General features: G+C 50.5%; 6 protein-coding genes across 12 annotated transcripts; 4 read left to right on the plus strand and 2 right to left on the minus strand.

Moving 5' to 3' along the window:
* Positions 1-98,805: 98,805 nt before the first annotated feature.
* Positions 98,806-203,972, plus strand: TCF20 (transcription factor 20). Of its 3 annotated transcripts, none has more exons than XM_041755086.1 (6): positions 98,806-99,115; positions 146,733-152,420; positions 187,882-187,975; positions 196,374-196,423; positions 197,456-197,583; positions 202,722-203,972. In XM_041755086.1, the coding sequence occupies exons 2-5, from the start codon at positions 146,769-146,771 to the stop codon at positions 197,537-197,539; spliced, it is 5,880 nt and encodes a 1,959-aa protein (XP_041611020.1). In that variant the 5' UTR covers positions 98,806-99,115; positions 146,733-146,768; the 3' UTR covers positions 197,540-197,583; positions 202,722-203,972. The 3 variants fall into 3 exon arrangements, with proteins under 3 accessions (XP_041611020.1, XP_041611021.1, XP_041611022.1); XM_041755087.1 differs by lacking the exon at positions 98,806-99,115 and adding an exon at positions 99,631-99,761; XM_041755088.1 differs by lacking the exons at positions 98,806-99,115; positions 197,456-197,583 and having other exon boundaries at positions 146,754-152,420.
* A 4,608-nt stretch (positions 203,973-208,580) lies between these two features.
* Positions 208,581-212,544, plus strand: LOC121490798 (cytochrome P450 2D15). Of its 2 annotated transcripts, none has more exons than XM_041754814.1 (9): positions 208,581-208,898; positions 209,538-209,709; positions 210,120-210,272; positions 210,363-210,523; positions 210,810-210,986; positions 211,139-211,280; positions 211,418-211,668; positions 212,061-212,202; positions 212,298-212,544. In XM_041754814.1, exons 1-9 carry the CDS (start codon positions 208,710-208,712, stop codon positions 212,474-212,476), a joined length of 1,566 nt encoding a protein of 521 aa, XP_041610748.1. In that variant the 5' UTR covers positions 208,581-208,709; the 3' UTR covers positions 212,477-212,544. The 2 variants fall into 2 exon arrangements, with proteins under 2 accessions (XP_041610748.1, XP_041610747.1); XM_041754813.1 differs by having other exon boundaries at positions 208,583-208,898; positions 211,481-211,668.
* Positions 212,545-242,509: 29,965 nt separating this feature from the next.
* On the plus strand, positions 242,510-250,674 carry NDUFA6 (NADH:ubiquinone oxidoreductase subunit A6). Its single transcript, XM_041754819.1, has 3 exons — positions 242,510-242,670; positions 249,059-249,174; positions 250,461-250,674. Exons 1-3 carry the CDS (start codon positions 242,532-242,534, stop codon positions 250,590-250,592), a joined length of 387 nt encoding a protein of 128 aa, XP_041610753.1. The 5' UTR covers positions 242,510-242,531; the 3' UTR covers positions 250,593-250,674.
* A 1,276-nt stretch (positions 250,675-251,950) lies between these two features.
* On the minus strand, positions 251,951-255,107 carry SMDT1 (single-pass membrane protein with aspartate rich tail 1). Its single transcript, XM_041754821.1, has 3 exons — positions 254,849-255,107; positions 253,306-253,446; positions 251,951-252,185 (listed from the first exon to the last, which is right to left on the minus strand). The coding sequence occupies exons 1-2, from the start codon at positions 255,032-255,034 to the stop codon at positions 253,309-253,311; spliced, it is 324 nt and encodes a 107-aa protein (XP_041610755.1). The 5' UTR covers positions 255,035-255,107; the 3' UTR covers positions 251,951-252,185; positions 253,306-253,308.
* A 652-nt stretch (positions 255,108-255,759) lies between these two features.
* PHETA2 (PH domain containing endocytic trafficking adaptor 2) lies at positions 255,760-260,230 on the minus strand. Of its 3 annotated transcripts, none has more exons than XM_041754818.1 (3): positions 260,099-260,230; positions 258,739-258,822; positions 255,760-257,925 (listed from the first exon to the last, which is right to left on the minus strand). In XM_041754818.1, exon 3 carries the CDS (start codon positions 257,909-257,911, stop codon positions 257,138-257,140), a length of 774 nt encoding a protein of 257 aa, XP_041610752.1. In that variant the 5' UTR covers positions 257,912-257,925; positions 258,739-258,822; positions 260,099-260,230; the 3' UTR covers positions 255,760-257,137. The 3 variants fall into 3 exon arrangements, with proteins under 3 accessions (XP_041610752.1, XP_041610750.1, XP_041610749.1); XM_041754816.1 differs by lacking the exon at positions 260,099-260,230 and adding an exon at positions 259,921-260,052; XM_041754815.1 differs by lacking the exon at positions 260,099-260,230 and adding an exon at positions 259,235-259,376.
* A 2,612-nt stretch (positions 260,231-262,842) lies between these two features.
* On the plus strand, positions 262,843-270,955 carry NAGA (alpha-N-acetylgalactosaminidase). Of its 2 annotated transcripts, none has more exons than XM_041757557.1 (10): positions 262,843-262,909; positions 263,303-263,386; positions 264,154-264,289; positions 264,702-264,873; positions 265,380-265,557; positions 265,898-265,992; positions 266,621-266,782; positions 268,050-268,247; positions 269,681-269,824; positions 270,321-270,955. In XM_041757557.1, exons 2-10 carry the CDS (start codon positions 263,371-263,373, stop codon positions 270,453-270,455), a joined length of 1,236 nt encoding a protein of 411 aa, XP_041613491.1. In that variant the 5' UTR covers positions 262,843-262,909; positions 263,303-263,370; the 3' UTR covers positions 270,456-270,955. The 2 variants fall into 2 exon arrangements, with proteins under 2 accessions (XP_041613491.1, XP_041613492.1); XM_041757558.1 differs by having other exon boundaries at positions 262,861-262,974.
* Positions 270,956-282,370: the final 11,415 nt, after the last annotated feature.

Here is a 282,370-nt window from a genome sequence, read left to right on the forward strand (position 1 = left end):
GCGGTGACAATCAAGACGGCTCCGTGTGCCTCGGAGAGGACAGATGGGGAACTCTCTGCTCCCATAGGGGCTCAGCGGGTATGCGTTTTCCTCTCCGCTCATCCTCCAGGAAAAACAGGCGACTACAGAGCAGTGTGGAAGGCATCTGGGAAACAAGGGGTAGGCCTCCCTCCAGGGGATGGGGCCCCAGGCTCTGTTGTCCCCACCAGGAGCACCCCAGGGTGGGGGCTGGGCAAGCAGGGAGGTGAGGCATGAGGAGGCTCTGAAACAGTTCAGCTCCCTGTGACACCCTCCACTCCAAAGGCCCTTTGGGGCAGCTCCTGGGAAACGGCCCACGCTGCCCCTTCCCTGCGGCCTCGGCCTCCAGCCCCCCAACCCCTGCCCTGCTCCTGCTCCTCTCAGCACTTGCCGAAGGGAAAATCATCCCTGGAAACCAAACCCGGGAACACAAAATAGGTGTGGGAAGCAGCGGCCCCTCCTCGGCAACAATTTCCAGAGGATTCTGCGGAGCAGAGTTTCCATGGGAACATGTGCAGTTCCACATGGAGCCTTGGTGGGGCTGGGGTCCCCCTCACTGCCGATGCTGCAGGACCCCGGCCTGGCTGGAGAGGGGGGTGCCTCGGCCCAGCCCAGCTCCTGTGTTTGGGCCACCAGCCCTCACTAACCTGAACTCCAGCTACTGGCAAATCTACCTTCTTCTTTTTTTTTTTTTTTAACATTCTAATTTAAAGGCGCACTCCATTCTAAGGATGCCTCTGGGATTTCCAGGATGGATTTTTATGTAGCTCAATAGTTTCCTTGGCAGACCGCTCAGCTGGGAGAGGTGGGCCGTGGCCCCAGCCCAGCCAGCCAGGCTGACAAAGCAGCTTCTCTGTGTCCCTCTCAATGCCAGGGGACATCCCATACCCACATGAGGGGCTTCCTCAGACCTGGATTTGGACTCCACGAGCTGGGGACAGCAGCAAGAGGCACTGGGCCCCCTTCCTCACTAGGCTTCTCCATGGCCCCGCGCTCATGACTACGGCCTGCGAGCCTTGAGCGAGTGCGGGTCGGGCCCAGCTCTCTGCACTTGTTATTTTGTGCGTGTTTATCTAAGCAGGCGACACAGGCATAACACAGGCGGTAAAATTCTCTCTGATGCTCCTGCCAATTGCAGCCTCCAGCCCAGTCCCCTCCTGGGGTGACCACTGGGTCACTGGGGTTTGTGGGGTTTTTTTTTCAGGCTGTTTTCATCGTATCCACGTACATATATGCATATGAACATATAAAATCTATAGCGATTGTGTGGGGTTCTGGAAGCTGAAATGGAACCGTTCTGTAGGTGTTGTTTGTGCTTGCTTTGTTCATGCAGCCCCACGTGGTGGGGATCTGCCCGTGACAGCACACAGAAGCTGCCAGACTCCTTAATTACAGCAAAGGATTTCACAGTACCCATGGATCCTAATTTAACCAGGGCCCTATAAATGGCCTTTTCGGTTGTTTACAATTTCCAGCCTCACAGAAGGTGCTGCAGGGAATATCCTTGGACAGAATTTGCAAAACTTTCTCCGTGGGAGATGACGAAAAGGACACCCTGGGGCCCCAGGTGTGGACATTTACTATTTTAGCCGACACTGTCAAATAGTCACGTGCAGAGGTTGTACTGGTTTCCATGCCTCAAGCCTTCCATCTACAATATCTCACTAAATCCTGAAAACACCCCACGAAGTAGGGGGCTTGTCTCCCCATCTTGCCAAAGCAGAAACTGTGATTGAGCGAGGAGGACTGGCTAAAGGTCATGTACCCCAGAAGGGGCAGCACCGGGCTGGCTCCAGTTGTGTGTGGTCCTTTGGACTCCACACGTCAGATGAGCGGGGTGGGGGGTAGGGGGGTTGCACAAAGTGTCTTAGATGGACTCACTGCCCCGAGGACTGGGGAAGTCCTTGAAGGGACAGATTTCTGCCAGAGATAGACTGTCAGCCTGACATTGCTCAGAATTATAGGGGGTTGGGTGGGGCAGGGGGTCCTCCTTCCCCACAGTCAGTCTATCTTCTTGGGGAAAAGAAGGCAGGTTTGTAGAGTCAGTGGAGCCAGGCCCACCCAGCACGCAGCACACACCGTGGGGCCTGGCTTCAGGCAGCCTAGACATTTGGATCCCTAGCCTCCCCTGGAAATTTCTGGGCACAACATGCCTGGAGGTGTGAGCCGCCTCTTGGAAGCTTTCTAATCCGGGATAATGCTGCTGTAATTGGCAATGTTTTGCATTTACAACCCTCTCGTTACCTGAAAACCTCCTTGCAATGGCTGTGTCTGGAGAGGGTTTAATTTTACCACTTTGTGGACCTTGAGCGGCTGAGGAGCACAGGCATTTTCTCTGTGCCCCTTTGTCCATCCATTCCGATTCCCCGGTGGGCATCACAGGTCCCAGGTGGCCCAGGCTGGCTGAGCTCGTGGCTGTGGTTTGGGGGCACAGCCCTGTACTTGGCTCCCCACAGGAGCCCCAGACTGACCAGGGGACTGGTTTTCTCCCAAATTCCCCCTCCTTCCTGGGTCCAGCCCACCCATCTCATCTCCCTTCCACACCTTCTCCTTCTGGCCCTTCCCAGTCTCTGCCACCAAACTCATCTTTCAATGTGTTTGAATGTGCCTTTCAAGGCACAGATCTGACCATGCCTCTTCCCTCTCAAAACCCTGTAATACCTCCCATTTATTCATTTCAACAAAGGGGCCAAGATAATCAATGAGAGAGAAAACAGGCTTTCAACAGATAGGGCTCAGAGACAGGGACATTCACAGGCCAAAGGATGAAGCTGGACCCCTATCTCACACCCTGTACACAACCTCACAGTGGATTTCACCATCCACAGGATGGAGCCCTGACTTCTCAGTCCTGTACTTAGGGCTCTTACAACCCCTTCATTCTTTCAACATTTGTGCAGCTCCAACTTTGTGCCAGGGCCTGTGCTGAGGCTGGGGTAAGAGACAGATGGTTCTATCATCAGAGAGTCCATCAGCCTCGTTTCTGACCAGCTCCCACTGGCCCAGGCACCCCAAGCACCATCCGTGTTCCCATCCACAGCTGCAGTTCACCGAGATGCCAAACTCACAACCTCTGAACCTGTGCTCCTCCCATTTTCTCTGGTGAATTCTTGCTCAGATGCCACCTCCTCTATGAAGCCTTCCTTGGAAACCCCTTCCCCACCAAGTGGTTTATTCATTTCTCACTGCTCTGACCTCCTGGACTTGAATCAGTTCACACACCCAACTCCCCCCACAGGCTCTGAACATCCCGAGCATGGCTAAGATGCGACATGTTTCTTCTCTCTGTGCTTGACTCAGAGGAAGGGCTCAAGAGCCATTTGTTTAAAGAATAAGTGAACTTTTTCCTTTGCCGGCCACTTAGTTCTTACTGAAAGAGAAAGAATGATTTTATTTTCCAGTTTCCGAGAAGTGATCTCTAGCATGTGATCCATTTTACATACGTGAAAATTGAAACAGACACGTCGCTACAGCCATCCCGGGAGAGGGGTGGAGGTGAAAGTGCAGGTTCTGGAAGGTTAGCACCAGCCCTCCAGACAGGAGGGGGCAGGCTCTGTGCCCAGTTATTGGAGGCGAGGCCCAGGCACCTGAGAAAGAGAAAGGCAAGCAGCGGTGGAGCAGTGCCCCTGGCTTCACCCCCTGGCTCCCAAAGCTGTCAGAAGCTCCAATCAATGACACGTGCCTGTGGAGCTGGCGTCAGGGGCTGAGAGCCCTGTTAGGGTGGTTCTGTTAATTGATCCCAGAAGCCCCTGTCACTGCCAGGGGATGCTTTAGCCAGCTCAGCAATGTTCTGACCACTGTCCTTCGCTTCACCAGATGGCTTCCCTCCTGCCTCAGCTGCTTCCCGGCTAAGCGAGACAGCCCTGAAGATCCCAGGCCTAGGACCCTCCAAGCAGCCAGCAGCTGCCATGATCCCATGGCAGGCTACAGGGGGCGGGGGGCAGGCACCGAGGAGGTCCCTTGTGGGTCCTCACATTCTGGCCAGGTCAGAGCCACCCAGACAGACAATGGCTGGGTTGATAGGAGACACTCAGGGCTGCTCAGGCCTTTAAAAGGCTCCCTACTCTGACCTCTCTGGAACCAGCCTCAACTGTCACCTCCCCCCGCCTCCAGCAACCTCACAGCCTCCTGCTTCCTGCAGACAGGGAGCCTTGAAGTGCTGCTTATTGGGGGTGAAGCCAGGAGAGCTGCCCCCTTGACCTGTTAGGAAAAGTCTGGCCAGGTGAGTCCCAGAGGGGAGGGAGATGCTGGAACTGAGTGACCAGGTCCAGAAATAAAAATGCTAACTGTGCTGATACAAAGTGAGCCCTGAGCTCCCACACCTCGGCCTCCTCAGCCTTGTACAGTGGGTTACCCTGCATCCCAGGATACAGTGAAGAAACCGGGAGAGGCTGAGGAGAGAGGTGATCCCAGGCTGGCCTGGCCCCAAGGCTGGTGCTCCCACCCTCCGCTCAGTGCTACAGGATACCGCCGTCTTCTCCCGCGGTTTAAGACTGGAGGGGGCGGCTGCAGACAGCTTTAAGATGCTCCAAAAAAACTGCCCTGCCTTGGAGGAGGGGGAATGGTTGCTGATGGGTATGGGGCTTCTTTATTGTGTGATGAAAATGTTCTAGAATGGGATAATGGCAATGGTTACACAAGCTTGTGAATATGCTGAACGCCACTGAATTGTACACTTTAAAATGGTGAATTTTATGATATGTGAATTATATCTTTTTTGTTGTTGTTAAAGATTTTATTCATTTGAGAGAGAGCACGTGTGTGCAACAGAGAGAGAGAGAGAGAGAGAGAGAGAGTGAGAGAGGGAAGGAAGGGAAGGGAACACACGAGCAGAAAGGGCAGAGGCAGAGGGAGAAGCAGACTCCCCGCTGAGCAGGAGCCCAACATAGGGCTCAATCCAGGACCCCGGGATCATGACCTGAGCCAAAGGCAGACACTTAACCCACTGAGCCACCCAGGTGCCCCGATGATGTATGAATTTTATCTTAATAAGACAAAACAAAAACTGCCCTGTTTAAACAATTTCTGTGTCCATGTCCATGACCCCCAAGACAGAGGACTGACCACGCACATACACACAGTTCCCTGGGATGGGGTCCAAGTCTACTGTCCTCCAGCCCTCCCCCCAGCCTGCCCTGCCCCCTGTCCTGCCCTCCCTCCCTTCCTCTTACATGAAGATCCTTCCAGGCTCTGGTGCACGTAGTTCTCTCTGCCTACTGTGCACTTACACGTCTATTATGTTCTTATGTGGAGCTGGGCCCTGTTTCCGTTTTATAGATGAGAAAACTGAGTATCAGAGAGACGTAGCAACTTGGCCAAGTCCACACAGAGGGCAAGTGGGGAGGCTGAGATTCAGGCCCCAGAAGTCACTTCAGAGCCTGTGATCCGAACCTCTTTACTCAGTTGCCTTCTGCCATAGGCTGAATAGTGGGCCTCCCCGAGATGTCCACATCCGAGTTCCTAGAACCTGTGAATGCTACTTCATGTGGCAAAGACTTTGCAGATGCGATTAAGCATTTTAAAATGGGAGATGATCTTCGTTATTACAATTTTTTAAAAAGGTTTTACTTATTTATTCATGACAGATGCAGAGAGAGAGGCAAAGACAGAGGGAGAAGCAGGCTCCATGCAGGAAGCCCAATGTGGGACTCGATCCCAGGACCCCGGGATCACGCCCTGAGTCAAAGGCAGACACTCAACCACTGAGCCCCCCAGATGCCTCTGGTTATTACAATTTGCGAGTGTTCTTGTAGGAGGGCTTAGATGGAAGGCAGAAAGCACTATGAGGACGGAAGTGGAGAGATTCAAAGTCACTGCACTATCAGCCTTGGAGGAGGATGGAGGAAGGGGCCGTGAGCCAAGGAGTGCAGCTCTGGAGCTGGAAAGGGTGACGAGGCTGATTCTCCTCAAAGATCTGGAAGGAGAGTGGTGGCCCTGCCAACCCCTTAGTTTCAGCCCGGGGAAACTGATTTTGAATCTCTGGCTTCCAGAACTGTCAGAGAATGAATGTGCACTGTGTGAAGCCTCTGAGTTTGTGCTGCTTGGTTATAGCAGCCCTAGAAAACGAGTGTGCTTTCCCTTCTGGAAGGGCCTGTGCAGCCTCCCAGGCCCCCTGAGCACTGGCTCCCCCTCTGCTCTGCGCTCCTTGTGGTTGCTTCTCACAGCTCCAACCCCGGAGGTGCTGCTGCCACAGCCTCTGTGCTTACCCCAACCTGGGACCTCTTCTCTCCCTCCAGCACTGACAGTGCCAGACTGGTGTCATCCTCCAGCTGCCCAAGAGTAGGCACGGGCTCTGGGGTGTGGCACAGGAGGAAACTGAGGCTCAGAGAGGGGCCATGAATGCCAAGATCACTCAGCTAGCAAAGGGCAGGGCCAGGTTTGAATTTGGACTGGGATGATTCTAGAGCTGGTGCTCCCAACAACTCAAGCGATGTCCCTGAACAAGTGTCCCTGAATGAGACACCCTCGAGAAATGCCCCCTAATGGGTGACCCTCAATAAATGTCTCTGAAAGGCAGGCAGACACAGAAACCCAAAGAAAATACATTGTCAGAAGGGCTATGGGAGCTCCAAGGAGAGTAAACCAAGCCTGGGCTAACCAAGGAAGGCTTCCTGGAAGAGGGGACCTTGAAGGATAAAGACATTCCAGATGAAGAATATTATGAATTAAGGCCTGAGGATGGAAGAAGTGATGATAGAACATGTGAGGTGTTTGGAGGAGGCTGGGGAGGTCGTGAAGGGCTTTGGGTACCAGACTGAGGCCTGAGGAGGCACACAGAAGTTAGGGAGCAGGGGAGCAAAATCCCCTACACTGTTATTTAGGAGGCAACTCGAATAAATGGATAGAGGGAGCCGGGCTTGTTTCATTTGGAGGCTGCTGACATAGGCAAAAGTTTGGGACTGGGACTGAGGCCGAGGAGGTGTAGCCTGGGGCAGGGGACCAGATGCTAGAGCCACTTCGCAGGGGAGGGGCCAACAGACCTGGTGATTTACTGGCCTCAAGCATCCATGCCCCATCCACTGGACAGAGGCTGGTGTCAGTAAACACAACCGGAAGTACGGGAGTGGAGCACCAGTGTAGAGAGACATGGTGGGAGGCAGCCCGGGTGGCTCAGTGGTTTAGTGCAGCCTTCAGCCAGGGGCCTGATCCTGGAGACCCAGGATCGAGTCCCGCGTCAGGCTCCCTGCCTGGAGCCTCCTTCTCCCTCTGCCTGTGTCTCTGCCTCTCTCTGTGTGTGTGTCTCTCATGAATAAATAAATAAAATCTTAAAAAGAAAAAAAGAGAGAGACATGGTGGGGGGCCACCAGGGGGAGGTGTCCTAACAACAGCCAAGAGAATGGATCAGGACTCAGGGGACAGGTTGAGGCAGGGGATACATGGGGAGGAGAAACAGGGAAGGGTGTGGTGGCTATTGCCATGGGAGGAATGAAGTAGTCAGGGAAGACATGCCAAGAGGTGACCAGTGCACCATGGTCAAGCACTCTAAAGGACAGGCCCTTTCTGTCATCTACCGCTGCCGCCTCAGGGTACCCAGCACCCATCTTGGCTCATATGGAATTGGACCTTTCCTGATGGGCTTCACTTTAGGGAAACCTGATAGCAAATTCTAACCCAATAAGAGCAAATAAATGAGGGGTGATTACTGACAATAGAAGAGGGTACACCGCGGGGTGCCTCCAAATAGCATCTCCTCCAGTACATTTTAAGTGCTTTATAGGTCATTAACTACTTGACAGAGAGAGCCTGACACTTAAAGCAAAGAATTCTACGCCTCTGCCAGGGAAAATCAATCAGAAATGAAGATCGAGAAGATCGAGCATTGCTGGTATTAAGATGTACTGGGTGGGCAAGCGAGATTTGATTTACATGTGATTTTCAGGCCCTCTTCGTTGTGTAAAGTGGGGCACACTGCTATTTGAGGCCCTTTATAAATCTCGAACTTAACCTCCTCCTTCCATTTTTTTTTTTTGTTGTTGTTATTGTTAATGAAATATTTCGGAAGCACAGAAAAGTACAGAGGTGAGCTTAACATCTAAGCCCACTGCCTGCCTCTGCCAAATAAAACATTACGGCTCTGGCTGAAGTACCCACTTTAAAAAAAAAACAGTTCCTTGATTTTTCTTTCTGTCTTTTCAAATCATTTCTGTCTTCCAGCCCCACTTCTTCAGGGAGACGGAGGCTGACCACCCATCCCTGCCCAAGACATCGCTCCTTCCTCTGAAATCTGAGCGTAATTACTGCCTCTTTAATTAACTTGGCGATTAATCACCACCTGCTTGTGAAACAGCTTTTATTGTCCTTGTCCATCTCATATGTGGGATGTGGGTGGGGGTGGGGATCAGGCAGGCAGGCAGAGGAGGGATCGGCAGGCAGGCCAGGAAGAGCCTGCTGGAAGAAGCGGCTTGAGAAGGCCTGTTATCAGAGGATCAGCTCGTTCCTGGCTCAGTGTAAGCAGCTGCCAGGGACAGGGAACTGAGAGGAGCTGAAGATAAGACCCCAGAAAGCAGTGGGCATTAGGAGGGCAATCAGCTGTTGCAGTTCCCCTCTGACCGGACTGTTCTTTCTTCATTGAGCCTTGTTGCAGGCTGAACTGTGTCCCCCAAGAAGATATGTTGAAATCCTAACTTATGAATGTAGCCTGATTTGGAAATAGGGCCTTTGTAGATGTAATGAAGTTGAGATGAGGTCATACTGGATTGCAGTGGGCCCTACTGCAATGACTGGCATCCTTATAAGAGGCCCTGTGAAGACAGAGACACTGGGAGAACTCTCTGTGCCACCAAGCCAGCTCCTCTGCATGCCTGAACCTGGCTGTCCAGCATCTCAGGTAGCATTTCTCTGGTCAACTAATGCTCTCACCCAACTCCAGGAGCAGCTCCTACACCCTCTTTTATCAGAGGAAACCTTCTCCTCTAGCCCATCTCAGAGACTGCCCTTCAATCAGAAGGACCAGGCTGGGGGATGCGAGGGAGACTCAGTCCCTAAAATACCCGACTCGATCTCAGCTCAGGTCTTGATCTCAGGGTGGTGAGTTCAAGCCCCACAGTTGGGCTCCATGCTGGGCATGAAGCCTACTTAAAAACAAAACAAAACAAAACCGACCAGCCTGGGATGGAGTGGGGTTTTCCAAGAACTCCCTCCTGCCAGAACAGCATGCTTGCTTAAGTCCATTTCCCTGTGGCTCCCCCCAAAAAATCCTCCCACATGCCCCTAAACCCTCAGAGATTGGAAAGACAGCCTGGTTTGACCACAGTACTTTTAACTTCCCCTGTGATTTGTAGGGAGAGGGTGCCAGGAAAGGAGAGGACCGAGAATTTCACATGGAGGCTAGGGATGTCTCATTCACACTGCCAAACACAGTGCTGCCTACAGCATGCTCACTGAAGTAACCTTTCAAACCACCTGCTACTCCAAGCAATCTAATATTTTGACAGATTGGAAACTGAGGCCCTGACACTCCACAGTGCATCACTATATAGAGATCTGAGGTCCAGTGATGTCGGCATGTCCCAGTATCAGCTCAGCCATCACTCCCAGGTGACAGCATTTCTCTGCATGTCAATCTCCCCATTCTTTTTTTTTTTTTTTAAGATTTTATTTATTTATTCATGAGAGACAGACACGGAGAGAGGCAGAGATATAGGCAGAGGGAGGAGAAGTAGGTTCCATGCAAGAAGCCCGATGTGGGACTGGATTCCCGTGACTCCGGGATCATGCCTTGAGCAGAAGGCAGACTTTCAACCACTGGGCCATCCAGGCGTCCCTCAGTCTCCCCATTCTTGAAGGAGAATAATAATCCTATTTTCTAGCTCTAAAAACCTGTATGCACATTTCCCGTTAATTCAATCAACAAACACATTTTGAGCTCATCCTGTGGGCCAGGCCCTGGGGAATACAGTGGTGAGCACCACACGCCGAGCTCAAGGTGCTACCTATTTGGCGGTTATACTCGCGCGGTTAAGTGTTATGATGGGGTGCACGGAAGCAGCGATGAAAAGGCTGCGGATCTCAGGGGCCCCAAAAGAGCAGCGGTGGCAAGAAAGAAAAGGCGAAGAATGAAACCCGCAACCCCCACTCCGCGGCCCGAGCCCTTCTTCGTCTCGGCCAATCAGGCCCCAGCATCGCCTGCCAGCCGACCAATCAGAGCTGGAGCAGGAGCGCTTGTAGCCTCGCCGCGGCTTCCCGCCGGAGGGCCGCCGGAGCCCGCGCCCCGCCCCGCCCCGCCCCGGCCCCGCCCCCGACCAGCCCAGGCCCCGCCCCGCCCCGCCCAGGCCCCGCCCCCCGCGGCCAGCCGCGGCTGCCTGGAGCCCCCTGGCCAGCGGCCGGCCGCTGGGGCCGAGTATTGTCTCAAAGGCCGAAAAGACAGGAAAGCGGGGACACTGGGGGACAGCCACGTGACCAGGAGAGGATTTATAATATTTTCCTTCGCTGTCGACACTATTGCAAAATGTACGAAAGGGACCGCACGGCCGGGACCGGAGCGTGACGGCGCGGGCAAGGTAAGCGGCCCCGGCCGGCTTCGCGGGGCGCGGGGCACCGGGAGCGACCGCCGCAGCACCCCGCTCCCCGGGCGGCTGCCGCGGGCTCCGCGTGCCGGGTGCGCTCTGAGCCTCGTGAGCCTTGGGCGGTGTAGACGCGGCCCGGGGGCCGGGGCGTCTCGGGGGCGGCGTGGACGCGGCCCCGGAGCCGGAGAGCCTTCGGTGCCCCGGGGGCTGCGCTGGCGGTGTAGACGGGCGCAGGCGGTCCGGCTGAGGCGCCCCGGAAGGCCCGAGACGGTCGAGGCTCAGGGGGGCGGTCCGCGGCGCTCGCGGCGTTGGGACCGTGGAGACGCGGACTGTGACCGAGGCACCCCCCGCGCCCCGGGGCCGGGGGCGCGCCGCAGAGCCGCGGGGCGGTGTAGACGCGCGCGGGGGGCGGCGGCGGAAAGTTTGGCGGAGCGCGCGGGGCGGGCGCAGGTGGAGGCGCGGCGCCGGGCGGGGGCGCGCGGCGGCAGGTGTCGGGCAGGTGTCGGGCGCTCCGCTCCCCGCCGCCGGCGCCCGGGATCCCCGCGCCCCCGCCCCGGCCCCGCCGCCGCGCAGGGAGGGGGAAGGACGGGGGGTCGCTGAACTGAGCGCGGGAGGGGAACGAGAGGACATTGACTTCGAGCCTTTCAGACAGGTTCCCGGAGCGCCCGCGCTGTGCCCGCCGGAGCCCGGGCGTCTCCAGCTCGCCGGGGCGGAATCCGAGAGCCGAGGCCGGCTTACCGACACGACACGCGCCGAGGGGACCCAGACCCGGTCCGGTCCGAGCCCGCAGCCCGGCTCCTTCTCTCCTTCCACTTCCGCCTCAGTGAGGAGAAAGGCGTGGGGGTGGGGGTGCAGATGGGACTTGGGGTGGGCTGTAGGGAGGAGGGGGACGCCCGGATCTGCCTCCGCCGCCCCTCGGCACAGGGGAGGGAGCCCACCGGGCAGGGGAGGCCAGTCCCCGCCCACTGCTCCCCGGAGGCGCCCAGAGACCTGTGTGACTACCGCCTGGAGGGAAAGGACGACACCCAAACCCAGTTTCTGCCAAGGCCGGAGGGGGCCCACACGAGGGATACCTGCCCACCCAGCCTGGCTCTCGGGGTGGCCCAGTCTCGTCTCCTACTACTCCCTGAACCTTTTGCCATTCTTACTCCTACATCCTCCTGGTCTCTCTGATTCCTGCACCACAGGTCCTTTGCACATGTTGTGTTTTATTTTTTTAAGATTTATTTATTTATCCATGAGAGACAGAGACAGAGAGAGAGAGGCAGAGACAAAGGCAGAGGGAGAAGCAGGCTCCTCCCAGGGAGTCTGATGCAGGACTTGATCCCGGATTCCGGGATCATGACCTGAGCTGAAGGCAAGCACCCAATCCCTGAGCCACCCAGGTGTCCCTGTTGTGTATGTTTTTGGATCAAGAAGTAGTCATCAAACATCCCAGGCACGGACAAGGCCAACCTGTCTGGGTCTTCCACACTGGTGGAGGGACACAGATGAATAGTCCAGAAGGGAATGGGGCATGGGAATGGGAGGCAAGCATGGGTGGGCATGAGGGAAGGCTTCTCCGGAGAGGTGATGGTGAGTCACAGGGATTCGTGCCATCCTCGGCCTTTGGGCCTCAGTCACCTACTCCAGGAAGCCTTCCCTGACCTCACATGACCTGACATTTCCCCCTGACCATGACCCTCCTTCCACGGGCATTTTTAAGTCATTATTGGATTAATGTTTGTTTCCCTCCCTCACATAGAAGTGCCAGGAAGGCAGGACCTGAATCTCTTTTTGGGTAGACGGTAGACAAATCGAATAAAGGATGGGTAGATTTCCCCCAGAAAAATGTGAGCTGCTCAGCCAGGTCAGGCATCCAGATGGCAGCAACTTTTCTCTCTCCTTCCCTGGACCGAGTCCTGGGCTCCACACCCCATTTGCCGTTCACAGAAACAAAGTAAAAGAAACCAGCAAGCCTGGTGAGGAAGAGAGCGGGGCGAGGCCTGGCACAGATGGCCCACTGAAGCTCCAAGGCAGTTCCCCTGGAAGGGAAGGGATCTGCGGGGAGGGGGGAGGCCTGAGGACAGGTGCCTGTCCTGTTCCCAACCTCGGCCTCAGTCCAGCCTCGGAGCCAGCTCTTGGAGGCTTGCTTTCCTTCAGATGCTACTCTGGAGAAGGTGGTGGCCAGCTGGGTCCCCAGGATGGCCATGGTATGGGGCCACAGTCACTGCCTGGTCTTCCCCTGGCCCTCCCCCAGCCCGGAGCGGACAGGACCCCGGGCAGCACCGGCCTGACCCAGAATCTGGCCCCTGTGCCACAAATAGCTGCCCGGGTTCCCTGCAGTTCATTTAAAGTCCTGTCTTCCAGCCAGGACTCGGGCTTAGAGGGGCCGACTCTTCTTATTTTTTGTAGTTTCCACGCTCAGTGAATTTCTCCCTCCCCTGGCTCTGTCAGACCTGTGTGCCTGGCACCTTTCCTGTGGCAGATTATGCTCTCACAGATGCCCGACAAAGCTTTTAGCTTCCCCCCTCCCTCTCCACTTCAGGGGATTGAGCCTCCATGCACAGCTAGAGAGAGCGTCTGCAGGCTTTATTCAGGCTCTGGCAGGGACAGAATAAAAGCGGCCTCCCCACCCACCCAGCCAGCCAGCCCTCCTGACTGGAATTGCTTTAAAAAATTAATTTGCCATGATTTATGTCCTTCTGTTCTGTGGGGATCACCAGCATTTTAAATATGTATTTAAATCAGATTCACTGCTCCCAGTTAAACCTTAACCGCGGCCCCACCCCCACCCCCCCACCCGGCAGCAAGAGCACTGGATTTGGAGTCAGCAGAAACTCAGAGGTTCAGGCCAAGTTCTGCTAATGACAAGCTGTGTGACCCTGGGCAAATTACTTAACCTCTCTGCACCTCCATTGGCTCCTCCGGTAACTGAGGTTAATTATAATCCTTCCCTCACAGGGGGTTGTGAGGATTAAATTAGATAACGTTCAGGGAAGAGCTGCGCAATGCCAGGCCTGCGTTTTCTGTTCCCCGGTCCGGGGGGTCCCGCTAATTAGCCTGGTGACCTTGGGCGGGCCACTCAGCCACTCCTGCCCTCAATTTCCCCATCTGAAAAGCAGGGGGGTTGTTCTAGGAGATGAGGCCACAGAGCCCCCCACCTCCATCCCTGAGCGCCCCCCCACCTCCTCCTGCCCTCCCCCAGACACCCTCCCCTTGGCCACCCTCTTTTTCATCATCCAAGCACTCGGTTCTAATTGGAGGCGGCCCCCCTCCCTGGCTGCCTCTCCTCCTGGCTCCCTGCGAAGCCGAAGCCACAGGGTTTGGGCCCCAGGGGCCTGCAGCTCTTGGCTCATTTTCAGGAGCAATTAGCCGTGATGTCACAGGCCTCCGTGGTGGCCTCAGTGGGCGTGTGTGCCTGGAAGCCTGGACTCCGCTCTGTCTGTGGCCTCCGGGACTCCCCCAGGCCAGGGGTCCCCACTGCTGGTTGCAGAGAGGCAGCTTCCCAGGCAAAGCCATTTCTGTACTTTATGACTCCTTGAAGCCCCGAGCCTCAGCGTAAATTAGTTCTACCCTGTGCTTTTGTTGGCACTGTCTGTTCCTTGGAAGCGAGGGGCTTTGTCAGGAAGAACAAAGCTGTTTGGTGTTTTTCTGATTTGGGGGAAGCGTGCTCCTGGGGCGGGGGGAAGGCTCATCGCTTCTCAGTGTCAGTCTGGAGTCCTTGAGTCTCAGACTCACTGGTTTTGTTTTGGGTTTTTAAGTCCTATGGCTTAAGAGTCACATATGTTTGTGTGAGTGTTGGCTAGGAGATTTCTTTCCTCCTTTTTGGCTTATATAGTGTATTCTGTGGAAGCTAATTCCAGGGACTGAACTTTTCAAATCACTGCTTCAACAGCTTTTAAAAATCTGGACCTAGTTACTCCTGTCATCCATGTGTAAAGATTTAGAAAGAAAGAAAAAAAATCCCAACCCGAGGGTGGGCAGCCTTGAGGATGTACAGCTCCTGGCAGCTCGCACTCGCTGTAGACCTGAGGTCAAAGCTGAAATGTCGGGTGCCTCTTGGGATGGGAGGTAGGGGGGAGCGTGGTCTGCTCGGTGCCAGACATCTGGATATTTAGAAAACATCTGGGTGGCTGGATTTTTCAGGTTTCTGCCTGACATTAAATATCACAAACATTGAGCCTGCCTCCAGTCCCCCACCTCCCCAACACACCCAGCCCCTTCCCCCCCTTTCCTGATGGGTAAGAAACATCCATTCTTTCCAATTCCCCAGCGTTTCCCCCCTACCGGAAATCTGATGGGCTTATGACATCATGGCTGGCTGCTGAGCGATGAAGTGGATGCCACAAAGAAATCCGACATATCAGATGGATTCTGAAATCAGTTTCCCTCTGGCTGTAGTAAAAGGCGTGAAGTCAGGAGAATGTGAGCTTTGTTTAAAAAAACAAAAAAATATAACTAAACCTCGTCCTGTGATAAATACAGTTTTTTTTTTTTTTAAGCAAACACACCTTTTGGACATCATCCTATTTTAATAGACATGCTGGTTTTTATGAAATGAAAGCGTCTAATAAATCAGACCTGATGCTGCCTTTCGGTTGAGTTTTTGTGTGTCCTTATTCATTAATAAAGGAGGAACTAGGAATTGTTTATCTCCCTTCGTTATTCAAATGGGGTGGTTTTTTGTTTGTTTAGTTTAGTTTTTGTTTTTGTTTTTGTTTTTGAGGCCAATAAAATTCACGGGGTAAATTGCTAGGTTATGTGTTTCCAGGAATCCATTTTTATAGAGTGACCTTGGACCTGACCTGGTCTGCAAACACTGTATTCCCCTCTGCTGGTTTTTCTGGCTGGGAAGCTATAAAGAGGATGCAGTTAAGCCTGCTTTTCAGTGCGCCCTCGCCAGGGCAGGGCAGGGCAGGGACCAGCGGGCCAGGGCGGTTTTAGGGGATGAAAAATCTCTTTGAAAGGACAAAGTCAGGAGGGGAACAGAACAGTAAAGGGGCAGCAGAGGTGTGGGGGGATCCACTATCTTCCCGGCTCCTCCAAAGAGGACCTCAGAGCTCAGAAATAGCTCCAGATGGAGGGAGCTCACCCCGGATGCAGGCCCAGGTTAAAGGAAGCCCAGGGTTGGTGTGCCGTGCCTGCCACGTTTCAATGGGGGCATTTGGAGTCTAACGGGTCTAGACTGGAGTCCCAGCTCCAACTTGGACAAGCTGTGGGGCCCTGAGCAAGTCATATCACCTCGTGGTCTCTGCCCCCGTGAACTGGCGCAAGGACCCCACCCTGCCTGCTGGGAGAATCAATAGTGCTGGACATGCCACTGATGCCCCGTCACTTCTCAGGCCTCCGGGGTCAGTCTTGGAGCCAAGAGAAGCCAGTGTAGATTCTAGACTTTACATCCTGGTCCTGCCAGCTACTATCTGCAGCATAATCTTAGGGCCAGCCTTGTACACCAGCATAGTAAGCGATCGCCAAGCCTTAGCTGTTATTATGAGACGTGCCCCTGAGCCCTGCAGACAGGTTGCCCGGAAGGACTACTGGGCCTGCGATGGGCAGGGATGTGTTCAGCTGAGCACAGGTGGAGGGTACTCAAGGACTGAGTCCTCATCGGTCTGCACAGAACTTTGCACGGGTCGCCGCTGCCTAAAGGGAATAAAAGTTCCCTTCCTTATCTGAGCCAAAGGTACCTCACACTTGAGCCTCACGCATTGTCCTCTGCCCTTGGTCAGTGGGCCTCCCAGGCTGGAGGACACCGCCTTCTTTGGACACAATACTAATGGGGAGGTCACATTTTTAAGCACCTGCCGTCGCTTTATGTGGGGCACTTTACATGGATTAACTCATTTGATCGTCACATCAATCTATGGCAGGAGCTAGGGCTATTATTGGTATTTTAGAGGCAAAAACAAAGACGTTGAGGATCTTGCCCAAGGTTGCAAAGCCCAGATTGGATCCAGGCATTGGGCTCTGACACCCTTCCACCTCACCCCAGCTCCACTGGCTCTGCTGAGCCTTCCTCCACCTGTTCCCCACCTCACCCCAGAGGCTGGAGCACCTGCCTTCCAATGCTTGCCCCATCTCTGCCAAGACTCTGTCACCACCCCACCCGAGAGGCCTTCCTAGATGACCCTCCAGCCATGTCATCCAAGGAACGCTGGCAGTGTGCGTGTGCCCCTCTCAGGGTATGGCTCTGTGGTTGGCCCCAGGGCCTTCGTTTACCTCTCCTAGAGGCCAGGAGCAGGGTTGTGGCCAGTTTTGTGTCCCCCACAAGGCCCTGCAGGCCAGGTCAGCAGCCATTTACTAAGGACCTACTATGTGCAAAACACAGGGACTTACATGACAGGTGCCCACACCCAGCTTGGACTTCCCTCCTGAACTACAGACCCATGCAGCCAGTGCTCTCTGCCACACCTCCATGTGGATGGCCATTGAGCCCTCTACCTCAGAGGTCACCCCAGAAACCTGCCCCATTGCCACATCTTCCCCATCTCAGGTAACAGCACCTCTGCTTCCCATGCACTTGCTCAGACCCCAAACCCGGCAAATATTTTTTACTCTTCCCTTCCCTTTTTCTCTTTTTCTCATTTTCTCATTTTCTCATTTCCTTTCTTTCTTTCTTTCTTTCTTTCTTTCTTTCTTTCTTTCTTTCTTTCTTTCTTTCCTTTCTTTCTTTCTTCTTTCTTTCTCTTTCTCTCTCTCCTACTCCTCCCTCATTCAATCCATCAGCAAATACCACTGGTTCTAACTTTCAAAATATATCAGCAATTTGACCACATTCACGGCCACTGTATGAGTGTAGCAGCCTCTTCGTGGATCTCCTGCTTCTCCTCGGGGCCCCTGGAATCCATTCTTGGTGCAGCAGCCAGAGTGATCAAATTCTGCATACCTCAGCCCAGAACCCTGCACCGGCTCAGGCAGGGTCAGAGCAGAATCTTGCATATGTCCCCTATTTGATCCCTCTCTGACCTCAGCTCCTGCCACCCCCAAGGCATCCATTGACCTCCTTGCACTTCCTCCAACATACCAGGTGTATTCTCACCTCAGGACCTTTGCACCTGTTGTCCTGCTCCCTGGTATACCCTTTCCTCTGATGTTCATATCACTTTCTCTTTTGCTTTAGAGATCTGATCAAATGTCACCTGCTCAGAGAGATTTTCTCTTACCACCTTCTCCCATCTTTTTCCTTTTCTGTCATCCTTCCCCTGCTCTGTTGCTCCTCATGGCACTTATTCCCACTTGTCCTTGTAATACTCACACACACACACACACATTACTGCACTAGAGCAGGGCCCAGCCTGTCTTCTTACTGCTGTGTCCCTGGTTCTCAATAAGCATTTGGTGAATGAAAAGATGGATGGATGTTCCTTGCTATGCGGGAACAGCAAGTATTGAACACCAGGTCCGTACCAGGTTCTGTGCTGGGTGCTGGGATGACACATGTGAACAAGACCCCCTTCCCTGTATCCCATCCTACCCACTGAGCACTCATCTGGAGAGATGGACACTAAGCAAGAAATCATCAAGTAGGTAAATGGGTGGTGCTGGAGAATGAGCTCAGAGGAGAAATTGGTCCGGCCCAGTCGGAGGGAGCTTTCTGACAGTGGAGATACATGGGGTGACCAGACGGTGAAGAGGAATTGGAGGAAGGAGGGTTGGGTGGACAGGTACATAGTACACTCTGGGTGCTGAGGACAGGGCTGGGTGGGCACAGGAGAGTAGGTGGGGCCTTCAAGGCCAATAGGAACTTGGTGGATGGAGAGAAGGCGGGTTTTCCAGGTTGAGGTTTCCCGAGGTGGGAATATACAGGACGTGCATATGCACAGCTGGGCTGGCAGAGGACAGATTGGAGAAGGTCTTAGGTGCTTCCTGGGGAGGTGTTAGGAGGAGCAGTGGAGTCTGTTGAAATCCCAGCTGTCCCCCTGCATCTGCATAATCCTGGACACATTGCTTCTCCTCTCTTGGGCTCAGTTTCCCATCAGTAGACTCCTGACCACATTCCTTTCCGGCAGCACTGTCCTACTTCACGGAGAGGAAGAGACTTAATTAAGCCTGGAGGGACCCAGAGTAGACAGAAACCTGCCTGGAAGGCCATGGCAAGCAGGGGGAACAGAATGTGCAGAGGCATGGGGTCCTTCTCCAGTCTGCATTTCTTCAGCCCTTGAGAGGCTGGGAAGACAATGATGGGGGTGGCGGTGGCCTGGCTGTCCCCAGTGGGGGCCTGGGGTGCACCTGTCTCTGCTGTCAAGGGGCTGGCCAGCTTTGACTCACGCTGAGCACTGCAGCCCTGATTGATAGGCCCTTTCCTGGAGCTGGAGAAGCCAGGGCTTGGAGCAGAGAGGTGACCGGCAAGTACATTACCAAATAGCTGGTAGATGGCAGTGAAGGACTCGAACCCAGACCTGCTCGATCCCATGCGCTGCTCGATCCCATGCCCTGCTGTCCCTCAACAAAACTGACCTGCATCCTTTGGGTGGGGCAGGTGAGCTTGTGCCAGGTCTGGGGGAGCCAGACTTATATAGGTGAGGAGTGCCTGGCTGACTCAGTCAGGAGAGCATGCAACTCTTGATCTCGGGGTTGTGAGTTCAAGCCCTAGTCGGGAGTAGAGCTTTCTTTAAGAAAGAAAGAAAGAAAGAAAGAAAGAAAGAAAGAAAGAAAGAAAGAAAGAAAGAAAGAAAAGCAGAATGGTACAGGTGAAGTCTCACTCATGACAGGCCCCAAGATGGAGTTCCGTCCTCCCCACCGTGAGGCTGCCCTGATCGAGGCTACTCCCTCCCTTGGGGTAGGTCAGGCCTTCAGAAAGCCCCTTAAGCCTCTTTCCTTGACTGGAGCTTCTCTGAAGACTCTGGATGCTCCTGGAAAGCTCCCAGGTTGTTGACTCCCTGAGGCCTCACAACTACCCTTCACACAGGGCCTGTTGGTATCCCCATTGTACAGCTGGGCAAAGTGAGGCTCAGAGAGGAGCACTTGACCAAGGGAGGCATGCTCGTTAGTTGGGACATGTCCCGCTGTATTCAATTTCTGAAGACTGCCTCAAGGATAGAGGGCCTGGCTCCGTGTACAGCTGACAGCTGGTGCTCAGGCCTTAGGTGGGAGCTTCAGGGGACCAGTTTCAGCCCACACTGAGAATGTTTTTGCAGGTATGCCCGAGATGGGGTCTTTGCGGGGGTGAGCTCCCCGTCATCACTGAAGTTCCAACAACCCCTGCATTTCGTGGGAGGGAAGATTAAGGTTAGAGGGGCTTTGGACTGAACAGTTCAAATTTGTTTGACCTTCCATGCCTCAGTCTCCCAAGTTGTGAAACGGGAATATTAATACCTAGCTGTCAGAGGTAGTCGGAGTCCGGGAGGACCGTAAAGCACCCAATCCTTTCCTGGCCCACAGATGGTGCCCAGTAAGTGCCACTGTCCCCTCCTGGGACTCCCAGACTTCTTCAACAATGGCCAGGCTCTGAGGGCAGAGCCAGCCCTGCCTCTGTCTGGGGAGCCAAGTGGTTCCTGCTGGGAGCGAACTGCCCTGGGAGGGCGCCTCCCAGTCTCGTGTGCCAGATGGGCTGCGCCGTGATGGGGCGCCAGGGTGTGGGGAGGTTGGAGCCCCCACAATGACTTTGGAAAGCACGGCTTTGAGGGCAGAGCGGACCTCTTGTTACCACAGACTTCCTAACCTCCAGGAGAAGCAGGGTTTACGTTTTGTCTCTGTAATAGCCTCACTGCTCTAATTACAGACCCACCCAGGCTAGATTCAGAGCCTCCCTACCCTCCAGGGCTTCTTCGTTCCTGATTAGGAAGCTGTTCAATGCCAGGCCCCAGAGAGCTAGGGGCATCTCACCCAGCTGGGCTCTGTCATGATGCTCCAGGCAACTGGTATTTGTTGAGCACCTACTCTAGGCTGGGGACTTTCCTCACGTCCGCTTGAATAATTCCTGAGGTGGGGCCTAGGATCTCATGTCACAGGAGAGAAGGCCGAATTTCATGGAGAGGAAAAAAACTGGGCTGAACAATATGAAAGCCAGGGTTCCTCCCCCAGGGTGTGAACATCCCCTGACTATACCCTGCGATTCTCTGGGCAGGGTGGTGGAAGCAGCATTGGCTTCAGAGCCCCTGGGTGTGATGCGGGGGACTCTGAGCAGTGCCCGGGGCGGGTGGGCACAATCCAGACTCTGGCCTCATAACTTTGCACATTCTGTTCCCCCTGCTTCCCATGCTCTTCCAGGCAGACTCTTCTCTACCCTGAGTCTCTTCAGGCTTAAGTCTCTCCCTCTCTATGAGGCCGAGCAGGGTGGCCGGAAAGGCACATGGTCGGGAATGTGCAGGTAGGGTCTGTTTTCAATTCCTGCCCTGACACCGCTGGATGCAGAGGGAAGAAGAAGGGAGAGGGCAATGCAAACAGGGGACCGTGTGGACAAGGGCAAGAGGGTGTGAGTGGCCTGCACCAGCTAGGAGGGGGGTGGGGGGGAGCCGGATGCTCTTTCCTGACTCTGGGCCTTGGCTTGGGCTGCCCTCCCTGCCTGGCCACTTCCCTTTTGGCCATCCCACCTTCGTACCTTAAGTCCCTGCTCATTGGTCGGTCTCCTCCTGAGCCACCCCAGTCGGCACCCTCCTTCCTCAGAGTTCTCCCAGCCTCAGGGTGCTTTCTCGATTTGAGCAATATCCCGAGCATGTGGCTCTCCATCCCGCCTGCGTGTGGAGGTAAGATCCTCCACTCAAATCCTGGCTCTGCCCTCTGTCTACTGGGTCGCTGCGGACAAGCTACTTCCCCTCTCTGTTTTCTCCCCGTCAGGATGGCTGCAGTCACAGGGTTCTCTGGGGGATTAAGTGAGGTTGTGCTAATAAAGCAGGAAACCACACTGCCTCCCAAAGCCGGCCAGCTGGGACCCATGTGTTCGCGCGTGCGCATCATTATTATTATTTGTGAGTCCCCTGAGGGCTGGGCCTTGTGTCCCGTGCCCTGCTCACAGCAAGGCAGAAAGGGGGCTCTGAGAGCTTCTGGAACAAATGGGCAGCCTGTTCTTCATCTCAGATGTGAGCTCTAACACAACTACCAGGAACTTGAATAGTTGTCATGTACTGAATACCTACATCATCTTGTTTAATCTCGGCCCTACAATGTGGAAATTATTAGATCTATTTTGCAGATAGTGGGGTCAAGACTTAGAGGACCAGAGGGGCAGCTGAATTGGGTTTTGCCTCTGTGTCTGGCTGACTTTGCTGTGCTGTGTGTTGGTTAGGATGCTGGCCTATTGTGCCCCTGGCTGAGTGGTCCAGAGACCTCCCTCTCTCCCTCCGAGGTGTCTGTCTCCTAGTCCAGGCCACCCCTTTGGAGTCACTGGGGTGAGGGGACATGGATTTGGGGACCCACAGCAATCTGCTTGTTTATGAGCCCTGTGCCCTATAGCACATGCACACACACGTGCACACAAAAGCACACATACACACATGTGCACACATATACACGTGGCCTCCACGGCCACCAAGTTTCCTGAGTCTCTAGAGTCAAGTGTCTTATAACCACAAACCCGTGTGAGGCCCCCGTGAAATGCTGTGGGTCTACGGGGCTTGGAGACTCCACACCCCCAGTTCAGTGTCCCCTGGGTCATGGGGGTGGCAAGGGAGGAACGGGCACCCTCCACCCGTCTCATCTGGGGCTCAGCATCACAGAAGGGGGCCCTTGAGCGGCTCATGTGACCTCTTGGAACCAGTGTCATCCTCATTTGTCCAGTGACCCCAGAACTCTGCTCTGTCCACTGTGCCTAGCCAGCCAGGCTGGATCGGAGGCTCAGGCAGGACGGGAACTGTGGAAGCTTAGGGTGAAGAGAGTGGAGAATGCGAAGTGGTGGTGTTCCTAGGAGGACTGGCTGCTGCGGCCCACCTGGGCCCACCAAGGGGCCGCATGAATGGTTCTGAACCAAGTGGCAGATGGGCCAGCTCTGGATCATTTTCCCTGGAACTCAACTCTGGGAGCCACCCCATCAGCCTTTGAGAGTGTGGGCAGCCTTTTGGGTGGGAGGAGGCAAGTCCCCAAGGGACTTTGGGACTCTTGAAGTGGCCCCTGGTGGGCTAAATCTGCCCAGTGGCCAAGGGGAAAGGCAATGATGGAGCAGCGAGGACCTGCAAGGGCGTTGGGCCTGGGGCAGGCCAGCCCAGCAAGAGCAAGCCTGGGCCTTGGAGACGCTCATTCATTTGTTCATTCTGCAAAGGTTTATTGAGCACCTCATTTGTGCCTTGCAGACCCTGTGCTCAGTGCCGGGGACACAGCACTGGACAAGACCCCTGCCCTCATGGAGATCACATTCTAATGGAGGAACACAGACAAAAGACATAATAAGGAAGTAAAAAATATTTGGGTCCAGAGTGATAAGCTCCGAGGAGAAAAATAAAACAGGAAAAGGAAACAAGGGGCGGAGTTTTATTTTATTTATTTATTTCTGAAGATTTTATTTATTTATTCATGAGAGACACAGAGAGAGAGAGAGGCAGAGACACAGGCAGAGGGAGAAACAAGCTCTATGCAGGGAGCCTGATGTGGGACTCCATCCCAGGACTCTAGGATCACGCCCTGAGCCGCAGGCAGACCTCCACTGCTGAGCCACCCAGGGGTCCCTATTTTCATTTATAAATAAGGTGTCTGAGGAGGGTCTGATAGAGGACGTGACATTTGAGCAAAGATGGCAAGGAGGTGAGGAGGTGAGTTAGATGGCTCTTTGGGGGCAGAGCATTCCAGGCACAGGGAACAGCCAGGGCAAAGGTGTGGAGCAGGGAGTGTGACTGGCACAGTCAAGGAACAGCAAGGAGGCGGAGGCCAGTGTGGCTGGAGGGGAGGGAGGGAGAGGGAGGCGGTAGCAGAGGAGCTCAGTGAGGAAATGGGGGCCAGATGGTGAGGCCGCCTGGACTCACCATTTACAAGGATCCCTCTGGCTGCTGAGTTGAGAGGAGACTGGGGGAGGGGCAAGAGCAGAGCCAGGGAGCCAGATAGGAGGCTGTTGAAAATAATCTAACAGGATTTGCTGATGGATTGGATATGGGCACGAGAGAGGGAGAGAGAGAGAGGAGGGAGGAGAGAGAGAGAGAGGAGGGAGGAGAGAGAGAGAGAGAGAGAAGACGAAAAGAGAGAGTGTGTGTTTGCAAGTGCAAGCAGAGGTGTCAAGGATGGCTCAGAGAGTTCTGGTCAATTTGCTGGAGAGGCCAGCCGGGCCTAGAGGCTCCGTGGAGGCCCTCAGGGAAGCTGGAGACCAGGGAGTGGGCTGGGATGAGGTGGTTCTTTCTGTGCCCACCGGTGCTCCGTGGATCCCAGCTCAGCCCCAGGAAGAGCCATTCCCTCCGTAATGGGGTCTAGGGGCCCCTCTGAAATCCCTCTGCTTGAGCCTCCTACCGTTCCACTCACCCACACAGCTACCTGGCCTCCTCCCCGGCCCTCCCCCTCTCTCCTGTCCTTCCACTGTTCCTCCTCCCACCCATCCAGCCCCTCCTTTGCACCCCCACTGTCCAGACACTGCCCCCAGGAACGGAGGCCGCATCCACGATCCCAGCAGATGGGGTCCCTGCTCTCATGGACTTGACCTGCAGTGTGTCTGGGCTTGAAGCAACCTCACAAGACAGAATAAGACCAGCAGACACTCTTAACTCTTTCCGATTTAAGATCATGCACCAAGTTTGTGACTACGTGTGGTTTCATTGTAATACATTTTCTCCGCCATTTCAAATAAATTCACCATCACTGAAAACCCTGGTCGGGTCATGCCTCCTGGTGTGTGTTCCAGAAGACTGGCAGAGCCGAGGGCCCCATGCTGCCAAGGCTCAGGGAGGAAGTCTCCCAGGGAAGCAGACACTTGGTGGATGCTTGGCACACCCAAAGCCATGGGTGGGGGAGAGCGTGTGGAGTAGGACTGGGTGTGTGTGGGATGCCGGGAGGCTGCAAAGCCAGGTGGGTCCCACCAGAGCATCTTTGTCCTGAGAGCAGTGGGAGGCCACTGACGGTGGCTGAACTGGGGGATGACCCGCCTTGCGGCACCCACAAGAGAGGAGGCAAGTGGCTCCGGATGGGGAGGTCAGTGAGGAGCCTGGGGCCCTGGCCAGTGCAAGGTAGAGAGACTAACCTGGAAAATGGGAATATCAAGGGGGTTGAATATGGGAGGAATCACAGGAGTGACTGGTTGGATCTGGACATGGGGGTGATGGCACCTGCTGTGGTGCCACAGTAGGCCACCTCAGAAAACCTCACATCGGATGGGCTCCCTCTGTAGTGCTCCCCACCTCAGAACTGGCCCCATCCCCACCCCACCGTCTGCACCACCAGAACCCAGCGCCATCCTAGACTCCATCTCCTCTACATTGGTGCCAACTTGAAGCCACTTTGACTTTGTGGCTCCCAGATTCCCCACCGCCCCAGCATGCCCCTTCTCTGTACCCATGCAGCCTCTGCCCCAGGCTCTCCAGGTCTCTTCATGGCCTCCTGCTGGCCTCATGCCACCAGCCTTACACTGCCCTTCCATCCCTCACAGATAGCCAAAGGAATCCCTCTAGAACCTGCATCTGGCACACCATCCTCCTCACCCTCCTGGTTTCCCCAAAGAAAGCCCACCTAGTACAGGCCCTCCTCAGCCTCCCTGCTCCCCTCTGCAGCCCTGACCCTCCCAGGATGTCTGACCTCAGCTCAAGCTTCTTATTTTTGCTTCACTCAGTTGGCTACGGTTTCTCGTGCGCCTTCTCTGTGCTGGTGCCATGCTTGTACCAAAGGTTCAGAACTGTGTGTGAGAAAAGAGAACCTGCCACAGGGGCTGGGATCAGGTAAGGCCTCTGTGAGGACCAGACATCCTAGCTGAGATCCGGAGGATGAGCAGGAGTGGGGGAAAGAGTGTTTCAGGAAGAAGCAACCTCCACAGCAAAAGGCTAGAGGCAGGCATGGGTTGGCCCCATGGGAGGAGGCCGAGCCCTGTGCCCACCCACCTCAGAGTAGCCACTGCCTGGCACCCCACCATCGATCCAGGAAGGCAGCTTGGAAGGGGCAGGGGCTGAGCCTGAGTGGGCCATCTCCTGGGGGGACTTTGGGGGTAGACTGCCCTGTTGGGACCTTATCATTAAAAAAACACACAGCTTTATTAAGATATAATTCACATATCATAGAATTTACCCTTTAAGAGTGTACAGTCCAGTGGGTTTTGGTGTATTTATTGGGTTGTGCACCACTAGCTAATTCCAGAACACTTTGATCACCCCCTACCCCCAAAGAGACTCTGTGCCCACTCGCAGTCCCTCCCTGGCCCCTGTCCTTGGAAACCACTGATCTCCTTCCTGTCTCCTTCCTGACATTTCATATTATGGAATCAGAAAATACATGACCTTTGTGCCTGGCATCTTTCACTGAGCATAATGTGTTTTTAAGATTCCCTCATTCGTGTGGTAGCACCGATCAGCACTTTGCTCCTTTTTACGGCCAAATAATATTCCGTTGCCTGGATAGATCACATTTCCACATTTTTGTTTATCTACTCATCAGATGGTGAGCATGTGGGTTGTTTCCACTTTGGGGCTGTTACGAATAATGTGAGTAATGCTGCTGTGAACGAATGTGTGCAAGTTTTCTTGTGGATGCGTATTTTCGTTTCTCTTGGGTATATTCCTAGACGTGGAATTGCTGGCTGGTATGGTAACTCTGTTTAACCTTCAACGAATGGCTAGACACTTTTCCACAGTGGATTTCTCCATTCTGATATTCCCACCAGCAGTACAAAAGGTTTGAGTCTCCACATCCGCACCAACACTCGCTATTGCCTGCCTTTTGGTTATAGCCAGTCCAGTGGGTGAGAAAGGGTATCTCATTGTGGTTGTGACTAATGACTGATGCGTTGAGCATTTATTCCTTGTGCTTATTGACCATTTGTATATCTTCTTTGGAGCAACGTCTGTTCGTATCCCCTACCCATTTAAAAATTGGGATACTTGTTGAGTTCTAAGACTTCTTTATATTTCTGGATGTAAGACCCTTCTCAGGAGAAATGAGGCCTAGGAGCTAGACCTTGGGGCTCCCCTGAGCTCCACACGCCTAGCCACAAGATCTGTCCCCCAGGCCTCACAGAGGGACTCCTTCATCCCCTGGAAAGGTGGGCATCCGCCCCATGAGTCACCCTCCACCTCCAGCTCCCTTACATCCCCTGCCTTGACCCACTTCAGACACCACCTGGTGAACACTTCACAGAGACCATGGTGCCTCCACCCATCAAGGCTCCGGCCCAGCAGCTGGTTTTCATATCAAGGAAAAAAGGGAAAATGCTGATCCTCTCAGAGGTGACCGCAGAGAAGCCAGCACCTGTTACACACCCGCTGTGACACTGCCATGACCGCAGCTGCGACAGGCCATCCGCCCCCACGGCCCAGAGGTCGGGCCCACAGCTCACCGGGACGCCTGGCCGATGGACTGGCAGGAAAGGGAGAGGGCTCACAGCCCCCGCTGTACTGTGCTGTGGGAGGGACGCCTGCCAGGGCAGCCGCAGCCCCCTCGGGCCAGGCCCTCCCTCACCCTGCTTATTTAAACTTTCCTGAACTTTCCACAGTTTGTAAGTTGAGCTCCTATAACTTTGAGAATCAAGGGAAATGGTAAAAAAAACAAAACCCAACCATGGCTGCTGGCTGATTTGGCTTAGACGTAGGGGGGGTTCTTTCTCTGTGGCTGCCTAGGGCTGGGTGCTAGGCTGAAAACACAGGGGCAGTGCTTGCTGGGCTGGTCAGGTGTGTGTGTGTGGGGTCTCACCACCTCCTACCACCCTCTGGGCTGGAGTGTCTGCCTGGCCAGTGACCTCCCCCAGCCTCATGCCTTTGCTTGTGACTCGTGCTGGTGTGAGGGGTGGGGGTGGGGACTCAGTCACTGCAAATTCACTGCCCTCAGGGGCATAGAGGGCACAAAGAGGGGAGGGGGCTATCCATTCAGGGAGACCAGGCACAGCTGGGGTGGTCTGAGCTGCAGCCTCTAGGAGCTGGGGAGAGACCTACAAATGGGGGGTTCTGAGCTCTCCTTTGAGGACGGTTAAGATTTCAAAAAGGCAGCAAAGGCATTCAGACAGAGGGATAGCATGCACAAGAGCCTGGCACACAGGGGAACTGGTTGAGGGCTGTTATCTAGGGGGTGAAGAGAAGCCAGCCCGGGCTGATTGTCCTTGGGTCCCTTGTGCCTTGGCCACCAGCCCACCTCCCTGATGGCCTTCCTAAGTGCCGAGGAACCCTCTGGTCCCTTCCCCGAACCTTTGGCCCACCTCCCAGGTCCTGTAAACCTCTCCCTGCAAGCCCCACTGGCTGGCTCTCCCAGACGGCACTTCTCTCCTTTGCAGGATCGGGCCTCAGGACTCGATCCTCACTCCCGCAGCGCCCCAGCTGGGCCTGCCACCCGCCACCTGCCACCCGCCCACGTGGACCCCCCTCTGCCCCTGCTGGCTTCAGCTTTGGCAGGCTCTGGGCCCTGAGGCCCCTCTGCTCACTGATTACACAGCAGCCGGTGGGCTCCAGAGCCAGAGCGAGAGATTTATTGTGGTTTTTAGGGGGCGTTTAGGAGCCAATGTGATAATGTCTGTGAACGCACTTTGTAAACTGTAACGGGGGAGCGCCATGCCCATGTGAGGGGCTGTGGCTGGGGAGGGGGCGGGAGCCCAGCCCCCAGATCCCATCCTGGGACTCTGCTGGGAAGCCCCTCCAGTCCTGGGGGTGGAGAAGCCCTGCGGGGCTGCGGGGCAGGAGTCCCAGCCTGCATCTGCTGGAACAGGACTTTCCTGGGCCTGCGGGCCTATCTGTGTCACCAGGCAGCATAGAAATGAGGTGTGAGCCAGAAAATTGCCCAGGTCTCTCCCTCACCCAAGAGGCCCAGTTGTACTGCAGTGACAGTTACACACTTCCTGGCTGCAGTGAGGGTGTGTGTGTGCAGAACTCAGGCCTCCCAACCCTCGCCGTGGGGGCAATGAGCTAGCAAGGGGACAGCAGCTGCACTGGGTTGTCTTCCGGGAAGGGGAGCTGTCCGCAGGCGGAGGGGCCCTGCCACCCTACCCTTCTAGCTCAGTGTCACCATCTGAAAATTCTTCTCCAGTGCCAAGTGTTTGTTGAGCACCTACTATGTGCTTGACACTTACTCTAGATGCTGGGGGTACAGCAGGGATCAAGACAATAAAAATCCCCGTCCTCACAGACTCATGTGCTCTTGGGGGAGAGAGGGTCAAGACAGACAAAACACAGTGGAATAAAGATGATTTTAACTAGGGGTTGTTACTACAGAGATAGTGAAACAGGAGGATTGGGAACTGTGGAAGTCAGGGGTGGGGGCAGAAAAATCCTTCCTGAGGGTCCCTCTGCCCTTTCTCCAGGTGGACCCCTCTCCATGGCCTCGGGGACCATCTCAAGCTCTGAAGGGTTCAGCTGGTCCTCCCACGACATGCCAATCACGGACCAAGGCCTTTGCTGGCTTGGCAGCCTCCCAGGCCTGTGGTCAAGGGGCCAAGGGAAGTCAGGTGTTCCCCATCTGGCCAATGTGCGGGGCTGCCAGAGTCCCCAGCTGGGCTGTGTGCATTTCCTCCTGGAGCTGGTGAGAGACGGTATGTGGGCACAGCCCGGGGACCCAGGCACGGCTCAAAGAGGCGGCTGCTGCAGGCACTGCTTTACCTGCACCCATTCTCCAGCTGAGGAAACCGAGAGAGCCCTAGCCGGCCCAGGTGGAATTGGAACTTAGGCTCACTGGCTTCCTAAGACAAACTAAACCAAAAACCATGCCCCTGGGCTCATAAGGACAGCAGGGGAGTCTCCTTGCACTTGGGGCTGGCTGCCTTTCCTCATCTGGAGAGTAATGAGCAGTGAGCTAATGCTGTTGGAGGGTTACCCGGGGCAGGCTCTTCTGAATACCGGATCTGAGGTAACTAATGAAATCCCCGGCACAACTCAATGGTGTGGGAACCACCACCAATATTCTCATTTTATGGACAGGGAAACTGAGGCCCAGTGAGGTTGTGTGACTTGCTCGGAGCCATACAGCTGGTAGAGTGGAGCTAGGACGTGAACCCCTTGGGGCCCACGCTATTAACTGTTCCCTTCTGTCTCCCTCATAAAGGTCACAAGCCTTGAGGCTTACGATTGCCAGGCTATGCTGAGTGGTTCTACACGCATCACCCCATATCAGGCTCACTGCAGTCTCTTAAGTCAGTCTTCCTATGATCTGCCCTATGCTTTTTACAGAGAAGGAAACTGAGGCCCTGAGCAGGTGAGTCACAGCTAGGAGGCTGGGAAGTCAGGATTGGAACTCAGGCTGCCTCACTCCAGAACCCAAGCAATTAACCTCCTGGCTCTCTCTTCTCTTTGCCTCCTGGTCTGCTGTCCCGTGTGTGCCCCTGAAAACCCACAGAGGCTCAGCTGTTCTCCCGTGTTGCAGATGGGCACGTTGAGGCTCAGAAAGGTGTGTTGTGACTTGTCCGTGGTTGCTGGCTGTTGAGCTAGGCCTGCTTTCTGGTCCCTTCACCAAGAGGGCACCTGGCTGGGTCACTGAGGCCAGGAGATGGTTGGGGTAGGTGGGGCAGACAGGGTCCTGGGCATTTGTCCAGGGTTGCAAGGTTCTGGGAGGGAGGACTGCTCAGAGCCAGCTCTGGGGTCCAGGTGCCTGCATCTCCCCCATTCCAGACCAGTCCTTAGCTCTGGAACCTGCCCTGAGAGGGAGTCTCACTTCCCAGCAGGCAGGAGCACTCTGGAGGGCCATGAGGCTCCTGGCTTAGTTTCCTACCAACCTGTGACCTTGGCAAGGTCATCTTCTCTGAATTTGTTTCTTCTCTGTAAAATGGGATCCTGGTGTCTGCTTGGGTTTGTGACACAGATTTTTTGTTTTTCTAAAGGTTTTATTTATTTATTTGACAGAGAGAGAGAGAGTACGCATGCACAAGCAGGGGGAGCGCTGGGCAGATGCAGGGGGAGAGGCAGGCTCCCCACTGAGAAGAGAGCCCATGTGAGGCTCCATCCCAGGGTCCTGGGATTGTGGCCTGAGCCAAAGGCAGATGCTCCACCACTTGACCGACTGAGCCACCCAGGCACCCCTGTGACATAGGTTTTTAACGAGACCTGTGGTGTGGCTGGTGGCTGGAAAGGTGTGACTCTTGCCTGCGCCCCCTTCCCTGTTCTCTGCTCAGGAAGCTGAAGGATGAAGGGATACTGGAGGAACCTGCCCCAGGGAGTCATCACAGCTGCCTTGGCCAACAAGGGCTGTCTGGAGTATTCTGTTCCTCCCAGGGGCACTGGCCAGCTGCTGCCCTCAGACCCTGTGGTCCTGAGGCTCGTTGTGACCTCACAGGTGCCAGGGAGGCACAGTTGGATCCCCCTGAGCCTCCTAGACATTCCCGAGGTGGACGGCACCTTCTGGGAGGGATCTGATGCCAGTCTGAGGGCAGTGGCAGCCGAGGCCCTGAAGCCTTGGCAGTGGGATTAAGGTGGAGAAAAATGAAGCGTGGAAATCATTAGCTTCCTTGGTTGGCAAGAGCCACCCCGAACGAACATTTGAGGCTTTTAAAATGAACATCAGCTGCAGGGACTGGTGCCCTGTGCCCACCACGGCCCAGGCCGCCTAGCGGAATCCCGATCCCGGCCGTTCTTTGGTTGCCACTCAGCCAACACTTACTGAGCGCCTACTGTGGGCCAGGCCCCGAGCCAGGATGAGAGGGAGAATTCAGCCAGAGAGCAGCCGCCCTGGGGCGAGAGCGCAGCCGCAGAGGCCACGGTGCCAGCCAGCAAGGAATCAGACAGGGCGGGGCAGGCGCCACTACCTCCTGGGGGGCTGTGGGAGCAGGGAGGGGCTGGGTGGCCCCAGGGGAGGGGGACAGTGCCAGGAGGTTTCCCAAAAGAGGAGCCTGAAGCGGTGGGGGCGGGCTTCCCACGGAGAGGGACCTGCAAAGGCACTGGGGTGGGAAGAGCTCCAAGCAAGAGAAAGCACAGGCCTCTTGGGCCAGGCAGGTGGGCCTGGTGGGGACTGGGGAGAACTGCAGGCTAGTGCTCGGTCAAGACTGCAGCCAAGGGGGGGCGGGGGGGGGCGGGAGGCCTGTGCCTGAGCTTCCTCTTTTCCAAACTAAGCTGGAAAGGTAGATTTTTATGTGAAAATGCCCGATTTTTACATGTCGGGGATGATTTTTAATTAAAAACAAAAAATGCCATGGGGTCAAATCGAGCTGGCTTTGGCCGGATTAGGCCTGTGGGCCAAGTTTCTGATCTTCAGTGACAGAGGTGATGGGGCGGCGGCGCGGAGGTGGAGCAGGCTGCTCGGAATGGGGGGGCTGGGAAGGCGGAGGGGGCTGGGCAGGGTGGGCCGGCTGGAGGGTGGGGGGTTTGTGAAGGGGGAGGCGGGGTGGGCCGGGCCGCTGGGATGGAGGGGGCTTTCTGAAGGGGGGGGTGGGCCGCCTGGGTGGTGGTGGGGTGGCCTAACCTCCAGCGGCGGCGCCAGCGCGTGGGGGGGCTGGGCGCGGGTGGGCGGGGGCTGGAGGCAGGGCCCCCCCTACCCCAGCCCCGCGCGCCGCGGCCGCCCGCCGCCTCCATCCGGGCCTCTCCCCACCTCCCGCCCGCCCGCCCCCGCCCGCGCCCCTCCCCCGCCGGCGCGCACGGCTCCCGCCGCCCCTCCTCCGCCCGCCCGCCCTCCGCCCGCTCTCCCCGGCTCCCTCCCGGTCTCTCTTAAGTGCCATCGAGGGGCGCCGGGAATTGCAGCCAGTAAATCGCGTCCCACCACTCAGCAGCGGGGCCACCGCAGCGGCGCCGCCCGCGCCCGCCGGGAGCCCGCGCCGCCCGGGCGCCTCTCCAGGGCCCGCGAGGCCCGCCCCCCACCCGGCGCGGCGCTGCGCAGGGCCTGCCCCCGGGCCGGCCGGGGCGCGCGGGGCCCGCGCTGGAGGCGAGGACGCGGCGGCCGCGGGGCGCACGGCCCGGAGCGCGCGGCCCGCGCCCCCGCGCGCCCTGCCCGCGCCCGCGCCCCGCGCTCCGGAGCCCGGCCCCGCTGCCCGGGCTCTCCTGCGGGACCGATGCCGGCCCTCCGGCCGCCAGGGTAAGGGGGCAGCGCGGGCGCGGCGGGGTGAGGCGGGAGGGTGGGTGGGCGCCCGCCCCGGGGACCCGGTGCCCGCCCAGCACCCGCGTCTGGCACGTGGGGGCGTCTCAAGTTCCCTCCGGAGGCCGGACAGGTGGCGAGAACGCGGGGGTGTGCTGCTCTGAGGCTAGCACTTACTGCGTGCCTACTGTGCGCCAGGTGTGACCGCTCCGCTCGAGTGGGGGGGGGGTTGTCCCCATTGTACAGATGAGAAAACAGAGGCTAAGAAAGGGCAAATGGCTCGCTCAGGGTCCCCAGCTAGGAAGTGGCCAAGCCAGGCTTTGAGCCCTGAGCTGCTTGACGCCGAAGCCACAGCTCTCCCCACTAGGGCACACACAGCCACAGAGTGAGGGTATGAATATTTCATTGTAGAAAAGAAGAAAAAAAAATCAGCCATTGTCCCACCACCATAATGCAGCCACTGTAAGCATGGAGGTTCTTTAATCCGGCCTTGTTCTTTTCCCCCCTTGCTTTAAGAGTGCGTGCTTTGGGGTCATTTGGACCCTGGTTCCATCCTGGCTACAGCACCAAGAAGCTGAGAGGGGCTTTGAGCAGGTCCCTCAGCTCTCTGGGCCTGGGTCTCCAGCCTAGGAAAATGGGGACACTCCCAGGGTAACCGGAGGGGATTAGATGAGACCTGGCGGGGAGCCCTGAAGGAACAGTAGGACACAGGGAGGGGCTGGGGCCTGTGGCCTGGGACATGGGTCCAGCAGAGATGCCAGGAGCGCCTAGTGAGTGCAGAACCAGCGCTGGGCACTGGGGGCGGTGGGGGCAGCCTGGCCCACATGCTTCCAAACGGGAGGGCTCTGTCCAGCATCGCAGAGCTGCCTCACCTCACACCCTGCCTTTGCCAGCCTCCTGCTTCCTCCTGGAGTGTCTGGGAGGGGGTAGGCAGTCCCCCGGCTTCATCTCTAGGAAATGAATTGGCTCCAGGAGCAAGAGTCCAGCACTGCTCAGAATTTTGCACCTGGGGTCAACATTGGGGGGCTGGCTCCTCCTAAGCCCGGGCCTGGGTTTGGGGCCCCACCGAGACCTCCTGGGCTCACAAGTTAAGCATGAGGTCCAATTCCTTATCTTACCCCAGACCAATGACATCACCTGGTGCTGGCACCCAAATTGGAGACCCCAGGCCTGTGGCCTTCCAGGCGCCTCTACCTGCCCATCTGTCCAGTCAGTCACAGGCTTCTGTTGGTTCTGCCCCTTATATGTCTGTCCTTCCTTTTACCCTCTGGCCTGGACATTTCCACCTCACCTCCCGTGCCTCAACCATCAGTCTGGGACACTGTGCCAAAGCTGTCTTTCTACAGGCAGCTCTGAGCTTCTGAACTCAACTGTCCATGGACCTAAATTACCCCAAACTTCTTAGCTGCCCCTTGAGGCTGGGCTTCTATATGGTCTGCCCTGACCTCTTGAGCAGGATGTCCCCTGTTGCAGAGCCCCTGAGCATTGGGTCTCCCCGCTCTGAGATGATCTATTTCTCAAACATCCTTTCCCTTGTATCTTCTTCTGGCCTGTTGAACTCCTGCTCATCCTCATGGCCCAGCTAGGTTTTCCTCCCAGTAGTCCCCCCAGACCCCCACCTCTCTCTGGCGGGTGGAGTCCACGCGTCTTCCCATGGGCACCCCTGCTCTTGGCCAGTCCCTCCATTACAGCTCTCACATGGTGCAGCATGGCAAAACATGCTTCTGTGTCAGCCTCCCCCACCAGACTGGGAGCTCTGGGAGAGTAGGGGCCAGGGCGGACGCATGCCCAGGGCCAGACCCAGTGCGGTGGTCTTTGAGGAAGGAACACTGGGGAGTCTGGCAGAAGCAGATGGACCTAAGCTCCTTAGAGGGGGGTGCTCAGAACCCCATGGGACTCAGTAAGGAGTGGAACGTCATGAGCCTCCTGCCTCCTCAGGGTCTCCTACTGGTGAGCAGGGTACCCTAGATTGAGGAGATGAGGACCAGGTTTGCTCCCAGGGACCTGTAGGCCTTGACCCTCAGCCGTTGCCTTCAGGGGCCAAGGTCCCACCTGGGTTTGTTGGTGCAGTCATGGTGGGCACTCAGGTGGAAGGGCCCTCCCCACCCTGTCCCCTGAGTGGCCGGCCCCTCTGCCCCCTGGAGCCCACCCCCGACGTCCTCCCAGGGAACAGGGAGAGTTATGTCAGGCCCTCTGGCCAAGCGCCAGGGCTCCCCATGGAACTATAAATTGACCTGTCGGGAGAGGGAAGAGATTAATGTCGGCCATCTTCATTAGCGCGTCCCCCAGGGTGACGGCGCTGCCCTGAGCTGGCTGATTGGAGAGGGTGTGAGTGAGTGAGGGAACTGAGGGGGGTTGCACTCCACCCAGAAAAGCAAGGGGGTAGGGGCCAGGGCCTGCCAGAGAGCCGTGGCCTCTTCCCACTGTTAGAAGGGCCGTCCCTCTGGCCTCTGCTCCTGGCAGCAGGCGTGCGCTTTGATGGAGGACCTGTGTGCTAATTGGGAGCAGAGATGCGCGCCCTGCAGCTCCGCGGGGCTCCCAGGCTGACACCGCCAGCATCTGTGGGGCCTTCATTAGAGGCCTTTCCCCTGACCAGAAAGGAGCCTGCTGCGGGCTGGGGGGAGGCTTTCCTCTTTGCCCCTCCCCCTCCCCCTCCCCCTTCCCCTTCTCTTTACTGCCTTGATGATGGGGAAGGAGGCAGCTTTGGTGTGTGCAAGGGACGATGAGGATTGGGAGGTGGGAGAGGTTTAAGACCTTCTGCTTTCTGGTGACCACGTGACCTTGGGTTGGGCCCTCTACTGGTCTGCATTTGAGCGCCCCAGGTCCCTGGGATGGGCACGGTCATAACCCTCTGGGGGGGAGTGGGGATCCGATAAGGGAGTGTGGATGGATGGATTCATCTTGGGAAACAAGGGCAAAACAGAGCCTTGGGCTGAAGCGCAGATTCAAGCCCAGCTATTCGGGTTCAGATCCTGGTGCTGGTGCTTCTCATGAGGCCCTGGGACTTCTGAGCCTCAGTTTCCATGTCTGGTAATGGTTGGGGGCCGGGGCTGGTCTTGTGGGGTGGGAGTCCCTCTTGGTAAACAGAAACAGACCTCCCCTTGCTGAGTGCAGGCTGCTGTGGGAAGCCTACAGCCGCAGATCACGTGGTATTGGCTTGTTCCATCATTCATTCGCCCACTCATTCATTCATCCAGGACATGCCCCTGTACTGGAGTCTTGTACCCACAGAGGGGTTTAGAGGTAGCATGTCCTCTGGTGGCCTCCCTGGGGAAACAAGTCCAGGAACAGCTGGGGACAGGGCTGCATGAGCTGCTGGAGTTGCTAGAAAGTAGTCTCCCCAAGGCTTGGGGATATCTGGAAGGCTCCAAAGGGACACCCATGAGGTGGAGGGAGTGTAGCCTTTCCTTGCAGATCTTGTCCGCACCAGACTCTGATGTGGGGTGACCCAGCTGGTCACCAAGTTCATGGCCCCTGGAGTTCCTCAGACCAGGCTGTCAAGCAGGGTGTGAGCAGGGGATGTTCTGCTGAATGTTTGGGGACTGAGATCCTCTCTTCACGCCCACTCCTTTGACTCCCAGCCTTTCCTGTGTGCCCAAGGGTTCTGGGAGGTGGGGGGTGGGTCCGACTTAGTACCTCGAATCCCTGGCCTCCAGTCCATACCTCAGATTGCATTCCAGGAGCACCTGGTGGGTCTAGTGCCTGCTGAAGGGGGTAGGCAGCAGCTGGGCCGGGACCACCCCATGGGATGGTTGAATGATTTGGGCTGTGCCACTCACCAGCTGAGGGTCACTGTGAGGCATGTGTCTCTTCGCTTCTCCAAGCCTCAATTTCCCTCTTTGCACAATGGGATGGCGCTGTGCTAACTGCCTGGCATACAGCCGATGCAGTGTAGAGGAAGTGAGCAGTGTTCTGTGGTCACCTCTGCCTCAGGCAGCTGCCCTAACTCTGTGGCCCCAGATCTCTCCATCAACCTACGGCAACGGGGGGATTGGGGGGTGGGGCGGGTACTGTGCACCCACTGTGCATCATGGAATGTTTGAACAAAAAGCACACGGTTCTGGAGTCAGCAAACCCAGCTCTGAGGTCTCGCTGTGTGGCCTTGGGTACAATTCTTACCCTCTCTGTGCCTCCATGGCCTGTCTCATCCGGAGCCGAAGCGGGATATTGTAAACCGAAAACCACAGGGCATTTTGCATTGACGTGTGTGATCCTCGCGTGGAGGGAGGAGCACTGGACCAGGAGTGTGCGCCTTGGGCGGAGCTCCTGCCCCTTTGGCCTTGCCGTGTGACTCTGGGCACTGCTGTTAAAGGGGGCCGTGGCACCTGCCTGCCTCACAGAGCTCTTGGGAGAATGAGAAGCTGTGCGGGGTCGGGGAGAGGGGCTGCTCACGGGAGGGATTAAAGGGCCCGATGCTTTCTTGGAACCACCCTGGCCCCGGAGAGAGGTGGATGGCTTTCTGGGGTTTGGGGCGGGAGGGGGGGCGGGGAGGGCGGCAGCTTCCCAACTGGAAAAATGGGACCAGACCCCCCTCCCTGCCCGATCGTGATTCTGCGTGGAATCAGAACGCCAGGCGTTCTAGTTAGAATGCACGTGAATGGGCTGCGGCCGATCCAGGGGGAGATGTGCTGAAATCGCCCGTGGTGGACGTGGTGGACGTTAGTGCATTAAGATCGGCCCCTGGCAGCCAGGCCGGGGCGGCGGGCCGAGGTGCCTATTGTTGCCGGCGGCCTGGCAGGCTCCGCGGGAGCTGGCAACATGGCTGTCTGCCTCCGCCTCCCGAGCAGGCAGAGCCGCGGCGCGGCAGCGGTTTCATTAAGCCTCTCGCCAGCCTCCCCGCCTCCCTCCCGGCCTCCTCGGTAATTATTTCCCCAGCCCTTCCACTCGCAGCCCCTTAGCGAGCTCTTCGTTATTGGCCGAGTGGCCCCCGCGGGCTGGGCTGCTGGGACCGGGCGCTGCCGAGGGCCCCCCCAGGGCACCCCCCCCCCCCCCCCCCCCCCCCCCCCCCGCCGCCCGCCTCCCCGCGTTGCCATTTAAGCTTTGTGTCCCCCTGAGGCCTCCGTGAAAATGCAGATCTGCCGCCTGCCAGGGGTGACAGTTAACCCGTTACTGCACACCCAGTGCACCCAGGCCCCCCGGCGCGGCCCACCTCCCTTCCATCAGGCGGAAAGTTTCTGGGGGCCTCCTCGGGGGCTGTCGCGGCGTGGGCACGGGGACCCGGCTGTAAGGGAAGTGGGCTTCCTTGTGTCCCGAAGCCGTGCATCCAGGGCCCTCGGGGGCCTAGGTGGCACCTGCAGCGTGGGACACGTGTCCCCAAGGGAAGTGGAGTGCGGGATCGGGTGTAAGGGCGCTGTCTTCCGGGCACCCAGAGGTCCTGGGACCCCCAGTCCACCGCCTCCCTGAGTGGAGACCCAGGTGGGCCCAGACACCCTGTCCTCCTGGCCTCGATGATGGGCTGAGAAACAGGAGCCTGGCCCATCTGAGCCCATCAGAGGCCGCCCTGGACTCTTGGCTGTGGTCGCTGAGCCAGAGTGAGTGGATGTGGGGCAGCCAGGCCCTCTCTCCTACCAGCCACATCCCGGGCAGGGAATCTCTGCAGAGTCGCCCTGTGGAGGGAGGTGGAGCTGAGACAGACGTATAGATTACTTAGTTTGAGCGTCTGGTTCCAGCTATACCTGAAACCACCCCCGGGGATTGTCAGTTATACAAACAGGCATGTCGCCTTCTTTGCCCAAGCCATCGCGAGTTAGACTTCTCTTTCTTGCAACCAGTCGAGGCCTGATTGATGAGAAGGAGGAGCCAGGATTTTTACAAAAGAGGTGGCATTTTGAGTTGGACCTTAAGGGATGAGTAGGAGTTTGTGTGGCAGAGAAGGGGAGGAAGAGCACTCAGGCGGAAGGAACTGTAGAGGCCGAAGGCTTGGAGGTGTGAAAGGGCTAGATGTGGGAACACCATGTGCTGGCTGTGGCACCAGGGCTCGTAAGCATCTGTGACAAGAGAGGAGGTGGGGGCTGGAAGCTGATGCCAGGCTGTCAGTGGCGGGTGACAAGGCATATAGGCTGATGGTACTGAGGACTGGGGGAGAGACAGGTAGGAAGGAAGAGGTAGGGGTTTTGACGGGTGTGGAAAATTGAGGGGGTGAGTAGGATTTTCTGGCAGAGAAGGGGCAGGGAGGGCATCCCAACGGAGAGTGGGTGTGGGAATCAGTGAGGTGGAAGGTCTCAGTCAAGCCTGAAGAAGTAGTTAAAGGCCAGACCATGGGGGCCTTGGGTATGAAGCAGCAGCATCCGGGGCGGTCCCAGGAGCGAGCCCCTGATGTGGTCAGATCCACCTGCAGCACGGAGACAAGAGCTCATCGACTGAGCAGATTTATGGAAAACCTCCCGCGCACCAGGCCCTGGGGATGAAGCAGTCACCACTGGGTGCACTGCTTCCCACAGCTCCCATGCTGTCGGGGAGACAGATGAGGAGTGAGGAATGTGAAACAGTGTCATTTGATGGTGACTGGGGTGGGTGGGCAGGTGGCTACCACTGGCCGGGGTGCTTTGGGGAGGCCTCACCAAGAGGAGATATTGGAGGGGATCCCTGGGTGGCTCAGCAGTTTGGCATCTGCCTTTGGCCCAGGGCGTGATCCTGGAATCCCGGGATCAAATCCCACGTCGGGCTCCCTGCATGGAGCCTGCTTCTCCCTCTGCCTGTGTCTCTGCCTCTCTCTGTGTGTCTTTCATGAATAAACAAACAAACAAACAAACAAATAAATAAAAATCTTTTTTTTTTTTTTTTTTAAAGAGGAGATGCTGGAGCTGAGAGCCGAAGGTCGGGGAAGGCTGGCAATGGGAAATTAGGAGGAAGAGCATCCCAAGTAGAGGCGGTACAAAGGCCCTGTGGCAGTTCTGAGTTTGGCCTGTTGAGGGACAGGAGGGAGGCCAGCGTGGCCGTGAGGTGTGGTAGGGGCCAGATCGTTCTTGGAAGGTGCTTGGATTGTCTCCTTGTGATGGGGCATCTTTAGAGGCTCTCAGTAGCAAGTCTGGAGGTAACACAAGGGAATGAGGGAGATGGTAGTAGGGCTGGAGCTGGGAGGGTCCATGCGGCCTGGAGAGTTGGGGAGAGGGGAGGCTTGGATAGGGCCCCAGTTTCCTGAATGAGCATCTGGTGGGGTGGGTTGGAGATGCCATTTAGGGAGAAGGGATACCTGGAACAGGCCTAAGCTGGGGGATGTCCGGGTAGAGGGGCTGGGGCAGCTGGGGCTGGTGATTAGAGCCGAGGTTGTCCGAGGTGAGGTGGAGAGGGAGGACCTCTAAAGGGGTGTTTCCCACCTGACCACCCCAGCTATGCCAGGTGTGCCGGGGCCGCTGGCATGGGGTGTGAGAGCTGTTTTCTACGTTGGATGCAGCCAGTCCTTGCCCCGGCTGGGGCATGTAAGTGACTTTAGCCTGCTGCCTATAGCCATGCCACCTTCTGCAGTGAGAAAGCGCAGCCCCCTGCTTTGTCTCTTGGTGTCAGCTGCTTCCCTTGGCTGGAGAAGGCCGTGCTAAGGAGGCCAAGGTCACCGACTACAGTCTGCACGGGTGGTCGGCTGGGTCCCTGACCTACGGACAGGTGCCGGGGACCGTGCTCCTGGTGCCTGCGGGTAGCAGACAGGCGATGGCGGCCTGCAGACCTCGGTGCTGACTGTGGGTGGGCCTGGAGGTGAAGGGGAGCGGGGGCCAAGCTAGTCTGGGCAGAGCTGGGAGGGGATATGAATGCTGGGGGACCCCTGCCCCAGACCTGGAGCTCTGCTCCCCGAACCTGCTGGCCACCCCGTCTCACCCCCTGTGTACCCCAATGCCCTGTGACTGCACTTGGAGGTCCCCAGAGCCCAGGTCTTTCTTGCCCCTGGGCCTTTGCCACTGCTGTGCCTTCTGCTTGAGACCCTGGCTCATTCCCCTCCCCCTGCTCAGCTCAGGGGGGAACAGATGCCCGCCCCCCCGCACTGTGTTCCCACAACCCCTGGGCTTTTCCCTCTGCTAGTCAGCATTCAGTCAACAGATGTATTCACTTAATCACAATATCGAGGCCCTACTGTGCACCAGATCCTGGGCTGGGGGGTGAGGCTGAGGGGGATGCAGACCAGGTCCCAGCCTCGACAGTATAGCAGGAAAGACAATCTGCTCGTAAACGTGCAAATCCACATCTAGTGGCGGATTGTAGGCAGAACTGTGTAGGAAGGCCGAGGAGTGCTGGACAGTGGGTGGGCTTGGGGGCACTGATGAGGGCACAGTGCTCAGGGAGGCTTTCATCTGAGACCTGAGGGAAGAAGGTGCCACTATGGGAGGTGTAGTGGGGAGAGCATCTCGGGTGGGGTTGTGTGCTTTCTGGTCTGTCTCCCTTACTCCCCATCCTCATGGGGCCCAGCACAGAGCTAGGGTCTTTGCCGGGGCTAAGCTGACTCAGGTAGGGGCCCCACGGGCAGGGATGGCCTATGGTGGTCCCACAGAGCCCGGATCCCAGGAGTGTAGGCAGAGGCCAAAGCCACGCTGCATTATGGGGCCAGCTGCTGTGCTGCTGTGGGTACTGTACTTAGCCGGGGCCTGGCCCGAGGCTTGGGGTGGGCACGGAGTCCTATGAGGTACCGCACGGGAAGGACTAGCGCCCATTCGACAGGCAGAGGGGACTGAGGTGCCTACATGCTTGGGGTTAGATCCCGTTCCCCTTAGAGATGGTGAGGCCAGCCTCGGGCAAGCCACTGAATTTGAGCCTCGGTGATCTGTAAAATGGGCATAACCATGCCTCCCCCATGAGGCCGCTTGGAGGATCGGATGAAATAATGCTCAGGGTGAGTTCCCCTCACCACCATGCTTATTCTTGGTGTTTGCTGAATGAGTTACAGGCAGAGCTGGTGTTGGTTTGGAGTCTGTAACCTGGTGGGCTCGTTCACTGGCCCAGCTCCTAGAACAGTGCCTGCAACACATGGTGGGTGCTCTGTCGGTTTGTTGACTGACCTCTGACCGGGTGAACTGGCTGTGTGAGTGAGCAACCCCCAGGTGGTGAGGAGGACTGGGCACAGAGCACTCTGGCTTTACCCTCTGGGAACTTGGGTTGTGCCTGGCGGGCTGACCGTGGGGATCCCAGCCACTCCCCTGGCCTGCCGGTCTGGACCTCCACACGCATGCTGGGGACCCTTCTGGTGGATGTCATCCAGCTGGGTCTTGTTTTTTCTTCTCTGCCCATGTCATCTCTGAGCCTTGGTTTCCTCCTCTGTGAAACAGAGCTGATGGTGGTCGTGACACCCCCCCCTTGCCCCCAAGTCATTGGCAGACTCATGAGAAGATGATATTAAGAGGACCACAGGGACAGCTGAGCCTGCAGGTGACACTGGTTTCCCAAGGCTGTCCGAGGTCTCTGGGAGGCCTCTGTGATGCTCTGTACCCTGTGCAGAACTGGACGAGGGAACTGTGGGTCCCAAACACCAGATTCTTCTCAGGTTTGTGACTGAGAACAGGCAGGCTCACAGTGGGTTGGCTGAGGGTTTTTACCGCTTTTCCTTTGCTGGCCCTGAAGCGGGTGGAGACCACTGGCCCCTTGCAGATGGGGAAACTGAGGCCCACAGAGGGCCAAGTTGAGAGAGAAGCCAGATGCGTTTCTGTCTTGCTGTGCCCTGCATCCCCCGTGGAGTGGCCACTGGCCAGGCCTGTGCACAGCCAAGTACCCACCATCCTCTCAAAGCCTCTGTGCTGTGAGGCTGGTCCTGCCACTGCCCCCACTTGGCAGGTGCAGGCACAGACTGAGAGGGCAGGGTGATGAAGCCAGGATTTTGTTCTTACTGACTTTTTTTTGGGAGGTATAGCTGAACACAGAAAAGTGCACGAGTCCTAAGCATACAGCTGGATAGATTTTCACATGCATGTATCGCGCGCTGGCAGCCCCCATCCAGGCCCAGACCTCGAACATTCCCAGTACCCCAGGAAGCTCCCTCACACCCCAGCCACTCATCACCCACCTGCCGCCACCAGGCATCCGACAGAGGAAGCTGGCTTTGTCATCTGTGTGCTCCACATAAAGGGAGTCACACAGTATGTCTCCTTTGGCTTCTGCCGCTTTCACTCCACAGGACGTCTGTGTGAGTTGTCCGTGCTGTTGCTCTAGTAGAAGTTGGCAGAACTGGGATTTGAACCCTCCTGGTAACTCTCCCCGTGGCACCAGAGATCACTTGTGCTCACACCCCTGCAGGGGCTCCCATTGCTCTTGGATAAAAGATCCAGACGCTCCCGCTGGCCTTGCCTGTGTCTGCCCCTGTCACTGCCCTCCAGCCACTTAGATGAATGGACCTTATATTCTCAGAAGCCCTAAGCTCCTTCCTGCCTCAGGACCTTTGCACATGCAGTTCCTTCCTCCCGTTTGCCCTCCACATCCTTCCACTGCCCAGCTGGAGTGCCACCTCCCACCACTTGCCTGCCTGGACCTGCACACACATGCTGTGCCCTCCTGGCCGGATGTCATCAGGCTAGGGTCATGTTTTTTCTTTACTGCCCGTTTCATTTGTAATTAATTGTTAAGCATCTGCCTCCCCCACGAGTCAGTAAACTCCAGGAGGCAGGGATGGTGTGTGTTGTTTACGGCTACATCCCCAGCGCCATGCATTGATTCATTCACCCATCCTTCCAGTCATCTGTTCATTCAGCAAACATGGAGTGCCTGCCATGCTGCAGCCTCTCAGCTAGTATTTGTGGAGTGAGTGGCTGGCTGGTTGGATGAGTGAATATCTGCCTCTCAAGGCCAGACTCTTCCGCCTACATTCCACCATCTCTGATACTGCCTCTCTGGGCCTTGGTTTCCCCAGTTGAAGGATGGAGCCGGCCCTTCCAGCCAAGTTCTGCTTCCGAGGATGTGGGGCAGATGGGCTGGCTTTGGCCTTGGCCAGCACATGCCTGGGGGTGGCCAGCCGAGCAGGGAGGTGACTGCGAGCGACAGGGCAGATTGGAACCCCCGACAGCATCGCCTGCTCCAGCGTTGGCTCCAGCACTTGGCAGGGTGCTGGCCATGTCTGTGTTAGCAGAGCCCCTCCTGTCCCTATTAGGGTGTGGGGCTCAAGGCCTAGGTCCATTGAGGTGCTCGCCAAGGCTTTGTCGCTGATTGAACCTCAGAGCTCTAGGCTTGGCCTGCTGGGCTCTGGGAAGAAGGAAGAAGTAGGGTTGCCTGGGCATGGGAGGTAGTGGGGGCAAGAGTGGTGGGGCCCCTGCAGACCTGGGCCCCAGCCTGGCTTCCCCCCACCTCCCGCCTTAATGTAGCTGCGTGGTCTTGGCCGAAGCGCTTTCCTTGTGAACTCAGTTTCCCCAGCTGTAAAAAAATAAAAAAGTGAGAGTGCCAGTTGTGATTGCCCCACCCTTCTGGGGTGGGGTGGGGGGCTGTGAAGTTCACAGGATGTGGGGGAGCGTGCAGTAGGCCTGTGTGAGGCCAGCCCTCTCCGGGGCCCAGCTGGACCGGGGCTCGGCCGGGAGCTGTGCAGCGCAAGGTGGCTCCGCGGCTTAGCAGCTTGTCAGCCAGGCGGGCGGGTGTCCTGGGGCCGGGTTTGATTAGTTCAGGCTGACAGTCGCGCTCTGCAGCGCTGCCGGGAGGGGAGTCCGTGATTACCCTAATGAAGCTTGAACGCAGTTTGTCATCCAAACAGCTGGTTCGGAGCTGCGCTGCTGCCAGCTGCCCGACTCAGCCACGCAGCCGTACACCCAGCGCTGCCCTAGCCCCGCGCGGCCCTGCCACCCAGGATGACCAGGAAAGGAGGTGGTGGCTCTGGCTGGGCCGCAGGTGGCCCCGGGGGCACTTGGCAGAGCCCTGAATGGTGGGCACAGGGTAGTTTCTCAGGATACTCACAGGGCGGCCCCTTGACAGATCGGTTTTCCCAATCCATACGCGGGTGGTGGGGACCGTGCAGCTTCAAGTCTCAGATTTCAGGCTGAGGTGTTACCTTCTCTGGGAACCCTTCTCAGACCCTGTAGCCTGGGTCCGAGACATCCAGGGGCACCCACAGCCCTTAAGACCCCATCACCCCCGATGGCCCCCTGTGTTGTCACTGAAGGGTCTGGGTGGTTGTTACTGTGTTGCATTCATGCCTTCAGCAAATGCCTTCAGCAAATATTTATGAGAACATACAGCAGTGGGCAAGCCAGTCACCATCCTGCTTTCGTGGAGTTTGCATTCTGGTAGGCTCATGGAGCTTTGACTTTATCTGGGGAGCCAGGGAGGGCTTCCTGGAGGAGGTGGCAGCTGAGCCCAGAACAATCAGGGAGAGTGTTCCAGGCTGGAAGAACAGCATGTGCAAATGTCCTGAGGTAGGAGGGAGGGAGTGTGGTGTTAGGTAGGCATGTGCATTGTCTGGTGACATCCTGAAAGTATTAGTGCTTCCCAGGGAAGGAACTTTTGTTTTATTTTGTTATTTTATTTTATTTTATTTTATTTTATTTTATTTTATTTTAGGGAAGGAACTTTTGTGCCCTGTGCTGTGCAAGTGCACTGTGTGATCTTTCATGTAACCCTCCTGACAGCCTGGGGTGGGACTCGTTCCATGCTGTGGATGGGGAAACTGAGATTCACAGCGCAGAGGGTGGTGTCCTACAGTCCTCTGGGGTCTCAGGCTCTGGACAGGCCCTGGACCTAAGTGACCATTGGCTTAGCTTAGGTTAGAGTCCATGCAGACATTCAGAATAGGCGGGGGCTGAGCTGGGACCTGGGACCCCATCCAGGGCTTAAGCCCTTGCCCAGTGGAGGAGGGTGAGGAAGGGGGCAGCAGGCAGCCTGGGGCCTCCCCCGGACAGTGAGTGGGTCTCCTGTTACTCTGGGCCAGGACTCGTATTTGACCCTGGTGGCTCCTGAGCCTACGCCCCCCACACTGTGCACTGAGCCGTTTCTAACCAGTTTGAGGCCACCTTTTTCCTAGGCCTTGGCGGGCAGGGGTTGGGGCAGGACGGGGGAGGAAGGGGACACAGGAGGGTGCGTGGAGGGCAGGGCGCTGGCTGCTTCCCAGGTTCCTGGGCCACCTCTGAAGCTGGGCCCATCGCCACCCTTTTGCCCAGTGGCAGCAGCCTCCTGGGTGGCTTTCCAGCACGTATCTGCTCTGGCCTTCCTGTTCCCACAACCCCTTTGGTCTCGTCACTGCCTCCTGCCATACGGTGAGAGGCTCCCTGCCACTCCAGCACAGAGCCCACACTCGGGCCCATCATTCGTGGCTTCCCAGCCTCGGCCCCACGCCTCTCCTCACTTTGCCTCCTCCCTGTCCTCCCTCTTCCTCCCAGGGAGGGGAGCGTGGCATCCTGGGTCCCGCACAGCCATCTGTCCCATGGCCACTTTCGAAGCAGGTGTGTCCAGGCTGGGTGCCAGACTCGCTGGGCGCTCCCCCGGGCAGACGTGAGCAGCCCTTGGCAGCCTGAGAGCCAGCGTGAAGGACAGGTTTATGGCCTCACTGCAGGAAGGGAAGACTTCCCACCGCCCTGCCCCATCTTTGTCGCTGCTCCCAGTGTGACTGGTGCTGTTGCCGCCGCTGCCTGGGGAGGTGATAGCTCCTGAAGAGAAGCGGTTTATTAGATCCACCTGCTTCGCCTCTGGGAGACTCCCACCAGGTCTCTGCCCTGGACCAGAGAGGGATGGGGGGCAGTGGAATGAGCCAGGGGAGGAGGCTGGTGGGACGCAGGTGTGGACAGAACAGGCCCGAGGTCAGGTGGTCCAGGTGTCTCAGGCCTCACGAATGGTGGGCAGGGAGGCACGGCCCGGACTCTGGCCTTGGTGAGGGCCGGCAAGAGAGCCCCAGCAGGCCTGTGGGGTCCCTGACCCATCCTGCACTCATGTTCTTTCTCCCTCCCTGGCTGACGCCTGCACCAAGGACTTCCTCTGGGGCCTGGAACAGGCCATGGCAGATGAATTCAGCAAGAGCAAACAATGATGCTCCTGAAGGAGTGTCAGGCCCTTGCCACGCGCTGGGCTTGGGTTAAACATTTCACATTGGTCATCACTTGACTCCACCCATGACCTGGTGAGGTAGGGTGGTCCCTCTCCCCGTTTTACAGATGAGGAGACTGAGGCCCAGAAAGGTTAAGTGACTTGCCCAGGGTCACACGGCCAGGGAGTGAATGAGCTAGGGTTTGATCCTGGGCAGTCTGAAGCCAAGGACTAGGCTTATACCTGAGAGGGTGGGGATGGACCAGGCTCAAAGTGGGTGGTGGTGTGGGAGCCGTGCTTGAGATGGGGCCTGAGTCCTGTGGGTGGAGTACTGCTTGGGGCTTGGGGCTGAGCTGCCTCCGCATAAACTCTTGGTGAGGACTGGACCTCGGGGCCCTCAGACACCTAGATCCTGAAATCACCCATACTGTCCTGCCTCTGGGAAGTCCTCCAGGGCTCCCCTCAGGGAGGCCAGGACCCCAAGCCCCCTGCCTTCCCAGGACCCCCTGCTCATTTGCCGAGAAATGTTCGGGAGAGCTGGACTCTGCAGGGACTGTGTCCAGCTTTGCTGGAAGGAACATCTGGACAGAAGAGCCAGGGAAGTACAGAGGTGCTGTCCTCCTGCAGAAGGAGCAGCTCAGAGCTTCTCCACTGGGAGGCAGGGGTAGGGGGATCCCTGGCTAGGCTCTGTGCCCATGCTGTGCCTCAGCCCCTCCCCCGAAGCCGGGTAGCACCACTTGCCCCAGGAGGCTGTCAGGAGGGTGGAGTCCCTTGGGGACGTACTTAGCATGCCTGTGAGTACCTTTCCACTTCCTGATCCGACACCACGGGGGCTTCGTTTCTGGCTGTGGACAAAGACCACACTTTACTCACCAGAAAGACACCTGGTAAGTGCTCGTCAAAAGACTGAAAGGCTGAGGGGCCACTAGCAGAGGCGGGGGACTATGCCCAGAGCTCTGGAATTGCCTGGCAGTGTGAGGCTGGGCAGGGCATTGACCTCCCTGGGTTCCTCTTTGGAAGGTGAGTGAGGCCGATGCAGCCCACCCTCCTCCACCCCCCCAGAGGGCAGATGTGGCTGCTCTTTGCCAGTTTAAAAACTGTCCAGACCATGGTTGTGGTTTTTACAGAGGAGGAAACTGAGGCCCAGGGTGGGTAAAGTGCTGGCTGGGGGCAGCCGTTGCCCGTTGGTCATGCTGGGCGTGCTCTTGGGGCTGTCCCCCATCTTTGCTCAGAACCTGGCGTCAGCCAGCTGGATACCAGCACGTGTCCCAGCTGGAGCAGACTGTTGGATGCACATCACGAGGTCTGGCTGCGAATAATCTGTGACAAAGGTGCCGTGTGTCATGTCTGCTGGGAATTTACCGCATGGTCTCAGGCCCCGACCAAGAAAGGAGGGATTATTATCACAGGTTGGCTTCACCGGGAACAGATCCCAGGGTGTCTATGTGGGAGGTTTCTTGGGGAATGTTGTCAGGGCAACATGTGTCAGGTCAGAGGGTGAGGTTGGGCTGTGAGGCAGTCGCAGCAGAGGCCTCAGGACCCCATCGGGGTTCCAGCGCTGGGGCGGTCCTGCCGAGCTGCCCCAGCTCGAGGCCGTTGCACCCTGCATTGACTGATCACTGGAGGAGCTGTCCCTACGGAGGAGGCAGGTGCTGAGGGACACCGCTGGGCACCCTGGACCACCCACCCCTCTGGCAGCTGGGGAAACCCTTGCCTTGGCCCAGGAGGGAGTCTGGGTGGTGCACCACGACAGGCGTCCTGTGGCGTCAACCACTAGGCACCGGGTGGCTTAATCTCTGCGAGGATGACAGTAGCAGAAGCGACTGGCCTTCCTGTTTCTCTGCACACACCGCCCCCCCCCCCCCCGCACTTTCAGCCTGAGAAACTGAGGCTCATAGAGGTGCGCGGGCCCGCGCCAGGCTGGTAGTGGAGGGGGAGGGAGAAGAGTGAGTAGGAGGAGGAATTGGACCTCTGACCCTGGCACCGCACACCCACAGCCTCCTCCTCCCAGCACACCCACCTGCATCTTCAGACTCTGGGTCTTTGTTCCTGTGTCCTTCTGCCTGGGGCGGCCTCTTCCTCTTGTGTCCAAGGCCATCTCAGCACCACCAGACCTGCTCCACAGAGCCCTGGCTGTGAACGTTCTGTGTCCCGTCCTCGGGCCCCTTTCCCCGTTGGGGTGCCCCGTGTCTGGCTTTGATGCTAGTCAGGACTGCGAGCTCCTTGGAGGCAAGGCTGTGGCCCCTTGGTATCCTGCCCGCCTCTGACTCCTGGTGTGATGCCCGGGCCCGTGGCACTGCACAGACATTGGCAGAATTGAATTAAATTTCCAGGGCCTCCCTTCCACCCGCTGGTGTGACTCGCAGCCGAGTGTGCTGTTTGGGTTGGTGCCAGCCCCTGCTTCTTGGTGATGATCATGGGGAGGAAGTCGGGGTTTGCCCGGGTAGGCAGTGGTGTTGCCAGAGCCAGGCAGGTGGGCCTGGCCGGGGAACTCTGGTGAAGTGAGAGGGAAGAGGCTGATGAAGGGGACACCTCCCTTTTCCTAGAGGTTTTCTTTCTAGGAGCTGGTGCTCTCCTGGGCTCCTGGGGGAAGACCGTCCCCTTGCCTGGCCCTGGCCCTGGAACAGTGTGGGGGAGCCCAGCCGAGTGGCTCCATTGAGCATCCGTGTGCCCAGCCGGGAGGAGGCCAAGAGAAGCAAATGTCAGGTCAGGAAGGCTGGCCAAGGGGGCTGAACGCTGGAAAAGTGCTTGGGCCAGGGCTGCTGGCATGTGGCCTGACTTACACGTGCTTGACATTCATTCATTCATTCATTCACTCACTGAGCTGTGGTTTCTTGAGTCCCAGTGCTGCACAGGGCACAGGCCAAAGAGGGACCAGGCCGGGGACAAGGAGAGAACCAGGTCCTGGGCCGTGGCTGCCTGAGTCCTGCGTTTGGCATCTGAGTCTGGGATTCTTCTGGTTTTTATCTCATCTGCAGATGTGCTGGTGACCTTGGGCCAGCCACCTTGTTTCCCTCAGCCTCAGTGTCTGCACCTGTAGAATGGGGGTAATGATCGTCGCCAGGTGCCCAGGAGATCACAATGGCTGTAAAAGCGTGTCAGCAAACGGCTTGACTCACAGCCAATAGCGCTGATTCTTTCTCAAATTGTAGATTATTTTCTGATATCACTGCTTCTGTTTGTCTCCCAGGTTTCCGTCCCTCCCAAGTCTTTCTCAGGCCTAGTGAGATTGATTCATGTTTATCTGTCACCGTGGCTGGAGTAGTTATAGCAATAATAGTAACACGCTCATGTGGCATCTGCTCTGGGTGCACTGACTCGGTCACCCTCACCACAGCCTCCTGAAGTAGAGCTGTCACCCGCATTTCACAGCTGAAGCAGCTGAAGCAGAGAGGTTCAGAGCTGGCTTCAAACCCGGGCCCCTGTTCTGGGGTCTGTGCTCTGAATCACTGGGCCCCCTGCATCTCGGCTCTTCCTGTGTCTGCCTCGGTGAGGAAAAATGTGGCCTCACTCAGCCAGTTGGCCGGACTCGGGACCTGGCGCTGGCCTTGTTCAGTGCTCACCTTGCCGGCCTCTCTCTTGCTCCTCCATCATGTCAGGCTCCCTCCTGCCGCAGACCTTTGCACGTGTGGATCCCCTGCCTGGAGCACTCTCCCCCCACAGCCGTGCAGGGCTCAATTCAACTGTCACTCTTCCGAGAGGTCACCCTTGACTGACTAAAGAGCAGCGCCCCCAGCTCTCTTAGCATCATGCTGTCTCCTGACCTGAACCCACAGCTCCTCCCTGGGATGCCTGACACCTGAGACAGGTGCCATCTGAGAGCCTCTCAGCTCCCGTGCCTTGGGAGCCTGGCCTCTCTCATCTGACGGCCTCCCAAGTGTTGCCCTGTTCTCTCCATCCACCCAGACTTTGCCTTGTGTCCTGGGCCTCTGCAATCTTTGGTCAGGTTGTCCTGTGGGCACTTTAGCCTCTGAACTAGAGGCCAAGGAATGCTGAGCCAAGTAAGTGATCGGAACCTGGACTCAGAGAACACAGCTTCGTTGACCCACTTGCCCCAGTGGGCACATCTCCAGCAAGGGAGTGCTCGTCCTCCCTACCTCTTCAGCCTCTACTGGCCCCTGGCAGGCAGGCCCTGCGTCTTGCACAGACGGTCCATCCCTATAGCCTCTCTGGGGAGAACCTGGATCCTCCCTGCTGACATGTGATGTGATCGAGAAGAGGGCCTAGTGGTTGCTCTGACATCTTCACGCCAACCCGCTGCTCCCTGCCTCGGCCACGTGCCCCAAGCCCCGTGCGTAACCAGCTTCTGAAGGACCTTATGATTCCCTCAGGGTCATCTTTGGTATCTTCTGAGTGTTCATAGCTGCCCTCCGCCTCCAGTGCTTAGGACAGGGCTTGACAAACCGCAGGCCCTCAAGAAGTCTACCAAGGGAAGAAAGTGAGGAAATTCTTTTTGCTCTAGTTGTTTAACTGTTGGTATGTGTCTTGTGCTTCTTCAGATTGCTTTTTGAACTAGGAGGGAAGACAGGAATGATAGCCATAAGAATTGCTCACATTTTTTAAAAAATATTTTATTTATTTTAGATAGAGAAAGAGAGAGTGCGTGAGTCAGTGAGAGGGGAGGGCAGAGGGGGAGGGAGGGGAACAAGCAGGCTCCCCACTGAGTGCAGAGCCTGACTTGGGGATCAATCTCATGACCCCGACCCCGAGATCATGCCTTGAGCCAAAACTAAAAGTCATGTTCCACCAACTGAGCCACCAGGCATCCCAGTAATTGCTCATATGTATCGAACGCTTGCTACGTGCTAGGCACTGTTCTAAATATTTTACATGTACGAATTCATCCAGTTGTCCTGGTCCTGTGTGGCAGGTATGAGTGCCCCCCCACCCCCCGATCTGCATCAAGAAATAGGCAGAGTGAGCTAACAACCTGCCCAAGGTCATGGGGCTCATAAGTTGGTGTAGTTGGGAGAAACCCAGCAGTGCCCCCCAGAGCCCGTTTTCTTGAATCAGTAATTGTAGACAGGAATCTGTTTTGCTGAAGAGGGGACAGAAGGACCTGAGAAACTGTCCCCAGTGACATGCCTCTACATATGGAGTAGACAGGAGTACCAGCTACATGTGGGCTCCCGGGCCCTTAGAGTGGGTTGGCCCTAGGAACCAGAGTTGGGGGGCCAGTGCTGGGGGATGCTGGGGGCCCCGCTCACAAGGCTGTGGGCCTCTCTGGAGCCTCTTTGGTCTCCCCAACAGGCTGTGTCCAGTGAGCCATGTGGCCTGAGTTGCATGTCCCTGGTGCTCCCTTGTGTCCTAAAACACCATCTGTCCAAGGTTTCTGTCCATCATTGACAGGTCAGGCCACAGCCGCCCCTGCGTCTGCCTCTGCACGAGAAGGCCTTAAATCCATTCCCAGCCCTTGCTCCTGAATTGCTTGTGCGCTTTTTACAGTTGCTTGGGGAACTGTAAGTCTGCGTAGCCTGACTCCTGTGTATTTAAATTCTCAGCCATAATGTTATATTAACTCATTTTTTGCAGTTTCCTGGGAGGCTGTGTGTACATTACGGGGGCAGTGGGGGAGTGGGAACGGCCATGCACATGGACAAACACAGCTGTGAATGTGCCTGGCTTGGGGGCTAACTGGAGGCCCCCATCTCCAGTGGGCCTCCATGAGAGGCACCTCCAGCCAGCCAGGTATTCTCCATTCCAGAGTCCCCCTGAATTTGTGGTTGCCACCGTGTGGCTGGTGAGCTCAGAATCCTGATGACGGATGATTCTGGAGCCCCTCTGAGGCCTGTGGGTTGCTCGTCCCTCGTTCATTTGTGTCCGAGTGCACCCGTCCCTTCGTCCATCCCCAGACACATGCTGAGCACCTCCTGCGCACCCAGCCTGGAGACAGTGTGAACACAGCTGACCATCCTGTCTTCCCCAGATGGTGTGCTGGGGGCGACAGACATTAGCCTGCCAGACAGATGGTGCCAGGGGCCGGGATAGCCTTGGGAGGAAAGTGGATAAGGGGATGGGAGTGGGGGTGGTCAGGTTGCGGGGCCGGGGGAAAGGGCAGGTTGGCGCAGAGACCTGAAGGAGGCAGAGAGCCAGCCTCTAGTAACAGTAGCTGACTGTGAGTGACCAGGGTGCATGTTGGCTTATTGAACCCACACAGCAAGGCCATGGGGAGCGTCATGCCCATTTTACAGATGATGCCTGGGATCAGCAGCTGCAAAGTGGCAAAGCTGGCATCAAACCCAGGCTGGATGGCTTCATTTTCCATCTCAGTGTTGTCTTCCATAGCTCTCCAGGAGAAAGGCATTTCAAACGGATGGAATGGGACATGCAAAGGCCTGGAGGCCAGAATGTGGTTGGCGAGATTGAGGAGCTGCTGGAGAGTCAGGAGGCTGGAGTGGAGTGAGCAGAAGTGAGAATGGAAGACGGGGAGGGCAGAGAAGGTGAAGGGCCTAATTCTGAGGGCCGTGACGAGGATCTGGGGGCTTACTATGCTCCCTTGTCCTCTTGCTGCTGAACTGGGGCAGGGTGGTGAATGGGCACAGACAGGTGGAGCTATGCGGTCAGGCAGGATCCAGGGGCCCCTGTGGGGCCAGATGAGCTAGAGGGGAGCTCCTGGGAGAGTCCAGGGGCTGAGCAGGGAGCCCAGTTGCTCTGGGGTCCTGCTCAGAGGATCAGAAAGCTAGGAATTCTCTGCTGGCGTCCTTGCCTGCCCCCATGGGATGTTTCTGCAGGCCTCTGCACGGTGCGAAGAGGGGCTTGGAGCTCAGCCCTGCTGCTTTATTTAGTTGCTCATTCCTTGCCTCTGTTTCTTCATCCAGGAAATAGGAGTCCTGATGCTCATGAGAATTAGATATCAGGGTTGTAATATTTCAGCAGTGGCAGAAGGTGTAAGTTCTGCTCATTGATCACTTGCTCTTTCATTTGCCTCTCTGGGCTCTGGAGGGAATGAAGGTCAGGAAAGGAAATGACATGCTCAGAGCCACAGAGTAGGGTCCTACTGTGGCCAGGCCCAGAAGGCTGTGGAAGGTGGAGCGAGACCTAGGAGGAGGCCCCTGTCTCCACAGCCTTCTGCGAGTGCCCAGGAAGGAGTGGGGCTGGGGAAGCCCAAGCTCGGAGCCCTGGCAGGTGGGCACGGGGCAGGGCCAGAGGAACACCTGTGCTGGGCTTGGTTCTTGCTATGCTTCCTGCCTGGAACGCCCTCCCAACCTAGCCAAGTCCTCACCCTACATATCTCAGTTCAGGGCAGCACCTCCTCCAGGAAGCCTCCTCTGACTTTGCCCTGAAACGTCACACACCAGCTTGGTCCCCCCATAGCCCTGTGTTCATGTCACTCTCAGTATGGGCCTCACCTGGTGTTGTGATCGGTCCTCCCCAGCCCACCCCAGGGCTCCCTGCGTGTAGGGCTGGGTCCCAGCTTTCCTGCACTCCCCTGTGCCCCCGGGGCCCTCACAGGGCATCATATGGAGCCGCTGTCAGTGAATGCCTGTAGAACAGAGCTGGAAGGACGTCGGCCAGTAGATCGGGGTATCCTACACACTCAGGTCTGGAGGTAGCCAATGCCCCTTTCTTGGGACAGCTTCTGAATGGCAGACCCTGGTGCCAGCGAGACAGTAGCCTGTGATCTCCTGGAGCGAAGCTGATCACCTGCAGCTCAGGGACTTGGCCTGGAGTCATTCTGCACTTGAGGCCCCTGATAAAGGCTTGGTCAGGCAGTGCTGGGGGTCACTGAGTGGAGGGCCCCGTCCTGCTCCTCCTCAGCAGGCCTGAGCCCAGTCTCTGGAATCATCCCCAAATGCCAGCGTCTGTTCTTCTTCTTAATGAGGAAAGCTCTTATCCCCGCCGTCCCCCCTTCTTCCCAAATGGATTTACCATTCTGCTGCGCCATGCTCCCCCATCTCCTCCTCCCCTCCTCTTTCCAGGCCACCAAGGGAAGTGGAGGGTGGGGTTGTATATTTTAGTCGATTGTTCCCCATACGCCCCAGTCTCTTTGGGGTGGGGCTGGGGGGATGGGGGAGTAAGTAAATTATATATTGAACTCCTAACTGGAGCTGAGGCCTTGTGGTTTCCATGGCAACCAAGCTGGAAATAGCTCGGCGTGACATCAGCACGGTACAGGTATAGCCGGATCCAGCCGTTCCCCAAACAAGCTGGCAAGGGGAGCTAGGGATGTGTGGCTAATTAGCATATGCAAATCAGGTCTGGTGAGCCTGGTGGGGTCTGGGATGCCCCAGCAGGCCTATGGCCATGGCCAGGGCCTCTGGCAGGTGAGTGGGCCTGGGTTGGTGGTGGGGTCAAGGTCCAGGCCTCCCCTGGCACATGCCCCTCTGCTGGGGCTGGTAGGGGCCTCCAGTGGGGAGCCCAGGCTGCCTGGGCTTGCCTGCCCCGTGGGACCCTGGGAGCATGGCCAATGGGGCTGCCAGGGGACAGGCAGGCGCACATGATGCAGAGCAGGGATGGTTCCCTGCCCTGGCTCAAGTGAGTGGGATCTGGCCCCTCTTGGCTCATAGATACCTTTGAAGCCAGCTACCTAATCGGGCCTTGCTGGCTGGCTGCCATTGTTCTGTCCAGGTCTGTCAGGGAGGGGCCACCCCCTGCCCACCTTGGCTTCCCTGCTTCGCTTCCAGGGCAAGGGAAAGGTCCACAGATGCCCCTCCATCAGCTGAATAGAGCTCTTGGTTTGTGGCTTGATGCTGCCCACTAGTCACTTGGCTTCAGAGCCTCAGTGTCCACCTCCGTGAAATGGAAGTATTTCTTTCCCTGCCACCTTCCTTGCAGGATAGTGAGGTGGCGCTGGGGAAGGGCCTGGGTGAACCGGATAGGCCCAGACACACTTGGAGGGGGAGGAGATTCTCTGTCTTCTCTGCCTAAACGGAAGCTCCGTCACCCAGCGCCACACATACACACACGCAAACACACTCGTGAGACTAGAGAACTTGCAGTAAATTTCTGGGCGAGGTGAAATATTGCCACCTTCATTGTGGTGATTTCCACACGAGGGCTCTTGGCTGAACTGCCAACAGTTGAGCTGGGCGTGCTCTGTGGCTAAATGAGATAATTTATTCATTTCAGCAAATGTTGAGGGTGTGCCGAGCGAGGGCGGGGAGGGGAGGTAGGGGATGAGTCAGACACCAGGAGCACTCCTTCTGCCGCCACGGGAGGCAGACAGGTAGTGTGGCCGGTGCTACCTGGGGACTGGGCTGTCTGGGAAGATTGTTGAGGGCATGTGATCTTCTAGTGATGCCTTAAGGCCGAGTCAGGATCCACTTGGCTGGGAGTGGTGTTCCAGGGCGAGAAGCAGGTGGGCACCCAGCATCTGGGGGTGGGCAACATTTAGCTATGACTGGAGTGTAGCGATGGAGATGGCACCGGAACGTTCCACAGGTGCCAGCCCTGCAGGGGCTTGAAGCCAAGGAGTTTGGATATGGTCCAGGAGGCATTGGGAGCCCTCTATGGCACTTGAGCAGGGGACTGATGTGATCAAAGCCTGGTCTCAGAAAAGGTGGGCCTGAGAGAGGGCTGGGCATGTGGCCGCTCCGTGGAGGTGGAAGTAGTCCTGGATGGTATTAAGGACAGGAATGGCAGTTCCAGCCCCTCTCGGGAGCCCCTGGAGCCAAGAGTTGGTCTTTCTATGGGCAAAGGATCAGGAAAGACATTCTGCCCGTGAGCTTCAGTTTCCTTCCTCACCTGTCAAATGGAACAATTACAGCAGTAGGATGGGGGATGTGTATTAGCCAGCAGGTGTGAGCATTTGTTCTGGACCCCAGGATCTGTGGGGAGCAGTGGGAGGGAGGAGCCACAGCCCCACGTTTTCTGGAAGGAGGGGACAGCAAGTGAGGGGCAGGGGTGCTGATTTCTCACTGAGGTCAAGGCTGGGGGTTCCACTGGTTGCACCCTGGCCTTGGCACAGGTGTGGGCTTGTGTATTTGACGGGAGGAAATTCTGACGGGGTGGCTCCAGAGGCTCATGGTGACCAGCAAGGGTCCCTGTTCTTGTCTTTCTTTCCTTCTCTGCAAACTTTGTGTCCTCTGACTTCACAGTTTTGGTGGCCCCTGCGTGGTGCCAGGGTTGACAGGGTCCTGGGCACACCTGCCAGGCGTGGTCCTGCCTTGAGGAGCTTTCTAGTGGAGCTGGAAGTGTGCACATGAATCACGACTCTACCCAGGGGATCAGTGCTGGGGGGAGGTCAGCACCAAGGGCTGTGGGGACCCCGGGCGATGGGGAGCACACGCCCAGCCCTGTGCCTAAGGGAGGCTTGCTGGAGGAAGCGACATTTGGGCTGAGTCTGGAGGGAAGAGTTGACCAGACAGGAGGAGATGGCTTTCCAGCCGGAGGGCACAGCGGCGGCAAGGGCACTAAGGTGAGGGCAGGTGTGGTTTGCCCAGACCGGGGCGCGACCAGGGAGCCTGCCTCCACCAGCAGCCCCTAGAGGGGCCTTCGAGGATAGAAAGGGTCTCACTTGGTTTTGTCCCCTCTGCCAGCTTAGCAGCTTATCCAGAGGTGGAGTCCGTGAACATTTTTTTTTTTGAAAGATTTTATTGTTTTATTTGAGGTAGAGCCCACATGTGCACGCATATGAGTTGGGGGTAGGGGCGGGGGGAGAGGGAGAAACAGACTCTCCGCTGAGCAGGGAGCCCCATGTGGGACTCGATCCCAGGACCCCGAGATCATGACCTGATCAACAGATGCCTAACCGACTTGAGCCCCCCAGGCGCCCCGAGTCAGCGGATGTTTGCTGAGTGAGTGGATGTGTTCTCCCTGCCGCGGTCCAGCCCGCTCCCCCTGGCTACTGTGTCCCCTTCCCCGCCTGCATGCCCGCCCGCACAGTGCCTGCCCCTCAGGGTTCTTCTCTGAGCTTGCGCTTGCCTCAGTGCACCTTCCATGAGGACTCAACAGAGCCCACTGCAAGGGGGTCTGTCCTTCTGGCCCTCCGGTGGGGCGCCAGCACCTCAAGGCCCTAGCTGGCTTTCCAGTGCCTCAGGCCCGCCTCTTAGGTGGCAAGTGATCAATGATAAACAGACCCTTTCCAGAACCTTTCCTCCTGGGCAGGCCTGGGTCCAGTGGGAGTCTGTGGATGGCCGGCAGCTGCCCATCTGTCCCCAGGTCTCCTCAGGCCACTCCCCCCGTTCTCGATATTTCTAAGAAACTATGGAAACAGCTTTGCATCATCAGTTTCAATTTCCCATCGTCTTGAAAAAGAAGGCACGACTCATTTAAAAACAAATACTATGCTGGGGTATGGCCCGAAGACTTGGGGCAAGGAGGGTTGGGAGGGGGGTCCTGGGCCAGGTTGGCCCATGCTCCCCCCAGATACTCCGTGCCTCATCGAGTAGGTGTGGGGACAGGCAGGCACTGGGCAGCCGGAGTCCCATGTCCTCTGCCCTCCTTGCCCATTTGGTGAATCCCTTCTCTAGCTGCCGGTCTGGTGTCCTCTGAATTTCTAGTAATGTTATTTATTTGCTCATTTATTTGACATTCACTGGCTGCTTGCACTGTGCTAGGCTCTGCGCTGGGCTTGGAGGTGCAGGAGTAAATTAAAGGGGTACAGGCAGGAGCCCCCACTCTTGCCTGGGATGGGGAGGGCTCCCTGCTGTCCCCCAGCCCCTTGGTGTGGGCCTCCCGGGTGTGGGCCCAGCCGGCTCCTCGTCTGCCTGAGAATTGTGGGCGCCCCGGCTCTGGGAAGCAGCTGGGCCAGGTGCAGACCGCCTGCCTGGCTGCCTGCCTGACCGCCCGCCCGCCCGCCCCAGGAGGCATCGCTGCCTGGGATTTGAGCTCCTCCGAGGGCTGGCGTCAGGCTGTGGGGAAATCATTTTCTGACAGTGGCCATCAATTTTGCCGAGAGCCCGTCGGTGCTCCGGCAGCCTGTCCCCCGGCGGCAGCAGCTGGTCTGTGTCAAGCCCCTCTGGGTCCTGATGACAGAAACGATTGGCATTAGGCATCTGCCCCAGAGCATTTGTCCAGAAGAGATGGGTTCCAGCCGGTTCCAGATACGCACTGCATCACCTCCAAGTTGATCTTCGGGTCCTTGCGTTAGTGGAGGTGTCTCCTCCCCATATTGGGGTGACCACACGGGGCCCTTGGTGGGGGCAGCTCCAGCGGGAGCCTAGGCACTCTCAGGATGGGGTGTCCCAGCAGGTACCATTCTAGGTTGCAGCATCGAACATAGCAGACAGAGCCCCTGCCATCACCCTGAGAGGCAGGGCACTTTAGCTGAGAGGTAAAAGGAGGGAGACTCCCTTGTATAAGTTTTGGGAAAAAGCATTCGAGGTAGAGGGAACAATCCATGCAAAGGTCCTGAGGTGAGACTAAGCTTGCTGTGTTCACGGAACAGAATTCTGTTTAGGCTGCAGTCAATCTCGGGTACCTGGGAGTTACCCAGGATCAGAGCCAGGGTCCTAACGGCTCTGGAGGCTTCTAGAGGAAGCAAGATGACCAAGGAAACCCCTGGAGGAGGTGGTGGGTGTAAGCCATGAAGGGGAACAGGATTTTGCCCGATGGCGTTAGATGCGGAGAGGAGGCTCCCAGGAGGCAGGTGTGGTGTGAGTAAGGCCCACAGGGGTGAGAGGAGGGTGTGCTGGACAGGGCTCCGCTTGCAGCTGCACGGTCCTCCCCATTGTGGAGAGAGGACACTGGGTGGTTCCAGGCCACTGCAGGCTCTCAGGCTTGTGCTACCCTTACCTGGTGGGCAGCACGCGGGGTCAGCAGCTTGGCACAGCGGTCCTGCCATGTGCTGGGGAGCCCCCCCACATCTCCACAGCCGCCTCCTCTGTGCTGAGCACTGGAGACACTCTGGGCCTAAGTCCCATGGCGGTGCTCACAGGTGGGCACCATCACCTGCACTTCCAGGTGGGGAAGCTGAGGCCCAGACAAGTTCAGAGGCTTGTCCAGGGGTCAGCCGTGGTGGTGGGAGCCAGGCAGGGGGCCCTGAACTGGGAAGCTTGCAAGAACCTGGTTGTCCTGGACTGTCCTGGTCAGAGAATGATGAACCAGCCCCAGCACTCAGGCCAGCAGCGCAGAAATGCAGCTGTCTTCCACTAGTCACCCTGCCCTTGAGCTCTTCGTGTGGGCTTGAGGCCTGGGCGTTGGGTATGGGCAGGTCGGAGGTCAGGGGGCTGGGCACCCCATACCCTCACCTGAAGCTCAGACACTGGGGAGGGGAGGAGATGCTCCGTGAGCTTCCAGGGATCTGTTACCTTCTGTTCTCCAGGGAAGAGATGACCATTCACTTCTTTCAGATGAGGAACCGAGCAAGAGTGGAAGGTGACTGTGGCCTCACGGCCGTGGGTGGCTGAACCAGAGCAGCCATTGGTTGGTCTGTCGCCGCAGGACATACCATGCACCGGTATTGAACAGTAAGGATGCTGGTAGCTGTGAACATCTGCCCTCACTTTGGGCTTTGGTCCTGACCAGCGTTCCGTCAAGACAGGGAGTGTAAATTCCAGAATTGAAGCTGTTTCATTGTTCCCTTCGTGGATTCTTCTAGGCCTGGGGTCCCACCTGACTTGACTTTGTCAGACCCTCCCTTAATGAGGTCAGGTCCACCCAGGGAACCCATCTCATCCACTGTGCCCATGGAGATCCCATTCCCAGGAGAGACCAGGCTGCAACAGGCAGGGCCATGGCTGTGTGTACCGTACCGGTGCCAGGTGGGTGGCCCACTGACCACTGGGAAAAGCCAGTGATAGAGCCCCTGCTGCTCTAATCTCCAGTTGCTTGCTCCTTCATTCCTTCATGATGGGCACCTCCTAGACAATTAAAGATGTTCTGTTTTCTTTATGCCCTGGGCCTGGTGTAAGGCCAGCCATATAACACATACCCTGCAAATACCCCACATCTCTGTAGGGTGATTTCAGAAATCTAGGAAGGACTTTCCTCTACCCTCAGTGTTTTCCTTCCTTTCCTGTTGGCAGAAAATTTGCCATTAGTGATTCATTCCTTTAGTATAACCGTTGCCCTATCCAAGCTTCCTCTTCTAAAGCTCAAACACCTGCATCTCACACCATCTCCAAAAAGTCTCAGTTTCTGGGTAGCCCATGGGCCTACAAGGCTAAGACCGTTATGACTGGATGGGGCTTTGGTGTAGGGGTTTGCGGGAGAAATCTGGAAAAGGGGCAGAGTCAGAAGGGCACGTGGCAGGCTCCAGGTGCCTGGGATTACAGTTTCTCCCACTTTCTGACACACGGCCCACACTGAAGGTGCTCCAATTTCCATTTTGCAAGGAAGGGGGCGGAGGCCTCAGGCAGCCCCTTTCTGCCTCTCAGATCCCCTGGCCAGTTGCAGGCTCTGCTGGGACCCCTGCTTGGAGGCTCCTGCGGTCGGGAGCTCTGGCGTGCGGGGTGTGGGGCAGGCAGTCTGTGAGCTGCAGTGGCCTGACCGCCCACCTGCCCCACCCCTGCCTGCGCCCACGGGTCCGTCTTCCCCAGAAGAGCGATCAGCGGACCCTGGGCTGGCCGGCCCAGGCCCAGCTGTGCGGCTCCTAATTGTCCACCCTCCAGGCTGTATTTTCTCGGGTATTGATGAGCCACTGTCACCCAAGATGCAGCCAGAATCTGAGCTAAACTCAAGACGGATCGGGTGTCCACCTCATCAATCTGCCTGTGGCCACTCTGCTGGGAGGAGGGCAGCCGTGTGGGCCGGGCAGTGCAGGAGCCCTGGCTGCTCCGGGCTGTCAGTGTGGTCTTCTGCAACCACAAATCTACCTATTGGGCCTGATGCATTGCTCTCATGTCCAGGAATTTCCAGGGTGACCAGGACCTGGCAGCCTTTTCAGGCTCCCACCTGGCTGCCCATGGCGAGAGGGTGAACCCCAACTGCTTGCCTCAGCCCCCCAGGCCCTGCCCCTCTGCACCACTTGCTACACCAGTACCCCCCTGCCCCCCGTTCTCATGTTCGAGGCACACGGGCCACCACTTCCTCCCACAGGCCACACTCCTTCCCACCTCAGGGCTTTGCCCGTGCTGTTCACTCTGCCTGGAATGTTCTCTTCATGCTCTGTCCCCCTCCTCTCGCTGCTAACGCCCTGTCGTTAAGGTCTGGCTGAAACACCACTTCCTCAGAGCTCCCACACACACCAGGCTGGATTCCTGTTATTGTTGATGGTCTCTTAGCACCACTTACCTCTCCTGCTGAACCCTCCAGACAGCTGGAATCAATGAATTATTTATGAGATTTTCTGTTACCGTCTGTCTCCCTCCCTGGAACGTGGGCTCCGTGGTCCCAGGAACCACCTCCGGGATGTTTCCCACTATATCCCCAGTACTGGTACGTAGTAGGCCCTCAGGAAATGTCTGGCGAATAAATACCACGTGACCGTCATTCCCCTAATTGAAAGTTTTCAGTTTCCCAAGGTCTGCCCTGCTCCCCTTTCGCCAGTCTCCGCCTCGTCTCTGCTCACCAAAATCCAGCCATGGATGAAGTCCAGATGCCTCCGTGTGGCTTTGGAGGCCTGCAGGATCCAACTGAAACGATTTCCTCTGCCTGGAGTTGCCTCCTGGTCTGTTCCCTTGACCTGGTTAACTCCTAGGCATCCTTCAAAACCCCAGTAGGCAGCACCTTTTCTATGAAGCCTTCCTGGCTGCCCCACACAGTTGGGTTCTGCCCTCCGATTCAGCAGCTGCCTGGCACGAGGCCCTGTGCAGGGCACTGGAGAGACAGGGCAGGGAGGGGACAGGGCAGGGAGGGGTGGGGAGCAGGAGCAAAGGGAGTTAGCCTTACGGACAGCGACCTCAGAGCGCCCCGCCCCGATAATGCTGAGGGTGACAAAAGCCAAGCAGTATTCCTGGCGAGTGTCTCATGTTTTCCTTCCTTCATCCACACCGCCACCCTGTGAGGTGCTGAAATTACCCCACTTTACGGATGAGGACAGTGCGTTCAGGTGACGGAATGTGCAGCCAGTTCGTGGAGCTGGAAGTTCTGCGTCACGTGTGGCTCTGCGTGCACCGAGGGGCATGTGGAGGGCTGTGAGACTATGGAGGAGCACCCCCCACCCACCACTGTGTCTGTGGGGCAGGGGGTGGAGTTCCCAGAGGAAGATGAGCTGACGTTGGGAGGAAGCACACACATTTTTCCAGGCAAACGGGGCCAGAAGGGCACTGCTTGCACTGGGAACTCTGCGGGCACAGGGCTGGGGGAGCGGGGATAGGCTGGGGGTGTGCAGCGTGGAGGGGTGGGGAGCTCTCCAATGTGGGGAGACTCAGAAGCCTGGGTGCTGCCCAGGGTGGGTGGGAAGAAGGGGGCTGGGGAGGTGGGCCATGCCAGCGCGGGGAGGCTCAGGCCCGGGGAGCCCGCCGGGGGCCCGGGTGATGGATGGAGGCTCCTGGCATGTGGCCACTGTGGGCTCTGGTTTTTGGCAGCTTCCAAGCTCTGTAGTCCCTGCTTGTCCCCATTTGTGGTTTCTGCTTGTCCAGTCTCTACCCTGTTCCCTCCCAGCTGACAAGGTGGGTGCCCCCGCCCCTGCCCTGGGAGGGTTTGTTGTCTGGATGTCCTTGGGGAGGAACGAGCGAATGAGTCCGGTGACTGTCCCATGAGGCTTGGCCGGGTCCATTTATTTCCTGTCCTCATTTTCAGAAGGGATGTGTGCCACCTGCCCCTCCCAGTCCTGTCTTGGGTCACTTTTCTGAGGTCCCCAGTCCATGCCCCCAGTCCATGCTTTTCGCGTGGTCCCCCAGGCCAGTGGTCTGGGCCAGCTAGCCCCTTCAGTGCCCAGGCAGCCAGTTCTATTTCCATCCTCACCTCTGCCCAGCAAGGCAGGTGTTCACCCCATTTTCAGGGAAACAGCCTCAGAGAGGTTATAGAACAGTGTGCGATCACCCAGCCAGTGAGGCTGAGCCAGGATTTGGAACCAGGTCTGGCTGACTCCATAGTGCCAGGGAGGGGATCCCCCTCCCCCAGTCCCCATTTCATCTCTGCTCACCAAAATCCATCCTTCAGGGCTCCACTTGGAAAGACCAGACTCAGTCTGGCCTGTGGCAGAGCTCCCCTTCCCTCTCCCTTTCCTCCTTCCCAGATACTTTATGCCCACCCTCCACCCTAACCACCCTTCTGGGCACTGATGACTCTCTTGGATCCATGCTCTGGAGCTGGATTTGATGGCTTCACCTTCACCAGCTTTGGGATCTCTAATTAATTAGCTCTCTGAAGCTTCGTTTCTTCAACCGTAAAACGGGGCATTAGTGCCTGCCCCCTGGATTGTTAGTAGGATCAAATCCCTGAGTGTAAGGTGCGGGGAATGGCGCCTGGCATGTAGCAGGCTGCTCTGTTCACATCATGTGTTACTGTGTCAGTTTTCGTGGGCCCCCTCCTACAGGAAGCACCCCTGAATCCTCTAGGCTGCTGAGTGTCTCCCTCCTCCGAGGTTCAGCTCACGTGTTTTGTGTCCCAGTGGTGAGGTCTGAGGGTCAGGTGGGTCCTTTGCCCGATGGTAGGCACCTTGGGGGCTGGGGTTGCTTCCCCCATTGCCCCCTCACCCCACCCCAGCTACCAGACCAGGGCTCTGCACATAATAGACACTTAATACATGTTTATGGAATTGAATTAACGATAAAACGAGATAATGGCCTGGAAGGAGCCTGAGTTGTTAGGAGGGAATGCACAGCGTAAAAACCAGGCATATTTTTTTAAGCAGATTAATCTGGTCTTAACTCATTCTAATAGCCTGCGCCCCTATTGGCCAAGGCCATTAGAATAATATACGGCCAGGGCCGTGGAGCGGGAGATAGCAGTGGCTCAAAGTTTGCTTTCCAGAGGATACCACAGCAGGCTGCCTCCCCACTCTCCACGCTGGAACCCAGGCAGATTAAGGGACTTACTGGGGTCACTCAGTTGGAGAGTGCACACAGAGAGGAAACTGAGGCTCAGAGAGGCCATGGGGCTTACTCTAAGATGCACAGCTAAAGGAGGATGAGCTGGCACGAGAGGCCTGGCCTTCCTCTGGGGTGATTGCGTTTCTACTCTTTAACGCTTGGTGCCAGGACCAGAGCTTCCAGATTCTCATCCCCCAGGGCTCTGCACTTAGCTCCTCACTCCGGTGAAAGACCATCGTACAGTTGGGAAGTCAAGTTTAGTGCCTCAAATACATAAACCTGAGAGGAAGCTGGTGTCAGCCCTTCACATCTTAGTCTAAATTCACTTCCCAGTGAGGGCTGAGATCTGGGGGAGCTAGAGATCTGTGGGCTATTGGAAGGGAAATGGTGTAGCTACTGTCAGGTCAGGGGAAGCGGTAGGACCCAGCGCAGTGGCTCCAGAGTCACCTGTCCCCGGTGTCTGTTGCCTTGTCTCTGAGGATAGATGACAGTCGGGGAGTCAGGGAACGTGGCCTGATTTCAGGAGAGGCTTGGGATGGTGACCGGGCAGTGTTCTTTCTTCATGGGCCTGGAGGGAGAGAGAGTGACCACACCATCGGTCAGATGCAAGTCCCAGCTATTGCAGTGGGTGTCCTGTGCGACTGTCTTCCCTCAGCTCATCTCAGGAGCAAGCCTGTGCTGTCACCAGAGCCCCAGACCCTGCCCTCATCAGCAGCTTTGGGCAATTGTTGCTCTCTGGGCCCCTGTTCCCTGGTCTGTGACATGGCTGCAATGATCCCATCCCGGTGGCACTGAAGTCACTGGATGAGTCCCTGGGGCAGCTGGCACATCCCCAGACATGGGTGAAGCCCCATCTGTGCCCTCTCCCCGCTTCTCCCACCAGCCTGTGGGGACCCCAGCACGTGGGGTGGGGGGATGCCTCGTGCCCTTGAACCCGCGGGGTCACCGCACAAGTTATAGCAGGTCCGCTGACTGCCTATGGATGACAAGCACTGGAGGGGAGAGGAAGTTGCTGTCAGTTGGAGGTTCCCCAGTTGGGCGGCACCCAGGGGGGGCTGCAGAAGACTTGGGGTCCCCTAGCCGTCCCCCCGCCAGGGGCTGCCCACCTGCCTCCTAGCGGGCAGACGAGGTCCCCAGCTGCTGGCCCGGCCCGGCAGGGTGGCTGCAGCCTTAATCAGCCATCGCGCCACTTTCCCTGGAAGCAGAGATTGCAGGTGGCAACTTGTAATTTCCCGGGCTTCTCCCTTTCATTAATTTCTCCCCGCAAAATGGAGGCTTTCTGCTGAGCCGGGGAATTGGCAGCGGTGCCCTGGGCTCGGGCGGGGGTGCCACGGCAGCCACCCTGCTCACACCACCCCCTCCGAGAGGCCAGGGGTTCATCCTGGGTTCCGACTGGCTTGCTGAGGCACACCAGGCCCGAAGAATTGCTTAGTTCACCCTGTGCTTGCTGCTCTGTCCCTGGTCGGGGGTGGGGGGGGGACCACTGCGTGTGCATCTGATTCCCGATGGGATGGGATAGGATGAGCACGGGGCTGCCGTGAGCGTGCCTTGAGCGTCCCTCCCCTGGGGCTCTTCCCACCTCTGAAGACCCCTCAGGAGTGGGCATGGCTGGCAGATGAGGAGCAGGCACCGTCTGGGCTTTGGAGCACTCCCAGCCCTAGGGATGCAGACGGCACAGCAGTGATGACACCTGGCCAGGGCTCACTGGTGGACAAGCCTGAGGGTACGGGGACCAGAAGATGGCAGCCTGGGGAGGCCAGAGTCTAGAAGAATATGTGCAGGGCTGGGGAGCATGGGAGAGATTCCCTGATCCTATGACAGCGTGGATGCCACGGAACGGAGACTTCATCCATACGCGTATCCAGCCCACAGACACGGTTGAGTGGTGGGGTGCAGGTCACATGGGATCCTGGGGCAAGCCAGGTGTCCATCCAGAGCAGAGAGTTTGGTGTCCCTTGGGGACTAGGAAGCCTTGGTTATGTTTAGAGAGGCCAATGGGGCAACTGATGTGGAAGTGTTTGGGAGAGGGCATAGGAGGAATGCTGGAGGCTGAGCGGATGGGGTGGCCCCTGGTTGTTGGCCCCTGATAGATGACAGTGCTGTTTCTGGGGAAGGAGGCAGGGAGACACAGGAAGAGGAGCAGGCTTTTTGGGGGCGGGGAGGAAGAGGGGTATAGTCCTCATCAAGAGGAAGGAGTCAGTCACCACCTAGTATGAATTAGGGAATTGGGCCCACTTACTAACTATAGGGTCTAGGAGATGGCCCTGGAGGAGCTGGGCTGACTTTTGCTCCAGTGTATTTTGGTGTTTGTGGGACTGCATGGGTGGGGGTACCCAGGGGGTATGCAATTCAGATCCTGCCCTTCCTCCCCACTGAGTGACCAGGGAGGGGGGCTGCTGTGTGCCCAGAGCTCCCCACAGGCTGGGGATTTCCTGAGGGTCTCTGAGCCTCTCTGAACCTATTTCCTAGTTTGGAAAGAACACGAGCTATGGAGACAGACCCCAGGGCTCGGCTGCTGCTAGCACCTAGGGCCAGGTCAGGTAGGGACTCCATTCCTCAGCCTGGAAGAGGGCTCAGTACCCACCCCTGCTGCCTGGGATGCAGCTTTCCTGGGGCAGATTGACACCTGGTTCGTATCCCACTGAGACCACCTGGAAGTGGGAGAGCTCCCCAATGGAAATCGAGTGCCTTGATCCGGAGAAGTGGACACTGGGCAGCCAAAACCTGCAGCTGCCCACCGCATCTTAACATCCTGAGTCTGTGTCCCCAGCTGTAAAATGAGAAGATTTTGCCCACCTCACAGGTTGCTGTGACTTCACTGTTCGCTGGAGTCCCTGCCTGGCATGCAGCAGGCCGCAGCTGTGGTGTGCTGATGACAATGGACACAGATTGATCCACTGTGCTCACCTCCCAGGGCTTGTAGAGTCTTGGAGGGGTGTGTACGGATAGAAAACGCAACAGGCCTTGGGAGCCAAGGGGGTGGTGAGTTGGGATAGCTCTGCTGGGTGAGGCAGGGGTGGACGGGGCAGGTAGGCACCCAGGGGCCAGGGTGAGATGTGTGACTCCCCTCCGGCCCAGGGCCCTCTCCTCCTGCCAGGCTCCTGAGCCAGCCACCCCAGCACCTCCACCCCAGGACCTCTCTGGTCCCACCTGCACCCCCTGAGCCTCCCAATTCCCATAGTCACCACCTCGTTGGTCCCTACCTGCCTCTCCCCCAGTCTGCATTCTGGTTACAGAGTATCTGGGCAGGAATCTAGTGCAGCTTTGATCTTTTCGGAGGGAGGACCGGGCAGCTGAGGCCGGGCGGGAGCTGGCTGTATATTTTCTTCGGTAATGGGGTATTAAGTAGACAGCCCAGATGGGGATCTCGGGCGGGAGGGGGTGGGGGTGCAGCCTGCTTTGTATCAGCCTGAAATATGGCCCCATCTCTGCCAAACCTCAAAGGACACTACCTTGGGGTTGGCTGGGAACCAGCTTTGATGTTCGTGCAGCAGGGGGACCGGGCAGATCTTCCCTGGCATAGATCTTCCCTGGAATGTGGCCTGCCAGGCCCCTGGGGGAAAGCAGTCCCCCTCCCCCCTTCCCCCTCTCTCCCCCTTTCTTGCCCCTACGGGTTTCCCTCCCTCCCTTCCCCTTCCCCTTGTACATCCCCCTCCTCTTCCTCTTCCTCCCCTTGCTGGAGCCACTTCCAAGCTTTCCCATTCACAGGCCACCCCCACCCAGCATCCCTGAGGGGTTCCCTGCATCCCCCCCCCACCTATGAGTGTGTGGACAGGGCCACAGAGACCAGGAAGCTGATTGTGGGGAGAAGGTGATTCAAGGTGTGGACTGGGGCTGCATACCCCCAGATCAAATCCCCGTTCTTGTGCTTATCAGGCCAGTTGCTTAAATTCCACGTGGATCCAAACCCTCCTCTGGGAAATGAGGATGGGGCACAGCCACCTAAGGCCAGGGGTTGGTGGGAGGGTTAAGTGAGTAAATACTGCCAAGAGCTTGGATTTGTCACTGGTTGTCGGGATTTGCTGGTTCTGTGTGACCGAGAGCGAGTGGCTGGACCTCTCTGGGCCCCAGTTCCCTCCTCTGTACAGTAGTGTGGATCACCCCCGGGTCACTGGGTGGGATGGTGAGGATGAGACGGATCACATATTACAGGGCTTGGCCATGTGGCTTCCAGGAGTAATTCACCCCAGCGTTTACTAGACGCCTCCTGTGTGCAGGGCTTGGGACTGGGGCTCAGTCAATAGGGGGGAAGACACCCAGGTGCACAAAGCACCCCGTAAAGCAGCCCTTCCAGAATTGCAGGGTAGGAGGAGCTATGCACACCTTGATTTGACCAGGGAGGGGCAGTGTCCCGGATGAGCCTGCTTAGAGCAGGGCGGTAGGCAAGGGCGGTTCCCTTCCTTCCTTTTTCCTTTCCTTGTCTACCTGCCCCCCTCCCACCCGCCCTGTTAGACACCCAGGAATTCCAGCAGTCAAAGCCCTGGGAGCAGAGGGCCTGCCCAGCTATGCCTCTCACTGGCTGGTGACCTTGGCAAGGCATCCTCTTCTGGCCTTGGTTTCTGTCACCATTACTGGCTGGTGGGGCGGTGGTGGTGGCAGCTCTTTGAGGATAGACATGAGTCTCCTGAGACCACTCACCCCACTTCAAATCCTGCCCCAGATGAAGGTGCTGGGCCCCGTGGGTGGTGGCCCCTCTATCCCCAACCCCCACCCTCAGCTGTCCGTGGCCACAATTGACAGCAAAGGCTGCCCCCTGTCCAGACCCTCTCCCCAAAGACCTTCAGCTTGGTCCCAGAGCTCCCTCTCCTCTGTCCCTGCCCTGGTCCCTTCTGAAGACCCTGACCATGGTCTCTCTAAGCCTCATCGCTAGTCTGGCCTCTGCTGTGGGAGCCCCATCCTCGGTTTCCCCATTTGGAGAATGGGGCTAATAATGTGTTAATATTGTTGGCACCAAGGCTCCTGCTCAGTGAGGGGTGCTCCCCTCCTCCCCCAAGCATGGTCCCTGTCCCACCCCCTTCCCTCAGCGGCCCCTGTGACACCAGCTCCAGCATCTGGGTCAGCGCCATGCTAGGTCTGCTCAGGGGTCCCCCCTCAGTGCCCCAATAGCTCCTCTCTAGGGGCCCTTCCCCTGTGGGCTCAGGCTGAGGGACTTGCCTCCGGTTGGCCAGCTGCAGTTGGAGGCCTTGGGCCTTGCTGCTACCAGCCCATGTGGCCACCCAGCAAAGGGGCTCTGTGCCCTGGAAGGTTCTTCTGTGCCTAGACTGAAGTCTGCTCACAGGAACAGCTGCCCAGCTGCTGGGTTCTCCTGATAGAGAGCGGGCTCCCTTCCCCAAGGACAGCCCTCAGGGAGTGAAGGCATGTGCCAGCCCTCCAAGTATCAGTTCTCTTGTCCCCCCTCCCCCCGCTCCCCGTGGCCCTTGGGATAGAGTGAACAAGCTGTGTCACCTTCCTGCCTACACCTGGCCTGCTGAAGCACTTGATACCTTAGAGAAAGCGCACTGCTTCTCATAGAAGGGCCTGGGCATGTCCTGCTCCCTCCCCTTGCAGGCCCTAGCACCCTCTCACCCCTCTCACCCCATGGAAGTGCTCACAGTTCACATTGATTCCCCTGCCACCACAGGGGGCCAGTACCGCATCCATCTGTCTGTCTGTCTGCCTGGGGCCTGGCACAGAGTAGCTGCTCAGTAGATACCCGTTGAATGAACACATGAAGGATTGAGTGACTTCCACAACAGCCAATCCAGCCCCAAGCCTGTGACCCCAGAGATCATAGCCCACCTCTCCTGCTCAGACACCTCCAGGAGCTCCCCAGTGCCCTTAAGCTAAACGGCCTAAGCTTCTGAGTTTGCAGGTCTCCCCACATTCACCCCTCACCAGCCTCACCCCTAGCCACCAGCGCCCTTCACACTGCCCCTGGCAAACACAGAGGCTGTGCCTTTTGCCTAGAATCCTCTGTGCCCTGCCCTGGGACCTTCCTTTGGGGGAAACCCCCTGTCACCACCTCACAGGAGCAGCTGCTGCCTCCTTGGAGCTGCTATTTCTCTGTCCCCACCCTGGTCTGGTACCTGTACCCTACCTTGGCCTTGTTTGTGGATGGGGCCAGGGCCTGGTGGGAGTGGCCAGCGTAGTGAGTGATCACGGGCGCATCTTAGTAACTAGCAGTGCATCGTGCCAGCAAGCTGGGCCTGCAGGCGAGGACATGGCAAGGGGGGTCGGAACAGGAGACCTTTTCCCCGCTGGTCAATGGCTCGCCCCTTGGGCTCCAGACCTTTGGGGACTGCCTGACACTGACCCTGTCCAGCCTGGGTGTCCTGGGATCCCCAATTCTACCCCCAGCTCTGGGTGCCCACCACGATGACCTTGAGAGATCCCCCTTCTTTCTCTGGCCCTCAGTTTCCTCACTTGTGGTAGGTGTGGGTAGAGTCCATCAGAAGTGGCAGACCGAGGTCCTAGGTCCAAATCAGGACACGCTGTGTCTGGCCCATGTGGTGGTTTTTTGCTTTGCCTTTTTTTCTCTTTTCTTTCTCTCTCTCTCTCTCTCTCTTTTTTCCCCCACTTAAGCCAGTATTGAAAAGGGGAAGCTTTCCATAAAATCCAGATTTCCAGCTTCTCCTGATAAGGGGGCTGGCCCTGCCCAAGCCTCCCACCGGTGGGCTCCAAGTAGCTGGGTGGTCCTCGCTCTTGGCCACCTGCCCAGCGCTGACCAGGGGCCCCCTGTGCCCCAACATGCTCCTAGGAAGGAAAGGCTTCAAAACCTGCCAGGAGATGAAGCTCTCTAACTGCCCCCCCCCCCGCCCCCCAATATTCCAGGCAATCTGCCTCGTTTTAAAATTCCTTCAGCAGCCCCAGGCCCAGCGGCTTCTCCCAGCTAAGGAATGAGCGACGAGGCTGCTGGCACGTGACTGTGCTCTGCGGCTGGGAAGGCTTTGATGTTGCAGGAGATTTCTGTACCCCCCCCGCCCCTCCCCCCTCCTCCGTTCTCTCCCCCTCCGCCCTCTCCCTTCCTCTCCCCCTCTACTTTTCCCTCCGACCTCTTTCTCTTCTCTCCCCTCCTCCTTCCTCTCCTCCACCTCCTTCTCCCCTCCTCCCTCCTACCCCTTCCCCTCCACTTCCTTTCCTTTGCTCTTATGTCCCCCCCTTCCAATCCTCCAGGGTACCTGCGGATTGCCCTCCACTCCTAGCATTGCACACCTGGCCTGGGGACTTGCTGGCCAGGTCACCCAGGGTGGCCGAAGTTTGGAGGAGAGGGCTGCTGTGCAGGGAGAGGGCTGGGGAGAGAAGAAGAGTAACCCACCACTAGGGCGGAGTCCTCGATGAAGGAGGGAGAGCCCTCCATCCTCTGCCCCAGTTCCTGTGAGGATCCTGGGTGACCTACCACTGCCAGCATGTTTTATTCATGAGGTCTTGAGGCCAAGGCTCCCTGGTTCTGGCTGTAGCCCTTTGTCCTGGGGGGGATACTGAGGCCTGGGGCATTGGAGCCCCACTGGCAGGAGAGCGGGGTGGAGGATAAGGTAAGGAATGTAGGAGGGATAGTGCTGGTGGGTGGAGGGTTTGTGAGGGGCAAATGGAGAGGGGCCCCTTGGCCCCCATCCCCAACAGGGCTCTCCCTCACCTGCTGCCTGCCCTGTAAATACTCCCTGGGGTCTCTAGTTGGGGGCCCTGGGGACTCTTACCAGCTGCCCACTACCCTCTCCGGTCCCTCTCAAGCCTTCTAAAGGTGAATCTCCAGGGATCCTGTTGGATTCATCTATCTGGTGAGCCCTCCTTTTCCTCGCCAGCCACAGAGGACAAGCCCTGGGTATGGGAGGCCTTGGTGTCTGATCTCTGCTGCATGGAATTCACTGCCCAGTGCACCTGTCATCCACGGTCACTGAGGCTGGGGACACACGAGTGGGGGCCTCCTCTGCTGGCCACAGGGATGGAATGCAAGGTGCGGGGCTGGCTGCTTCGGGAACTCCCTGAAGGAGGTGATCTGTGCTTTGGGTGAGGGTCCCCCACTCCTGCCCGGGCCCCCAGGCTCCGGCCTGTCCCTGCTCTACTTTCTGTGGTTTAAAAAAAAAAAAAAAAGTACCGGCAGGCAAGTCCTTGACAGGCGTATGTGCACAGATACAGGAGCAATTAGGGCAAAGCTGTAACTGTGCCAGCAGGCTGGTAGTCCCACTGTGTGCCCAGCTCTTCCCAGGGCAGTGAGGGTGTCCTCTGTCCTGCTCCATCGCCGCACAGAGGAGGAGTCCAGGCTCAGAGAGATGCTGAGACTCACAGGGTCACACAGCTCGGCTGGAGCCCAGACTCCTCTGCCATCCCCACCCTATTCTGTTCGGGGCACCGTCTGCTGCCTGGGTGTCTGGGCAGGAGGGTACAGGGCAGCCTTCAGTGATGCCAGCAGGGTTTTCACAGTTTCCTGCCAGCCTTCCCATTGTGGAATACCAGGAGCACCCACTCCTGGCATCTCTCCAGTTTCCCTCCTCGAAGCCCTAGTCAGTGATGCTCAGGCTGGCTCCTGTCTCTCTGGGTGCCTTCTCAGTATCTGCGCTCACGTGCCATGCCCACTGGGTGCCCCTGGCCACAGGCAGCCCATCATGACTACGGTGTGCTGGCCCTCCTCCACCCTCTCTCCAGAAGACCTCTACCCATCCAAGCCTGTCCGCCCCCCATCCTCCCCTGCTCCCCTCTGCTGCTCTGGGGGCTGGCGGTGGCTCTGAACCTGAGGACTTTGCCTTCTCCCCAGATAAGGAAATCTGGTAATAGGAGTGCTGGGGGCCTCGGAAGTCTGGTCAGCACTGTGATGACCTGTGTAACCTTGGGTTAGTCACTGTCCCTGTCTGGGCATTTGAAAGTGGAGACAGTGGCAATACCCTTTCTCCCATTGGGCTTCTTTTGAGTTGAATGAGAAAAGAGATGGTAAAAATAAATAGTCCTTTATACAGATGTGAGCAGCTGGGCTGACTGGTTGCCGCTGCACCCTGGCACATGCTCATCAATGCCCACTCTGTGTGGGTGCCAATGACCCCAGTCTTGGCTTTTTTTTGCTTTTTTTTTTTTAGAGAGAGAGCGAGTGAACATGAATGGGAGGGGTGGAGGGAGAGGGATAAAGAATCTTAAGCAGATTCCCAGCTGAGTTTGAAACCCAATTCAGAGATTGATCTCGTGACCCTGAGATCATGATCTGAACTGAAACCAAGAGTCAGACGCTTCATCAACTTAGCCACCCAGGTGCCCCACCTCCAGTCTTTTCTAGAAGACCTTGAGCCAAAAGTAGTGGGCCCTGCCCAGCGGGCCCCAGCTGGCAGGGGGATGCAGAATCCAAGCCTTTCTGTGGACCAGGGAGCAAGAGAGATCCACACCAGAGATGGGTCTGCATCCATTGGTCTGGCCTAGGCCTTTGATTCTCTGGCCTGTTTTTCCTGAGTTTACCTTGTCTAGGCATGGTGAGGGGTGTGCAAAGGGGCAGCTCCTGGGTCAGGCTCAAGCCCTACATCATGAGCTTTCAGTTAGCCCTAGGAAGTGTTCCTCCCGGGTGCCACCCCCTTTGGCCCAGCCATGCCATACCCATGGAGGGTGCCCAGGATGCCGTCGGGGGGCAGGTCGGCAGAGGCTCTGATGAGAGGGGCCTTCTTATTCTCATCATTCCTGGAGCTCAGTGACTATGACCAACGACTAGCCATAATTATGGAACATGTCCTCTGCTCAGGCCCGGTTTTCTGCCTCTAGCCCCCGGTCAACTTTACAGTGTGATCCTCTCTGACAGTGCCCATTTTACAGATGGATGACTTCCTGGCCAAAGGCCACCCAGCTGGGCCATCCATTGTGGGCACATAGGCCTGCCTGAGCCAGTGGAGCAGAGAGATTGCTATAGAGGTTCTGGGGCCTGAGCTCAAAACCAGAGACCTCCCCCAGCACGCTGTGCAGTTCTCAGTGAGTTCCTGCACCTCTCTGGACTCACTTGTCAGTCTGTAGAGGGGGAATAAAAACAGCATCTCCCTTTGGGAGGAGTCCGTGCAGCAGCGCATAAAACACCTGGCACGAAGTAAGTGCTTGCTAAATGTCAGCTGTGGTTGTTGCTGTTTTTATTATTATTTGACTTGAAAATTCCCCTGCTCCACGTGCTACTTGCACTACAGTGAAAGCTGAGCTGAATAAATGGGGACAAAGCCTCTTGGGTCCCCACATGGTGAGATTATGTCCCTGAGCCCTATTTGGGGCTGGCACCCAGAGAGCCCTTGCAGACCCGTGGCAGCAAGTGACTCGGCCCTGTCCCGGTGGCCTGGCCCGGGCCCCATTCAGGGGGCGGGGGTCTCTGGCCTGCCTCCCGGCTGACAGCTCGGGCACCGTGAGCTGGCTGACAGCCAAGCTGCCTCCTCTCCCGGCTGGCTGGCATCCCGGGCCCGATGCCAGGAGGCCGGCTGGTGGGCAGCAGCTCGAACACCGCAGGGCTGTGATCCCAGCCAGGAGGCTCCAGGCAGGGCTGGGTGTTGGGGCCTCCAGCCACCCTGCGCGGCCCTCGGGAGCCAGGCACAGCTGTGCTGGCTCTCAGCACCGCCCCCCACCCCCCAAGTTGGCGCTTCTGCAGAGCTGGGAAGAGCAGATTCACAGAAGCAGCAGCGAAAAGAGCACAGCCGGGGCAGCAGGACCATAGAACGTTGAGCCTCCTGCAGCCTCCGTGGCCTCACCGAGAAAACGGAGCCAGGTGTACCTCACTGGCTGGTTGTGCAGGGCCAGACGTTTAGCCAGGATGGTGTGCTCACTGAGTGTGTGTCCAGGGTGCATGCTGGCAGAGGATCCGCTGATGATAGGCCGGGCAACATCAAGCACTAAGTGGACACTGTTCTAAGTCTGCCACAAATAGAGGGTTTACCCTCTTTTTATAGATGAAGAAACAGATTTGCAGAAGCTCATACAGCTAGTAAGTGGCTGGGGCAGGATTCGAACCCCAGAAGGCTGGCTTCAGAGTCCACACCTCAGTGATGCCTAGGGTCTGAGTGTTGAGGGCAGCCTGTACCATTTGGGGAGCAGGTCGCTCCTGGGAAGGCTGCCTGGAGGAGGGGATGGATGTGTGGGTTAGAACTGGAGGCTGCATGGCATTTGTGCTGGTGGGTACTCAGCCGTGACAGAGAAGGCCATGGTAAGCAGGCAGGGCAGTTCATGATGCCATTTGGGCTGTGACCTGAATGACATGAATCATCTGTGCAGGAACATTCCCAGGAGAAGGAACAGCCAGGGCAAAGGTCCCGAGGCAGGCAGAGGCTGGGCAAGTTGGAAGGAGCAGAAGGCAGGCCCCTGGATGGGAGTGTGGAGTGCTTGGGGCGCGAGGGCAGGGCCAGCTCACAAAGGGAGGGGGGAGGAGTTTGGGGTTGCTCTGGGGCAGAGGAAGTGCATGTATATCCCTCTAGCTGCTACTGACTTTTTCTTCAGTCAGAGAAGAAGTGCTTGGACAGGGTTGGGAGGCTTGGCTAGGTCATTAGACTGTCATCCCTTTTCCTGCCGTGCCTTTCCCTCCCCTGTCATTTCCTTTAGTGGCAGCAGGGGTTTATCATAGGGGTCCCTGAGCCCCCTCGCGCCTGTGACTGGTGGTATTCCAGCCAGGCTGCTCCTGTCTTTAGGCTCTTCAGTCTTCCTGGGCAGCCTCCATCCGGCCAGCTCCTGGCAGTGCTGTCTTCCTCCCCAGCCCAGCACATCTCACTGCACAGAAGCCACACACACCATTAGACACTTTCTGTTTTTTAATTTTATTTTTATTTTATTTACTTGATAGAGCACAAGCCAGAGGAGGGGCAGAGGCAGAGAGAGAAGCAGGCTCCCCCCTGAGCAGGGAGCCCAGTGCAGGGCTCAATCCCAGGACTCTGGGATCATGACCTGAGCCAAAGGCAGACGCAGACGCTTCACCAACTGAGCCACCCGGGTGCCCCTAGATCCTTCCCTGAGGGCCATCCCTGTGCCCTCAGACCCTCCTTTCAGCCACACTCTTGTTTGTATTTCCTGCTGCAGGCAGCCAGGCATTCCACCTGGCACCAAGTAGAACTGGAGCATCCCCGCTGGGCTGTGTATCCACAGCGAGCCGAGCCGCTGCCCCCCTCTGAGCCTCATTGTCCTCATCTGTGCAGTGGGGTCTCAGTTTCTGCCTTGTGATTGTCCAGGCGCCTTACAGGAGAGCATCTCCGTCGGGTTCCTGCTGGGAACCTAGCCTGGCCTCCATCAGTGGCCGCTGTTGCAAGTAGGAATCCTAAATCCTCGTGACCGCCAGGCCCAGCACCCTGGACAGCAGCGGCCTGGCCGTGCCCTCGTCCCAGTTGGGAGGGACGTCCGCCCGCTGCCCTACCTCAGCCTCGCGACCTCCACCAGCCTCCCCCGGCCTCCCTCCTGCTCCTGGAGTCTTTAGTCTTTGGCACAGTCTGGTAATTAAAAACCTTCAAGGGGGACTTTATTGAGTTAGCATTAGTTATTTTGTCAGGCTGGGAGAGCGGGAGAATTATCTGTCCTCAGGGAGCGGGGGCTGGGGCTGGGGCCCGGGGCTGAGATTGGCAGGTGCCTGCCGGTCGCGCACAGCATTGGTGCTCCGCTGCTGCGCTGCGCTGCGGGAGGCCGGCGGGGGGCCAGCAGGGGCTGATTCCCCACCAGGAGGCTCATCTTGCGGGTATGTTCCCACTTCCCAGCCCCTTCCTGGCTTCCATCCTGGGATGATGGGCTCCCGGCTTCCCAAACAAGCCCCTGCCGGAGCCCGAGATAGCTGCAGGCCCAGGGAAGTAGGGGATGATGGGCTCTCTTCTCCCTGAGCCGCGGTTTGGGCCAGGCTAAGCCCTGGGGCTGGGGTGGGCTGGTGGGCTGGTTCAGGGTGCCCAGGCCTCCTCCCTGCCCATCCCTTCCCGTAGCCCAAAAGCACCCACTTTACAGAGTCAGGCGAGACACACCTGGGACTTGGACAAGACCCCTCATCTACCTGGCCTCAGATGGTCACCTGTAAAATTAGAACGTAGTCCTTCCCTCTCCAGGTTGTGATGAGCAATAAAGGAGGTGAATGTGAATTCCCTTGTTCAGGAAGAAGACCTGCTTTTATATCCCTGGGTCTTTTTAAATGCCTAGTTTCCCACCACCACCACCACCCACCCCAACCAAATGCTAGTCCGAGGGAAGGAGCCAGCATTTACCCCTTCTGTTTGTCATTCACCTTGAGACAACTCCTCTCTCTGAATCTTTCCAGTAACCTTGCAGGTTAAGGTGTGGCCAGCCCATGTTTCCGTTGAGCACACTGAGGCTTGGAGCGAGCAGGTGGTTTGCTCAAAGTCGCAGAAGGGAGGCTGGGCCCCGACCGGGGTCTTTACCCTGCTGCAGGAGCTGGGAGCCAAGAGTAGGAACTATTGAATCTCTCAGAGGGAGGTGCCCAGGAAGGACACTTAACAGCCTCCTCCAGGGACGTGGGCCTGACCAAGAGGCTTCCTGTGAGGGAACAGGCCCTGGGTTCACCCATGCTTTGGGCCCTGCCCGCTGCCTTGCTCCAGAGGCGAGTCTAGGAAAAGCCCAGGAGCCTGACTCGTTGGTGCTAAATGGGAGGGGGTGTGGGATCTGGAGCCTCAGGGCACACCAACCACCTCTGTGCCACCATGGTCAGACCAGTCACTTAGGAGGAATTTCCTGGGACCAGGTCTGCCTGGTGGCCAGAGGCTCAAACTATATCCCTCACCCCTATGATTCTTGATTCTCATAATCTATGAAAGTAATTGGGTTGAGCCCTAAACCCTCATGTGGCCCCCTTGTGCTGCTCATTTTGTTAGACTGGACCCTCTTTTTTGGGTGTTCTTATGCCTTCTGCCTCCCAGAACACTGGACCAGGAGTCAGGAGACCTGGGTTCAAGAGGCCCCCTGGCCCAAGGGCCCTGCCTGTGCCTGGCTTGGGCTAGCCCAGACAGCCAGGCCTACCTGGATCCATACCCAGCCCTGACCGGCCCAGAACACCACACCACTGTCAGCCACACCCTTCCAATGGAAGCTGCCTTCACTGCAGCACTCACAGAAACTGCCCTTGGCCCCATCTGTCCACTCTGGTCTGTAACTCCAGTGTAAAGATCCCCACTCCTCTCTCTCTCTTTTTTTTTTTTTTTTAATTTACTCATGAGAGACAGAGAGAGACAAAGATACAGGCAGAAGGAGAAGCAGGCTCCATGCAGGGAGCCTGATGTGGGACTCGATCCTGAGAACCCTGGGATTACACCCTAGGCTGAAGGCAGGCACTACACCGCTGATCCACCCGGGCTGCCCTCCTCTCCTCTTCTCAATGCCTGCCTTCTCCAGGAAGCCCTCCCTCTCTCCCAGGGCCATGGAGGAGGGCCCCTTCCCCTGGGGCTCAGACTGGACTGTGGCCATTGGTTTATTTATCTTTCCTCCCACCAGACTGTGAGCTCCTTGAACAACCTTAGGCATTTCTGGAACCCTGGGTCTGGCATACAGTAGGTGCTTAATAAATGCTGTTGCTTATTGGACAGGATGTGGGAGCAAGAAAGTCCTTAAAGGTCATTTCAGGGAAGAAGAGCTGGAGTCCCAGAGAGGAGAGGGCTGGGGCATGGAGTCAGGCTGTGTGGTGGAGAGGAGAGGGTCCTGGCTTCGAGTTCTGACAGCCTGGGGACTCATCTGCTGGGCCACTTGGCTTCTCTATGCCTCAGTTTCCTTATTTGTGAACAGCATGTTATAAAAGCTGCCTCCTGTGGCTGTGCTAAGTTGGAACCAAAGCAAGAGGAGGCACTTTGCAAAGCCCTTGAAGGTGTGCCTCTTCCCAGAACCGTTCTAGGGGCCTCAGGGTCCGAGTGAGCAGTAGATTTGCCCCTGGGGCCTGTGCTCAGGGAGTTGGGGCTTACTGGGAGCTCCCTGAGGACAGGCCAGGGTCTCATTCCCAGGCCTAGCAGCCTGAGCTTCAGCCAGAATCCGTGGGCTTGGAACAGAGGTGTGCTTTCCCTCCTCAGGGACCCTCCAGGAACTAGAAGCTGCCTGGCCCTGGCCCTGCCTGGCTCCCCTCACTAATAATGCTCACACTGCTGGAAGAGGGTCCCTAACTTGTGCTAATAGGGTTAGGAGTTGCCAGCAGTGGAGGCCCGCCCCCTCAGTGCCCCAGCCAGGCCCACCGTGGAGCCCAACCTTCCTTTACCTGAGTCCCCTCTGACACCCACGTTTTTATATTTTGAGCAGGTGAAAGAATTTCATTCCTTTTTGTGTCTTTTTTCTTTTTTTTTTTTTTCTTTTCTTTTTTTTTTGGTTAGGATTAGCTGATCCCTAGCTGCTCATTCCCCCAAAGCTCTGTTGTGTTGAGAAAGCTGCGGAGGGCCCATGCTGTATGGCTTCTTGGGGGCCCCGAGCCTCCTGCGGGTCCTGGAGCTGGGGGCTCAGGGGCAGGACTGGGAGGAGAGCTGGGGTGATCAGCGGTGGACCCCTTTGCCGGTGGGGGGGCACCGGCCACCTCCAGCCCCCGCAGTGGCTCGTGTTCTAAGGTCAGCCCGGCCTTGGGGCCCCTGCTCCCCAGCAGGCGGCCCGGGCCCCCAGGGAGGGTTTCTGCCTGCGCTGGGCCCCCCGCCGGCGCGCCCCCCGCCCCACCCCACCCCACCCCCGCCCCTGCTCCCCGGCCCGGCCCCCCGATCCCTGAGCAGCAGCCGGCGGTGCAGGGGGCGCATGCGTGTGGCGGGAGTGAGCCGGCTGTGGAGAATTAATATTCCTGGAACATCGCCCCGGCCGCCTGCACACGCCGAGGAGAATATTACGGCGATTAGCGGTGGGAGTTCGGCCTGCACGCAATATCTGGATGGAGAATTCGGTGTGATTAATCTGGCGCTAAGTAGCAGCCTCCGGGGTCCGCGGGGCTCTGGCATGTTTGGAATGGGAAAAAAGCTCGCGAGTGCAGCGATTCTTCAGGGGGTTCTTTGGGGGTCTGCCAGGGCGGCAGCTGTGCCCAGGGCAGGCTGTGGGGGCCCCTCTTGGGCCCCCGGGCCGGAGATCACCCCTCATTTGTGGCCATCGGCAGACTGCCAGGGGATGAGCGTGTGTTCAGAATCCCAGCCCACCTGGTGCCCACCCAGGCTTTTCACACCCGTGCTAGAGCTGTGGCCTCATTGCACGTCCTGCCACCTCTCCGTGCCTGTTTCCTCACCCGTAAAAGGGGAGGCACTATCCCTGTCCTGCTGCCTCCCAGGACAACAACGCGGGTTATTCCCGTTTTTAGGGAGGAGGAAATAGGCTGTGAGCATTTGCACAGCCAGGAAGTGGCACCATGCTATCCAGGTTTGGGGTATTATTACTAATCATCCTAATACCCTGATTTCAGCAGCCACCCAGTACTTCCTGCTTTGTCTCTGCTCTTTGGGCCGCAGCAGATGATGCTCTGGACCTCCCATAGTGTGTTGGAGGTTCAGTAGCAGGAGAATGCGCTGATCCCGGAGATCTGGATCTGTAGCTGCATCTGTAGAATGGGCATAAAAGACCTCATCTCCCTGAAGTAGATGCCTATTTTAAGATCCGTTGTTCGAGGGCTGTTTACAGAATAACTTGGGGTACTCGTATGTGTGTGAAGGTGGTGGCAGTGTGGGCTGGGAGGCGTCTGCCTGGCCCTCCTTCCTGTCCTCGGCCCCAGGCTTGCAGCCTCATCAGATGGGAGCACTGAGTGCCAGGGATGCTCTTCTTCCCCTATTTCTTCATTTCAAAGAGGAGGATCGGAGGAGGAATGAACCTGCCCCAGGCTGGCCTGAAGTAGCACTGTTGAAGGGGGGATCACAGCCAGGTCCATGCTGACCTTGGGCTAATCTTCCTTTCTCTGAGCGTCAGTCTTCCCCTCTGGGGAATGGCACACTCATGCCAGCCTTTTGGGGTAGAGCAGTGTAGTGGGCCTGGAACAGAACAGGGGCTCTGCGACGAGCAGGGAAGGGTCTGGGTCTTCTGGGAGCCCAGAAGGCTATCTTCGAGTTTGCCCAGCACACGTGACTGGCTGCCTCCTCTCTGCCCAGGGGGCTGGGCTTCTTGAAAGCTCTCGTGGTGGTAGAACTCAACCATTGCATTTTTTGGCTTGATTGCTTCAAGCTTCATGAACTGAGCATTTCCTGATCTGATTTGCAGGAATTTTTTTTTTTTTTTCCCCAGGGAGGCCTCAGACCTCCATGCAACTCACCATTCTGCCCTGAAATTGATACTGGATGGTTGGTTCATCACTCCCCCTTTGTGAAGCAGGCGACACAATGGCCTTTGAAAGGAGGCTGGTTCGTGGTTTCCCAATAGTAGAGTGGTCTGTGGTCTTGAGCAGGTAAATTTGAAGTTGGGCTTCTCAGGAGGATAGTTTTTAGTAAGCTCTGAAGCAGCTTTGCACAGTACGAGGCTACCGGGGTCATGGACAGGTGGGTGGAGCTCCATGGGGTTGGCTGTGCACTCACTGCTAACTCCTCAGTGCCTGGAACAGTAGGAGTTCAAATAAGCACTGCTTGAATGAATGCTTGCATGCTTGATTGGGTAGATGGGTGCATGCATGCATGATGGGATGGATGTACGTAATGATGAGAAACAGTAGGGTATATTGGTTAAAAGCTCAGACACTGGGGCTCGAGAGCCTGGGGTTTAATCCTGGATATGCTCTTTATTAGCAGTATAACTTGGGACAACTCTGTCCAATTCTCTGGGCCTCTGCTCATTTTTAAAATTGGGGTAATGGTAGTCCCTCACCAGAGGGTAGTTGCGGGGCTCAAATTAGTTCATCCTCCTAACAAGCCAAGACAGGTGCACTCAGTAAGCACTACATAAGTATCATTAACTGTCGTCATCACTGTTCTCATTAAAAGAATTCTGACCCAGGGGTTACACCGCTAAGCATAGGCCTTAGCTCTGCAACTGATCTTGATTGTGACCTTAGTCATGTCCCTTTGTCTGTCTGGACTGGTTTCCATGTGTGTAGAATGGTTGGGCCAGATGTTTCCAGCATCCCTCCCAGCTTGGTGCTCAGAGCCCTCCAGCTCAGCCATCATGCTACCAAAAGCCTGTGCTGTTCCAAACGGAGGTGACAGGGCCTCGTCCACCCAAGTATGCTCGCAACGTGCTCCCTCAGAAGTGTGCTTTGCTTTTGGGGGGATTGGGTACCCCAGCTCTTCTGTCCATGCATTTGCTCCCTCTTCCCTGCCCCGGGGAGGCTTCCTGACCCTGTTCACATACCTCCTCCTCCAGGAAGTCTTTCCTCTTGTCTCTTCCAAGCTGCCCTTCCTTCTAAGCTTTTTCTTTGCATCTGTTGCTCCTGGCTTGTGATCACACTTCACCCATGTCCGGATGTTCACGAAAGTTACTGACTGTGCAAATATGTCTGTGGTTTGAGGATACTGAAGGGAACCCACATTTATTGCTTATCTCCTAGGTGCCTGACCCCGTGCTAGGCACTTTCATACTCCTTGTTTGCAGCCACTCACTCAGAAACTCAGCGAAGTAAGGAGTGTTACCTTGCTTCACGAGGGGGAAACTGAGGCTCAGTGAAATTATGTTGGACCCCAGTCTCTGTCCCTCTAAAGCCCACTTCCTTCCCACTGTCCCACTGCATCTCTAACTTTTCTTTGTCCTTTGTGGTACCTTGCAGGCCCTGATCACATAAACTAATAATGATGGCAGCTAACACAAGTCTGGCTCCCACTGAGATTCTGTGCCGCTCTAAGCATTTCACTTCACTTCTCTCATGTAATCTTACAACACCCTTATAAGGCAGATTCTCTTCTTAGCCCCATTTTACAGGTGGAGCATATAAGGCTCAGAGAAGTTAAGTAACTTGCCCAAGATCACATAGGAAGGAAGTGGTGGAGCCAAGATTTAAAACCAGATGGCCTGATGTAGGTGCTTGCTGAACTGAGTTAAAATCCTCCAATCTACCATTTCAACCACCCTTGCCTTGGTTCCTCAGTGCGTATTTCTGTGTGCGGGCACTGTGCCAGGGGTCAGAAGACAAGACAGACCCGTGTCCTTGGCTGATCAGGGAGCCCAGCTGGGGAGGCAAGCAAACGAAAGAGCCAGAACAGTTCTGCTGGGGTCTGATGAGGGCCTGGACTGCTGTTATTCCTCCCCCACCCCATTTCACAGAGGAGGAAACAGACTGAGAGGGGTCAAGCCACTTGTCCAGGGTCACAGGGTGAAGCAGTCCCACAGCTGGGATGTGCACCCCACAGTCTGCCTCAGAACCCCCATCCCCTCCCACCACATCTGCTGGCCCCCAGGACACTCTGAATAGAACGAGCAATGGGGGAAAGACGTGGAAAGCAGCATCTAACTTAGATTTGAGGGCAGGAAGTGCCTCTCAGAAATAGGGATGTCTCAGTTGAGACCCTCATGTTACCAGGGAAGGGATGGGGCTGAGCTGGGAAGGTGTTCCTGGCAGAGAGAACAGCATGGGAGAAGGCCTGGAGGCGTGAGAGAGCATGGTGTGTTTAGGGAACAGAAGGAAGGTGTTGTTTCAGGGCTTCCTGGCTGGTGTTGGCAGTTGCACTTTCATCTTTTGTGAGGAGGGTCCTTTGACTCTAAGGGCTTAGTGAGTGTCTTGTGTAGATCCTACACCATGGGGCTGGGGTGGGGGTGGGGTGGGGGGAGGACTGGTGCAAAGCACAGCGGGAGTCCTGAGAGCTGAGGTGTGAATGTTAGCTCTGGGCTTTGGGGAAAGTTGGAGAGAAATGGAAGTACTTTCTAGACAGTGGAAGCAGCCCTATGTCCTGGCCTGTAACTCTGTAATCCTGACATCCTGCCCGTGGAAAGGATGAAATGAGAAACTAGAGCCAGGTGCCTAGTGGTTCCTCTCTAAATGTCAGGCCCAGAAGCTCAGATACTATGTGTCAAATTTGGGGCAGTGGTCAGTAGCCCAGGTCCCCTTCGGGGCCAGGAATTGGGTGCTCTCAGGGTTTGGCACACTGGGGCCTGAAGGAGCCTGAGGGGCCTGAAGGATTCCTGGGCTGGGCTAGGATCTCAGGCTGAAGGGAGCCCAGCAGAGTGGGCTATGTAGCCTCTCATCTGAGGGCAGAGGCTGGAGCAACTGTGGTTTTCTCAAAGGAGGTGAGCGTAGGACCAGGGAGGCCCTGCCAGGCTGGGTTTGGTCTAAGCAGCTATAGAGGAGGAGCTCAGGCCAAGGGCATTGTAGGGCCAAGGGTCTGGCCATGTCTGGAGTCCAGGCCTGGACACCTGGGTCCCTGTTTTGGCCCATCACATCTTGGGCCATGGTTTCTCCATCTTGATGTGGGTAGGGTTTGGGTACTTCTCAGGCATTGCCACGAAATAAAAGAAGAGTCGGAGTGCCTGGTGTGCTGAGCTTGTTGGAACTTGCACTGCTGGCTGTACCCGGAGGGGCAGACATCCTACTGGTGCCCCACCCCCCCCTCTGATGGGACGTGGGGTGATTGGGGTCACTCCACCCTGCCTCCCCCTTCTGAAGCCCACTTTTGTTGGGGGATGGCAACAAATGGGCTCAATTATCAGACCCAAAGCCTCATTACTGCAGCCAGAGAAGGCTTCTAAAAGCCTGGAAGCTGCCTGGCTGGCCCTTTGGGCTCTGGGCCCCTTTACTGGCCCTGACCAGCCCTCTCCCACCTCCTTATGCCTCTGCCTCTCAAATATCAGCTCATTTTCCTGCTGTGCAGCCTCAGGGAGGCCCTTCCCTCTCTGAGCCTCGCCAGGTCTTTGGGATCACTGCCCGAGGTGGTGCCGGGTGTGAGTCCCTGACCCGTGAGGGGTCACGCTGGCCTTTACCCTGTGGTTCCAAGAAGAGCAGAGAGCCACCCTGCGTGCCTGCGGTGGGCGGCCGCCCCCTTTAAGCCATTCACTCTGGGGCCAATTATAAATAGACACATAATCGCCCCTATCTATGGAGATAAAACATATTCTTCAGAGAGGAGCCGCCCCCCCCTCCCCTCCCCTCCCCTCCCCCCCACGCTGGCACACGCTCTCCGCAGTTGAGGGCGAAGGAGGGATCGGTGCTCCCCTCCCTCCTCCATCCATCCCCTCCTCCCTGCTGCTCTTCCATCTCCACCCTGCAGAGGTGAGATCCGGCAGGGGCCGTGATGTCAGAGGCTCAGCTGATGTCACCGCCCCAGCCCTGTGACTTCACTTGCCGGCTTGGGCAGGAGGAGCCGCGAGGAGGCTGAAAGACGAGAAACTGCCCCCCTTCCTTTGCCTTCTCCTTTTTCCCTCTCCCCTCCTCCCCAGCCTCGGCTTGGGGCTTGGGAGTCGCTTTCCTCCGGCCGGGCTGTCGGAGGGTCTGGGGCAAGTGCCAGGAAGGATGCTGCTGCAAAGGTAACGGGCGTGCGCGGTGCTCTCTCCCTCCGGTCGTGAAAGTTTGCTCTGGTGCGCGAGGCGTGCCCGCTGGGCGCTCCGCTGCGCCGCGCCGCTCGGCCCGGGGCTCCCGGGGGGCGGGCGGGGCCGGCCGGGCAGGGGCCGGCCGGGCAGGGGCCTCCCGGGCCGCCTCCGCTGCCTTGTCCCCATCAAAGGCCGCAGCTGCTCGAGTGGCGGCTGCAGCTTTGAAACTGCCATAAAGAGCGATGGAGGGAGGGGAGCGCGGGGGATGTTCGGAGCGGTGCCCAGGGGTGGCCGGCAGAGGGGGGCGGGAGGGGGCTGCTCTGGGAGCGCGGTGGCCCCGGCGGCGGCGGCGGCGGCGGCAGGGGCGTGAAGGGCAGGGCCCCCAGGTCAGAGTCCCAGGGGCCGAGTCACCGTCCCTGCCCCTTGGCCCCTCGAGTCCAGCCAGCTTCCGCGGCCAGGACCCCGGCGGCCAGGGCGCAGGGGCGGCGGGGCGCAGGGCTGGTTTCTCCCCCCCCCCCCCGCCCCCCCCCATTATTTCCAGGCATTTTCTTCCACCTCCAGCAGGCCATTTGTCAGCGGCGATTCGGGACAAAGGAGGGGGCAGTGGGTGGTCTGCTGTAAGTTGGGCGATGGGCACGGAGCTCGGAGCGCGGGCCAGAGAGAAACGCCAACAATTAAGAGGCAGATCGAGGGCTTTGCTCATTCAGGCTGTCGAGGGAGCCGTCATTTTGTGTTAGCGTGTGTGTGTCTGAGGTGGGAGGAGGAAGAGAGGGAGAATGACAGGAGAAGGATTATGACATTGTGTTGTCTCTGTTTGTGGTAAATGCAAATTTGGCACCAGCAGCTTCCCGGGAAAAGCAGCAGTAAGTAACCCAGGCCAAGGCCTTGGCCCAAACCCGCCAAGGGAGCCCATGTGGGGCGGTTGGGGGTGTTTTTTTTCCCTTCCCTTTTTTCTGTCTGGCGTGTGCTTCTTCCATTTATTTTTACAGTGAAGTGCTGGAGACAGACAGGCCAGCATGGCGGGGAGGAGCTGGTCCTCCCTCCTCCCTGGCATGGTGGCCCCCTCCTCACTCTGCGGGCTGCCCGGGCTGCTCTTCTGACCCCCAGCCGCTGTCCCGTCTTGGCTACCTCCCCACTAGGTCTCCGTCCCCAGCCAGGGTCACGGTCCCGTCATTCTGGTAGCCCGGGCAGCCTGAGGTCTCAGAAGGTTAATTCTGCCCACAGCTGCTTCCCAAGGGGGACTGGAGACCGAGAGGCTGGGACGGAGGCCCGGATGGGGCTTCAGAGACACAAGGCCAGGCTGGCAAGGCGTCTGTGATCAGGATGGTGTTGGCCAGGTGTCTCAGGACCGGGACTCCTCTGACAGGCCCATGAAGGCAGGGAGCCTGAGCCTGAGCCTGACCTGGCCCGGAAAGTGACTGTAGCCCAAGGCTCGGGGCTGCAACAGAGCGCGGGCAGGTGCAGTGGCATGCACACAGGTGGTCAGTCTTTGGAGCAGATCTCCAGCGAATGCAGAGGGTGGGGTCTTCCCAGGGCCAGCAGGGATGGAGAGTTCAGAGTGGAGAAGTGGAGGCAGGAGCCCTTCTCAGGTGGAGGCTCAGGGGAAAGCTGTGGCCGACGGAGTCCAGCCTGTCCCACACTGGGCCTCAGGCTGTGGCCCTTGTACCAAGGCCTCCTTCCCTCGGAGCGGGTTCCTCCCTGCCTCCTCTGTTGCGCAGTCAGGTCCTTCTGGACTCAGTTGACCTCCTCCAGGAAGCCTCCCCCGGCCCTCCACTTGGATGGGTTGGGAACCTGTGCCGTGCCCACTCCTTCTCCCGACTCACAGCGCTGATCACATCGCATGGTTATGGTGAGGCCTGTACCCTGGGTACAGGGACTTGTATGCCATCCTCCTGGTGTTCCCAGCACCTGCCCAGAGGTTTTCACCTGGAGGTCAGGGGAGCCGATTCAGACCCACAGATCCCCCAGGAAAGCAGGCCATCAGGACCAGTCACCCCTGCCTCACATCCTAGGCAGGGGTGACAGGCTCACTTCCTTTGGGCAAAGCCACCCAAAGAGAATTTTTCCTGGCGGGCCTGACATGTGAGGGCAAATCGCAGCTAATGCCTGTGAGGGGGAGGTCTGCCCCGGGCTGCGGAGCATCCGGTCACTTTCCGGGCCAGGTCAGGCTCAGGTTCCCTGCTAAATAATGTCCCTTCTGAACATTATGGTGTTGGGCTCGTTTATCTGCCCTGACATTTCCTTCAGGTCTTAGGCCCACAAGCCAACCTCCGTAGGGGAGCCAGAAAGTTCTGCAGAGACTGTGAGGAGCAGCTGCCCGCCTGGCCTTCACATGGGGCTTCCTTTGCCAGATGGAAAAAGGAAGAGTGGATAGATTCTCCCCAGGGCTGAGATGCTGGATCTGTTCCAGGCCTGGGCTTGAGACCCCTGCCTCGGCCAGAGGTGTGGAAAGCACCAGGCAGGTAGCCACAGAGCAGGCCAGCTGGCCGGTGAGCTCACTTCACCCAGCCCAGGTTCACAGAGCCTGCCCGCTTGGAGCTGGCACCCTCCTGGCACGCAGAGATGGGAGAAGAGGAGGAGGCCCTCTCGCTCTGGAGGCCCCCAGTCTGGTGAATCCCAGGAGCTCTGGAGTGAGACAGCTTCGAGTGGCAGTCTTCCCTGGTCACTTTCTGTCTGTGTGACCTTGGGCAAGTCACTCAGTCTCCCAGAGCTGCAGGTTTAAGAGACAGTGCCCTGGGGGCAGTAACCTCTGCCTTCACACTTGTTATGGGGATTAAGAGGCTGCAGGTGTAGCACACGGCAGGTGTTCAATTAGTGGCAGCTGTAGTTAGGAGGGAGCTGGCTGTCCCAGCAACCCAGAGGCACAGTGGAAGATGGTCTCCCTGGGGGATACTCTTGTGAGTTCTTACAGGACAATTGAGAGGGGCTTCAAGGAGGAGGTGGCATTTGAAGGCCTTGAAGAGTGAGTAGGAATTTGCCCCAGCTAGGGCAGGGGAGGGGGTACCACCAGGGGACGAGGAAGGGCAGAGCTTCCAGGTGTCAAAGAGTGGTCACTTCATGTGGCCGAAGCTCCGGGAGGGTTAGGGGAAGAGAGGGCCCTTGGCAGTGGGAGCCAGTTCTGGAAGAAGGGAGAAACCTGGCTTGATGACAGAGTGAGTGGGTTTTTACACAAATGTCTCAATCACCGCAAACTTGACTTCCTGGAGGCATTCGTGTCTTGGAAAGTCGGATGGTTCTCTAGGATCCTGAAAAGCAGGCTTGTTTGTTTTAGCTCCTCCCAATCAGGCGTCTCAGGCTGGTCTTAGAGTAGGGGTGGGATTCTCAAACAGCCCCATATTTGAATGTAAGGACCAGCCTGGGTCTTCTCTTAATTTAGAGTTTCAGGGCTCTTGGGGTCCAGGACTGGCCCAGGCCCCACTCCAAGTCAGAGCCAACATTGCGAGGAGAGTAGAGCGGACACCTGTTCAGTCTCTGGCTTGGGTGAGAGGTTCTGGAACAGATTGTCCAGCCTGGGACCCTGAAGTGACTGGAAGCTCCTGCAAGAGGCCAGGGTGGCTCCTTCCTCCAATCTCCCCCAGGTGAGATGGCGGTACAGTGGGAGCCAGGCTGCCTGGGATCAACCGTGGCTCTGCCATGTACTAGTTGTGTGGCTTCAGGCAAGTCGCCTGCCCTCTCTGAGCCTCAGTTTCTTGGGGGTAATCATAGTTCCTAAATCACAGAGCTATGGTGAGGATTGTGTGGGATAATTCTCACAAAGCAGTCAGCCCAGAGCCTGGCTCCCAGGGGCACTCAGTAACTGTTAGCCTAAAGATGTCAGGAGAATGAAGGCTTTAGCACCTCATATCGGTGGGCCACTTGATCCCTCTGGGCCTCAGTTTCCCTAGCTGTAAAATGGTGATGATCGTGCCTGGTGATATTAGCTAACATTTACGAGTGCTTACTGTGAGTTAGGGGGGCTCTGTGCTAATTATGTAACCATGTAGTAGCGTATTGAATACAGTCTCCCCAGCTCTGCCTAACATGCGAGGGGAGTTTGGGGAGGGGCAGTAGGGCATCCCGGAAGCCAAAAGCCTACAGGGGAGGGCCTGACATTTGGTGTTTTCTGGGTGAGGCTAAACTGGCACCCTTGGGAGTGTGGTCACGACCAGAGAAGATCAGGATGCCTGGGTGGCTCAGTGGTTGAGCATCTACCTTCAGCTCAGGGGGTGATCCCGGGGTCCTCAGATTGAGTCCCGCATTGGGCTCCCCGCAGGGAGCCTGCCTCTCCCTCTCCCTGTGTCTCTGTCTCTCTCTTTGTGTCTCTCATGAATAAATAAAATCTTTAAAAAAAAAAAAAAAAAAAGACCAGAGAAGATCAGATGGCTGGGGTGGAGGCATGAAGACCAGCAAATGCCCCACCGCACCATGGCATATGAGCCACCTGGGGCTGGACCCCCTCACATGTGGCAGAGCCACCAACACACTGTGGGGCCTTGAGCAGGTCATGGCCCCACCCTGGGCCTCAGTTTCCCCATCTACATGAGGGGGGTTGGGCTCACTCACCTCTCAGGTCGCCACCCGCTATAAGAGGCTTTGATTCTGTTACCCTTTGACTTTCTTGTGTGGCTTCCATGTGGATTTTACTTCAGTAGCATCATCTGCCCATTGATTTTTCTAGAAAGTGTGCTAACTTCCCTTCTATCCTGCAGTCAGCCAGAGAGCCTCACCTTCCAACCACTCCTCCCCAACCAAACACCTCACCTGGAATAGGGGGCTGAGAGCATCCAGCAGGGCAGCGGCCCCAACCCCATGCGATGTGGGCCATGTTAGGGGAGTGCCCTGGATGTGTGAGCCTACAGGGCTAGGGAACCACATCTGGCCCACACCTGGCTGTGTGCGGCTGAGTTCCCAGGGCAGACCCAAGGAGTTCAATTACAGCACAAGCTTTGGAGTTGACAGACTGCTCACCCCTTGTTCCACTCTATGTTTTGCTGGGTGCTGGGTGTTTGAGGGCACCTCACTTCCCCGAGCCTGCTTGATCACCAGATGAGCGATTCCACCTCATGGGGCACCTGAGGCCAGAGGGGTAGAGATAGCCTTTAGGTGTGAGTTCACTGAGGAAGCACCTGCGTGACCAGCCTTCCGTGGCAGGTGATGTGTTCTGTCCCCGTTCTGCAGATAAAAAAGTGAGGCTCTACTAGCTTAGGGAGCTTGCCCAAGGTTGCATCGTCTTCTGCTTCCCCTTTCTTTTTCACATCACGCCTACTACAGAAAAGGAGCTGGGGCGGATTATAATGCTGGGAGCCCATAGGAGGCAGGACAGGTAAAGGGAGCCTAGAGACCACTAGGGGAGGGAGGCTGGGGAGACGTGAAACTTGTGACAAGGTGGTTACCTGCCAGCTTGTCACTGCTTGCCCACACAGGATGGGAAGAATGGTCATTACAGGTGCGGGGGAGGGGGCACCCCACCAGGTCCCAGCCCTTGAAGAATTCATGGTAGCTGTTCCCTCTGCCTGGGACCTTTCTGCTCACCTTTGCTCATTTAGGGCATGGGGTTACCTAAGGGCTCTGTGTGGGTTCTAATCCTGGCGCTGTCACTCACTGGCTGTGTGATTGCAGGCTGATTGTTTATGATGTTGAGTCTCAGTTTCTATACCTGTAAAAGGGGGGTAATTGTCAGAGTCCCCTCGTAGGCCTGTGTGAGGAGGATCTGACTTAATGCAGGTAACCCACTCGGCACGGTACCCATATGAGAGCTGTAGTAATGTTCTCTATAGTTATCCGCTCAGATTAGTTCAGCTTCCCCTCAGCCAGTTTACTGAGCACCTGCTGTGTGCCAGCACCAAGCCCAGGGAGCCAAGGATTCATCACTCAGGCCCCTCCTGTGCTCTGGGCTAAGCTGCCAGCCTCAGGGCCTGGGGCTGAGCTTGTGGATCTGACGTGTACCGGGAGCAGCCTGCAAGAATTGGTGTGTTGGCTCCCACTGCTGGCGTGACAGACATCCTGATGAAATATGTCATTTTGAAAGGTTTTTAAAAGAAATTTCTGGAGAGCTTTCTTAACCCCATGGGGCCAGAAGTAGCCTGATCCTTGTCAGCTTCTAGTCTTGGCTTTGGCACGATTTGCCAGGGAACCCTCCTTTCCTGGGCCTCCGTTTCCTCATCTGTAAAAGGGGGCAATCCCCATCCCCACCTGAGAGCGTGGACCCTCTGTGAGAGTGCAAGCGTGAAATGTAGTTTGTAGGCTCAAAAGCACCTTAACGGCTGTAGACCTTTCTCGGTTCTGTTTTCTGGTCATTCACGAGAGGGTCACGGGCAGGTGCCTGTGCTGTGTCATGCTGGACGGACGCTGGCTGACCTCGGTGGGATGCTGGCTCTGCTCTGCTCTGCTCTCAAGGGCTCCCTGAGTAGCGGCCTCACTAAAACCCTTGAATTTTGTGATTTCCAGAGAACGTGGAAGGCCCCTCAGGCAGCCTGGCCCCTTCCAGGGGAAATGCTGGTAAGTGTCTTGTCCTATCTGTTAGTTCGTTCTACAAATGTTTTTGGAGCAGTTGTACGTGCTGGGGATAACGTGGGAGAGCCGGAGGTCAGCCCCACCTTCCGTAGCTCAGTCCAGGAGGGGAAGGATTTGAAAACTGCACACCCCACTGCCCAGGTGTCCTGAGGTTCAGGGGTGGCTGGGTGCAAACTCTGGCTTTTAGGGGAAGATGCTCAGCCACAGGGCAGCTGGCAGGATCATTAACAAATGAATATTGACTGTTCGCTATGTTCAGAATCCTTCTGTGGCTCCCCCTTTTGCCTCGGGATAAAGTCCCCATGCCTTCTGTGGCCTGTACTTACTCTAGCTGCATCTCCAGCTTTCTTGTTTCACTTCAGTTGCATTGTCCTCTTTTCCTTTCCTGAAAAACGACTTGCTCCCTCCTGCCTTCAAGACTTTTGCCCGTGCTGTGCCCGCTGCCTGAGCTTTCTTCCAACCTCATCACATGGCTCCTTCCTGTCTTTCAGGTCTCAACTCCAATGTCCTGGATCCCCAATCCCCAGGGTCCCATTATACACCCTCTGTGCACCTGCCATGCTATCCTCCTAATGTGTACCGCAGCTTTACCAAATGACTGTTTCTGTGTTGACTCGTTCTCGCTAATGGCCCCATGACAACAAGGGCCCTTGGACTCGGTGCCTGGCATATGGTAAGGGCTCAATGAATGTTTGTAGGGTGAATTTATGATAAGTACTAAGGTAAGGCTTCGTGGAGGTGGTAGCACTTGAGTGAATGTTGAAAGGGGTCATCATTTCAGTCTCTAGCAAAGAGGGAGGGGTTTCCTGCTTCAGGGAGCAGACAAGCACATGGCAGGAACGCAGCTCGCTTGGTTTGGCAGAGAGGCAGAACGGGACGTGTGAGAGAAGGTTGGAGAAGTGAGCTGGGGCCAGATGAGGGCTTTGCGTTCCAGGTGAATGAGAATTGACTTGAATTCTGAAGCCACTCGGGACCCTTTGAAAACTTTTGAGCCACAGGCAGGAGGGTGGAGGCTGGCAGTGGGGTCACTGTAACGCGTCTGCTGCAGGGATGGGGTGGGCCGGGAACAGAAGCTACAGTCAAAAGGACTGGGTGGCAGCTGGAGAATCCATCGACTCTGCTGCTCTTTTTCTCCTCGGATTCACACATGTGCCTTGTCAGTTATCCTCGCGAACCAGCAGGGAGATTCAGGGCAGAGACGAAGAACCTCACACGCCACGATCGCTTCCAGAAGACAGTCACCTTGGGTGGCAGGGCAGCCATTCTCAAGTCACCAGAGGGAGAGAGGGAGTTAGGGCATGAGGGGGGTGGTGCAACAATGTCTGCAGTTCTCAGCATCTGGCTATGCATCGCGTGTCCTGGTGCCTTCCTGGTGGCCGAGGGATTGTGACATTGAGGGACCAGCCCGCATCAAGGGATGAGCGGAAGCCTTTCTGTCCAAGCCCAGCAAACAAGACATACCTCCTTGCTCCTGTTGGGGCACAACTCACGCGGTCAGATCAAGTCCCAGATCTGCTGCTTAGCAGCTGGGTGCCTTTGGGCATCTTGTTAGCAACTCTGGGCTGTGGTTTCTTCAGCAGCGAATTGGGGGCCATTGGGGTGTGCTGAAGGTTAAATGCGAGGACACACATAGAGCCCCAAGCACAGCGAAGATGGGAGGCGGTAGAGGCGGTATCACGGCTGCATTTTTCTCCACCGTTTAAATTCTTTGCGGTGAGCTTGGGTTTCGGGCTTAAAATGAAGAGCATGTCAACAAAACAGGATGGAACAAAGTCCTTCCCTAGCACGCCTCGGCATGCGGCACTGCCTTCCTGGGGAGCCCAGCGGTGATGGAGCTAAAAGTCTCGAGCTTTCAAGCAGAAATAATCCTGATGGAACAGAACCTCCCTATTGTTAACCATGTGAGAGAGCGATGCAGGGGCTCTGTGCCCAAGCTGCCCATGTCGATTCCAACCCTGCCCCTTCCTGGCTGCTTTGTGCCTCAGTTTCCTCATCTGCAAAACAAGGTAATAGTATCCATATCATAGGGCTGTTGTAAGGAGTAAGTGAGTTAATGCAGGCGGAGTGCTTAGAACGTGCTTGTGTCACTGCTATTGCTGGATCATTTCATCTTGAACTCTTTGTAGTTACTGGAAGTGACTCAGTGGGGGCTCTGGAGCCAGAAAGCTGAGTTCAAATTCCAGGTCTGCTGCTTGCTAGCTGTGTGACCTCAGGCAAATCTCTTAGCATCTCTCTGTGTCCATGTCCTGCTCTGCACAATGAAGAGGACCTCAGAAGGTTGTTTGGAGGAGTGAATGGGGTTGCCCAGGTAAGGGACCCAACTCCCTGGAGGCAGGCAGACCACTCAGGCACACCCACCACCCAGATGAAGAAGACATCGAGACTCAGAGCCATTGGATGATTTGCTGAAGGACATACATCGGTGAGACGAGGCTGGGCCCTTAGTTTAGTGACTTGTGCTAGGCCATCATGCCAGGGGCTGCCCAGGGAGAGTCGAGCCACTAGCGATAGGAGTGCCAAGTGGGAGGAGGGGTCGTCTCCCCTGTTGGCTAGGCTGCAGAGGGCCTCTGGATAATCAACTCTGTCTCCTCTAGTGTTTTCTCTCTGCTCACCTGTGGGAAGAGTGAGCTGCCACACAACAGCTATCATGTGGGGAGGCCACAGTCTTCTGGGTGCGGGGTCTCAGAGCTCATCGCCTGCAACCTGCCTAGTCTCCAGGACTGGCACACATCACTTGAGGGGAAAGGCTGGTGCTCATCCTGCAGATCCTCTCACATCTCTTTCCCCATCTGCCTGCAGACTTTGAGACCCACCTACTGTCTGCATCCATCTATCCTTCTGGTGTTCACTGAATGATGGGAAGCTTGGTGATTAAAAGCACAACCTCTAAAGACCTGGGTTCAAATCCCAGCTTGGCCTCTTCCAAGCTGTATGACTTGGGACAAGGGAAACTCCTTGTGCCTCTTGGTAACAGTGGGGGTGATAACAGTGCCAACCAGCCACATCACATAGTTGCAAACCCACCGTGCCTGTTCCCCATAAACTTGGATCCCTCTGGGCTGGATCGTGATTACTGATGTTATTGTTTTATGGATCTGGTGCCCGGCCCTGCATAGGATGTCTCTGCCCTGCAGATACTCACAGCCCCGTGGGAGAGATGGATGCAGTCCCAAATGGCCCCATGTGACCAGTGGGAGCTGAAGAGGGAAGCACAGCTTTGATCCTGGAGGGATGTGGTGAAGGGCAGGGTTGAGGGTGGTACCTAAGCAGAGGTAACTGTGGAACTCTGTGAAGCAAATTCATGTCAAGGCCCTGTAGGAACCCACCCCTGCCTACCCCTGCAACCTCGTTTCTCCTTCCCCTATCCGTACACTGGGCACAGCCTTCCTGAAAGCAGCAGGTGGCCGCATGCACAGTCATGGGTGTGTTGGAATGCTCTGGCTCTCTGTTTGGACCCTTCCCTATTCCCTTAGTCTTAGAGCCCGCCCTAACCTTGCCCCTGAAGGACTTATACTGAGCCCCTGTGCACCCTTCTTCAGGGCTTCCGGCCTAGCACATCAGCTAAGTGCTCTGTGTGGAAGGAAGGAATGTCCACGCAGGATCTGGCCACCCCTGCTGGTGGTCCAGGCTGGCCCGGGACAGGCCCTGCAGGATGCTGGGGGCTTCCTCACTCCGTTAACCAGAGGCTTTTATGAGCTGTCTCCTGGAGGACTGTGAGCAGGCATTTCAGGCCTCCTTCTTGGTGTGTTAGAGTGAGCAGAAGGCACCTCCATAGAGGAAGGAGGGCTGGGACCCAGTGAAGGATAAAGGTGAGGGCTGTACATGTGCTCCTGGAGCCAGAGAGGGAGAGAAGGGCCACCCGCCTGCTGCTGAAGGCACTGACACTCCGGCTCACTTTGCACAAGTCACTGATCTGCCGAGCAGGCCAGTCTCCTCAATCAATCCGTGCTGACAGATGGTAGCAGAATCAGTGACCTAGAGGCAGAAGGCTCCATTTGTAATCCCGGAGTGGCCCAGGCGCCTGGAGGAGGGCAGAGGAGTTTGTAATAAAGGGAGTGACACAGGGTTTCCAAAGCCATCTCTGCGCCGGAGGAGGAGGGAAAGGATTAATTTTGCTTCTGGAATTGAAACCACTGATTCAGTTCAATAAGTATTTTTTTAGTAGACTAGGTTAGGAGAGGAAAAAAAAAAACTCAGATCTACTGTCTTTTCCTTAAAGTGGTAGGAAAAACAAGATCCTCATAGATGAAGGCAAGAAAACAATAGAGGAACTCTAATGTAATCAAAGAGGAGTTCCCCCGTTGAGCTCCAGCCACTGTAGGATCTTGGGCAGTAACTTGCCCTCTGAGCCTCAGTCTGCTCATGTGTCCTATTGTGGCCGTATCGTGGAATGGTAGCTGTTGTTACCATGTGCCTGGTGGTGTACTGAATTCTTCATGCAGATCTCTTTAGGCTCCCATGATATCTTATTACCCCTTTTACGACTATGGAAAGCAGAGCTCAGAAAGGTAAAGTGATTTGTCCAAGGCTACACAGCCTGGAAGTAACCCATATCTGCCTTTCGGCCATAATGCCCACAGGTTCTTTTTCCAAATGGTACCAGAAGGAAAAGTAACAGGCCACCAGGGGTGAAGAGATCCAGGCTGGCCTTGCCCTGGGACTGGGGAAGCTTCCAGGTAGAGGTTGCCTGGGCAATGTTCTGGCAGGGTCCAAGGGGGTTGGGAGGGAGGAGCCCAGGATGGGAGAATCAGTCCCAGGATGGGAGGCAGGAGCAAACAAGAGCCTGGACTTAAGTCTCTATCTGCATTCTTTCCTTTTGAGTGAGGCTGTCTACATAGTTTGTGGCCATCCATTTCATGTTGCAGTTCCTCTGTCTGAGACCTGAGTGAGCTGAGGAGGATGGAAAAGGAAGGAAGGATGGTGCAGGAGGCTAAGGAAAAGGGCTTCCCTTCATGAGTTTTCTCAAGAAACTAAGGGTGCATCTAACACCCAGTGCTCAGAAAGCTCCCCTGCATCCTTCCAGGTTTGTCCAGAAAACATGCATCTGTGCTGAGAGTCCCCCCATCCTTTCCCTCTGTAGCCCTGACCTAAGCAGAAGCCAAGGCTGGTCTTTTAAAAGTCTGAGTGCCAAAGAATTTGAAAATGAAACTCACAGAACAATGGAACAGTCAGAGGGCAGGGCCTAGCAGCCTCTTCAGCTAGGCCCCGGAAGAGCCCAGCACCCTGCTTGGCATGCAGGAGGTGTTGGGGAATCAAGTCTCCAAGAATAGCCCTGACCCACATTGGAGCCAGCCCCCACTTTGTGAAATTGGATAGAAGCCAGCAGAAATCACTGCCTTCCCCAACCACATCCTCTTGAGGTGCCAGAACCAACTGAGGCCCTGCCTCAGATCGCTTTACTGGGGGCAGGTGTTGCCACAGCCCGGACCCTCCCTGGGTGGCCCGAAGTGAGGCAAAGCTAGGTGAGGCTAGAGGTGAAAGAGCAGAGCCAGGCTCAGGGGAGCTTTGTAACCTCAAATATACTGAAATCTGGGTCCAGGCCACACCTGGTTCCTATCAACCTCCACCTGCTGCCCAAAGCACTCTTCCAATTCCACTCTACTTTCAAGTTGGGTTGCTTCAGGAAAGGAAGCCACACACTCCCCTAACATCTAGGGCAGATGGGGGCCTAACTGGAATCCACAAATTTTAGCCGACATTAGGAGCATCTAGTTCAAACTCTCCTCCTTTCCGTTATACCAATGGGAAACTGAGGCCCAGAGCCTGGACAGAAATTTGGCCGGATCTCTGGGTGAGTCAGAAGGAAGATCACAAACACTCTCAATGCATCCTACCCTCACTGTCCTTCTCCTTTTTGATAGCAGTGGGTCACAGGGAACAAACAACTCAGCGGTTGTTCTACAACTGAGGTTTTCTTTAAAAAAAGAGAAAAAAAAGAAAAGAAAAAAAGCCAAGCCATTCCTTTGCTCCATAAAACATACATGAGGTTTGCAGAAGGCGGCTGGGAACGGCCTGAGGCCTTGGCACCGCAAATCCTCCACCTTATCTCCAAATTAATTCTGGACCCTGGGTCCAGGCAGCCAGGCGTTGCAGCGTTTTAATGCCGCCGCGGGCGAAGGCAACTGGCTTTCCGTGAGTCTCTCTCCTACATGCGAGGTTGGTGGGCCTCCCAGCTCCCCGCTTTTATTGCGGAGGAAACTGAGGAAGTTGTCTGCTATCTAGAGAGCCTAAGTCATTCATCCAAGGACACGCGGCGCTAAGGGGCGGAGGAGGGAAGGGAACCAGGCCCGCGGGGCCGGAGGGCGCCTGGCGGTCAGGAGCCGCCCCCGTGCCCGGCCGCGCCGAGCAGGTTCCCGGAGGAGGCCAGGCCCCCGCCCGCGGGCTCCCAGGAAGCCAGAGCGCGACTCTGGCGTCGGAGGCTCCAGGGAACTCCAGAGATCCCAGGGAGGGATTCCGGGCCACCAAGTCCCCAGAAAGTTGGCTCGCGGCCACTCCCAGGACGGCCCGGAGCCGCCGGCCAAGATGGCCCTGGGCGAGCCGCCGGCCGCACGCGCGGCGCCGGGCAGCTGCTGGGGCTCCCCCGCGCGACCCGGCCCCGGCGCGGGGGTCTCCGCGGCCCCGGCCCGGCGCGCGCAGGCCTCGGCGCCGCCGCACGCGGGTGGGCACGCGCGCGCCCGCCGGCCCCGCCCCCGCCGCCCCGCCCCCGCCGCGCGCCCCGCCCCGCCCCGCCGCGCGCCCTCCCGCCCGCCCGCGCGCCGCGGCCCCGAGCCTCCCCATTGGCCGCGCGCCGTCACCTGACGCTCTGTTATTTCCTGTGTGTTGGGAGAATGGAGAGAAAAAACCCCGAGCCGAGCCGCCTTCGGCCCCTGCGAGGCGGCCGCGGCCTCCGCCGGGGGAGCCCGCCCTGAGGCGCGCCTGAGCGGGGAGCGAGCGCGCGGGCCGGAGCGAGGCTCGAGGGGCCACGGCCCCGGCCCGCCCCGCCGCCGGCCCGGGCGCCGGAGCTGGAGGCGGCGGAGGCTCCCCCACCCCCACCTCGCGCAGCGCCGCCCGCCGCCGCCGCCGCCGCCGCCGCTCCCTCCCCTCCCGCCCCCGGCCGAGGCCGAGGGACCGGGCGGGGGGCTCCCGCAGGTAACCGCCGCCCGGGCCTGAGGGGGAGGGGCAGGGGGCAGGGCTGAGGGGCTGGGGCCGGGCCGGGCCGGGGCTCTGGGCTCCGGGCTCCGGGCTCCGGGCTGGGGGCCGGGGGCAGAGGTCCTAGCCCGGTCGGCCGGGAGTGCGGAGCCCCCTGGACTCCGAGGCCGGGGCGCGGGGTGCTGAGGGGAGCGGCCCGGCCCGGGGAGCGCAGAGGGGAGCGGCCCGGCCCGGGGGTGCGGGGGGAAGGGGCCCGGCCTGGCGTCGGGGCGCCGGGGGGTCTCGGGCTGGCCGCGGAGTCCGGCGGGGCTTGGCCAGCAGTCGGGGGAAGGTACCTGCTTGTCGCGGCCTGGGGTGCGGAGGCGGCGGGTGTGAGCGGGCGGCGCCCAGGGGTCCGCGGGGTCGGCGCCGCCCCCCGGGGACCCCCGGCACCCCCGGCACCCCCGGCGGCCCGCGGCGCTCGCCTCTCGGTGGCGGCTGGGGGCGAGGCCGGCGGGCGGGCTGGGCTTGGGCCGGGAGCGGCGCCCGGAGCCCGCGAGTCGGAGCGCGCCCCGCCGCGGGAGGGACGGGGGCCCGTTTATTGCCATGTGAACACCTGAAGCCATGTGGACGCGGCGGCTTCTCGCCTGTTGGGGGCGGAGGACAGGTACCGGCTGGCGGGGCGCACGGTCCCGGCGCGGGGGGCGGGGGGCGGGGGGCGGAGCGCGGGACACACTTCCTGCGTGGGGTTTTCTCCCCCTCCCCCGCCGCGGAGAGCCGGGCGACTGTTAGACCCGGCGGTCCGGGTGCGAGCGAGCGCCGGTGTGGGGGTGTGGGGACCTGAGGCTGAAGCTCCTCGTTTCTTTTGGGGGCGGGGGAGGGTAGTGGTGGTGGAAGGAGCGTGGCCCATCGGCCCAGCCGGCTCTGGCAGCGATAGGAGGTGGAATGTCTCCTGCGCGCCGGGATGGGAGTGGAATTTAGTATATTGGGGGCGGGGGGGCCGCGAAGCGGTCGCCTTCCCGGGCCTGTGGGTGGGGATTATTGTCTGTGTTTGTGGTGTGGATGCTAGAGCTAGGGATCTGCTCGTCTGTAGGCATCCCTTTCATTTGCCCTTAGGGGACAGATCAAAATTAGGACTTTCTCTCCCCCCCTCCCTTTTCCTCTTTGCTTTTTCTTTTCCCCCCTCCAAGATTCGATGACTCTGGTAACTGCTGTAAAATGGATGGAATTTTTCAAGCTATTATCTAACAGGCAGATCTTTGAATGATAATTGGACCCTTATGTTAACAGCCTCAGTGAAGACTTTTATGAAACGTCTTACATGGGGTGGCAGCGGAACGTCTCACATGGTGGAGTGGGAAACTGCTCCGAAGTCCGACCTGGGAGACCAGAACCTACTTCTAGCTTTGCCCCCCAATAAACTGTAACCCTGGCCAGGTTACCCACTCTCTCAAGCCTCCCAATTTCCTTATCTGTTAAATGAGGACTCCTAGGTCAAACACTACACGGGTTTTGGGTAGAATTTTTTTTGGTGTGTATATTTTTTTTGTTTTTTAATGTTTGTTCTTGGTGTATCTCTTGCTTTTGTTTTAGCCATAGGCAGTCTTCTTGAGAAATGCAGGATGTTTCTTACCTGGCTTTTAAGATCTTGTCCCACTTTTTAGTTTCCAGCCTCTTCCTTCTTCAGCAGAGAGAGCATCAACTTTGGTCAGCATTTGTTTCCTCAAATCTAAATACTGTTCTGTGCTTCTCAAAAAGCGTATTGTGTTATAGTTGATGCGAATATGCCTTGTATTTTTGTCTTTGTACAAGAAGAAGTTATCAAGAGAAAGATTTCAGAGAATGTTTGACTACTTTGAAGCGTGGATAATGTTTAAGTGTATTTGGGTCTGTGTATGTTGGTTGGCTCCAAGGAGTTCCAAGATATTTTTATGCAGGGAATTGTTTAAAATTCATGGAAGGGATATTTGGCATTTGGCTAATTTTTGAAATTTCCAGCTTCAGTATTCTCAGAGTAGGGATAAAGTGGAATTCCATAATATCTCCAGTGAAATGGTATGCTGGTGGAATTAACTGTCACCTCAGGGTGCACTAATTATTTGCATCCCCAATTTATTCCTTAATGGTAGCCGATGCTTCCTCTCAGATGCTGCAGAACCCCAATTAGTTTCACTGATTTTATGGTGTGTGAGAGCCTTAGGCCATGCTTTTGACTGCTTAGCCCTTCTAGACCAGCTTCAGCCTTGGTCTTGTTTGTCTTAAATTTCTGGTACTGCGATGCTTGGAGGATGTGTGCCTAATGTGGTATAATGTATCTTCTATCACTTTTTTTTTTTTTAATTCAGTGTGTACAGCCTCAAAAAGGGTCTCAGCAAGGGGAGGTGTGTTCCTGGTGTCAGCTTTGAAAATGGTAGAATTTTTCTTGTATGTTAATATCGGGCCTGTCATGTTGGTAGACACTTTTATTTATTTTTTATTTTTTTTTTATTTATGATAGTCATACACACACACAGAGAGAGAGAGAGAGAGAGAGAGAGAGGCAGAGACACAGGCAGAGGGAGAAGCAGGCTCCATGCACTGGGAGCCCGACGTGGGATTCGATCCCAGGTCTCCAGGATCGCGCCCTGGGCCAAAGGCAGGCACTAAACCGCTGCGCCACCCAGGGATCCCGGTAGACACTTTTATATGGTTACACATATTAAATATTTGGAATTTCTCAAAATAAGTAATTTATTTTGGGTGGGTATTTGAATTACTACCTAGTGTTTGGTGTGGGATTTTAAAAGTCCCAGTTACTTAAGTTATAAGCAGTTTTCACACTCACATATGTTTATATTTGTGTTATAAGTTAATGAGGAGATTATTATAAAACTCTCATTCTGCAGAGGTGATTCGTGTGTGTGCATGAGAGAAGGTTGCTAAGGTAGTAAGATGTTAAGAGATATGGGTTTTAGATTCCATAGCCTTTTAATGGTATATTTTTTTCTTTAACTTCATAAAATGAAATGGAATGTGTTTAAATTACATCCATTTAGATCAAGAAATTAACTTCTGGTGAGTGCAACTTTCTCTTCATATGGATAGGCAAGGATGCTAATATTTGTTTCATGTTGTTGTTGTTGTTGTTGTTGTTTAAATCCAGTATGCTAGCTTCTGTTCTAGGTATTTTAGCTTGTCTTACAAAATCTACCCCGCAGACCTGAGAGGTAAATGGTTTCTCCTTTTCCTGAGATGTGTCAGAGCTAGTGAGGGTCAGAGATTGGATGTGACCATCCTCGCTTGGCTCCAGAGCCTTACCAAATCTGTTATATTATAGCTTACTACCTGCTCAAGGTACAAATCAGTTGGTGGTAGATTGGCCTTGGAATCCATACTTCTGCTGTGTCCTATTCCTGTTTTTTTTTGTTTGTTTGAGTTATAATGAAATGGAAATCTGGACTTGAGCAAAATACTGGAAAGCATGGTTTTTGCAGCTATGCCACCGAACAAACCAGACTCTGGTTTAGTGACCCCTGGGAGTTCTATAAACTTTCACTTTCCCTATAACTAGCCAGTTTTGCTAGTGCACCTGAGATTTAATCTAAAAAGTTTCTCTTTCCTTCCCAATTCTGCCATTCTGTCTTTGAGGCTGAAACTTCTCAGATCAGCTCAAAGAATATCATGAGGGGCTCTCTTCCTGTCTGCTACCATGCAGGTTTACACCACACAGGAATCATATTATGTGGTGACTGCTCTGTTTGACCAGATGGGACTGAAAAGATACATTTCCAAGACAGTCCCTTATGCCTTAAGCTCTCTTCATGGTTGCTTGTATTCCAGGCACCTTAGCGCTCATTAGATCTGTCTGGGCTTTCTGACTCCTCTGCCTTCATTTTCGTTTTGTGGAGGTAAAAGTAACAAAATAAAGCAAAACAGTAAAACTCTGTTTATGTTGGAGTATAACTGTACATCAAAGTTACACGTTTGAAATATAATGAAGTCACGGCTTTCATAGAACATCATTTGGTCACACACATTACACTTAGATTGGATAGCTTTATTATTACTAGTTAGGCTGCTTAAGACCCTAATACCTGTGATGTGTGCTGTGTGGGTGAAAAGGTTCTCATGGTGACAAACACAATCAGTACTTTTTGTGTTAGAGCTATATTTGCTTTGTAGGTAATGCTCACAACCCAGCAGGAAGATGAACTAAGAAGTGACTTATTGGTGTATCTGTGGCTTGTTATCTGATGCTTCATTGTGGGGAAGTTAAGAAAGAGAAAACATTAGCTATAGGAGGAAATATCCTTTCTGTAGTATGCACATGTAAGCTGTTCTGTAGGAAAGGGTAGAAGTTCATGGGAACACTTGAATGCCAGCTTGATTGGAAGATGGTTTCCCTGTTTGAACATCACATCCCTCAATATGAACTGAGGTCCTCTGAGTGTGTTCTAGTTTTCCTTAGCAGGTATTATAGGCACTTTTCTAAGCATGGGAGATGCAGTGGTAGGCAAGATAGAAAAGGAACCTGCTCTGGAGATGGGCTGTAAACAGTAAGTAAATAGGAATGTCAAGTGGTGATAACAATGAAGAGAATACAAAGACAATATGATAGTGACTTGGGACGCTATGTGAGAATAGATGTTCCCTCTTCTGAAGCCTTTTTTGCCAGCAGGACAGTCAAACTTGGTCTGTGGGATGGATGAAAATGGCATTAAATAATTTGTTTTAGCTCTGGGCATCTTGAGAAGAATAATCCAAAGAATAGAAGTGGGTTGATTGAAGTCTTTCCTCTGTTTATTCTTCATGCTTTGTGAATGAGGACCTGGCTCAAAAGAGCTAAAGATGGATCATTAATGGTACCCTGTAAAGGGCAAAAAAGAAAGAAATGATTACCCCCAGTGTAGGGTGGTTCTTTTTTTTTTTTTTTTTTTTTTTAAAGTAGAGATGTGTGATAATATTGGTGAGTGGTAGGCATTACTGGAAACGTCCTTCAGTTGTGTGTATGTTTCTCTGTTGGGCAGTTGGATGGGGGCATTGTAATCATCATACTTTGTTAAAGCTTCAAAGGAAGCCAGCAAATATTAGTAACATCTGTATGCAAGGCACTTTGCTGGTGTTGCATCAGATGGAGGATCCCAAGTGACTGGAAGTTGGGTGGGGGGCTGTCGAAGGAAGCCAGGCTGGCTCAGAGCCTGGCGGGGAGGGTGTGTGTGTGTGGGGGGCTCTGGCAAGGAGGGAAACACTGCAGGTCAGAGAGGCTGTTAATTTAATTGTCGCCTAGAGGGTTTATCCTGCTGCATCCTGCATGCCTTCACCTACCCTGTCTGTGCTCTCAGATTTTAGAGTTCTTTAGAGAGCTGAGAGAAACGTAAGAAAGCAGCTAGGCTAGCCCTTTGGCTTTACAGCTTGGGAGGGATGGTGAGGAAGGTGGTAACTTTCCAAATTCATGCAGCTTTACACTGACAGAGTCAAGACTAGGACCCTGTTCTTTGCCAGCTAGGCTGGTGTTCTTTCCACCATAGTGGTGCTCTCACCAGAAGATTGCTAGTTAACAATTGCTCCTGAGTGGAAAAAGTAAGGAAATCTTTGGGTACTAATGTACCCACTTACAAGAAAGCCCATGTATTTCCAATCGTAAGAAGTCAGGGCTGGGGTGCCTGGGTGACTCAGTTAAGCGTCCAGACTCTTGATTTCAGCTCAGCTCATGATCTCAGGGCTGTGAGATGCATCCAGCTCCACAGTGGACATGGAGCCTGCTTGATTGAGATTCTCTCTTCTTCTCCCTTCAACCCCCACCCACCTTACAGACTCTCTCTGTCTCTCTTTAAAAAAAAAAAAATATAAGTCATCAGGGCAAAGACAGCACTTTAATCTGAAAATTAGAGTATGGAAAAGAATATTATACCATTGTTATTTTTTACACAGTATGTAGTATTGGTTTCTCAGGCCCTCCTGAGACATAATCTCATCCTGAAAATGTCTTGATCTGGAATGGATGCCATGTTTAATTTAGCATTAGTTGTGAAGTTAGAATAAGACCCTTTAGATATAGGGGGATATTTCTGAAATATAGCTAAATTGAGTTCTAAAATTCAAAAGTTAAGGCCCTAGGAGTCCTGTTTTTTCATCTCCAGACCTCAGTTTCATGGAAGATTTCACTTCTACATTCAAAAGCACAAGAAATAGGAAACATTACTTTGGGAATCTGGAGATTATTCACTATGCCTGACAAGAGCAGGGATTCTTGACGAGCAGAGCTACTTCCCTGGACATTTCCCTGACTTAGAGCTCTGGTAGGCCAGTTACCTAGGGGCAGCTTTTGTATCTCTCTGGCTGAAGTGTGAGAGGGCACTCCTACTGTAGAATCCATGTGATGGGCACTTTATGGAAGGCAGCAGAACATCTGAAGGAGCATGTATGGTTATAGTTTGGCTTTATCACTTTGGCAGTGACATTTTGCCCGAGCCACAGTTTCCTCATCTGTAAAATGGGGCCTTTGGGAAAAGGAACATAGGAAAAGTATACAATGGAGTGTACTATGTATAGGGGACACTCAGTGAATGGTAGTTGTCCATTACACCAACATTCAGCGTTGTGCGTGTACCAAGACACTAGACTAGAGTGGGGCTGGTTCCTGCCAAGTGTATTGACTTTATTTCATTATTTTATTTAAGTGTATTGATTTTAGAGTATACTCATATCTCAATTATCTGCCCAGTAGATAAGGGCACTTAAACAGGGGTATCAGAAGTGCTCTGATGAAGGGGTATAAGGTGCTCTACCAAGATGTGTAACCCTAACTTGAAAGATCACATGGGGCCCTGGGTGGCTCAGTTGTTTGAGTGTCTGACTCTTGATTTCACCTCTGGTCATGATCTTGGTGTTATGAGATCGAGCTCTGCATTGGGCCCGAGCTTTGTGGGGAGTTTGCTCCAGATTCTCTATCCCTCTCCCTTTCCTCACCCTTAGTACATGGCGCACGTGTGCGCTCTTTCTTTCTCTCTCTCTCTCTCTCATAATAAACTTAAAAATCTTAAAAAAAAAAAAAAAAGGTCATAAGCGGCTTCTCAAAGGAGGATCATTTACTTCCTCATCCACCCAGTTGTCTCTCTGCTGTCCCTTCCCACCTCTGCGGCTCATTCCTCCCCTTCTGCTTGACCGTTGGTGTTCTCTGAACCCTTGTATTTTAGTATAGGCTCTCTCCAGGTGTTCTCAGATATCCCCAGGCTTTTTGATTATCTGCGAGCTGCTGACCCCCAGATCTCTTCAGCCAGATCCTCTCCTAGCTCTTCCAGCTCCTGCTTGACACATTGCTTGGATATGTCACCAGTAGCTTGAGCTGCATAAGTCCAAAACTGAACATATCCTTTGAAAGCTTTCTTTTTCATCTGTCCCCTTCTCCATAAGTGGCTTTACCAGCCACCAAGCTTCCCAAATTAGAGTCCTCCCTTTCTCTACCCATTCTCTGTATGTCACCCATCACCAAGTCAGTGCTGTTTTTATACTGTCTCCAATATACTGCCACTGCTCTCGGAGCCACCATCATCTCTTACCTGGAACACTATGATTGCCTCTCAGTGTGGCCTCTCCATTTCTACTCCTGTCTGTCTCTCATCTGCATTGCCCAGAGTGGCCAAGAGTTGTCTGGCTCTCCTTCACATAAAATCTTTTTATGGTTTCATAGTACTTGGAAGACAATCCCAGCTCCTTCCCATTTCTCACAAGGCCCTCAATACCCTGGACCCTGCGTGCCTCTCTGACCACCACCCCCTCCTGCTGCCTTTGTTTGCTGCCCTCCAGCCACATTTACTTTCTCTCCCGTCTCCTGAAGTGAGAAGACACCCAGCTCTTTTCCACCTCAGGGACTTTCTCAGCCTTGAACACTCTGGCCCACCCCACCTTTTTCATCCTTCGGGATATTTGTTGAATGAATAGCATGAGACAGGCAGCAAAGGGGATGACAGGGTAAGGAGGAAAAGTGTTCTTAGAGTTCATCTACAAAGGTCTAGCAAAAAGATACAGAAATATTTTTGAAGAGCTGAAAGACTGTGAGTTCGGTTGTGGCATAGAACTCCACCTATTCAAGCAGAGCACCTAAGAGTCAGACGGCCAGGGACTCCCCCATCTCATGCTAATGAGAGTGTAAAATGATGCCACCATTTCGGAAAACTGTTTAGAAGTTTCTTCAAAAGGTGAATCTAGGGCAGCCCGGGTGGCTCAGCAGTTTAGCGCCGCCTTCAGTCCAGGGCCTGATCCTGGAGACCCGGGATCGAGTCCCACGCCAGGCTCCCTGCATGGAGCCTGCTTCTCCCTCTGCCTGTCTCTCTCTCTCTCTCTCTCTCTCTCTCTCTCTCTCTCTCTCATTTCTGTGTGTCTCTCATGAATAAATAAAATAAAATATTTTTTTTTAAAAAAGCTGAATGTATGGGGTGCCTTGGGTGGCACAGTGGGTTAAGGATCTTGACCCTTGGTTTCAACTTAGCTCATAATCTCAGTCATGGGATCGAGCCCTGTGTCCAGCTTCACACTCAGCACAAGGTCTGCTTGGATTTTCTCACCTTCTCTCTTTCTCTCTCTCTCTCGAATAAATAAATCTTTAAAAAAAATCTGAATGTATGTCTACCTTGTGACCTAGCAATTCTGTTTCTAGGTATTTGTCCAAGAGGAATGAAAAATATATGTTCACAAATAAGCCTTACACAAGAATGTTCATAGCAGCTTTGTTCATGGTAGCCAGAAACTGTAAATAGTCCAGATGTCCATCAGCAGGAGAATAGACAAATTCATACAGTTGAAGACCACTCTGCAATAAAAAGGAGTAAAATCCTGGTATATGTAGTGAGGAGGAATCTCACAGGTATTGATGCTGAATGAAAAGCCAGACACAAGAAAGTACATAATGGATGATCCCATTTACAAGGTCTTGAGTAAACAGAAGTGATCTATGATACTAGAAATCAGATCAGTGGTTGCTTCTTGGGTGGACGAGGATTGACTGAGAAGAGGGCATGAGAGGACTTTCTGGAGTGATGGGAATATTCTGAGTCTTGATAGGCAGTCATCAAATCTGACTGGATCATATACTGTATGTAATCTTACTGTAAGTACATTATACCTACAAACAACCTAGGAATTTTCCAAGATTCCTTTCCCTTCCCTCTCACTTTCAACATTTAAACTCTCAGCAATTCCTGTTCACTTTATGTCCAAAATATATCCTGAATTTGTTCCTCCCATCTCAAGTACCATCCCTTCTTATCCGGACTGTATTTTAGCCTCCTGACTGGTGTTCCAAACCCCCTATTTTTGGCCTCCTTCCAAACCTTTTTTTCCACTTATCAGCTAAAGTGACCTTTAAAAATTCAAATTCGTTTATGTCAGTTGTCTTCCCACAGCCCTCCAGTAGCTTTCCACTGCTTTCATGGTGGCCAGCAAGGGCCTCTCTGACCCATTTCCCTCTGAGCCCGTGTGCTGTGGCCTCCTCCTTACTGGGCTTTCCAGCCCTGTTGACTTCCCTCTGTTCTTTGAACACCTGAAGTTCATTTCTGCCTTAGGCCCTTTACACTTGGCTCCTCCCTGTGCCAGGAGCACTCCTCCTTCTAGATCTGTGTGAGAGTTGTTTGTGGTTCAGGTTCAGTTTAAATGTCTCCTTTTCTGGGAAGTTTTCTTTGGCCCTCTGTCCAAAGTAGTGCTCCATCACATCACTCAGCTTTATTTTGTTCATAACTTTGATCAATTCTGAAATGATCCTGGCCTTTTATTTGTTTGCCAGTCTCCTCCCTCTGGGATTAAACTTGACTTGTTCATTGCTGTTCTTAGTGTCTGGAGCGGTATTTGGCCCACATGGGGCAAAAGTATTGACTAAGCAAAGGTGTCCGGGATAGTGGTGATGTGATGAGACTGTTTTGGAGGTGAGGGAGAAGAAGGGGCCAAGGAGAGTAAAGCCTTTCGGGCTTGAGACCTAGGTCATGGTGGTGCCACTCATTGAAATAGAAAATGATGGAGAAAAGACAACCATGGTATAAAGTGGTGAATTTAGTTTTGGACTTAAGTTTGAGGAAGGCAACAAGTGTTTGAGGCACAGATGTGACATTTAGGAGAAGGAACTGGGCTATAGACCAAGATTGGGAGATCAGCTCATGTGGTCCAGCCTAGGAATAGGTGGGATTGCTCTCAGGGGTGGACAAGGTGTGAGTATGTAGAGGTAGAGAAGCGGCTGCTTTTTCTCCAGCCTGAGTGCTGAGCATCTCCCACCAGTTCAGCCTTTACTTAGGGGTTTTCATAATTTTAGACACCCCACTCCCATTATTGTTGCTAATAATGACAAGTGCTCAGAGGGGAGGACAAGATTCTGAGGAATGTGAACATTTAAGGGAGCAGGGTGGTATTTCAAGAGCAGAGAGGATGCAACCAGACAGGTTTGGAGTAAAACCCAGAGCGCATGGCAGGAGGACAGAAAGTGTTTCAAGTCAGGGGTGGTAGCCAAGATTACCCAGAAGTGTCAGATGGGAGGGGAGAGGTAACTAAAGCCAACTTGTGTGTTCACGAGAAAGTGAGGTGAAGAAGGAGAGACAGTAAGTTTGGGGTCAGATCATCCTAAAGTTTGTCTCTTAAAGGAGAGTTTTAAAAAAAAATAGCTGCAGGGAGGGTCTGGGGTCGAGAGAAGACATTTGTGAAAATGTGTGAGAACTAGAGCATGCACAAACAGGTGGGAAGGAACAGTGCAAGATGGTGTTGAGAATGCAGGAGGGTGCGCTGGACGGCGGGGGGCGGGGTGCGGGGGGCTTCTTGGAGATGTCAGGGCCCCCTGGGCATTGGTTCCGGGTGGTAAGAATACTCCCAGAGGAAAGCAGAGGTGTGTGGGTGGGAAACAGATGGGCACAAGGGCTGGAAGGTAAGGAGCACTTTTCTGTGCATTGCGAAGATCCTGCTGAGGGACACGAGTGAGTGACGGGATTGGAAGCTTGAAGAATGCAAGAAAGAAAAAAAAAGAATGCAAGAAAGATTTTGGGAAACTGCTATGGCAAGCAGACAGAGCTGACTAAGGATGCAGGAATTACAGGGAGGAGTAGAAAGTAGTGAAGATGAGCTTTCCACCTCCTGGGAATTTTGAGAACTGATTAGACCTTTACAGCTCGTGGTCTAGTTTTAGATTCCAGTGATTGGGACTCAGCTTCTCCTGCCTTGTGTCTGGTGATTCCACTCCTTCCCCATAAGCCCCTGCCATTCCCATTCATTAGGCCAGTAATTTGTAAATTATTCCAGAGCTCTCGTGTTTTATTTAACCAGTACTTATGTAGAATTCACGGTTAGGTAGGTGGCAGTGTTCTAAGTGTTATATCAGAGGAGCAGGGTAAGGTGGGGGCACTCTGAATCCCTCAGCGCTGGGCTACTGCAGGTCCATGGAGGTGGCTGGGGCCCAGGTGGCCTGGCTTGGCCTGAAACTGAGAATCAACCTCTTCCCAGCTCAGTCTCAGCACCTCTTATCATTTCTCTCTTCGCTTTCGGTATCTGTGTAAGACTTTTGCTGGAAAAACTGCAAAATGTTTTCGAATACCACTGTACTAGGCGGTAAGATCCTTGCAGTCAAGGCTGTGTTTTATTTTAGAGCCCCAGCACCTGGCATTTTGCCTGTCAGTGCACTGAGAGCGAATGCCAGCTTTGCCTCTGAGGCTCTGCTCTGCAAGTGCCCATCGTCCTCTGTCTTTATCCATATGTTGCAGTTAGATATGTCCTACATCACGGTTGATATAGAATGTGTCTATTTCATCGCAAAATTGTGTATTTTTAGGTGGCTACCATGCCTTGTTAATCTTAATTTCTCTTTCCCACAATGTAGGTATTAAAGTAATAATAAATATAGGGGCGTCTGGGTGGCTCAGTTAAGTGTCTGACTCTTGATTTTGGCTCAGGTTTTGATTTCAGGGTTGTGAGATCAAGCTCTGTCTCAGGCCCTGTGCTCAGTGGGAGTTGGCTCCAGATTCTCTGTCTCCCTCTGCCTCCCCCCCCCCCCCCGCCACGCATGCTCGTTCGCTCCCTCCCTCCAATAAATAAATACATCGTTTTAAAAAAAAGAATAATGTTAAATTTGGATTTGTTGTAAAAAGAACTTGCAAAGTGTTCCTAAGAATAACTAAAATGGTTTAGGAATGGGGTGGGGGGAGGAAATTCAGAAAATATCAGCCAAATAACAGAGTTAATTTATTAAGCCTGATGAAGTATTCTGAACAGTGAGTTAACAAGGGTCTTAGGGTGTGTTAAAGAGTGATGGTCACTGTTTCTCAACTCTGAGAAGGTAAACAATAGCGGATGATGTTGGATGGGGTGGGGTGCTCGGCTTAGGTGAACAAATCACACCCTGCTCTGTGAGGAACCCCAGCAGTTTCTCCTGGAGAGTCTCCTGAACAGTGGAACAGACTCACTTATGTTCAGTAATCCCTGCTTGATGGCAGAGTATGTAGAGAACATGCCCTCACGATTCCCGCCAAATGACTCCTATAAACTCGGCATGCCCAGGCAGCGTAGATGAACCTCACACGTGTACAGGTACCTGCGCGCTAGTGAGCAGACATAAGCACAGATGTGTATGTTGCATTGAATTCAGTGAGCTTGTTTTGTTTTTTTCCTAGTGGATATAAGTGGATATATAAATTTAAACATAATGGGGGTAGAATTTTCATCTTTTAGTTGAAGAAGTCTGTGGAAGAGGATTTAAGTTTTAACATACTGAATAGGAGAAATTTGAGTTGGAGCGAATGACTTTGCAGTCTGTGGCATTTATTAAATGTTTTTTCTTTAAAAAATTAAATTTATTTTTACATTGGCTAGCAAAGTGCTGAAAGTTGACTATCTCTAAAGATAAGGAACTTGAGGCCAAAAAGGAAGCCTATAGGAAGTAAACATGAGCAAAAATGCAAGAAAAAGAAAATTTCTATTTCACTTCAGCCGAGATTGCTAACTTTTTGCGTGCTAGGAACCAGAAATGCAAAATAAATAAGACCTCTTCCCTTCCCCTGGAGTGCAATGTCTGTAGAAGAGTCAGAAAATTCACACTTAAAAAAATCTATATGGGATCTATAAGGGTAAAATAGTGGTGTAGTCAGAGTTCTAGGAGAGTACTAGTGTGTGTGTGTGTGGGGGGGGTGCTTTACTTTTGCTTAAGTATGGGAAGTATATTGGAGAAAACTGTAGAGGAAGGGACAGACATGTAAGCATGACCCTGTGGGAAGATAGGAGAGGAAGGATGGATAGGAGAGAGAGCTAAGTGGATGAGTGGGGAGAAGCATTCCAAGGGAAGGTCTTTCAATAACTACGACTTGCAACTATGTGGCATTTTAAAGAGAAAAACCTCAAGGTTTAGGAAACTTGGAAATTACAGGGAAGGGATGTCAGAAGGGGCTGTGAGCCTGAGTGAAGCCCTTGGTGATGGGCCTTGGATCTGGGCCATGGCACTGGATTTTTATAAATGGAACAAGGTTTTGTGAAGAGAGGTTTGATATTAAGAGACTAGTGGGAAGGAGATGGGAGGGCTGATGGATTGATCATCTGTGCCTCTTCCTGTTCAGGTTTTCCCAAAGCTCTAGTCTTCATGAGAAAGATGTATAAAATTTAGCAACTGGTTGAAATAGATTTATAGGAAATTTTGACATCAGCCCACTTGGATTCTAAAATAGGCAAGGATCTTTTATCAAAAACTGGAATAAGTAATACTAAATAGTAATTAATATAATTACTTTATATAAGTAATAACTTCTAAGTGCTAGACGTTCTAAACACTTGAGGAATGGTTAACTTGCTTTTTTCTTACAAAAGTCCTATGAGGTAGTACTATTCCTTCTATTTTTTATTTTTTATTGTATTTTTAAAAAGATTTTATTTATTTATTTATTTATTTATTTATTTATTTATTTATTTATTCATGAGAAACACAGAGAGGCAGAGACATAGGCAGAGGGAGAAGCAGGCTCCATGCAGGGAGTCCAATGTGGGACTCAATCCTGGGACTCCAGGATTACAACCTGAGCCAAAGGCAGACACTTAACCACTGAGCCACCCAGGCATCCCTACTTCTATTTTTTAGATGAAGAAACTGTAACAGAGGTTGAGTGACTTTCCAAAGGTCTCACCTAAAAAGTAGCAGGGCCAGGATTTGGAATTGGGCATCCTGACTCCAGATTATTCTGTGCCCTTAACCTGTCACAGTGCAATTCTAGGTTTAATTTGAATGAACCGAGAGGTAACTCTTGCAGAATAAGGTTATGACCCCTTTGAAGGGAAGTAGTTTGGGTTTGGATTGTAGAAACAGAGTGAGGGGAACCCAGGCATTGCCATTTGGGGACCTACTTGTTAGAACATCATTTGTGTGAAGGCAGGGACTTTGTTTCCCATCATATCCCCCGTGCCTGGAGGAGGAGTGCTTGGCATGTAGTTAGTGCTCAGCAAATAGTTTTTGTGTGTTTAATAAATGAATTTTGCTGCCACCTCTCAAGAGAATATGCCATGGAAGCTTCAGTGTCTTTTTTCCCTTTGACTCTCTTCATGATCCCTTTCTGAATTAATGAGTTCCTTGAGTTTATTACTTGCTTTTTCTTACTGAACTTATCTTGCTTAGCCTTCAAAGGATGCCAGCTCAGTCTACTGTTTTGGGGATTTAAGAAAATCAACTTATATTCAGATTCAAAATATTAGGTTTTAAGATTTCAGGAATCCTTTAATGTAAATATGATTTCTTTTGGTGTTTTTTTGGCTTTTCATATACCTGTGTTTAAGATGTAAACCTTAAAAAATGTTATTAAAGAGAATTGGAAGTATTGAATCACTGTATTGCACACCTGAAATAAATATGACACTGTGTTAACTGGAATTAAAATAAAGGCTTAAAATAAAAACCAGTCCCCCCAAATAAAACACTAATATCTTTAGAAAAAGAGAGAGAGAATTGGAAGTGACTTCTAACAGTAGTTGAGATTATTTTTGGAATCCTTCTCAACAGACCAACCATCATCTCTACTTCACTTTTTTTTGCCAGTATTCTTAATATTTGATACTGGTCCACATGTATCTGCTGCATAGGCTTCCTCAGTGAGTGAGTGGTTAGGAAATCTCTTCCAGCCCAGTGGTGACACAGCCCGAGAGCTGTCTCTGCTGATGTAAAGCCACAGCATCAACCATGTAGAAGTCATATATCTGATTTCATTAGCAAATTACTAGGTCATATAGGCTCCTAAGGAGGAGCAGAGTAATGTTTTCTCTCTGTTTTAGTTCATTCTAAATTAAGTCATTTGAGAATAGGAGAACAGGAAATTTTGTCTCTTTCCATCTATAAATGTTCAGACTTAGGTCCATAAGCCAGTATATTTTTTCTTGCTGACCTGATTCAGCTTATTCACATTTTATTTAAATATATACCTCACAACGTTTTATTTTAAGAATAAGATTTGACTCTACCAAATCAGAAATTTGAAAAAAATCCCACTACTCTTAGAGATGGTCATATGAAAATAGTTACTTTTGTTGAAGTAGTTATACATGGAAATAATTATATATGTTAGAGAAAAAATGTCAAGAATGTTAGCATTGTGTTTTAGTTTAACTTTTCGAACTGTTTTATTGAAATGTATCCTTTTGTTATAAAATTTGTGTTTGCCTATGGTATAAAATTCAAACAATACAGAGTGTATAATCTTACTCTCCAGAGATAACTGTTTTTACAGTTCGGTATGTATTTTTCTACACTTGTATTTTAAAAATGCCTTTCTTTTTTAAAGATTTTATATATTTGTGAGAGAGAGCGAGCACGAGAGCAAGCACATGCTCAAGCAGGGGGAGGGATAAAGGGAGAAGAAGCAGACTCCTCACTGAGCAGGGAGCCCAACGTGGGCTTGATCCCAGGACCCCAAGATCCTTCCTCACCTGAGCTGAAGGCAGGTGCTTAATGAACTGAACTACTGGGCACCCTCCTTTTTATTTTTATTTTTATTTTTTACCCTCCTTTTTATTTATTTAATTTATTTATTTATTTTTTCTAGAGATTTTATTTATTTATTCATGATAGACATGGGGGGCGGGCAGAGACACAGGCAGAGGGAGAAGCAGGCTCCATGCTAGGAGCCTGATGGGGGACTCGATCCCGGAACTCCAGGGTCACGTCCTGGGACAAAGGCAGACGCTAAACCACTGAGCCACCCAGGGATCCCCTCCTTTTATTTTTTAGTGTGGTTTTAGGTTCACAGAAAAATTGAGAGCAAGGTATGGAGATTTCCTGTACACTTCCTGCCTGTACACGTATGCAACCTCCCCTACATCAACATCCCCCACCAGAGAGGTGCATTTATTATACCTGATGAACCTGCATTGACACATTATTGTCACCCAAAGCCTATAGCTTGTATTACAGTTTACTCTTGGAGTTGTGGTGTTTGGTGGTTTTAGCGAAATGTATGATGACGTGTATCTGCCATTACAGTTTCACACAGAGTAGTCTGACTGCCCTGAGATTCTTCTGTGCCTCCCTCCCCCAACCCTTGGCAACCACTGGTCCTTTTACTGTCTTAGGTTCTGCCTTTTCCAGAATGTTGTAGAGTCAGAATCATACAGTATATAGTCTTGTCAGATTGGTTTTTTTCACTTAGTTATATGCATTTAAGCTTCTGTGTCTTTTTGTGGCTTGGTAGCTCACTTTTTTTTTATCACTGAATGATAGAACTATCTTTTTATGTGTAAATGAAGGTGGCTCTTAATACTCTTTAAAGAAATATTCCCAGGTCTTTTTTTTTTTTAAATCCATTTATTTATTTTAGACAGAGAGCACAGGGGAGGAAGCAGAGGGAAAGAGACAAGCAGATTCTGCACTGAGCACAGAGCCCGACATAGGTTGATCCCACAACCCCGAGATGATGACTTGACCCAAAACCAGAGTCCATTGCTCAACCTTACTGAGCTGCCCAGGCACCCCAGTTCCCAGGTTTCTTTTATAGTTGGTTCATCTCCCAAAAACTTACTTGTTTTAGACAGCTTATGCCAAATTATTATCTAGTTTTTAAATATAGCAGCAAAATAATTTCTGTGTATATTAAGCCACTAATCTAATGGCTAACATTTATATATGCTTTACCAAGCACATAGTATTTATATTCATTATTTAATTCTCACAGTGAGCTTTATGAAGTCAGTACTTTTTCTGTAAAATGGGGATAAAGATTCAAGAGAGATTAAGTTATTTGCAAGAGGTCACGCAGCCATTCATTCATTAAGTGACAGAGCCCAGGCTTGAACCCAGCTCTTTGTGGCTCCAAAGCCTGGTTTTCTCCCTTTTAATGTAAAATGTGTACCTTGTAAAAATGCGTACTCCCTGGCTGCTTCCTTCTCCACCCACCACGCTCAGGCAGCCCCCATGTACACACATGCTCTCTGCCTCTTTCTCTCCACAGCATTTATCTGACATGTTGTCTTTTACCTCTTTCCTCCACTAAAATGTAAAACTCCATGGGATACACACTGCCTCCTTCACCTTTGCATCTCTGTTGCCTAGAGCTGTACATGGTCCACAGTCGGAGCTCACATGTTTGCTGTAAAGAATATATACCATAAGCTCTATCAGTCCATAAGATCTGCTTTTAATCACTTTTGTAGGATAAACTATTATTTTTCCTTTTTACTTAGTGATTTAAGCAAAGGAGTTCAAAGAGGGGTCCCTTGAGAAGATGCCGAGGAAGCAGCTGAGTAGGAGATAAGGCTGTTGTGGATACTAGAGATGGGAAGTGGTTTGAATGAGGGAAGTAGGACACCCGCTTCTGCTGCTCTCATGCCTCCTGAAGGATGACTCTTCCCCAGTCCCTGGTCCAGTTTCTAACTACTGCCAGGATAGCTTCTGAAATACAACTCTTGTCATGTCCCTCTCAGTTGTGTACTGAATTAAATGTAGATGCCTTGCCTTGTTGTTCAGGGTTCCACAGTAGGACACTCCCCTGCCTTTCCAGGCCCATCTCCCAGCTTCCCTGCATGTATGCGCTCCTGTGGCTTTTGTGTCCCCAGTCCCATGCCTGTGACCGTGCCCTCTGCCTGTTCTCCATATGTGGAGATCTCAGTCTTTCAAGGCATTTCTCAAATGCTCCTTCTTCCATGAAACCTAACATCCCCATAACTGGGTGTTTCTCTCATGGAATTTTGTAATTTTCTATGTGTACATTTAATCTTTGCTTTTTATTATACTCTTCTGAATGTGTTCTCGCCCTCCTTCCCCAGTCCTCTTTGAAGGCAAGGATTATAGTGTCAACACTCCTTATATTCTCTGTGGTGCACTGAATATGTGAGCAGACTGTGAATAGTTTTTGAAGTAGAGAAGAACAAAGGTAGACAAAAGATAGAATTAATGGCATTTAGTTTTGACACAGGTAAGACTTGTCCTTGTTCAAGGATTGTTTTGGTGGGGGAATCTTTTTGAAGAAAAGCTGAGTTTGGGCAGGAGGGCGAGGGATAGGTAAAGAATGAAGTATAGTCGGTCTGCTCTTCTGTAGAACACAGGAAGCCAGATGGAGAAACGACTAGATGAGGAGCAGCAATTATTTTTCAGAGTTCTGAGATGAGTTCCAAGACTTGCCCTCAGGGTGTTCAACAGTATAGTGAGGGAAACAGACATGTTAGAACAGTATTAATATGTTATGAAAATTTAGCCATAGAGAAGGGAAAGCCCTAGGAAACAATGGTTGATTCTGGAGAAGTGGTTGGGGTCAGAACCAGTGACCTTAGCAAGATGGAGGACATCCCAAGAAGGTGGGCAGAAAAGTTGGCATCATACTGTGGGAAGCAGCCAATTAAATGAACGTTGCAGAAGATATCCAAAGATATTTTAGGATGATGATGATGAAAGGTTAGCTTTTAGTGCTCAGATCTTATAGGAGAAGTAGGTCGGTATTAAACAATAGTGAATTTAGTGTTGGAAATTTACATAGCTTATTGAGTATTTCCTCAGTTTCCAGGGCTGGAGATCGAAAGTCATGGGAGGGAGCCAGGATTGATAGTGTGGAGTGGGGGAGACCAAGTCATGAAATTGCTCACTCTTAGGTGTACTGGGTTCTTTAAAACTGAGATGCCTCCTTTGGGTTTTGTTTTGTGTTTGTTTAAGATTTTATGATTTTTAAGTAATCTCTACACTCAACATGGGGCTCAAACCCCCAACCCCGAGATTGAGTCTCACACTCCAACAACTGAGCTTAGACAGGTCTTATTTTAATTGATGTGAAGTTCACACAGCATAAAAGTAACCATTTTTATTTTATTTACAAGAGAACAAATCTACACCTTAACTTACTTTTCAGTAAGTTTAAATCCTTGAGGTGTACAGCATCACACATATTCTGTGGCCAATGGCTTTAGCAGGAAGGTTGCCTCAGAATTTGGTACAAATCTGTTTCCATCAGCACCAGTTACTTTTCCCCAGATTACTCTGGTTTTGTTTAGTTTGCCACCAGGAGTCACTGTGTTGTTCTTTGCTTTGTACACATAAACACATCTCTTGCCTAGATAGAATTCAGTTTCATCTTGAGGATAAACTTTATGATTTTAAGAGCTGTGTGTTCCCTCTGGTTCCAGAGACCCCAGCAAAAATGGCCTTGGACCACAGCCTTCCAGACATACTTGATGTTTTAGTCTTGTTCCCAGCAGGCCTCCACAGCTTCCAAGATGGAGGAGAAAGGCCAAAAGTAACCATTTTTAATATAATATGTTATTAACTATAGTAACTATGCTGTACATTAAGTTTCCAGAATTTACTCATCTTACAACCTTTAAGTCTGTGCCCTTTGACCAAAATTAACCATTTTGTTTATTATTGTTATTTAATTTTTACTTATTTTTGAGGGAGAGGGAGGGCAAGTGGGCAAGCTGGGGTGGGGAGAGGGAGAGAGAGTCCCAAGGAGGCTTAACGCCCAGCATGTGAGCCTAACATGAGGCTCAGTCTCAAGACCCTGAGATCATGACCTGAGCTGAAACCGAGAGTCTGACACTTAACTGACTGAGCTACCCAGGTGCCCCAAAATTAACCATTTTGAAGTGAACAGTTCAACAGTTCAGTGGCATGTAGTACATTCACAGAATTGTACAAACCTCTGTCTAGCTTCAAGACATTTTCATTATTTAACTGAAAGGAAACTCCATACTCTGTAAGCAGTTAATCCTTACCCCATCGTCCCCCAGCCTCTGGCAACTACCAATCTGCTTTCTAGCTATGGATTGACCTGTTGTGATGACTTCATGTAAATGGAATCATACAATATGTGACATTTTTTGCCTGGCTTCCTTAACTTAGCATGTTTTTGAGGTTCATCCGCATTGTAGCATGTACTTTGAATACCTGTTTTCAGTTTTTTTTTTTTTTTTAAGATTTTATTTATTTATTCATGAGAGATCGAGAGGCAGAGACATAGGTAGAGGGAGAAGCAGGTTCCTCGCAGGGAGCCTGATGTAGGACTCAATCCCTGATACCAGGATCATGACTTGAATAGAAGGCAGGTGCCCAACCACTGAGCCACCCAAGCGTCCCCGTTTTCAGTTCTTAATGGTAAGTTAATGAAGTATCAGTATCAGCTCAGAGCAGTGTGCCTCACTAATGTGAGATGTTTCCCCTGTTACTAAAATTTCAGGTTAGTGTGGTCCATTTGCTACAATTGAAGAACCCGTATTGACACCTTATTTTTTAATATAAAATCCATGGCTCTTTTTGGGCTCACTCTTTGTTGTACATTCTATGGATTTTGATGAAGACATACTGTCATGTATCCACCATTAGAGTATCATACAGAATGATTTCACTATTTTATTTTATTTTTTTTAAATTTTTTTTTTTAATTTTTATTTATTTATGATAGTCACAGAGAGAGAGAGAGAGAGGCAGAGACACAGGCAGAGGGAGAAGCAGGCTCCATGCACCGGGAGCCCGACGTGGGATTCAATCCCGGGTCTCCAGGATCGCGCCCTGGGCCAAAGGCAGGCGCCAAACCGCTGCGCCACCCAGGGATCCCTGATTTCACTATTTTAAAAGTTCCCTCTGACCCACCTTTTCATCCTTTCCTCCCCATGGGCTTTTGGGAACCACTAGTTTTTTTACTGTTACAATAGTTTTGTCTTTTCGGCATGTCATGTTGTTGGAATCATATAGTTATGCCACCTTTTCAGAACCTCTCCTTTTCACTCAGCAGTGTGCATTTATGTTTATTCTGTGTCTTTTTGTGGCTTGATAGCTTTTTTTTTTTCACTGAATAATATTTCATGGTATGGGTGTACCATAGTTCATATCCATTTACCTGTTGAAGGACATTTCTATTGCTTACAGTTTTTGGCAGTTATAAACAAAGCAATTGTCAATATTAGTGTGCAAGTATTTGTGTTTACAGAAATTTCAACTTATTTGGGTAAATATCTAAGAACACAAGTGCTGGATCATTTGGTAAGAATATTTTAGCTTTGGGGCAGCCCAGGTGGCTCAGCGGTTTAGCGCCCCCTTCAGCCTGGGGTGTGATCCTGGAGACTCGGGATTGAGTCCCACATCAGGCTCCCGGCATGGAGCCTGCTTCTCCCTTTGCCTGTGTCTCTGCCTCTCACATTCTCTCTCTCTCTCTGTGTCTCATGAATAAATAAATAAAATCTTTTTTTTTTTAAAAAAGAATATTTTAGCTTTGTACTTTGTAAGACACTGCCAAATGATCTTCCACAATGGCTGTTAGCTTTTTTTTTAATTGAAGTAAAAGTTGCCATTTTAACCATTTTTAAATGTATATTTCACTAGCATTGATTGCATTGATTACTCACAGTGTTGTGAGACTGTCACCACTATCTTTCCAAAATCTTTCATCACTCCCAAACAGAAACTATGTACCTGTTAAGCAATAATTACCCATTCCCTCCTCCCCCTGACCCCAGATGGTAGTACCTCTAATCTACTTTGTGGCTTGATGAATTTGCCTGTTCTGGGGACCTCATATAAATAGGATCATACAATATTTATCCTTTTGTGTCTGGCATATTTAACTTAATGTAAGATTCAGAGTTCATCCATGTTGTAGCAAACGTCAGAACTTCACTCATTTTTTGTGGTTGACTAATACTTCATTGTATATGTATCCTATTTGATTCATCCATTCATCTGATGATCACTAGGGTTATTTTTACCTTTGGGCTAATTTGAGTAATGCGGTGAACATTGGCAGTCAGGTATCTGTTTGCATCTCTATTTTCAGTTCTCTGGAATGTATACCTAGAGCGGAATTGCTGGGTTATACATAGAGTAGTAACTCTATGTATAAACTTTTGAGGAAGTGCTAAACTGGTTTCCAAAGTGGCTGCACCACTTTACAGTCTACACCAGCAATGTATGAGGGTATCAGTTTCTCCACATCCTGGCAACACTTCTAATTTCCTGTTTCTTGATTATAGCCATGTGGGTGGGTGAGGTGGGATCTCACTGTGGTTTTGATTTATATTTCCCTAATAATGTTGATTATCATTTCATGTACTTTAGTGACCATTTCAGTATCATTTTTGGAGAAATATCAGTTGAGGTCCTTTTCTTATTTTTTAATTGTGTTGTCTCTTTTGTGTTGAGTTGTAAGAGTTCTTTATATATTCTGGGTACGAGACCCTTATCAGATATCAGATAAGTGATTTTCCTGATATCAGATAGACAATTTTCATTGTCTAGGAATTTGGATTTCTTTTCTACTAGTATCATTTGAATAAGTTAATTTAGACACATTGGCTTAGATATGAATAAACCTGTGTGCAGCTTTGAACAATAGTGGAATCCCAGAAATAGAAGCAATTTTGAAGGATTTTGTAATTTGATTCCTGTATTTTTATTTAGTCATTATATTTTTTTCCTAATATCTTTGGAGCCTGTACAGCTCAGAAGACCCAGGAGATCTGGAGAAACCAAGCTTTGAGAGTGGTCCCAGCATGTGTAAAATATTGTAAATCACTTTATTCCTAAGACGGAGACATTTAGAGTTATGTATTGAATCATGTCATATTAATTGACGGTCGTATTCTAAACACAGAATCACAGGAGGACTGCCAATGATAGACAGCCTGTCCAGAAGCTTCAGTAGAACTTTGCTTCAGAAAGGATTCATCTCATTTCATCAACACATTGGTATCTATCGCCTGCTTCTTCGCAGGTCGACTCTCCGACTTGGGAGCAAGGTTTTATACTTAACCTTTCAGCCAACTCCACTCTTTGATTCCCTATATGAGCATGTACAGAAGACACAGAAACTGTGCCCCTCTATTTTTAACTTCTTGGAGGAGAAGGGTTCATTTGGCATTTTGAGCTTAGGAAAAGGCAGAGATCCTTGGGCTTTTTACATGATTGATTTTCAATATGACTTGAGGATTCCATGAATTATATACACTTGTTTCCTGATTATTTGCTGAGTGGCCATAGATATTCCCTGCTCCTGAGCAGTGACTGGTGTTTACCCAACTAGCTCCTGGTGGAACTCTTCCTTTGCCTAACCTTTCTTTCAAGAGTCACCTCCTCCATATTGTCTCAAGAGAGGAAGAGGTGCTTGTTTGGGTTATTTATGGCACTCTGAATAGAGTTGAAGGAACTCTCTATTCAGATTTATCATTTAAAAAAATCCTTTATTAGGGCAGCCCAGGTGGCTCAGCGGTTTAGCGCCGCCTTCAGCCCAGGGTGTGATCCTGGGGACCTGGGATCGAGTCCCATGTTAGACTTCCTGCATGGAGTCTTTTTCTCCTTCTGCCTGTGTCTGTGCCTCTCTCTCTCTCTCTCTCTCTCTCTCTCTCTCTCTCTCTGTCTCTCATGAATAAATAAATAAATCTTAAAAAAAATAACTTAGGTTATTAGGTGTAGGGTTGGGTGGTGGGAATATGAGAAGATTCTTTAAGTTTCTCATGCCAGAGATTTTCAGGTGAGATGGTGAGTGGTGCTTGATTAGCATTGTAAAAAGAATGGAAGTAGCTTCTAAGCCTGGACCATTGGAGAACATTGGATCCTCCATATTGTTATCCTTCAGTACCTTTTTTATTTATTTATTTTTATTTATTTTTTATTTTATTTATTTTAGTTTTATTGCTTTTTCGTTTCATCCATTTTCCCTTTAAATACTTCTCTAGCATTTTCGTCTTGCCTTTCCCCATTTTCCCCCTTCTTTTTGGTAGCACATAAAGTGGAGTGTATTAGATGATTGTGATTTAACAGCTGTCTTCTAAGTGCTCAACTTTGAACTCCTCACATGCTGGGAGTCCCCGCTTTGCCTTTATATTCCCCTAGTAGGACCTCAGTGGAGACTTGTTTAATGAGCTGTGGCACTATGCTTAGAGAGTGGTTCGTGCCATTTTTAGAAGACGTTCTGGACTTCTCGAGTGTGTGGCTGGTGTCTCTTCACTGTTCTGGAGAATTCCCAGCAGTTCTTTCCCATATTGCTTTGCCCTCGTTCTTTCTAATTCCAAGACTCCAGTTTCATGGCTGTGTTAGACCTTCTGTTTGTGTCCTTTTTTTGTCACTTAACCTTTCTCCTGTATTTTTTGCCCTTTTCATTTTTTCATTCTGGATAGTTAATTTGGACCTATCTACCATTTAACCAGTTCTCTCTTCAACTAATCTGTGTTTAGTTGGAATTAAGAACTCGGTGAGTGGGTTTATTGTATATTTCAGTTTTGGTTCTTTTAAAATCTGCTACATTGCTTTTTATGGATTCCTGTTCTCTGCTAAATTTTTTAAGCTTTGGCTTTTATTTTCTAAAACAATAAATATAGTTGTTTTATAATCTGTCAGTTCCATTATCTGGAGTCACTTTGGGTCTGTGACTGTTTTTGATGGTTCTTACAGTGTTTTGTCTATTCTTGTTTGTGTGCTGGACATGGTATTTGAAACATTATTTATAGAAATAATTAGAGGCCTTCGATGTCTTTTCCGAAATGGATTTTTATTTGCTTTTTCCAGGTGCCTGAGGGGACTAGCAAACTAGGATCACGTTAATCCAAGTTGAGAGTTTGAGATTTTCTGGACTAACCAGGTTTTTGAAGCTGAACCCATGGGAAGGCTGACTTCTGTCCATTTCACTCTTACTCCTAGGATGCTGCTTGTAGGGCCCCAATCTACTGATTTGGGGAGGGGGGCAGCTAACAGAGTATCTTCCTGTGCAGGGCACTGGAAGGGCCAGCCGTGTCACTGGGCTTCTTGGCAACCTCAGGCAGATCAGCAGTTGCCCCAGGTCTTGTTACTTTGGATTTCTGTTCTTTCCAGGATAGTAACGTAATTCCTCCATATCCTGTTAATTTTTTGTTTCTTTTGAAAAAGGCATATGTATGTTACCTTGTTTTTTGTGTCACATTGTTATTTGGTCCATCATTTTTGGATGCAGAAAATGAGACCTTATTTTCATGGGTGCATGTTATCCTGACATTCACCTGGAAACAAGTGACCATAAGGTGAGAGACACTACACTCTGGTCTTGTTTACATGTCACTGTGACGCTGAGTGAGTAGAAGATGGCAGAACTGGTTGGGTAGCCCATGTAGTGTTTGTTGGAGGGCGCTTCAAGAAACCCAAGAAACCGTATCTAGAGCAAGCCAACTACTTAACTTTTGGATCCCAGCTCTACCACGTATTAGTAGTATGATACCAATCAAGTAACTTTTCTGTGCCTTTGTTTTCTTGCCTAAAAATGGAAATATTAATTGTACTTACCTGTGGTTGTGCTAATTAAATTAGTTAATGAACACTTTTAGGATATTGTCTGTTTCACAGTAATCACTAGATAAAGTTTACCTATTATAACCATCTAGAAAATTTGATGGTATCTGATGTTTCAGGAAACATTCATGTCCTTTGGATTTTATTGTTAAAACTTGAAGTTGCAAGCAATGATGCCTTCTCATCAGCCACCTGTTCTCTGGGGGCTTATTTCAGAATCACTGAAGTTGGTGTTTGCTAATTTCATGCCAGTGTGTCAGGGAAGGAAGAGATACTCTCTCCAGCGCTGCAGGAACCAGCTACCTCCCAGTGGGTCTCCAACAGTCAGGCCACTGTCCCTCAGTGGGAAGGGGTAGGGGTTGGTCCTGTGGCTGTGGCTCTTGCCTATGGTGTAAGAATGTGCTCTGTTGGCATTTTGATTGTGAATTAGGAGGACTGGTGAGGATTTAACCCTGCTGTGATTTTTATGAATGGACTGTAGATCCCCGGGTGTGGGAGCTTTCTTAATTAGAGAATGACATAGGAATTAGCTGTCACAGAGTGGTTTTCTATCAGTCATAGCAGTTTTTGTTTTGTTTTGTTTTTTTAAGGGTTTCCGTTGTATTTCATTTGTTTGGTTGACTGACACCTGGTGCCTCTTCTAGTTTTTTTCCTTGTTGCTTGTCTTTTGCCTGTTTTTTCATGGGTTCAACATTTACCTGAGAAAGTCAGAGGGGATGGTAATACTAATAATGATCATTTTAATTTATGTGGTACTTAGCAGTTTACACATTTATCGTGGAACATTCCTGTGAGGCAATAAGTAGGTTAGCTGCCATTTTTGCAGATGAGTAAAGTGGGACTTGCGGGTTAAATAACTTGCCCAAGTCACAGAACAGGTGGCAAAACTGGCAAGTATTTAAATATAAGTTTCCTGATTCTAAATATAGTGTTTTTCCAATGCATGGCTTAGGAGAATCTATTGAAAACAAGTTTAATAGGGAAAGCAATTGTACCTTGCTAAAATAAAGTTGTATTTTTGCTCATTTTGCCTGCTGAAATAAAATTCTATTTTCTGATTTTTTAAACATGTTTTTTCTTGGTGTCTTTCTCCAAAACATTTAGTTTGTCCACAGGAAAGCAGTGCTTGATGGTGCTTGATGGCAGTCCTTGTAAGTGAAGAGATGGTTGGATGGTTGTGTACTGACTGGAGCCCAGGCTTTTGCTCTTTTTTTTCCAATACTGTCCATTGAAGGAGGCCCCAGTCAAGGAGAGTTTTATGGCTTTTGTTTCTCACATCTCTTGGGAAAGAGCAAACAGTTGCTGGGAGTATCTTTTGTCTCTCAGTGCCTGTTATATGTGTACTTGGCATCCTTGTTACTATAATCCCCATCTCCTCATTTTTAAAAATGAAATGAAAATCTGAAATGCAGTCTAGAGCTAAAGCCATTCACAAAGATCTTAGGGTACTGAAAATTATCTTTTTATTTCTTAAAAATCCTCCAATCCTAGATTAATTTGCTAATTTCTCTCTCTTTTTTTTTTTTAAGATTTATTTATTTTAGAGAGAGAGAGCATGTGTATGAGCATGTGGAGGGGGGAACAGAAGAAGAGGGGGAGAGAGTCTCAGGCAGACTCCGCGCTGAGCACAGAGCATGACTTTGGGGTTCAATCTCAGGACCCTAAGATCATGACCTGAGCGGAAACCAAGAGTCCACTGCTTAACTGACTGCATACCCCAATTTGCTAATTTCTTAAAGCACTTCCTAGAGACTTAGAGATGTTCTCTTTAGTTTGGGAGTTGGAGTTTTGAAGTTTGTAGCATGTTTGAAACAATCCTCTGAGCTATTTATAGGTGTGGAGTTTTTTTGTTTTTTTGTTTTTTTTTAAGGTTTTATTTATTCATTCATGAGAGACACAGAGAGGCAGAGACACAGGCAGAGGGAGAAGCAGGCTCCAGGCAGGGAGCCCAACCCAAGACTAGATCCCAGGACCCTGGGACCATGACCCAAGCCAAAGGCAGACACTCAACCACTGAGCCACCCAGACGCCCCTGTTTTTCTGTTTTTAACTGGGAAGCTCAGTAATCTTTAGAATGATACTTGTAGATGCATTTGACAAGAATTAACACTGTTTCTCAGGATTTTGGAGTTGTGGTAAATTTGAGGCAACAGTGCAAATTGTGGAGTGTGTCAGCTCAGCTCCTCTTGTGCTCCTCCACAGGAATTAATCATCCAGACAATATTCCTCCCATGCTTGCATCCCCAGCCATACGGAGAGGACCCCATAAACAGTAAAAAGGTCCATTGGCTTTTATCTGGAGTCGACTGTACCCATAGAACTCAATCCGGCCTTTTGCTTCATTTGACAGGTTGACCTATGGTGTTGGTACCTCCAGTAAAATCAAGTCTTAATGCTCTGGTTGAGTGCATTTCTCATTGCTTTGCCCAAGCAGGCCAAGGACACATTAAAATCTGTCCCATCCTGTATTTACTTTCTAAGATTGTTGGAGTAGTACTTTTGTCTATTATGTGTTATTTGTTCGGACTCAGCTACTATTCATAATTTCAGATGTGGTCAGTTGGTGTTTAAAAGACCTTTTTGCATTTTAAACACATCTGATTCAGTAGCTCATGTGTCTCTATGTATATGTGAGATATTGTTTAATAATTTTTGCATTTCTTTATGCCGAACTTAAAAAGTGCTTTCTTTTGGGGTGCTTGGGTGGCTCAGTTGGTCATATGTCTGCCTTTGACTCAGGTCATGATCCTGGGTCCTGGGATCGAGTCCTGCATCAAACTCCCTGCTCAGCTTGCTCTTTCTCTCCCTAAAAGAAATTTAAAAATCTTAAAAAAAAAAAAAAAAAAATGCTTTCTTTCAAAGGTCAGAGCCTTTGGAAAAAGGTACCAAATTTTCAGAACCTTTTAAAACCTTTTAAAAACCCTTGTGATTTATGTTGTTAGTTTTATTTGTCAGAAGTAGTAACTGTTGTGTTCAGCGACTTCGTAGAAAAAGTGTAGATCAATCGTCCTCTCTTTATGCTTCAGCTAGAGGTAAGGCTCAAAGCAGGGAGTGAAGGAGGGATTATAGAAACCTGTCCTCAGGATTAACTTCCCTCACAGATGAAAATTTTTGGTCTCCATCAGTTTCTTTACTTTTGTCAGAAAGAGAACTGATATTGTCAACCTGATTCACCCAGCATTTGAATGCTTGCTGTGTGTGCATGGCAGTCGGCAAGCCAAGGTCCCAAGCTGCTGGGGAAATAGAGGGTAAATAGCTCTCAGTTAATGCTGACCATGGTATGTGCCATAGGGAGGAGTTAGGGGGAAAGTAGAATTTGCACTAGACTTTAAAGGTGAGTGGTATGTCAGCAAAACTAATATTACTCAGGCAGAAGAACCAGCTAGAATAAAGGGAAGCCTGCAGAAGGTGTATGCAGGGGGCGCTGGGGAATACACAGAACATGACTAAGAACAGGATGGATAAAGAGCACATTCTTTATTAGACCTGGTCCTTAAATCTCAGCATTTCTTCTTCACTGACCAGCTGTGTAACCTTGTGAGAATTCAGCTTTCTGAGCCTCAGTTTCCCATTCTGCAGAATGGCTAATAACTACATCACAGATTTGTTAAGATTATATGAGACTGGGTGGGGGGTTCCTTTGTAGCTCTGTCAGTTAAGTGTCCAACTCTTGATTTTGGCTCAGGTTGAGATCTCAAGGTTGTGAGATCAAGTGCCACCTCAGGCTCTGTGCTGGGCATTGAGCCTGCTTTTTTTCTCTCTCTCCCCACACCCTGCTTGCATGTGTGCATCTCTCTTAAAAAAAAAAAAAAAAAAAAAAAAGATGAGACTGTAATATATTGCCTGGCACGTAGTATAAGCACTCAAAAAAAAACTAGCTGCAATTATCAAATTTCTTTGCTTTAGAAGTGGTATTTCTTGTTTTAAAGTTAACATGTTCATTAGATCACTTCCTAGAAGGTGCCTTTCCCCCACAATCCCATCTCAGGGACAGTTACTGTCAGGAGTTTGGCAAATGTCTCCTCCTTATGTTTATCTCCATGGATCTTTGTTTTTTTGTACACAGAATTATTTAAGGTTTGGTTCCGGACCACCGCAATAAAGTGAATGTCATGATAAAGTGAGTCAGATGAACTGTTTGGTTTCTCAGTGCATATGAAAGTTATGTTCACACTATAATGTAGTCTGTTAAGTGTACAATAATAGCATTATGTCCAAAAAATACCTTAATTTTAAAATACTTGCTACCAAAAAAATGCTAACCATCACCTGAGCCCTCAGCCAGTCATAGCCTTTTTGCTGGTGGTGGGTCTTGCCTCCATGTTGATGGCTGCTGATTGATCAGGGTGGTGGTTGCTGAAGGGTGTGGTGGCTGTGGCAATTCCATAAAATGAGGCAGTAATGAGGTTTGCCACATTGATGGACTCTTCTTCCACAGGTGGTTTCTCCATAGCCTGTGATGCTATTTGCATTTTCCTCACTTTAGAACTTTTTTCAAAATTGGAGTCAGTCCTCTCAAACCCTGTCACTGCTTTATCAAATAAGCGTATGTCCTGTTCTCAATCCTTTGTTGCCATCTCAACAGTTTTTGCAGCATCTTCACCAGTAGATTCCATCTCAAGATGGAACCATTTTCTTTGCTGATCATTAATGTGATCACGAGACTGCAGCAGCTCAGTCCCATCTCCAGGCCCTACTTCTGATTGTGGTTCTCTTGCTGTTTCCACCACATTTGTGGTGACTTCTCCACTGAAGACTTTTGATGATCATGAATTGGAATCCACTTTTTCCAGACTCCTGTTCATGTTGATATTTTGGCCTCTTCCCGTGAATCATGAATGTTCTCAATGACATCTAGAATAGTCAATAACATCTAGAATTCTTTCCAGAAGGTTTTCCATTTACTTTGCCCAGATCCATCAAGAGAATCACTATCTATGGAAGCTATACTCTTATGATATACCCTTATGATATGTATTTGTTGAATAGTCAGATTTGAAAGTTGCAGTTACTCTTGATCTGTGGGCTGCAGAATGGATGCTGTTAGCAGGATTGTAAACAATGTTAGTTTCGTCACACATCTCCATCAGAGCTCTTGGGTGACCAGAAGTACACTGTCAATGAGCAGTGATATTCTGAATGGAATCCTTTTTTTCTGAGCCGTAGTTCTCTTCTCAACAGTGAACTTAAGATACCAGCAAACCATGTTGTAAACATATATGTGTCGCCCAGGCTTTGTTATTCCATTTATAGAGCACAGGCAGAGTAGACTTAGTGTGATTCTTAAGGGTCCTGGGATTTTCAGAATGGTGAATGAGCACTGGCTTCAGCTTAAAGTCACCAGCTTCATTAGCCCCTAACAAGAGAGTTGGCCTGGCCTTTGACACATTGAAGCCAGGCATTGACTTCTTGTCTCCAGCTATGGCAGTTCGAGATGGCATCTTCTTCCAGCATAAGGCTGTTTGGCCTACACTGAAACTGTGTTCAGGGTAGCCACATTCATTATCTTAGCTCGAGCTTCTAGAGAACATACTGCAGCTTCTGCATCCCCACTTGCTGCTTCAGCTTGCGCTTTATATTACAAAGGAAGACAGCTTCTTTCCTTAAACCCCATGAACCCACTTCTGCTAGCTTCAAACTTCTGTGGCTCCCTCACCTTTTTCATTCAGCCTTCATAGAATTAAGAGAGTTAGAGTTTTGCTCTAGATTAGGCTTTGGCTTAAGGGAATGTTATGGCTGGTTTGATCTTCTATGCAGACTACTAAACTTTTTCCCATATCAACAGTAAGGCTGTTTCATCGTCTTATCATTCACGTGTTCACTGGAGTAGCACTTTAATTTCCTTCAGGAACGTTTCCTTTGCGTGCACAACGTGGCTATTTAGCACAAGAGGCCTAGCTTTTCAGCCTGTCTTGGCTTTTGACATGCCTTCTTCACTAAGCTTAATCATTTCTAGCTTTTGATTTAAAGTGAAAGACCTGTGACTCTTCCTTTCACTTTTGAACACTTAAGGCCACTGTAGGGTTATTAATAGGCCTAATTTCAATATTGTTATGTTTCCGGGAATAGAGAGGTCTGAGGAGAGGAACAGAGAGGAGAGAGAGAGGAGGAATAGCTGGTTGGTGGAGCGGTCAGAACACACATTGACTAAGTTTTAGTTTGCCGTCATATATGGGTATGGTTTGTGGCTCCCCAAAACAATTACAGTAGTAATATCAATGATCAGTTGTCACAGATCACCCTAACAAATATAATGATGAAAAAGCTTGAAATATTGTGGGAATTGTGAAATGTGACACAGAGACATGGAGTGTCAAGTGCTGTTGGAAAAATGGCCAGTTTGACACAGACTTGCCACAAACTTTCAGTTTGTGTAAAAAAAGAAAAAAGTTAAAATTCAGTATCTGGGAAGTGTAATGAGGTATATACCTGTATTTGTTTTGATTGCCACTCTTCCAGGTTAGGATGTTCGGTGTGCAAGGCAGGGACAAGGCAGGCTGGGTGGCACACCTGGAGGATGAGACTGGGCTGTATGTGTGCTGATTAATAATTAGGAGCCAGGGAAGGTTTTAGATCGAAGTGACTTGATTGGACTCATTTCGGTAACAGTGCTGAAATGTAAGTTGGATCGAAGTCCTGTAGTATGGGGAAGCAGGTATTTGGCTGTTAGAGTGCCTGGTCGATGTCAGACACGTTTGTTACATACCTTCAACATGTGTGTCCTAGTTGGAGAAATGAGGGACTCACATGTGGGAGGGAAGTAAAGACAAGGCAGGGACCAGGCACCGGAGAGTGGTGTGTGGAGAAGAAATCAGGAAGGACAAGATCACGGATCTGAGCGTTTCTTGAAGGCTTCTGTGAAGAGGTCAGATGGGAGCCAGGCCTTGAAGAATGACTCCAATTTGGGAAACATTTTTGGGAGGAGCAAAGCACGAGTCATGAGGTAGGAGTCCAGGTATTGAGTGCATGGTCTGCCAGAGTGGTGGATGTGGGTTGAGCAGTAGTGAGCAGTATGGTTGGAAAGGAAACTTGCAGCGGCCTCGCCAATCCTGTTACACACTCTGCCCTGTGGCCCCGATCTCACTGCACTGCAGTTGTCTTCCTTCTCTTCCACAGTCTTAGTCGTCCATGTGTTCCCAGGCCTGGTGAGGGCCCAGCACATAGTGGATACTAAAGAAAAATCGAACAACTGGGTGTTTGCTCTTTGTGGAAATTACAGACTGGATATCCTGCTGCCCCCTCAAACTCAAGGTTTAAAATAAAATCCTAGTCTGTCTCTCCACTGTCCCTTTGATTCTGCTCTCAGCCATCGGGCCTTCAAGAGGTCACCTCTCTCCACTCCCCCACCCCAACCCCCTTGCTCCCATAGCAGTGTGTGTTTACCTCCCTGGTCCCAGAGTTGCTTCTGTACACCTGTTTGGGATCACCACATGACCCTCCCCAGCCCTTTCTCTCATCTCTACTAGCTGCTTTAGTAGTCTCTACTTAACTGCTCTTCTTCTCTAGCTGCTCTTTTGCAATCTCTAAATGCTGGAGTGATTCAGAGATCACTCCTATATGGAATCCCTGGACCTGTGTGTGGCTTAAACCTTTTTTTTTTTTTTTTTTTTTTTTTTTGGTTTAAACCTTTTTTTGACCAAACCAAATGCCAACCTGGTATTTGCACTCGCTTGTGCACATGGACACACACAGCTGAAACAAGAGTTCCGCAACACACTTCTTCATCTTACTCTGGGCCACGGGACTCTGTTATTTTCCATTCTGTTCTATTTCTTTTTTTTTTTTTTTTTTTTTTTTAAGTGCTGTTCATGACCCACTAAATTGATTTCACAACCTTCAGTTTGAAAAACTGCTCTGGATGATCTCACCCACTCCTTCGGCTTTAAATACTATCTTTGTGTTGGTGACCTTACCATTTATATCTTCATCCCCACCTTTCCTTGAGATCCAGACATGCCAGCTATCTGCCTGACATCTCCACTTGGGTGTCCACTAGGAATCTCAGAGTTAACCTGTCCAGCAGAGCACTCCTCATTCCCTTCAACCTGTCCCATTCCTGACCTCATCCCTCTCATACACAGTGCTCGGTTCCCAGTGGCTCAGTGGAGGACAGTACTGGAGTACTGGCTCCGGAGCCCACTGCTTGGGCTCAGACCCAGGCTGCTGTATGACAAGCTTGGAGGCCTTAGGCATTTACTAAACCTCTCCCTGCCTCATTATCTTCATTTGAATAAAGTGGAGTTGTTGGCTGTACCTTCCTGGTGGGACCATTGTGAAGATTGACTGGATTTTTACCTGTAGAGGATGTAGAACAGTGGCTGGCAGGTGGCTGGTGTTCAGCTAGTGTTGGCTGCTGCTGTTTGGCATCATTGTTGTGTCCCTCACATCCACTGCTGATCCATTAGCAATTTCCTTTGGCTCCAACTTCAAAATATGTCCTTTATTTGACCACATATCACCACCTCCATCAACACCACATTCATCTATGCAGCCAACATCCCTTACCCAGATGACTAAAATAGCTTCTTAACTAACTCCCTACTTCTGCCCTGGCCCCTCCCAAAGTCTGTTTTCCACAGAACAATCAGAGTGGCCACTCGAGAATTGAAACCAGAGCATGTCACTCTCTAGCTCAAAACTCTCTAAAGCCTTCTAATAAAATCCAAAATTCTTACATGACTTACAAGGTCCTTCGCCAGTATTTTTCAAACCTGTAGCGTGCACATGCCTCGGGAGCTCATTACATGCAGATACTGATTGTCTAGACCCTTGGAGACCGAGCCTCTGCACCTCCAGCGAGCACACCAACGGCAGCGCTGCTGCTCTGTTGGCCCCACGGTAGCAAGGCTGTGTGCTTGGGGGCCCCTTTTTCTGGCTGCCTCTCCCTCTGCTCTCTCTCTGCACTTGGCTTTTGTCACAGGGTTATTCCCCTCCCCAGTTCCTTCCTGCCTCTGGCCTTGGGCTCACCTTTCTGCGGGTCTTTGCATGGTTTCTCCCTGAGCTTGCTTGGGTCTCTGCACATACTTCCCATCCTTTCCCTTCCTTCCTTCTCTCTGTCCCCTCGGTCTTGCATGTTTCACTCTCAGCTTCTCCTAGTCCGTGGCTTGCATTCATCTTTTCATTGATTTGTCTCTCTGAATGCTGTTCTCATGGAGGTTTGGGATTTGGTGAGTCGTCTTTAGAGCTGTGACCCCAGAACCTAGATTCAGTGCCTGGAATGTGATATTTGGTCATATGTGTACCAAATGACGAATATTCTTATGTGTAAATGTTCCTCCTGTTAGACATGGGCTCTTTGAGGGCAGGGACCATCCTTATGGTTTGTTTTAATTTTTTTGTTTGTTTTTTCTTTTTTAGGTGTTTACCTTGAATTCTTACTCTGGTCCTCTCCCACTCTTCACTCTCAGAGTTTCAGTCTTCATTGTTAACTAATGCATGACTATAGTCTTTTTTTTTTTTCTTTTTTTTTTTTTTTAGTCCTTCCCTTAGTTAATGTTTTGGTATGTATCCTTTCCAGCTATTTTCTGCACTTATTTTTTTGAAATCTATGAGTAATAAAAGATGGAGCTTGCTTCTGGTATCAGGTGAATGAACTCTTGGCAGGATAATGCAACAAATTCTTCACCTTACCGAGGCCAACTCCGGGGCCATTTCTTTTCTCCAGTTGAGGAAACTGAGGCTTAAAGAAGTGAGTTATTTGCTGAAGCTCTCACTAGCAGCAGGCTACAAACCCCAGTTAAGAATCTGACGTGTCTCAGTTCAGTGTCTGTGTTGCCAGGAGAAGGCAGCTCCTGGAGAGTGGACATGTGAGCTGGTCTTCACAGAATAGTCTGGGTTAATCAGATAGTGAGCCTGGGCAGGGTACTAGCATTCCACACATGGGTGACAGCTTGGGCAAAGACCTAGAGGTCTGAAGCACACGTGGGGAAATGGAGGGAAGTCCACTGTCACTGGGGGTAGTGTGTGAAGGGAGGTCATGAGAGGTAAAGCTGGAAATTCAATTCTTTTGGTGTCAGAAACATGGAAGGATCTTGAAAGATTGTGAACTCTGTGGTACATTTTCAGACTGATTAGGTAGGGAACCAGAATTTTGTTTATTTGCAAAATATGTCAGACATATGGAAAAGCACCCAGACTAATGGTGCCTTTGTACCCATCACCCAGATTTAACATCCTCTTGAGTATCTCCCTCTCACCCTCCATTTAGACCCATCCTCCCAAACACCATGCCTCTTTTACTTAATTGTTTCTAAAAATTTTCAATATTCACACACAAAGACCTAGGTGCTAATTTGGAAAAATTCTATTGTTAATTCATCTAATAGAGTAAAAGAAAAAAGAGCTTGGTCCTACAAAATATTAAGTTACCCCCTCAGGCTGGTTTGATGTGTCTCCTTTAGGCTGAAAGCATATCCCAGCTTTCTGACACACTGAAGTATTATAGGTGTATACCTTATACTTTGCCTGCCCCTTGGAAAAATCAGCCATTTTCCCAAGAAGCCTTGGTTGCATTTAGTGAAGAATGACATTTAGAAACCCAAAACTGAATGTCAGCTTGGTTCCCTAGGATTAATAGTGTTTTCTTCTAAAAAAAACAACCATGCCTCTGTGTGTGTATGTGTGTGTGTGATATTTAGCTTTTTCATTCACCTGGAGTTTTTTATGAATATTGTGAGATGAGGCCTAACAATTATTTTTCTCCCAGAAAGGTAGCATGTTATCCCAATGTCTTTTATTTAATTATAATTTAGAAAATTATAATTTACGATACATGGTAGAGCTACCTGTCATATTCATAAGGGGCGTCCCAAGATCAATTTAGATGACCACATCTGATCTCTGGGCAGGATGGCCAACAGTTCTTGGAAAAGGGGCTGGAGCAGGGTGAAGGGCTAGCTGGGGTTCCCTGCAGGTTTTTCCTAACTATTGAGCCTGCTGAAGGCTTTTAAAGTTGTTATTGCATCCCCCCTGCCCCATCCCCATTTAAAAGTTGTATGAGTACATAATTTCTAAATCTTCCCAGAGAAAAGGATCACAGAAAGCAATTAGTGTTGCTATATTTACAGGAAAAAAGTGTTTCATTTTATAAAAGCAACAAAATTAAAAAGATACCAGTGGGCTAATCCAAAGGAGAAGTGGGCAAAAAAAAATCACCATTTGGCAACCGTAAGAGAAATGGCTTGATTCACATGGGAGTCATCGAGGGTGAATGTTTGACAAAGAACAAAATACTGGCATAATGTCAGGATTTCTCCCACAATATACTTACGAGTTACAAAGAGTAAGGTAGCGGCTTTACAGTGGGGAAACCTGGCAGAGATGGGCTTTGACTAGGTGACTCTGGTTGGCTCTCCTTGTGTCTCTCCTGCTGTGATGCACTAGTATTGGTATTGCTGCTGAGAATGTGAGAGCTAGGTCTAGACATATAGGTTGAGGGCCATCTTACAGAATGGAAGGGCTGTGCTCTGTCAGGGACATGGGAGTAAGGAAAACACTGAAGAACCATTCCAAGTCAACAGGATACAGTAAGACATGACAATTTGTCTTCTGGATGAGATCCTAGACTACAAAGGAAAAAGAAATATTGTTTGGACAGTTTACCAGATTTGAATGGAGTCTGTAGATTAGATTGGTGGTGGTAATTTCCTAATAGTGGAGAGTTGTGTGCTGGTTACATAGGAGGGTATCTTTGTTTTTGAAAATATGCGTACAGGAATATTTAGGGTTGATAGGGCTTCATTTCTTCAGTCTGCTCTCAGATCAGGAAAAAGCTGTTGGGGTGTGTATATAGGTAATATGTGTAGGTAATAGAGCAAATGATGTAAAACATCATTTGGGGAATCTTGTTGAAAGGAATGTGTGAGCACGGTACTATTCTTGTACTTTTCTATACATTTTAAATTATTTCAAAATTGTTTTTTAATATACTATTGAGATTTTGACTGGAACTCTTAGCTTTATAAACTAATCTGGAGGGATCCCTGGGTGGCGCAGCAGTTTAGCGCCTGCCTTTGGCCCAGGGTGCGATCCTGGAGACCTGGGATCGAATCCCACGTCGGGCATCCCGGTGCATGGAGCCTGCTTCTCCCTCTGCCTATGTCTCTGCCTCTCTCTCTCTCTCTCTCTCTCTCTCTCTCTCTCTGTGTGTGACTATCATAAATAAATAAAAATTTTTAAAAAAACTAATCTGGAGACTTGACCTATAAAAATGGATCTTTTTGTCTAGATACATTGTGTGTTCTGGTTTATTTCATTTTGTTTCCGGCTGTCCTTTTGGGTTCTTCCTAAAGCTTGTAATTTTCATCATATAGCTTTTGCCCACTTCTCCTTTGGATTAGCCCACTGGTATCTTTTTAATTTTGTTGCTTTTATAAAATGAAACACTTTTTTCCTGTAAATATAGCAACACTAATTGCTTTCTGTGATCCTTTTCTCTGGGAAGATTTAGAAATTATGTACTCATACAACTTTTAAATGGGGATGGGGCGGGGGGAGGGGATGCAATAACATCTTTAAAAGCCTTCAGGCTCAACAGTTAGGAAAAACCTGCAGGGAACCCCAGCTAGCCCTTCACCCTGCTCCAGCCCCTTTTCCAAGAACTGTTGGCCATCCTGCCCAGAGATCAGATGTGGTCATCTAAATTGATCTTGGGACGCCCCTTATGAATATGACAGGTAGCTATCAAGTGGGGATGGACCCAGCCTCTTTTGGCCTAGCCAGGAGCAAATTTATGCCATTTCTGTGCAGTTACAGAAGCATACAGTTGATAGGATGCTACAACCTCGTGGCTGTTAGAGATTATGTCTAAAAATAGACCTGCCCACTGTGGAGTGGAATTCAGCTGTTTTTAGGCCTGATTCTGAAAAATAGCTCAGAGCTGGTTATTTTTGCATGTACACTTGCTTGGGCACCACAGCGTCTGAGGTGCATGCTTGGTATTGGCGCCAGGTTTCCTGGAGCAGAGATTCAGCCTGGCGAGCGCCTGTCTTTCCAACCTGCTCTGGACTTGTGGGGTCTCTTGTGCCTGCCTTTCTAACCCACGGGCAGGGAAGTGCTTTGCTGTCAGTCAGAGCAAATAGAGCAGAGATATTTTTGAAATAGTGTGAGGGGTGAATTTTTAAAATTAAGTTAATTAAATTTTAAAATGATTATTTTCTACACAGACATTAATCTAAATAGAAATGAAAAGGAAGAAAATGCAAACCACAGTTCTGCCACCCTGAATAGTCACAAGGTTTTAATTTTCATGCTATTCACTTTGGCCATGGACCAAATGAACGTCTCCTTTCTAGAGCATTGTAACCATAGAGCAGGTACGCATTTACAGGCATACTTTGTTTTATTGCGCTTCATTTTATTGCACTTTGCACATACTGTGTTGTTTCCTCCCCCCCACAAATTGAAGGTCTGTGGCTACCCTGCATCAGGCAAGTTAATCAGTGCCATTTTTCCAGCAGTGTTTGCTTCAGGATGAGTCTGTCACATTTTGGTAATTCCTGCAATATTTCATATGTTTTCATTTTTATTATCACATTTGTTATGGTGATCTGTGATAAAGATTATGACTTGCTGAAAGTTCAGAGGGTGGTTAGCATCTTTTAACAATTAAGTATTATTTAATTAAGGTGTGTCCATTGTTTTTTTAAGATTTATTTATTTAGTAGGGAGAATGGGGGGATGGGCAAGGGGAGTGGGAGGAGAAGAGAAACAGACTCTGTGCTGAGTGTGGAGCCTGATGCAGTGAAACAGACTCTGTGCTGAGTGTGGAGCCTGATGCAGTGCTCAGTCTCCTGACTTGGAGATTATGACCTGAGCTGAAACCAAGAGTCAGATGCTTAACCGACTGAGCTGCCCAGGCACCTCAGTACGTTATTTTTTTAGACATAATGCTATTGCACACTTCAGACTACTGTATACTATAAACGTAACTTATACATGCACTGGGAAAAACATTCACTTGACTTTGCTGGAACCCAAACCACAATATCTCCACAGTATGCCTGTATACGCTACTCTTTTTCATTGGACTATGTACATAACCAGCATTTCCCATGGTGCTAGCATCTTCACAGTTATTTTTAATTAGTAGATACTATTTTGTTAAGTGGATTTACCATACTTTGCTTAGTAATTTTCAAATGATAGAGAATTAGGTTCTTCCCAGAATTTAGGTTGCCCATAGGAGTGTGGCTGTTGGTGGGCCATCTCAGCCAGCCTTAGTGACTGCAGGGTGGTAGCCCAGAGAGCAGAGTTTTCCTTTCACTTTCCCCCTGCCTATTTTCTTCTTACAGATATCACTGGAGTTAATACATTGGTACGTTGATTTTTGTTTGATTGTTTTGAAATCTCCCTAGGATAAAAATCTAGTTAATATTAGAATTGTTAGTCAAAAATACTAATATTCTTATTACCAAATTGCTTTTTAAAAAAGTTATAGTAATGGATACTGCTTTTGTTATTGTTTGTACCAGCCTCATCCTAACCTCACCAGATGGAATATCATCTCTTAATTTCTTTTTTTGGAAAAATTGATAGCTGTAAATTTGTGCCTCTCGTTTTTGCCAGCATTAATTTTGATCATGGTTGAAGGTGAATATTTTTTAAAGTTTATATGACTAATATAACACATGTCTGTACCCCCAGAGAGCAAAATTTTTAGATCTATAGCACTCTGGTGAGTTTCTTTTCCTCTGGATGACTGACTTGGAAATTCTGAGTTGGTTCCTTAAGCTCCTAGAATTCTGGGCTGCTCAGCCAGGGAGCCAGTCAACAAGTACTGTCAACACCTCATCTTATTCTAAAGGCCTACTTGTACCAAAATCTATCAGTCACTGAGAAAAATCTAGACTCTGCACCTCTGCAAACACAACTTAGAATTTGAAATATCAAGTTACTGGGCAAGTCTTTGAGCCCAATTGATGAGCCCGTGTTCGTACATGCCTCAAGCAAAAAAACATGGGTGTATCCAGATATAAACAGTGAACTCAGTTCTTGCAAATTTGAAGGTTTCTTTTTAAAATGCTTCCCAATTTATGAGTGTCTTGCTGCTGGTCAAGGCACGCTTCTGCCAGGAATACAAATGGGGGTTGGGGGTGGGCATTCCATATCTCACCTCTGTTTTCTATGAATGTTTTGCTTGTTATGTTCCCTGAGCCTCAGTTTACAGAAAGGAGCAATAATGATGAAGATGAACTACATCAATGTTTATGTAAAGTGCCTGGCACAGCGCAGGGCCTGTATTAGACACACAGTAAATAGGAGAGGGCTGTCGGCATCATAAACCTGACACAGGTGTTTGTCAGGATTTTTAAAAACCTGGATTTGGGTGCTCCTTGCTGAATTTGTGGTGCAGTGGAAGAACATGAGCTTTAGAATTGAGTTATAGAAGATCAGCTCCAGTTTATCCTGGAAGAGCGACTTTCGGCAAATTATACAATTTATGTTTTTTGTTTCCTCATCTATGAGTTGAAATACCCATAAAGCCATACAGCGCATGACAAGTAGAGTAAATGGGAGCTATTGCATCGGTAGCACATACCTTAGGTCGTGGTTAAGGGCAGATACACTTGACTCAGTTTGTTTTCACTAAGCAAGGGAAAGCCAGAAAATTCTCTGTTTTTAAGGAAGAGTTGTAGAGAAGATCACGTTTCTGGAGCTCTTACAGTTCTAAGAGCTGTTGAACTGACAAAGTGAGAAGGAATGTTTGGTTGGACCCAGGGATGCTTCAGAGAAGGCTTTGTGATGAGAACAGACGGTGGCCTGGAGGGGACCGAACAGGTCTATTTGAGCATACCGGGTGGGTACAATGCCAGAGGGCTTCTGGGCATGTGGGGAGGGGAACACTGTCATGACTTCATTGAAGAAAAGCTGTTCCAGGTGACTGGTGCAGGGAGAAAGAAACTTGTGGAGTTGTTGTTTTCCCCAAGAAAGATGGAAGCGGCAGTGAGGGAGGCTAGAGAGGTAAAAGGCAAATGCAGGAAGTGGAGAAGGAGCAGGATTAGGTGACATACTGAAGAGAAAGGGTTACAGGAGGCAATGAGTTTGGGATTATTCTAAAGCTTCTTGCTTAGGATGGCTGAGAGCTGATTTTGGTTTTCCTGGAGGATGGGAAGTTGGGTCAGTTGAGGAAAGAACATTTTTGTTGCTGAAAATGAGTTGGTGACGGCCTAAGAATAAATATATTTTGTCATCTTTATAGAAATGATTCTAGCCACAAGTGACGCTGCCCAGAGTCTTTACATGCAGAAGTGACTGTTCTGCGCACACACACACCCCCCACTCCTATCTAAGGAGGGCTGGAGGCCTTGTCTTCTGGCTCTGCATAGCATGAGAACCATCACCATGTGGTTGATAAGTACTAGAGCCCAGGACCTGCTTGCCACTGTTTTCCATGTCCCGTTCAGTTGTTTTTTTTTTTAAGATTTTATTTATTTATTCATGAGAGATACACAGAGAGAGAGAGAGAGAGAGGCAGAGACACAGGCAGAGGGAGAAGCAGGCTCCATGCAGGGAGCCCAACGTGGGACTCGATCCCGGGTCTCCAGGATCACACCCTGGGCTGAAGACGGCACCAAACCGTTGAGCCACCCAGGCTGCCCCCCGTTCAGTTTTGAACCCTGGACATTTCATACTTGTAGCCTGGCTTTGCATTTTTTCTGACATTTCTAGGTATTTTGTTTTTTTAGTCCCTCTGGTATGCCATATTGCATGAAATAGAAGTCTCTTGCTCCCCAAGTGATAATAATTCTACGCTGAAATCCTAGGAATAAGAGAAGAGCTGTATTAGTCAGGGTCCTGTAGGAAACAGATGGCACACTCAGACTGGGTAATTTGAGGAGGATTTAATTGTATCATTCAGGAGAAGGGAAGCATTCCATTTCAGGTATGAAGAGTTTTGATAGAGGAATTCAGGGTTTGTCCAACTGACTGAAGAACAGGGGTTGAGAAGGTCAGGGAAGCTGTGCCTGACTGTCTCTGGCTGCGGTACCACAGTGATGAGCTCACAGGGAAGCCACCAAGCATCTGCGTCTGCTGCTTGAGCTACCTTTCAGGATATCAGTCTCTCCTTTTTCTTCTGTCTTCCAAATCTCTCTTGTGCTTCTCCTTGCATCCATGCTGGAAAGGAGGTTGCAGAAAGAAGCTTCCAGCTTCTTCGATCTGCAGAAGAGGACTTAGAAGTCGGGGCTTCATGATGTCAGGTTGACCACAGAACAGAATTGGGAGTGTTTACAAAGGGTGAGCACGGGTGGGGGCTGCCAGTGAGAAAGTAGCGTCTCCTGGACCAGCAAGAGCTGTTACTCTCTCAGGCCTGAGGAGGAAGCAGTTGCTGAGGCCTGGGGAAAGTGGCTGTTTAGGTTGTCCACAGGGAGCGTGGCCATTGGCAGACCATCTCAACCAGCCCCAGTGATTGCAGGGTTGGAACTCAGCACATCCCACCTCCCCCTTCTCTTCCCGCCTCTTCCCAGCCAGGCAGGGCCAGAAGCCAGGAGCTCTGAGCCTCTTGGGGTCTGTACTGTGCCCCCTTGCAGGATGTAGAGCAGGGCGGAGATGGGGAAGAAAGGAGGCTGGAGGGCAAACAGAATAATCCACCAGGCAGAGGCCATGACTAGATGTGTAGGGAGTGTTTTTATCTTGAGAAGTGAAGAGTTTTTTTTCCAAGGCAAGAGAAGCAGAAAAACATTGGTTAAACCTGGAGTGAAAGAGGAAGCAGGTGCTTGAAAAGATATTCAAGGAACCTGTATTGACAGTTTGGGGAACTTTGTGGAGAAGAGTGGATTGGAAAGTGAGATGGCGTTAGGCATGTGAAGGGAAGGGGGACGAAGGAAGCTGCTGCTGTTTACTATAAGACGGCAAGGTTGTGGCCTGTAATGGGGTGGAGGGCAAGCCCCAGGCAGAAGCTGTGATTGCCATGAGGTGGGCGTGTGGACTTCTAGGCTGTGACCATACAGACAGTAAGTTCAGGACCTCGCTCGTGCAACTCCACAGCTCCCTGAAACCATTCAGAAAGCTAGGAGAACAGGAGAAAATCAAAAAAGGGAAGTCAGGGAAAGGGAGAGTTGGGGAGGGAGGTGCGCCGGCAGACCTGTTTTCAGAGTGCGTATACAAATTCCTCATGGGTGACGGACTTCCTTTGGAGTCTCAAATTTTCTTTATCCAAGTCTGTATTCATTCAAACAAGGAAAATCAGGCATTTGTCATTATTAATCACGATGCTTCAAAACTAATTAGATTTGCTTTTTTAAAATGATAGGATAGTTTTGGAATGATCTCTATTAGTAGCTTATTTTATAATGCTAATACTAAAATTACAAATACTCTGGGCTGACATTTTCAATTACTAGTATACTTGGTTTGCCTATTTGCTTTACATGGAACTCCTAAAACAGATGAACTTCTATTCACTTTCTCATGACCAGATCCTTCATGTTTGTGAAGAATATTTAGCATGACTGGTATCCTGCAGGAGGTATTTGGCTGGAAATTTTTTCTTTTTTCGTCTGGTCCATAATCCAGAACTATAACAATAGGGAGGAGGACATCCTGACAGGACAGGGAATCTCTAGAGAAGGGCTGAGTATGGACCCTCTGAGGAATTGAACCCAGGTCTCTTCCCCTGTGGAGATAGGGTTTTCTCAGGAACCAGGCAGCATGCAGCGCAACTGGCTGGTGCTAAACTGGTCTTCAGTTCTTAGGAGCTCCTGCTGAGGAAAATTTGCAGCAAGTGACAAAATTGTTTATAAACACAGGTTTTCAGAAGCCTGATTTTGTTTACAGAATGATTAATTAAACAACATGTAAAATACTTACTTGGGGAGAGGTCATCTCTTGAGAAAGCTTTTCATTAAACTTCCAGATGTAGTCTTTCTGTCCACTGTCACCCATCTCAGGCACCTTCTAGAAGGCCACTGGCACCAAGAGCCAGGATAGAGGCACACCACAAATAGGAGAGATACTTGTGTGGGCACAATGTTTTCGGCAGTTCTGGAAATACTGGGGGAGGTCCTTGTGAGGGGAGGCAGAGAAAGGACACACTGAAAAGTGTTGGTGGCCACCTACTTTCAAGGCTGACAGGACAGGTGGCAGCTGTCACTGACTGCATCCTGGATCCTCTGGGAGTGTGGTATGAGGTACATGGCCTGAGGGGGCCTGCTGCTCAGGAGCCCTGTGAGTTCTGTGCTTTGGTGTCCTTGTCTGTAAAACCAGGATATCCGTGCTGTGAGGGCTAGTGACAGTGTGTGCGGAGGGCTGGTCCTGTCCCAGGCACTACAGTAAGCCATTGTCTGTTGCCCGGCAGAGTCACTGGAACACAGAAAAGAGCAGTCTGTTGGCAGAGGCATTTTGAAGATGATGAGAAGCAGTTTCCTTTAGATTCTGAGATTATTTGTACTTGAATGTTTAAAGATGACTTTGGGTCATGTGATTATATAATCAAACTTAGTATCAAAGTAGTAGACTCTTGTCTAGCTATTTTAGACTGAAGATATTTCAGGAAGAAGTGGGGCGGCTTTCTGAGTTTGGAGTTACTGACCATCTTCAACCATGACCCATGTTTACTCTCCAAAGCCTCCTTGCGGCTCTCGTGTGGACTCAAGTTGGGTTTTTTTCCCCTGGAACTGGGCCTAGAGGATTTTACAGGCAGGGTGTTCAGCATCCTCCAGCTCTGCTTTTAGATCGATCATGTTCTATTTTCTCTTCCTGCAACTCTCTCATCTCCCTGCCACACCACCACCTCTGAGTAGGTACGTTCTAGCCTAGTTCTCTAAAGCCTAGTTCTTATACCATTTACTGGTTCACAGAATGCCTGCCTTGTGCTCTGTACCATTTAGTGACAGGATTACAGCAAGGTGCAAAGTCTCTTCCCTTTGGGAAGTTTACATTCTAGTTGGGGGAGAGACAGTACACAAATAACTTATCAGTGTCTGTTGGGAAAACGTGATGGGGAGGGAGATGGGGAAAGCCCAGCCTCAGGTGTGGAGTTAGCTATTTTTAATAGGATGTTAAGGCCAGGAAGGCCTTACCAGTCAGTTGACATTTGCCCAGAGACTGGAAAGAAGTACGAGGGGCACACCATGTTGCTATGGGCTAGAGCAAAATTCCTCTGTAAAAATGCTTTTGGTGGTCACAGGAGCACCAGGATACAGGAGCACAGGATACAGCAGGCTAGAACAGAGGGTAGTGGGGAAGAGGTCAGAGAGGTAATGGGGTGGAGACAGGAACCCCTAAAAGCACCTTCACTTGAATGAGATGGGGAGCTTTCATTGGGCTTGGAGATAAGGAATCCAGCTTACCTTTTTTTTTTTTTTTTAAATATTCTATTTATTCATAAGAGACACAGAGTCAGAGACATGCAGAAGAAGCAGGCTTCATGCAGGAAGCCTGATGTGGGACTCGATCCTGGGATCAAACCCTAAGCCAAAAGCAGATGTTTAACCGCTGAGCCACCCAGATGTCCCTTCAGTTTACCTTTTAAAAGGATCACTTTCTCCCTCTAGCAACTTTATTGTCCGCTAGCTCCCTGAGCAGGAACTAAGAATAACTTAGTAAGCCATTGTGGGAAAATTGTCCTAACTTCCCCTACCACATAGGTGTTTCACAGCTTTTTTTGAGAGGAAGAGGGAAGGAGAGAATCTTAAGCAGGCTCCATGCCCAGCTTGGAGCCCAACATGGGGCTCGATCTCACAACACTCAGGTGATGACTTGAGCCAAAACCAAGAGTCAGACACTTAACCAAACCACACAGGCACAAAGAAAATCTCGCAACTTCCTTTTTAAATAATTGATTTTAAAGACTTTTTGGAGCAACTTGGTCTTGTCTTACTCAGCTGACTCTGAGAAGGAGACAGGCCCAGACAAAAGGCAAAATAAAATGATCTCTTGATTATCTAAGAAGAGTAATACATTACATACTAATTACATTAGCAAAGGTATTACAACATGTTGACCCAATCAGATGACTTTGGGAAGAGTCTAGGTCCTAGCTTGATGAATTTTTATTTTCCTCCATATCTTGTACTGTCCTCCAAAGTGACTGTTTTAATTCCCTCTTTCACAGTAATGGCCAGTAATAACTCTGAATACTAGGTTGGCACATTAAAAAAAAAAAAAATGTGGGCGTTAGAGGTGCTGGAACTTCTTGTAGATCTCCAGAAAGAATCTGGAAGAAGGGTCACTGCTACTTTGGCTTATGCTCCCTAGGCCTTTGTCCCTGGGAGTTAAGGATAGATGGTTGAAGGGAGGAGTGCCTTGCACACCATTACATGTCAAGAAAGAGGTTAAGCCCTAGGTCTGTGGATGACTGCAGCTCTCAGGAATCCATACAGTGATGAGATTTGAGTGTCCTGGGGTCGCCAGTCATCACAGGTAGTTTGGTAATTACAGGCAACTTGGAGTAGCATACATTTGGACATAAGAGACTGATTTCTGTTCTCTGGCAAGTTCTGTTTCTCAAAGTTGGGGAGGGCAGGACAGCCTTGGAGGGACTGTGTTATTGTTATTTTGAGACCTCAGTCCAGTGATCAGGCTATAATACAGGGGAGCAAGTAGATGACAGTGTTTTTTCTCACCCTCCCCAGCATAGCTGGAAGACTTACTTAAAAATTGCTTTTTTTTTTTAAATTAATACTAATAGCACATATTTTAACCCAGTTGAATGTTGGGGGTTCACTTATTTAATAATGAGGGTTTTTTTCCTGTATTAAATTTGTATTTACCCAGAATGTTTTCTTTTCATACTCCTCATAGATGTCTGCTGTACTCTTGAGGCCATTTCTCTGCTTACTGGCATTTTCAGAAATGGATAGGTTAAGAAATAAAAGATGAAATTCAAACCAATCCCCTTCATCTGGACATATGAATTATTGTATCCCCTCCATCACCCAGACCTGATTTTCTTTGTACGGAGATGCATGTCTGATATTTTTCTGTCTCCTCTTCCATTTCCAGGAGGGCTGTTGGCCTGCTGCCGTGCTGCTGAACAGTATGCAGTCCTTCCGGGAGCAAAGCAGTTACCACGGAGACCAGCAGAGCTACCCACAGGAGGTACACGGCTCATCCCGGATAGAAGAGTTCAGCCCGCGTCAGGCCCAGATGTTCCAGAATTTTGGGGGTGCGGGTGGTGGCAGTGGCGGCAGCGGCGGCAGCAGCGGTGGTGGGCGACGAGGAACAGCAGCTGCAGCAGCAATGGCTAGTGAAACCTCTGGCCATCAGGGCTACCAGGGTTTCAGGAAAGAGGCCGGAGACTTTTATTACATGGCAGGCAGCAAAGACCCTGTGACGACAGGAACCCCGCAGCCACCTCAACGAAGGCCTTCGGGGCCCGTGCAGAGCTACGGCCCCCCCCAGGGGAGCAGCTTTGGCAATCAGTATGGGAGCGAGGGGCATGTGGGCCAGTTTCAAGCACAGCACTCTGCCCTTGGTGGTGTGTCTCATTATCAGCAGGATTACTCGGGGCCTTTCTCTCCAGGGAGTGCTCAGTACCAACAGCAGGCTTCCAGCCAGCAGCAGCAGCAGGTACAGCAGTTGAGACAGCAGCTTTACCAGTCCCACCAGCCTCTGCCACAAGCCACTGGCCAGCCAGCATCTGGGTCGTCCCATCTGCAGCCAATGCAGCGGCCCTCAACTTTGCCGTCCTCTGCCACCGGTTACCAGCTGAGAGTGGGTCAGTTCGGCCAGCATTACCAGTCTTCTGCTGCCTCCTCCTCCTCCTCCTTCCCTTCACCGCAGCGCTTCAGCCAGTCTGGCCAGAGCTATGATGGCAGTTACAGTGTGAATGCTGGATCCCAGTATGAGGGACACAGTGTGGGTTCTAATGCACAGGCTTATGGAACACAATCAAATTACAGCTATCAGCCTCAGTCTATGAAAAATTTCGAGCAGGCAAAGATTCCACAAGGGACACAGCAGGGGCAGCAGCCGCCCCAGCAGCAGGCACAGCAGCCGCAGCAGCACCCCCCGCAGCATGTGATGCAGTATACCAACGCTGCCACCAAGCTGCCCCTGCAGGCCCAGGTGGGGCAGTACAGCCAGCCTGAGGTTCCTGTGAGGTCCCCCATGCAGTTCCACCAGAACTTCAGCCCCATCTCGAACCCTTCCCCAGCGGCCTCTGTGGTTCAGTCTCCAAGCTGTAGCTCCACCCCATCTCCTCTTATGCAGAGTGGAGAGAATCTCCAGTGTGGGCAAGGCAGTGTGCCCATGGGTTCCAGAAACAGAATTTTACAGTTAATGCCCCAGCTCAGCCCGACCCCCTCAATGATGCCCAGTCCAAATTCTCATGCTGCGGGCTTCAAAGGGTTTGGACTAGAGGGAGTGCCAGAAAAGCGACTGACAGATCCTGGGCTGAGTAGTTTGAGTGCCCTGAGCACTCAAGTGGCCAATCTTCCCAATACTGTTCAGCACATGCTACTTTCTGATGCCCTGACGCCTCAGAAGAAGACCTCCAAGAGGCCCTCCTCATCTTCTAAGAAAGCAGACAGCTGCACAAACTCCGAAGGCTCCTCCCAGCCTGAAGAACAACTGAAGTCCCCTATGGCTGAGTCACTGGACGGGGGCTGCTCCAGCAGTTCTGAAGATCCAGGCGAGCGTGTGAGGCAGCTGAGTGGCCAGAGCACCAGTTCTGACACCACCTACAAGGGCGGAGCCTCCGAGAAAGCTGGCTCCTCACCTGCACAGGGCACTCAGAACGAAGCCCCCAGACTCAATGCCAGTCCTGCAGCCAGAGAAGAGGCGGCCTCGCCTGGTGCTAAGGACACACCGCTTTCGTCCGAGGGCAACCCAAAAGCCAATGAAAAAACAGTTGGGGTGATTGTCTCCCGGGAAGCTATGACAGGTCGAGTAGAAAAGCCTGGTGGGCAAGATAAAGGCTCCCAAGAGGATGATCCTGCATCCACCCAGAGGCCACCCAGCACTGGCGGGACAAAGGAAACCAGTCACCCACCAGTCCCGCAGCCAGAGCCCCCGGGGGGAGGGAGCAAAGGAAACAAGACCGTAGATAATAACTCCAACCACAATGGAGAGGGAAACAGCCAGGGCGGGCACTCGGCAGTGGGCCCTGGTTTTATAGGCAGGAGTGAGCCTAGCAAATCCCCGGGCAGCCTGCGCTATAGTTACAAAGATAGTTTTGGGTCAGCTGTGCCAAGGAACGTCAGTAGCTTTCCTCAGTATCCTACAGGACAAGATAAGGGGGATTTCACTGGCCACGGGGAGCGAAAGGGGAGAAATGAGAAGTTCCCCAGCCTCCTGCAGGAAGTGCTTCAAGGTTACCACCACCACCCTGATAGGAGATATTCTAGGAGTACTCAGGAGCATCAGGGCATGGCCGGTGGCCTGGAAGGAGCCACAAGGCCTAATGTCTTAGTCAGTCAAACCAATGAGTTAGCTAGCAGGGGCCTTTTGAACAAAAGTATTGGGTCCCTGTTAGAAAACCCACACTGGGGCCCCTGGGAAAGGAAGTCAAGCAGCACAGCTCCCGAAATGAAACAGATCAATCTGGCCGACTATCCGATTCCCAGAAAATTTGAAATAGAGCCTCAGTCATCAGCCCATGAGCCTGGGGGTTCCCTTTCTGAAAGGAGATCTGTGATCTGTGATATTTCTCCACTGAGACAGATCGTCAGGGACCCAGGGGCTCACTCGCTGGGACACATGGGTACTGACACCAGACTTGGGAGGAGTGAGCGGCTCAATCCAAGTTTAAGTCAGTCGGTCATTCTTCCAGGTGGGTTGGTATCCATGGAAACAAAGCTGAAATCCCAGAGCGGGCAGATAAAAGAGGAAGACTTTGAACAATCCAAATCTCAAGCCAGTTTCAACAACAAGAAATCCGGAGACCACTGCCATCCTGCTAGCATCAAGCATGAGTCTTACCGAGGCAATGCCAGCCCAGGAGCTGCCCACGATTCCATCTCAGACTATGGCCCACAAGACAGCAGACCCACACCAATGCGGCGGGTCCCTGGCAGAGTCGGTGGTCGAGAGGGCATGAGGGGGCGTTCCCCTTCGCAGTATCATGACTTCTCAGAAAAACTGAAGATGTCTCCTGGGAGGAGCAGAGGCCCAGGGGGAGACCCTCATCACATGAACCCACACATGACCTTTTCAGAGAGGGCCAACCGGAGTTCTTTACACGCTCCCTTCTCTCCCAACTCAGAAAGCTTAGCCTCTGCTTACCACACAAATACTCGGGCTCATGCTTACGGGGACCCCAATGCAGGTTTGAATTCTCAGCTCCATTATAAGAGACAGATGTACCAGCAGCAACAAGAGGAATATAAAGACTGGAGCAGCGGTTCTGCTCAGGGAGTGATTGCCGCAGCACAGCACAGGCAGGAGGGCCCGCGGAAGAGCCCAAGGCAGCAGCAGTTCCTTGACAGAGTGCGGAGCCCTCTGAAAAATGACAAAGATGGTATGATGTATGGCCCACCGATGGGGACTTACCATGATCCCAGCGGTCAGGAAGGGGGGCGCTGCCTCATGTCTAGTGATGGTCTGTCTAACAAAAACATCGAATTGAAGCATGGCTCCCAGAAGTTACAACAAGAATCATGTTGGGATCTTTCCCGGCAAACTTCTCCAGCCAAAAGCAGCGGTCCTCCGGGAATGTCCAATCAGAAGAGGTACGGGCCGCCCCATGAGGCTGATGGACACGGGCTCACTGACACGGCACAGTCATCCAAACCCAGTAATGTTATGCTCAGGCTTCCAGGCCAAGAGGATCATTCTTCTCAAAACCCCTTGATCATGCGGAGGCGGGTGCGTTCCTTTATCTCTCCCATTCCCAGCAAGAGGCAGTCACAAGATGTGAAGAACAGCAACACTGAAGATAAAGGGCGCCTCCTTCACCCACCGAAAGAAGGCGCTGATAGAGCGTTCAATTCCTACGCACATCTTTCTCACAGTCAGGATGTCAAGTCTGTCCCTAAGAGGGAATCTTCCAAGGACCTTCCAAGTCCAGACAGTAGAAACTGCCCTGCTGTTACCCTCACAAGTCCTGCTAAGACCAAAATACTGCCCCCCAGGAAAGGCCGAGGGTTGAAACTGGAAGCTATAGTTCAGAAGATCACATCCCCAAACATCAGGAGGAGTGCATCCTCGAACAGTGCGGAGGCTGGGGGAGACACGGTTACTCTGGATGACATACTGTCTTTGAAGAGTGGCCCTCCTGAAGGTGGGAGCATTGCTGTCCAGGATGCCGAAATGGAGAAGAGAAAAGGTGAGCTGGTATCAGACCTAGTCTGTCCGACAAGCCAGGAGTTAAACATAGAAAAGCCCCTGCCGAGGTCTTCAGAGGAGTGGCGTGGCAGTGGGGACGACAAGGTGAAGACCGAGACACACCCAGACACAGTCACTGCTGGAAAGGAACTCCCTGGCTCCATGACATCCACGACCTCACAGAAGCCTGGGAGTAACCAGGGGAGACCAGATGGTTCCCTTGGTGGGACTGCACCTTTAATCTTCTCTGACTCCAAGAATGTACCTCCAGCAGGTGTGTCGGCCCCTGAGGCAAATCCCAAGGCTGAAGAGAAAGAGAACGATACAGTGACGATTTCCCCCAAACAAGAGGGTTTCCCCCCTAAGGGGTACTTCCCATCAGGAAAGAAGAAGGGGAGACCCATTGGTAGTGTGAATAAGCAAAAGAAACAGCAGCCACCGCCTCCACCCCCTCAGCCCCCTCAGATACCAGAAGCTTCTGCAGATGGAGAGCCAAAGCCAAAAAAGCAGAGGCAAAGGCGGGAGAGAAGGAAGCCTGGGGCACAGCCAAGGAAGCGGAAAACCAAACAAGCAGTTCCCATCGTGGAACCCCAAGAACCTGAGATCAAACTAAAGTATGCCACCCAGCCACTGGATAAAACCGATGCCAAGAACAAGTCTTTTTTCCCTTATATCCATGTAGTAAATAAGTGTGAACTTGGAGCTGTTTGTACAATCATCAATGCTGAAGAGGAAGAACAGACCAAATTGGTGAGGGGTCGGAAAGGTCAGAGGTCTCTGACCCCACCACCCAGCAGCACTGAAAGCAAGGCACTCCCAGCTTCGTCCTTCATGCTGCAGGGCCCTGTTGTGACAGAGTCTTCTGTCATGGGGCACCTAGTTTGCTGTCTGTGTGGCAAGTGGGCCAGTTACCGGAACATGGGTGACCTCTTTGGACCCTTTTATCCTCAAGATTATGCCGCCACTCTCCCCAAGAACCCGCCTCCCAAGCGGGCCACGGAGATGCAGAGCAAAGTAAAGGTACGGCACAAAAGCGCTTCGAACGGCTCCAAGACGGACACTGAGGAGGAGGAGGAGCAGCAGCAGCAGCAGAAGGAGCAAAGGAGCCTGGCCGCCCACCCCAGGTTTAAGCGGCGACACCGCTCGGAGGACTGCAGCGGAGGCCCTCGGTCCCTGTCCCGGGGGCTCCCTTGTAAGAAAGCCACCGCCGAGGGCAGCAGCGACAAGACTGCTTTGGACTCCAAGCCCTCTGCGCCCACCACCTCGGAAGGGGGCCCTGAGCTGGAGTTACAAATCCCTGAACTACCTCTTGACAGCAATGAATTTTGGGTCCACGAGGGTTGTATTCTCTGGGCCAATGGAATCTACCTGGTCTGCGGCAGGCTCTACGGCCTGCAGGAGGCGCTGGAAATAGCCAGAGAGATGGTGAGTATGGCGTCCCTCTGGGGCTCGCTCTGCCTGGCTTGTCCCCTTCCCTCCTTCTCTCCTTGGTCCGGGGTCCAGCCTGACTGTTTATTCTGTATCACACGATGATTCCTCCAGATGAAAGCCCCTAGGCCCACACACCAGTAGACGGAAAATGAAGTAATTTGGAAGATTTGTGTAACTTATTTTTATTGGTAAGATGTGTTTCTAGGTTATAGAGTCGTGTCCATGCAGCACCTCGTACCAAGGCGGGCTCCCCCTGCTCTACCCCCCTGGAACCTGCCCCAGGCCTGGCTGCTTCCCTCTGTTTCTCCACCATAAGCTGTTACTGCTATTTGTGTTATTTATCGATGCTTTTCCCCCATTTTTCAACATCTGACTTTGTAACATAAAGTATACTATATGGTTCTATTTCCTCTCTTCTAAGACTGTTCATTTCTCTAGATTATTATCTCATGTTGTTACCGCTTTTACTGGACCACCTCTCTAATCCAGACTTGACAACAGGAAGTTCCTTCTTTAGGGCGGCCTCATAGCTGTTATCCTGGGGTGTTCATCATTATTGTCACTCCCTTCTTTCCCCCAGTGAATGCCGTTTCCTGAACCCCACGTCTTCACCCTTCTTAGCCTGCACCTCCACTTAACGGAGCGTATCGTCCCTGAGGAGCTTTCCTGACCAGCATGTGTGGGAGCTAAATACTTGGAGATCTGGCCTTGTATGAGAATATGTCTCTGTCCCCTTCTTGTGTTTACTTGGGTCGGTTGGGTATAGAATTCTAGATTTGAAATAATTTTCTCTCATTGTCCTGGAGTCCTGGCTCCTGACTTGGCCTTGAGCTTCTAGTGCTGCCACTAAGGGGACTGGGTGGCTAGGAATGGTCCTCAGCATGTGCTGCCTTGATCCTCTGGAGGCTTCCCCTGGGGTGGGTGTGGGGCGGGGGGTTTGAGGGGGAGGTGTCCACTCACTGTGCTGCCCCCACTGGGAGATCTCGCCATCTGTAAACTCCTGTCTCCCACTTGGGGAAGTTTATTGTGTGTTATGTCTTGGAGAATTTCCTTCCCTCTGTTTTTTCTGTTCTTTCTGGAATCCTGTGAATTAGGTGCCTCCTAGATTAATCCTCTGGCTTTACCTTTTCTCTCTTGGATCCTCTCTCTCTGCCTTTTTGTTGTCATTTCTCCGCACCCTCTTCAGCTCTACTATCTAACTTTTTATTTGTTTATCTTCATTTCTAATATATAAGAAAACATCTTTGTTCTCTGAACATCCTTGTTGTAGGGACCGCCAACTGCTTGAATTGGATTGGGTTAAGGATCCACCTCCTCATATAATTTTGAGCTAATGACCTGGTTTCTGGCCCCACATTTTGAGCTGGCTGTGCCTTCCCCAGCTCTGTGCCACACAGTGGCTGATGTTCTTGTGGCCCCTCCACTGCACTCATTCCTCTCTCTGCCTTAAAGACTGCTGGGTGCACCCTCTTTTGATTTCCAGCATCCGAAAATAGGGACATCTGGTGTGTGTGTGTGTGTGTGTGTGTGTGTGTGTGTGTGTGTGTTTCCTTTCCCGTTGTCTGTGTCCTCATATAAGTTTATCCTTCTATCTTTGTGGGAAGGGAAAAGATGTGGAAAAATGTATGTTCAGTCTGATATTTAATCACAGAGTTTTTGTATTTATATTTAAAATTAATTTATCATATTTAAATATACCGATGATTTTCAAACATAGTAAAGAAGGATTGAAACAACTGGGATCATAGTATTCTTGGATACTTTATACTGTTCTTTTGCTTGCCCCTTACACTTCCCCCAGAAGCACTGTGTATTATTACATTGTCCCCAGAATTTATAAATGATAAAAAGGAAGTCAAAACTGTAAACTCTAGTAAGAAATGTAATTCATATGAAGCTTATATATTTTTTAGATTAGAGCATTCTAATTCAGTCACACAAGGAGCTTGGCTTTCCCTCTGAGAGCCTCCCCCACCACGTGAGTTTTATTCTCCCTCCTTCCCTATCCACCATGTTCACTCCTGATCCCCAGGTTTGAAGTAGATTGGCTTCTTAGACATGGTGACATTTTACAATGTGAACGTCTTAAAGGGACATAAGATTTAAGACCCTAAAGTACAAAATTCTTTAGTCAATTCTGAGTATTCTGTAAAACCTGTCAGTCGTCGTCTTGCTCCAGTAGGTGGCCTGCCTGCCATATTTGGTGGTTTGTTTTGTTTTGTTTATTTGTTATTTTAGGTCTGTGTCCCTGCCCATCTGCCAGTGTTTTCTTTATTTCAACATAGAATATTATTAATATCTCTCAGAGTAACTTCTATGTGTAAACTGTTGAACATTCTGTAGCAGTAATTGGTAACCAGTAATCAGCAAGCTAACTCCTACTCGGCAGATCTCTAAATCCTGTGTCTCAATCCAGGTCTAGTTTATAGAAAGTAGAAGACACCCGAGAATGATGTGACCTCTCTAAACCACGAACTCCTCCATCCTGGAAGGGTTGGTGACCGGCAGGCCTGCCTTTTAAATTACTAACAGGAATCTGTGTCTTCAGAAAGTGACAGTTCAGCTTACTACTTGTCAGCCTTAATCTCAAAGTAAAATCTGGCATGTTATAATTGCAACAGATATACGGAATGTAATAACTCATTCTCGCTCATCGCTAACCACCCCCACTCCCCTGCCCCGCCACCGTAGACTGGATGGTTAAGGTAACATGAAGCACTTTAGGTAGAGATCATCAAAAGTGGTTTTGTTTTTTAAAATATTAATTTCATCCTCAACTATTTCAGGAGTACTTCAAATTAATCACATATTCTAAGGGGTAAAAAGTTAGAATGCTTCATTTAAAGGTAAAAGGCATAAAAACAGGTATTTTGGTTCCTATGCTACTTCTATATAGTAGAGGCTCTAAATAAGATTTTTGGGTTCTTGGGTGGCTCCACCAAAGCAGCAAATTCCACCATCTCCTTCTTTTTTTTTTTTTTTTTTAATATTTTATTTATTTATTCATGAGAGACACAGAGAAGAGAGAGAGGCAGATACACAGGCAGAAGGAGAAGCAGGCTCCATGCAAGAAGCCCAATGTAGGACTCGATCCATGGACTCCAGGATCATGCCCTGGGCCAAAGGCAGGCACTAAATAGCTGAGCCACCCAGGCAACCCATACCATCTCCTTTAATAACAGGTTTCAGGACCCAAACAGTTGACCAGTCTTTTTTTTTTTAATTGAGATATAATTGACATATAACAAATATAAATTTCATGACAAATCTTCAATCTCATAATGTAGCTGTACGATTATTCCCTTTAATTGTACTGACACGATGCCAGCGCCCTTTAAAAATACTAAACTTTCTCTTCCTTCGCTTCCATTCTGTTTATGTAACATCCCTGTTTTAGAATAGAGTGCTAGCTTTGTATATTGAATTTAATTTCTCAGTACACTTGTACATCTGTTTTATTCTCACAAGCCACCCAGTGAGATGGGAAGGGAGACAGTACCATCCCATTACCCTCAGAGTAAAGGATGACTTGGCTTTAGTGACACATGCTCAGGTGGTATAGCCCAGGGATGTGTTGATTTTAAAAATGGTTAAAAACATTTATGCAGCTTTGGCTTTTTGAGCTCACTAATGTTCCACTATGACTACAAGATCTTTTTCTGTTTCATTTGCCCGGTTTTTATTCTCCTTTCCTGATGTACTTGGAAACAAATTAAAATTACACTAACTTGCCTTCTCTTATTTAATTTGATAGATGCTGTTTCAATTTGTCAAGGCCACTTTGAGTCTAGTTTTATCTTAGGTTTTAGCAGATGCATTCAATTTCAGCCCGCTTAACAAGCATGCTCCCAATCCTATCATGTTGAGATAAGGCCACATATATTTCATTAGAGATCCATTTTGGCCCATGTGTTTATCAGGTGTTTTGACAAGCATGATATTATAACAAAATAATATGAAGTCCTCGAGAGACAGCAGCTCCCTTCCTGTAAGTGTCATACTGTGAAAACTGCGGAAAGCTAGAACATTCCTATTCAAGCAGATGGTTTTCACTCTCCTTCCTTTTCTGAGTGTGGGATTTAATGCATTTATTTCTGAATAGTCCTCTTTGGTTTTGCCTGACTTTGACCTCTGCTTATTTATCTTGGTCTGACTGTTTATATGAACCTATTCCTCTGATCTGATGTAGGTGGTGTGTTAGAGGCACTTGCTGTGTGAAAGTCATGTCTGATACATTTAGGAATGTGACGGCCTTCAGGTTCAGGGTTGTGGTGGCAGACAGGGATCTCTAGTGTACACTGCTCTCAGGAGAGCTGGCCTGTTTTGTTCCCTTCCCTTCCCTCTACCACCACCTGGGCTGACCACTCCCCTTCCAGATTCTTAACAGCCTCCTTGGGAATTTGTATATGTTAACTGGATTTGGGTCAGTTCTCTTTTGATCAGTATATTAAAGATTATGTTTAAAGCTTTTTTTTTTCAAGTTTTATTTATTTGATCTCTGTGCCCAACGTGGGGCTCAAAATCATGACCCCAAGATCAAGAGCCACATGCTGTTCTGACTGAGCCAGCCAGGTGCCCCTAAAGTTTATTTTTATTTTCTATTAGGTTCCACACCCAGTGTGGAGCACAGCATGGGGCTTGAACTCACTACCCTGAGATCAAGACCCGAGCTGAGATCAGGAATTGATTTCTTTTTTTTAAGATTTTATTTATTTATTTATTTTTTAAAGATTTTATTTATTTATTAATGAGCCACAGAGAGAGAGGCAGAGACACAGGCAGAGGGAGAAGCAGGCTCCATGCAGGGAGCCCGATATGGGACTCAATCCCGGGTCTCTAGGATCACGTGCTGGGCTGAAGGCAACACTAAACCACTGAGCTACCTGGGCTGCCCCCAGGAGTTGATTTATTAACCAACTGAGCCACCTAGGTGCCCCTAAAGCTTATTATTATTATTATTATTATTATTATTATTATTATTATTATTAAGATTTTATTTGTTTGAAAGAGAGACCGCAGAAGCAGAGTTGAGAAGGAAAAGCAGACTCCCCTGGAGAGCCTGATGTGGGGCTCAGTCCCAGGACCCCAAGATCATGACCTGAGCTGAAGGCAGATGGTTAACTGACTTAGCCACCCAGGTGCCCCTAAAAGCTTATTTTTAATACAGGTTTAAATAGATCTGTCCCCCATCTCTAATTTACTTTAAACTTGACAAAAAAAAAAAAAAACAACCTGATTTGATAAGTGTAAAAGAATTCATAATATCAATGACATTATGAAAATTTAACTGCATGTTGAAACATCAAAAACAGATCAGTTAGCCTCTCTGGTTATGTGTGAGATAAAGGCATTATCCTATATGTTCCCTGAATTTCCATCTGTACTCCCGAGGTTAGTAGTAGGCTGCCACCCACCCAAGGACACTGCTACCAGCCCAGGTCTTGCTGAAGCCTTCGCATGTGAACTCCTGGTCTCTATTTGACTCACCATATACACGTGCCCCACAGTGAATGATCCTTCCCTGTACCCCTCCTCATCCTTCTCCTCCTCCCCTGGCTTCTTTATGCTCTCTCTTTCCTCTTCCGCCCCCTCTGGAGACTGTCATTTGATCTTTGTTGCTGCAGCTCACACTTCTGTCCCAGCCTGACTGTATTAACACATTCAGGTACCAGTGTTCATTCATTCCTCTGTTCCTGTAATTTTCAGCAAGTAGCACAAAGTTGTATGATTATCTTATTACCTGTTTTTCTTAACACTACCTGTGTGCTCTCTTATATCACTGCATGATGTTCTTGAGACTAAACCTCCAGAGAAAAGGTTAATTTTCTCTTAGGATTTGGTTTTTCTAAATGCTAAGGAATAGCATAAAATTTGCAATTTAGAATTTTATTGCTTCTATTATGCTACAGAGCAAATTGTGATAAATTGAAAGAGTTTTCCTACAGTCTGTTTTTTCATTTCTTTTAGGGATAGAAGGCTCATGAGAGAAGCTTTACACCTGATATTAAAATAAAACTTACAGGGGCACCTGGGTGACTCAGTCAAGTCTGACTCTTGATTTCAGCTCAGGTCATGATCTCTGGGTCTGAGGTCTCATGAGTTCATGCTGGGCTGGGCATGGAGCCTGCTCTTTCTGGGGCACCTGGGTGGCTCAATCAGATAAGCGTCCACCTTTGGCTCAGGTCATGATCTCAGAATCATGAGATCGAGCCCCACGTCAGGCTCCCTGCTCAGTGAGGAGTCTGCTTCTCCCTCTCCCTCTGACCCTCCCCGTTTGTACTCTCTCTCTTGCTCATTCTCTCTTCTCAAATAAAATAAAATATTTAAAAAAAAAGTCTTAAAAAAAAAATGACTCCCTCCCTCTGCATCTCCCCTGTCACCCCATTCGCCCTCTCAAAAAAAAAAAATTATAAAGGATAGACTATTTGAAAATGCTAAAGGTAAAAGACCATAAATACCAACAAGAATATTGACAGGTTACTATATATAGTAGGCCACATAATTCATCCCTGAGATATTAAACTAGTTACTGGTAATGTGTTGAAAGAGCAAACGTGATCAAATAGAATGTGAAAGTAGGTACTCCTTTTGATTCAACAAATACGAGTTCTTGCTAGAAACCCAATACAAATCTGAAGTTAGAATGCTGTGAGGGCTCTGCTCCCTTCACAGGTTGGGGAGCCTTCGTCAGGGCAGAAAGTGACACCTTGGGCCACACAGTCGTGCATGCGAGAGCTTGAATTTTCCAGGACATACAGCTTCCTTTATTCCATATTGTTAGGAAAATGGAACTTCTCCTCTACCGCTTGCCCCAATCCAAGGCCAATTTTGTAGGACCCGGAAGACTGCCGACTACAGGCCAATTTCTTCCCATCTTCTCATTTATTGAAAAGAAGCTCTGTGAAGGAAAATACATTCAGCTTAGTTGTGTCCTCAGAGATCTCCTCACCTTCTGCCCTGGCCATTCTGCTCAGCTGCTGGGGAGGTTAGAGTTAGGCGAGAGTCCTGGAGTCATATTGCTGCATATGAATTCCAGCACTTGGCATTCCCTAGCTGGTCATGTGCTCAAGGCACTTAGACTCTGTGCTTTACCTTTTTCATCTATAAAATCTGGAAACTGAGAGTGTCTACCGTAAAAATGGTTGTTAGTAGCCTGAATGACTCTTTGGAAGGGACATAGAGAAATGTTGGGCAAATGCTATGGGCCAGCATCTGCCCTAGGGTAGTGTCCTTACGTGTTCTAGTGGAGATGTGTTCCTGTTAGCTCTCTTGGTGAGCCGTAGCTCGTGTGTCATTCCATGCCAGCACAACTAGCGCTTCTTCCCAGAGAGGCAAGTTGCCCTGCATATGAAACAACCATTTTCTTTTCATTTTTATTCTTATAGGAAACTCAAGTTTGAGGGGAGCAGCGTGTGTGGTATTTAAGGGGCAGTATTAATTAGCATCTTAGGATCTAGCAGCCGCCCACACAGACATCCTCAGGAGTTAGATCTTTCAAAGGAAAAGGAGGCAGAAGGAAGGGAATAAAATCTGCCTTGTACATTAAGTAAAAGCATTAATGTTCTTGTGAGTTGGTCATTTTTTATAGTGATTACCTAAGGCCAAAGTAGAGAGTCTAGCCAGTAATAGTTATTTTTTAAATAAACATTTTTTGCTGGGTCAGCACTATCAGGGAGATCCAAAATAATTAAGAATTCATAGAATGACTCAGAATAACACTCCACCTCCCCCACTCGCCACAAAATAGCTAATACTTATATGAGGACTGCAGAGGGCTCTGTTGTGGTGTAAGGATTGAGCCTTTTATCTATGGGCAGTGCGAAACCACTAGCAGTTTCTGGGTGTGTAATATCACACAATCAGGCTTGTGTCTTAGGCAACTCAGGGGAAATGCAGGAAGAGGTGAAGAAGCAGGCCTACCAATTGAGAGACTGTGGCATTGGTCTGACAGTGATAAGGGCTGACGAAGGGAATCGGAAGGATGGATGGATACTAGGATCATTTTGGAATTTAAAGTCTACAGAATCCAGAAACCAGTTAGATGTGGCAGGTAATGGGAGGTGAGGAATAAATAAAGCCAGGGCAGGTCACTGGACAGATAGAGTGGGCTGGGTCAGACACAAAGGGAAGTGAGGAAAAGAAGGGAGACCTTCGTTCTGTAGCTGATGTGTAGCGGGCAGAAGAAACCACTAGATCTGAGAGCAGCCTAGCCATATCCACATGTTCAGGTCATCAGCACTCTGTGTCTCCAGTATGGTACTTTTCATAAGGACTGGCTGGTTTTTATTTTGCTTTTCGCATAAATATAAGACCAGGAAACTTAATCCAGGTTGCAAGAAAGTGGGAGGAAATAGCTGTGTCTTTAAAAAAAAAAAGAAATTCCCACATAGAGAACTCTAAAAAGGTATCAAAGACATTAAGCCACCATTATAATTATTGCTTATAATATGGTTGGGAGCAGGAAAAGGCACAGAAGAGGTCATTGGCTATTTTTGGTTTTCTCATTTTTCAGGACATTGACATTATTGACAACACAGTGGAATACTAAATTGCATTTAATTATAGTAAGAAGTAGCTGATATGAAGCATTACTTTTGGGGGCCTGAAAAAGCTGCTGTGCAAGGTAGCACTTCATTTTCTCAGAGTTCCAGGAGGTAGCCTCAGGTCTCTGTGTGTTGATCTGAGTGCATGCACTTTACTTTGAGGTCATTAGGGTCCAGAGGTTCAGATTGTCACTATGCACAGACACTTATTTTTGGAGGGTCTGAGACAGTTCCACTCACAAGAAGCAGGACATTGGGAAAGGCCAGAAGAGCAAGCTTAACAAACTGGCCACAGGGTTTAGAGGGGGCGCTGGGTGTGTCTATGGGCTTGAGGCTCAGTCTTAACTCATGAGTTTTGAAAAGGTAAAATACCTTTTATGAACGAATTACATGTTTACATAAGAGTAAATGATAACAATGTTACTCGTATTGTAAAACTACTAGAACTGTAGGTAAAGGCAAACCACAATCCTGATAACCCACTAAGTTTGCCTCTTTTCTAGATTTTGTCCATGTGCTTGCTTGTTTTACTAGATACGGTAATAGTGTAGTAACAATTGCTAACATGGATTGAGTGCTTTCCAAGCACTTTGCATGAATTATCACTTTTAAACCTCAAAGTAACCCTCTGAGGTGGGTCTCCTCGTGCTCCCAAATGAAACTGAGTCCAGGATCCAGACCTAGAGAGTCTCTGCCATTAACTAGAGATACAAGGCTGTGTTGCTTTTTTCACTTAATCTTGTAATTTTAACTTGCATAGTAACTTAAACGTATATTGTTTAATATGTATGTTACGGAATTTAGGCAAGTACTCCTGCCTGCACTATTAGACATTGAGGCTTCCAGTTAATTCACTGTTTTTTAATGCAGCAGTCAACGTTCCTATTCATGGAGTTTTAGTTGAGGGAAAATCTCCAGATGTTAAACTGCAAGTCAAAAAACATGAATATTTTATGGGTTTTGATAAGGATTATCTTGTGGTTTAACCAAAAAGGATCATACTGAGCTATGATCATCCACAGATATATGGGAGCCCACTATAACCTCAGCAACACTTGGAGATTTCTAAATTTTTATTTATTTTTATTTTTTAAAAATATGTTATTTACTTATGAGAGAGAGAGAGAGGCAGAGACACAGGCAGAGGGAGAAGCAGGCTCCATGCAAGGAGCCTGACGTGGGACTCGATCCCAGGACTCCAGGATCATGCCCTGGGCCGAAGGCAGACGCCAAACCACTGAGCCACCCAGATGTCCCAATTTCTAAATTTTTAATCCTTTAAATTTTACTTCTTGCATCAGTGATATCACTGTTGTTCCCTGTTAATTTTAATGCTTTATGCCCATTGATCATTAATTTGTAATTGTAATGCTTTGCCTCAGTTCGTCATTTTTCTGTGCATAATTTCCCTAATCCAGTAACTCCATTATCTGGAAAATGTGGATGTAAGGAATCCCTTTCTTTAGGAGTACACCTAAATGAGGCATTAGGAGAGCTCTTAGATAAAGTTTTCCCATCTATAAATAGGATGGTGACAGAGGACTGTTGGGGTAAAATTAACTTTGCTGGAGATTAGGTAGCTTTCTTGGTGGGCACTAAACTATTCAGAGGCTTTTGAGCTGAGATGGTTTTAAAGGAAGTAAGTACTATGAGCTGGTGTCAGCCCTGGAAGGTGTCCTCACATGTCGTTTTAGTGGAGATGTGTCCCGGTCATTAAGCTCATTGGGTAGAAATCAAGCGGAGGAAAAAACTCAGCCCTGTATGACCCTGTCCCAGTAAGCCAGGTACAGTAGAGTGGTTTTGGCTGTGTGCGTGTACAAGCTGACACTTCATTTGAATATGTTGGCAGCAGCCTGCTGTCGAGTAATGTGCCTTATGAGAATAGAACCGAAGAACTGCCACATAAGCATGGGACCAAAGTCAACACAATGACCCGTTTCCATCTGAAAGAACAAATTTGAAGATGGGAGTGGGACCCAGCTGCAGTGACACCAACTTTGGAGGCATTTCATTTCCTACATGTTTCACTAAGTGGCCAGTGGAAGAGTTTCTAGTAACATGTCTGTGTTCATTTAACTCACAGGCATGCTCGTTGTGACTGGCTCCATGGAGATGCCAGCTGGTTCTAGACTTTGAAAATTGTGCCTGTGAAGTTTAAATCTTGGTTGAGACAGATGTCAGGTGGAGGCCTTTGGTTCACTTGCAAGTTGTTTTTGTTGTTGCTGTTCAAAAACTACTTAAAACCGAGTTGGGATAATAGTTATTAATGTAAGCAACAGAAGAGTTGTCAGTTCTCTTTCCTTGTTTCTAGGTAGAGTTCCCCCTGGAAGAAATCAAAATATACTACTACTTTGAAGAAGCAGCCCCTCAAAAACCCTATATTTGTTTACCAAACAAGACTGCATCTCCCAGCCAGCCTGAGCATTTTAATTCACTGTTCATGAAAAGCACATTTAAAAAGACAGCTCACCTGTCACCCGGTTTCCCAGGCAGCAAGTCCCCAGCACTCCCATTATGCCTGTTGTGCCACTTAGCACCATGTATTATGACTGTTTTCCCCAACCGAGCCCACCGTAGTGCTTGACACCTGGCTGATCCGTGCAGTGTGGGGTAAACCTGTGACTAGTAGTCTCTCTTAAGAGGCATGTAATGAGCAACAGATGTTTAGTGGTAGGAGGTAGGCCTTTGGATACCACTTAAAGTACTTGTTTTAAAACATATAATTGAAAATCAGTCATGAAAATACTGGTTAGAATTTTAATCTTTGCATAAAGAAATTAAAGAGAGGAGTGAAAATGTGTTTTGGTAATGAGACTGGGTGACAGCTTTTTCCATCCACTGCTTTATCGTTTCTGGGAAAACATTAAAGGGCGAGAGATGGATGACCAGTCTTAATTGCTTACCCCAGTAGTTCTTTGTGGGGCACAGCTTGCTGGGAACCATTGCCACGGGCTCTGCTCTCATTAGAGGGCATCTGTGCAAGGTTGTGCATGTGTCTCAGTGGGTGCCTCTTGAGCCACAAATATGAGATCCAGAGGGCAGTCACCTTGGGGTCCTACCACTGGTGCTGATTGTCCCAGACTGACCGTCTAAAGGACAGCTTCCACTTTGACTCAGAAGAAGGGAGAACAGTTTCTGAATGTGAACTTGACCTAATGGCACTTAGAACTCAGGTTTGAGAGCTATCTACCTACCAGGGTCTCTAAACCAGCATATGCAGACACCAGCGTCCCCTACCTGGTTCCATGCCCTCTGCTGCCCCAGACAAAAATCTTGGAGCCATCCTAGACTCCTCTCTCCCCTCCTCTGTTACTCCTGTCCAGGCACTCACTATATCTTGTTTTTATTAACTGAGTAATTCAGATCTCTCTGTTAATCTTCATTGTCGCCACCTCCCTCCCCCAGTCCAGACCATCATCTTTTCTTATCACCGTAGCATCATGATTGGTCTCCCTACCCTTTACTCTGAGCATCTTCTGTCTATCCTGTGCTCTGAAGTGATGTTTCAAAAACTCAAGTGTGACCATACCAGTGTGGGCTTACAGCCCTAGTTTACTAGCACCCTACACTTGTCCATTCAGCCAGTATTAGTTGGTATCTGTTATATGCCAGGAACAAATTCGTGCACATAGTCAAAACAAGACAGTGTGGGGGTACCTGGGTGGCTCAGGGGTTGAGCATCTGCCTTTGGCTCAGGTCGTGATTCCAGGGTCCTGAGATCGAGACCTACAACAGGCTTCCCACAGGGAGCCTGCTTCTCCCTCTGCCTGTGTCTCTCTGCCTCTCTCTCTTTCTATGATGAATAAATCAAATCTTTAAATTTAAAAAAAAAAAAGAGTTCCACGTTTAACTGACTGAACCACCCAGCCCTCTGGGTAACTGTTTTAAATTGGGTGTCTGGGTAGATTTCCCTGAGGGGCTGAGGTGGAAGTGGTATAACGAGCCAGCCTTTGAGATCAGAGGGCTTTTTAGAGCATAGAGGGGCTGTGGGGGGGGGGGGGGGGGGCGGGGAACCGAACTTTGGGGTTTTGAGGAACAGAAAAAAAGCAGTGTAGTGAGGCCATACTGGATACAGAGGGCAATGAGGTTGGAGAGGTTGGCAGGAGTGAATTCCTGTGGCCTGTATGGGCAAAGGTAGTAACAGGACGAATGGGGTGCCATTTCTTAAAACTGGAAAGCCTGGAGGAGGAACAGGTTTGGTGCGGGGAACCAGGTGTATTATATTCATGTTAAGTCTGAGATACCTCTTAGACATCCAGGTGAAGTAGGACCATCTCAGAATTAAGGAATTCTGATGGATGGTTTCTTGCAGCTAAGAGCAACCTTTGCTTAGATCACCACTTGTGTAAGGTGCTGTGAGAGTGTGGGCTGTGTGCAGGCACTGAGAAGCACCTGACTTGAGTCAGGAAGGCTCATGGTACACTCAAACCTGCCAGTAGGTCAAAGAGACTTGGGGAATTTCAAGTGTGACTGGCAGAGAAATGGGCACATATCAAGGGCCACACCCTGCTTTCCCAGGCCCTTCCTCATGCCCTCTGAAACCCACATCCACCAGGAGCACACTCAATTCTCTACTCTGAGCAGCCCCTTCACCTGGTTCTCTCCACATGCTCTTGCCCCTCGTCCTTCACAGCAGTCATTGGTAGTTAGCACATTCCCTGTGGGCTGGGCCCTGTCCAAGAGAAGACTTTCTCCTCTACCGGGACAGTAGAGGTGGAGGAGCGAGCATTGTGTGCAAGGCAGCCATATGGTTATGAGGAGGTATCTTTATAAACTGCTGTTCGGCTTTGCCTCATGGCAGGGCAAAGCTTTACGGTGCCTCAGACACCCTTTCTTTCTTTTTTAAAGATTTTACTTATTTATTCATGAGAGACAGACAGAGAGAGAGAGAGGAGCAGAGGAAGAAGCAGGCTCCCTGCAGGGAGCCTGATGTGGGACTCGATCCCTGGTCTCCAGGATCACGCCCTGGGCTGAAGGCGGCACTAAACCGCTGAGCCACCCGGGCTGCCCTCAGACACCCTTTCTTAATTAAAGCAAATCACTTGCAGAGATATTATCTCTCCAGCAAGGGAATTCCATTCTCACAGATCCACTGCATCCCACCACCTCCTTTGGAAAAAAGAAGGTTCCATTTATGGTGATACATGCCAATAAGATTTTGTTGGTGAGTTTTAGAAGACTACATTTGGAATTAACTTCCTGATTAACTCTAGGGAACCCCAGGAAATCTCACACACAACCCTAGGCCCTCAGAGACTCTGAGACAACCAGCAAACATCAGTTGTTGCCTTTAGCTCTTTCATTTGACTTGGAAATTCTGAAATGCCATAGGTGTTGATATATTTTCAAACAATTTCAATAACTTTGCTAATGCTGTCCTATGTGTGTTGCCTTTGTGATCTTACTCATGAAGGAGAACAGAGAGCCACCGTTTGTCATATAACCACTGTGCACTGACCAGGTTGCCAAGAGCAAAAGGGGCTCTTTAATTTACCCAACAGAAGGCCTTTAAAAACACTAGAAGAGATTGTTGGTAAGGGGTCATGATGCCCAACTCCTGTAGGTCTGATTTTATCTTTGAATTATTCATAAGGATTGGCTATTTGGAAAATTGTAATGGAAGACAACTCATTGAGCCTCTCCCGGGCCAATTTTTTAACTGGTAAAATGGAGATAATAACTGGACTACCCTATCAGGTTGTTTTAAGGGATAAAATGAGACTGGTCTTAATAGTCGATTGTTACTGAAAAATTGGAGGTGTTGCTATTGAAAAATTGGAGGCAGAGGAGGTATTTAGTGAATTTAGTCAAGATCTTTAATCTTTATCATGCCATTTCCAAGTTTCCATTTTCGTCCTCTGTTGAAGTTGATTGTTTTTTGCTGAGTATCTTCTACTCTGGGATTAAGCTTCTAAAATAGAAAATAAGGGGGTGCCTGGGTAGCTCAGTCGGTTAAGTGCCTGCTCTCAGGTTATGATCGCAGGGTCCTGGAATCGAACCCTGCATTGGGCTCCTTGCTCAGCGAGGAGCATGCTTCTCCTCTCACTTTGCCTGCTGCTCCTCCCACTTTGCCTGCTGCTCCCCTTGCTTGTGCTTGCTCCCTGTCTTGCTCGCTTTCTCGCTCTCTCTCTGTCACATAAGTAAAATCTTTTAAAAAATAAGATAAAATAGAAAGTAAAGAAGAAAATGCCCATATCCATGAAGCTGAATTGAGCCAATAGTTCTTAAACTTTTGGGGGATAAGAAACACTTAGAATGCTGCACATTCAGTCTCTCTGGGTTGTGGCTATTGTCTGCATTGTTAACACATGCTTCAGGTGCCAGACCAAAATTGACTCTGAAAACTCTGTGTAAACTTACTTAGTCCACTAAAGCTTGATTGAAAGCTAGTCAACTGGGACGCCCCAGTGGCACAGTGGTTGAGCGTCTGCTTTCGGCTCAGGGCGTGATCCCAGTGTCCAGGATTGAGTTCTGCATCAGGCTCCCTGCATGGAACCTGCTTCTCCCTCTGCCTATGTCTGTGCCTCTCTCTGTGACTCTCATGAATAAATAAATAAAATCTTAAAAAAGAAAACTAGTCAACTAATTTTGGTACCAGTCTCCACACTAGGTTTGGACCAACTTTTTCCTTCCAGTGTAAGGTTTCTGGGAAGAAAAACGTGAGGGTTCAGATCTAAAGTGAGGTGTCTCACACATTAACACCTCATGAAGTGGCCCCATAAAGCCCCCAGAAAGGGTTGCTGGGATCTGGCAGCTGGCTTCAGGATGTGGGGACCCATAGCCCTATGGAGAGCTGTATTGGTGGTAGCTTAAATGTGCCAAGACATTCTAGTTTTTTCAGGTTCCTTTTGCTAGAGCTCTGCCTCTATATAAAAGTGCCTCCCCTGCCACCCTTTCAGACTGGCTCTGCCCTTGTAGGACTTGCTGCTTCAGGAGTAGAGTGACTTTGCAGATAGGACCATGACTTGTAACTAGTTGTTCAGTTGAGAAGATGAGCCAGTGAGGACTGGCGAGGTGGAGGTAGATCTGGGTACGAAAGGATAAAACAAACCATGTGGGAAGAGAGGCAGAAAGAATAGGGAAGAAGGCCTCCAAAGCAAGGAGTTTGGACTTCTGCAGAGATGGAAGTTCCAGGGTAAATTGCGCAGATTTGAGATCTGTTAAAGGAAGCCTGCTGTGGCAGCACATTTGTCATCTCTGCCACTGAAATGGGAGCATCTTGTGAATGAGCAGCTCCCCATAACTGGCTTTTTGGAAGCCCAGACCCAACTCCTGGGATGAGCTGTGGAGAGGAGGAGGATTATACAGAGAGTCACTTTCCTGGCAGGCAATTTCTTTAGAAAGATGCCTTTCTAAACACAAAAGGTAATCATTTCTCCTTATAATCCAATCCACTGTTTGAGCAAAGGGGAAAATAAAATTAAGCTAGTACACAGTCTTGTGCAACTTTAATTTCAGTGTTTCCAACTCTGTCCATAAGCATGTCTCTCTATACTTCAAGAAAAGGCTATTCTCTTTCTTCTCTCTGGGCCAGGTTGCTGGGGCTCCTGCTCCTGCTGGGTGCAGCCTTTCCTCAGGTTCTCAGCTGCTGTTGAGAGCAAACGTGCTAATTACTGCTTTAAAAAACCTCCCAGACCTAAGCCCCTCCTTTCTAACTCCTTAAAGGGCACAAATCCCTTTTCTCTCTAAAAGGTTTGTGTAAAAATTCCCCTCAACAAAATATATAATGTTTTATCAAAGTCACAGCTTTCTTCTCTGACTATAAAAGAAAGCCTCTGATTAGAATTATTTTAATGGGATATATGTGCTTGTAGGTAAGATAAAATGCAAACTGTGTGTAGAATAGAACTGCAAAGTAGGGGAAACCAAGGTCTGGTTAGCCCAAAGACACATCCTTATTAGCAAAACCTATGCAGACTTTTTGATAAGTGGAATTATGAAGAATATATACATTTTGTGTAAAAGAAAAACCAAGCTGTCTTCCGTAACACTTTAACATTCTAGAAAAGGGAGGGGATGAAGACTGGTTTTAACTTAAATTGTGACAAGTGGTTGCATTTTTATTAGGGAAATTGTTTTGTTTTGCCTACATAAATTTATTACTGCTGAAGCTGAAGACTGGAAACCCAGGAGAATTAGGGAATTATAGAACATTTAAAACCCATGGCAGGTGGCCACATCCACAGTTAAAGTTTATTCCATGCATGATCATTATAAACTGTTTCAGCTTTGTGGGCACCCTGGTAGAAATAATCACTAGTACCTGTACTAGTATTAGTATATGTTTAGAACATTTTCATCAGTAGTGTTTATATTAAGACATATAATTGAGGGTGGGAATAAAGAGGGGGGAATACTGTGCCTGACCTGTTAAAAAGGTCCCAATAAAAAGATAAATGTTCAAAACAAGTGCATATAAGTAGCAACATACCTCCCTTTAAGTTTAGTCGCTAGTGGTGGGTTGTTTTAAGAGCCAGCTCTTCTGGATGTCTGTGCTGCTGCCCACCTCTGGCTTGGCCTTGAAGATTAGCCCAGAAGGCACTGGTTGTTCAGGGGGCCATCCATTCCTTGTGGGAATCAGTACTGGGATATTTTCCTTCTATTTTTATGCAGGATATCGTAGGAATACCCTACATGTCATTTCAGAAATACTCTTTCCCTTCATTGTCAAACACATTTAGGGTTTTGTATGGTTTAGGTTCCCCCCAAGTCAGTTTTCTTAAAAGATTCTCCACCCCCTTCCTCTTTTCCCAGGGGACGGTTTATCCCCAATTTACTGTTGAGAAAATCCAGGCTTAAATGAATTATCTGGGCCAAGCCCATCTGGCTGGTGAGAGGCGGGGGGGGGGGGGGGGGGGGGGGGGTGTCAGTCTCCTGTCCTGTGGCGCCCCCCCCCTACGGAGGTACCACCTCCACCTCCAAGTGAAGAACTCTGAGGATCTGTTCTCCCCATTTTTCTTATATCATGTCTTCATGTCTTTTTAGACTGCCAGTATTTGAGGCAGGAACCAACGATTCCCCACTGAATACAAGGAAGACAAATAGAGGAGATGCCAGCTAACTAACTGGAACGGGTCCTTAACTGGATTTCTTTTTTCTCCCCTCCATTTTAGAATAAACAAGAAAATGATAAGGAGAAAAGCTTGCTAGCAGAGATTTATTTTCAGAACCAGATTTTAAGTTGTGTCTTGGGTCACTTTGATAAAGCCTAGTTTTTACCAGGGTGCCTGGTGGCTCAGCCGGTTAGGCATTCACCTTCAGCTCAGGTCATGATCCTGGGGTCCTGAGATCAAGTCCCATATTGGGCTCTGCTCAGCAGGGAGCCTGTTTCCCCCTCTCCCTCTTGCTGTACCCCCCTCACTTGTGCATGTTCTCTCCCATTCTCTGAAATAAAATCTTAAAAAAAAAAAGCCTAGTCTTTACCTAAGAATATTCCTAATAATGGAATCATCACTCTGCAGCAATAGAGAATAATTAGTTTAATTCAAAACAGTGTAGACTAATGAGTTCCAGAAAGAGTTTCTAGCTTTACCTTCAGCTACCCCAGAAAATGTCATTTGAGATTAAACCCATTCCTGGTCATTCCAGTTGAGATTTTGCTCTAGGTCTGAAACATTGTATTCTGTAAATAGAATGTGCTTTAAAAGAGTAAATAGCTTTTGGAGCTCTATTCATCCGAATTTTGCTGTCCACTGATGCCCAAAGGGCTTCGCTTCCACTCTGCCCACCCAGTGAGGGCACCACCACTTATAGCACCACACACCAGGCCTCACGGAGACAGGTCTCATAGCCGCCATGTCTGTAGTTCATCACCAAACCCTCCTTGGTTTATGTCTAAAGTGTCTCTAAATGCATCTTCTTGTATGCATTTCCACACCCTTTTATACAAACTTCATGACATCCCTAAGCTGGCAGTGACATTGTTGGCTCCACACTCCTGCTCAGCCGCACCCTGCTCCTTCAGAATCGTGCTGGTGTACCACATGTGCCCTCCACACCCAAGAGTGCTTGTTCCTACAGGGCTGTTTGTTCCCTCTGCTCTGGAAGACTCCCCAGCCCCCTTTGCCCAGATAGCTCCTACTCCTTTGCAACTGCTTAAGCAACACTGCCTCAAGAATGCATTCCTAACCTTAGGTTGGCACACTACCTCTAAGGTCTATAGTCCTATTTACATGGAAACACTTCACAGACTGTTCTGGAAGCTCCCTGAGGGCAGACACTACCTGGACTTTGGATCCTCGGTTTGGGGCCCCTTTGCCTTGCCCATAGGCATGGGATAAAAATGAGTTGAATAGGGATCCCTGGGTGGCGCAGCGGTTTGGCGCCTGCCTTTGGCCCAGGGCGCGATCCTGGAGACCCGGGATCGAATCCCACATCAGGCTCCCGGTGCATGGAGCCTGCTTCTCCCTCCGCCTGTGTCTCTGCCTCTCTCTCTCTCTGTGACTATCATAAATAAATAAAAATTAAAAAAAAAAAAATGAGTTGAATGAGTAATAAAAAGGAACAGTCTTTGTATTTCTGAAGTTGATATTATTTAAGAAAATTTAAATACCAGGGATCCCTGGGTGGCGCAGCGGTTTGGCGCCTGCCTTTGGCCCAGGGCGCGATCCTGGAGACCCGGGATCGAATCCCACGTTGGGCTCCCGGTGCATGGAGCCTGCTTCTCCCTCTGCCTGTGTCTCTGCCTCTCTCTCTCTCTGTGACTATCATAAATAAATTTTAAAAAAATTAATTAAAAAAAAAAAAGAAAATTTAAATGCCAAGCAAAGTCCACTGGGGATCAAAGGCTCCTTGATCACAGAATCTCTTCAAACCTTTAAAGAAACCAGTATGGTTCTGTTCAGGGTAAAGTAATGAGCAGAGCAAACAGCCCACAGAGACCAAGCGGATCCAGTTCTCATTCCTTTCCCTCCAACCCTTGTTTCCAGTTTCTAGACTTCGCAGTTTTGTGCCATAGACTCAGAATCAACATATTAATGAGGCACATTAAAAGCCCTCAGAACAGTTTGTCAGGAAGTCAAAACCTTTCCTTCATTTTCAATAGAATAACTTGCATTTCGTGAATCTGTGAAGAAGCCCCAGCCTGACTTTGTTCTATTAGCCAGCCCATAGTTAACCTCTCCATCTGATGGAGAAAAAACAGATGTGCCTTGTTCTAACACACTGACTTGTGAAAATCTGGATTTACAAAAGAGCAACAACAAAAGTACATGTGATAGAGTCTTCTAGAGAAAAGACACCCTTGCCCAGTTGTATCTGAGACCTGATTTTACATTATTTGTTTGCTGAATCATAAAGTGAACAAATCCATTGTATAGAGGCATGTATACTCTAAATATATTCTTCGTGTGCTCAAGGTTGTAGCTAAATCCTGGCCTCCTCTGTTTGGCAGATGAAGTGCAGAAAGACAAGGAAGGACATTGTTAATGAAGAGAAAAGAGTCCTTTAATCCCAAGCCCTCTGGCCTGATTCAAAGCATCATAACTTTACTGTAAATCCATCTACAGGCACAAAGGCAGTAGGAAGGGTATTCAGGGAACAGGCTCTCCTCGTGGATCAGAGATGTAACTAGGAGACTGCCAGCACAGCAGCATGTTGACTTTGACCTTGGTCATGCTGTCCTGCATTTTGCTCCTCCTCCAGAGCTAGCCACCCCTCAACCTTGATTCGGCCACAGAGACCATACAGGTTTATAGTGAGGTTTGAAAAGCTTTCTCAAAGAAACTAACACTTTCAGAGTCAGCAGTAGAACCACTTTCTGATTGGGGATTTTATGGGAGGGAAGTGGGAGTCTAAATGGATACATATATCTGAAAGATAATGATCAGATGAAGGTTGTGCCTGTGTGTTTTTTTTCTCCTGGTTTTGGTGGGAAGCAGCTGAGCTGTTAGGCTCTAGGAGTATTGGGAGGAACAGTACCACCTGCTGGATCTCAGCCCCTTGTGGCAGCAGGGGATCCAGAAGCAGCGGGAGAAATTATTCTAGATCATTCTAATGTGAGTGAGTGGGGTTGCAGGGTAGGGATAGGTTGGGAGAACTTTGGCCAGGAGCACATGGCAGGTGACACTGGTGCAGGCAGCCTGAGCCTGCTGTCTGTATAACAGGCAGGGAGAAGTAGCTGCAGATCCAGCCGACTGGCCTGTAGGGCACTTGTCCTCATTCTGGTTGTCCTCCTTGTGCCTTTTTAGGGGTAGTTTTCAGTGCTTTTGATCTCCTGAAAATATTTAATTAGTATGTGATTGTGTGTTATTTTTTCTCTCCTCATCTATTTAGTACTCCCAGTGCAAAAGTGCTTCACAAAACACTAAAAATAATTGCTGTTATTTATAGCCAAAAGCTGACCGTACACCCTCTCTGAAGTTGCAGAAAGACTGTGTGATAGAATTCAGGCCCACATGGGGTCTGCTTGTTTTAGGCAGAATTCTAAGGGGAAAAGTTTTGAAAAATAATTGTTTAATTGAGTTTGTCTCAATTTAATAGACTCTATTTGTCTTGTGTCGGATCTAATTTTGACATCAGTAACTACCTAAAATATGACACATTATAGATGAAGATATGTTTTTATATATTTTTATAAGTCCTAATAATTACATAACTCTATAAGACATTGCAGTTACTTCACACAACAACTTTATGAGGAAGGCAAAGCTAGAATTGTCCCCATTTCACAGATGGTAAAATTGACGTGCTGACTTTTCTGGCATGCATGCAAAAGCTGACACCATTAGATTCTTTTTCCACTGGCCCTTGTGCTGCTCCAGACCTGGATAATATTGAAATTAGGCCATCCACATTTTTTCTGAAAAGCCAGTCAAACCTGAAACTTTGCTTTCAGGTATACACAGCCTTCAGACAGTGAGTGCTACTAATGTGACTGGCATTTACACTGGTATCATAATTTATTAAGAGGCATATGTAATAGATTGTTTCTGAATTGAGTTTGCTAGAAAAGCAATGGGACATAAGTGCACCTTTCAAGCCCATTCACTACACCTCTTGTAGTGCCTGAGAGGAACTGGGCATCTTTCTGGCCCTCCAGGGTTGGCTTTGAGGCCTTGGTGCTCTAAACTGTGGTGTGGGTTCCAGAGGCTGTTGCCAAGTCTGTCTCTGGAATCTGAGAATGGCAGACAGCAGCAAAATGCTCTAGCTGGTCTCCTGAGCTTTTGTGAGGGAACATAAGGAGATTAGCTCTGAGGAAGCAAGGACCCAAAACATACAGGGTTTTATATGGATTGCTTTGGCCAACACCTTGAAGTGCTCTTGAAAGAAAATTGATAGGATGCAGAGTTACATCAAAGAAAGATGTTTCGAGGGCTTACCAGGGTAGCTTCTTGTATGTCAACCATGTCCCTGCCACGTAGCTAGAGTAGATTGCTCTGGTGGCAGAGGCTTCCATCCTAGATATAGGAGAAGGACAATAATTAAAAGGAAGAAAAAAGCTCTTGCTGGTGGCCAAAAATGAGTATATACCTTGTTCCACATTCTCCAAGCTCTGCCAGCATCCGCAGTAGAACTCCTATTGCAGAGTAGCCTTGTTCGTTTTCTCAGGCGCTCAGGTTTGTCGCACATCACAGTCACTCCATCGGCCCACATCCACATTTCCAACAGTGTCCTGGGCCCTGGGGACACAAGAGTGAGTCATGCAGTTCAGGGAGGTGGACAAACATGAGTAAGTAAATAACAGCATGACCAAAAGCATGTGCAGTGCACAGTAAGAGCCATCTCGGGCGCCGTAGAGGCAGTACGAGTGACAGTACGAGTGATGGTCGAGCCCCCAGCTGACTGATCATCATCAACACAAATAATACTCTGACCCAAATGCTTCGGCGTGCCGAGGCTGCTTTGAGATACGATTATTCAGGTCACAGTTACATCTCACAGGAAAGCGCCTTTCTGTGAATGAAGCGGCATCAGAATTCTCCCTCGGATCTTCCGTCAGTCTGGAATTAAAGTGCTCATAGGTGATTTTGTTTCTACGATTTGCCGCCTCCACTCAGCGAGCCCTGCCTCTGGGACAGTGATAAGGGTTGGTGAAAGGACTAGAGGGAAGGGTGTTTGGCCACTTCGTATTGTTTAAACATGTCCCAAAACTAAGAATACATTTTATAATCTATTTCCCAAGATTACAATATCAGAAATGTCCGGTTTCTTAAAAATAATCTTATTCTCTTCAATAGTAAATGAGAATTTCACTATCTAAAAGATTGGGCTGTTGTTTGTTCGAAAAACCTACCTTGATTTAGAAACCATGATTGAAGCCCCACCGTGTGTCTTGTTTGTGTGGGGAGCAGTATTTTGTGGACTTAACCTCCCCTAGGAATGAATATCGCCAAACTTGTAACAGCAGCGTAGTCAAAAACAAAGGACTTTTTTAGCTATGCTGTGACTTTATTATATTATTTGCATTAGATGAGAATGGTAGTGTAACTAGTTTCTTTAGGTAAAAAACAAAAATCCAATTGGAAATGGTATTAGCCTACATATTGATTTGGGGGACAGAAGGGGAGAATAGAAACAGAAGACACTTTAGAGATAAGGTTTTATATTCTGTCTTTGGCATCTGGCATATAGGAAATACTTTTCGAATGTTGGATAGTTGAGTGAACAAAGAGGATTAGCAGGCCATGTGGTATGAGAGAGAATGTCAAGCTTGGGGTTCATCAGAGTGCTGGTACTTCTAGTTATGTGATCTCTAGCAGGCCACGTTGCTTCTGTCTGTTTCTGGAACCAGAAACAAGGGCACTGAGGACAGACCCAGCATCCCTTCTAGTTCCAGTGTCACTGATGATGCCAGGATTTGCCCAATAAAAAGTGAGTGAAATTGTGGATATTTACAGGAGGGAGAAATTTGTTGCATTAAAGAATATAAAAGGAAATTGTGATATTTTCGCAGGAAATGCCCCCCCCCCCCCCCACTGGTCTATTATCACTGCTGTAACACATTACACAAACTCGGTGGTTTTAAAGCACAAACTTGTTACCTTGTAGTTCTGTAGGTCTCGGGGCTATCACAGGTCTCTCTGGGCTCAGACTTTGGTGTCAGCAGGGCTGATTTGCTTTCTGGAGGCTCCAGGAATAATTTTCTTCTCTCATCTAGCTTCTAAAGGCATTCTTTAGAATGCCCCCCTTCTTAGCTCGTGGCCCCTTCTTCCATCTTCAAAACCAGCAGTGTTGGCATCTCTGACCATGCTCCCATCATCACATCTCCCTAGAGCCCTCAACTCCCACTACCTCTGGGAGGGTTTCTTTGCTTGCATGGGCTCATGTGACTAGATGGAGGCCACCTGGATAGGATAATCCAGCATACTCTCCCCGTCGCAGGTCCTTGACTTAGTCATATCTGCACAGTCCCTTTACCAAGTGAGGGGGCGGGTTCTGGGGTTGAGGTTGGGCATCTTTGACATTTTGCAGGGCAATTATTGCATCTCTGGGTCTTTTGTTTTTCTCACCTAAAAAATTGTAGAGTTGAAATTGAACCAGTGGTTCTCAAATTGTGTCATGCATCAGAATTGCCTAGACACTTGTTATGGCACAGATTGAGAGGGGCTTTGAGAACATGCACTTCTTACTTCTTCTTCTTCTTCTTCTTTTTTTTTTTTTTTTTTTTTTTTTTACTGTGGTGAAATACACTTAACATGAAATTTACCATCTTAACCATTTTTTAAGTACAAAGTTCAGTAATAGTAATACATTCACATTGTTGTGCAACCATCAACCACCATCCTTCTCCAGAACCCTTTTCATCTTGCAAAACTGAAACTGTGTACCCATGTGCCACTCCCCATTCTCTCCTCCCAACTCCAGATCTCAGCAGCTAGTTCTGCGTTCTCTGTGATTTTAACTGTTCTTAGTACCTCATGTGAGTGGACTCATCCAGTGTTTGTCTTTTTCAGACTGGCTTTCACATAGTGCAATGGTCTCAGGCTCCTCTGTGTGGTACCAGCTGGCCGAATTTCCTTCCTTTCCCTTGCACATATGTACCACATTTTGCTGATCTGGTCATCTATCCATGGACACTTGAGTTGCTTCTACATTCTTGCTCTTGGGACTGCTTTGAACATGGGTGTGCAGATGAGACCCTGCTTTTGTTTCTGGGAACATACGATGTTTCAGGGAGCTCCCATCCTGTTTTCCTCCGTGGCTATACACTTTCCATTCACACCAACAGCGCCCAAGGGTTCTAGTCTCGCCACATCCTTGCCACACTTGTTGTTTTGGAGTGGTTTTTTTTTTTTTTATTTTTTTATTTATTTTTTATTTTTTTTTAATTTTTTTTTAATTTTTTTTTATTTATTTATGATAGTCACAGAGAGAGAGAGAGAGGCAGAGACACAGGCGGAGGGAGAAGCAGGCTCCATGCACCTGGAGCCTGATGTGGGATTCAATCCGGGGTCTCCAGGATCGCGCCCTGGGCCAAAGGCAGGCGCCAAACCACTGCGCCAACTGTTCTGTTGGGTATGAAGTGGTATCCCATTGTAGTTTTGATTTGCATCTCCCTAATGATGAATGATGTTGAGCATCCCTTCATGTGCTCATTTGGCCATTTGAATGTCTTCTTGAGAAGTGTCTATTCAGGGCCTGAAACTGTTTTGTTGAATTTTATTTATTATTCTGTGTATGATTTGCAAATATTTTCTCTCATTCTGTAAATTACCTTTTTACTCTGTCGATGGTATCTTTTGATGCACAAAATATTTTAATTTTCATCAAGTTCAGTTTCTTTCTTTTTTTAATATTTATTTATTTGACAGAGAGAGCGGGCACAAGTAGGCAGGGCTCTCGGCAGAGAGAGGAGGAAGCAGGTTCCCTGCAGAGCAGATAGCCTGATGTGGAGCTTGATTCCAGGACTCTGGGATCTTGACCTGAGCCAAAGGCACTTAAACAACTGAGCCACCCAAGCGCCTCTCTTTTTTCTTTGTTATGTGGCTCTTGGGGGTCATAATCCAAAAATCACCATTTTTGCCCTATGTTTTCTTCTAAGAGTTCTGTTGTTTTGGTCCTATATTTAGTTTCTCAATCCATTTTAAGTTAATTTTTGCATATTGTGTTAGGAAGGGTTCAGTTTCATTCTTTTGCATGTACATATCTGATTTCCTGGCACCATTTGTTGAAGAGACTGTCCTTTCTACCATGGAAGAATGGTCTTGGCATCCTTGTCAAAAATCATTTGACTATATATGCAAGAGTTTACTTCTGGACTCTCTGTTCTATTCTCTTGGTCTTATATCCCTGTTTTTATGCCAGGACCACACTGTTGATTACTGTAGCTTTGTAGTAAGTTTTGAAGTCGGGAAGTGTGAGTCTTCAGTTTTCTTCTTTTCCAAGATTATTTTGGCTCTGCAGTTACTTAAGACTCCAAATGAATATCAAGATAGGTGTTTCTATTTCTGTAAAAAATTTTTTTAAAAAGTTACTGGAATTTTGATAGCAACTGCATCAAATATGTAGATCACTTTGGGTAGTATTTGTACTTTATTAATTATTTTAAGTCTTCTAATCCATGAAAATGGAATGGGTTTCTGTTTATTCATGTCTTCTTTAATTTCTTTCAGCAGTGTTTTGTAGTTTTCATTGTACAAGTCTTTCATTTCCTTAATTCCTAAATATTCCATTCTTTTTGGTGCTATTGAAAATCAAAAGTATTTGTGTAATTTCCTTTTCAGATTGTTCATTGTGTATAGAAGTGCAACTGATAATTTTGTTTACTGATTTTTATCTTGTTACTTTGCTGAATTCATTTATTACTTCTAACAGGTTTTTGGTGGACTCTTGAGGGATTTTCTACATCTCCCTACAAGATCGTATCATCTGCAAACATTTTATCTCTTCCTTTACAGTTCGGACACTTCTTATTTCTCTTTTTCTTTCCTAATTGTTCTGACTGGAACTTCCCATAATATGTTGAGTGGAAGTGGTCAAAGTCAGCATCCTTACCTTGTTCCTTATCTTGAAGTGCTTTCCTCTTTCACCATTAGGTATGATAATCCCAGTGGATTTTTCACATATATCTTTTGTTATGTTGAGGTAGTTTCCTTCTATTCCTAGTTTGTTGAATGTTTTTATCATAAAAGAGTGTTGAATTTTGTCAGACCCTTTTTCTGCCTCAATTGAGATGACCATCTGGTTATTTCCTTCGTATTGTTGATGTAATGTATTACACTGAGCATTTTTCTTGTGTGGAACCATCCTTGATTCCAAGAATAAATCCCACTTGATCATGGCATGTAATCCTTTTAATATGCTGCTGAATTCTATTGGCTAGGATTTATGTTGAGGACTCTTGTATCAATATTTATAAAGAATATTTGTAGGTTGTTTTTACTTGTAGTATATCTTTGCCTAACTTTGGTATCAGGTAATGCTGGTCTCAGAATTATTATGAAAATGATCCCTCCTCTAATTTGAAGGGAAAGTTTCATAAGGATTGGTATTTGTTCAAATAGTTTCAGATGTTTGGTAGAATTCACCAGTGAAGCCATCAGGTCGAGGGCTCTTCTTTTGGGGGGAGATTTTTTTACTACTATCGCAGTCTCCTTAGTATTTATAGATGTATTTAGGTATTTTGTTTCGTCATGATTTAATCTTGTGTTTCTGCAGATTGGCCCATGTCATCTAGATTATTCAATTTGTTGGTATACAGTTGCTCATAGTACTCTCATAATCGCTTTTCTGTTTTTTTTTTTTTTTTAAGATTTTATTTATTTGAGAGAGAGAGCATGCACAAGTGCATAATCAGGGAGTGGGACTGAGGGAGAGAAAGAGGGAGAAGCAGACTCCCCACAGAGCAGGGAGCCTGATGCAGGGCTCTATCCCGGGACCCTGGGATTATGACCTGAGTGGAAGGCAGATGTTTAACCAACTAAGCCACCCAGGTACCCCAATCCCTTTTATTTCTGTAGAAACAATAGGAATGCCCCCATTTTCATTTCTGATTCTAGTAATTTGAGTCTTCTTTTTTTTTTTTTCTTAGTCCATCCAGCTTAAAGGTTTGTCAATTTTGTTGAACTTTGCAAAGAACCAACTTTTGGGTTCACTGATTTTTTTCTATGTTTGCCTATTCTTGGTTTCATTTATCTCCATTAGAATCATTTTTATTTCCTTCCTTCTGCTAGTTTTGTATTTAGTTTGTTCTTTTTTCTGTAGTTCCTTAAGTTGTAAAGTCAGGTTGTTTCTTTGAGATCCTTCCTACTTTTAAGCCTTTAGAGCTATAAATTTCTCCCTTAGTGCAGCTTTTATTGCATCCCAAAAGTTTTGGTATGTTGTAGTTCTGTTTTCATTCATCTCTAAATATTTTTTATCTCCCTTATGATTTTTTCTTTCATCCATTTTTTGTTTAAAAGTATGTTGTTGAGAGATGCCTGCATGGAGTAGTTGGTTAAGCATCTAACTCTTGGTTTCAGCTCAGGTCATGATCTCAGGGTTGTGAGATTAAGCGCCCCCCCCCCCATCAGGCTCCACACTTAGCACAGAATCTGCTTGAAACTCTCTTACTCTGCCCCTCGCCTCCTCACCTCCCCTCTACACGCACATGCATGTTCTCTCTCTCATAATGAATAGGTAAATCTTAAAAAAAAAAAAAAAAAAGTAGGGGATCCCTGGGTGGCTCAGCGGTTTAGCGCCTGCCTTTGGCCCAGGGTGTGATCCTGGAGTCCTGGGATCAAGTCCCATGTCAGGCTGCCAGCATGGAGCCTGCTTCTCCCTCCTCCTGTGTCTCTAGCTCTCTCTCTCTCTCTCTCTCTCTCTCTGTCATAAATAAATCTTAAAAAAAAAAAAAAAAAAAAAAGTATGTTTTAGTGCACCTGGGTGGCTTAGTCGATTGCTCAGTGAGGAGTCTCCTTGGGATTCTTTCTCTCCTTCTGCCCCCCCCCCCAATCTCACACATGCTGTCTCTCAAATAAATCTTATAAAAAATATGTTGTTTAATTCCACAATTTTGTGAATTTTCCACTTTTCCTCTGGTTACTCATTTCTAACTTATTGTAGCCAAAGAAGATATGTATGATATCTTTTTTTATTTTTATTTTTTTAAGATTTTATTTATTCATGAGAGACAGAGAGAGGCAGAGACATAGGCAGAGGGAGAAGCAGTCCTGCAGTGGGGAGCCTGCTGCCAGACTCAATCCCAGGACCCCAGGAGCATCACCTGAGCTGAAGGCAGCCGCCTCAACCACTAAGCCACCCAGGTGCCCCTGTATGATATCTTTTTAAATCTATTGCAGGTTAATTTGTGCCCTAACATGTGGTCAGTCCTGGAAGATGTCCCATGCACAATTGAAAGAATGTTTATTTTGTTGTTAGGTGGTATGTTCTGTATATGTTGATTAGATGAGTTGCTTTATATTGTGAAATCAGTTTCCTTCTGTTTTTTTACTCCATAAAATCTATTTTGTCAGATAACTAAGCCACTCCTCTCTTGTTACTATTTGCATGGAATGTGTTTTTCCATCCTTTCACTTTGTCTATTTGTGTCTTTGTGTCTTATACATAACATATAGTTGAATCATAAGTTTGTATCCATTCTGCTAGTCTCTGTTTTTTGGTTGGAGAGTTTAATCCATTTACATTTAAAGTAATTATGAGGGATGTCTGGGTGGCTCAGTTGGCCAAGTGTCTACCTTCAGCTCAGGTCATGATGCCCAGGTTCCTGGGATCAAGCCCTGCATCAGCCTCCCTGCTCCATGGGGAATCTGCTTCTCTCTCTCTCCCCACACTCCGCTCATGCTCTCTCTAGCTCTCTCAAATAAACAAAATATTTTTAGAAAAAATAAAGTAACTATGATAATGAACACCTTCTGTCATTTAGCTGTTTTGTTTCCAGATGTCTTATAACTTTTCTGTCCCTCATTTCCTGCATTACTGTCTTTTTCTGTGTTTGGTTTTTTATAGTGAAAAGTTTAAATTCCTTTCTCAATTTTTTTCTATAGCTATTTCTATAGCTATTTTTTTAAGGTCACCATGGGAAATAGATGTAACATCTTAACATTATAACACTGAATCAGAATTTGTACCAATTTCATTTCAATGACATACAAAACTCTGCTTCTTTGTGGGTCCAATCCTTTCAGGTGTTGATGTCACAAAATTACATCTTCATATGTTGTGTACCCCAAAACATAAACTAATAGCTTTTCAAATGTGTTGTTCTCTTAAGTTACTTAGAAAACAAGATTTGTAGTCACAAACCAAAGTTACGGTAATACCAGCTTTTAGACTAATAATTGGGTTGGTTGGTTTTTTTGTTTTTGGTTTTTTAATTTAACTCTATTAGTCTCTTAAATCACAGAGAAAAGAAAAAAATGTGTTTGTGAGCATTGCTATGGTAGTACTTGCTTTTCTAATTGCCCATGTGCTTACCTTTATTAAGATTTTTATTTCTCTGTACAGCTTCACTTTGCAGACTGCCTTGAGTGTATTTTACAGAGGAAGTCTAATGATTTTGAACTCCTCAGCTTTTGTTTATTTGGCAGTGTCTTAATTGTCTTAATTTCTCCTTCATTGTTGAAGGATAACTTTGTCGGATGTAGGATTCTTGGTTAATTTTGTTTTTCTCTTAGCCCTTTGAATACATCACCCAAGGTTTCCGATGAGAAACCTACAAGTAATCTTATAGAGAGGATTGCTTGTGACAAGTCAGTTCTCCCAACATTCTCTCTTTGACTTTTGAAAGTTTAGGTATGCTGTGTCTCACTGAATCTCTGAGTTCACCTTTCTTGGAATTCTTTAGGTTCTTGGATATTTATATTCATGTCTTTTATCAAATTTAGGAAGTGTTCAGCCATTCCAAAGTTGTCTCTGCCCTTTCCTCTATCTTCTCTTTCTGAGATTCCCCCAGTACATATGTTGGTCTACTTAATGGTTTCACTTAGGCTCTGTTCACTTTTCTTTGGCCTTTTTTTTTCTTCTGTTTCTCACACAATAATTTCCACTGTCCTATCTTCAAGTACACTGATTCTTTCTCCAACTTGTTCTCGTCTGCCTTTGAATCCCTCTAATGAATTTTTTAATGTGTTACTATATTTTTCAGCTTTAAGAATTTCTTTTGGTATTTTTTAGGTTTTTTTTACTGATATTTTTATTTGTTCACACATTGTTTTTAACTATCTCCATCTCTAATTCTGTGAGCATTTTTAAGATGGATCTTTTAAAGTCTTTGTTTAGGGGCACGTAAGTGGCTTAGTCGATTAAGAGGCTGCCTTAGGTTCAGGTCGTGATCCTGGGATCCTAGGATCAAGCCCTGCATCAGGCTCCTTGTGGGCTCCTTGCTCATCAGGGAACCTACTCTCCCTCTCTTTTGTGCTTGCACGTGCACTCTTTCTCTCAAATAAATAAATAAATAAATAAAATCTTTTTAAAAAGTCTTTGTCTAGTGTACCTGCCCTTAGGTCTTTTCCAGGTAAGGTTTCTATTTATTTATTTATTTATTTTGAATAGGCCAGACGTTCCTGTCTCTATCTATGCCCTATGAGTCTTTGTTAAACACTGGAAATTTGAATTTAACAAAGCGATAACTCTGGGCTCAGTTGACTCAGGTCTGGAGATAGAGCCCCCTGTCGAACTCAGTGTGAAGTCTGAGATTCTCTCCCTTCCCCTGCTCATGTGCATGTGCTCTCTCTCTTTCTCTTTCTCTCTCTGATGAATGAATGAATGAATGAATGAGTTAATGTGATAACTCTGAAAATCAGATTTACCCCTTCCTCAAGCTTTGCTTTTTGGGACGTTGTTAATTGTTTGGGGTTTGCTTTTTGTTTTGTTTTGGGCTTTTTTGTTTTTTTGTTTTTTGTTTTTTGTTTTTTTAGTGTTGTATGATATCTCTGTGCCTGGGATCAGCCTGAGGTGTCAACTTAAAGTCTTCCCAGGTCTTTTCTGAGCCTTTCCCTGGGAACACATGGGTCACTTTCTAGTTGTACCCATATATGTAGTTTTGTTTTGTTTTGTTTTTAATATTCTATTCTTTAACGTCTATTCTCAAAAGAGAAAAAAGCAAAAAATGATGGAGAGAGGGTGCCAGCCTTTTAAAAAACTCTGGGAAGTCATTTCAGCTTAAGGGGGAGGGGCTGGCTACTGTGGGCAGAGGTACAACAGTGGCTGCCCACCTATATATCTCTATGATCAGAAGTGATAATCAGCTGTCAGAACAGAGACCCCTCCGGGTACTTGGAGGACAGGGTTCTTTTTGCCCACCCTGGCTTCCACAAGCTGTGTGCAAGCTGCTTCAGGATGGCATGCCCAGCTGCCTGCCACTTGGCTGGGAGTGGGAGATGGATAGATGGATGCTACTGTGCTTCTAGGAGCTGAAATTGACCAGAATTAGCTGTAGTTTACCATCCAAGTCTTCCCCCTGGAAGTTGCACGCCTACAACAGACTCTGGAGTTCCAGAATAGTTGTGTCAGACAGATTCCTGCCAGTGCAGTTGTTGTCCAGGAGGGAGACAGATTCCCAGTGCTGCCTGTTCCACCATCTTTCCAAATTTCCATTTCTACCAAGTTCCGAGGTGATGCTGATGTTGCTGGTCCAACGATTACACTTTGAGAGTCACTGAACTAAATTCTTTAATGTCCTTTCCCTGAGGCCTGAATATACCACACAGGGCTTTTCTCCTCTGGACATAAATTCATTGTGCTTTTTTTTTTTTTTTTAATTAATTTTTATTGGTGTTCAATTTACCAACATACAGAAAAACACCCAGTGCTCATCCCGTCAAGTGTCCACCTCAGTGCCCGTCACCCATTCCCCTCCAACACCCGCCCTCCTCCCCTTCCACCACCCCTAGTTCGTTTCCCCGAGTTAGGAGTCTTTATGTTCTGTCTCCCTTCCTGATATTTCCCAACATTTCTTTTCCCTTCCTTTATATTCCCTTTCACTATTATTCATATTCCCCAAATGAATGAGAACATACACTGTTTGTCCTTCTCCGATTGACTTATTTCACTCAGCATAATACCCTCCAGTTCCATCCACGTTGAAGCAAATGGTGGCTATTTGTCGTTTCATTGTGCTTTTTAACTGAAAAAAAGCAAGCCTCATTTCATTGATGTAATTTCTAGGTGAGGGGTGAGTTTGCTTTCTTTATGCAAAAGTTGGGACCTGTGGTCTGTGGGCTGGCTCAAGGCAAGGAGTATTGAGAAGCCCTGCAAGGGACAGAGATACATGTTGAGGTAGGAAGGAAATGGACCTTGTTCAGATCCGAGCTTGGTGGTTTCTCTCTCCTGTCTGTAAACTCAGGTGATGACAAGGCCTGCTCTGCAGGTTGCTTTTCGTGGGTGGTCTGTGTCACATTTACCGAGCACTTCTGGTCCAACCACTGTCTTAAGCCTGGATTTACACATTGAACCCTCACAACATCTCTGTGAGGTAGATAGTACAATTAGTTAGTTAGGTTCATGTTTACAGGTTAAGGAAACAAAGATTGGAAATTCGCCAAGAACACATATAGGAAGCAGTGGGAGCATTTACCAGGGAGTTATTTAGGTTCCAGAGCCTATACACTTGACCTTATACAGCAGTACCTCAAATAGTAGGTCCCTTCCTATGTCAACCAGTATCTTTTTGACTGCAGGTTAAAAAATTTAAAAGTGATTTTTTTTTTTTTAATGTTCTCTCCCTTAACAGTTTGAAGATGGGGTGTCCTGGACCTGGCTAATGTGGTCCTCAGCCGTGCCACAGAGGGCCCAGGTTCCCTCTGTCCTGTCACTCTGCTCTCTTCAGCAGCTTGGGCTTTGTCTTCAGAGCTGTCCCCTCATGGTGATAAGAGGATTACAACAGATCTCACCATCCCACCCTAATAGGCTGAGTGATCAGACAGCCTATTCCTGCCTCTTGTCCCTTTTGAGGAGGGGTGAAACTCGCCCAGAAGTTCTTTAACCTGCTGCCATTCCGAGAACGCTTGCTACACCCATTTGTAAACAGCCATCACTCATTGAGATTCACCCCCCAGGGTGGGGAAGGGTCTGGAGAGGAGCCCTGTAGAGAGCTGACTGGGCTGCTTTAGTAGGGAGGGCTATAGCAGGAACTGCTGCGGGTAGGCTCCTGACAGATCAGCCACAGATCCCTCCCGTTAACAGCCAGACCTTTGTTCTGAATGTGCTCTGTGGCACTGACAAAGGTAGGTACAGTCTGGGGCTACTCAGAATGCTGCCAACTGTCCTTAGGGTTTACTCTAAGCAAAGTAATCTGTTGTTTCTTGCCAAGATGTGAAGGCACATAGTAAACATGTACTAATTATCAGCACCCAGGATGCTGGTCTTCTGAGAGGAAGGCAGAGCTCTTGAAGGACATGGCTCTACAGCCCTTTCTTTGCCTGCCCCATTCGTCTTTGGAAGATGCCAGGGGTGGTCTGTTTGGATCAGCTCTGACCTGGAACAAGTACTTCCCCTTCTGGTGCCTCAGGCACCTCATGTGTAGAGTAGGCAGGTTGTAGGACTGAATGATGGGGTTTGTGTCAGTGGCATACTGCGCCCCCCACTGCATGGTGACCTCCCAGGCTGTGCTGTTGCTGGCACTAGTGTAGTTTTAACATCAGCATTAGGAAGCTTGATCCAGGGATCCCTGGGTGGCGCAGCAGTTTGGCGCCTGCCTTTGGCCCGGGCGCGATCCTGGGGACCCGGGATCGAGTCCCACATCGGGCTCCCGGTGCATGGAGCCTGCTTCTCCCTCTGCCTGTGTCTCTGCCTCTCTCTTTCTCTCTGTATGACTATCATAAAAAAAAATAAAAAAAAATAAAATAAAATAAAAGGAAGCTTGATCCAGGTCCCTGTCGTCCTGTACCTGCTGGTATGTGTTGGGGTGTCCTTCCATTCCTTGGCACCATCCAGGTGAGCTTCACGAAGCTCACTGGACACGGTATTCTGACTGCTGCCAATCTGCTAACCACATTGACTCCTGATGGGCTGCCACCTGGGGTGTGCCTTCAGGTGAGAAAAGGGGAAAGAACACCCTTCAGTCACTTTGTCCCAAGGAAAATGCAGGCCTATGTGGGGAGGCCTTCTTCTCCACAAGTACAACAGCTATGGGAGTGCAGTGCGTTCATGTGTTTTTCCTAGAATCAAGAACAAGCATCTGAAAAAAAAAAAAAAAGAACAAGCATCTGTATCATTCAGGTAGCATCATCTGGGTGTGTGCCTTGGCCACCAGAAGAGTCTGCCTCCATCCTCAGTTGGGCCAATTTGGTTGAATTTTATAAATAATGATTATTGTTGCTAGGTCACATGTTGTATGCCAACAGGATTGAGTGATCACAGGGATGATAGAGATGTGCCCCACTTTAAGAAAACCTGCCCATATAAGAAGGAGCATCTCCATTACAGAATAATGTCTCACTTAGCCAGAAACTTGTGGCAGGTTTCCTAGTGCATTTAAAATAGGATTGGTGTATAAAAATACCATTTGCACACAGGAGCCCATCTTTTTTGAAAAGAGAAATATACTTGTATTGGGCATTTGGGATAAGTAGAATAAAAATAAAATCTTACAAATACAAGAACTAGAAACCAAACTCCACTTTTAATTCTAAAAGGTTTATATATAACTCTACTATCTTACCCTCTTCTCCTACCCCAGACTTCCACAGCAGAAATAAACAGGCAAGATCTGGCATTTTCAGATCCGGGAGGAATGAGGAAAGGACGGGCAAGCATGTGTGTGGGCGGGTGGACAACAGGAGCACCAGAGACAAGTCTGTGTGCCCCATCCCACCACCTTGTTCTATTTGATCTATTTGTGGACATTTGTGAGGCCTGGCCCAACACGTTCCTGCTGGATCCTTTGCATGGTGCGGTCAGCGAGTGGTGGTTAGCAACTGACCAGCCCATCCTCCCACCACCGACCTGTAACCACAGAGAGATGGGGCTTAGGGAAGACCTGGGGGAGAGGGTTGAATCTGGGGTGCTGACATGCTGGATTTCTTTCTTTTCAGAAATGTTCCCACTGCCAGGAGGCAGGTGCCACCTTGGGCTGTTACAACAAAGGCTGCTCCTTCCGATACCACTACCCGTGTGCCATTGACGCAGGTAAGATGGGACCACGGCCCTTGTCAGAGCCTCTGAAGGCTGGGACGGACACTGATTCTCTGACTTCTTACCTTTCTTTGTAGTTCTTTTCTGTCTCTTCTGACCCTGTTCTGTTTGTAAATTCTTAAAGGAATGCAGAGAGGATAATAAAAAAGGAGTGAAACAGAATCATAATAAGTTTTATTCACATAATTCACACATGATTTGCTATTTATTTGCTATTCAGTGGTTTTTAGTATATTCACAGGGTTGTGCAACCATCATCACAGTCAATTTTAGGATATTTTCACCACCTCGTAAATTCCTACCCATTAGTGGTCACTCCCCCCTGCCGCCCACCCCAGCCCCTGGCAAACACTGATTTACTTTCTATCTTGATGGATTTGCCTATTCTGGACATTTCATGTAAGTGGAATCATACAATATGTGCTCTTTATGACAACGTCTTCACTTAGTGTTGTGTTTTTTCCGGTTTCTCCATGTTGTGATATGTATCAATATTTCATCTTTATTGCCAAACAATGTCTTAAGGATAAGCCACATTTTACTTATTGTTCATCAATTGATATACGTTTAGATGATTTTCCACTTTTTTTTTATTATGAGAAAAGTTGCTGTGAACACTCACAAGTCTACATAGACAATATCTTCAATTATCTTGGATGTAACCTAGGAGTGGAATTACTAAATCATATGGTAGTACCTCAACATTTAACCTTTGGAAGGACAGACTTTTCCAGAGTGGCTGAATCATTTTCCATCCTTCCAGCAGTATATAAGGGCTTCAGTTTCTCCATATCCTCACTGACCCTTGTTGTTACCTGCCTGTTGTATTCTAGCCATCCCAGTGAGTATGAAGCGGCATCTCCCTGTGATTTTGAGCATTTCCCTGATGGCTAATGATGTCAAACATTTTGATTAAGTTCAGCTTATCCATTTTTTCTTTTGTTATTTTTGCTTTTTGTTGCTTGTTGCTTTTTCTTATATCCAAGAAACTGAAACCCATTAAATGCGATGATACCAGAATCACCAAGATTTATACCTATGTTTTCTCCTAAGAATTTAGCTCTTATACAGGTCTTTGATCCACTTGGAGTTAATTTTTATATATGGTGTGAAATAGGAGTCCAGTTACTCTTTCATGTGTGGATTCCTGTTGTCTTAGTACCATTTGTAGAAAAGACTGTTTTTCCCTCATTGAACAATCTTGGCACCTTTGTCGAAAACCAGTTGACCATAGATAGATATATGGGCTTATTTCTGGACTTCCTCCAGTCCCACACTGTCTTGATTACTGTAACTTTGTAATAGATTCTGAAATTGGGAAGTGTGAGTCTTCCGATTTTATTCTTTTTTTCAAGATTGTTCTGGGTATTCTGGATCCTTTGCTACTTCATATGAATTTTAAGATCAGCTGGTGTATTTCTTTTCTTTTCTTTCTTTCTTTTTTTTTTTGTTAAAGATTTTATTTATTTATTTATTTATTTATTTATTTATTTATTTATTTATTTATTTATTTAAAATTCATGAGAGAGAGAGGGGCAGAGACACAGGCAGAGAGAGAAGCAGGCTCCATGCAGGAAGCCCGATGTGGGACTCGATCCCGGGTCTCCAGGATCTTGGGACTCCCGGACCCTGGGCCGAAGGCAGGCGCTAAACCACTGAGCCACCCAGGGGATCCCCTGCTGGTGTATTTCTATTAAAAAAAACAAACCAGCTGTTGAAATCTAGCAATTGCACTGAATCTGCAGGTGAAGTTGGGGAGTTTCGCTATCTTAACAATAGTGTCTTCCAACCCATGACCTGGTGATGTCTCTGCATTCGTCTCATTCTTTAATTTCTATCAAAGTAAATGTGTTGTAGTTTTCCGAGTAAAAGTTTTGCACTTGTCTGTTAAATTTATTCTTAAGTATTTTATTATTTTAGGTATGATTATAAATGGAATTGTTTTCCTAATTTTCAGATTGTTCATTGTGAGCATATAGAAACACAATTGATTTTATATATTGATCTTGTATCCTGCAACTTTGCTCAGCTCATTGATTAGTGCTAATAGTTTTTTAATGGATTTCTATATACAAGATAATGTCATCTGCAAATGGGTAGTTTTACTTCTTCCTTTCCAGTCAGATGCCTTTTTTTTTTCTTGCTTAATTGCCCTGGCTAGAACTTCTAGCGTAATATTGGGTAGCAGTGGCTAGAGCTGACATCCTTGCCTTGTTTCTGATCCATTAAACGCGATGATAGCTGTGGGGTTTGGGTTTCCATAGATGTTCCTGATGCACCTGAGGAAGTTCCTTTCTATTCCTAGTTTGTTGAGTGTTTTTAGCATGAAGGGATTTTGCACTTTTTTTTTTTTTTTCTGTTTTTTCCATGTCTGTTGAGATGATCAGAATAGCATTTGGCAGTGTTATAACGGTTGAAAGAAGGGAAAACTTCTGTCCATGAAGTTCCATCCAGTGAGTGGTGGAATTAAATTTTGACCCCAAGCTTTAGCCTGGGAAAGTTCTCTTTTTCATCCAGATTCTTGTCCTTTCAGTAGACATTCTCACCAATTACTTTTTGAGTGTGTGTCTAAGATCTTCACCTCAATGGCCCTCCTAAGTATTTTCATCAAAGATGGAGGGGGACAAAAATGGGAAGATCAGCGAGGGTGCATCAAGTGGCAGGGTGTTGATCATCTCTAACTGCTTGAGAGGGAGGCAGCTGTACTCTCCTTAGGAGGTGGGGTTTGATTTGGAATTGGCAGGGAGGATGGGAGGGTGTGGCTGACCAGGTGGTGGGAAGCAGGTACAGGGGCACGAAGCACAGGGAATGGAATCTGACAGGCGTGGGGGGAGTGCAAGTACATCTGGACCACCCTTCCTTCCCATAAAGTTGTGTATGCCAAATTGAGACTCTCATAGAAGTGTGTGCACATACTCAAGGGCAGCAGTGGCCAGGGCACTGTCTAGCTGAGGGAGTAAGAAGAGAGCCTTGAAATGTCAGTTCAGGGAAGTTGGGTTTTAGTCTGTCCCCTGCATTCTCTTTCTTTCCCTATATGTTTCTGTGTTGGGTCTGAACTGTAATTCACCCTGAGTCTGGTATATTCCATAGTACAGCCTCTTAGTCCTCTCTCTCTCTCTCTCTCTCTCTCTCTCTCTCTCAAGAGCCAGCCATTGCCTTTTCTCATTTTCATGATACTGCCCCTAAATTCTTTTTTTCTGGTATAAGTTTCATGGTTCTTAAAATGAAGATGTGTAAGTATTAGGTTTGTGGCAGTTATTTATAATTTTATACAGATAATAGCAAGACTTGGCTCTCCCAGTCAGTGGCCTGGTAAGAGGTGGTCTCCTGCACTAAGGCTTTGTTCAGACACATCTGGTTAGTGGCAGGCAGGTGACCTCATCTCGTTCCCCTCCCACCTCCCCACATTAATGCACCCCCTGTCTGCACACTGGGGTACCAGCCAAGTTAGGGACCAGACTCCTGGCAGTTTCTTGAGTGATTAAGCAGTGCTGCTCAGGAGGACTCTCTGCCATAATGGGAATGTTCTAGTTCTGCAGTCTCCAGCACAGTAGCCACAAGCCTTGTGTTACCACTGAATGCTTAAAATGTACTAGTTGGGAATGAGGAACTAATATTTTTTTTTACTTCATTGTATTTAAACTTAAATTTAGGCAGCCCCGGTGGCACAACGGTTTAGCGCCGCCTGCAGCCCGGGGTGTGATCCTGGAGATCCAGGATCGAGTCCTGCATCGGACTCCCTGCGTGGAGCCTGCTTTTCCCTCTGCCTGTGTCTCTGCCTCTCTCTCTCTCTCTCTCTCTCTCTCTCTGTGTGTGTGTGTGTGTCTCTGTGTCCATATGTGGCTAACAGCTGGAAAGCACAGGCTTAGCCCCACTTTGGTCAAGCTCAGGCAGTAAGGTTGGGGTTCTCTAGGAGATGCACAGGGCTCTTCTCCCGAGGAGGCTTCCTCAATCAGCCACCCTGCAGAGAAGCAGGGAATTCTTTACAAGCTGAGGATTAGTAAGAAAATGATATTGGTCACTCTCTGTTTGAGTCTGTCTGGTGTAACCTGCTTAGGTAAGTTGGTAACGTGTATTTGGCAGAAGTTGTGGCCAGGGACACCTGGGTGGCTCAGTGGTTGAATGTCTGCCTTTGGCTCAGGACATGGTCCCGGGTCCAGTGAACGAGTCCTACATTGAGCTCCCCACAGGGAGCTGCTTCTCCCTCTGCCTGTGTCTCTGCCTCTCTCTTTCTTTCTCTGTCTCTCTCATGAATAGGTAAATAAAATCTTAAAAAAAAAAAAAGATGTGGCCAAGTATCCAGTGAGAGAGAGGCTGTCTGGGTTGGGGTCGGCCCAGCGGGTGGCCTTGGCTCCTTGAGTTTCCCGCCCCAGCTACTGTATGCTCTGCTGCTCGGTGTGGAGATCTGGGACCAAGGAAGCAGCATCACAAGATGACTGTGTCTTGGACATTTTTCGATCTTTTTTTTTTTTTTTTAATTTTTTAACTATTTATTTATGATAGTCACAGAGAGAGAGAGGCAGAGACATAGGCAGAGGGAGAAGCATGCTCCATGCACTGGGAGCCCGACGTGGGATTCGATCCCGGGTCTCCAGGATTGCGCCCTGGGCCAAAGGCAGGCGCTAAACCGCTGCGCCACCCAGGGATCCCCTCATTTTTCAATCTTTTTGATGACCTGAGTCACAGTGACCCAGAAGCCTGTACTGCTCCTGGGGATGGATGCTTGTATTTATCCCACAGTGTCTTCTTGGGAATTCTGTTCTATACATGATGGATCTGTGTGTCCAGGAAAGGCGTTCATTGATTGGCTTCCTAATTATAATAAAAATAAGTCCCTGAGTTTGAGAGGCCCTAATGTCTGCATGGAGTAAGGAACAGATTAACACTTTCATCTTTGCTTTGCTGTTAACCACCCAAACTTACAGAGCTGTTCATCTTAGGGAGAACTTTGAGTGCTGGGGACATCTCCATGGAAACAGAATCTTTTTCTCCTGAGAGTATGTGGCTGCTGCAGCATCCCCCCAACCTGTTGCTGGTCCTGCATTTGTGACATCATGGTTATCAGTCCTGTGCTGCTATTATGTCACCGATGTAGGCTGTGGCTCCAGGAAATATAGTAATAAGAATGTGAGCACTGGTTTAAAAAAAGTAGTATATTAATGCAATGAGCCACAACAATTACAACCAAAGGAAAAAAGAGCTGCAGCAGCGCATTAGTAACTTACGGTGCATAAAGAATCCAGCCTGGGGCAGCCCCGTGGTTTAGCACCGCCTGCAGCCCAGGGCGTGATCCTGGAGACCCTGGATTGAGTCCCACGTCGGGCTCCCTGCATGGAGCCTGCTTCTCCCTCTGCCTGTGTTGTGTCTCTGCCTCTCATTCTCTCTCTGTGTTTCTATGAATAAATAAATAAAATCTTTAAAAAAAAAAAAAAAAGAATCCAGCCTGGAGGGGATTTTCCTCTTACCCTCAGGATGAGGCCCAGCTGGGACTCCCTCTTTGCAGCTACCCATGCAGCAAGCCTTTAGAAGCTGCTCTCCGGCAGCGGTTTAGTGCCGCCTTCAGCCCAGAGTGTGACCCTGCAGACCTGGGACGAGTACCACGTCAGGCTTCCTGCACGGAGCCTGCTTCTCCCTCTGCCTGCACCTCTACCTCTGCCTCTCTGTCTCTCATGAATAAGTAAATAAATAAAATCTTAAAAAAAAAAAAAAAAGAAGAAGAAGCTGCTTTCACCGTGAGCTCTGATCATGATGCAGTGGGTTTGGGCTCCTGATGGTTGTGAAGGGACTGGTGTCTGGCCCTTCCCCAGAGAGGCCACACTCGGCGCCCCAGAACCAGTGCTGGGGCTTGCCTTGCCCTGATAGTTCTCAGGATTCAGGAGCCCCTTGGCAAGGTGGGTGAGACTGGCAGGTCCCAGAGTCCCAGCCCAATTGGGCCAATCTAAGTACTAACTGTAGCTCTGAGGGAGATTGCAGATGAGCTGGAGACAGTGGCACATCTGGGCTCCGGCAGATCTGAGGGAACTCCACCCTCCCATCTCCTTTTCTCCCTCCTCGAGCTTACCGCCTGCCACCAAGGTAGCTATGGCTGTATGTGGTTGCAAGTAGCTCCAAGGAGCTTGTTATGAGGAGCTCAATGAAGTCCACTCTGCATTTAAATTCAGTGTAGAGAGAAATGGAGCATTGGTATTTGTGTCTGGAAGCCATCTTGTTGACTAGACAACCTTGTGAGTCTTTCCCAGTGTGTGTGTGATGATCCAGCACGCCATTTACTTTGACTTCACTGTGTGAAAGTGCTGACCAGGCCCTCTGGCCAGTGTGGGATATTGCCAGGGGCTTAAGGAGAACAAATTGAGAGGCTGGCTGGCTGTGTCGGGCAGGCGCCTGTTGAGAGACCTCAGGAGGGGCCCCACCGTGCCTCTCACCACCCTCCACTCCCTGTGCAGCAAGAGCTGAATCAAGGCAGCCAAGAAGAGGCTCCCCGTGCCCTTGTGTGTGGCTGAGCTCTCTGGCCGCCGTTCTTGTCCCTGCCAGGAGCGTGAATTGTAGCTCCTGATGGCCTATGGCTATTACGAGGACAAATGAGAGCATTTATCTGCCCCTTGCTGCATGGGAGGCATCACCAAAGGTGGACATGGTCACTGGCAGATTTGTTCAGGAGGCTTCCATTCCCAGAAGTACCTGACATTAGCTCTAGTTGCCTTCAATGTGTACTTACATTGTCTTATTTCTTTTCTGCTTTTTAACTTAGAGGGAGGGAACATGTTTCCTAACTTCAGACATGTTTTACTAATGGTCTGTCACAGCTGGTGACTCTCCATGGCTGGGAGGGTAGCTGAGCCGCCACTCCCTTTCTGATGGCACCTTTTCCAGCTCATACGGTCCCCTTCCTCATTTCTCTAAACCCCTGTGGCACAAAGGTGGCCGAGTCCCACAGGGGCTATGCTGTTTCTCTGGCCCAAACTAGAGACTGCCAGCAAGCAGTGCTGCCAAAGCCCAGGTAAGGAGAAAGTGCCTCCCTTGAGTTCCAGCTGTCTGTCTCCTGCTGTTCATAAGCTCTCTGGCAGATTGGAGCAGCAGGAGCCTTGGTCACGCCATGTACTTGTGGGTTTTAAATTAACACATTTCATTTACTGCCATGCTATTTGCTTGCAGGGGGAGGGCTCAGAGGTGAGCCGGACTTGCTGAGCTCCTGTGCCCTGAGGCTCGCCCCGGGATGGAGAGGCTGCCCGGCTGCCTCTGGGGACTCAGGGGCTCCAGAGGGAGGCACCGGTGGGACGGGCCAGCCCAATTATGAAAGGCTCTTTGCCTATTTAAGATACAGAGGACCTCACAAGTTTTCATTTGTGTTCCCTTGCTTATTACTATTTCATTTGAAATCTGTGGTACACAGGCTGTTCATCTGGAGCAGGGTTTAAACCTGAGTTAAATCATACACTTAACAGGGCTAAGTACCACGGCCGCTTCCCGCCATGGTGCCCAGAGCACTCTGAGAATGTGTGCTCGATACTTATTAACATTCTGCCCCTGCATCCTACACCGGTGGCCTGGCTGTCGCTCTCCGGGAGCTGTAGTGTGCAGCGAATTCATTAATTAGATTGCCTCACCCTGCTCCATGCACTACCCTTGCGCCACAGAGCCACGCTCACCTGGAGGCGGCGCATGTCCTTGCTGTCAGGGAAGATGCTGTCACCACGTGAAAAGTTGGAATGAATCATTTCCCTCCAAGGATTAGTAAACCCCTCGTGGGATTTCACTTTCCCCTGAAGCATTTAGTGTGGATTATGCGGTTCCTACCGGGAACTTCTCCCGTGTCCTCATGGGTGGTACGGCAAAGGTGATAGCAGGGCTCTCGACAGAAGGGAGAGGTGCCACCGGATTTGTGGTGTTGGCTCAAGGAAGCTTAGGCTTGGGCCTGTGGAATGGGCTTAGCCTAGAATCAGGGATTTTAAAAACAACTTTTATTGGAGATTGTTTCTAATTATTAATATAATTTATGGAAATACATAAAAAATAAAAATAAAATCAGCTCTAGTCTTGCTATCCAAAGAGAACTGATGTTAGATTTTGGTAAGTTTCCTTTGTCTTGGTTTTAATGCATATAATACATTTTGATACAATTAGGATTGTACTTCGATGTTTACATATCCTGGTTTTCAAGCCATTTTGTGTCATCAGAGTTTCCTCATAACATTAACTGTTTTGAAACATTAAAATTTTAAGTGACTGATACTCCGTCATGTTGCGGTACCATAGTTTATTTGGGGATGTCTCTGATGGTTCAGAAATCACCGTGTGAGGACCTCTTATCTCCATGTCTGATGCTGTCAATCCCCACCCACCTTAGGCTGTGCCACCCACCAGCTCCGTCTGACTGTCCCTTTCTGTCTTGTAGATTGTTTGCTACATGAGGAGAACTTCTCGGTGAGGTGCCCCAAGCACAAGGTGAGTCAGAGGGTGTGCCCCCAGTAGGGCCAGGGGGAGGGAAGGGGGTGTTTCTTGCCATCTACAGACCAGACATTGGAGGACCCTGGCCCTCAGGCTGCCGCCTGCTCCTGGCCCTGGACAGGGGAGAGGTGCTGGAGGGAGACCTGTGCCCCAGGGCCCCCCCCCCCATGTGCTGTAGGAGGCCAGGAGAAACGGGGAGCGGAAAGTGTTTGATCGTTAAGAGCAATTCAAAGATCAAACTCAATAAAACTACTGATATCCATTTTAGTTTAATGAAACCCCAGCTCACAGGTTGGCACAAGGTAAGATTGGTTGTAGGCCTTGGTACATAAGCAGAGGTATTTTCCCAGACTAAAAGAAGTAAGAATTGACCCCAGGGCTTTGGGGGGAAGCTCAGTCTCCTCAGGACTTTACCTCAGCGAAAGCGACCAGGGGCTGCAGTGGGTGGGCCGCTGCCTCATGTCCCAAAGAATTCAAGAGTGGTCTTTTGGGTTTAGAACAGGGTGGAAGGTGAGGGGTGATGGTCTGTTCCTGAGCTGGCTGAGCTGGCACGCGGCGGGAAGGAAGCCCCGGAGAGGACGCGCCACCCGGCTGGTCTGGCGCCACCTGGAGTCCCCTCGGCAGCCGCGCTGCTCTGGCTGGGGTCACACTGACACCTGGTGGTCACTGCGCTCACGGGCTCCGGGCTCCAGGCTCCGCTTGGCCTCCCGACAGGTCTGCCCTCACAGCACTTTGGAGAGATGCTTGCTTATGCTTTTCTTTGGAAATTATTTTCAGAGATGGACCACAGGATCTTACAGTATTCTCTTTTAGTTAATTTACATGTTTTTATTTTTTAAACTTCTCTTTTTTAATGGTCACATTTTGCCTCAGAAAGCCCTGTCTGAATATCTCCTGTTTGTCATTCAATACTGACTCTCTTTTTCTTTCCTTTTCCATGTGCCGTTCCTCTCCTCGCCTCTGCCCTCCCTGACCCCTGCACTGTTCTTCTGTCCCTCCTGTCTATCTCCTTGGCTTTGCCGGCGTCAGCCTCCCCTCCCATTCCCCCTCCCCCCCTTGCAGAACAAGACAGCGAAAGGCAGCCTCAGCACAGAGCAGTCGGAGCGGGGGTGAGGGGGGCAGTGTGCTCGTGGGAATGGAAAGTACAGCAAGCACAGGTGAGTCGGGGCCGGCACCCCTGCCAGAGTCCCAGTGGGTATCGTGGCCTCTGCCCTCCTGCTCACCCCAGGCCAGGCGGCGCCACCAGCCTTTAATCACGTGGACTGCCAACACCAGGTGGATCGGACGTGTCTCTGACTGTCGCTTAGCTCCCCAGAATGTCCGTGGAGAGGTACTTGAGGTTTTAGGGCCATCCCATTGCCTGTTGGAGTTCACGGTGACTGAGCTAAAGTCAGGCTCTGTGTGTGGCGCCCCCGAAGACTCCCAGGACAGACCATGGCAGCCACCCACCCTCCGTCCCAGCTCCGGAGGGCTTCTAGCCGGGGAGGCGGTCCTCGTTCATTTGCTCCCTGTCTGTACAGCTTACAGTGGCTTTTCCTTTGAAAAATAGAAAACTCCCCAGTTTTGGTCTTTGGTTCCCCCCCCCCCCAGTACTGTGAAGGACTCCTCTGCACAGAAGTACAAAGGGGGGGAAGATTTAGGGAACTTTAGCATCCAATTTAAATTTACTCTTTTTTTTTTTTTTTTTCAATTTAAATTTACTCTTAAAAATCTCAAGAGATTGAGTTGTGCTTTTGGTGAGTGTTTCTGGGCTTGTGGTCAGGGCGGCGGCAGTGGCATTTGTGGCAATGGGATTAGCAGACTGATGTCCCCAGAGGCAGTGGGCCTCCGCTACACCCCGCTCTCTCACCCCCTGCCCCCTTCGTGGAGTCGCAAGGGCTGAGGAAACTAGACGGGAAAGAAAGAAAAGCCAAAACATCACTGGAAGCACTTGCTCCTACAGGATGGGGAGAGGGAACAGTTGTCTCAGAAATGTTCATTAAGAGATTATTTCTCTTCAGCTGAAGGGCTTCTGTGTTTACTCCAGGCACCTGAGAGCCACACGCAGGTGCACTAGAGTCTGTGGCATGTTCCCTCCGCCTGTGACAACTGGCAGTTTTTCCACCTTTCTCTGGAATACCTAATTTAAGGAAAAAATAGAATTCATCTCAGACAGAGGCAGTTTTCCTCCTTTGAGAAGTCCTCAGTTTCTTACATGGGTCCTGGTCCTGAATTCCAGAGAAGCCCCCCTGTTCTGAGTGTGGGGCCCTGGGGCTGTAGAGGTCTGTGGTGTGCTCTCAGCGGGACTGTCAAGTGAGGCTTTTGCACTTGTGCCTTTTCTCTCTTCCTCTTCCAAGAAGAGCGGTCAGGGATGGAAAAACAAGCGTTCAGGTCACAGAAACCAGATGAGCCAACTGGTACCAGCAGCAGCCACTGATGTTCTGAAACTGGGGCCCACTGCCTCCTGCGCTCCCCCCTCCCCCACCCCCCTGAGCAGCCCTCAGGACAAGACCGAAGTCTGGATGGTTTTCCAGAGTGTTTCTCTTGGCCTCTGTTCCATGCCTGGGCTGTGCCTGGCCAGTGGGTAGAGCCGCATGCTGTAGGGGCCACGAGGAACATTCCTGGCAATGCCCTGGATGACCTGATTAGGAAAAGAATCATTTGTCGTTGGGTGCCTTTTGTCTTTGTCCTGAATTCCAGCCTGTGTTTGAAAAAAAAGGTCTGAGCCGTGGGCCTGGTGGGCAGATCTCTGGTTGGAAATTTTAATTTTGTCATTTCCTTCCTCTCCACCCAGCCTTGGGCACCGCCAGGTGACCGCCCTCAGCTCCCACGCGGAGCAGTCAGCTTCATCATTCAGACCTCAGTGTCAGCGTATGGTTCCTGTGTGTACAGAAGACACTGACACGCTGAGTGGTGAAGTGGCTGACCCATCAGTGTGCGGTCGTTTCCAGTCTGTTGAGGTCAGACTGTAGACCGTTCACTTCTTGGAGGGAAAGGATGGACATACTGCATCCAGTTGTGTCCACCTGCGATGACTTTGTTCATATGCTGTCCCCACAAAGCAGGACCTTTGTCCTGCTTTCTCACTTTAGCTGTCATGCTGAGGGCAGTGGCCTCTGCAGACTGTACGGGGACGGAGTGATCGAGGACGGAGAACGTTTAGTCTCAGGGTCCATTCTAGGGACAGAGCTGCTGTCACTGGGTACCCTGACAGGGCAGGGAAGGGTCACAAGTGCACCTGCTTCTCGCTGCTCTGCTTTCTCACAGAAAGTGCTGCGCAGGCCACTTCATGTTTCTGCTTTCATTTTCTCTGTGAAGAGAAATAGCCGTGGCCAAACTTGTTGAGGATTAAGTTAAGAAATGTCTCTAAGGTGTCCGCGCAGCCTGGCATGGGGTAAGGCTTGTGCCAGTTCTGGGGCGCTGGCTCTCGAGGCCTGCTGCTGGCCTGCCGTGCACCACAGGAGCTGGGGGGTCAAGGCTGAAGGTTGAACCCTGCTCCCACCCTAACAGAAAAGCTGGGGGCTGGAGACAGGAAATTTAACCCCTTGTGGCCTCCCCCCAGCGTATGAGGTGCCACAGCTGTCCCTCAGCAGGCCAGCAGTGCCAGAGAGGAAGGTCCTTGGGCAGCCGTGCATCCAGCAGGCTGCCTTTCCCCTTTCTGAGCATGAAGAAGTGGGGTGGCGGGCCTGGGGGCTCTGCCCCCCATCTCTGTGACAGGCCCCTCCTGCTCTCTGGGTCTCGGCTTCAGTGTCCCTGCCTCATAGGCCTTCCCTCCTGCGTCCCTGTCTAAATGCCTCCTTCCCATGCCGCAGCCTTCCTCTGCCGATTTGGAATCGCTCGTTTGCTCGTGTGCCTCTCCACTAGCCAGTGTGCACTCGTGAGGGAGGACAGGACCCGTGTCTGGCCCTGGCCCAGAGCGTGTACACAGAGGGCTGGCAGGGTCTGCTCGCGGAGGGCGTGTGCCCAAGGGAAGGAAGCACTCGCCACCCTGCCTGTGCCTCGATCAGTACTGATGCGGGCCCCACCGCGCAGCCCCAGGCCTCAGGGGAGCTGGCCAGGCCAGGCTGGCAGAGGTAGTGGATTCTTGCTGCGCCAGGTTCAGGCCACAGAGGGGACACTGAAGAGGAGGGAAGGTGCGAGTGTGACAGAGAGAGAGAGTCCTGGAAGGCCGTGGCCCCAGGTGAAACCCTGCTCACTGGCAGCCAGACTTCAAGATGCTTTTTTTTTTTTTTAGATTTTATTTATTTATTCATGAGACAGAGAGAGGCAGAGACACAGGCAGAGGGAGAAGCAAGCTCCATGCAGGGAGCCTGATGCGGGACTCGATCCCGGGCCTCCAGGATCACGCCCTGGGCCGAAGGCGGCGCTAAACCGCTGAGCCACCCAGGCTGCCTCTCGACATGCCTTTTAAAGAGAGTTAGAGAACCCCCGGCCGCCTGCTCGCAGCCCACCGTGTGGGTGCCTGGCTCCCTGCGCTGATGAGACGTGCCCCATACAGTCAGAGGAGACCACGCTGGGCCTGGGGATCGAGGGCAGAATGCTGGGGGCCCAGGCAGAGGACTTTGCTGGCTGGGAGCCCCAGTCCCAACCCCCAGCTGCCCCGGGGCTCTGGGTCCCTCAACCTCAGCTTTGTCCTCCCTGAGATGGGGGTCAGGCTTTGGTGTCATCATGAGAGGACTTCTGGGAAACTCCTAGCATAGTGCCTGGCACATGAATTTTCTTCCCGTGCCCTTGAAAAGTGACTCTTGAGAGGTCAGGGTCCTCTAACATTCAAGGGTCTGACACCAGACTCTGGGGAAAGGTCCTGTTAGGAAGGCTACAGGACGGAGCCCGCACCGGGGCTGCTGTTACGGCGGTAGCAGCCCAGAGCAGCAGGCGTTCCCGTGGCCCCAGCCAGGTCGACCAGGGTGCCAAACGTGCTTCATTGTGAGGTTGGGGGCCTGCTCCTCCAAGCAGTTAGCAGGCTAGGGGTGCAGGCCCAGCACTGTGCCAAGTAGTGTGGGGGGAGCAAGCCCTACCCTGTCCCTCTCTCCACAAACACGACCTTATAGGGGTGCCTGGACATCTGTCCTCTGTTCATACGGTGTCTGCACCCCCAACAAGATTTTGCCCCTCTCGTTACTTGAGGCATCCTATTAGCTCCCCCCTTACATTTACAGAGGGCCTTTGGTTCTCCCCTCTCCTGGCCAGCAGCCTTCAGCTCAGGGAGACCGGAGCATGGGCCAGGAGGGCCAGGGCGACCTCGGGGGCACAGAGCCACCTTCACACCTAGGGAAGCCACTCTGTCACTATGGATATCCTGGGAATGGCAGCCGCCTCCTGGGGTTGGCCTCACCCGAGCGGGGGAGCTCTGTCCTGGGTAGTCGTGTTTTCTGCCAAGCAGGAATCCATCTTTTTTGGGCGAGGGCAGTTGTGTGTATATACGGGTGCTTCAAATAGAAGCTGCTTAGCTCCTGCACACAGACCGGCCTTCTGAACCATTTTGCCTGTTAGTAAGTTGTGTGAGAACAGAAAACGGTGGTGCCGCCTGGGTTTTCCTGACGGTTATTTATTGGAGGAGGGCACCAGAGGGCCCTGAGAAGAAGGGGTGCTCTGATGGGAAGCCGCCACCACTGCTGGCTTCTTTCTGCACTGATCCTTGGAAACTGCTGTGTCCTCTGAGACTCTGCGCACAGAGAGACCCATGAAGTTCTCTGAGGAGGCCCTCGGTCAACCCCACTGCCCCACGTGGGTCGTCAGGATCGTCTTTCCGACCCGGAGCCTGGGCTGGAAGAGGAGCCAGTGCAGGGGACGCTGGGGGAGCCTCAGAGGAGGGCCCTGGCCCTGCCGCCCGAGCTCGCCAAAGAGTGTTCTTTGTTGAGTGTGAAGGATGCACTCTTGTCAAGCAGCTGTGGTGGGGTTGTGAGCCGGGGCTTCCACAGATCGCCTGGGTGCTCAGCCACTTCTGTGAGGACCGCCCCGTGCTCCCCAAAGTGCTGAGCCCCCTGGCAGGCCCCTGGTGGTGGGTCCTGAGCAGGGGTCACCTCGAGAGCTGCCCGACTCTGGGGCCACCCCACCAGGATGGCCGGGAGCTCTTTCCTGGTCTCTGCTGCTTCCGTGCACTGGGGCCATTGGCAGTGCAGGTGGCCGTGTCCCTGCTGCCCTCCACCGTGCTCCCAGTCGGGGCCACACAGCGGCTCCACTGCAGGTCTTGGGGGTCTCCCACCTAATAGCACACTTGCAGGGGGTTCTGCACCTGCCGGACCCCCAGAGCGGGGGCTGTTGGCTCTAGGCTTCGCGGAGGTTCCCAGCACCCAGTGTCGCTTCTGTCTTCCAGGTGAGACTGTGGAGATGAGAGGTGGTGGACACTCGCGATGGAAGGAACCGTCCTGCTGTGCGGCCCCGCCCTGCCCACCCCGCCCCGCCAGCACCTCCTCCCTAAGTCCTTACATCACACCCAAACCGTGACACCACAGGAAAGAAAGACCCAAGAAGTTGGAATGGCTGTTTCCATGGACACAATCTCCATAGTGACAATGTGGGGGGAGGGGGGAGGGGTGGGCTGATGGGAAGGGGGGGTGAAAGGGTGGGATAAAAATATATATATATAAATCTATTTTTAGTCTGGAAAGACTTTGTTTAAATGAAAGGTGCGCTATCCCTTTTGATTCTATTTTAAAATTCTCTAGTTAAAGAACTCCAAATTTGTTCCAATAACAGTGAAATTTAAGTGTGAAATTGAACAAGCTGGTCTCATAAAGGACGGGGTGTGGCTTTGATCCTTAGCCTGCCTCACACCGGTTCAGAGAGCTGCAGACCCAGGGCTGAAAGCAGACAAACCACACCAGAACCATCCTTTGTCATTAATTTGTCTCAAAGTGGGAAGGTTTGGGGGCCGGGGGGGAGGGTGATGTGGGGATGGTCCGTGTTTTCAAGAGTGGGGGAATGATGTTTAAACACAAAAATAAATTTTTTTCATTTCCAGAAACACTATTTATTTATTATTTTTAAAATTTTTATCTTTTTGGGGGGTGAAATTGGCAGATGTCCCAAGGTCACAGCTATGTCCTGGATCACTGTGGCCGGTGAGAACCTCAAGCGCCCCACTAAGCACGCGCGGCAGGCAGGGTCGGGGGTGGCCCACATCTGGCTCGCTCCTGGCCGCCGAGCCCTGCCCCCCCGGACAGAAGGTCAGGACAGGAAGTCTAAGCTGTAGGAATCGACACGGGAGGGACTGCGTCTGCCGAGCGTGACCAATGTGGGTTACGCTGACCAGGAATACCCAGTTAACCCTTTTTTTTTTTGCTTTCATTTTTATAAAGGAAAGGGGGCCTGTCCGGTGAGCAGCCCCATGCTACATGATTCTTTATGTTGTTTTGTTTTGTTTTGTAAATTGTATAATTTTTAAATATCTGAGTTTTAAAAAAAGAAGAAAAAAGTACAAAAAAAATTCTTGTTAAGGCCTTAAGAAGGGGTTAGTGCATCTTTCAGGGGTCACTCTGCCGTGGGGATAAAATAGCTGTTTCACAAACAGTTTTATTTAAAAAACAAAAAAAATCAAAAAATAATAAACTTCATTTTAACCTTGTTTCCTTTTTTTTGTTTAATATAAAGCAAACGCGCGTCTCTTCATCCTCCCACCGCAGCCCCGAAGGTGGCTTTGCCCCCCTGCAGAGCAGCCCCCTAGCCCCCCCCCCCCCCCCCCCCCGCACCCGCACCTGCACCTGGCGGTCCTCGCAGCTGCAGCTGCAGGGCCTGAAGAGAAGCGAACCCAGGGCCCCTCTGCGCGGCTCCGCCCGGGTGGGTGGAACTCAGCCAGGGTGTGGGGATGGTCAGATTTACTTAAGTTGGTATGAGGACATATTTCCAATCAACATTAATTTTAAAGGTTATAAAAAAATAATGCAATGTTAATGGACTTTTCTAGCAAACAGAAATACTGGAAGGAATGTTGTGAAGTAGAAATAAGCAATTATAAATGAGTTCTTGTGTGCTCATCAATTTGGGGCTGCAGAAATGGCAGATTAATTCTGTTTTAATGGCTCCATCAAGCAGCGCGGCCCATTTCTCATCTCCCTCACCAGGATGGAGGCGTGGGTGGGTGTGCTGCGCGGGCCACGGGACCTGCATAGCAATGCGGGCTTCTTGAGCTGTGTGGCTTTCCGTCTGCTCTTGACTTGGCATTAACACAGTTCAAGTGAAATTGATAGATTTCAGGTGTCAGGGGCTAAACCACAAAACTTGAAAAATATGTATCTTGAGGAAAATATTTTCCTGACAGCAAATGATTCTTTGTCATCCTGCTTTCCTTCTTCTGTCCCCTTCTGACTTGCTGATGATCCTTGATTCCGAAATGACCATTGGCGGCCGTGGCCACACCCCCTCCTGTCTCCTGCCTCAACTGCATTTCAGCTCCCACAGCTCTTAAGCTCTCTGTATTTTTCCCCCATAGGCTTTTTAAGAGCAATCTGAAGTTCACAGCCCTGTTGAGCACAAGTCCCAGAACCCTCCCCAGTAGCCCCTGCTCCCCCGCCGCCACCCACCCCTAGTTACCGCCCCCCACCCCGCAATCCTACTGCACTGACACCCATAGTCAGCATTAGGGATCATCCTTGGTGTTACACGTTCTGTGGGTTCGGACTAGTGCGTGCACCCCCCGTTCCAGTGTCACACAGTCGCCCCACTGCCCCAGAGCTCCTCAGCGCTCGGCCTGCCCTCCCACCTCCTGATCGTCACGTGGCTGGAATCCTACAGTGCGTGGCCTTGTCAGGGGCCTCCTTCACTCAGTGATATTTAAGGGTCCCCCACATTGGTGGCTTGGTAGCTCGTTTCTTTTTAGTACCAAAGAATTGTCCGGATGTCCTACTGTTTGCTCACCTCTCCAGAGACATCTTGGTTGCTTCCAAGTTTTGGCGATTGTGAATAAAGCTGCTACAATTATCTGTGTGCAGATTTTGGTGTGGACATCGGTTCTCAACGCCTCTGGGTCAGTGTCACGTAAAAAGGTTGCGTTTTGTCAGGAGTCACGGAGCTGACTTGTGCGTCCCCACCAGCAGTGACCTGTGGCCCCACATCCTCACCAGGATTTGATGGTGGCAGTGTCTGGATTTTGGCCATGCTAATAGGTACGCAGTGGTGATTTTTATATATGTAATTTTTAATTGTAGTTAAAGACGTGAAATTTACCATCTGAACCAGTGAGTGTGCAGCTCAGGAGGCGTTAAGTACATTCACACTGTTGCGCGACGGGTCTGCAGAACCATTTGTCTGCCGAGCCGGAGCCCTGTACCCTGAAATCACCCCCGGGAGGCGGGCCCTGCCTCTCTGCTGCCCCCACCGCCGTGCCCACCCTGGCCAGGCCCTGGCCACTGGGCGGGAAGCCCCAGCGCCTCCCCTGGATCCTCCCCCGGGTTGGGCCGTGTGCAGGGAGAGGTCTAGGCCCGATGCAGGGTCCACTTCCTTTCTGCTCCCGGGAAGGAGGGGGAGTTGGGGGGCTTCCTCCACGGGCTGCTGTGCCTCCGGGAGGGGGAGGGGCAGGATGAGCGACGTTCCCGCACCCTCAGGGGTGCCCAGGCCCTCTACCTGCTTGCGGAGGACGGGGTGGGGTGGGGGTCGGCGGGTGCAGGGCAGCCGTGTTGCTGCGTCCCTCCCCGACAGGACCCTGCCCTGCACAGGCAGACCCCAGTGACACGAGGGGCCCCCAGGAGCGCTAGCTCTTGCTTCACTGGAGCAGCCGCGCCACCCGGCGGGGGTCAGCCCGGTGTGTCTCTAATAAACCCCAGTAATTTACGCGCTGGCCCTTAGAGACGTTTACATCCAAACAGCACAAATTTTGTAATGGACCCTAGTGCTGCCCTGGGACTTCGACCTCCTGGCACGACCTGAGACCCATCGCGGCATGTCGGGGACCTTGAAGCTGCAATTGCACAATGATGGCAAAAATCCACAGGCCTCGTGACGGCTTGTTTGCCCTATGGCTGCCGCATCCTGGGCCCCGGGGAGGCACTGCCCTCCCTGACCCCATGGGGGTGACTGGGGAAGGCAACCAAAACCACCAGCAGATAAGGGCCATTTGTCCAAGGCCAGCAGGCGACAGGACACGGGGCCTCCCGCCCTCGGTGCCAGCACCATGGGCTGGCAGCCCCCAGAGCCGCCCCGCTGCCACGCACCTGCCGCGCAGGAGCCTGCAGTGGCGCTTTGGTCCCGCTGCCAGGTCACCTTGGAGTGCAGCAGGTCCTGCTCCAGCCTGGGGCCCTGTCCCCCCTTCCCATGCCTCCCCTGGGTCCTGAGCACCCGGAGCAGGGTCCCCATGATCTTCCCACTGTGTGGCAGTCCTTAGCCCAGTGCCCAGCATGTGGCACCTCCAGCGCTGGCAGGAAGAGCCCAAGGCCACCAGGTGCATGGCCGAGGCAAGGTGCAGGCAAGGTGCAGGCAAGGTGCAGGCAAGGTGCAGGCAAGGTGCAGGCAAGGCCCGGCCGGGCCTGGAGGTGGGCCTTCTGCTTGGGAGAGTGGGGCTCTGGGCAGCCCTAGGGGAGCCGCTTCCACAGACCCGCGGCTGCAAACTGGTGAAAGCCCGTGGCCACACCCCCAGTTGCCACCTCTGAATCTGGAGTATGAGGAGGCACCGGGAAGATCCTGGTCCCCTTACCTTGTCCTCTTACTGTGGGGGAGGGAGGGAGAAGGGGGAGATTCAGGGCGGGGGGGGGGGTGCCTCCTCCAGGCCCTGCATCAGCGGGGGGAGAGAATACTCCAGCTGCTTCCAGGATGAGAGTGGGCTGCACCCCTGGGGTGGGTGCGGGGCTTGACCCCCAGGGAAGACCTTCTCCCCACCCTCTGGGTTCTACCTCATTGGAGGGAGTTTTGGCCTCACTCATTTAGCGCTTCAGCCTCAATTCCCACCCCTTTGGTTGTTGAGGAAGGAGCGGGGCCTGGCGGGGCGAGGTCACCCCCGGACTTGGAGGGGCAGCAGGGCTGAGCAGGAGGAAGGGTGTGGGGGCCGCGGGCACTGGTGTGGGGGGCACAGAGGCCGCATCTTCCCTGCAAAGGACCGCAGAGTTGGGTGGAAGGGACGGGGCTGGGCCAGGGGCACTGGCAGGGGGGGAGAGGGGGTGGCCCGGGGGTGGGGGGGGCAGCCTGAGAAGCCTGTCCCTGTGCTCCTTGGGGCACGCCTGCGAGGGTGTAAAGAAATTGTGTCCCGCTTCGTCGCCCCTCGTCCCCTCGTCTTCCAGAATGGGTCTGAGCAGCTGACATTTGAGGGCAGGAGGAGGAGGAGGCAGGCGCACCCCGCAGAGGCCTGGGGCACATGTCCTCTCCAGGCCACCCTCCACCTAAGTGGGCAGCAGCCCAGCCGCGGGTCCCCGAGTCAGGCAAGTGGGCAGGCACGAAGGAGGGGCATCACGGGTGACACCAGGAGGTCCGAGGACCAGTTGGGAGCGAATCTGGGAAGGAGCTCCGGGGCATTGAACTGGCCCATCTGGGTGACCGGGGAGCCCTGAAAACAGCCCCGCTGCCCCCCCGCCCCCCAACGCACACTCACCGGGCCATGCCAGCCCCAAGGAAGCCGCTTGCCACCACCGCAGGCAGCCTCCGGGCAGCCCCTGGGGACCAGGGACCTTGGCGCTGGCTCCCAGAGTGTGGGTGTGTACGTGCGTGCCCGTGATCGTGTGTCAGTCCTGTGGGTCGTGTCGGTAAATGTGTGAGCGCTTTGTGGTTGCGTGGTTCCATGAGTGTGAACTCGTGTGAAGTGAGACAACGCTGAGAACGTCACCCCCCCACAGTCCCTCTGATGCTGTGACATCCCCACGGCACTGGGCAAGTGCTAATAACAAACTTGGAGGTAAAACCGCACAGGAGGAGGCAGGTAACGTGAGAAGGCGAGAACGCGTCCCCGGAGACAAGGCTGTGACCATGTTGTGGGGCATGAGCCTAACATGACGGGTGGTGGCAGGATCAAGTCCAGGGACCCCGGGATTCTCCCTGGGGCCTGTCGCAGAGCTGCAGCGTCGGGCTGAAGGTGAGCCTCTCCCCGCCCCTGACCCCACTACTGTGGGTAAACACCTGAGTGCAGTGGGCACAGGACTCCTGTGGTCACCCCTGCACCTGAACTCCCCTGCACCTGACCCCCACCCCCCCGCACCCTCTGGCAGCACTGTCGCCCTGACATATTGACTCAGGGCAAAGGCCGGTCTCAGCTCCCTTTAGAAAGTGAGGCCAGGCCGGTTGAGCGGACAGTGCGGGGAGAGCACCCTGGCTGGCCGGCCCCAGGTCCCTGGTGTGGTGAGGGACACCGGCGTGCCCCACGAGCCCAGTGGGCACTGAGACAGCTATGGGGCTGCTGACCGGGGACACGCTGGGGCCCCTGGCCGTAGCCGTGGCCATCTTCCTGCTCCTGGTAGACCTGATGCACCGGCGCAGGCGCTGGGCCACACGCTACCCCCCGGGCCCCTTGCCAGTGCCCATGGTGGGCAACCTGCTGCAGATGGACTTCCAGGAACCAATCTGCTACTTCAGCCAGGTAAGGAAGGTGGGGGGCAGCAGAGACCTGGGGACCCCCTAGCAGCAGACAGTGGGTGGCAGGTGGAGCTTCAGGCTGCACAAGGAGATGGGAAGATGATGTCCAGGGCCTGCAGGACCAATTGGATTTTCCAATCAAAGGTCAGAGAGAACCAAGGCCTGGAGTGGAGTGTGGCCTTGGCGGTGGATTTGAGAGCTAGTTGGGCAGCCCTTAAATTATGTGACCTGGGTCCCTTCTGGTTCCTTCAGGAGGAAAAGTTGTGAGAATAGGGGAAGGAATTCTGGACGGGGGAACCCCATCTCAGTCAGGAAACCGGGGCTAACATAGGTACAATGACAGGTACAACTCTAGCCGCTGTGGGTTCTTGAGCCTCAGTTTCTTCACTTGTAGAATGGGATCCTAACATGGCCCACTGACAATTTTGGCGACCTTTGCAAAGTCAGAGCTAAGAAGAGGTCTGATCCAGCAGCAGCCCCTCCTCCCTAGAGAGTGTGACCCCGGGGTCAGGGGGCCAGATCTGGCCCTTGCACCAGAGAGCTGCTGGCCCCAGGGGTGCCCCAAGGCTAGCACCCCGAGACTGGGGGCCTGCAGCCTGGTGGGGACCGAACTTGACCCCCACCCTCCACCCGTGGCCTGCAGCTGCAGGGCCGCTTCGGAAACGTGTTCAGCCTGGAGCTGGCCTGGACGCCGGTGGTCGTGCTCAACGGCCTGGAGGCCGTGCGCGAGGCCCTGGTGCACCGCAGCGAGGACACTGCCGACCGCCCACCTATGCCGATCTATGACCACCTGGGTTTCGGGCCAGAATCCCAAGGCAAGCGGCGGAGGGGCGCAGCCCCGGGCCTGGCGGGGATGGGCCAGCAGCGACAAGCCCCGCGGGGCCACGCGGGGCAGGATGGTGGCGCGCACGGCAGGGAAGAGGCAGCAACCTCGGAGGGGCGGCAGGTGGAGGAAGGAGTGGGCGCCGGTGCCGGGTGGGTGGCGGCAGGATGAGGGCGGGCCCAGGGCCCGTGGGAGCGGGAGAGGTCCTGGGGCGGGCGGGAATGAGGACCCAGTCGGTGGGGCGAGCCGAGAAGCGCCGGCGAGCAACGCGGGCAGAGACCTGTCCCCCGCGGGAAGGGTTCAGAGTGGGCGCGATTTAGTCGGGGGGGGGGGGGGGGGAGCCCCCGAGGCCCCGCCCCGCCGCGGAGCCCCGCCCACGGTCCGCCCCTCGCCCGCCCCCAGGGTTGTTCCTGGCGCGCTACGGGCGCGCGTGGCGCGAGCAGCGGCGCTTCTCGCTGTCCACCCTGCGCAACTTCGGCCTGGGCAGGAAGTCCCTGGAGCAGTGGGTGACCGAGGAGGCCTCGTGCCTCTGCGCGGCCTTCGCCGAGCAGGCGGGTGAGCGGCGCGGCGCAGGCCCCGGGGCGCGGGGATGCGCGGGGGGGGGCGGGGGGGAGGCGAGCGCGGACCCGCCCGCTGCGCCCGCAGGACGCCCCTTCGGCCCCGCCGCGCTGCTGAACAAGGCGGTGAGCAACGTGATCTCGTCGCTCACCTACGGGCGCCGCTTCGAGTACGACGACCCGCGGCTGCTCCAGCTGCTGGAGCTCAGCCAGCAGGCGCTGAAGCAGGACTCCGGCTTCCTGCGTGAGGTGCGCGGCGGGGAGCCCCAGGGAGGAGCGCGTGCGCGGGCTGGGGGGTCGCGGGCGGGGCGGTGGGGCACCTGCGCCTCCATCGGAAGCCGCCAGAGCCCCCGAGATCTAGAGGCGAGATTGATCCTTCAGGGGTCCCCGGGGCCAGGAAAGAGGATCGAGGCGGACTTAGGGCGGAACCGGGTCAACGGGGGGGGGGGGGGGGGGGACACCCTGGAGGCGGCGGGGACCAGACTGGTCGCGGCGAGCCCCTGAGCACAGGCAGGGCCCAATCTGCGCCCCGCAGGCCCTGAACTCCATCCCCGTGCTCCTGCACATCCCGGGACTGGCCAGCAAGGTCTTCTCAGCGCAGAAGGCCTTCATAACCCTGACAAATGAAATGATCCAGGAGCACAGGAAGACCCGGGACCCCACCCAGCCACCCCGACACCTGATCGACGCCTTCGTGGATGAGATAGAAAAAGTGAGGTGTCCGGGACAATGGTTGCAGGATGAGGGCCCCAAGAACCAAGGCCCACGAAGGTGGGGCCGTGTATCACCCAGTGGGTGCAGGGCGGGAGGCCATCTGGGGGCTCTCTCCCTCTGCCCCAGAGCTCACCCTCTCACATGGCCTAGGCCAAAGGGAACCCCAAGACCAGCTTCAATGAGGAGAACCTGTGCATGGTGACCTCTGACCTGTTCATCGCTGGGATGGTGTCCACCTCAATCACGCTGACCTGGGCCCTACTGCTCATGATCCTGCACCCGGACGTGCAGCGTGAGCCCAGCCTGGGGGTGGGATGGGATGGGGGAGGGAGAGGATGGACAGCCTGGGGTCCCTTGAGCTTGGTTTGGCCCCCAGAAGCTCCGAGTGGAGGCTGGGACGTGGCTCAGAGGTAAGAGCTGCCTCCACAGGCATCAGACGTCGGAGTCCAGACCCCTGGGTTCTGATCACTGTGGGGATGCTTGTGTGTCCAGGACGTGTCCAGCAGGAGATAGATGAGGTGATAGGGCGGGAGCAGTTACCAGAGATGGGAGACCAGACCCGTATGCCCTTCACCGTGGCCGTGATCCATGAGGTGCAGCGTTTTGGGGACATCGTCCCACTCGGTGTGCCCCACATGACGTCCCGAGACACTGAAGTGCAGGGCTTCCTCATCCCCAAGGTAGGTCTGCAGGCCTCCCTCTGCCGTGGTCACAGCCTGATGCTGGGGGTGGGGGGCAGCTGGGGGGACGGGGAGGAGAGCAGAGGCTGGGCCAGCCCCGCCCCTTGTCCCTTTAGAGCTGACAGGCCGCTGGGGAAGACAGGCTGAAATGTGCCACAGCATGCTGGAGGAGCCTGTGCACAGGGACGGGTGGCCGTGTGGGCGCCTGCGGGTGGGGAGTCCCTTAGCCCTGCCATGGGGACAGAGAGGGTGCCGAGAAGCTTCTGGGGCCAAGGGGTTATTCAAAGGGTCCAGGAGTGCGCCAGGCAGAGTGTGTGCCCATGCATGTTTGGTGGCAGGGGCCCGGGCATCCCGTGGCCCAGACCCCACCCACGCCAGGCATCTCCTGCCAGGGGACGACACTCATCACCAACCTGTCGTCAGTGCTAAAGGACGAGAAGGTCTGGAAGAAGCCCTTCCGCTTCTACCCTGAGCACTTCCTGGACGCCCAGGGCCACTTCGTCAAGCAGGAGGCCTTCATGCCCTTCTCTGCAGGTGCGCGGGTGCCCGGCTCGCCGACCCCTCCGGAGGGAGTCTTGGAGGCTGGGGCCTGGCGCCGGGCTTACTGGGCGCTCCTTCCCCACCCGCAGGCCGCCGCGTCTGCCTCGGGGAGCCCCTGGCCCGCATGGAGCTCTTCCTCTTCTTCACCTGCCTCCTGCAGCGCTTCAGCTTTTCAGTGCCTGCTGGGCAGCCCCAACCCAGCGACCACGGGGTCTTCACCTTCCTGAAGGTTCCAGCCCCCTTCCAGCTCTGTGTGGAGCCTCGCTAGGGGCAGGAACCACCCCCCCAGCTCCTCAGCAGGGGCCCGAGGTACAATAAACCAGTTTGGTGGCTCCATCCCGGCTTCCAAGTCCCTCAGGGCCCTCTGACCAGCCGCCGGTGGCGAAGGGGGGCCGTAGCGGCCTCCCCAGACCCAGCCCTGACCCCAGCCTGCTCCATCCCTATCTTGGACAGATGAGGTCTGCCGAGGGTCAGAAGATGGAAGCTCACCCCCTAGTTGCCCACAGAGCCCCAATACTGGCTACTTGGTTAGTGACCATGTCTATATTTAGGTCCTGGTTCATGGTGGGAAAATCTAGAACAAGCTGCTGAGAGCCCTCAGCTGGGCCCTAGTGGGGCTGAGAGGACCCCGCTCAGCCTGGACACCCACATCTCAGGTCCAACACCACCCACCCCACCCCACAGGCCAGCAGCTCGGCCGGCACCAACTCCTCTATCCCATTCGTCTATGACACCCCCAAAGGTGGGGGACTCCGGGACAGCCATGAGGGATGTTCCAGGTTAACACCCGGGGCACAGTCCCCAGGTGCCCCAGCTTTCCCTGGGAAGCCTTTGGCCATCCAGGGGCCGCCTCCCTAAGCCTTTCAGTCACTCAAAACCGGGTGAGACCCCCTTCCCCAGCCCCCAGGGATGCCTGTGTCCAGGCGCCTGCCCCAGAGCTGCCGTTTACAGCCAGGCTGGAGGAGGATGACACTCATCTGGGCTCCACCCAAGAGCACAGTCCAAGTGTCTGGGTCAAGCTGGGTTCTCAGGAGACTTGGCCAGCGGTCGGCAGTGGGACCTGTGGGCCACAGGCATGCCCCAGGGATGGGTCAACCTTGGGCCCGTGGAATGGCCAGAGGAGGGGGAGGCCACCCTGGCTTTCATCCTTGCCCTGCTGGGATACTGTGTGACCCTGGGCCAGTCCCTCCCTGCCCTGGGCTGCTGGGTCCTGTCATCCTGCTCTGACTTCTGGGGCTGTGACCCCATTAGCCTGGAGCCCCGGCCGAGAACAGGACTGCTGTCCCCCTGTGCCCACCCCCACAATTAGCTGCCTCTGGACTGGGCCCCTGGGCAGCACCTGATGGTTTCTAGGTGTGCCGCTTAGCCCAGTCTTGGGCAGACCCCCTGGTGCATTTAGAGAACAGCCTGGGGACCAGAGACATTCGGTTAGAGGCACCCCACTCAGCCAGGCCTCTCTTTCCAGAGGACACCCCTCCACCCTGTACCCAACAGCATCCCTGACAGACGTCCCACCAGCACCTTCTAAATGCACTCCTGACGTGGAGCTCCCCCACGTTCAGGGAACTTGCTCTGTCCCTTGGCTCCGAGTCAGAGGGCCTCTCCAGAGTAGCAGGTGTGGCAGGGAGTGTGGATGGGGCCTCACTGGGTTTTGATGAAGCCCCAGAAAGGAAGTAGCAGGGCCTGCAGAAGCAGCAAGTCTGCATTTATTGGGTGCTTGGTCATTCGTGGTTCTGAGTCTTCGGGATGTCAGGGGCTGGGAACCAGTCCAACCAGAGCTTCCTCAGGAGCTGGGGGACCCAGCCCCCAGGCCTTCCCTCCTTACTCTCCATCTCAGAGGCCTCTACGAGCACAAACAGGCATGCCCTGTGGGTCCCCTGCTGGGGAGGGACCTTTCCCCAGGGCCAGGGCTCCCTCTGACGCTGTTCCTCCAGCCCAAGGGGGGAGGCCTCAAGTTCCTGCCAACCAGGAAGATGTTCAGGGGGGACAGGCATCTGGCTGCCAGGGCTTCCTCCGCCCCACCCCAGGGTCAGGGGCCTGAGAGGAGCCAGTGTCTGTGCTGTTGCTGTGTCCCCAGGTTAGGGAGGGAGGTGGGCCTGCTGCAGGGCTGTGGGGCCGGCGGTCTTACCAGAGGCGTATACTGCAGTCTCCTTGCGGACCTGGGTGTTTTCCTGGGAAGAAAGACAGGGCACAATGGTGGGAGAAGATAGGCCCCATGTTACACAGACAGGGAAACTGAGGCCTCGCTTCACTGGAAGTCGGGGGAGGCAGGGTTCAGACCCACTCTTGGCTCACACCATGGCTGCTGCCTCTGGGCTCTGTAGGGCCCCTTGCCCCACTGGGATGGCAGTTTGGCCCAGGGGTCTTGGGTGCCCCATCCCCCCAGCTCTGCCCTCCTTCCCATGACCTCCATCCTGCAGTGCTCCTGGGCTTCTCAGTAGGACGGTGCCGGGAACATTCCAGCTGGCCCACCCGCCTCCTTACCTCCCAGCCTGGGACCCCTGCCACCTCTTCCTCCTCAGCCACCTCCTTCCCAGCGGGCCCAGGGCCGGCTGCTTCCCCCTCACGCTGAGACAAGATGTCAGTCTCCCCCTCAGGGGCAGCACCATTCAGTCCTCCCTTCGCCTTGGGGGGCACAGCCTGCAGGGGGATCAGGAGGGTGGGATATGGGCAGAAGGGCCCTCCCCCTCCTGCCTTGTTCTCTGGCCTGCGGTGTGTAGTTGTGTCTTCCCAAGGGAGTCCTTCCCTTCTCAGCGGGTTGCCAGTTTCCTGGGACGCCCCCGCCATGAGCTGGGGTGTCTCCCCATCTCATGGAGTGCTGACAAGCGAGCCTCGGCCGGGGCAAGCCTCACTCACCTCAGAGGCTGGCTTCTTCTCGCTCTTGACTCTGCGTCTCTGCAGAAGCAAACAGGAGAGTGATTCACAGCTGTGAGCAGCTGGGGGTCCTTCCCTGCTGCACCTCCTCTCTGTACCCACCCAGGGTGCCCAGGCCAATGCCCCACATCCAGGGGGCCCCCAGCCCTTACCCACCTGAGTGGTCACGGGGTAGCACTTATCCATCGGCCCCCACACTGGCCTCAAGGACTCCCCTACGAGCTGCATGACGAGGAGAGAAAGGATGGAGGGAAGGCTGAGGTGACCTCTCAGGGTCACCTCAGCTACACACTAATCCACAGTCAGTGCCTACATACACAGATACCTAAAAATTACCAGTAGTTTGAAGAAAAAAAAAGTTCAAGTAAATAACTGATGTCTTTAGAAAGTTAAAACTTAGCATTCATGAAACAAGAATTAGACTCTAAAACGGAGATGTTCAGGGCGCCTGGGTGACTCAGTGGGTTAAACATCTGCCTTTGGCTCAGATCATGATCCCAGGGTCCTGGAATCGAGTCCCAGGTCAGGCTCTCTGTTCAGTGGGGAGCCTGCTTCTCTCTCTCCCTCTGCCTGCTGATCCCCCCCTGCTTGTGCTCTGTGTCAAATAAATAAATAGAATCATAAATAAATAAATAACAGAAATGTTTAAAAAGCCTCCAGTTTTTAAAAACAAAAATATGATAGAATACTGGGAGGGAAAAATCCAATCAAAATGTAGAAGGTAAAGTCGAAAAAAAAATTTTCCCGAGAAAGAACAGAGAAGAGATCAGGAGCTCCCACTGCAAACTCCTAGAGCTTTCTGAGAGGAAACAGAGACAGCAGATTGAAGTGGCAGGGAGAGATACCAGATAAATATGTCCCTTTTTTATCAAGACCATTTCCCAAAGATGAGGGATGTGAGTTTCCAGAAGAGAAGGAATCACCAAGTGTCCAGGACAATGGATGAGGGAGATCTATCCCGAGTTTTGTCATCAATACATTTCAGAACCCTCAGGACAAGGAACCCAAAAACTTCTAAATACAAAGAAAAAAAGCCTGTTTTAGGAATTCAACTTTCGTCAGACTTCTTTTTGAAAGTCTTTGAAGCCAGAAGACAAGGAAGTTGGATCTTCAAATCCTATGAGAAAAAATATTTCTAGTCTAGAATTCTATACCTACCCAAACTCGTAGTCACATATGAATTAAGACCATGGCAGACATGTAATATCTGAAGACTACCCCTCAGGAAGCAGAGGTTCCCCTGGCGGTTGCATTCCATCAAAATAAAGGAGTGACAGGGGCTCCCCAGATTGCCGAGAAAGGGAGGTCCCAGGGCAGCTGAGCATCCTGTCCCTATGGGAACAGTGGGAGGGCCGCCCGTGAGATACGCTCTGTGAAAACCATCAATCCATTAAACACCTAATTTGTGTAAATCTACTGCAAGGGGATTGATATTTTTGGCAGAGAGCCTGGGTATATTAATTGTACGTAGAGAGAAAGCGAATAGAAAAAAGAGGCAAAAACAAAATGACACGCCAAGAAGAGTAACCACGGTACGTGACTCAGCGTGGAATACTATTCTCAGTTTAAAAATGTCAGCCCTGGGGATCCCTGGGTGGCGCAGCGGTTTGGCGCCTGCCTTTGGCCCAGGGCGCGATCCTGGAGACCCGGGATCGAATCCCACATCAGGCTCCCGGCGCATGGAGCCTGCTTCTCCCTCCGCCTGTGTCTCTGCCTCTCTCTTTCTCTCTGTATGACTATCATAAATAAATAAAATTAAAAAAAAAATGTCAGCCCTAAATGAAGATTTATAGTGGGTTTTAAAAAAAGATTTTATGGGGGATCCCTGGGTGGCTCAGTGGTTTAGCGCCTGCCTTCGGCCAGGGGCGTGATCCTGGAGACCTGGGATGGAGTCCTGTGTCGGGCTCCCTGCATGGGGCCTGCTTCTCCCTCTGCCTGTGTCTCTGCCTCTTGCTCTCTCTGTGTCTCTCATGAATAAATAAAATCTTAAAAAAAAAAAAAAGATTTTATGTATTTATTAAAGAGAGAGAGAGAGAGAGTAAGCACGAGAGCCCAAGCAGGGAAAGGAGGAGAGGGAGAAGCAGGATCCCACCCACCCACCCAGCAAGGAGGCCAATTGCAGGGGCTCAACTCCAGGACCTCAGGATCAAAACCTGAGCCAAAGGCAGAAGCTTAACCAACTGTGCCACTCAGGTGCCCCTATAGTGGTTTGGTTTTGTTTTTTAAAGATTTTATTTATTTATTTTAGAGAGAGAGAAAAAAACATGAATGGGGGAGGGGGGACGGAGAAGCCAGAGTCCCTGCTCCCCAGTGTGGGGCTCGATCCCAAGACCCCTGAGATCATGACCGGAGCTGAAATCAAAAGTCAGACACTTAACCAACTGAGCCCCCCAGGCACCCCTACAGCGACTTTATTTGTAATTGTCCCAAACTGGAAACACCCAAATGTCTCCTAGGCGCAGAGCAGACAACCTGCAGTCCTTCCCATGGAGGACACCCGTTCAGCAGCGAGGAGAAACAAGGTGCTGCGCCTGCACCCAGAGATGTCTCAGGTGCACCAAGTTCAGTGAGGGACCAGACTACACGCAGGGTGCCCCCACTTACAGGACAATCTTGCAAAGCAAAACTATAGGAATGGAAAACTGTCAGCTGGACGCGGGGGAGGGGAAGGCCAACTGCACAAGAGTCCAGAGGAATTTTTTGAAGGGACGGCGGGACTGCTCTGTTTCTTAATTGTGGTGGTAGTTACCCCTCTGTCCAAAAAGAGCCCTCGGCCACGGAAGCACAGGGGAGCTGAAAACCCGAAATGATATAAAAATCAGCAGAACCGAGGAAGGCAAACCATGGAAGACTCTCTAACTCTGGGAAACAAAGGGTTGCGGGAGGGGAGGCGGGTGAGGAGATGGGGTAACTGGGTGACAGGCAGTAAGGAGGACACTTTATGAGATGAGCAAGGGGTGTTGTACTATAGAGGTTGGCAAATTGAATTTAAATAAAGAATTTTAAAAATCAGAACGGCAACCATGTTATTTAAAAGATTTTAACAATTGAAAATGTCATTACTCAGATTTAAAATGTCACAATCTGGGCAGCCCTGGTGCCTCAGTGGTTTAGCACCGCCTTCAGCCTAGGGCGTGATCCTAGAGACCCAGGATCAAGTCCCATGTCTGGCTCCCTGCATGGAGCCTGCTTCTCCCTCTGCCTGTGTCTCTGCCCCTCTCTCTCTCTCTCTCTCTCTGTGTGTGTGTGTGTCTCTTATGAATAAATAAATAAAATCATTAAAGAAAATAAGTAATAAAATGTCACAATCCCAAAACACTGGAAGGCTGGAGGGAGGTGGACATGTGTGTTGGAGGGGCAGCGAATGTACAGTTGTCCTGGGAGCTAAATCCTCACCGGCTAATGTCTAAATCTGAGAAATGAAGACAAAGCAGGATAAGCTTGCTAATTGGAAACATGGAAAAATGAAAGGCTCCAGCTGGGAAGGTCGGAGGCTGGGAGGATTCCAACCCTGGGGAAAGCACCGGTGGTCGAGCTGGGGCAAAGGCAGCCATTTTTTGGTTCCAGGTCTTAAAATTTTAAAGCACCAGATGACATAGAAGCATAGCTTTGATGACAATAAAACTTTTTTTAAATGGAAATTTGACTAGTAACTTTAAACAACAAAAAGAAAGGAAGCAGAGTTGTACTCTGTGGTCTCCATCCAAGGCACCCAGGGCTTTCCTCGGGGCTTCCAGCCTCTGGAAGGTCAGCCAGGAGGTGTCACGCATCTACTCCGTGTTTCTGGGCCACAGACGACCTGTCTCTATGGGAGTCCCCTGTTCCCAGCCGCATTGTGCAGAGAGCAGGAGGCCTCCGGGGATCAGGAATGTGGTCCTCTCCTGTCACCCTGGCAGCCTGGATCCAGGCACTGTGTCCCTGGGGGCTGTTTCCCATCTACATGAGATGCGAGCTGCAGGGCTGCTGTGAGGCTTGCAGGACCTAACAGGTGGACAGCACGTGTTTCGGCATGTGGCCCTAGGTGGGTGCTCGGCACCCATCTGTGTTCTTCTGACCTGGGCTGGGAGCAGGGGCTTCTGCCCTAGGTCCTTGGATCTGGGCCATGGAGGACAGTATGTGACCCCAGGCAGGCTCACCACGTCATCCATATAAGAGCACTGAACCACATTCCAGAGCTACTCACATCAATGAGGGATCATCTGTTTCTTTTGGTTTGTGGACGCCACTGCCACAGAGCCCCAGGATGACTACACAGACAGCCTGTGAGGGATGGAGCCTCTGTTTGGACACCTTACCAGAAAACCAGTGAATTTCTGCAGAGCCCTCACATTTCCCCCTCCCTTTCTCTCTCTCAATCTCTCTCTCTCACACACACACACACACACACACACAGTTAACAACCAAGGAGCGTGACCTCTACTCAGGCTACAGTGAGGCTACCCCGGCCTCTAGGCCTCCTCAGTGCCTACCTGGGAAGGTTCCCCAGCAATCTCGTGGTCAGGGGCTGGCTTCCCCACAGACCCCTGAAAATAGTAGTATACCACTCCTGCAATGAGTGAAGAAAGACTAATTAAAACATTTAAGAGTGATACCATTACTCTAAAATGTCAGTATTTATTTACAATATACCAGAAATTGTATCCCTTTAAAGTAAACTTGGAAAGAAGCTGGGTGTTAAATTTTTTTTAATTTTTATTTATTTATGATAGGCACACAGTGTGAGAGAGAGAGAGAGGCAGAGACACAGGCAGAGGGAGAAGCAGACTCCATGCACCGGGAGCCCGACGTGGGATTCGATCCCGGGTCTCCAGGATCGCGCCCTGGGCCAAAGGCAGGCGCCAAACCGCTGCGCCACCCAGGGATCCCAGAAGCTGGGTGTTAATGTGTATGAGGGAAGTTGGATTTTTTCCACAGGTGTGCAGGCAAACATTGAAGACCACTGCTATAGGACGTGAGGTTGTGTGGGTTTCGGTTCATGGGTTTCCAGGGGGAGGGGGGATTTCAGAATCAAACATGGGTTCAAATCTGTTTCACTGCAAAGGTACCAAGGGAAGAAAGAGACAGAGGGCAGCCTTGACTCTGAGCAGCACGGCCAGGCCCTGGGAGCCCCAGTAAACAGCCAGAGAGTGGGGCGGCCCTGAGGCCAGAACCAGCGGGCCGCCCCTGCATTCCCCAGCGCCCTTACCTGCAAGAATGAAGACGTGTACTACGTACAGGGGCTTATAGAGCCTGGAAGGAAAGTGGAGTTGAGGGTAGAGCTTGGGTGCCCCATATGCCCTCACTAGTGAGTGGGGACCACCTTCCCTCCCACTCCAAACCCCAGGACTAGCTCCACCAGGGGGATCCAACACTGTGGGTGCGCAAATCTGTTAACTGGATCAGGGCTCTCGGCAGGCACTGTGCCTCCGCCTCCACTGAGAGCCAGACTCAGAGCCTGAACACACTCCTCCTCTTCTTCTGCTCTTGTCTCCCTGGCCCCACCTTGCCTTCCCAGCCAGAAAGCAAGCACCCGGCCCAGGCTGGGCAGTCAGCATTGGACCAGCTCTTCTCCTGGGGTCTTCCAAGAGCCCTACTCTGGGACTGACAGATCCCACAATCCTGATCAGAAATTGTATCCCCAGGACTCGCCCACCTCTTCTGGGACCCCTCCCCCTTGGCACAAGCAGAGCATCTTGACACTGTCGGACAGTGGCTCCCAGGGTGCATGCACACACAGGCGCACACACAGAGGCAGGGCCCACCAGCCAGGGCCAGGCCTTCTGCCCCAACCCTGAGTCACAGAGAAACTGGAACAGTCAAGGAAAGGGGAACAGAGAACTCTATTCTCCTTTCCTTTTAGACCTAAGTGGGCATCCCCTTTCCTGGTCACTCAAGGCACTGGGCCCACCTGAACTTTACCTCTCTCTCTGGCAGCCCAGTCCAAACACCATTTTCACTCTGTGAAGAAAAGATGGTCAACCATCAGTGGGGATCCCTGGGTGGCGCAGCGGTTTGGCGCCTGCCTTTGGCCCAGGGCTTGATCCTGGAGACCCGGGATCGAATCCCACGTCGGGCTCCCGGTGCATGGAGCCTGCTTCTCCCTCTGCCTGTGTCTCTGGCTCTGTCTCTGCCTGTGTCTCTGGCTCTGTCTCTCCTTCTATCTCTCAAGAATTAAATAAATAAATAAAATCTTAAAAAAAAAACCATCAGTGCATCAGCAGGCCTGAGATCCTGTGTTCCTTTACCTGGTGGGGTACGGGCCATGCGATGGGCCAAGCGATGGGCCACCCTCTTCCCCGGGGGGATGGCCCGCTGGTCACAGCCAGGGCCAAACTCAGGACAGAATGGGCTAGCTTGGAAAATGCTCAGAAATTTCTCCCAAGACCTCAGAGTCCCAAAGAAAAGCTGGTTTCAATGCCCTCAGAGCTGGAAAGGCAGTTCTCAGAGAATCAGGATGGGAAAAGGGGTCTGGGATAGGATTCAGGTGTCACTTGACTGAGCATTTGGTATAAAATGACCCCAGATGTACATGGCTAGTTATTTCAGAAACACTGTGCAACAGAAAATATTTGAGAGTATTGGTAGTTTTTAATCATTATCATTTACTCTTACAATTTAGGGAGTCCTAAGGGAAATGCGTGGCCTCCTCAAAAGACCCTCTGTCTGAAGTCTCACCTGCAGTGTGGAACTCCTTATGAGCGAAGCTCACGGTAAAGTCAAGGTCTCCGATGTGATTGGGACCCGATGCCACCTTGTGAGTCTCTGTGCCCCAAGGGAGGGCCCTCATCTCTCCAGGGCCAAGTTCAGAATCTCCCTTCAGCTTTCCACCCTCTCCTCCCCCTGTCCCACCCTCAGCAGAGAATACAGGCACCCCCAGATGGGACTCCCTCGACTCCCTGCCGCCAAACCCACCCATCCTCTGCTTCTCCCAGGCCCTTTCATCCCTGTTCAGGGAGGTGGCTGCCCTCCGTTCCCTGGGCCATTAGTCATTTCTACCTTGGTGTGAGCAAAGTTATCCAGCTTTTTCCGAGAGGCAGTCTGGAGGAGGAAAGTAAACAGATCCTGAGGGAGAGAGGAAGAGAGGGAGAAGGGGATGCCAGGTAGGAAAGATGGGGAAAGGGAAGCTAAGAGTTGTAAAGCCAATTTTCACCTGCTCAGGTGCTCTACTGAGGGCAGCCTTTGAGCCCACTTGCTGCCAATCTTGGTGATTTCAGCGACTTGCAGAGCACCCTCTGATCATATCAGCGTCCAGGCAGTGTCCTGCTCACCTCTCTTCAAGCTCTAGGGCAGAGCCTGAGGAGGGCATGGGAGCCCAGCTAAGTCTGGGAGGCCAACACCACAGCCCCTCCCTTTTGTAAGGAGAGAGGTGTCTGTGTGTGACATCATGTCTTAGGGGGCTTTATGACAGGATAGCCTCTCCAACTGTGGCCAGAGCAGTTTGTCAAGTGCCACAGAATGGCCTAGATCCCACCAGTCTGAGGCAGCACCTTTGTGGCTGTCTCTCTAGTTCCATTCAATGTCAACACAATGCCCAAGCACTTGTGGTGTGTCAAGTTACGTGCAAAGTCCTGTAGGGATGCAAAGACATAAAGGTGTGTGAGACTCAGTCTGGTCACATAGCACAAGGATATTTTCTGAATCAAAAATAAGAACCTGTGGAAGGAGCCTCGGTGTCCATCAAAAGATGAATGGATAAAGAAGATGTGGTTTATGTATACAATGGAATATTACTCAGCCATTAGAAACGACAAATACCCACCATTTGCTTCAACATGGATGGGACTGGAGGGTATTATGCTGAGTGAAATAAGTCAGTCGGAGAAGGACAAACATTATATGGTCTCATTCATTTGGGGAATATAACAGTGAAAGGGAATAGAAGGGAAGGGAGAAGAAATGAGTAGGAAATATCAGAAAGGGAGACAGAACATAAAGACTCCTAACTCTGGGAAACGAACTAGGGATGGTGGAAGGGGAGGAGGGTGGGGGGTGGGGGTGAATGGGTGACGGGCACTGAGGGGGACACTTGACGGGATGAGCACTGGGTGTTATTCTGTATGTTGGTAAATTGAACACCAATAAAAAATTAATTTATTAAAAAAAAATAAGAACCTGGCCTAACTATTTCTGAGTGTCATCCATCCATTGAACCAGTGTCTGCTGAGCTTCCATTTGGGGTCAGGAAAGATGCTATGGGGAGAGAAAGGCAAACAGGATATAGAGTCTGCCTTTAAGAGGCGTGAAGACATCAAATAGATATTGTCAGATTCAAGACAACAGACTTTACTGTCCTCAAATTACTCTGCATGTAACTAAACAATAATTACAAAACTATGGGGGCACCTGGGTGGCTCAGTTGGTTAGGTGTCTGCCTTTGGCTCAGTTCATGATCCCAGGGTCTTGAGATCAAGCCCCGTGTGGGGCTCCACACGCAGCAGAGAGTATGCTCAAAATACTCTCTCCCTCTCCCTCCTCCTCTGCCCCAGCTTGCACATGTCCTCTTTCTCTCTCAATTTTTTTTAAGTAAAAAAAAAATTACAGAAATATAGATGTTTAAAACTGAGGAGTGCTTAGTTTCATATGTACAAGAAATATTTACCAAGACATATCATATTCTCAATCATAAACCAAGCTTCAATAAATTTAAAAGCTTAAAGTCATTTCTGGGGGACACCTGGCTGGCTCAGTCAGTAGAGCATTCAACTCTAGAGCTCAGAGTTGTGAGTCTGAGCCTCACAGTGGGTGTAGAGACTACTTAAAAAAAAATCATTTCAAGTATGTTCTCTGACCACAATGGAATTAAATTAGAAATCAGTAACAGACAGACCCCTGGAAAATCCCCAACTAAACAACACACATTTAAATAATATTTGAGTGAACTAAAAAGTCTAAAAGAAAGTATTTTGAACTGAAAAAAAAAAGAAAAAATATCAAAATCTGTGGGATGCAGTTAAAACAGTGCATAGAGAAAAAAATACAGCACTAAAAATATCTATATTAGAAAATAACAAATGTCCCAAATGAATCCCTTAGTTTCCACTTTAAGGAACTGGAAATGGAAGAGCAAATAGAGCCCAAATAACCACAAGAATTGAAATAAGAAAGATTAAAGTGAAAATAATTGAAATAGAAAACAGAGAAACAATAGAAAAAATCAGTAAAACCAAAAGCTGGTTTTATGAGGTCAATGAAATGTGTAATTCTGTCAATAGATGAGACCAGAAAAAAATAAGATACAAATGGTCAGTATCAAGAATGATGAAGGTGGGCAACCTGGGTGGCTTGGTGGTTTGACACCTGCCTTCAGCCCAGGGTGTGATCCTGGGGACCTGGGGTCAAGTCCCACATTGGGCTCCCTGCATGGGGCCTGCTTCTCCCTCTGCCTGTGTCTCTGCCTCTCTCTCTTTCTCTCTGTCTCTCATGAATAAATAAATAAAATCTTAAAAAAAAAAAAAAAAGAATGATGAAGGTGGCAATGACACAGAATCTATAGGTACCAAAATGGTAATAAGGGAATAGTATAAACCATACCAATAAATTCAACAACATAGGGATCCCTGGGTGGCGCAGCGGTTTAGCGCCTGCCTTTGGCCCAGGGCACGATCCTGGAGACCCGGGATCGAATCCCACATCAGGCTCCCGGTGCATGGAGCCTGCTTCTCCCTCTGCCTGTGTCTCTGCCTCTCTCTCTCTCTGTGACTATCATAAATAAATAAAAAAAAAAAATTAAAAAAAAAAATTCAACAACATAGAGGAAATGGACAAAAATATTTATTTTTTTTAAGATTTATTTATTTATTTATTCATGAGAGACACAGAGAGAGGCAGAGACACAGGCAGAGGGAGAAGCAAGTTCCTCACAGAAGCTGGATGTGGGACTCAATCCCCGGACCTGGGATCACACCCTGAGGTGAAGGCAGACACCCAACCACTGAGCCACCCAAGCATCCCTGGACAAAATCTTTAAAAGATACAAAATACCAAAGCTCATGCAAGAAGAAGTACATCACCTGATAACACAATGTCTATTAAAGACATTAAATTTTAAATAATTTAAAGTTTCCCACAAAGAAAACTCCAGATCTATAGGGCTTCACTAGTGAATTCTACCAAACTTTTTTTTTAAGATTTTATTTATTTGAGAGAGAGAGAGAAGCAGGGGGAGAAGCAGAGGGAGAGGGAGAAGTAGGTTCGCCGCCCAGCAGGGAACCTGACATGGGACTCGATTCCAGAACCCTGGGATCATGACCTGAGCTGAAGGCAGACAGACACTTAACCAACTGAGCCAGCTAGGCACTTCCTACCAAACTTTTAAGGAATAAATAATACTAACTCTACACAAACTCTACCAGAAAAAGAGGAGAGAATACTTTCCATCTCACTGTATGTGGATAGCATTATCTGATATCAAAACCAAAGATGACACAAGAAAATTATAGGACAACGTCCCTTATAAACATAGAGGGAAATATTATTAAGAAAATCTTGGGATGCCTGGATGGCTCGTGGGTAAGCGCCTGCCTTTGGCTCAGGGCATGATCCTGGAGTCCCGGGATTGAGTCCCACATGGGGCTCCCTGCATGGAGACTAGTTCTCCCTCTGCCTGTGTCTCTGACTCTCTCTCTCTCTCTCTGTGTCTCTCATGAATAAATAAAATCTTTTTTTAAAAAAAGAACAAGCAAGTTAAATAAGGTATTTATCAATAAATAGCTTCCGGGACACCTGGGTGGCTCAGTGGTTGAGCCTCTGCCTTCGGCCCAGGTCATGATCCTGGAGTCCTGGGATAGAATCCCACATCCGGCTCCTCGCGGGGAGCCTGCTTCTCCCTCTGCCTGTGCCTCTGCCTCTCTCTGTCTCTCATGAATAAATAAATAAAAATCTTTTTAAAAAAAGAAAAAAAATCTTAACTTAAGGGGCACCTGGGTGGCTCAGTCAATTAAACATCTGCTTTCAGCTCAGATCATGATCCTGGAGTTCTGGGATTGAGCCTCATGTCAGGCTCTCTGCTCCCTCTCCCTCTATGTGCTCATACTCTCCCTCTCACTCTCTCTCTCAAGTAAATAAATATTTAAAAATTATATTTAAAAAGAAAACCTTTTTTTTTAAATTTATGATAGTCACACAGAGAGCGAGAGAGAGAGAGGCAGAGACACAGGCAGAGGGAGAAGCAGGCCTCATGCACCGGGAGCCCGACATGGGATTCGATCCCAGGTCTCCAGGATCGCGCCCTGGGCCAAGGGCAGGCGCTAAACCGCTGCGCCACCCAGGGATCCCTAAAAAGAAAATCTTAACTTAAAACTAAAAATATATAAAAGGGATAATACACAATACCAAAGCAGTTTATCCTCAGGAATGCAAGGTTGGTTCAACACTCAAAAGCCAATCAACATAATTTACCATGTTAACGAACTAAAAAAGAAAAAGCATATGAGGAACACGTGGTTGGCTCAGCAATTGAGCATCTCCCTTCAGCTCACAGGATCCAGGATTGAGTCCCTGCATCAGGCTCCCTGTGGGAAGCCTGCTTCTTCTATGTCTCTGCCTCTCTCTCTCTCTGTGCCTCTCATGAATAAATAAATAAATCTTTTAAAAAAATAAAAAAGAAAAAGCATATGATTATCTCAATAGATGCATAGAAAAACATTTGATAAAATCAACATCTGTTCTGAAAAAAAAAGAAAACAGAAAAACAAAAACAACTCCTAGCAAACTAGGAGGAGTTGGGAACATTCTTAACCTGATGAAGGACATTAGTGAAAAACTTAGTGCTAACAATATACTCAGTGGTAAAATACTGAATACTTTCTCTGTAAGTTCAGGAATAAGGCAAGGGTGTGATGATGAAAGCCTTCATGATTTCTACACAACATACTAGAAGTTTTAGACAATGAACTCAGCCAAAAGAGAAAAGTAATAGCCGCTTACACCATTAGTAAACCTACCATACTCCTGAAAAGGGCAATGATGTCAATAATAAAGCAGAACATCAAACTTCCCCTACCCTGCCTAATCTAGTCCAATAACCAACCTAATATTTGAAAATCTGACTTATGATCACTTGCCAATTTTTCCTTAAGTCAAATTCTATATTTTAAGTAACAGATTTCTAGAGTCAGAGCCCTATTACTGCAATGATTCGGCCCCCTATATATATTTGACACTATTTGTGGGGGCACCTGGGTGGCTCATTGGTTGGCTCAGTGGTTGAGTGTCTGCCTTTGGCTCAGGTTGTGATCCTGGAGTCCTGAGATTGAGTACCGCATATCCCTCTGCCTGTGTCTCTGCCTCTCTCTCTGTGTCTCACATGAATAAATAAAATCTTTTTAAAAAATAATATTATTATTTATGTCTATTTCAAAAGAGAGCTTTAACATTTTTTCCATCAATTGCCCTGGCAAATTGCAAATGAGACAAAAGCATTTCACTTGCAAATATATCATAACGTTGTTCATTGATTAAACTAATGTTTTTCAAATCTTATGATCATAATCAGCCATTATAAAAGATGACCACTCTTTTCAATGAGCTATAAAACTTAACATAAAAAGAAAGAGAGAGGGCAGCCTGGGTGGCTCAGCAGTTTAGCACAGCCTTCAGCCCAGGGCATGATCCTGGAGAGCAGGGATTGAGTCCCACGTTGGGCTTCCCGCATGGAGCCTGCTTCTCCCTCTGCCTACTTCTCCCTCTGTCTGTGTCTCTGCCTCTCTGTTTCTCGAGTAAATAAAATCTTAAAAAAAAAAAAAAAAGAAAGAGGGGGATCCCTGGGTGGCTCAGCAGTTTAGCGCCTGGCTTCAGTCCAGGGCATGATCCTGGAGTCCTGAGATCGAGTCCTGCATCGGGGTCCCTGCATGGAGCCTGCTTCTCCCTCTGCCTGTGTCTCTGACTCTCTCTCTCTCTGTGTCTCTCATGAATAAATAAGAATAAATAAATAAATAAAATCTTTTAAAAAAGAGAGAACAGGAGAGACAGAGAGAAAGAGAAGTAAAAGTCAGCCAGATTATAAAGGAAATAAAACTGTCTTTATTTTGCAGACATGATTGTATATTAAAATCCTATGAAATCAAACAAAAAGCTATTATAGTTTAGCAGGGTTGAAAGATACAAGATCAATATATAAAAGTAAATTATATTTTCTGTGAACATAAAACTGCTCTAAAAAATAAAGTATGTTTAAAAATTTTTTAATTCAAAAAAACTTTTAAAATTCATTTATATTTATATATAATAGCAATGAATATTTGGGAATTGAAATATTTCAAAATACCATTTATAATAGCATAAAAAATATAGAATATATAGGGGAAAACTTGACAAAAGATGTGTGCAAGATCTGTACACTAAATGCTGCAAAACACTGCTGAGAGAAATTAAGGAAGACCTACATAAGTGAAGAGATATACCATGGTCATGGGTCGGATTCCATCCTCAAATTGATCTATAAATTCAGCATAATTGTAATAAAACTTACAGCATTTTTTGGTTCTTAAACCCAATATGCTGTATCAAAGGTGCATATAGAAATGTGAAGAACCCAAAATAGCCAAACAATTTTGAAAAAAACAAAGTTGGTCAGCAATCAAAACAATATGAAATTGTTGATGTTGGGGGATCCCTGGGTGGCGCAGTGGTTTGGCTCCTGCCTTTGGCCCAGGGCGCAATCCTGGAGACCTGAGATCGAGTCCCACATCAGGCTCCCGGTGCATGGAGCCTGCTTCTCCCTCCGCCTGTGTCTCTGCCTCTCTCTCTCTCTCTCTGTGACTATCATAAATAAAAAAATAAAATAAAATAAAATAAATAAAATAAAATAAATAAATAAATAAAATAAATAAAATAAAATAAAATAAAATAAAAAAGAAATTGTTGATGTCAAGAGAGATGGGACAAAAGCAGATCCTCATACTGTCAATTGATTTTAGACAAAGGTGCAAATGTAATTCGTTGGAGGAAAGTCTTTTCAATAAATGGTCCTGAAGAAACTGGGTATTTATATAGGAAAAAGTAGACTTTGATTCTCATCTCATACCATGTATAAAAGTAACTCAAAATTAATCATAGACCTAAATCTAAAACCTAAAACTATAAAATTCCTAGAAGAAAACAGGAGAAAATATTTGAGGCTATGGATTAAGCAAAGAAGTCTTGAAATAACACCAAAATCATGATCCATCATAGAAAAAAAATGATATGCTGGACTTCATCAAAATTTTTAAGTTTTTTTTTTAAGATTTTATTTATTTATTCATGAGAGACACAGAGAGGGAAGCAGAGACACAGGCAAGGAAAGAGAAGCAGTCTCCATACAGGAAGCCCAATGTAGGACTCGATCCCGGGACTCTGGGATCATGCCCTGAGCCAAAGGCAGACCCCTAACTGCTGAGCCACCCAGGTGTCCTGACTTCATCAAAATTTACCTCTTCTTTTCTAAAGATACTATTAAGAGAAATAGAAAGACAAGCCACAGACTTGGGAGAAAATACTTGCAAATTATATATCTAATAAAGAGATCTGTCTAGAATATATAAAGAGGGATCCCTGGGTGGCGCAGCGGTTTGGTGCCTGCCTTTGGCCCAGGGCGCAATCCTGGAGACCCGGGATCGAGTCCCACGTCGGGCTCCCGGTGCGTGGAGCCTGCTTCTCCCTCCGCCTGTGTCTCTGCCTCTCTCTCTCTCTGTGACTATCATAAATGAATAGAAAAAAAAATTTTAAAAAATATATATATAAAGAACTCAGACTCAATAGTAAGAAAACAAACAACTTATTTTTTAAATGGGCAAAAGAATTAAACAGATATTTCACCACAGAAGATAAACAGATGGTAAATAAGCACATGAAAAAACTCTCAACATTACTAGTCACTAGTGAAAGAAAATGCAAATTAAAACTGTAAGATATCACTACATACCTAATAAAGACTGTCTTAAAAAGACTGACCTTTCCAAACATTGATGAGAAGTGGAATCACTGAGATTCTCAAGCATTGCTGATATGAATATAAAATCATATGACTAGGTTTTGGAGTTTGAAACTTTCTTTAAAAATAAAAACATACACCTGCTGTGTTACCTACCAATCCACTCTAGGTATTTACCCAAGAAAGAAGATGTAATCCATACAATGACACGTGCACAAATATTTGCAACAAGTTATTTGTAATAGCCCCAAAGTGGAAACAACCCAAATATCCATGAACAGGTGAATAAATAAACACGTTATCCATATAATGGGATATATTCAGCAATAAAAGGAATGGACTACTGATCGCCATAACAATAAGGATAAATCTCAAAATAGTTTTGCTAAGTGAAAGACAAAAGAGAAGGATATATACTGTAGGATTACAATTTTTTTGTAGGATTACATTTATGTAAAATTTTACAAAATACAAATACGTTTTCATGGAGGTACAAAGAGGGAGAGATGGGATGGAGGGATTACAGAAGCACACAAGAAAGCTTTTAAGGGTGACAGATATGGGCAGCCCAGGTGGCTCAGCGGTTTAGCACCACCTTCAGCCCGGGGCTGGATCTTGGAGACCTAGGATCAAGTCCCATGTTGGGCTCCCTGCATGGAGCCTGCTTCTCCCTCTGCCTGTGTCTCTGCCTCTCTCTCTCCCTCTCTTGTGTGTCTGTCATGAATAAATAAATAAAATCTGTATTTAAGATGCCCAATAAATAAAATCTTAAAAAAAATAATAAGGGTGACAGATATGCTCATTCTCCTAATTGTGATGATGGTTCACAAGTACATATTAATGTATCAAATACCAATATCAACACTTTGTCATATGCCAATTATATATCAACAAAGTTGGGGTTTTTTAAATTATTTTTTTAAGATTTTATTTATTTATTCATGAGAGACACAGAGAGAGAGAGGCAGAGACGCAAGCAGAGGGAAAAGCAGGCTCCACATAGGGAGCCCGATGTGGGACTCGATCCAGCATCCCAGAATCAGGCCCAGGATCCACCCAGGCGTCCTAACAAAGCTGATTTTAAAAAGAGTAAAGTTTAAAAATAAATAAATAAATAAATAAATAAAGTTAGGGGCTCCTGGGTGGCTCAGTTGGTTAAGCATCTGCCTTTGGCTCAGGTCATGATCCCAGGATCCTGGGATCAAGCCCCAAGTTGGACTCCCTGCTCGGTGGGGAGCCTGCTTCTCCCTCTGCCTCTCCTCTGCTGCCCCTACCCCTGCTCATGCTCTCTCGCTCTCTCTCAAATAAATAAAATAAACTTTTTTTTAAAAAAAGAGTAAAGTTGGGCAGCCCCAGTGGCGCAGCAGTTTAGCGCCCCCTGCAGCCCAGGGCGTGATCCTGGGGACCCGGAATGGAGTCCCACATCAGGCTCCCTGCCTGGAGCTGCTTCTCCCTCTGCCTGTGTCTCTGCCTCTCTCTCTCTCTCTCTCCCTGTCTCTCATGAATAAATAAATAAAATCTTAAAAAATAATATTAATAATAATAAAAATAAAAATAAATAAAAAAAGAGTAAAGTTATATGAACTGTTCCATTGTTTCTTCCTCCAGACTTAAACATTGTAAACATTCTTTAAACATTTAAACAGGTACTCACAGGGATGCCTGGGTGGCTCAGTGGTTTAGTGCTGCCTTCAGCCCAGGGCCTGTTCCTGAAGACCCGGGATCAAGTCCCACGTCGGGCTCCCTGCATGGAGCCTGCTTCTCCCTCTGCCTGTGTCTCTGCCTCTCTCTCTCTGTGTCTCTCATGAATAAATAAATAAATCTTAAAAAAAAAAAAAAAAAAAAAGAACTCACCTCAACTCCTAACAGAACAAACATGGATATTTCTTTGTAAGGATAAGAAACAGAAAAAAAGTCCTATGAAAAGAAATGGTAGTCCAAAAGGAGGAATTCAGGGACACCTGGGTGGCTCAGTGGCTGAGCATCTATTTTTGGCTTGGAGCATGATGCCAGGGGTCAGGGATTGGGTCCCACATCGGGCTCCCTGTGAGGAGTCTGCTTCTCCCTCTATGTCTCTGCCTCTTTCTGTGTCTCTCATGAATGAATAAATAAAATCTTTTTTTTTTAAAAAAAAGGAGGAATTCAGCACTATGATAAGAGCAATCCATGGTCTCCTATGCAATTGTTACCCCCCAAACAGAAGAAAGGTAGATATGCCCGGTTTTGTATTCTCAACAATATTCAAGAAGATATTGTATCTATGAAACTGGGGCAGACAGTAATACAAAATTTATCCTGATCCAGGCCAACAGTTAAATTTTATTTTTTAAGTAATTTCCACACCCAACATGAGGCTTGAACTCATGAACCTGAGATCAAGAGTTGCATGCTCCACCAACTTAGCCAGCCAGGTGCCCTAAATTTTAAAATGAAATGGAAACTGTGATACTATTTAAAAATGACTGGGGGATCCCTGGGTGGCTCAGCGGTTTGGCGCCTGCCTTTGGCCTGGGGCATGATCCTGGAGTCCCGGGATTGATTCCCACATCGGGCTCCCTGCATGGAGCCTGCTTCTCCCTCCGCCTGTGTCTCTGCCTCTCTCTCTGTATCTCATGAATAAATAAATAAAATTTAAAAAGTAAATAAATAAAAATGATTGGACACTATTTAAAAAAAAGTGAATAAGTGCATTAAAAGACCAAGAAATTCTCCCAGTAGACAGAAGCAAAGGATAAGGAATAGAAACGTTGAGAGATGTGGAGAACAAACCTAGAAGACTAAACAGTCATCAAATAAGAATATCAAGAAGAAGAGAGTTGAGGGAGAAGCCACAAGATACAAATGTTCCTCAAAGTAAAGGAAGCCTTGACTCTTAATCACATGCTCTTAGATTAACTTAATGAGGCAAAAGCCACACTAAGTATACATAGTCTGATAAGATTTTTGAATTTTCAGGATAAAGGAAACATTAAGGGGGCACCTGGCTGGCTCAGTCAGTGGAGCTAGACAGGGATGACCTCAGGGCTGTGAGCTAGAGCCCCATGTTGGGTGTAGAGATTACTTAAAAAATAAAATATTCAAAAAAGAGGAAAGAAAGAAAAGAAAACATTAAAGTGGGGCAAGGGGAAGGGGACAGATTACCTAAAAAGAATAAAGAAGCAGAAGGTATCAGAATTGCCACATGCAATACTGTTAGTGGAGTCATGTTTTACAGAGTTTTGAGGGAAAATGATTATGACTCAAGAATTCTATGCTGAACCTAGTCAGCTTTCAGTGTCAGGACAATAGGAAAGTTCTCAGTGGTCACTGGGCCCAGACATCAGATTGCCACCTGTGTATACTGCCCCTCCCTCCTACCTCATACCACAGAGGTAAAAGAAAGTAGAGCTGAAAATAAATCCATAATACTGCTAGAAAACAAAACTTGGTGTCCTGTTAAACTAGAAGCTACAAGGAATCCCTCAAAAATGGAAGGCAGATAGAATGAGGTTGGTAGAGAAAATCAAAGCACAAAATATAGGCAGAGAGCGTCATCCTGAAAGGTGGACAGTCTCCAGGGGTGGGGGTGGGGGCCTCCGACTGTTCATCAGAGTGATAGATCTGGGGAGCAGGACAGACCCTATCAGGATAACTGGTTGGGGGACTCATGTGAAGTAAAAAGGTGACGGACTTCCTCTCTCCCCACCTATGACAAGCAGACAAAAATAGAGGCATCAGCCACCAGATGAGAGCAATAAATGTGAGAATTCTTGGTCAGAGAAGTGCTGGATGGTTGGTAACTAATACTCAGCAGGATTGGGGAGCCCCAGTGCCCTAAAGTCTAACCACAAGTACACCCTTACTAGCAGTGTATTTTTATGACCCTACATAGTCGATTAGCACTCCACAATAAATAAAACCATTCAAAAAGACTCTATCAAAGTATTTTTTAAAAGAATATGTTTGCAACCTTGGAAGAGAAGAGATCTTCTTACAAAGAAGACACAGGGACATCTGGGTGGCTCAGTCGGTTCAGGATCCAATTCTTGTTTTCAGTTCAGGTCACAACCTCAGGATTGTGGGATTGAGTCCTGCATCAGGCTCTGAGCTCAGTATGAGTCTGCTTGAGATTCTCTCTCTCCCTCTCCGTCTGCCCCTCCTTCCTTATGCACGTGCACTCTCTCTCAAATACATAAGTAAAATCTTTAAAAAAAAAAAAAAAAGAAAGAAACTAACTAAGACATGGGGCACCTGCATGGCTCAGTGGTTGAGCATCTTGCCTTTGGCTCAGGTCATGATCCCAGGGTCCTGGGATCAAGTCCCACGCCAGGCTCCCCGCGGGGAGCTGGCACCTCCCTCTGCCTGTGTCCCTGCCTCTCTCTGTGTGTCTCTGAGGAAGAAATCCATTTTTAAAAATATTTTTAAATAAAGAAATTAAAAAAAACTAAGACACAAAATACTTATACTACATAAATATTTAAACTTCTATATGACAAAGCCATCAACAAAGTTGAAAACAAACAAGAAATGAGGTATTTGTGGGTTGCCTGGGTGGTCCAGTTGGCTAAGCAGCTGCCTTTGGCTCAGGTCATGATTCTGGAGTCCTGGAATTGAGCCCTGCATCGGGCTCCCTGCTCAGTGGGGAGTCTGCTTCTCCCTCTGCTTGTGCTCTCTCCCTCTCTCTCTCAAATAAATAAATAAAATATAAAAAAAAAGAAATGGCGTATTTGCAGCATATATGGCAAAGATTAATACAGAGATGACAAAAAGACATTCCTGCAAATCAATAGGACAATGAAATAGAAAAATGGGCAAAGAATATGAAGAAATAAAAGTGGCCACATGAAAAGAAGCTCAATTTCATTAGTAATCATGAAAATAAAAAAAAAAGAAGAAGAGCTATTATTTTCTTCCCTCAAGTTGGCAAAACATAATATTAAATGTTGAAGTGGGTGCAAGGAACCAGTACTTTCAATCACTGAGGAGAGGGCAATTTGGCAATATCTATTTAAAGTGCATGTACCTTTTGCCTCAGCAATTCTACTTCTCGTTATCTGTTCCAGAGAAATACCCACTCAGGTAGGCTTCAAAATGAGGCATGAATGAGGATGTCCCTTGTTTTTAATAGCACAGAGATGGAAACCACCTAGATCTATGAATAGGGCAACAGCTGAAAAATGAAATACGATATATCCACATTACAGATTCTTTCCAGAACTAAAATGAATCAGATCTAGATAAACTGAGAGAATGATCTTGGAGGCACTTAATGAAAAAAGATCCAGATTCCAGGAGTCTGTGCAGTGCCAAGGCTTATGAGGGCAAGGACTATGTCTCCATCTTTTCTATGTCCTCTGTATGTGGCTCAATGGCTGGTAGAGAACAGCACTCAGGAAATGTCTGGGAAATGCACACTGTGGTCGCACAGTGGGTAGGTGGCAGGGCTTGAGATCCAGACTCCTGAATACTACTCTCTGCTTCTGATGACTGTGATTTAGGTCCGGGCTTTGTAAAATCTCCCTCTCTAGGCAGCAACCTGAAGTGATAGGGTTATTTTCAGAGCCAGCTTCATAGGCATGTAACATATGTGGTCACATGGGGTCCTGCACTCAGATGCACCACCCCTTCCTACTGAATGTTGTCAGAGGAGACCTAGCAAAGAGTCAGGACTTTCACCTTTGACCACAGGTAAAAAAGAAACCTCCCTCCCGTGATGTCTGTGGAAGCTACAGGGGAGGAGCAGCAATGAGGCACTCCTACCCTTACCAACCAGAGACATATAAGGGGAAAATCTGTAGGGAGCCCCAGAACTCCCAATCCTAATTACTATGAGGACACCCCCGCCTTAGTGTCAACTGGGGCCGATGGGGGGGACCTGGACTTCTTCCCCCACTTGTAGTAACAAGCTCCTGCCTTTCCCCTGCTGGAGTGGTGTCAAAGGAAGCTACCATTTTAAAAAATGTTTAAATAAGACTTACGATCTCATGACATAATACCCAAAGTGTCCAGGTTTCAATAAAAAATCACACATCATACCAAAAACAAGGAACAGCTTAAACTGGACAACACAACAACAACAATCACCAGATACCAAAGGCAAGATGACAAAGGCAGAATTCTCTGCAAAGATTGTATTTTTTTTAAACAATTTTATTTATTCATTCATTCATTCATTCATTCATGAGACACACACAGAGAGAGGCAGAGACACAGGCAGAGGGAGAAGCAGGCTCCCAATGGGGAGCCCGATGCGGGACTCGATCCCAGGACCCCAGGATCCTGAGCAGATGCTCAACCACTGAGCCACCCAGGTGCCCCTCTCTGAAAAGATTTTAAAGCAGCTAGCATAAACATGTTTCTTTTTTTTTAAATAAATTTATTTTTTTATTGGTGTTCAATTTGCCAACATATATATAGAATAACACCCAGTGCTCATCCCATCAAGTACCCACCTCAGCATAAACATGTTTCAACAAGCATTTATGAACATGCCTGAAACAAAATTTATTTTTTTTAATTTTTATTTATTTATGATAGTCACAGAGAGAGAGAGAGAGGGGGGAGGGGGGCAGAGACACAGGCAGAGGGAGAAGCAGGCTCCATGCACCGGGAACCCGATGTGGTATTTGATCCCAGGTCTTCAGGATCACGCCCTGGGCCAAAGGCAGGCGCCAAACCACTGCACCACCCAGGGATCCCTGAAACAAAATTTAAAAATAGAGTCTCAGCAAAGAAACATTAGATTAAAGGAAGAACCAATAGAAATTTTAGAACAAAAACTGAAATTAAAAGCTAGTGAATGAGTTCAAAAGCAGAAAGGAGAGGGCAGGAAAGAAGCAGTGAACTGTAAAGTAGAACAACTGAAACTGTCCAATCTGAACCAGAAAAACAGACTGAGTTAAAAATGAGCAGAGCATCAGGGACTTGTGGGACTATTTAAAAAGATCAAGCATCATGTTATGAGAATCTCAGGAGAGGAGAAGAGAGGGCAGGACTGAACAAATACTCAAAGAAAACTTTCCAAATTTGGTAGAAGGCATAAAAATGACAGATTCAAGAAGCCGAGTGAATTCCAAACAAGATAAATCCAAGAAATATCCTAGTCAAACTAATGAAAAATAAGTAAAGGAGAAGTTGTGAGAGCATCCAGAGAAAAACAACACCTTACCTTATGGAAATGTCAACTCCAATGATAGCTGATTTCTCATCAGAGGCTATAGAGGCCAGAAGGACGTGACACAACATTTTCAAGTGTTGAAATGTCAACCCAGAATCCCATAGTCAATGAAAACATCCTTCAAGGATGCTGGGAGAAATCAGGAAATTCACAGATACAGGACAACTAAGGCAATTTGTCACCAACTGACATGCTCAACTGCCTATTTTTTTTCAGATTTATTTATTTATTTGAGATTCAGGGTGTGGGGAGGCAGAGAGAGAGAGAGAGTTGAGAGAGAGAGAGAGAGAGAGAGAGAGAGAGAGAATCCTCAAGCAAACTCCCCACCGAGCATGGAGCTGGATATAGGGCTCCATCCCAGGACCCTGAGACCAAGACCTGAGCCCAAACCAAAAGTCAGCTGCTCAGTCCACTGAGCCACTCAGGCACCCCTCAACTGACTTCTTTCTGATAAAGCTGCAAAAGCAATTAAGTGGAGGAAAACTGGTTTTTCAACAAATGGTTCTGGGGTAATTGGACATTCACCAGCAGAAAACAACAACAGCAGCAAAAAGGGGAAAAAAAGAAAGCCCCAAAACCTTAACTTAAATCTAACACCTTATATAGGGTATCCCTGGGTGGCTCAGCGGTTTAGCGCCTGCCTTTGGCCCAGGGCGCAATCCTGGAGTCCCAGCATGGAGCCTGCTTCTCCCTCCTTCTGTGTCTCTGCCTCTTTCTCTCTCTCACATAAATAAATAAATAAATAAATAAATAAATAAATAAATAAATAAATCTAAAAAAAAGAAATAACACCTTATATAAAAGTTAATTTAAAGTGCACCATGAACTTAAGTGTAAAACATAAAGCTTTTAGGAAAAAAAAATCATAGAAAATCTTCTGAACCTAGGGCTTGACAAAGGATTCTTTGATTTGGCAACAAAAGCACAATCCTTAAAAGGAAAAGTTGATATATTGGCTTTCATCAAAATCAAACACTTTTGTTCTATGAAAGACCCTGTTGAAAAGACGAAGAGACAAGCTAAAGAGTGGGAGGAAGTATTTGCAAACCACATATCTGACAAAGGACTAGTATCTAGAATATATAAAGAACTCTTACAATTCAACAAGTACACAAACAATTTAATTTGAAAATGGACAAAAGACATTTCAATAGAGGGAACAGGAAATTAGCATTTAAAAATATGTTCAGCGGGGCACCTGGGTGGCTCAGTCAGTGAAGCATTTACCTTTGGCTCAGGTCATGATCCCAGAGTCCTGGGATCAGTCCTGCATCAGGCTCCCTGCTCAGTGGGGTGTGTGCTTCTCCCTCTACCCCTTCCCAGTGCTCATGCGTGCTCTCTCTCTCTCTCACTCTCAAATAAATAAAACCTTTAAAAAATAAATAAAAAGATGTTCAACATCACTACCTATAAGAAAAATGCAAATTAAAACAACAATGATGGAGATCCCTGGGTAGCTTAGTGGTTTCGCGCCTGCCTTTGGCCCAGGGCGGATCCTGGAGTCCCGGGATCAAGTCCCACGTCGGGCTCCCAGCATGGAGCCTGCTTCTCCCTCTGCCTGTCTCTCTCTCTCTCTCTATCATAAATAAATATAAATAAATAAATAAATAAATAAATAAATAAATAAATAAATAAATAAAACAATGAGGTGTCCCTACACATCTATCAGAATGGCTAAGATACAAAAGTTGTTGCACCAATGCAGAACAGGATATGGAGACCTGGACCACTTACACACTGCTAATGGGAATGTGAAATGGTTTAGTCACTCTGGAAAATAATTTTGTAGTTTCTTAAAACAACTAAATATGCAGCAAACATATGGCCCAGCCTATCCAAAAGGTCATATACTGTATAATTCCACTGCAAAACATTCTCAAAATGACCAAAATGGAGGCCCTTTATCAGGGACTAAGAAGGGGGTTGGGGGAGGGAAACGTGAGGGATCCTTGTAATGGGAACACTCTTTTTTTTTTTTTAAGATTTTGTTTATTTATTTGAGAAAGAGAGAGAGATAGCAAGAGAAATCACAAGCAGGGAGGAGAGGGAGAAGCAGGCTCCCCACTGAGCAGGGAGCCCAATGCTGGGCTCGATCCCCAGACCCTGGGATCGTGACCTGAGCCAAAGGCACATGCTTAACTAACTGAGCCACCCAGGTGCCCCTTAATGGGAATGTTTTGCATCTTGACTATATTAATGTCAATATCCTGGTTGTTATATTGTTCTATCCTTTTACAATATGCTACCATCAAGAGAAACTGAGTACAAGGCACACCTGAACTTTCTATAGTATTTCTTATACATATGAACCTAAAATTAACTTAAAAGTTTTTTTTAGGGACACCTGAGTGGCTCAGTGGTTGAGCGTCTGCCTTCAGCTCAGGTCGGGATCCTGGGGTCTTGGGATCCAGTCCCGCACGGGGTTCCCACAGGGAGCCCGTTTCTCCTTCTGCCTGTGTCTCTGCCTCTCTGTGTGTCTCTCATGAATAAATTTTTTTTTTTTAATTTAAGAAACTGCCAGACTGACTACTAAAGTGGCTGATTCGGCATTCTCACGAGCAATGAGAGTTCTTTCTGCTCCACATCCTCCCAGCAACTGGGTGCCTTTACTTTTTTTTTTTTTAAAGTAGGCTCCACACCCACATGGGACTTGAACCCTGAGATCAAGAGTCAGAATCTCTATTGACTGAGGCAGCCAAAAACCTTGCTCGTTTTAATTTTTCTGAAAGATTTTATTTATTCGAGAGAGAGAGAGAGAGAGAGAGAGAGAGAGAGATCACAAGCATTGGGGAGGGGTAGAGGGAGAAGCAGATTCCCCGCTGAGCCCGGAGCTTGACTTGGGACTAGATACCAGGACCGTGAAATCATGACCTGAGCCCAAGGCATTTGCTTAAGGGACTGAGGCACTCCTTTGCTTGTTTTTAAATAGGGCTGTTTGTCTTCTTATCATTGAGTTGTAGAGTCTTCTATATATTCTAGATACAAGTACTTTATGGAATATATGGTTTGCAAATATGTTCTCCCAGTTTGTGGGTTGTTTTAGTGGCCATTTTCTTTTTCAGTGAAAAGAAATATATTTTTTAAGATTTTATTTATGTATTTATTTGAGAGAGATAGAGCATAAGTGGGGTGAAAGGCAGAGGAAGAAGCAGACTTCCTGCTGAGCAGGGAGCCTGATGTGGGGCTCCATCCCAGGACCCTGACCTGAAGACAGATGCTCAACCAACTGAGCCATTCAGGTGCCCAGAAAAGGAATCTTAAGCTCTAAATTCATGATAGTGGCTACTCCTGGAGGAGGCAGGAGCGTGGATGGGGTTAGAATTAGACAGGTAGGTATTTTGTTTTTTTAAAGAGTTCATTTATTTATTCATGAGAGACACACAGAGAGAGAGACAGACAGAGACACAGGCAGAGGGAGAAGCAGGCTCCATGCAGGGAGCCCGACATGGGACTCCATGGGTCTCCAGGATCGCACCCTGGGCTGACGGCGGGGCTAAACCACTGAGCCACCTGGGGATCCCCGGCAGGTAAGTATTTTGATGTAGGTGCTGTGAGAGAGAGAACAGGGACTCCGGGGCCAGCTACCTGGGTCTCAAACCAACCGTGTCAAGTAACTTCATCTGGGTCTTAGTTTTCTCATCTGTAAAGTGGGTCTAACAGGGCTTATCCCACAGGTGTGTTGTGCTGCATGAAAATGTGAGTGTGCCTGGAAAACTTAGACCAGTGGCTGTGGAGAAGAACACAGTAATGCTTCTACAAACCTTAACTCTATCACCACTTCTTAAGGTCGTGGTTTCAAAGTTCCATGATTTTATTATCATGCTTTATTTATTTATTTTCTTTAGATTTTATTTATTTATTCATGAGAGACAGAGAGAGAGAGGCAGAGACACAGGCAGAGGGAGAAGCAGGCTCCATACAGGGAGCCCGACGCGGGACTCGATCCGGGGTCTCCAGGATCACGCCCTGGGCGGAAGGCGGCGCCCAACCGCTGAGCCACCTGGGCTCATGCTCTAAACTTGTATGTGGTGCATGCCTCTTTTTAAAGCATAACTCACTTAAACGCACAGAAACCTTTTAAAAGGTAATATAGGGACAGATCGGAATTTATATTTCCTTCCCTTCCTTTTCTTTTCCTTCTTTTCCCTCTTTCTTTTTCTTTCTCTCTTTCTCTCTTTCTCTCTCTCTCCTTTCTTTCTTCCTTCCTTCCTTCCTTCCTCTTTCTTTCTTTCTTCTTTCCTTCCTTCCTTCCTTTCTTTTTCTTTCTTCCTTCCTTCCTTCCTTCCTCTTTCTTTCTTTCTCTCTTTCTTTTTCTTTCTTTCTTCTTTTCTCCCTTTAAAACGGGGAAGCCTTGGAGAGACGCAGGCCCTGCTCCGCGCTGGCTCGGACTCGCACCGCAGCTCGCTCCGGGGCGGCCCGCCAGGTCTCTGGGGCGGCGGGGGGCGCGCGTAGGGGGCTCCGCGGGGCACGTGACCTAGACCCTGCCCCCCCGCTTCCTGGGCTAACGGAACCTCCCGACCCAGCTGTTCTCTCTCCCTTCGCACGCCCGGGCCGGGGCGCCCGGAGGGTCAGAGGCAACCTCCGTAGAAAAGTGCCAGCGGGATCCCCGGGGTGGTCGATGCCAAGGCTCCTTCCAGCTCCGCATCTCTGTGCTGCTTTTCACAGAGATGCACAGTTTAGGATGAAAACGTTCTTGTCTAAGACGGGGCTGATGATAGAACCTACCTTCCCGGGATGCGGAGAAGCGCCAAGAAGCCGACGGCCAGGAAAGCGCTCTGGCGGCCGCACAGCGCTTCCGAAGAGTTGGTTTAACGGGGGAGAAACGATGACGGGCACTGAGGGAGGCACTTGACGGGACGAGCACTGGGTGATAGGCTATATGTTGGCAAATTGAACTCCAATAAAAAAAAATTAAAAAGATAAAGAGGAAAGAAAATGTTGCTGCGGAAAAACCGCACAGGGGCCAGGCCAGCGCCACGGAAGCCCAGGCGCCATGAAGGGCTCCCGCGGCCCCCGCCCGGGGAAGCCGGCCCGCGAAGCTCCGCGAGGCCCACGCACCCACGGGCGCAGCCGAGGGAGCGCGGCGGGCAGGTGGCGGCGGGACGCTGGGGGACGCGGGGCGGCTGCTCCGCGGCCAGTCTGGCGCTCGAGCGGCCCCTGGCGGCGCGGTTAGGCCAAGGTTAGGCCCGCCTACGGCTGAGCCGGGGGGTTTCTGCTCTTGGGCATGCGCAGCCCCCAGCGGCCGTCCCACCCAGAGAGGGAGGCCTTCCAGCCAATCAGAGGGCCTCGCCAGCTATCCTCCCGCCTACCTGTGGCGTTTAGGGGAGTGTCTTTCGGTTTTAGCCAATGAGAAAACACTTTCCTCCTTGGGCCGCCCTCGCGGGAGGTGGTTTCTTTGGCAAGATGGCGGCGAGCGGCCTGCGGCGGGCGGCTGCTGCGGCTCCCACTTCAGTGAAGCCCATTTTTAGTCGGGACATGAACGAAGCCAAGCGGAGGGTGCGCGAGTTGTACCGCGCCTGGTATCGAGAGGTGCCGAACACTGGTGAGACGCCGCGGCGCACGCGGGGCTCCGGATGCAGCCGCCCAAGGTCGCAGCCGTCCTGGCCTCCCGTTTCTCCCGGGACGAGCTGAGGTCACCGACTTGGGCACAGGCGACTCCGGGTGCTTCAGGGGAGGAGGGTCACCCGAGCATTGGTGGACCCGACCCGGCGGCGGCGCCGGACTCAGACCAGCCGTGCCTTGCATCTGAACGGCGCTTCCAGGCGCCCGGGGCGCTTTGGCCCGTTTGTCCCCCGTAATTCTTAGCAGAGCCCTCGGAAGGAGAACAGGGACGGTGGGTGACGTGCTCATTTTATAGGTGAGGCACCTGGAGGCGAAGGGATGCCCTCGTAGGACGTAAGCGATCATCTGTTTCCCACATCCCCCGCAGGAAAACCCAGCACCAAGGCGGCAAGTGACTTTCCCAAGGTCAGCCAGCTAAGTCAGGGGGGCCTTCTGCAGTCCGGGTGAGGTGGGCTCCTCTCGCTCCCCTGCCCCCGCTCCCTGGGTGCAGAGATGCCGTTTTCCTATCTTGGCATTTCCCCCTGAAAGCTGCCCAGTGTACCCGATGAGAGCAAGATTGGGGGAAATCCCACCCAAACTGTCAAGGGCAGTACAAACGTCAGGGGCTGTCGATATTTTGTTATTTTGTTGATTGCTTTAGTGTTGCGATGTGGACCGTCACTGCTAGTGTGGGAGGGAAGCTAGAGCACCCTGCCTCCCCCTGCGCCGCCACCTCCCTGCCTGTGTATGAGAAGCAATACGAGGAGGTGGTCACCGAGCCTTGCCTCCAGACCTTGCCCCTTAGCCCTATGACCTTAACCAAACGATTTCATCCTGCTATGCCTCAGTTTCCTTATCTGTGAAATGAGCATCGTGATAGTACCTTCTTCAGAGAGTGGCCCTAATTAAATAGGTAATATATCTACATTGCTTAGGCACTCTTTGAATGTTGGTGCTACTGTTGTTTTTATGGTTATTAATTATTGTTGTTTATAGCGGGAGCCTCCTGCAGAATCCAGCTTTTTGATGTATGAGAACGGTCTGCTCCACAGTGTCCCTATCCTGACTTTTTGAGATGTTGCTGATGACCAGAACTTAGACCCACAGGATACTTAGGGAGGGAGAAACTGAAGTGAACTGCTGGTTCAGCGACTGCAAATTTAAATGCCTTCAGGGTACAGGTGGATAATAGGCTTAGGGAAGTGACAGAGCAAGTGTCTGCATCTGTGTGTTGGGGGGGGGGGGGGTATTCAATTGCAGGTATTTAAAAACAGAATGTTTGCCTAGCAGTATACTTCTTTGAGGAGTGCCCAGAACCCTTTCGTTTTGCAGAGGGAAATTAGAGGTGGGAAACAAGACCCAGATGCAGGAAGAATGGTTTGCAAAGGGTTTAAAAAAAATCAATGACTGACTTGAAGATAGATCAGTTATCCAGTTAGGACCCAGCAGTTTTTAAACTATCCCCTCTCAGGAATTCCCCTCAGATACTGTTTGAGAAGATTGTCCCAAAGTCAGAAGGGTCCTGAAAGGAGGAACCTAGAGAGCAGGGGAAGGAGGAGAGGGGGAGTGTCAAAGAGGTGGTACCCCTCTTACAGGGAAGGTTGGTGGTCCCTAGCTGGTCAGCTGCTCAGGCCTGTCTCTGCACTGATGTCATGCTGTCCATCACTGGGGACTCCAGCTGAGGAACCACACCACGAATTGGGAATATGTAATAGTATTTATAATAACTAACATTTATTGAGTTGCATACATACGGCCCAGCACTATGCTAAATGCTTTACATTGTGTTATCTTAGGGTGGGTTCTTATTGTTTCCTTGTCTTACAGATAAGCAAATTGAAGCACCTAATTCTGTCTCATGACACCATTAGTAAGGAGAGGAGCCAGACTTCAGACTCTGACTGTCCGGCTGTTACACCTGGCTCTTTGCTCCTGCTCTTGTTTCCCTGAATTTCATGGGACCCAGTGTACAGCAGCCATTTGCCTGGCTGATGGCTGCCTTGCTTGGGAGCACAGTGACAGGACTACCTTCCTTTGAAACCCTCCATTGAAAAAATATTACATGAGGCTTGCTGGTTACAAAATAGGAGACTTTCTGTAGAAACCGTTCATTTAATTTCCATCTCATCAGGTATCTCTTGTACTACAGGGCCAGTACTAGATGCCCAGAGATAACAAACCCTACCCTCAGGGGTGTGAGGGTCTAGTCAGGAAGACAGGCCTATATCCAGACCACTAAAACCTAAAATAGATGTTTGGGGAGTAAATGCTGAAATGTCTAACTAACATTTATAGTAGCTGTATTGCTTACAAGATGTTGCCACTTGATTTTTGTCATGTTCTTTTTTTTTTTTTTAATTAATTGATTAATTATGGTTTTATTCATGAGAGACAGAGAGAGAGGCAGAGACATAAGCAGAGGGAGAAGCAGGCTCCCTGTGATCCTGGGATCATGCCCTGAGCCACCCAAGTGTCCCTTTGTCATGTTCTTATAAAGGAATTTGCTTTGAGGTTCTTTTCTTCCCTATTTTTTAGATGAAGAAACAGACTGAGGTCAGAGTTCACAATGATGGGGAGACCTTTCCTGGCTGCTTTGACCCCTGATCCCATGCTCTTCTGGAGTACACCATGCTGCCTTCCCATCTCAGGATCTCCCAGTGCCTAGTATGAATGCCCCTAAGGTGAATGGGAGCAAATAGCTGAGGACATCCATGTTGTGCCTCTTAATGCATCAGAACCTTCCTGACTTAGGACAACCTTGACATTAACTTTGGAAAAACACACGGAGGCTGTGGGAAAGGCATTGTCATCCAAAAGGGGCATTCTGATACCTTCATTTTGCATCTCGTAGATTTTTTCAAAGTTGCAATTTAAATATTCAGAATTTATTATTATTATTTTTAAAGATTTTTATTTTCATTTATTCATGAGAGAGGCAGAGACCTAGGCAGAGGGAGAAGCAGGCTCCATTCAGGGAGCCTGATGCGGGACTCCAGGACCACACCCTGGGCCGAAGGCAGGTGCTAAACTGCTGAGCCACCCAGGGATCCCCAATATTCAGAATTTAAAGAATAAGCCAAGAAACTGAGTGTTGAGAAAGAGCAATTGCAATTAATTTATACCAGGGCTTCTCCACATATTTATGCTGGATAATTCTTTGTTGTGGGGGTGGTCCTGTGCATTGTAGGATGTTTAACATCATCTCTGGCCTCTACCCACTAGATGCCTGTAGCATTCTCTTTGTAGTTATGACAACCAAAAATGCCTCTAGACATTGCCAGATGTTCTGGTGGGTAAAATCATTCATTGGTGGTTTAAGAACCACCGAATTAAACCAAAGAATGGTTCAGCAGGTGACAGCTTAGGCTCTTGCTATTTGCCTTCCGACAGCCTTTCTCACTGGTGGAGGAGCATGTCCAAGGAGTTGAGATGGGAGGAGGGGAGATTAGGACAAAGCTATGGAATCTGTCTCTCCAGAGACAAGGGTTCTTAACCTGGGATGATGGGCATTCAGGGATCTGTGACCTGACATTGTAAGTAAAACTTTGTGAACATTTTTCTAAGGAGAAAATTCACCCACCCAACACCCTGGCGTGTAGTTCAGGAGATCATGAAGAGTGGGAACAGATGGACACCAGCTCCCTTAGGATAGAGGGACCTTGTTTTTGTTTTTTTTTTTTAACTCCCAAGTTGGGCAGAAATCTAATATAAAAATGGAGGAACGGTACACCCTGATAGCAGAGGAAGAGTCCTCATATTCATTTCCTTTAGAAAGTACTAAATTGTAATTTAAAAAGCAATAACCTGGATTCCCGGCCCACATTTGTCAGGGACCAATAGTATGATTTGAGGCAAGTATGCACAGTGCCATAGGCCTCGGCTCCCCCTAAATGGGAGGATTCTAAATTCCAAAACCCTTGTTAGTTTGCATCTGTCTTACCCTTTGTTTCTTTTTTTCTAAAATTACTACTCTGAGGGGCGCCTGGGTGGTACATTTGGTTGTGTCAGACTTGGCTCAAGTCATGATCTCAGGGTGGAGCCCCATACGGGGCTTCCCACTCAGTGGGGAGTCTGCTTCCCCTCTCTCTCTCTGCTCCTCTCCCTCCTTGCGCTCTCTCTCTCTCTCAAATAAAAAAATAAAATAAAATTCCTATGATACTGACTGTTGGGAATCCAGATTTATAGCACTTACAATTTTTCCTGGGGCTGGTGCTGCCACCATGGTTGATTTTAAGCTATCAAATCAGTGAAGGCAGATTTGTGAAGAGAGGCTCCAGTCAGCCTGCTCCAACACACCACTGGATACCGAATTCTTTCCAGTGTGAGTGATTTTCTGTCCTCTGTTAACACTTACCTGTAAAGCTGGACTGCAGTTTCTCCTGTGAGAGTTCTGCTCTTACTGATTCCCTGGTGGGATCAGCATATCCTGGTATTTCCCTCAGCAGAAGCTTAATTTTTCTGTTACTGTCACTAAATTCAGTATGGTTAGAGATTCAAACTTTACTGTCGATTAATTCAATCACTCCACAGTTCTCATGGTTTCCAGAGTTGGTTCTGATAATTCTGTAGTTGAGAGTGGACATGTCACAGGAATGGCCAACTATACAAGGTGTCCTCACCAAGTAAGCACACAGGTCTCCCCAAGCACACACCCATTCTAGCCTATGAGCCTTGTTTATGCTGTGCCCTCGGCCTGTGTCCCCTCTTCCTAATTCCACCTACCACATAAGGCCCTGGTCATGCCCTCGTCATTAGCCAATCCACTGAAGGCTGACTGCCAGAGGATGGGAACACAAATGGCAAAAACCTAATTTTCAATGGATATTTATGCACCTCATCTGCAGTTCCAGGTCTCTAAAGCTGTGCCACTATTTTAGGCACCTACTTAGCCAGGGATTGCTGAATATTGAAATTTTATGTTTGCATTCCTGGATGGCTGCCCCTCTGATGAGAATTTGAAAGGGTAGGCGTTACATCATAGACAGCTCCCTCCTTCCCCCAAGTAACCTGATGTAGTAGTAATGGCTGGCTGGACTGAAGCCTTCCCTCCCTCCGCAAACACTCGGCAGTCTCCCTCCACTCTAAGTTTATGTGCTGCACAAACCTACACCACATCATTGCTCATTAATTTTTTTTTAATTTTTTTTTAAAAATTTATTTATGATAGTCACACACACAGAGAGAGAGAGAAGAGAGAGGCAGAGACACAGGCAGAGGGAGAAGCAGGCTCCATGCACCGGGAGCCCGATATGGGATTCGATCCGGGGTCTCCAGGATCGCGCCCTGGGCCAAAGGCAGGCGCCAAACCGCTGCGCCACCCAGGGATCCCTCATTAATTTTTTTTTTTTAAGATTTGTTTATCTATTTTAGGGAGAGAGAGTAAGTTGGGAGAGGGCGAGAATCCCAGACTCCCTGCTGAGTGCAGAGCCCAACCCTGAGATCATGACCTGAGCCAAAATCAAGAGAGAGATGTTCAGCTGAGCCACACAGGTGCCCCACTGCTTGCTAACTTCAACCCTGCCATTTTTTGCCAATTGTTGTTTATGATAATCTAACATTTGAGAGTTTATTGCATGCCGGGCACTGTTCTCAGCATCTTGCCTTATCTCATGGAATCCTCACAGTAGCTCTGGAGTTATATGTGCTCTTATCATCCTCCTTTCCCTGAGAAACAAATACTCTCAGGCACACAGAAATTACTGTATGCAGGATCACATGGGCTATGTGACGGAGCTGGGATCTGAACAGATTGTTCATACTCTTGAACTGTGCTTGGGACATCTGGGTGGCTCAGTGGTTGAGTGTCTGCCTTTGGCTCAGGGCGTGATCCCAGACCTGGAGATCAGGTCCTGCATCGGGCTCTCTGCGGGGAGCCTGCTCCTCCCTCTCCCTGTGTCTCCGCTTCTGTCTTCCTCATGAATAAGTAAATAAAGATCTCTCTCTCTGTGTCTCTCATGAATAAATAAATAAAATATTTACTTATTCATGAGGGAGACAGAAGCAGAGACACAGGCAGAGGGAGGAGCAGGCTCCATACAGGGAGCCTGACTTGGGACTCCATCCCAGGACTCCAGGATCACGCCCTGGACTGAAGGCGGCGCTAAACCGAACTGCTGAGCTATGGGGGCTCGGAATAAAATCTTAAAAAAAAAAAAAAGAACTTGCTCTATTGCCTTTTCAAATGCAGCGATAACTGTAAGCTCCTTGAGACAAGCACCTGCTCACTCCTCTCCAGGCTCAAGTACTCAGCTTAGGGTCAGGCTAGTAGTATTTGCTGAATGAAATGAATGGGCATCCTCTATGTGTTTCAGTAACTATCCATTGACTCCGTTTTTGTAAAACATGTTTTAACCACGTAATTTCTACTCTGAATCGTGTTTTCTCTTTAGTGCACTCATTCCAGCTAGACATCACTGTGAAGCAAGGACGGGATAAAGTCCGAGAAATGTTTATGAAGAATTCCCATGTCACAGACCCCAGGGTGGTGGATCTTCTGGTCATTAAGGTAACTAACCTTCCCTGTGACTTGAAAGAGCAGCCAGCTTGTCCAGAGCATCTCAGTTTTGTCTCCCAAGTTTAAAAAGCAACTACCGAGTCAGTTAACTATTGCTTAGTGTTCAGAGAAACATATGAACCGGGGAGCCTGGTTGCTCTGTGGTTGAGTGTGGCTCGGGTTGTGATCCTGGGGTCCTGGGATGGAGTCCCACATCAGGCTCCCCGCAGGGAGCCTGCTTCTCCCTCTGCCTGTGTCTCTGCCTCTCTCTGTCTCTAATGAATAAATAAAATCTTAAAAAAAAAAAAAAAGAAAAGAAAAAGAAAAGAAAAGAAAAGAAACAGAGGAACTTCAGAGGTTATCACCTGGTTAAATATAAGATTATTCAAGAAAAAAACTACCGGGGCTTGCATTTTTAATTTTACTTTTTTTGAAGATTTTATTTGAGAGAGAGTGCACACGAGCAGGGGAAAGAGCAAAGGGAGAAGCAGACTACCTGAGAGTGCAGGCCCAAGGTGGGACTCAATCCCAGGACCCTCAATCCCATGACCTGAGCCAAAGGCAGATGCTTAATGGACTGAGCCATCCCGGCGTCCCTCTGGGGCTTGTATTTTTATTTGTTTTTTAAAATTGATTTATTTGAGAGAGAGAGAGAGAGATTACCAGCAGTAGGCAAGGGCAGAGTGAGAAGCAGACTCCCCTGCTCAGTGTGGAGCCTGATGTGAAACTTAATCCCAGAACCCTGGGACTATGACCTGAGCCACCCAGGCACCTGGGGCTTACATTTTTTAAAAAGATTTGAGGAGGAAAGTTTGAAACTCTTCTTGAACCTCATTTCTGGAAGGTACGACTTCACCAGCTGGAAGAGGCAGACTGGTTAGCTGAGTCCTGTGTAAATGGGGTCAAATCCCGGGCCTGATTCGGTCATCTCTGGTCAGTCACGTTAGCATCAGTGTGAACTTTAGCATGGGCTGGTACATACCGTGGAAGGAATGTTTGGCAGAAACCCAAGTTAAGCCAGTCAGGCAGTCATGGGGCTGGGGCCTGCTGACCTGGAAGTCTCTCCTCTTGGGATCAGTGAGCTCCAGAGTTAGAGAATATTTGAAAGGACTGAGAGATCGGTTAGCCCAACCACCTCATTTTCCAGATGCAGAAACTGTGGTCCTGAGAGAGGAGGTTACTTGCCCCCAAGGTCACTCAGCTAGTCAGTGCCAGAGCAGAGCACAGAATCCTGGCTTTGTGTCGTATTCCTTCCCCTCAGCCACCCTGACGGAACACCTCTTCCCTCACCTGTACAGGGAAAGATGGAACTGGAGGAAACGATTAACGTGTGGAAGCAGCGGACACATGTCATGAGGTTCTTCCATGAAACAGAAGCTCCAAAGCCAAAGGACTTCCTGTCCAAGTTCTATGTGGGCCATGACCCATGAAGTCACTCAGGGGAAAGGTGCATGTTGACATTTAAATATTTTAGAGCACAAATAAACTCAGTATGTGATGGTCACTTCCTAATAGAATTCCATCATCAGTCAATGGGAAGTTCTTGTTCTGCCGTCTGTCTCTTTTTGCCTGAACAAGTGGGGTCTTAGTATACACACCACCTGTTCTTTCCCTTTCCTGAAGTGTGGTGTTTCCTGTAAATTAGATTCTCTTTTTTCAGAGCCTTGCATGTCAGTAAACAGGAAGGATGAGGCCATCTGCTCAGAAACTATCATTCTGGGTATCAGGCTGGATGACTTTGTTAATTTAGCTATCTTTTTTTTTTTTTTTTTTTCTTTTAAGAGAGAGAGGGTGGGGGGCAGGGCAAAGGAAGAGAATCCTAAGCAGGCCCTAGTCGCAGTGCTGAGCCTGACATGGGGCTCAGTCCCACAACCCTGAGGTCATGACCTGAGCCAAAATCAAGAGTTTGCTGCTTAACTGACTGAGCCACCCAGGTGCTTCAACTTAGCCGTGTTTGTACAGCCCAGGATAGCTTGGTATCACCCCATAAATTATCCAAAATTAGCCAGCTCTTGCTGTTGGGAGAGATTGGAGCAACACTAAGGGATGAAGAAGCAAGGCTGCTAAGCTGGGCCGTTCTTCCCTGGATTCTGAAAAGAAGGCAGCTCAGAGGCCTAGCCCATGTACCTGTCACAAGCACCAGTCCTGAAGAGGAAAGTCACTTCCTGCTCGGTTAGGCACTCTGCTAGGAACACAGCTGTTTAATGCACACACAGAAAACAAATCTTTCTACTGTTTTTGCAAATTGGTCTATAGCTCCAGTGACAAGAGAATAAATATCAACACAAAAGTACTTCGCTTTGCTCTCAATAGTTCTTTCACTAAATGCTGGAGAGAGGGGTTCAGTACCTATAGGTACAGTCACCCCAAACATTCCCAGATTTTTCAGCATCACCAGCCCCTTTACTATCTTTTCATCTAAAGAACCCAAGTGTTGAAAGATTGATTCATTCTAATAACAATGTTCCTGGAGTTTTTAACAGTCAAAGCTTAAGAATGGCATGTGATAACCTGCCAGTGTTACTCGACACTCAAAAAAAAGCTTGAGGCTTTTGTTAGCCTGTGCATCTTTACTGAGGGGAAAGTTTCTGTTGGGCTTTTGTAAATGATGAAAATAGGTCCTAGGTGCCTGTAATTACCTTTATGGATGGAAGCTGGGGGCTGGAAATCTTGGGTTTTAAATCAAAGGCCTGTTACGTTCAGCTGATAAAGGATTGCAGGGACAAGAAATTGCAACTAGGGTTTACTCATACTAAGACACTTTAGCCACGACTCAGTCACACAGAGCTGATGTTTATTATATTTATTCATAAGCTGACTGTGCTCAGTGGACAGCACATTTCTGGGAACCTCCCAGAGCCTGGGGATCTGGGCTATGATCACAGGTGGTGCAGGAGGCTTCACTGGAGTAGGGAGGCTGAAGGCTTTCCCTGGGCCCTTCGGATAGGGAGATAGGAGAGGCTGTGAGCATCACCATATCATAATTAAGTTAGGCTGTCTCCTTTCTGTACTTCCTCCATGTCCTGTAAGAAAGGAAAGCAGCAGTGAACTGGGCACAGAGTAGCCTTCTATCCACACACCAAAAAGAACATTCCAGAGAGGTTCTACCAAACAAGGCAAGAGCAAGGCAATTTGTTCACTCATTCACACATTTACTGAACATTTATCAGAAACCAGGCACTGGGGGCCCGAAGTTATAAAAAACACATTTCCCAGGGTGCTTGGCTGGCTCATTTGGTGGAACATGTGACTCTTGATCTTGGGGTCATGAGTTCAAGCCCTATATTGGGTATAGAGCTTACTTAAAACAAAAAACAATGTTTCTTGCCAGCAAGCAGCTCTTAGTCTAGCAAAAGTTAGAGGTATAACTGTATCCTATCACAAGAGATACTGGTCAGTCAGAGGGCACAGTAGTCACTTTCAAATGGAGGAATGCGGGAAGATTTCCTCAAAGACCATGAAGAATTGGTGCCAGTAGGAGTAGTGGGAAGTAACAGTCTTCCAATTGGGGGGGGGGGGGGGTAGTAAGCCACCGCTTGGGAGTGGGTAAGCATGTGGGTGATTCAAGAAATAGTGAATACTGGGGATAGGCATGTAGTTGGGAATGTGGAAGATGAGGCTGGAGGAACAGGTGTGACCAGATCATGGCACGCCTTCAATGTCAGACCACGGGGCTAGAGCCATCCTTAGGTACAGAAAGGCAGCCACATGGCACATTAAATTAGAGTACCAGAAGCCAACACCAGAAAGCTGAATGGAACAGGCAGAGTTTGCTGTGCACCTTACTGACCATGGTAAAGACCTGCAGTTTCTAAATTTCATTGTGGAGAATGAAGCTGTTTGGGGTGAGTGTATAAGGCATTAAATTGTTAAGAAAACTTGTGGGTTGGGAGAACGAGGGTACCCCAAAGGACAAATAAAATGCCTGGTTGGGATCAACCCAGTTGGAAGAGATCTCAGTGAATTTTTAATAGTTTTCCTCACCCAACATTGAGCAAAAGCAAAATAAAACTATTAGCCAAGTGAGTCAATTTATTGAAGGTCTGCACTTCTTCAAGTGATCAGAAACTGCCACACAGGGCAAAGGACATCAGTTCAGATGCCCCATCCCTTCCTGGTCCAGTGGAGAAGAGGACACCCTACCTGTTAGTCATCGTCATCGTCATCTTCTGGTACAAAAATGTCATGCTCCTCGAGGAGAGCAGCAAAGTTCTTGCTGATGAGTGTCCCGACATAGAGAAAGGGGATCACAATGGAGAACACACGGAGGAGACCGAAGGACATCTGCAGAGGGTCAGAGTGGTGGCCATGAGCTCCAGAGCCCACTCTGGTGGGACCACAGAAGGCCTGGCCTTCAGGGGCACTCCTGTGGACCCGAGGCCCACAATATGCGACTACTCAATTTTAAAGTCCTTGGAAAAATTCAGAGCAACAAAGAAAGAAGAGATAAGGTTATTTTATTGCCATCAAAGTGGCTAGGAGAAGGAAAAGGATAAGGCATTCTAGACATCTAAAAATTAGGGCACAACCTGGTGATTACTTGCAGATAACGAATAAACAGGTAAAGTACTAAGAGTTGGGACTGTGGCAACAAGAGCTCACCTCTACTTAAAGAAGACACTAAATACACACAGTTCTTTAACAGATGCCCCAGTGGCTGAAACGTTTAATGTCACCATATTAAGTGTTTTAAATAACCATGTTTTGTAAAGTGAGCATGTCCTTACCCTAAAGGGCTAGCTGTTTAGATGGGCTTAGGGGAGTTTCAGCATAATCTCAACATATCCTCTATTTTCCTAGGAGTTGCAAAAAAAAAAAAAAATTTCAGCTGTGCCTTTTTATAAGGCAGCTCCCCCCCCCCCCATGGACCCTGCTTCTTGCCACAAAAACAATCTTGAACTCATTAGTCTGAGCTAGCATTGGCCAGACTAGCTTTAAGAGATTTTTTTTTTTTTTTTTTTTTTTTTGTAACTCCCACACAGCCCTGGAGTCAGAAAACAAACTCCTTTGGTGTGAGGGGCTGTTTCCACTTAGAAAAACCCAAGGGTACTCAGGGCACGTGACAGCATTCCGTGGTGGGGAAAAAAACAGGAGCTGGTAGAGGGTTGAACGAGCAGGAAACCTGGATTCCGGGACCTAACTCGCGCTAGCTTTGGAGCCTCACTGGCTTCGCTGCTTTGGCCCGAATCTTCATTTGTCAAAACTGTAGTAATTCCCTGCCCACCTCTCAGGACTGCACATCACGTGAATTAAGTACTAGGTCAAAACTCTTAAAAGACAAGGTCTGTCCCACTACTCCTTTACCAAGTCCTTTCACAACTCGTTCCACCCCATCAACCGAGCGGTTACGTGATTTGTCTATACTGGGTGCGCAAAGCCGCGCCGTGTGGCCCTGAACACTGGGCTCCACGCTCCTCACGATGCGCTAGTGCAGAGCGCAGTCCTCCTCAGCTCTCGCCCCCGGTCCTCGATCTCCCGGCGCCCAACTCTACACCGGGATCCGACCCGTTTCCTCCCACCTGTCAAATTTAGCAGCGCATCAGCGCTAAACTTTGTCCTTGATCCGTCTTCCGGTCTAAGGCGGTCGTGTGATTGGACTTTGCTCCTATCAATCAGCGTCGACCCGCACACACACCCCATATGATTGGCCTCGGCCCCTTCGCCCCGCCTCCAGGCAGACACTCACTTTCACCGGTTTGGGCAAAATGGCGCCGCTGCGAGTAACGATGACTGACCTCGACGGTACCAGGCTCCGACCTGAGCCACCCCCTCCAGCGGAGACATCGCCACCTTTCCTCAGCCTCGGCCCGCTCCGGAAAGCCCCGGATCGGACGGATGCCAATGCCAGCCAGCGAGCCGCTCCGGACGCCATCTCCCAGCTCCGCCCCTAGCCCGGCACCCGGACCCCAGGGCCCGGCTCCTGTGACGCCCTCCGCGAGAGCACCGCCCCGAGCCTCGCGATGCTTCTGGGATGAGACGCGAGGCCCAGCCCTCACACGGCGCAATGCGCCTTGTTCCTGCGGCGCTTCGAAGGGGGCGTTGGCCACCCGCCCGACGTGGAGACGTCACGCGGGGGGCGCCGACGCCCCGGTAGCCTCCTGGTTCCGGGCGGCCAGGCGGGGACGTCGGGCGGGCGGTCCTGGCAGAGCCTTTGTGCTTCCGCCATTGTTCCCTCACCCGGGGCGGCCAGAGCTGGGCAGGGCCGGTGGTTGTTGAGAAGAGAAGTCACTTTAATCGGCCCTCCAACAGTGGTATTTTTCTTTTTAACATTAAAAATAATAATGATTCGGGGATCCCTGGGTGGCGCAGCGGTTTAGCGCCGCCTTCAGCCCAGGGTGATCCTGGAGACCGGGGATCGAGTCCCGCGTCGGGCTCCCTGCATGGAGCCTGCTTCCCCCTCTGCCTGTGTCTCTATGAAAAAATAAATAAAATCTTTAAAAATAATAATAATTCAAGTCTATTTAGTTGTACTGTCTGGGTGATTTTGTAGTTTTATTTCTTGCCAAGGCTTACGTCATATGTAGGCAAACAGAGGGGGCGGGGGGGGGGCTTCGTACACTCTGGGCAAGTGATTGTTGAAATGAACTGAAACCAAAGTGAGTAATAAAAACGTAGTGTTTTAATCGTATATAAAAAAAACCACTGTAATAACCGTAAGAACGATAACAAAAGGCTGTGGTATCTGTATGAAGCAGGGGGCTGGGAAGGCGGCCGCCCCGCCTCCTGGGAAACAAGCCTTTGGGACTGGGTCGGCGGGCGGCCTCGGTGTCCTGGGCCCGCGAAGCCTCCAGACCTGGTCCGGCCCTGGGCCGTGTACCCAAGCTGCTAAGAGGGGATGGAGAGGCTCAGGGGCCGGCTGGGTGTGTGGAGAGGGGCCTGTCGGCCCAGGCTCTGCATCCCTGACCGGCCGCGGCGGCCCCACCCCAAGGGCTCAGGCTGGGCTGGCTGCTGGCTCTCTCCACCCAGACACGCCGACACCCTAAACCATCGATAAAACACTTGGGGCCGTGCTGCTGAGAGGAGCCATGAGAGGGTCTTGGCAGACATGCACTGGCTGACAAACAGGGTGGTGAAGGAGTTCCCAGGCCGGGTTCAGGATCAGGAACAGCTCTTTGGGAGGGCAGTCGGGAGAAGAGTGCTGGGAAGCCTGTGTCCAAGCTCCGAGAATGCCCTGGACTGAGGGGCTTCCCCAGGGAGCCACACGGCCTCCCCACTTGGCAGCTCCAGGAGCTGGCATCTGAAGACAGAATACAGGAAGGATTTCTGCTGACGCTGAAAAGCCACCAGCCCCTCCTGGGGCGATGACAAGCACCATCGATAGACAGGGCAGCCAGGGAGAGAAGCTGGGAGCCCCAACACTCTCCGAGCAGAATTATTCCCTCCTTGCTGGCTGAAGGGCCTCTCCCTCCAAAGGGCCCCACTCAAGCTGCAGAGTGGGGGTCCTGTGCCCCACCGCTCAGTAAGAGCTGGGCCCCAGAAACCCCCATAACAATAAATCTACTTTCTCTGACGATGTCAGTCCCTCGAACTAACACTTCACCCAACTTCTGGTATCTAAAGGTACACAAGACTCCCTGTGTAGGAAGTTGTGGTTGTAGAGTCGGGTGTGTAGGTAACAGGGCACGGCAGCCTACGGCCACGTAATATTTCCCACTTCCTCCATTTCATTAGCATCCCCTGAGAGAGGGGCCCAAGCACAGAGGGAGGAGGCTGAGTCTGGCAGTGGGGCTGCTGAGCAAGGCCCTCCCCCTCCCTGGGCCTCAGGAAATAAAGGAGTTGGGAGTACTGACTCCTCAGTCCCCTCCAGGCATGAGGGTAGCTCTGGAACCTGGGGAAGCCTAAAAAACAGGAAAGAAAGAATCCTCTCAAAAAAAAAGTCACTTAAAAAAAAAAAAACATTCATTAAAATCTGGAAAAAGCCCTGGCCCTAGTGTCCTGACCCGCAGGATAAGGGCCATGCCCGCCAGACCCGGGCTCAGTGCCCATCCCGATTCTCGCGCTCCAGCCGGCTGGCCCAGGCCCTCTGCAGCCACCTCTGCCTCAGCTCCAGGATCTCCTGGCCATACCAGTTGTGCAGCATCGAGAAGTAGGAGGTCTCAGGGAGCGAGGGGCTCTGCCGCCTGCCCAGGAAGAGGCCGGCAGGGCCCTGCCACTCGGCCAAGCCCCGGCCGGCTGGCCTGCTGCCCCTTTCTTCAACCAGGTCCTCGGGCTGGCAATCCTTGGAGATGGGGTGGCCGTTTTCTGGGCCCGGAGATGGGCGCTCAGGAGCCTGGGGCTTTTGGTGGCCAGGACCAGCCTTCCAGGATGAGTGGCGACGCAAGGCCAGGCTGTGGCGGGCGTCGCGCAGTTGGCTCTCCAGCTCACGCACCACCAGGCGCATGTAGCCGAAGCTCGCCCTGGACAATGCCTTCACCCAGGCCTCCTGGGCCGCTGGCCCATCTGCCGCCAGCAGGTGTGGGCGCACGCCAGGGGCCTCGAAGCGGATGGCGAAGGCGAACTCCTCAGACACGGGAGCCTCGGCCAGCTCCACTGTGCAGCCCTCCAGCACCACCAGGCTCAGCGGGGCCCGGCTCTCCCTACTCTCAAAGGAGAACAGCAGGTTGCCTTTGAGGACAAACCAGCACCTTCGGCCAGCGCCACTGGGGGTCGGCGGAGTCCCTGCACCCCCCCAAGTGCGCAGGAAGCCCGTGTGGTCTGCCGGGGAGTCGCTCAGTGCGTAGTGGGCCACACTCCTCTCGTTCAGCTTCATGGCTCCTATAAGCACTGTGAGGGGAGACAGTGGCCACAGGTCAGAGGAGAAGGCAGCTCTGTGCCCCTGTTGGGCAAAGAAGGCTGGCCCTGGAGGAGACCTGAGCCCCAGCCCTGTGGCCTCTACTCGCTGTGTGCCCTGAGGTCTCAGTGTCTTCATCTGTGAAATGGGCTGGCATCCCTGCCTCTTCTCTCAAATGGTGATTGGGAGGATCATGCAAAAAACTGGATATCAGAGGACCCAGAGAGAAGGATAATATGCCTGTTCCAGACCGGGAGGCATGGAGGGGGTTGATACAGCTTTTTAAAACCCAAAGAAAAAGATATTAGCTTAAACCATTCCTTAATCCAGGGGTCCCTTAGCTCCAACCCTGAGGCCAAACCTCCAAGGTTTCTGTGACCCCCACCCCCCCAGGCCCCTGCCAGCCTCTCATTCGTTAATGGCACAGTTACCCTTTCCTTAAGAATCTGAAGCCTTCGGGGTCAGAAGGCAGGGTGAGGCAGGCTGGCCCCATTCCTCCACTGCGGGGGAGAAGCTTAGACGGAGACCTGCCCGGTAAACAAGAGTGTGGCACAAACACAGGGCACCACTCGGTAGGACCAACCTCAACCACTGAATGTTGAGGTCCCACAGATCATATGTGGCACCTGATCCAACTGTCCTCCTGACTCATGAAACACTGAGGCCTAGAGCAGCAAAGCAGAACCGCCCAAGACTGCATGGCCAGTGAAAAGCAGAGCTTGCTCTCCTGCTTCCCTCACAGCTTCTGGGGGCAAGTCTCGGTAGTGGCCCACTTACCAGCAGAGCCCACCATGCTGCTCACTTACCCACAGAGCTCCCAGCAAGAGGGCAGGGGCCTCTCTGGTCTGGCCACACAGCTCGGCCCTTTGATTACATGATTCCTGGGGCACCTGCAAAACAATTTTCAAACCCTGTCACCACATCCTAAAGGATGAAAACTCCTACTCAGTCTTAGAGGCCCAGTAAAACCACTGCTGCTTCCCGGGAGTGTTGCCTGATCCCTGATAATCTCCCCACCCATCCACCCACCCAGACCAGGTACTTAAGAGCAATTGATCATCACTTTTCAGAGCTCAGTTCTCTACCCCCAGGAAAGGCTAGGTCAGAGTTAAGTGTCCCCGGCTTCCTCCTTTTCCCTTTCAGCACCGTTTATTTGTAGATGTATGTCACCTCATCTGAGAGGCCTGCCCTGATCGCTGTACCTAAAGTGGTCCTGATCACAAGGGGACCCAAGCAGCAGCCCCCTCACTTCTGTTTTCCTTTCCTCCCCCCGCCCCCCACAATGATCTCCTTTGTGCTTACAGCACTATCCCCAGCCCCAGCACGTGTAGGGCAGGACTCCTTGACTGGCTGTGACTGGCTGCCCGTGTGACCTCCAACATGCAGCCCATTGGGAAGGGGCCCTCGGAAAGTACTGAAATAGCCGAGATTGCAACGATGGACAAAGCAGATGGACAAAGCAGTCCCTCCCTCCTGGAGCCTACATTCCAGCGGGAGACACACTGTAAACAGACCAAGATAAACAATAAATGGATGTAAAAATTAATTAAATAAGAGGTCGCGACCAGGCCTAAGGAGAGAGGCAGGCCGGGGGCCCACGGGGGCAGGGCCGTGCGGTGGGTGGTGGTGGGGGGCGCTCGCTGAGGTCCGCCGGGCCCCGGGGCGCGAGGGGGGCCCGAGGAGCAGTGCCCCCACCCCACCCCCGCCGCCGCCGCGAGCCTGGGGCGGGAGCGGCCCCCACCCCTCCCAGGGGGGCGCCCGGGGCACCGCGTCTCTCCAGACTCTCCTCGAGGAGCTGGGCCGTGGGACCCGGCGGCCGGGCCACCAAGCAGCGGTGGCTCCGCAGGGTCCCGGGGTCCCGCGCGCGCGCCGCAGGGGGCGGCGGGGCCTCAGTCTCCCGGCCCGCGCAGTGGGGCCGCCCCGCCACGTCGCCGCGGGCCACGCCTTCCCGGGGCCGCCTCCTCCCGAGCCCGCGGGCCCGCGCTCACCTCCGCGCCGCGGGGCGCGCCGACAAGCGGGAGGGCGGCCGCCGGGTGGGCTGCGCCCGCCGCTCGGGGCGACCCCGGCTCCGGGCCCCGCGCCTCCGCCAGGACGCGGCCGCGGGCGCGGGGAGACCCCTTCCGGGCGGCTCGAGTTACACCCTCGCTCCTCCCTCCCGCGGCTCACCGGACGGGCCCCGGACTCGCCCCTCCATCCACGCGGGAGGGAAACTGAGGCCCGAGGGGCGGGGGCGGAGCTGGTCAGCGGCGGGCGACCTCGAACCCAGGGCCCCGCCGCAGGCCGTGCGCGGGCCTCGGACCCAGCCCACCGCCGCAGAGCTCGGAGTCCTTCCCTCCCCCTCCGGCCCCCTCATCGCGCCCGGCCCACTTTCCCCGCGGAGCCAAGCCCGGGACGGCTCGGCCCGGCGCCTCCTCTGGGCGGGCTCCTAGCCAGCCCGCGAGGCCCCGCCGAGCCTGCCGGTGACTCCGCCCGGGCCGGGGTCCTCGCATCTCCGTTTCTGGGGGTTGCTCCTTGGCGGGCTGTCCTGGGGGCTGCAGGAGTTCCGACGGGGGGCAGCGGCGGGAGGCTGGGGTTCCGACGGCCCACGGGAGCCAGCGGGGCGGAACATCGACCCCTGAACTCGGTGGTTCCCGGCTCCGGCTCCGGCTCCGGCTCCGGCTCCGAGCTCTAGCCCTTGCAGTTTCCTGCAGCCTCGGGCGTTCTTCCTTCTTACCCCTCCCCTCGGCTCTACCTTCTCAGGGCTCCTTTCACATCAATTAGGTCTCATCTCAGACGTCCCCTCCCCGACCAGGAGATGTAAAGTAGCCTACCCTCAGGTCGCTATCACGTCGCTAAGTTGTATTTTCATTACAGCACTAGCCGCTATAGAAACTTCCCTATATTCATGCTTTTACTTCCTGTTTGTTATCCGTCTCTTCCACTATATTCTATTCAGCTAATAATAGAAACCCTAATAAATGTGTTAGAGGGAAATAGGTGGTATGGAAAATATAGGAGGGTCAGGGAGCTTGAGAATAGCTAGAGTTGGGAGGTTGCAATTTCAAATAGGAGGGCCAGGAGGAGGGCCTTCTCACCTCACTGAGAAGGTGGACTGGAAGGAAATAAGGGAACCAGTCATGCCAAAACCTGGAGGAAGAGCAGAGGGAACAGCTAGTGCAAAGGTCCCGAGACCTGTGGTGTTTGAGGAACTTCAAGGAGGACAGTGTGGCAGGGAGGCAGGGAGGACAGGGAGAGCAGGAAGAGATGGGGTCAGAATATGTGGGTAAGATTTGTAAATCTGTGAGTCTCTAGGCTGCGATGAACAGCCATCACAGGGTCTTGAGCGAGTAGTGATCTAAGTTATGTTATATTTTTTATTTATTTTGCTTAGAGAGAGAAAATGTGAAGAAGCAGGGGTGTGCAAGGTGGGGGGGAGGCAAAGGGAGGAGAGAGAGAATCTCAAGCAGGTTCCATGCTCATCAGGAGCTTGACCCTGGGCTCTATCTCACCACCCTCAGGTCATGCCATGAGCTGAAATCAAGAGTGGAAGACTTAACCTGCTGAGCCCCCTGGTGCCCCAACGTGACCTATGTTTTAAAGGAGTACTCTGGGGGATCCCTGGGTGGTGCAGCAGTTTGGCGCCTGCCTTTGGCCCAGGGCGCGATCCTGAAGACCCGGGATCGAATCCCACGTCTGGCTCCCGGTGCATGGAGCCTGCTTCTCCCTCTGCCTGTGTCTCTGCCTCTCTCTCTCTCTGTATGACTATCATAAATAAAAAAAAAAAAAAAAAAAAAGGAGTACTCTGGCTTCTGTGGAGAAAACAAATGCAGGTGGAAGCCGGCCGGTGATGAGGCTGCTGCAACCAATAATCCAGGCAAGATGTGATAGTCACTGGGAGAGTAATGAGAGGTGGGTTGTTGTTTTTTTTTAGAGATTTATTTATTATTCATAGAGACAGAGAGAGAGAGAGACGCAGAGAAACAGGCAAAGGGAGAAGCAGGCTGCATGCAGGGAGCCCCACGCGGGATTCGACCGGGTCTCCAGGATCAGGCCCTGGGTGGAAGGCAGGCACCAAACTGCTGAGCCACCCAGGGATCCCAAGAGGTGGGTTTTGAAGGTAGCGACCACAGGGTTTGCCCAAAGACTGGATGTGAGGAGTGAGGGAAAGGGGTGGGGAGCAAAGAGGACTCCAAGGTTCTGGCTCCAGCACAGGGAAGGAGAGTTGTCATGGCCTGAGAAATGGAAGGTCGCATGTGTTCAGTTTGGGGCCAGTTATGCTTGAGATGTCCAGTGACCGACCATTCGAGTGATGGTGCCGAGAACGAAGTGTGTGGCACCTACCTAGTAGTTGCACAATAAATATGTCATGAATGAAAGAGGAGGAATCTGCAGAATGCCTGCCTGGGCCAGTCCACCCAGCGGCGGCCCGCAGCATCAAGGTAGGTAGGGGAGGAGAGTCTCCTGGCTTTGCAAAAACAGTGTGCCTCACACCTGGTTTGCTCTCGCCCAGCCATCCTTCTCGTAATGCCTATTCACGTTCGACTGGCGTTTTTGAGCGGCTTACTTTGGGTCGTGCTTCGTGGCATTTCCTCACTTCCTTTGAACAAAGCAGATATCCACGCCACACCATTTATTAAGCGTCTACATTGTGCCGGGCTCGATGCTCGCCTTCAGGGATCCCGCAGAGGTGAGACGACTAACCTCTCCGGGAGCCGTGGAAGCCGGGTCCCCCAGCCCCAAACCCGCTCGGCGGCTGCGGGCGGGGGCTGGACGCAGAGCCGTAGCCCCGGGGGGCGGGGCTTTGGGCGGTTCGGGGGCGGGCCTATTGGGGCCGCGGGGGGCGGGACACGGCGTTGCTACGGGGATGCTGATAGGTTCCGCCGGGAAGGCGGGCCGCCGTCAGGCCCCGCCCCTCTGGAACGCAGGCAAATCAGGTTCCCGCAGCAGTCGGCGGCCCCAGAGGCAGGAGCGAGTGGCGGTTCTGAGGGCGTCCGCAGGGTGAGGTCCCCGGCCCGGGACTGCTGGGCTGCCGTCCCTAGGGGCCGGGGGGCCACCCAGACCCGGTGGGAGTCCGTGGGCCTGCCCCTGCCCGACCCCTTCGTCCGTCCTGGGCGTCCCGGGGGCGGCCGCTGCCTTTCCGTGGCCCCGGCTCCGCGGAGGGCCGCCCCCGGGCGCCCGGGGGTTCCCAGAGCTAACAGGGAGGGCCGGCTCTAACGTCTAAGACCCCTTGTTTAGCGGCCCGAGGGAATCCCCGGGCCCGGGGAGGTGATGGCCGGGGGCGGTGGGCAAGGAGGGCGACTTGGGGACGGAGCGTGGGATCCACGCCCAGGGCTGAGGGCGGCAGAACTAGCGAGGCAGTAGTGACCCCAGTGCTTTTCTAACCTTTCTTAGCTTCAACATATAAAGCTGGTAAAAGCAGAGCAGATCTGGTCAGGTCCTGAGACACCGAGTCCAGAGCAATGTTGCTGAAGACAGGTACCTAGGCCGGTGGGGGTGGTGTGGGTTGGGAGGGGACCCATGGGGGGTCGGGGCTACCTGGAGAAAGCTCCAGCCCTCTGGTGTCTTGGCCTGCTTTCTTAATGTGGGTATATGGAAAGGCATGTTCCTGTCTTATTCTTAGAACTGGGTGGGAAAGGAGATGCTCCCACCTAGGAATTAGTTCCTCTCCAAAGAGGCCTCTTCTTCTCACATCCCCTCTCCCTCAAAGTGCAGAGGTCTGATGTTATGTGTTATCAACGTGGCAGAGAACAGCCCTGTAGAGTAACTTCATCATATAGATAAGGAAACAGGCCTGAGGGGGCAAGGGTTCACCCAGATGAGCTGGCTAGGTGCGGGTCCAATCTGGCTGACCCCTTAAGCCCTTCTGAGGCCCCTTGGAGATTTGTGGTGGAGAGCAAAGAGCCCTGGATGGGTGTCAGGAGACCAGCAAATTGGGGGAGCTGGTCAGGGTATAGAGAGGATACAACTTCAGGTGTTAGTTTTTACTAATTCCAGCATTCCTGTGGCCACAGCAAGTGGGGACTCAGGCCTCAAACACATTGCCCTGCCCCAGGCACCGTGAGCCCTCTCACTGCAGCTGTGGGAGCCAGCAGATGCAGGAAGAGCTAGTTCTTCCCAGGAGACTGGCCCCCCTTAATGTGGAGGCCAGTGGCCTCTGCAGAGCTGGACAGCATATGGGTGGGGCGGCATGACGGCTAGGGCGATGGGCACCAATGACGGTCATCCTTCCCACTTCCCTGCAGTGGTCTTGCTGGCCCTGGTGGCCCAGGTGCTGGTGCTAGAGAACGGGCTCCTGCGGAAGCCACCTATGGGCTGGCTGGCTTGGGAACGCTTTCGCTGCAACACTGACTGTGATGAGGACCCGAAGAACTGCATCAGGTGAGTCGGGTCTACCATCTAACAAGCCTTGCCTGAGACCCAGCAGAGTGGGCCGGAGAGTGGGAGGTCAGCTAGAAAAGAGGGCCACAGCACCCTATCCCAGAGAGAATGCAGTGAGAGGTGTCTTCTCAGGCATCTGGGAGCCTGTGACCCACTTAGGGCCTGGGAACTGTCAGGCCTGTGGGGACAGGGACATCAGGTGGAACCAGCCCCTGAGGTCACTGAAAGGAGATAACTGTGAAAGCCAGGATTGCTCAGTCTTGCAGCCTGAGGGCCACATCAAGCCTCTCATTCCATCCTGATTATGGTTCTTATGGTCTGGATTCACACTCAGACCATCTGAGAAGTCTGAAATGCTCTGAAGAAGGGGGTGGGAGGTGACTGAGCTGCCCCCTCCCCTGCCTCTCACCAGTGAGCGGCTCTTCTTGGAGATGGCCGACCACCTGGCACAGGATGGATGGCGGGACCTAGGCTACACATACCTTAACATCGACGACTGCTGGATTGGTGGGCGTGACGCTAAAGGCCACCTGATACCTGACCCAAAGCGGTTCCCCAACGGCATTGCCTTCCTGGCTGACTATGTGAGCTCCGCCCCAGCCCTGCCCTTTAGCGAGGGTGCAGGATGTCCAGACCAAACTCCACACTGCACCCCCACCCTGTCCCTGCCGCCACTTCACCTAGGGCTCATTTCCACAATACCTGCTAAAGAAATCATGGTCTGGTGGAGGAAACAGATAAATGAACGGCTAATTTTGGCTCCCTGTGGTGGGTAAGAGCCAGGAAGGGCATCTTATCCAGCCTGGGATTTCAGAAAGAGACCCCGGAGGAGGCAGTTCTTGAGCTGATACAAAAGAGATGGCCTTCGAGGCAGAGTGGATGGCAGAAGCAAGGCCTAGAAGCCGGAAACTGCCCATGCGACGTGTGCGTCAAAGTGAGGAGGATCATGGTCGTCAGAGGCCAGGCCTGCACACTGAGACCCTTTCCTTTGGACAGTGGGGAGCCGTTGGTAGTGTTATAATGGGGCCCGGTCAGATGTGGCTGTGAGGTGGCTCCCCGCCTGAGCCCACGGTGTCCTACCCCTCCACAGGCTCACTCCCTGGGTCTGAAGCTGGGCATCTACGAGGACATGGGCAACTTCACTTGCATGGGCTACCCAGGCACCACGCTAGACAAGGTGATTCAGGATGCTCAAACCTTTGCCGAGTGGAAGGTGGACATGCTGAAGTTGGATGGCTGCTTTTCGACCCCCGAGGAGCGGGCCAAGGGTGGGTCCCAGAGCTGCCTGGGGGCCATCAGGTAGACAGGGAGGTGTGGCCATGGAAAGCTCTCTGATACCCACCTGGCTGAGCTTGAGCTGGTCTGTGTGGCCCCTTGGGGTTAGTAGTATTTCCTAATTCCCTGCACCCGGAGGCTGGGGGGATTCTTGCCTCCCGGGCTTCCTGAAGATGGGTTGGCACCATGCCCTACCCAGGAAGCATGTGCAGCTGTGGGTACAGGGGGAGGCACCTCCTCTTTTGAGTCTCAGTTTCCTCGCATTTGGCGGGAGGTTTGGGCTGAGGCCTCAGACCCCCTCAGTTCTAAAATGTGGGGGTTGGACTTCTCCAGGGTACCCCATGATGGCAGCTGCCCTGAATGCCACAGGCCGCCCCATTGCCTTCTCCTGCAGTTGGCCAGCCTATGAAGGGGGACTTCCTCCAAAGGTAAGCCATTCTGTGTACCTGCCTGGCCACACACCCCACACCCAAGCCGCCTTGCCTCCTGTGCAGTCAGGGCTGCTCTCATCATAGTTGCCCATGTGCTGATTCGTGGGTCTAGAAGAGGGGGCCTCAGCCAGCCTGGGGTCTAGAGGAGGCATTTGTCAGGTGGGCTGAAGGGACGGGCATCCAAGGCTTGGGAACCACATGTCCTGGGATGACACACATCACCCAGCAAGTGGTGGGAATCCTGGTTGTACTGAGCAGGCTAGGAGCTCCAGAGGGCTGGTGAGGCCAGGCAGGGAGTGCTGAGCCTCCCGAGGGGCCCTTCAGTCCTTAGCACACTAGAAAGGGTGGGATCAGACTGGCAGACCTGAGGGAGAAGCCTGGCAGATGGTGGGACTCACTCAAAATACAGGGCTGGGAGTGCGGTGGGAGGGTTGTGGGTACGCCAGTCCAGGCTTGGCCCCAGGTGTCATGAGGGCAGGGCAGGCCTTCCTCATCCTCATCTGGATCAGGGCCCCATTCTCTGCATTCCCCCTTGTTGTCTCCTGCTGAGGCTCCTCAGCTCCCCAGACCTCTGGGCAGCAGGGTGTGACTCTGGTGCTGGACTCTGCCTTCCCCTGACATCCAGGTGAACTACACTCTGCTGACAGAAATCTGCAACGTCTGGCGCAACTATGACGACATCCAGGACTCCTGGGGTAGTGTGCTCTCCATCCTGGACTGGTTTGTGGACAACCAGGACATACTGCAGCCGGTGGCAGGCCCCGGGCACTGGAATGACCCAGACATGGTACCAGCATGGAGGGGGTGGCTGCCACAGACCTGCTCCCCTCTGCCCTGTGTGGGCTTCCTGGGTGCTCACTTCCAGGTTCTAGGTCAGGGTCCGTGAACCAGCTGCACAAGCTCCCATTTACATGTCTCTTCCCAGGGCCCCACCCCCACCTCTTGGATCAGAATGTTCGAAGAGGGCCTGGCAATGCCCATTGTTACCAATCTTCCCAGGCCATTCTGATGTTTCTTGAAATCCAAGAACTTGGTCTGTAGTGACTCTTGTGTGACATTATTCCTCTGGAGGGGAAGACCATGAAGGGTGCATACACTCTTGCCATTCCCTCCCCAGACTGCCCTTGCCATGTCTGCCTCTGACCCCTCCCCAATGCCTGGTGCCCTGGTACCTCCTGCAGAGCCTCTACAGGCCGAGTTGGCCCTTCAGACCTACCTCACTCATAGCCCTGGTCACCTAAGGTTTTTTTTGCAATTTATCTTAAGACTTTATGGCTATCTCTTCTTTTAGTCAATGAGCATTTATTACTGGTGACGATTATAATAATTACATTATTATACATGTTATTACATGTATAGGCCAGATAGACACCTGGAGAAACACAAATTGGCCTGCTTTGAAGTTCTAGTTCTTGCTCTCTGACTTATCCTTGGGAAAGTGACTTAAGTTTTTCAGTTTTGTCAGTTGGAAAATGAGAATAATAGTGACCTTATGTAGGGTTGTTCTGAATATTAAAACATGATCTTTCAAAATGCTCGGCACAGTTTGGCACATATACTGCGCTTTGTTAAATTGGTGCCACTAAGTATGTTAACTGTTGCGTTAGCAGTTATTGAGTCCAGTCTGTGAATTGGTTGCTTTGGGGTCAGGAAGCCTCCCTTGGTCCTATCACCTGTGGTTACAGCACTAGTGGCAAGAGCAGGGACTCCGTTCAGGTCTGGTTACTACCACTCTGACTCTATCTTTTGACTTTAGTGTTCCAATTTAGAAACGCTTTTGCCGACAGGATCCCATTGGATCATCTGAACAACTGCAACGTGGCCAGAACATATTATCACCCCATATTCTTGGTGAAATTAAAAGCTGAGGCTCAGAAGGAGCATGCTTGGCTTACTCCAGGGCTATGCTGCTGGGAAATGCTGTTCACAGAACCAGGCTTCATAGAATGTTCTCCTCCATCTCCTCTTGCCTTGGCTACATGTTTAGGGTTGGTCCCTATGCCCACCTCCCTGAAGAGGGCAGAGCTGACCACTTCTCTCCTCTCTGCCACCAGCTGCTCATAGGGAACTTTGGCCTCAGCTTTGAGCAAGCCCGGGCCCAGATGGCCCTATGGACAGTGCTAGCAGCCCCCCTCTTCATGTCCACGGACCTGCGTACCATCTCTGCCCAGAACATGGACATTCTGCAGAATCCACTCATGATTAAAATCAACCAGGATCCCTTGGGCATCCAGGGACGCAGGATTCTCAAGGTACTGGAGTCTGGGGGGAGGAAAGGGGAGGCCAAGGAGCTCGGCTCTCCTAAGAACAAAGCTGCAAACCTGAAGGTGATGGAGGGCTGGGAAGCCCTCTGCTGAAATCTGCTCAGCCCTCCTTGCTGGTTGCATTCAGTCAAAGATTCTACTGGGAGCTGCTCCAGCCGTCCCCAGAGTGGCCTGGGTGAGAGCAAGGCCAGAGCAGGACAGCTCAGGGGACTTGGGGAAGGGACACATCACCACTCAAGTGCACATGGGGACCATGGGGCCCCTTGGTTTGGAAGTACAAGATTTTTGCACACGTCTGTGATGGATGGCAGAGAACTAGGGCTTCCCTCCAGAGCCTAGGAGTTATTTGAGCCAAGGAATGCAATTACCACCAGTACTACACTAGCATCTACTATTTATTGAGACCCTGCTGAGGCACTGGGCATTCTGGGTACCTTTTCTCAGAAGGTAAATACTCTAGACTCTGGGTGGGAGCTCCCCAAGCACCCCTGTGTTATCTCCTTGGGAAATAAACAGGAGTTTTGTTTCAAAAAAAAAAAAAAAAGATAAATACTCCTTCCCTGTTTTACAAATAAGGAAACTGCAACTTGAGAAGTCTGAGTAACCTAAGGCCACACATCGGTAAATGGTACAGTAGAACTTCAACAATAGAACCTCAGAGTTTGTGCTGTTTGCACAGATCCTCACCTCTCTAGTTAAAAGGAATCCACACAACTTCTAGAAGGCACATACAGAATTGATGATGAGCAGAGGAAGTAACTAATCTCTGCTGGAGAAGCTTATGATAGAACCAGGCCCAGGGACCTTCTGGAAGATGGGGTTTCCCCCTCTTGGCTGTTCAGGGCAGAGTTCATCTTTTTTTTTTAAGATTTATTTATTCATGAGAGACACACAAAGAGAGAGAGAGAGGGAGACAGAGAGAGAGGCAGAGATACAGAGGGAGAAGCAGGCTCCATGCAGGAAGCCACCCGACATGGGACTCGATCCCAGGTCTCCAGGATCACGCCCTGGGCTGAAGGCAGCACTAAACCGCTGAGCCACCCAGGCTGCCCAGAGTTAATTTTTTTTTTTTTAATTTATTCATGAGAGACACAGAGAAAGAGAGGCAGAGACACAGGTAGAGGGAGAAACAGGCTCCACACAGGGAGCCTGACATGGGACTCGATCCAGGGTCTCTGGATTGAGACAGGACCTTATTACAGCATTTGTCTCTGTGTTCTAGCACAGGGCCTGGCACAGAGGAAGTGTCAAGGAGCATCTGCCAGGCTAGGGAAGAATAAGTTGGAGTGCTGGAGGGCTGGGGTAGCTCCCCGCAAACTTCTACAAGACATGGAACTATGGGCTAGGGGGACCCAGAGCTCTGAGGAGGGCTAGGGAGGGGATTTCAGGGCCTGAGCAGGAAAACCACCTTCTGTGCCCAGGAAAAATTCCACATTGAAGTGTTCATGCGGCCCCTGGCCAGTGAGGCCAGAGCCTTAGTCTTCTTCAGCCGCCGGACGGATATACCGTATCACTACCACTCATCCCTCGCCCAGCTGAACTTCAACAGCTCCGACACGTATGAGGTGAGTACCCTGCTACTTGCAGGGCTCCGGGTTTACCTGGGAGGGGGCTGCTGGGGGTGCTCCGCACTCATACGTGGTGGCCTCCCCTAGGCCCTGGACCCGGGGTCCTCTGGCAGGAGCCTGAGGGGCAGCTGCAGGCATGCAGGGCCGTGGCTGGTACCATTCCCTGCACTGGTGTTTTCAAGCTATGCAGACAGAACTATCATATATAATTAAGGCCTGTGATGAGGCTGTGTGTCTGTCCCCTTACTGGTCAGTCCTTTCCTCCAGCCCAGTCCTCAAGTTGTCTGTGGGCTGGGCTTTCACCACTGCCTGCGTTTGGGCATCTGCTGGCTTTGCCAATGGAGAAGTAACAGGAGATTTAGGGCTCCCCCTTGTGTGGGGGGTACCAGGGGTCCACCACAGACAGGCTGAAGTCCAGGCCCTCACACCCTCTGAGGGGGTCTCTGTGAAGATATTCTTAGAGGGGTTTTGGTGATGTGTCTTCCCGCTGCAGGCCCAGAACGTCTACACGGGTGATGTCATCAGTGGTCTCCACTCTACAACCAACTTCACAGTGACCATCAACCCCTCAGGGGTAGTGATGTGGTACCTGTATCCCATCAGGAAGCTGGGGACGCCCCAGCACTAAGGAGCTGAGACACGAGACAGGCTGTGGCGGCATCACTGAGCCCAGACTATGGAGCCTCCACCTGCCAAGGGCCAGCAGGCGGGGTTCTTTGCTACCCAGGCCCACTCGGTGATTTGGCCCCATCAGACCCAAAGTGCAATCCCAGGGCCAGGTCCCATGCCCTGCCCAAGTGTGAACCTTCTTGGAGACTTGACTTGGGGCAATGTCCCGTGGCCTTCCTAGCCTCTACCTTGTCTGCACGGCCCCACAGATGTTACTGAGCAGCTCAGCCAGCCTCCTGAGCCCCCACAAGCAGGGGGACCGATACCCTCTGACTCTGTTTACTCGGAAATCAGGATTTGGAATTTTTCTTACGATTAGGAGTGGAGATCTGACCTCTTGTCAGGAGTTCCTGTGAATTGTGTGATTGGTTTTCCTGCCTGGAGAAGGCCTTGCCGGTTGATGCCACCCAGGTTAACCTTGGTTCCTTCAGGTTACCAATAAAGCTGTTCTTTAATCGAGTGGTTGTGAGATGGACCTGGGGCCGTGTTCACCTTCAGTTAGGGACTCTGGGTGGCAGTACACAGGGTGCTGGTTTTGAATCTCAAAGGAAGGTATGTGGCTTCTTCTGGTTCATTTTCCACCATGACCTGCAGCCTGTACTTCTAGACACACCAGACTTGCCTCTTACCAGGGAGCCATCCTGCTCTGCTCAATGCAGCAGTGGTGACAGCACAGTGAAGCAGAGTGGCGGGTTCCCTGGCCTTCTGTCTTGTGCACCCATTCCCCACCCCCTTCAGACTCACTCCTCAGCCCTCCTGCTGCAAGGAGGCCCTGATCTGCTAAGGGTTTTGCATTATTGTCTTCACACCTTTCAGCTCATGTCCCCCTTCCTGACAGCTTCATTCAGAGGCACTCTGGAGCTGGGTGCCAGTGAAGGGCTCGGCTAGCCCTTCTTTCTCCCTTGGGGCCACTGTAGCTTGTAGTGCCTGGCCCCTCCCTTAGTTTTTTTTTTTTTCCAAACCTGGCTTCAAATTCCCCAACTGTGTCCAAAGACAAGTCGAGGGGTTCTTTGTGTCTTAAAATACATTTTTTGCTTGTCCTCCTTGGGAAAGTAAAAGGATGGCAAGTTCTTGACTGCCTTCTTTTGGTTCCTATTTCCCAAGCTCTATTCATTCAGCTGAGGCCACAGGATACCTGTCGCCCCCAGTGGCTCTTGTCCCCATTTGGAAAGCTGGAAGTGGTACAGGCTAAGTAGGTTTTCCTTGGGCTTTGAATGTGGAGCATGTGGTACCCCAAGCCTTGCACTATCTTAGCCCTGTGGGAACTCTTCTGGCTAGATCTCCCATGCTTCCTCCCTCAGGGTTTGAGTTCCTTTATAGGAATATGGTGTAAAGAACTTACAAGTGCATGTCTTACAGTGTCATTTAAGATTATTGGGGCTTTACTGATTGAGTCTGGAGTCATCAAAGAGAGATTTTTTTTTTAATTTTTATTTATTTATGATAGTCACACACACACACACACAGAGAGAGAGAGAGAGAGAGAGAGAGAGGCAGAGACATAAGCAGAGTGAGAAGCAGGCTCCATGCACTGGGAACCCGATGTGGGATTCGATCCCGGGTCTCCAGGATCGTGCCCTGGGCCAAAGGCAGATGCTAAACCACTGTGCCACCCAGGGATCCCAAAGAGAGATCTTTTAAAACCCCAGGTGATGTCTTAAGGCTGTGGGTCATTTGGAAGGTCAGAAGCCTGCCTCATCCCTTGGAGGCCTCTGCCCTTGGAGGCTTGTCACCCCATGCATAACTCCAGCTTCAGATCTTGATCATGTGCAGTTAAGCCAAATGGAATGGCCTCAAGTGGATACACTTCTTTGGCCAGTCCCAAGAAAGAAGTCTTTCCCATCACCCTGGCATGTGGCAGGGATAGTGGTTGAGACCATGGACTTGGGAGTCAGGGTTAGGGAGCGGCCTGGACTTGACTAGTCAGTTCATTTGCCTTACAGACTAAGACATGGTTATATGTCTTCAGTTGTGGTATAACTTGTCCTTTTATCCTGGGGATGCCAGATAGATTGATTCTCTCTCTTCAGCCATCATACTCTCAATATCACACCCTGCCTATCTTTCAGGCATTGTTTTATTCCCTTCTACCCAAGGCCACTTAGGAGCTCAATTATTTTTTCCCAGTTCAAGGCATCCTTGTTTGGACCCAAGGGTATACCTCATTTTTAAAAATACATTTTATTATAGAAATTTTAAAACACAAAAATAAAATGGTGTAGTGAACCTCCATGTACCCACTACCCAGTTCCAACAACCATCAACATGTGCCAGTATTTCATAGTTGTCTTCCCACACATGCTTTGTTTGTGAGCTGGAAGTATTTGAAAGCAAAGAAAACTGTAAATACCACTATATAGATCTAATAGATTTTTTAAAATATATGTGACCTTAATGCAATTTTCCTGGCCAACAAAATAAAGTTTTTATAAATCTAATAACCATTCTGTGTTCAATTTCTACCAACTGTCTCAAAAATATCTTTCTATAGTTTGAATCAAAATGCAAGCAAGGAGTCAACAAAAATGGTCCAGTAATAACCATCAAATGTTTGTTCCCTCCATAAAAGCAATGAAAACTTGCCACATATTATCAGAATCAACTTTCACAGAGCTTTGGAAATTAATCAGAAGCTTGCAGCAACCCAGACAGAGTGCATTCAGTTAAGAAAGACAGAAGAACCTGGGTAAGAACAAGCTTAAGAATGCTTTAGTTTAGTACTGTATTTTAAATCAGCTACTTTAAATATGTTCATAGAGCTAAAGGAAACCATGCATAAAGAATTAAAGAATAAGAATGATGTCTCAGTAGAGAATATCAGTAAAGAGATTGAAATTACAGAAAGGAAACAAATACAAGTTGAAAAGTGCAATAACACATAAAAAATTAACTTGAGGGGCTCAACAGTAGACATGCCCAGGCAGAAGAAAATGGCAAGCTCAAGATAGGCCATTGAAATTAACCTGTCTGAGGAAGAGCAGAATGAAAAGTGGAGAGGCTCAGAGACTTGCAGGACACCACATAGCTCGGCAATATACAAAGAAGAGAAAGGGCAGAAAGACTATTTGGAAAAAATCATGGCTACCAGTTTCCCCTATTTGATGGCAAAAATTAGGCTACACATCCAAGAAATTCATGAGCTCCAAACTCGATAAACTCAAAGGGATGCAGCCCCAGCCAGAGCCTAATCAAACTCTTGAAAGGCAAAGAGAGAATTCTGAAAGCAGCAAGACAGAAGCAAATCAGCACATACTAAGGAAGGTGCTAGGGGTGAATGAAAACACAATGGACCCCAAACACGAAAACATAACATACTAAAATTTAGGGAGTGAAAGTAAGGATCAGAGGGAAATCTGTAGCTATAATTTGCCTATATGAAAAAGGGAAAAGACAACCCACACAATAGGAGAAAGTATCTACAATTTAACATACAAGGGACTTGTGTTAAAACACAAAGAACTAGGATCCCTGGGTGGCTCAGCGGTTTAGCGCTGCCTGCAGCCCGGGGTGTGATCCTGGAGTCCCGGGATTGAGTCCCACATCGGGCTTCCTGCATGGAGCCTGCTTCTCCCTCCTCCTGTGTCTCTGCCTCTCTCTCTCTCTCATGAATAAATAAATAATCTTAAAAAAAAAAAAAAACACAACTCTTGTGGCCCCTCAGTTGGTTAAGCACCTGCCTTTGGCTCAGCTTGGGATGGGTTCCCTGCTCCCTGGGGAGTCTGCTTCTCCCTCTCCCTCTGCCGCTCCCCCTGCTTTCTCCCTCTCTCTCAAGTAAATTTTTTTATTTATTTATTTTTTTATTTATGATAGTCACAGAGAGAGAGAGAGAGGCAGAGACACAGGCGGAGGAAGAAGCAGGCTCCATGTACCGGGAGCCCGACGTGAGATTCGATCCCGGGTCTCCAGGATCGCGCCCTGGGCCAAAGGCAGGCGCCAAACCGCTGCGCCACCCAGGGATCCCTCTCTCAAGTAAATTTTAAAGAACTCTTACAACTAAATAATAAAAAGGCAACCCAATTTAAAAATGGGCAAAGGATCTGAATAGACATTTTGTCAAGGAAGACAAGAAAATGGTGAGTGCTCAATATCACTAACCATTAGTGAAATGCAGTAAGAACCACAACAAGAGGGCAGCCCCGGTGGCACAGCGGTTTGGTACCGCCTGCAGCCTGGGGTGTGGTCCTGGAGACCCCGGATCGAGTCCCACGTCGGGCTTCCTGTAGGGAGTCTGCTTCTCCCTCTGCCTGTGTTTCTATGAATAAATAAACAAAATCTTAAAAAAAAAAAAAAAGAACCACAACAATATACCACTTCATATCTAAAAGGATGGCTAGAATAAAAGTCATAACTGTTGACAAGGATGTGGGGAAATTAGAATCCTGTTATGCTACTGATAGAAATGTAAAACTGGTACAGCTCCTGTGGAAAATGATCTGGCAATTCCTCAAATGATTAGAGTTACTATATGACCTAGAAATTCCACATCTAAGTATACATCCAAAATAAATGAAAACATACATCCACACAAAACTCTGCACACAGATGTTTATTTTTTTTTTCACACAGATGTTTATAGAAGCCATTATTCATAGCAGCCAAAAGGTGGAAAACAACTCAAACGTCTACCAACTGGTGAATGAATAAACAAAATATGGTTAACCATATAGTGTAAAATTATCCAGCCACAAAATGGACTAAAGTACTGACACCCGCTACAACATGGATGAACCTTGGAAGCATTATGCTAAGGGAAAGAAGCTGGCCACAAAGGACCACATATTATATGATTCCATCCCTTTCAAAGTCCAGGGTAGGGAAATCTATAGAGGCAGAGAGTATATTAGTGGTTGGTTGGGGCCAGGTGGGGAGTATGGAGGGATAAAAGGGATAACAACTAAAAAGTTGTCACGAGGCTTCATTGTGAGGTGATGAAAATGTTCTTGAATTGACAATGGTTGCACATATCTGTAAGTATACTAAAACCCATTAATTGTACACATTAAATGAATGAACTATGGTATGTGAATTACATGTCAGTAAAGCTGATAAGAAAACACACCAGGGGCACCTGGCTGGGTCAGTCAGTAGAGCGCACAACTCTTTATCTTGGGTTGTAAGTCTGATCCCCATGTTGGCTGTAGAGATTACTTTATTTAAAATAATTTTTTAAAGATTTTTATATATTTATTCACGAGAAACACACAGAGAGAGGCAGAGACATAGGCAGAGGGAGAAGCAGTCTCCTTGCGGGGAACCCAAAGTGGGACTCGATCCCAGGATCCCCGGATTACGACCTAAGCCAAAGGCAGATGCTCAACCACTGAGCCACCCAGGTACCCTAAAAATAAACTTTGTAAAACGACAACAACAAACTCACACCCACATCCATTGCAGTATTATGCACAATAGCCAAGACATGTAACCCAAAAGTCCGTTGATGGATGAATGGATTTTAAAAAATGAGGCATATGGATACATATTATTCAGTCTTAAAAAAAAAAACAAACCTATCTATCTCAACAACAAGTTGGCATTCATTAATAGACAACAGTGCTTTGTGGAAGATGTGGGACTCAAAACCACACACCATGGAGCCTGGGAGGGCAGAGTCTTGACCACCAGTGCATCAGGAAATAGGTCTCATATGCTACAACCTGTATGAACCTTGAAGATACACTAAGCAAAATAGGCTTGCCACAAAAACGAGAGATACTGTGTGGATCCACTTATGTGAGGTATCTAAAGTAGTCAATTTTGTAGAAACAAAGTAGAATGTTAGTTGCCAGGGTTTTAGGGGAGAGGGTAATGAAGAATTGTTCAATGGGTATGGAGTTTGTTTTGCAGGAAAAAGTCCTAGAGATACACTGTACCACAATGTGAAAATAGTTAACACTACTAAAATGTACACTTAAAAATGGTTAAGATACGCTTTATGTTTTTTACCATTTTTTTTAAAAAGAGATATGTCCCTGAGACTCAACCAGAAGATGCCCCACATTTTAGGGGTGGTGGCTGTGGAGAGGCCCTGGTCAGTGGGGTCCAATATGGCTAGAAACTAGTACATAGGCTTGGGAAGAATATGCTCACTCTGGATCATAACCAGGACAGTGGCATTCCCCAGGAATGCAACATCCATACAAAAAGGGCGAGCCGGTCCAGATGTGCACATCTTCCTGCCTTGGGATGCCCAAGAAGAGGAATGAAGAAGGATGGAACTGGGTGTCATTAGGAATGAACTTCCTCCTGCCACTGCTGGAGACTGTGCATATCAGTAGGAGGTCAACTTGCCATGAATGGTTCGTCCTTTTCCAACCCTTGGGAAAATGCAGAATAACATTGTAATTTTCCTTTGTTCCCACTCAATGTAATCCAAATTTCTCTGCCATCCTTACCTGAGTATCAGATAGCTCCAGGAACAGAGTCAGCCTCACTCTTCCCCGTATTATTTCCATCCATAAAAGGGTTAACAAGGATGAAGGAGAAGAATATTATGTCAGGTGGATATTCAAGGTAAAGAGTAAGAATTTTATTTTATTTTATTTTATTTTAAGATTTTTATTTATTTATTCATGAGAGACACAGAGCGAGCGAGAGGCAGAGACACAGGCAGAGGGAGAAGCAGGCTCCATGCAGGGAGCCTGATGCAGGACTCGATCCCAGGACTCCAAAATCATGCCCTGGGCTGAAGGCAGGCGCTAAACCACTGAGCCACCCAAGGATCCCCAAGAACAAGAATTTTAAAAGTAGGGTAGCTAAATAAGCTGTCCCTCCCGTACCCACCACCCCAACTCAACAACAAGTTGGCATTCATTCATAGACAACAGTGCTTTGTGGGAGATGTGGGACTCAAAACCACACACCATGGAGCCTGGGAGGGCAGAGTCTTGACCACCAGTGCATCAGGAAATAGGTGTACAGGGCTCAGCCCCGGCTTGAACCCTGTGGTGGCCTGTGAATGGGCTCCAGCCCTTCTCAGCCTCAGCCTGGGAGATCCTAGAGAACATTGTCGTAGACAATCACCCACAAACAAGAGAGCCTTTGTGGAAGCTCAGGTTTCCAGTAGGGAAGTTCCAGCACACCAGTGGAGAAAGAAAACAAAAATCTGGACGCACTAGAAAGAATAAGAGAACAGTCTGACTTTACACATGTCCTCCTCCCACAAGGCAGCCCAGCTCAGTGCCAAGAGAGATATTTCTTGGCCCTTGATTTCTCCCACAGGGAAAAATGAGAGCTTGTGAGTTGAGTACGTGACTTCCCCAGTTGTGCAGCACATTACCAAACAAGCCCATTTCTTGCTCATTCCGACCAAAGCACTGAGTCATGAGCTGCATGACTTGAGGGTAGGAAAAGGCTGGGAGTGTGACCGGTAAGACTTTCAGAAGGCATTAAAGGACATGGATCCTACTGTGTTTCAGATCCCAACAAGAAGTGTGCCCACAAGGTGATCTTGCCCACGGATCCCCTCAACTGGCCCACAGGCACCCCTGGTGAGCTGCACACCTCACCCTCATACCCCCTTACCCTATGGCTGGGTCTCTGTGCAAACTCCTGATGGTGGCAAGAATGAGCTTTGGCAGGTGGCTAGTGAGCATGCACAGAAATCCAGCCCGAGTCTGCAGACCGGGAGAGACCACAAACTTGAACTCTATCCTTGGGAAAACAAAACAGAGGCTGTCAGGGGCACCTGGGGGCTCAGTCAGTTAAGCATCTGCCTTCAGCTCAAGCTCAGGTCATGATCTTGGAATCTTGGGATTGAGCCTCTCATTGGGCTCCTCTCGGTGGGGAGCCTGCTTCTCCTTCTGTCCCTCTTCCCTGCTTATGCTCTCTCTCTCTTGCTCTATCTAAAATAAATAAAATCTTAAAAAAAAACCAGAGGCTGTCAGCACTCATTTTGGGGGTGTTACAGGACCAAGACAAGGCAAACAAGCTTAAGAATTCCACAAGTGGAAAAAAAAAAAGAATTCCACAAGTGGGAGCAAGGAGTGTAGAGGAGGTATGTCCATAGAAGGTATGAGAAAGCCTCTAACTCCCTCGTGGGACTGAGAGAAGGCATTTCTCCCCTGAAGTCAGGTAGTAAGGGCTGGAGGAGGTGCCTGCTCTGCGGTATAAAGACAGCAAGGCAAGCCTTCTAGGAACCTGAAGAATCAAGGAAACCTGACACCACCACAGGGTCACAATCATCCTCAGTAACCAAAGCCAAAGACATGGAGAGCTATACTTTACAGTGATAAAGAATTTAATGGGGCACCTGGGTGGCTCAGTCAGTAAGCAACTGTCTTTGGTTCAGAACATGATCCTGAGGTCCTGGGATTGAGCCCTGCATCAAGCTCTTTGCTCAGCAGGGAGCCTGGTTCTCCCCCTTCCCCTTCTCCTCCTTGTGCTCTCTCTCTTAAATAAATGAACTTTTAAAAAAAATTCAACATAGCTATTTTAAGGATGCTCAATGAGCTACAAAGAAACACAGAAAGACAATTCAATGAAATCAGGAAAACAGTACATGAATAAAATGGGGATAGAAATAGAAATCATAAAAAGACGAAGAGATAGAAATCATAGCCAAATGATTGAGCTCCAAACTTTGGAGCTCAAGAATACAATTAATGAAGTGGAAAATGCCACAGAGGGCATCAGCTGCAGAATTAATCAATCGGGGGAGGAATCTGTGAATTACAACAAAGGAACTCTGATATTACCCAGTCAGAGAGTAACAAAGGGAAAAGAAGGGAAGAGTGAAGAAAGTCTATATAATCTATAGGATGCCAGCAAAAGAAGCAATCTAATTATTGGAGCCCCAGAAGGAGAAGAGAGGGAGAAGCAGAGGGAGAAAGCTTATTTAAAGAAATAATGACTGAAAATTCCCAAGGTCCCAACTTCAAGAGATCTTCTCCAATATACATTAGGATGAAAGTGTCAAAAATCTGGGATCCCTGGGTGACGCAGCGGTTTAGCACCTGCCTTTGGCCCAGGGTGCGATCCTGGAGACCCAGGATCGAATTCCACATCGGGCTCCCGGTGCATGGAGCCTGCTTCTCCCTCTGCCTATGTCTCTGCCTCTCTCTCTCTCTCTCTCTCTCTCTGTGTGACTATCATAAATAAATAAATAATAAATAAAAAATTAAAAAAGAAAAAAAAGAAAAAAAAAAAGAAAGTGTCGAAAATCAAAGACAAAGAGTTTTAAAAGAGACAAGAGAAAAGAAACTTATAACTTACAAGGGAATCCCCATAAAGTTATTAGTGGAATTCTCTGTAGAAACCTTACAGGCTAGGAGAGAGTGGGATGATATATTCAAAGTGCCAAAAGAATAAACTGCCAACCAAGAATGATCTGGCAATGCTGTCTTTCAGAAATGAGAGAGAAATAAAGATTACCCCAGACAAAAGCAGAGGGAGTTCATCACCACTAGAAGTGCTGAAATGCTGAGCCTGGGAAAGAAATGCTGAAAGGAGTTCTTCACACTGAAATGAAAGTATACTAATTATTAAACACGAAAACATATGAAAATACACAACACACTGGGAAGGTAAATATAGTTGATCCTCAAATAACACAGGGGTTACAGGTGCTGACCCCTGCACAAAAATCCCTTTATAATTCTGATTCCCCAAAACTTAACTACTACCAGTCAACTGTTGATTGGAAGCCTTACTATATCACAAATAGTTGATTAACACATATTTTGTATGTTCTATGTATATATACTGTATCCTTACAATAAAGTAAGCTAAAGAGGGATCCCTGGGTGGCGCAGCGGTTTGGCGCCTGCCTTTGGCCCAGGGCACTATCCTGGAGACCCGGGATCGAATCCCACGTCAGGCTCCTGGTGCATGGAGCCTGCTTCTCCCTCTGCCTATGTCTCTGCCTCTCTCTCTCTCTCTCTCTCTCTCTCTCTCTCTCTCTGTATGACTATCATAAATAAATAATAAAAAATTTTAAAAAATAAATAAAGTAAGCTAAAGAAAAGAGAATGTTAAGAAAATCATAAGGAAGAGAAAGTATAGTACCATATTTATTGGGGAAAAAAATCCACATGTACTGGGCTGGACCAGCTGGACACCCTGGGATGGTGATGTTCCATAGCTGGTTTTTGGTTTAGTGGCGACAGTCACCAGGGTGGCTCACAGCAATGACAGTGGCCTGGAGGTGCAGTAAAGCTGCCCACTGCTTGGAGGTACACCACTGGCCTATGGCTATTAGCACCTGCAGCTACATGTCAGCCTCTGGGAAGCTGAAGGCAGGGGGCTGTTGTAAGCCATAGTGGGAAAGGGTCCAAACTACTTCCTAGAGGGGCCCAAGGTCCACGGCTGTCCCAGCATAGCCCTGAAGCATGCCTGGAGCACTCAAGGGGCAGAGGTGCTGGGGTGCCAGCCTCCCTATGCAGCACTGTCCCTGCATACAGAGGGCATCTGGCATCCACTGGGGTGGGCAGTTTTAAATAAATGACTTTGGCTTTTGTTGTCAAATCTAAAAAATTTCCATGTATAAGTGGACCCACACAGTTCTAACCCATGTTGTTCAAGGGTCACCTGTAGAGTCAAATTCAGAATATTTTAATACTATAATATGGTGGTGTATTAACCATTTAACTCTAGTATGAAGTTTAAAGGACAAAGGTATTAAAAATAATTGTAACTGCAATGATTTGTTAGTGAATCCACAATATAAAAAACGTAAACCGTGTCATCAAAAATGTAAAAAGAGAGAAAGTAAAAGTGTAGAGTTTTGTGTATGGTTGAAATAAAGTTATTAGCATACAACAGACTATTATATCTACAAGATATTTTATGTAAGCCTCATGGTAACCACAAAGCAAAACCCTACAATAGATACACAAAAGATAAATCATCAATTCACAAAGGAAGACAGCAAAAGAGAGAGAAAGACAGTGGAACTAAAAATTGCCAGAGAACAATCAATCAGATGGCATATAATAAGTCTTTACTTATCAATAATTACTCTTGATATAAATGGACTGAAAAACAAGATCTAACTATAGGTTGCCTACAAGAAACTCACTTCAGCTTTAAGGACACACATAGGCTCAAAGTGAAGAGATGGAAAAAGATATTCTATGCAAGTGGAAATTAAGAAGCAGACAGGATAGCCATAGTTAGCCATACATACAAACTATAACAAAAGACAAAGAAAGTCATTATATAATATAAAGGTTATATTACATAAAGGTCAATTTTTCAAGAGGACGTATCAATCATATATGCACCCAACACTAGACTAACTAGGTTAAGTAAACATTAACAGAACTAAAGGGAGGAATGGGCAGCAATCCATTAATAGAAGAGGAATTCAATACCACACTTTCAACAATAGATAGAACATCCAGACAGAAAATCAGTAAGATGGGATGCCCGGGTGGCTCAGCGGTTGAGCTCTGCCTTTGGCTCAGGGCACGATCATGGTCCAGGGATAAAGTCCCACATCAGGCTCTCTGCGAGGAGCCTGCTTCTCCCTCTGTCTATCTCTCTGCGTCTCTCTGTGTCTCTCATGAATAAATAAAAAATAAAATATTAAAAAAAGAAAAGAGGGATCCCTGGGTGGCGCAGCGGTTTGGCGCCTGCCTTTGGCCCAGGGCGCGATCCTGGAGACCCGGGATCGAATCCCACGTCGGGCTCCTGGTGCATGGAGCCTGCTCCTCCCTCTGCCTGTGTCTCTGCCTCTCTCTCTCTTTCTCTCTCTGTATGACTATCATAAATAAATAAATAAAAATTTTAAAAAAATAAAAATAAAAATAAAAAAAGAAAAGAAAATCAGTAAGAAAATATCAGACTTCAACTACAGACCAGATGAACCTAACAAACATGCAGAACACTGCAGCAGAATACACATTCTTCCTAAGTGCACACATGACATTCTGCAGG

This window comes from Vulpes lagopus, chromosome 5 (genome assembly GCF_018345385.1).
Source record: "Vulpes lagopus strain Blue_001 chromosome 5, ASM1834538v1, whole genome shotgun sequence".
Lineage (NCBI taxonomy): Eukaryota > Metazoa > Chordata > Mammalia > Carnivora > Canidae > Vulpes > Vulpes lagopus.

Excerpts from the sequence above, each read along its gene's own strand:
- TCF20 (XM_041755086.1), top strand. The coding sequence starts at position 146,769 with ATGCAGTCCTTCCGGGAGCAAAGCAGTTACCACGGAGACCAGCAGAGC. Across the intron at positions 152,421-187,881 it reads TGGAAATAGCCAGAGAGATG|AAATGTTCCCACTGCCAGGA; the intron begins GTGAGTATGGCG and ends CTTTCTTTTCAG. Across the intron at positions 187,976-196,373 it reads CCCGTGTGCCATTGACGCAG|ATTGTTTGCTACATGAGGAG; the intron begins GTAAGATGGGAC and ends TCTGTCTTGTAG.
- LOC121490798 (XM_041754814.1), top strand. The coding sequence starts at position 208,710 with ATGGGGCTGCTGACCGGGGACACGCTGGGGCCCCTGGCCGTAGCCGTG. Across the intron at positions 209,710-210,119 it reads TTTCGGGCCAGAATCCCAAG|GGTTGTTCCTGGCGCGCTAC; the intron begins GCAAGCGGCGGA and ends GCCCGCCCCCAG. Across the intron at positions 212,203-212,297 it reads CTTCATGCCCTTCTCTGCAG|GCCGCCGCGTCTGCCTCGGG; the intron begins GTGCGCGGGTGC and ends CCCCACCCGCAG.
- NDUFA6 (XM_041754819.1), top strand. The coding sequence starts at position 242,532 with ATGGCGGCGAGCGGCCTGCGGCGGGCGGCTGCTGCGGCTCCCACTTCA. Across the intron at positions 242,671-249,058 it reads TCGAGAGGTGCCGAACACTG|TGCACTCATTCCAGCTAGAC; the intron begins GTGAGACGCCGC and ends TTTTCTCTTTAG. Across the intron at positions 249,175-250,460 it reads TGGATCTTCTGGTCATTAAG|GGAAAGATGGAACTGGAGGA; the intron begins GTAACTAACCTT and ends TCACCTGTACAG.
- SMDT1 (XM_041754821.1), bottom strand. The coding sequence starts at position 255,034 with ATGGCGTCCGGAGCGGCTCGCTGGCTGGCATTGGCATCCGTCCGATCC. Across the intron at positions 253,447-254,848 it reads TTTTGCCCAAACCGGTGAAA|ATGTCCTTCGGTCTCCTCCG; the intron begins GTGAGTGTCTGC and ends GACCCTCTGCAG.
- PHETA2 (XM_041754818.1), bottom strand. The coding sequence starts at position 257,911 with ATGAAGCTGAACGAGAGGAGTGTGGCCCACTACGCACTGAGCGACTCC.
- NAGA (XM_041757557.1), top strand. Across the intron at positions 265,558-265,897 it reads CCCCGAGGAGCGGGCCAAGG|GGTACCCCATGATGGCAGCT; the intron begins GTGGGTCCCAGA and ends GGACTTCTCCAG. Across the intron at positions 268,248-269,680 it reads AGGGACGCAGGATTCTCAAG|GAAAAATTCCACATTGAAGT; the intron begins GTACTGGAGTCT and ends TTCTGTGCCCAG.